This window comes from Neovison vison, chromosome 5, assembly GCF_020171115.1.
Source record: "Neovison vison isolate M4711 chromosome 5, ASM_NN_V1, whole genome shotgun sequence".
NCBI lineage: Eukaryota > Metazoa > Chordata > Mammalia > Carnivora > Mustelidae > Neogale > Neogale vison.
The window spans coordinates 70009509-70254595 of record NC_058095.1 but is presented as its reverse complement, the minus strand read 5'-3'; the positions used below and the strand labels follow the sequence as shown (position 1 = coordinate 70254595).

The following is a 245087-nucleotide window of genomic DNA, read 5'->3' as shown; positions in this document are numbered from 1 at the left end:
AAGCAGGGAGGGACTGTGTGTGTGCAACACTGAGTAGGGACTGGGGAAGGTGACACTGGGAAGGGACACTGAGGGGGGGCAAGAGCTGCAGGAGGTGTTGGAGGGACCCCTGGGGGGGGGAACAGGAGGGCCCTGATGTGATGGAGAAGCAGGGAGACCAGGGTGACCAGAGTGCAGTGAGAGGGGAAGATAAGAGGTAAGGTCAGAGGTCAGGGTGAGGACTCGGCCTTGACAGCAAGTGAGGGCATTGCAGTGGGAGCGTTGTGGCAGAGAAGGGGTGGAATTTGACCTTGGTCTTCCCAGGATGACTCTGGCTGCTTCAGGTGGATAGAGGGCAGCGGGTGAGGGCAGAGGCAGGAGACTGGTGTGAAAGCCGCAGCATGGTGGTTCAGGTGAGCCCGGGCCAGAGGCAGAGCTGGAGGGCAGTCATGGGATATTGGTACCTTTTGCAGGCACAGTCACTAAGATTTACAGGGACGTTGTGAGTACTTCTGAGGTTTCCTTCCTGCCCAAGGGGGAGGATAGAGATGCTACTGGCTGAATGAGGAACACTATGAGCAGAACAGGTAGAGGCCGAATGGCCAGACATCTCAGCTTTGTACTGTTGGTCTCAGGTGTCCATTGGGCATCTCCAGGGACTCAGTGGGGGCATGGGTGGGGGTGCACCACAGAGATCAGGACTGACAACATCAGTTAGGCATCAGGAGCACCTAGGCGGTGTTGAAGGACAGTTCCAAAGGACGACACCAGGGAATGAGGGCAGATGAAGGAGAAGGCATGAACCCCACAAGGCTACACTGTTGGGGACAGAGAGGGAAAGTAGACTGGGGAGGAGGGCAGAGCAGCTGCGCCCAATGGGCACACGGGGCAGGTTGGTCAAAGATGGAGAGTTGAGTGCTACCATAAGGGTGGTCCCCGTGGAGCAGCGGGGGTGAGGGTGGTCCCAGCCTGATGGGAGAAGGTTCAAGGAAGCCAGGAATGCTCTGGTCACAGAGCGTGCATGCCCGTGAACGTATCAGACCCCACTGCATCAGACACGCTTTTATAGGTGAACCATGTGGCATGTGAATTGTATCTCGAAGCTGTTAGAAAAAAGAAAAGGGGGCGCCTGGGTGGCTCAGTGGGTTAAGCCGCTGCCTTGGGCTCAGGTCATGATCTCAGGGTCCTGGGATCAAGTCCCACATCGGGCTCTCTGCTCAGCAGGGAGCCTGCTTCCTCCTCCTCTCTCTCTCTCTGCCTACTTGTGATCTCTCTCTGTCAAATAAATAAATAAATAAAATCTTTAAAAAAAAATCTTAAAATAAAAAAAAAAAAGAAAAGAAAAAAGAAAGGGAGGGAGGAGCCCATGGCCAGGACTCCATCCTGCAGAGCCCTGTTGTGCACACAGGAACGGTATACACACTGAGCTACTCTTTGGTACCTACACTATAGTGCCTTCTGTGGTGGAGTACTACACAGCCATAAAAAGGAGCTCAGATGATCTCTGTGTACAGATAGGGGACAATCCCCAGAATCTGCTGGTGGAGAACAGTGTTGACTATGGTTCATACCCAGGCCTTCTTTCTTGCAACAAGTGTAGGGGAAGAAATATACATTGCTATTTGCTTTCATGTGCATATAGAAATATTGAGAAAGATATTCAAGAAATTGATGAAAATGGTTATCCAGCTGTAAATCTTTCTGTATCAGTTGGATTTCTGAACCATGTGAGGGCATTTCTGATTCCAACAAACAAAAAAATAACATCTGAAAAGAGGAAAAGCGAAAATGGAGAGAAAAAGGATTGTAAACAGTGTGTGGAAACACCCCATTAGAGGAGCTCTTGGGAAGAACGTTGGCCTGGGACCACAAATCCAACCCTGTTCCCAGGGTCCATGTGACAGTTGAGGAAACTGAGGGCAGGGAGAACAGGCAGGGTAGGTTTGGGCTCAAGAACACGTCCCAGAGTCACACTCTTCATTTACCATAAGTGGAGGGTCCTTGGTTCAGATGAAGAGACTGAGGTTCAGTCTGAACCTCAGTTCAGAAGAGATTGAGGTTCCTCCTGCTGCAGGAGGGCCCACGGTGCTCTGAGGAGCCCAGTGGGATGTGGAGCGGGGTGGTTTTTTTTTGTTTTTTGTTTTTTTTTTTAAAGATTTTATTTATTTATTTGTCAGAGAGAGAGAGGAGCGAGAGTGAGCACAAGCAGACAGAGTGGCAGGCAGAGGCAGAGGGAGAAGCAGGCTCCCTGCCGAGCAAGGAGCCCGATGTGGGACTCGATCCCAGGACGCTGGGATCATGACCTGAGCCGAAGGCAGCCGCTTAACCAGCTGAGCCACCCAGGCGTCCCAGGAGCCGGGTGTTTAACTACTCAGTGCCAGCCACTGTTTTGGGTGCTAGGGGCTCCCATGGTTAACTGGAACTAGCCACAGTCTGTGTGTTCGTGGAACTCTCAGTGTCATGGGGACATAGAGTTGAAGCAAAGAGCCTCCCCAAGGGGGACACTGCTGGCCACGAGATGGGCTTTGAAGGCCAGGATGTAACAGTCCATTGGAAGACCAGGAAGGTTCCCCCTGAGCCAGGATCTGAAGGATGAGTGGGAGCTGGTCAAATGAAAGAGGGAACAGTGTTCCAGCCAGGTGGAACAGCATGTGGGAAGGCCAAGAGGTGAGAGGGGCAAATCAAGATTTGCATGATATGTAAGGGGAGGCAGAACATGTGGAGTGAGAAGCGGCCAGGATGCAGGAGGGACCTGTTCCATGAGACCTGGAGGCCAGGGTGGGACTTCAGTCTCTGTCCCTGGAGGAGCATGGAGCCTTGGAAGGGTTTTAGGCCGTCAGGAGTGCCAAGACCACATATGTATTTTGAAAATAACAAAAGTATCCAACGTTGCCAAGTTTTACTGTGTGCCAGGCTTGGTCCTGAATGCTTTAATATATAATAATCTAAGATATATAATATCTCACAAAATTTGCATGATATGTAAGTGGGAACTGCTCTTCCCACTCCATAGATGAAGGCCTCCGGATTAGAGAATTTCCATCACTCAGCAGAGAACCCCCAGCAAGGAAGTTCGAACTACCCAGCCACACAGCGTTCATCCAACCCTCACTACAACCTGGGGAAGTAGGTATCATTCTTCCTACTTTACAGATGGGGAGACAGGCCCAGAGAGGTCTAGTGAGTTGCCTGAGGCCACAGAGCCTGAAACAGTCGAGCTTGGGTGGTCTGGCTCCCGAGTGTCCGTACTCTGGGCCATTGCCTCATGTTGCTTCTTGGAAAGTGTGGGAGAAGCTCCTGGACCCCCGTGTGGCAAAGCCTGGGGTTTGTTCTAGCACAGGGAGTGTTGGGGGGACCGTGGGGTGCCCAGATGAGGAGGCAGGGAAATTTAGATCCACAAGTCACATGAAACAGAGGCAGGGGGTGGGGTGAGCCTGTATAGGAGGACAGAGGAAGAAGTTGGGGTCTCCCACTCCAGCCCTTATGGACTATGAGGGATGGAGGTAAGGGGGCGCTCACTGGCTATGCCAAGTTTGCTGGGCCAGGTAGACATGGTTAGAGATGGTCAGCTATCTAGAAACGTATGGCATCAGGCTGGGGCAGGAGCTGTTTGGGCAGCAGGCTGGGGAGAGCTGGTGGCTGAGGAGACTGACACAGGGGAGGGCAGGTAGTTGGAGGAGCTGAGCCATGAAAAGGAGGTGGCCAAAGAGAATGACATGTCCAGGGGCTCATAATTTTTTCAGTGGACAAGGTGCACAAAATGCTGTAAGCCTGTGAGCCAAGGAGAGAGGCCTCCGGAGAAACCAAACCCGCCACCATTTTGATCTCAGACCTCCAGCCTCCAGAACAGCAAGGAAATCCATTTCTGTGGTCTAGGACCTCCAGTCTGTGACACTTCGTTTTGGCAGCACAACCGACTAATACAGATTAGGTGGCAAATCAGTGGGATAGACCCAGGAGAGACAGAGAAATTGAGAGAAACAGAGGGAGGTTGAGTCAACCCTTGCAGGGTGAAGGCCCGGAGGAGGCGGCCCGAACTCGGCCTCTCCATCCTGGAGAAGTGGGTGCAGAGGAGCGTGGAGCGTTTGGAGAAAATGAGTTTCCTAGCTGAGGGCCGGTGGGTGGGGGCAGAGGCGGTTCGAAGAGCTGCTGAGGGGGCACCCCTCCCCAGCAAGTGGTACAAGCCCCCCAGTCCCGCTCCTGGGGCCAGGCCAGAGGGGATTCTGAAGGCAGATGAGCTTTGGCCAGGGAGATTCTTGCCAACGGAGGTTGCTGAAAGGAGGAAGCTTGAAATCTAAGGAGAGGAGGAGGGACATGGAGAGAAACGCACAGATGGGGATGAATATTCACACCCTGGGCTCCTTTGCCCCTGAGCCTTGTAAAGCTGCAGGCTGGGCTCTCTGGGAACATAGCCCTGCGGTCTGTGGCTGGGCCTGAGGGAGTGTGTGGGTCTCACTGACCTTCACGGAAACAGGCTGTCTGAGCAGGAACGAGCTTTGGATCAGCCCGGCCTGAGCCTCCCTGCACAGAAGGCGGCCCAGGGAAGGTGAGTGGTGGGAACAGGGGGGCTGTCTCGGGCGGGGCCCAGTGTTTGCCGCTCAGCCTGGTCGGGTGGGGGCAGGGACCTCAGGGGGGCCCTTAGGGGGGCCTTCTCCAGCCCTAAGGACCTCTTCTCCGGCATGAGGCCCTGCAAGCTGCCAGCTCACACCGACCTGGGTGTGCACAGCCCATGGTTCCTTCGGCTCTCACATGGGCCCAGACAGCACAACGAAGTGAGCCACCCATCCAGAAAACCAAATGTTTAGCACAGAGAGGCAGATTGCCGTGGTCTGTGGACACACAGACCTGGCCCAGGAAACCCCCTGTCTGTGGTGAAGAACATGGTGGCCCAGTGGCTGGAGACTCTGACGGTGCCTGCCCACACTGCCCTGATGATCTCTACCCTTGTTGTCCCCCAAGCCTTTCCGAGCCAGCCTGGTGCACAGAGTAGGCCTGGATCTGATGCTCCATGAACACAGAGCCCTTCCCTAACTGCAAGGCAGAAAGTGGCAGTGACCATCATCCTGGCAGAAAGCCTTACATGGGACCTCATGGCCTGGCCTTGTGGCTGTGGGAAGAGGGGCTGAGGTAAGTCACACAGCACTTACCTGTCCTGGCATCCAACCATCACTGAGAGGGAAATTCTGTGCACATCATGCCCAGTTTATGGATGAAAAAACTGAGGCCAGTGGAGTACCTCACTGTGAGTTAGGGGCAAGGCCCAGCTCTGCCACTGCCCTCTCCCTTCTTCCCTTCTCTGCAGCCTTGGGAGAGGTACTTGTGGCAGACCCCAAGGGCCTTGGGCCGGGGTCTTCTTACCTGGGTCCCGTGGCCTGCTCCCTGCCTGCATGCCGCCTAATGGGGGTCCTGCGGGTGGCCTCAGGAACATGGCCAGCCCAGCACAGCAGCTCGGTTTTGCAGGGAAAAGAGGCCCAGCCCACCACGCCGACCGCCTGGGGCCCCATGTATATTTAATGATGTCTATTATTCCTGTTTTGTCTCAGGAAAGGAGCCCAAGCAGCTGACAGAGGAGCCAGCAACAGCCTGGAAAGCAGGGCAGGGGGCCTGCTCCACACCCCAGCTGGACCTGAAGACCTCTGGGGGAGCCCTCGCTGTCTCCTGCCAGCCCAGTGCCTGGGAGCCCCATGAAACCTGTTATTCCCCAAAGGCCCACCTCCTCCAGGAAGCCTCCCCTATGGCTGAGAAGCCCCAGCTGGAGTTGAAATCCCAGCTGCACGCTCACAAGCTGTGGAAGCCCAGGACATGCTGCTGCCCCTGGAGACCAGGCTGCTGGGACGGCCCCACACCCACCCTGGCAGGTAGAGGCTCAGTGACCACGTATTGCCCCTCCTTGGCCCCACACCAAGGCCCATCCACCCCCGCCTGCTGAGGTAACAGATGACAGACCTGGCTACCTTGCTTTCCCGGGGGAGCCTCCCTGCCACCCCAAAAGTCACAAGGACCTTCTGAGAATTCTCCCCACCTTGGCAGCCAGGCCTAGCCTTGGAAGGTGCCACATCTGGGGCCCGCGGCCTCTGGCCCACACGCCAGTGCAGAGATCATGTTGGAGGTCCACCACACTCTCCTTTGCACCCCAGACTTGGGCCTGCTCTCCCACAGCTAGAACTCCACCCATACTCAGATCCCCAGGCTTGTGGCTGGCCCCCACCCAGCCTGGTGACAGAGTCCAGCCAACTGACAGAACTGTCCTCAGTCTGAACAGGGATTGTTTCCACTCTTTATTGTAGAAAGGAGAGCCAAGACCAGGGTCTTAGAGAAAAAGTACAGAAACCCAATGCCGAAGCTGCCACTCCTGGCGTCCGTGTAGGCCCTGGGTCGTGGGCTCTGGGCAGGGGTGGCTCTGGGAGGGCCGTACATCAGGGCCCCTCAGGCTGTGGAGGGCATGAGTTGGGGCTTAAATCCATCATGGAGTAGCCCTGGGGTGGGGAAGAGGGCTTGTCCTGGGAGACCCCCTCCTCAAGTGCCAGAGAGGACGGCGGGAGCCGAAGGCCCAAGGCGCTCCACCAGAAACAGAGCTTCCTGGGACCCGGGCAGGCTCGGCTCCGTGCCCTGGCACTGAGCGAGCCATCCGCATGAGGCCCTGGCTGCAGGGTAGGAGGGCAGGGTGCCCCCTCGGTGCCTGAGGGGGCCGAGTGTAGGGCACAGGCCCAAGGTTCCAAACACAGAATCCCCATCCAAGGGGCCAGTCTCATGGGAAATGCCACCAGACCAGCCCAAGTTCCCCAACCATGTCCCTCTGCCCCAACACACTACATCTGCCTACTGAAGAAACTTCCAGAAACAGTGGAGACTTGAGAGACCCCTTCCTGGGGTGTATGTATTTGCACGTTATTTCCTGTTTGGGCTTTGGTATGTCTGGCTGGGTCCAACTCCCGGGGAAGACAGGGTGGGCAGGCAGGGGGCCCAGCAGGAGGCACTACTTCTTGACAATCTGGATGACATCCTCGTGCTCCATGGTGTGGGTCAGGCCCACTCGTTGCGGGCTGTACTTGGTACTGGTGCCCTAGGCGGGAGACAGAGGGACCACGTCAGCCTCCGTCCTGTGCAGGGCCAAGCCTGAAATAGCTATGACAGGAGGATGGCAGGTGTGGCGGTAGGTATGTTGGGGGGACAGGAATGCCAGAGTCTGAAGTGGGGGCCACAGCACTGGAAAACCACCTGCAGACAGGACAATGTCCCCAGGAGTCTGACCATCCCCGCATCCCAACGTGGGAGAGGCCAGCACAAGTCAGCATGCAGGCCCCCAAACCGGGAGGCCGGGCAAAACAGCACAGATGCCATGCTCCTGCCCAACCCAGGGGCGATGCTGGGTATGACCCCACCCATCTCCAGCCCAGAGACTTACCCACACCAGCGCGTACTTAAACTGGCTGGCGAGTGACCGGTGAATGCGGTGGCACTGGAGGATGGGAGAATAGGACAGTGAGAGGAGTCTGAACCCGAGCCCCCTGCACCTGGCCACACCCCCAAGCCCCAGGTGTGTGCTAAGCGGCAGCAGTTTCCCAGGCAGATGATCAGAGAGCAGTGGCCTTGTGGATACCACAGGATCAAGCCACACGCAGCAGGCTGCTCTGATGCTCCCACTTCCAGGCTGGCCTGAAAGCTGTGGTGCCCATTAGAAATGTTCTCAAAGCCTTTAGAAGACGCCTGGATCTGGCTATCAGCAGCCTTCTGCTGGCCTTGCCTGAATGACAACCCCGGCAGATGCCCCTTCGGATGGGTGGGGGTGGTTTTCAGGACACCCCACCTCAGCCTGGAGTCACCACAGCTGGTCCTCGTCTCCTGGCCACAGCTGGAAGCTGGAGCCTCCCGCCCAGGACGTCATCCATCCCTGCCTCAGGAATCCCAGAGTTCTTAAAGGAAGTTGGAAGCGGACCTGGATGGCTCAGTCATTAAGGATCTACCTCCGGCTCAGGTCATGATCCCAGGGTCTTGGGATAGAGCCCGGCATCAGGCTCCCTGCTCAGTGGAGGGCCTGCTTCTCCCTCTCTCACTCCCCCTACTTGTATTCCCTCTCTCACTGTTTCTGTCAAATAAATAAAATCTTAAAAAAAAAAATAAAGGAAGCTAGAAGCAGGGGGCCTTGGAGGGGCAGCCAGCTCTTCCCAAGATCCGGGGCCCCTGATTGCAGAGTGGAGCTGGGGCAGTGGAAGGGGGGCCAGAGGGAAGGCCCTGTGGTGTTGCCTCACCTCCCACGTGCCCGCAAGCCTTATAGGTCCTGCTCAGAGCCCCAAGCCCTCAGCCCCGCTCCTGCGAGGATGCTGAGCCTATAAGAGCATTTCCCACCTGCTCTGGGCCTCCTGTGTCTTTCTCTGTACTTGACCCTAGCAGTTAGGGACAATGAAGGTCATCCCAGGCCATCTTTCCTACTGGGGGAGAGATGATATTGTTTGATGATGGGGGGACTCCTGCACCCCTGCGCCCACCGCACCTCTCAACACTGAGAGCCCAGCAAGGTGCTTGCTGCCTCAGGGGGCGGGGGGTACAGCCCGTGACCCTTTTGGAGGCAAAGCCTTCAACAGCTGTCACGGACTACACACCAGGGCTGGGTGTATCAAAGGCCCGGAGCCTGGGGGGTCAGTTACGCCCTGGAGAGGAAACTGAGACACCAGGAGGCTGACCCAGGATGGAGGAACCAGGGTACGATCCTGCATCTGCCTGACTCCAATGTCTCCCTGGTTTCTCTACTTTGGGTCTCTGCCGTCAGCATCTGGGCAGGCTTCCTTGTATATACCTTGTGGCACTGGGACAGTTGGGTGTCCCGGGAGGGAGGCACCTGTGTGGAGGGCGAACAGTGGTCACTGAAGAGCACGCAGTGCTCTGGGGGACACCATCGAGGCTCTGGAGCCGGCCCCCAAAGCCCCTCCCCACCCCACTGGGCGCTTCTCACCCTTGGGTCTAGCACCTCCTGCCTCTGACCCTCTGTGCAGCTGACGGCAAACAGCCAGCACTCCCCATATCTGCTCCTGCCTCTGGGCCTTTGTACCTGCTATTCCCCCTGCCTAGAAAATCATTCTCCTGCTATCTCCCACTTTTCTTCCCGGGAGTGGCTGAAGTCCTACATCCTCCTGGGCAAGAAGCCAGGGCCTGAGAGGGTGGAGGAAAGTACCCACAGAAGGGGCAGGGTAACCCCACCGAGGGCCAGCACCCAGGGGGCCCCCCTGTACCAACAGCTGCTCGGTCCCCAGGACACACCTCACTCACAGGTTCTGAAACAGGCTTGTAGGGACAGGGACCTCCCCACGGAGCTCTTTATGAGTCATCTAAGGGATGTGGCTTCTGCCAGGCATACTAGCCTTCAAGGCCGAGCCCTATACGTTTGTATCAGGGCCTCTAGCTGGAAGAGGCCTTGGGATGGGCTTGCTGAATGAACGAATGCAGGAGCCCAGCCTGCAGGCCAGCCCACCACCTGACCACCACACAGATCCTGAGAAGAAATGAGCTAGATGGAAAACAAAACCCCTCAAAACTAAAGCCTGGCACATTGTTCCAGGCTCTTGGGCCCTCACCAGCTCTTGCAGGGCGCATATGCTTTTGTAAGAGACGGCGCAAGGTCACATTCAGGGACAGGTGACCTTTGGGCCTGCAACAAAACTCTAGATCCGGAATGCACCCTCCCCCTCGGAGCCCACAGGCTCAGCCTAGAGCCCCTCTGCCTCAGGACCTTTGTATACCTCACTCCTCTGCCTGGGAGGGCTTCCACCACCCCTAACTCTTCAAGATCAGGTCCTCCCTGATCTACAGGCCCAATAAGGTCCCCTTCCCTGAGACCATCTGACCTGTCTGTGTAGACTCAGGGTCACTCCCCATTCCCTTACTCTGTTGCACTCCCCCTTAGGTGTGGCTTCTTGACTCTGGCATTGGGTGTTTGGCATCTGTTGCCCCCGAAGGACCCTGTTCTGGCTGGAACTAGGGCTTCTCTGTTTACTGTCAGTGTTCAGTAAATGTGTGTTGAGTACAAAAAGCATTCAGAGCTACTGGGGGGTGAAGTGGGAGCAGGGAGGGCTGTGGGGGGCTGACTGGGGGAGAGGAAGCTAAGAGGGGCTATGGGCAGGGAGGTGGTAACTGAGCCGTAGGCTGGCACTGGGGAAACACAACTTGGAGTTAACAATACAGAAATTCCCCAGGGCAGCAGCTCTCAATGGTGGAGCAGCCGAACAGGGGACTCTGAGAGGGTTCTCTGAGAGAACAGGGACTCTGAGAGGCCTGTGGCGCGAGGATGTGACAGGATGGGGATGACCACTACTTCCCGGACCTTCCCAGTGCCCGGCCTGCTGCTGGGGACCCCATGCAACCGCACACCCTAGCCACCACCAGGGTGGGCGAAACATTCCTGCCTCTGGCGCAGCCTGCAGGCTCGCTATGCAGCTGGGAACGGTGGCTAGGAGGCGACCCCAGGTCTCATTCTGGGGCCTGCCCGCGGCTACTCTGCTACCGCAGCTAGTGTCACTCAAGCCAGCAGAGGGCTGGGAGGGCCTTCGGAAAGACCTTGTAGGGGGCACAGTGACCTCCCTGACTCGCTGTCTGGACATGACTCGGCAACTCACCACATGCTCCACGGAGGCCCCTTTCCGGAGGATGATGGCATCTGTGAAGTCTGGCCTCTCTGTGAAGGTAGACATTGGAGGTGGGGGGACAGGAAAGCAACCACAGTTATGGCCCCAAGCTACTCTGTGGTTGCCTTCCATCAGGGGACAGAGGCCCTTCCAGCCACCAGCCTTGGTTTAACCTTTTCCTCGCCATTTGGCACACCCTCCCTACAGGTCCTTGTGTGGTGTTCTGCAACCTTAACTTTAACACAGGAAATCAACATAAATCCATATCCAGGACTCAGGCAGCCTGCAACCCCATCAGATACAAGGGCCCTAACTAAGTCCAGTCACGGGGAGCATCTGGACAGCACTGGCAAGACGTGACAGCTGCTGGCGTCCAGTCAGGGGCAGCTGCAGCTCTTTCCTTGATGACAAAGTCAAGGCTACACAAACTGCCAGAACTCAGCTGCAAGGTCACAGGGTGTGAGAGGTGGTGGTGGTGGGGGAGGGGGGAGACTCCACACGGTGAAGGCTCCCCTGTACTCACGTGCTTCAAGTCCTGACCCAGAAGAGGCTGGGAGGGGGGTGATCACTGTAGCCCATGGGGAACCACAGGCCGGCCTCTAGCCACCCCCACCCCTCAACCCAGGGCATCCTCAGGACCAGAAGCCCCAGAAAGCAGCATTCTTTACTGCAAAAGCTCAGCCATAGTCTCTAGCAGCCCGGGGCAGAGGGCAGTGCCAGCTGTGAGATGGGAGAAAAGCTGTGATCTGTATAGACCAGCTGAGTCAGGGGCACTGGGCAGAGCCTGGCAGCCCCATTGGGAGGGGGATTCAGCCCGTCTCCTGGGCTGCCCGCCGCCACACTCACGTCCTCTCTTCTTGGTGTAGATGCAGGTCAGGGCCAGATACTCCCAAAGCATCTCGAGCAAGTAGTCCAGGTTCAGCTTCATGCCGCAGCTGCCAGGGACGAAGGCAGCCGGTCAGAGCAGCCCCCATGGGCTCAGAGACCGGGGGTCCCTGCTTTCTCACTCGTGCAAATGACAACCTACACCGAGGCCAGTGCAGCCCATCTGGCACCCATGGGAACCAAGCCCGCAGATCTTTTTTTTTTTTTTTTTTTAAGATTTTTTATTTTATTTTATTTATTTGAGAGAGAGAGACAGTGAGAGAGAGAATGAGCGAGGAGAAGGTCAGAGAGCGAAGCAGACTCCCCATGGAGCTGGGAGCCTGATGTGGGACTCGATCCCGGGACTCCAGGATCACGCCCTGAGCCGGAGGCAGTCGTTTAACCAACTGCGCCACCCAGGCGTCCCAAGCCCGCAGATCTGACAGCAGCTTGACACTTCAGCTGCTGACGCCTCTGGTCACAGCCACGGTCATGCCCAGGAGAGCTCAGCTGTCTCTCCTGGGGGTCTCCGTGGCGCTCTGTGGAGAGCACACAGCAGCGCTGAGGGATGCAGGGCGCCTGGAGGGGGGCTTCCCTCCTGACAGTTGCTGGGAGACTGGTGGCCACAGGGCCGCCCGGTGGGGATTTCTGTGATGGGGCAGCCCCTGGCTTGATCGTTTGCAGACATGACCTTGAGCATGACATGTTGTGAGCACAGCAGGCGAAGGTGTGGTGTGGAGATGACCTCACACCTTGAGGATGACATGTTCTCAGCAGCCCCTGAAGGGAGCCTGGGACACAGCAGGAGAGGAACTAAGCTGTCCTTCGGGAAGGATACCCGCTCTCTGCTGCTCTTGGCGGTGGCTGGCAATGCCCAGCAGATGGTCCAGAACCCGTACCCATCATTTGCACCAGTCACCCCACTCGGTCATTCAGCATCCTGCTCCCCATAAGCCTGTGAGGCTAGAGAGCCTTGTCGGAGCTGGGCAGCTGGCAGAGCAGAGCCCCCAGGTCAGGCTGCCCAGAGGAGGGAACTGTAGGGGCAGTGAGGAGCGAACAAACAGCCTTCAGCCAAGGTGCAGGCAGCACCCCAAGACCCCCAACTCCAAGCAGGGCTGGGGGCCACGGCCAGGATGGCCCCACCCACCCAAAGGCTTCAGTTCCCTTTACCCTCCAGGCTGCCGCTGCTGGAAGCCCCATCTTCCGGAGATCAGGAGGAGCTGGCTCACACCCGTGGGCTTTCTGAGGCCGGCCGTCGACTATGAGGCTCTGAGGCCTCAGTGATTATGAACCTTCTACATAGGTGGCACTATCTCCCTTCTGTTTTCTTAGCCAGAGCCCACCCTGCATCACCCATTCTGCCCAGGCCACTCCAGGGTAGAACCAGGTCAAAGCCGTTACTGAGTTGGGTCTCCTCCGCCCTGGATGCACATAGGGGGCCTGTGTGGCCAAGGTGCCCGGGAGGCCTGACGAGCTCACATACATGAAGGACTAGGGGCAGCTGAGTGCTCACCTGATGACCACACTGTTGGGCTTCCGGGCCAGGCGGTCCACTTCCTCCATTGAGATCTGGTCGATTTTGTTATAAACCTGGGATCAAGACCAGGGAGGTAGGTGTTAGGGAGAGAAAGGAACAAAGAAGTGCAGGAAATGGGTCCTCGAATGCCTTGGCTCGGCCCACAGTTCCTACCTCTGCAAGCTGCAGCAACACAGGGCCAGGGAGGCCAATGCCAGTGGACTCCCTTCCCTGCTGCCTGGAGGATAGGGAAAGGCTGTGGAAGCCTGGGGCTGCTGTCCATGCCCAGAAGGGAAGGCTGGACTAGAGCCCGGGTGCCAAGAGATAGTCTGCAGGCCTCAGGCAGCCGCAAGGGGGTGGGGGGGTGGGTGGAGCAACTCCAGGCCCCTCCCACTCCTCTGGGCCACCTGCCTCCCCTGGGGGTCAGCCCTCCTGCACATGCGGGGGCCGGGGGGGCGGCCCCACTTACATACAAGCACGGCATGTACACCCGGTTGCCCACGATCACGTCGATAAACTCGTCCGGGGAGCAGTCTTCTCGGAAAAGCACCTCTGCGTTGAAGATCTCTGAGGGGCTCAGGTTAAGGGCCACCAGTGCACCAGCAGCCCCCCAGGTCCCCGCATCAGAGGGGCCCAAACGGCCAGGCAAGCAACAGAGTGCCGAAAGGGACCTCGGAGCTCCTTTGCCTTGGAAGTTTTACAAGACAGTGAAGTGGGGGAGCACCCTCATGTTTTCAACAGAAACCAGAACATGTAAAGTTTAGTCGGTGGCTTCACTTGCCTGCCAGGCGAGAAGAAAAATGCACTTGCCAGAATGCTCAGTGGCACCCCAGGCTTTAGGGTCACGAGCGCTGTCTGTAAGCACTGGCCTAACCCACCTGCCCCATGCAGCACTCTCCTCCGGAGGCTTCCCTGCCTCTGTTTGCATACCTGCGGTGACAGAAGTCTCATCACCTTGCAGACAGCCTGTCCCATGGGAAGTTCTCCATGTGCTGAGCTTCTCTGCCTCTGGGGCTCTGCCCTGTCCTCCAGGGTCCTCCAGACACTCACCTAGCCCTTGGTTCTCCCTGAGGCTTATCCAGGCTGTCCTCAGGGGCTGTTTCCCTCACCATGTCACCTTCCTTCCAGATATGACTGGCTACCAGTCCCAGAACCCACAGGGAGTCAGGAAGGCATTGCTGAGTGCATGGCCGTGGCCCGAACAGCCTGCAGCTTGGGGAGCATGGAGGCAAAGGGGGCAGGAAGTGCTCCGTGTCACCGGGCTGCAGCCTTCCTGGCAGCTGCTCGGATGGCTCCAGGGCAGCTTGGGGTGTGGTGTGTCAGCGTCCTGGACCACAAGGCGCCCGTCTCCCACTGCCCCTCCTGTGCTGCTTTGGGAAAGGATACTGTACTCGTGCAGGATCAGCTGCACCAGCTTTTCCGAGCACTGGGTCAGTGTGACTGTCGAGTTGAAGGAGATGCCGCCGCCTTTCTTGGGCTGGAGAGGAGAAGGGGGAGCTGCTCACTGAGGGGCAGCGGTAGTTGTCCCCATCCCACCTGGGCCTGGCCTCCCAGCGAGAGGGGCCTCACCTTGAAGTAGATGTTGGGCCTGTGCTTGTTGAGGCGGATCCCCACGGACTCCAGTTCCTTCTCCAGCAGAGACCTGGCAGAGCCGCGGCAAACCTTCACCAGTGAAGCTGGGGGCAGGCCGGGCGGCTTCCGTGCTATATCGGAAGCCTCTGCCTACCCGGAGGGAGACCAGTGCCCTCTCACCCCCAACGAGGAACCCAGCAAGCAAGGCTGCTGGAGGCAGAGGTGTGCCCCTCGGTCAGCAGGTCAGGGCATGAACAAATCTTCTGTGGCTTGGGGCCAGGCTCCTCGTGGGTCTGGGCAGCAACTGAGGCACCTCGGCCTTGGTAGGTGGGGACCAGAGCCAGGACGGCCTGTGCCGGCGAGGGGCCAGTGGTAGAGGCTTCTGCCAGCACAGCACAGCCCTCAGTCTCCAGATGTCTACGTGCCAGACACAAGCCTCTGCAAGAGGATGCTCCAGGCGGACCGCACGGGTTTAGCCTGTGGACAGGCCTGCCACTGCTCCCACATGGGGGAGGCCCAAGCACCCCCTGGGCCATCCATCATGAGTTCAGGGTCACAGCAGCTGGGCCACAGCATCCCATTAGCCCGCCCAGGGCCCTCCCCAGATCAGCCCGCCCGCCTGCACCAGCCTGCGGACCTCTGCACTTCTCCCTTGGTGGCATCCAGCATCATGATGACAACGTCTGCCGTCCGCGCCACAGCTATCACCTGCCGGCCGCGGCCTTTACCTGGATGGGTGGGAGAGACATGGTGACATGGTGACAGAGGCAGGCTGTGTGTGACCTGCTCCCAGCCCACGGGGCCCCAGACTCTGGTCCTTTACCATTCCTCCCTGTTCTCTGCCACGTTGCCAGCCCTGGGCTGGGATCTCCTGGGCCCTGTTCTTTGTTCCACCTGCTGTCTTACTCCCGGAGGCTTGTTGTAGAGAGAAGGCAATGTGACACTGCCAGCCCCAGAGAAGTACCATTCTCCCCCTGTCCCTACCATGAAGCAGGCCTCCTGCCAAGTGCTTCATAAACATTTCTTCACTTAGTCCTCGAAACTATCGTGTACCGGCAGCATTCTCACACCCATTTCACAGAGAAAAAAATTGAGACCTCGTTTAGAGATACTTGAGCACTTGCCCAAGATCACAAAGCTAGTGTGGTGTGAGGATTTTAACACATCTGCCCTTTCTGGAAACGGGTGCTATGACCCAGCCCCACTCCGAGGGCTGCAGAGGGGATCACACGAGACGCCACAGGAAGAGAAGCTGTGGGGACCGCCACTTTATAAGGACCAGACCCTGTGGCTACGAGGCCACCAGAGAAGCCAGGCACCTTGCCAAGGTCACAGCTTGGTCACTAGGATCTAGTACAGATTTCAGCCATGACTGGCCTCTCTCCTGAGAAAGAGGGGCTTGGGCCCAGTGATGTTCATGGGCCAGCTGCCTCCTGACACTATCCGCACATGGCCCCCCACTGTGGCCAGACCACCCCCAAACCCCACGACATAGAAGGACAGCAGGTTCCTGGGGGACCATCGCCACTCCCTCTGCCCCAATGCAAGCAGGCGGGACTTTGCCCTGATAGGACAGTGGGGTATGGGAGGGTGCAGGGGAGAGACGGCAAATGGACCACCAGGGAGGAGGCCCTGCTGCCCAGCCATGCGGGGGCTGCAGACCCAGACAGGTGGGGGCCAACCCCAGCTCTGCCCCTGAGTGGCAGCCCCTTTCAGTTCAGGGCAGACCCTTTATCTGTCATCCCTGACACTTCTCCCAGCTACGAAAAGGAAATGGTGACAATTGCTAAGTCATAAGGCCAGCTGAGGACCAGGACAGTGGCCAGCACAGAGCCCGTCACTTGCCAGAGAACCGTCAGCTGGTTCCCATCTCTGTGAGGCTGCAGGCCACCCCCCGCCACCAGAAGCCATGGGCATGTTCCCATCTCAGAACACAGAACCAAAACAACAAAGGACGGGGCTCTAGGACGAGAAGCACAAGTAACAGATGTCCATTCCTTGTAGGGGTCCCTGCAGGGCCACGCTGGAGCCCGTGGAGTGGAAGAGCGAATTCAAACCCATCAAGTGAGCTATGCGATCTTGGGAAAGTCACTTCACCCCACAGGGTCTCGGTTTCCTTGGCTTTAAAATGGGGCCAGCCAGGATGAGATGAGGCCAAAGCGGTGTGAGCGGCTGTAAGCCTCCCCCAACCCATCAGGCCCTGCAGCCACATCCGATTTTAACAATGAGGTCAGGACACCCAACAGGCTCTGGAAGAAGATGGGCTGGGGTGCCGAGGTCCACCCTGTCTCCCCACCGCCTGTCCCCACCTCCTACCTTGTGCTGCGCCCTCGATGATCCCAGGAAGGTCCAGGAGCTGGATATTGGCTCCTTTATACTGTATTGGGGAAGAGAAAACGGTCAGGGGAGGAGTCCCTGCAGGAAGGGCCTGCCTGATCCCAGGACTCCTGCCTTGTCACTGCCCCAGTCCGGCATAGACGCTATCGCGCAAGTTGAGGAGCCGCCAGGGAGGGGCTCTCCACTGACAGTAAGAGCACTGCACAGAAATGTCCCTGCACTGCGGAGGCTCCAGGCCCCGGGACCCCAGTGGCCCCAGACTCTGAAGCTTCACGGGAGCCAGAGGGATCCGGCCAGCTGGGAACAAGGGACCCAAGCTGGGGCAGTGTGGGACGTGGAACACGACGGGTACTGGTGAGCTGCCAGTGCTTGAGGGCAAGGCAGCTCATTTCAGAGTCTTCCCCCTCCCCACGGACAACCCACACCCCACGACACCCATCTACACCACTGCAAACCCGAGCACACACCCTTTCCCCTTCCGGAACCAAGCATGCCCCAACTTACTTCAATGACCCCAGGGATGCATGTCAGGGTGGTGAATTCATAGGACGCGGCTTCGCTGGCTGTGGAGGTCATTAGACTCAAGAAAGTGGACTAGGAGGAAAAGGAGGTCGTTGTAGTGAGAAGTCTTGTCCCAGCCTCCTGAGAGGATCCCCATGGGCCGGGTGCCTGCTGGACACAGGCAGCCCAGACTCCCTCCTCAGCCTCAGCCTCAACGGCTGGAAATGTCACCTCTGGCCCTGCCCAGGGTGGGTGGGGCACCAGAGGGCACCCCCCTCTTTGGAGGCCTCAAGGCCTGTCTCACATGGCCAGAGGGAACCGGTTCCTAAATCGGAGTCCTCTGCCTCGCTCCACCAAACCCGCAGCCCCTCCTGGGCCCCAGAGAGCTTCAAGCAGGCAACAGCCCCTAGCACTCAGAGCGCTGCTCACCCAGGGAGGGGTGATGTGCAAGGGGACAGACGTGGTCTGAGACAGAGCCAGATGGCAGGAAAAGGTGTTGCCAGACAGGAAGGGTCTGGCAACACCTTTTGAGGGGTGAGCTGGGAAGGGTCTGGATAGGAATGCTTGTGCCACAGTTCACTGTGGGACTAGAGCCGCGGCTTGGCTGGGAGTTAAGAGAGACCAGGCTCCCCCCGGGGGAGAAACTTCTTCCTCTGAGCTTCTGAGTCCTTCATATGCATGCTGGCCATCTGCTCGGTCCCCACCTTGGGGGGCTGCATGGGGTGGAAGGAGATAGGGCCCAAGGTGTGCTGAGCCCAGAGTGTGGTGAGGCCATAGCAATGGGTGCAGTGGGCCAGAGGGCCAACAAAGCCGTGGACAGAGCCAGAGGGGAAAGAAACCCAGCCCGGGCCCCCTGGCCCCAGCCTAGTCAGCAGGGCACCAGGAACAGAGAGTCCGAGACACAGCTGTGACTGGGCCACGTGGATCCTGCCTCTCAGGCAACCTGAAGGCTGGGGGCACATCCCACTCATATACCCTCACACCTTGAAGGAAACCTTGGCCTCAAATCCAGACACTCTCCGTCCTGGGGGCCTCTTAGAAATCTAAGGACAGATAAAAATCTGGTGGGGCAGACGAGTATGGGTAAGTGGGGTGACCCTGAGAGCAAGGGCTGCTGAGACACTGAGTGACTGTTGCTGGAGGCCAAGAGGAGGGCACTCTGACCTTGTCTGGTCTCTGCGGGGGGAGGCCTGGGCCCTCCCCTGGTGGGAGAGCCCCAGTCCCCAGCAGGGTGGTAGGATCCGGCCACAGGGCCAGACCCTCAAGGGCACACTTGGTAAACAAAGCTCTTTCCCCAGCCTGGGCTTGGAAAAGAAGTCCTTGGCAGGCTGGAAGTAAAATCAAAACCAGGTGAAAACTGATGGAGTCCACCACAACACCCGAAGAATTAAAGCTTAAAAACAGTTACTGGTCACCCTGTGGGATAGCTCTGACCCCAACATCTTGCTGGTCATTTAACAGCAGCATATATGCACTTGTCCTGCCTTTCCAGGAACTTTTTCAGGCAAACCAAAGAGCTGACCCCGATGAGAGAAAGCGCTACTCCCCAGAGGAACATCAGCTAATTAGTGAGGAAGGAGGAAGACAACTGGAAAATTGACATTTTACCACGGCTAACAAACCTCCTAGGCAAGGACAATTCACTGGTGTCAAGGTCACTAGGGGGATGCTGACAGGGACTGAGTGCCGCACGCCACTGCAACAGCACCTTGCAGCGGACTTTCCAGTTACCTGGATTTGAGGGGACACTGACGCAACCACACAGAAGGGACACAGGGCATGCCTCCCCCTAAGCCATTCTGGAAATGCAACCAGTGGTCAGGGGTTTTTCTTTGGCATGGTACAAAATGAGGTCTGCCCCATCTCCTATGCAGAATCTGGCCACAAGTCCTGGGTCTCCACCTGACTCTCGGCTCCCAGGAAATACAAGAGACAGACGAGCTGGCTAAAGCACACCACGGGGAAGCAAGCGGACACCTCCCGAGAGTGGACTCTCTGCAGGGCCACTATCTGGTCTCTTTAGAGCTCGGGTCTGGGCAAAAGGGACCGTTCCAGAGTAGAGCAGGCAGAGGCATGACACCTACAGGGGCCACATGCGGTCCTAGAATGGACCTTGGTTGGGACAGAGCAGCCTCAAAGGTCACTTGGGGGTGAGTGTTGAAATCAGAGTGCGGTCCCGGCGTTAGATCACTCCTAAATTACTGTTCGTTCTGTTTGGTGTGATAGCTCATGCCTACGTAGGAAAATATCCTTATTCTTTAGGGACACAGGCTTAAATATTTTGGGGCAAAAGGTCAGGAAGCATGCTGTCTGTACTTTATTCTCAAATGGATCAGTCGAAACAAAGAAAACCGCTAACGCCCGCACAGACACAAATCCGAAGGGACGGAGCAATATGGTGAAATGGACAGACTCAGAGAACGGGTGCGCTGTACTCTGCCTTAACCTCTTCTACGTGTTTGGAAATTTCTAGTACACAGAAGAAAATGAGAAATGGCCAAAGAGACAGAGAGGGATCCGGACACCCCGTCAGGACTGAAGACCATGAGGGTGTTCAGCCGGCAGAGGGCACACGTGGGGGCGGTCCCAGCTCTCCAGAGGGCCCCCCCACCCCCCAGAGGGGGCATCATCAACTTTTGAGCTGCAGCAGCAGGAGGCCCCTGCACTGCTCTGTGCCTAGCTTCTGTCTAGTTGTGGGGTCATAAGCACCCCAATACTACTACGGGGATCTGAGCCCCAGTGGGGAAGCTGTGTGTCAGATGGCACACTCAGGTTTGATGCTAAGCATTGCAAGGCGTTGCCTGGGGAAAGAGCTAATGACCCAGAGGAGGAGGAGCCACGGAGGGCAGTGGCTCATGTCCAGCACCTGGAGTCACTTCCACCTCCAGCAACGTTCCCCTTCTCATCCCACCTGGCCTGGATGGTAACCAAAACAATGCGGTGTCCTGAGGTTACATGGATGGAGGACAAGGGGGCGGTGTAACCAGCACCCGCCCACCACCAGTACTGATGATAAAGTCCACCCAGGACAGGGGAGCTCCCGAAGAGTCAGAGGCACCTACGAGCCCCCAGGAAGGAAGCCTGCAGACCTTGACACCGAGTGTGGTCTTCCTCTACCCTGTCCGTGGTCTGGCCCACAGTCCCACGCTGACACAGCTCCCCATGTGGGTGTCCGTGAGCGGGTGCTCGGAGACATTCCCAACTGTCCCCACCTGGAGTCAGTCAGTGCTGCATTGGAGGGTAAACGGCAGCACTGATAAGTGTTTTTAAAACCCGCCACCTCAAGCCCCTGGGCGGCCTTGGAGGAATGCGTCCTGCAGAAACACCAGCTCTAGGATGCGATCGGCACGCGAGGGAAGGAGCGGACTGTGAGGATGCTCTAGGCACAGTGGGGGCTTCTGGGCAGCCATTACGGGGTGAGGGAACTCTACTGCAGGAATGGGACAGACAGCCACGGAGAAGTGGACATGTCAGCGGCCAGTGCAGCCCTAATCCCATCTTGTGTGTGTGTATGTGTGTGTGGACAGAGCGCAGACCAATCCCCACCTCCTGTGATACACACATCCATGATCCAGGCAGAGGGGAAAATAAAACCAAACCCGTACAAAGCACAGCTACCCGGCTCAGCAGGCAGCAAGCACTCAAGTGACGGTAGCTGTTATCGGCTTCCCCTCGTGCGTGGCACAGAGGCACAGGCTTAACACCTTCTAGCTGAATTGGTTTAAAAGCTGCTCCACCAGCACCTGTCCAAGCCACCTGGTCATTGTTCCCTCAGCCTGTATCTGGCGGCCTCTTCATTGGACAGAATGATCTCGGTTGCTCCTGCATCACCAGGGCCCGGCCCAGAGCCTGACCCAGGTTGCGCACTCAGTAAATGTTTGTACGTGGTGGATGGGTCTGACACTGAGCAGAAACACTCCTCCCAGAGACAGGAAACGATGGTCGCTATGGCAGGATGACAAAGGGGTGGGACCGGATCCTAGGGGACGCTGGGTCTTCTCGGTCCCTGGAGCTAATTCAGAAAGGCAGTGAGAGAAGGCGCTGGACAGTTGTTCTGGAAGACAACCTGCTTCCTCCCCAAGGCCCATGCTGACCATCACTGACCTTACCCACAGAGGGAAATCCAATCAGTGCCACGCGGGCGTCACCCGACTTCATGACATCAAAACCCTCTCCTTTGGATGAGGCCGATTTGGACGGTTCCAGAAGCTGAGCCCGATACTTGGCGAGTTTTGCTTTCAGCAGACCCAGGTGATACTCAGTGGCTAAAGGACGTAAAGCAAGACGGAAGTTAAGTATCCAGGGTCTCCAATCCCCATGGGTAGGTGTGCCCCCATATACAGCCAAATGCTGGCTGGAAACATCAAGAACCAGATGGGGGGGGGCACCTGGGTGGTTCAGTGGGTTAAGCCTCTGCCTTCGGCTCAGGTCATGATCTCAGGGTCCTGGGATCAAGCCCTGCATCGGGCTCTCTGCTCAGCAGGGAGTCCACTTCCCCCTCTCTCTCTGCCTGCCTCTCTGCCTACTTGTGATCTCTGTCAAATAAATAAATAAAACCTTAAAAAAAAAAAAAAGAACCAGATCGGGGAAGAAAAAACCCTCTGCTTAACAGGTCCACTTAGCCTCTCACTTCATTTAGGATAAAAGCTAGTCTCCTTATCGAGACCACAGGACCACAAGTCAGTGGTTCTCAACCAGTGCAGCAGCACTCCCTGGGGGAGTCTGGGGAATGGGATGTTTTCTGTTGTCGGTGTGATGGTGAAGTCCCCAACAGCATTCATCAGGCAAGGACCAGGGAAGCCCGCAGCCCTACAAAGTGTGAGTCAGTCTGGCACAGCTATCAATCGTCCCATGTTCCATATGACTTTTCACAGCCCTAAGACATTTGCAGAAGAAAAACCTGGGGCCTAGAGCCTTCTGTTTCACACAGCAACACAGGACTTTTTTTTTTACGGTGTGAATAAACACTGAAATTTCCAGGAATATGACTTCTGTGCATGTTAAGGAAAGACTCTAGCATGTGCTGTTGGAAACTTTACCTGGAGGTGCTCACCATCTGGGGATCCCAGGCCTCTGGTAGGGTGCCTAAGTCACCAGCACAACACACAGCACTGGGCTGCGTCGCGGCTGGCACATGCCCTGTGATGCTGCCCAGAGGTGTGAACACCTCACGCCTTCGTTGTAACATCACTGTGTCTGGGCCATGCCCCAACATGTAAATACTGAAATCAACACTATTTTAATTATGCCTTCTTTTTTCTCCTCCTTTGTATTATGATTAGAGCATTACACTGATTTTTCTCAAATTCTGAGCATACAGAAGTTACAGTATCCAAGAGGAGCTGCATTTCCTGATGGTAAAGGAGGTGTTACCAAATCCTCACTACAAGAGTGGACTGGGGCTAGGTAACGTGGTCCCTCACTACTTCTCCAACACCCCCTTCCACTCTCTTGTATGTACTGCGTTCCAGCCACAGTGGCTTTCTTGTTTCTTCAGGACAAGCTGACACTATTTGTGCCCCAGGACCTTTGCATTTGCTATTCCTTCTATGGCAACTTTATCTTCCCAGGGCTGGCTCCTTCTCGACATTCGAGGCTCAGCTCAGACATTCGAGGCTCAGCTCAAACGGCATTTCTTCAAAGAGGCCTCCCCTCCCCAGCCAGAGGGGGCGGTGGGCAATGTCACACCCACCCTGCCATTCCTGGCTACATAACTTTGGAAAAGTTACTTAATCTTCTTGTGTATCAGTGTCTCAATCTGCAAAACAGGATGTTATCAAGAGAAACCACACCACCGGACTTTTGTTAAGCCTTAGAGAAAGCACTAAGAACAATAACTAGCACACATAAGCACCCCATAATCACTGGTTGTCATTATGATCTATGGTAACCCCCACCCTTCCTCTGGCCCCTCTTGGCTTCATGATCCTGTTTATTGTCTTCATGGCTCTGATCACTATTCGATACTATCTTGTTTTTTTTACTTCCCTCACTCAAATGGGGCAGGATCTCAGCTTCCAGTGGCACAGGGCACGTACTCAGGAAATGTCTAACACGGGAAGGAGTGAATTGGTGGCAGTAAGAAGTAGTCAAGTATGGGTTCCGCAAGCGTCAGGTTCATCTGATCCTTCTTATCATCCCAGCTCGTAAGATTCTGAGCCCCTCTGAAAGGAAGGACTAGGTCTTAATCCTTAAATGATCTTTATATCCCCTTCCCCACCGCCAAAGCCTCCCTATTACTCTCCTTGTAGATGCTACTCCACAGGGCAGCCAGTGGGAGCTTTTAAAACAGAAATCAGGGGCGCCTGGGTGGCTCAGTGGGTTAGGCTGCTGCCTTCAGCTCGGGTCATGATCACAGGGTCCTGGGATCGAGTCCCGCATCGGGCTCTCTGCTCAGCGGGGAGCCTGCTTCCCTCTCTCTCTCTCTCTCTGCCTGCCTTTCCATCTACTTGTGATTTCTCTCTATCAAATAAATAAATCTTTAAAAAAAAAAAAAACAAAAAACAGAAATCAGGGAACACCTGGATGGCTCAGTGCACTGAGCATCTGCCTTTGGCTCAAGTCATGATCCCAGGGTCATAGAATCGAGTCCCGAATTGGGCTCCCTGCTAGGCAGGGAGTCTGCTTCTCCCTCTCCCCTGCTTGCTGCTCCCCCTGCTTGTGCCCTCACTCTCTCTCTCTCTCAAATAAATAAATAAATAAAACTGAAATCGGACTATGTTTCTCCGCTGCTTACACCGTCCACTAGCTCCCGCTGCCTGAGAAAACAACTGCCACCTTCCCATGACATACATGGCCCTACATGATTGGCTCTTTCCTTTCTCATCACTGCACTCCAGCCCCAGACCTTCAGATCCCTGTCCAGGCCAAGTCTGTTCCTGCCTCAGTGATATTCATTCCTCTGCCAGGAACAGTCTTGCCCCCGATCTTTGCATGGCTGGTTCCTTCTCATTCTGGTCTCCGCTCAGATGTCCCCAACTCATGGAGGTCTTCTCTGATCACTCTACTTTAGTAGGCCCAGCTCCCATGTCCCACACTCTTGCTCTACCGGCCTCGTTTGTCGTCACAGCATTTATGGCTGGCTGAAATGATCTTGTTTATTTGGTTATTCATTTAAAGACTATCCACTGGAAGGTCAGCTCCAGGAGGGCAAGGATGTGCCTGCTGTGTTCAAGCCTAGCACATAGTAAGGGCCTGGGGAAGATTTACATAATGAACGAAGCCCCCCAACTTCTCAGGCTCCAGAACTGCACAGAGCCAGGGAAAGACAGACACTGACGCTAGCTACCTAGTATTCCCCACCTCCTGCCTCTGCAACCCCACAGCAGGACTGCTTGGGCACGGGGCCTCACCCACCCTGGCCAATCGCATCTCCCATTATTCCAGACCCTCCTTCTGATCTAGATTGTTCTAAATCTAGAACTGCCCCAGGAACACACCATGCTCACATGGACTGCCATGCTGTTGCCTCAGCAGTGCCCCTCACCGGGGGTACCCTCCCCTTAACCAGTTCAAGTCCCACCTCCTCTTGGAAGCCTTCTTAGGTGTCATCATTTGTTTCTCCCCACTGCTCTTCTCCTGCGATCGCCTCCAGCCCTTACAATTGAACTCCACATTTGATCTTTTATTACATGCTATTGATGTTAAGAGGTAACTTTAAATACGTAGTGCTTACCATGTGCCTAGTGCTTTTCATACACTATCTAGTGTATGAAACTATCTAGTTTAATTGAGCTGTGAGCTAAGATGAGACGGGGTTATGATCCCCATTTGCAGATGAGGACACTGAGGCTCAAAGAGGTGAAGTGACTTTCCAAGCTTTCACAGAAGGTACGGGTGGCGCTGGAGTTCAAACCCAGGTCCGCCAGGCTCGAGTCTTGATGGCCTCCGTTCCCGAGACGCTGGGTGAGGCTGTACCCGTGAAAGGTCTCCTCCTGGGCTTTTCAGTACAAAAGGGGAGAGCATCGACTCCCCAGGCCCAGCCGCCAGGAGACCCGGGTTTGAAGCCCGACCATGCCTCTCTCTGGGTCAGACGCTGGCTGCGGGCTGCGATTTCTCTACCCGGTCGCCTGCTCTGGCACCGAGCCGATCTCACAGCGATCGTCTGCAATCAGACCAGCGCGCTGGGACCCGGATCCCAGCCCGGTCCTGCCTGCCTCGGGTGCGCTGGGAGACCTGGTCACGTCTCTGGCACTTCTCTGCTGCCTTCGAGCCTGCTTCAGCTCTATCGCTGGAGTTGTTCCCCCATTTTACAGACAGGAAAACTGAGGCGGGCAGAAAGGAAGGCCCTGCCAGGCCGGCCCTCACCCTTGTTCTTCTGCGTCCGAGCGATCTCCTTCTCGATCTCGGAGATCTTTTCCAGGATCCCCATGGTGGCAGATGAACCCGGCGCACCGACTCACAGGGCAGCGGAACCGGGAATTCCGCCCTCTCGGCGGCGGCAGAACTGCGTGCGCCCGGAAGCCCACGGAGAACAGCGTCCTCGTGCTCCCGGCGCTCCGGGATTCAGAGTCCGGACGGACGACGTCGAGCGCAGTGCCTGACACTATTGGTTCCGCCCGCTGCGCCGGCGGGGCGGTGGACCCGCGATGGGCCGGGGCGGGGCCGAGACGGGCTGGGGCGGGGCTAGGACGGCCTGGGGAGGGGCGGGGCCAAGCTGTTCGCGGCCAGGGCTGTGATGAGCACGAGCAGAGCTTAGGAGACCGGAGAAGTAAATTTGGGTGATGAACTTTGAACTTAAGGTTCCAAGCACAGCTGACTCCGCTGGTGTCAAGAAGCGTCAAGTTGAAAGCCTCGTGGCTCTCATTTTGTGTAGAGGTTGACAGCGGATCTTCATTACCCCATAAACGAAGTGTTCCAATTTTGCCTTACCCCCTACCATCATGCCTCCCAAGATATGATGCGTTATAAAGTAGACAGCATCTCCTACTGGAATTCTTGCCAAAAAATGCTCTGAGTTCAGACACAAGGAAACATCAGACAAATCTAGAAAGTGGTACATTTTGTAAGTGGCCTGGGCTCTTCACCATTGCCAATGATGGGAAGGTGCTTTGGGAGGCGGGACAGTGGGGTTGTTCTAGATGAAAAGATATTAAATATAATGTGTAGACATCGCCTAGAATCTGGTAACATTTTTAAAGCAGCTATAAAAAGACATTTTTAAGACAACTCAGGAAAATTTGACTTTGGATAGGATGTTAGATATTATGGCATCATTGCTAATTTTCTTGGGTATGACTGTGTAGAAAAAGGTCTTTATTCTCAGCAGATGTACCCAGTGGCATTGAGGGATTGTCTTAGTCTTCTTAGGCTGCCATAACAAAATACCACACATGGATGGCTTGAACAACAGAATTTCGTTTTCCTCACAGCTCTGGAGGCTGGAAGTCGGAGGTTGGTGTCGGGGACCGCCTCCGGCGGGGAAAATCCCCGCCATTACACGATGGTGTTGGCTCACTGCCAGCAAAATACAGCTGCAAGTGAACACCGAACTTTCTGGTGAAGCCCACCTAAAGGAGGACATAGTCATTGGCTGTTTCAAATTTAATCAGCATAGTAACAGGACTCTCATTGGCTCTCCCCATTGTTTGGCCCCTTATTGGTCACCTTGTTCACTGATTGGTCATGTAAACGTATATAAGTGTGTAGACTAGTGGAAATAAAGAGAGAGAAGATACATCTGAACCGGGGCTTCTTGTCGTCCTTGCGGGTCGAGGGCGACAGGTTGGGGTGCGGTATGGCTGGGTTCTTGGTGAGAGCCCTATTCTTAAACTGCAGACAGTCGCCCTCTCCCTGTGTCCTTACATGGCTTTTACCCAGTACATGTACACTGGGAAGGAGAGAGAAAGAGCTTTCTGGTGTCTGTTCTTTTTATTATTATTATTATTATTATTATTTATTTGTATTTGAGAGAGAGAGCATGAGTAGGGGGCAAGGCAGATGAAGGAGGAGAAGCAGACTTCCCTGCTGAGCAAGAAGCCAGATGTGGGGCTCAATCCCAGGACCCTGGCACCATGACATGAGCTGAAGGCAAAGCTTAACCGGCTGAGCCACCCAGGCACCCCTCTGGTGTCTGTTCTTATAAGGCCACTGATCCCATTGTGATCTCATCTGGCCCTAATAACTTTACAAAGACAAATCTCCAAGTAACATCACACTGGGGGCATAGGGTTTCAACATATAAATCAGGGGGACAAGAGCATTCAGTCCATATCAGGGCTAAAGGACATGATGTTTGTATCTTACTTTAAGATGTTCCAACCACGTATGCATTTAAAAATCTTTTTTTAAATATTTTATTTATTTATTTGACAGACAGAGATCACAAGTAGGCAGAGAGGCAGGCACAGAGAGAGGGGGAAGCAGGCTCCCTGCAGAGCAGAGAGCCTGATTCGGGGCTCCATCCCAGGACCCTGGGATCATGACCTGAGCCTAAGGCAGAGGCTTTAACCCACTGAGCCACCCAGGTGCCCCCCACATATGCATTTAAAGAAAGCATGCTAAAGTGGTCATATGTTAACAGTATGTCAATATGTTATATACTGTATGATATGTACAGTTGAAAGTATATTATTTTTTCAACTCTTCTGTATGTTTTTAGGAAAAAGTTGGGGGGGGTGGAGAGTGTGTCCTTAGAAATGACTGTGTTCAGATCTGAGGCACCTAACAGCGTGAGCTTTGTTAAATATCTTAACCTCTCCAAATTGGTTTCTGTATCTTAAAAATGGGGGAAAACATGGCTGCTAAGAAAATGGGCACCAGGCAGCACATTGTTTGCCCATTAAGTTCTCGAATGCCAGGGCCATTGCAAGTGATTTTTCCTCCGTGGGTCTCACGGCCTCCTCAGATGCCAGCCACACTTACTGGATGCTTATCATGTGCCAGCCTCTGAGCTAGAGAGGGGCCTTCCTAAGCTTTGGGTTTGCAGTTCTCATCCACCTTCTAGAAAGCAAGATTACACAATTACAAGGCACGTGGTGGCTTAAGCTATTCAGGGCAGGGCTGAGATTTGAGAGCAAAGCTTTCATTTACAAGTCCACTGCTTGCAAGTGATGTAACCTGCTAGACTGTGGATAGGGGTATCTCTGCATAAGGCTGAAAGAAGATTCTGTGAAAGCCCTTTGGGACCTAGGGAGGCACGCATCAACGTGGAAGCCTGTAGGAGACCCGGCCCAGGAGTGGGTCTCCAACACTTCTCTGCCTCCAACTTCGACATGACGTGGCTCCTGGGGCTTCCCTTCCTTTCCACCACGCTTATGCCCATGGAGATGTGTTCATTTCTGGTTCACCCTTGGAGAAACACACGTGCTCTCAACTATGACTCACCTCCCAAGAGTCTTGGCATCTCTGCGGTTGTCACTAACCCTGTGGGCCTCCATTTCTTCCTCAATTACATGAGAATCATTCCTACTTCGGGGGTCAAAAGAGACAACCCAAATATCAGGCATTCTCTAGGCAACTGGCCTTTTCTGCTTGGAAGGTCTGAGTCCTCCAAACCCAAACATGACCATCCAAAGCTGGTTTGTTCGTGTCACTTGAGGAATCTTTGAAATAGAGTTTGCAGACTTCAGGAGAGGCCACTAGTAGAACTGTAGAAATATTTGATTGCCCATCAAAAGATACTGTTGACAGAGTAGAGGGGCAACCCATGAAATGGGAGAAAATATTTGCAAATTGCATACCCAGATAAGCGGTTAATATCTAGGATACAGAAAAAAGTCCTAAAAGTAAAACAAAACAACCCGATTTTTTAAAAGATTTTTTAATTTTATTTATTCAACAGAGAGATCACAAGTGGGTAGAGAGGCAGGCGGGGGGTAGGGGAGCAGGCTCCCTGCTGAACAGAGAGCCCAATTCGGGGCTCGATCCCAAGACCCTGAGACCATGATCTGAGCTGAAGGCAGAGGCTTAACCCACCGAGTCACCCAGGCACCCAACAATCTGATTTCAAAAATGTGCAAAGGACTTGAACAGACATTTCGCCAAAAAACATCTACAGATGGCCAACAAGCACATGAGAAAATGCTCCACGTCACTGGTCACTAGGGAAATGGGAATCAGAACCAAGATAGCTGGGATACCAGGGTGGCTCAGTCACCTGAGCTGAACATCTGCCTTCAGCTCAGGTCATGATCCTGGAGTCCTGCATCGGGCTCGCTGCTCAGCAGGGAGTCTGCTTCTCCTTATCCCCATGCTTGTACTCTCCCCTCCCAAATAAATAAACAAAATCTTTAAAAATAAAGTAAATTTGTCCTTCACAAAACCCAACCTTTTGGCCACTTTCCCTCACCATGACTTTCTATTTATTTGCTTTCCCTGGGCAGCAAGCAATTCTCCAAGCTACTTACTCTCCCTCTCTGCTCTCTCCTCTCTTCTCTCCTGAACCTGCTCTGATCCCAGTTTGACCCTACCATTCCCCAAAAGCTGCTCTCATCAAGGTCAGAAAAGTGACCTTCACATAGCTGTACCTCATGGTCCACCTCCAGGCCAGGGACATAGCTGGTCCCTCCTCCGGAAGGCACTGTCCTCTTGTGGCTTGAGGACACCTGTTTGCTGGCTCGACTCTGGCCTCGTTGGCTGTTCCTTCCATCTCCAATCTTCCTCACGTGCATGAGCTTTCGGTGTTAGAGGGCCCCTCTGTCTCCCCTCACCCTTTTGGGGAGCTCATGGCAACCCGTGGTTGTAAGTACCCTACCCAGGTGCTGACAGCTCTCACGGTTTTAACTCCAGTCCAGGCCATCTCCTGAGTTTCCGATCCACAACATCCTTCACCAGTTGGAAGCCTAATGTGTATTCTTTTTTTTTTTTTAAGACTTTATTCATTTATTTGAGAGAGAGAGAATGAGCATGAGAAGTGGGAGGGTCAGAGGGAGAAGCAGACTCCCTGCCGAGCAGAGAGCCTGATGTGGGACTCGATCCCAGGACTCCCGTATCATGACCTGAGCCAAAGGCAGTCGCCCAACCAACTAAGCCACCCAACCTAATGCATATTTATTTAGAACTCACCACATCCAAAGCCGACCTCCAGCTCCTGCTCCCAGAACGACCCACTGTTCACCCAACTTATCTCCGTGCCCCCTCAGGCACCCAGCGAGGCCACTTTTCCTCCCTTGCTGTTGGGTGTGGTCACTGAATGGGCAGAAGCAACAGAAGACCTTTCTAGACCCAGCCCATGGAAGCCCGCCATTTGATCCTCTGCCTGCCCAGGACAATTACAGAGCGTGCGGGTCACAAAAGGCACAGCCTCGGGGCACCTGGGTGGCTCAGTCAGTTAAGCCTCTGACTCTTAATTTCAGCTCAGGTCATGATCTTGGGGTCCTGGGATCGAGCCCTGTGTCAGGGTTTGCGTTCAGCCCAGAGTCTGCTCGAGCTTCTTCCCCCCTCCCTCTGCCCCTCTCTAAGAAAAATAATGAAAAGATTGCACAGCTTCTGCCAGGAGCGACCTCTATGACCCACGGAGCCAAACCAACACCCCAACTTCTGCCAAGTGCACAAACGTCCATGAGGCCCAGCCACTGAGAGTTCAGGATGTCCCTCTCTAGCAGCCAGGGTACATAACTGTCCTATGTCTTCAGATTCGTTCCTCTGGCATCCTCTCATCACAGGGCCAAGTATATTAAATATGTATTTTCTTATTTCCTTTATTCCTGAGGCTCTGCTATTTGTGGCCTTGCTGACTGAGGACACACTAACCCCTCCCGGGGCCGCCCTCTTTTTTTTTTTTTTCCTTTAAAGACTTACTTATTTTTGATGATGGGGGAGGGGTAGAGAGAGAGAGAGGGAGAGAGAGAATCTCAAGCAGATTCCACACTGAGTCCAATGCAGGGGTTGTTGACAAGATCCTGAGATCTTGACCTGAGCCGAAATCGAGTCCTATGCTTAACCTAACTGACTGAGCCACCCAGGTGCCCCAGGGGCAACCAATTCTTAAAGAGAGCAAAGAGCTCCCCAGTTCCTGGTACGCATTCATCTGTAAACAACCCATATGGAGTCTGCCTCCAGCTGCCTCCTTTTCAATGGCTCACACACCAAGCCAGTGTCCCTCTCCCTGATTACCCCAGGGCCAGGTACCAGACAGCTAGGGACCGGCCTGGTGCCCCAAAGCCCAGCGGAATTATTTAAACCAACCAATCCAAATTCTTTGCCAGGTCCCAACTAGCCATTCCCTCAGAATCCCCAACTAAGCCTCTTGGCCTTGGCTTTCTTCTTGCTCCTTCTGCCATCTAGCCCAAACCCAGTGCTCCCCATGTGGTCCTGTGTAACGTGGCATGGCCCCTCCTGGGAAATACAAGTAATGAAAACCTTTCAACGACATTGACTTTTCTCTCATCACTCAGTCACCTCTGCAAATTAAGATCCCCTGGGGTGGGGGCACCTGGGTGGCTCAGTTGGTTAAGCAACTGCCTTCAGCTCAGGTCATGATCCCGGAGTCCCAGGATCAAGTCCCATATCAGGCCCTCTGCTCATCAGGGAGCTGGCTTCTCCCTCTGCCCCTCACCCCTTTCATGCTCACTCTCTCTCTCTCAAATAAAAAAATAAAAATTAAAAAAAAAATCCCCTGGGGTGGGGGAGGGGGGAGGTGGTACCTGGCTGTTTCAGTCGGAAGAGCATGTGACTCCTGATCTCGGGCTCGCAAGTTCAAGCCCCATGTTGGGTGTAGGGATCACTGAAATCAATAAAGCATAAAAAAAAAATAATAATAAAATTCCTCAGGCAACAAATGACAAGGTGGCCACTGCAGGCTTTGAAACACCTTGGAGTCACCCTCAACTGCTGTCTTGCTGTTACGTTTCACGACGAGCCCATTAGCAAATCCTTTTGGCTCTACCGGCACAACCTAGGCAGATGAGGACCTCGCTGCTGGGGCACCGGGGCCTCTCCCGGGGTGCGGTGGGCTCCTTACCGCAGTCTCTGCGTACACACCTGCCCCTTCGGTCCACCCATGAGCCAGCAAAATCCTTTGAAACCTAAACCGGGTCACGTCCCTCCTCTGCTCCCATCCTCCAGCAACTCCACTCTGAGAAAAAGCCAGAATGCTTATTGTGACGATGATCCACGATGTCCCACAGGGGCTGACTCTCCTACACACCCTCCATCCACACCACGGTTGTGCCCTTGTCCCTCTGCCCTCCCCGCCTCCGGCTCAGCTCCTTGTTGTTTCTCTAGCACGGCTGGCTCACGCCCTGGGGACCCCTGCCCCCCATCCCGGGAACACTCATCTTCACACATCTACTTGGCTCTCACCCGCCCCCCTCCCGGGTCTTTGCTCAAATGTCACCTGCTCCTTGTGGCCCAACCTGCCTATCTTTTTAAACAACCGCGACCCATCCCCTTCCCCCAGGCTCAGGTTTTTCCTTTCCTGGAAGGCTTATCATTTAATACCACATCTGACATTCCATGAGCTCTTCCTTCTGCCATTGTTATGTGTCCCTCCCCTCAAGAACGGACGGAGGCCGTTCTTAGGATTTGCTGGGCAAGGATGCGTCCCAGGCACACAGAATGGTGGCTGGCACACAGCAAGTGCTCGGAAGTGTTTGTCCGTGAATGAAAGCCCTGATGAAGATAAGCACTGACCTCATAAGAAATGAGACCGTCACCCCTTCTCTTCATTTTCCCAGGACCTGAGCTTTTAGATGGAGTGACATTTTCGTTGGCTCTGTCTGCACATGACAGGCTGGCATTTGCTATTCTTTTTTTTTTTTTAATAATCTTTTTTTTTTTTAAAGATTTTATTTATTTATTTGACAGAGAGAAAGATCACAAGCAGGCGGAGAGTCAGGCAGAGAGAGAGAGAGAGAAGCAGGCTCCCGCCAAGCAAAGAGCCCGATGCGGGGCTCGATCCCAGGACACTGAGATCATGACCTGAGCCGAAGGCAGCGGCTTAATCCACTGAGCCACCCAGGCGCCCCTTTAATAATCTTTTTTAAAACCGATTTCGCTCATTCATTTAAGAGAGAGCGAGAGATAGAGAGCATGAGAACAGGGAGGGTCAGAGGGAGATGCAGACTCCCTCCCAGGTGGGGCTCAATCCCAGGACTCCTGGGATCAGGACCTGAGCGGAAGGCAGATGCTTCACGGGCTGAGCCACGAAGGCGCCTGTGGCATTTGCGATTCTGACGTCGTGATACTCAACACCTGTCTCTCCTCCACCCAGTGGGGACCAGGCTCAGTAAAGCAACATCTCGAGCCTGAAAGCCCTTCTCTCATTTCTGCGGGAAACCCAATCCTCCCTGCACGCTGGGATCACCTGGGAACTTCAAGGCACTCAGGAGGTTGTGAGAGAACAGGTCTGGCGTGCTGCCGGACGAAAGTACTGGAAGTGAACTGGGTGGTTCTAACGGGCTACCAGGCTTAAAAGCAGTGCCAGTTGGAGAAAGCATGCAGGGAGGGGGCTAGTCACTGAGCAAACAGGGAGAGGAACGAGGACCAATGCTGAGAATGATAAAGGCTGGTGAAAAATCTGAAGGACCAAAAAAAAGGAAAATGAACTTGAATTTCAGCCTATGCTTCTCTATAAATGAAAGCCCTTGCATATTTTGCTTGCCATGTGCAAGCAGGGAGTTTCAATCTTTAGACGTTTGGAAGGAAAATCTAGAAGAAAAAGCTGCTCAATTGCAATCCAATTTTCAGGCACTTTTCTGTGTCCCAGCCACCTGCCTATTTCAGTCCTGGGTAACGTTAATGCTTTCCTCCTCAGGCACCGTTGAGATTGATGTAGGCAGCGCTGATATTTACAATTTCCCCTTTGTCCTGTCCTGCGGTGGGTTTCACGCTTCACACGATCCACACACTTTCCACCGTTCCTGTTGATGGTTTTAAAAGCAAAGCCAACAAAGCTTTCAAAGTGGGGCTCTAACACTTGAGATACGAAAGAGGGTTTTGCCAGCTGTGCGGAAGAGAATGCCAATTTCCACTCCACTGCAGACTACTAGTTCCTCCAGCCCCGGACCGTAGCGTGTCTCTGCATCGCCCCCATACTTAGAATGGCTCAGCGTACATGGCAAGCCTTGGCAAATATGTTGTAGTATTATCTGGCAAGAAGGACACATGACATGTGTGGGGTGTTTGCACGGTTTCAAAAGGGCTTCCAGGAGCACCTCCTAGAACCCTCAACTCTGACCTATGTAAAGGTTGTTCCTTCCGCTCTCCAGGCTCAGAGGGTTTGGCTGGTGCGTGGGAGGTCCCAGGAGGACTTAAAGGGAGATCTGGGATCGAGAACCCAAGCGTCCCACAGCTTTCTCCCCCTACAGAACCACCAGTAAATGGTGTCATCATCTGTAAGCAGTTCGGCCTTAGCAGTTCGGCCTGGTGAACAGCCTATTCCTTCCTTGACACGTCGCGGGAGAAAGGTTATTAGCGCTGCTGCTCAAACAACGGGAGATGAGATGATACTTCATACACACGCGGGAACTTTGCCCCGACGACGGGGATATAACTTCCCTTTGCATTTCAACTCACTTAACGTTAAACCTTTTCAACACTGAAAACATTTTCTCAGAAATTCATATGGCGTTTCCAGCATTGTTCCTCTGCCCTGCCTAGGGAAGTGGTCTAGAAACCTAACACTGTTAACGAGAGCATCAAGGTATCCTGGGGCACTGGGCAGGGTGGTGTCAAAATCAAAGTCAGGTGTTAATGGGCTGGGCTAGGGCCCTCTGTCGCAGGGTACAGAGACATTGAGGGCCAGAACCTGGCTTCAGGACGGCGCTGCTGGAGAGCTTTGGGGCATGGGCATTTCCTCTGAGAACTAGTCCCCCGTCCACACTGCCTGTGCCAGCACTGGACTAAGAAACAGACAGTGAACATAGAGTTCTGTTCATGAATTTCCTGTCTGTGAAATAAAAGTATGAATCCTGAACACATGTAAAACAACAATAAAACCCCCAAAAGCTTCCACACTGTTAAAGAAATGTAGAAATTAACAAAATGGAGCTCAAATATGGCGCTGTGGCCAGCAATGGAATGAGGAGGAATAAGGATAAGAATAAAGCGGGAGAGGTCGTCTCTGCCCGGGGAACCTCCACAGACACAGGGCCCAAAAGGGGGCTGGTCTCTTCTTAACAGAACAGTTTTGACTTATAAGTAGGACAAAGACAGGGCACCTGGGTGCCTCAGTTGGTTAGGTGTCTGCCTTCGGGTCAGGTCATGGTCCCAGGGTGCTGGGATCAAGCCCCGCATCAGGCTCCCTTCTCAGCGGGGAGCCTGCTTTGCCCTCTCCCTCTGCTTGTGCTTTCTCTCTGTGTCAAATATATAAATATGTATATATATATTTAAACTTTTTTCTTTTTAAAGATTTTATTTATTTATTTGACACAGAGAGATCACAAGTAGGCAGAGAGGCAGGCAGAGAGAGGAGGAAGCAGGCTCCTCGCTGAGCAGAGAGCCCGATGTGGGGCTCGATCCCAGACCCTGAGATCATGCCCTGAGCCGAAGGTGGAGGCTTAAACCACTGAGCCACCCAGGCGCCCCTATATAAATATTTTTAAAAAATAGGAATAGGACAAAGTCACTGCTTAAATACCTTTATTATTTTTTAAAAATTATTTGGACATTGATATCTCTGCAAAATACTTCTCCCGTCCCAAACCCTCAAACCCTTTCCACATGTCCTCCCTAAAGAAACAAAATATTCATACTTTGTGCCCCTTCATATCTAATTTTTAAAAACATGTAAGATTCAAAATCAAATATTCTTTCCCAGAACTTGTTAGTAATTTTAAACCACAATGCAACATACTTAATGGCATTTCTTTTTAAAAATTAGCTTATCAGACTATTTTATGAGAAAAAAAACTCAATTCAAGGCCTTAGAATATAAATTCCCTGTTTCTGAAAGCAAAAGACACTGAAAAGCCCCTTTGCTCCCCTGGAGTTTGTGAGATCCACATTACCAACAGAACCAGCACACAGATGGGACTTTCTACTTCATATTAGGCATTGCTTACTTTTGGGCTGCAGCTGAAATGCTGTATAGTTTAAAAGTAGGGGCAGGTGGGAAGGGATAATTCCAGCACAGAAGAGAGACAAGGCTAGGGGCGCAGAATGGAGGCCTTCTGAGCAGTGGGAATCTCTAAGATCCCACCTCACGGCAGGTTTGGGGTGGAGGAAGACGGTAGAAAATCTGCAACCTGCACTGATTTCTTACTGAACACAAATGTCAACCAAAACTATTGCACATAGTACCAATGGCATGTAAACCGCTGAGAAGGTTCAGGAAAAGGTAACCCCGGGTAGGGATGATCCCCAAAGTTCCTTTGAGGACTCAAGAGAAAGAAAAGGGTTGATGTCGATTGTTCGGGAATTACTAAGAGGAGGTGGACAGATAATGCCTTCCCTGTCCTCAACCACGCAGATGTTTACGCAAACAAAGCTTCATCACAGATGCACCCAGAAGATCTAGCAAAAGTATCACTTCTTCATTTTCCCCAATACAACAGGTACACTTCATTACCTCGCTAAAAAAAGGAAGGAAGAAATCCTAGGGTCGAACCTGGCCGTTCTGGCTAGCTGAATGGGAGAAGTGTTTGCATATGTCTTTCCTGTGTGCTGGACTGACCGAATGACCTCCAGTTCCGCACGGACAGGGTCCCGATGATCTCCAGGAAGGGAGCTCACCCCTTAGGTTCCGAGTGGGGCCTCCCTCTAGCCTTCAAGGAGCTTGCAAAATTCAGCCAAGCTGGGTGAGCACACTGTGAGAAGGAACGGACGGCTCGTGCAGCCTGGGAAAGCACGGCCCCACCGTGTCCTCTACTCACAGGATGCCTGCCGGCTACACGGGGGACAAGCCAGCGTGGTCTCGGTACTATGCCATCAGCTGGTGGGACCAGAGCCAGCTATCCTGATGCCTGGAAGTTTCAGAATCAAGAAAACATCGGACTCCTCTCTGCCAAACGGACGGGAATCCTTTTTCCACTGCGGTCACTGGGGCTCCAACGTTCTGGGGCCTCCAAGATCCTGGCCTCCCTACAGGGGTCAGTCTCACGTCTGCCCAAAGCCTTAGGATGACACTGCCTTGGTGTCCTGGCACCACTGCCTAGTATCCCAAGTATTTCTCCTTGAAGGCTTCCCCGAAATTCAGTCTCAGTCACGTACAGTACAAAGGTTGTCAAAAGGAAAGTCACTTTATAAGAATACACCATATCCCCAAAACTCCTGTAGATCGAGGGGCCGCATGTGTGCTTACGCTGACCCTGGATATGCAGCTTTCAGCCCGTTTTGCTCCTGTGGGTTCCAGCTCTCCCTCCTGAATTCTGAGCAAGTCTCGTAAACCGCCAACAGATGCGATGCCCCAAATGATGCCAACCTATTAAGCTTTTTAAAACGTTAAAAAACACCTCCCCCCCAAAAAACCACACCCCGCCCACACACACCCACACATACATTTTGGCACGTGAGCCTTGAGTTATTTGAGCGTGTTCATGTTCCCACCCCTCCCCCAACATTTCAGAGTGCTGCTTCGGGAGAACAGCGGCCCCTTGGGCTCAATGGAGAAGGTCGCCTCGGAGCACTGTTGTCGTGAGTAGCAAAAGGAGAGGTACAAATGCTAACCCGGCCCCAAAGACAGCTCTCAGGTTTAGCACTAGAGTGGATGCGATGCTGCAAAACTTTTGTACCAGGATGACTAGTTTGAAACTGCTGGTTGATTAAATATACATTTACATATAGATATAGGTATAAAAATTACTAAGTCAACATTTGCTGTTTTCAATGTGAAAACGATAAAATGTAGTTCTGAATAATTGTGCATTTGCCATAGGGTCCTTGTTAAAGGGACCATAAAAATAATTTTGTAATAAAAAAACTCTTTTTTTTTTCTTTCTTTTTTTTTTTTTTTTTAAAGTTTAGTATTGCCCTCAAGTTCAAAAGTTTGGAGCAAACGTGCTGAGTGGAGCAGGATCATAATCTGTTCCTGCCAGGGATCTGGAAGCCTTAAAATTCAGTGATCCCCGATGGCAGGCCCAGGGAACCTGCCAGCCACTGAATGGGTCGGCGTGAACACGGCGGGGCTGGGCAGTGCCAGGTGACCCCATGAAGCAGCCTCTGCCTCCCGTTTCATTGGCAGATGCTGCTGTAGCTCCCCGAATTCCTGCACAGAGCTCTGGGGAGGATGGGGGAGACATGTGTGCTGGGGCTCTGCCTTCTCTTAAGCTACCAGACTAAGCAACTGGGGGTAGGGGAGGGGGCAGCGCACAGGGCTGGGGCCTGGGCAGAGACCACTGAGCACCAAGGCTGAGAGTGACCGGGGTGGGGGGGCTGCTGACCTTCTAATTGGTTGGAGGTGGGGATGGAGGAAGGAATGGGCCTCATGGGCCTTTCGGTGATACAGAAGTTAGCTGTGCAGGAAGGAAAAGTGCATTTAAGGTAGCTTAAAACCAGATGAAGACCAAACTGCCGCAGAGAGCGGGGAAGAGCGGAGAACGCTCCCTGCATCTGCCCCGCTGGTTGGCCATGCTCCTTGGATTCTGTGGGTTAACATTCATGCTTTCCAATGCGAGTCTGCTCGTGAAGAAACAGGAACACACGTTCTCCTGGTTCTGGCAGGTACACAATTTTCTTGGCAAAGTTCTTTTTTTTTTTCTTTTTTTTCTTTTTTTTTTTTTTGCCAAGTTCAGTTTTATTTGGTTCCTGCTCTGAACCGCTGTCACCGGAACTCGTAGATGGGCGCGCTGTGTTCAGGAACGTGAGTTAGATTGAGAGACTGATACCTGCAGTGCGGGGAGAGAGAGAAATGGAGGCAGTCTAAGCAGCCTGAAGACAGAACAAAGGTGCGGAACCCCCTCCCCGCCACCAGAGCGCCCGGCAGGCCCCAGGCTGGAACCAGAAGGCATCACAGAGCTCGGCGGCCGCACCAAGATTGGTTCTCTTTCTGTTTCTTTGGTTCATTCTCCTGAGCTCTACCTACAAGAAGCTGCTTCTAGGTCTCGTGCTCTGACCACGAAGCAGTTAGGGTACCTCTTATGAAAGGAGAGGCGGGGGGCACCTGGGTGGCCGAGTGGGTTAAGCCTCTGCCTTCGGCTCAGGTCATGATCTCAGGGTCCTGGGATTGAGCCCCACATCGAGCTCTCTGCTTGGCAGGGAGCCTGCTTCCCGCCCCCTCTGCCTGCCTCTCTGCCTACTTGTGATCTCTGTCTATCAAATAAATAAATAAATAAAATCTTTAAAAAAAGGAGAGGCGTACAAGCTCTGGGCTTTATCCCTGACCTCCACTCTGCCTCCTTCTGTTGTCCAGCACTCATCCTCTCCAGGAACATCGGGCTGGACCAGCCTCAGGGCCTCATGGGGAGCAGAGGCACACCCCACGACTGCTCAAGGAATACAGGGACTTCCCAGCCAACCCCAAAGCCTATGTTACCATTCACTGCATTTTCTCGCCTTCCTAGATACGGCTACAGGGCTTTGAGAACATCAGAGTTCTGAGGTATTTGTTTTCGACTCACTGGTAGGTGCTCCAAGGAGTTAAGCAGATGAAGGAGAAACAGAGGCTGGGACAATCCGCACACGGGGATGATAACCCCCAGGGGACAATCAGAGTTGACAGGGTAGATGCTAGCTCTCCCCTTTCTTGTTTCACATGGGAGTGAGGAGGAGCATGGGAAAAAGCAGTTTATTTCTCACCAAAAAAAAAAAAAAAAAAAAATGAGGAAAAACTCGTGTATTAGCTATCAGAATATATGAATCCAAATCACAAGACCCCACTTCATACCCACTAGGAGAGCAATAATCGTAAAGACATCATAACAAGCGTTGGGGAGGACATGGAGAAACTGGAACCCAAACTGGAACCCAGTACGTCACACGCTTTGGTGGTTCCTTCAAAAGTCAGGGAATTACTGTATGACCCAGCAATTCCATTCCCGGGTCTATGCCCGAAGGAATTGAGAGCAGAAATTCAAACAGAAACTCAAACAGATACTTATACACTCAGCAGCATTAGTCACAACAGGCAGAAGGGGGAAACAACCCTGCAACTGATGAACGAAGAAGTAAAATGTGGTACAGCATTCCCCTCCTTATCTGGGAGGATACGTTCCCCAGTGGATACCAGAAACTGTGCATAGTACTGGATCCTACGTATGCTGTTTCCTTGTACAGAAACCTATGATAAAGTACAGTTTATTAAGTCAGGCACAGTAAGGGATGAACAACAACTAGTAATAGAAATTATAACAATATTTGGGATGAAAGTTACGTGAATGTGATCTGTCTCTCTCTCGAAATCTCTTATTGTCCTGTTGTCACCCTTCCTGTTCTGAGGATTGCGGGTGGGGGGCATGCCTGCGTGAGGAGATGAGGTGAGGGAGGCAGGCACGTGACCACTGACCATCATCTGCCTCTGGACTGTGCTGACCGCAGATAACCAAAACCACGGAAGGCAAAACTGCAGATGAGGGGCTGCTGTCCATCCGTACCACGGAAAATTATCTAGCAGTTAAAATGAAGGGCTGACCCATGCTGCCACATGGCCGAAGCTTTGAGCACCAGGCTGGGTGTAGGAAGCCGGACACGAAGGCCGGTTCGTCACGTGTATGAGGCTCCCTTTACAGAAAATGTTGGGAATAGGCGTGTCTGTATGGAAAGATGGTCAGTGGCTACCTCGGGCTAGGAGGAGATGGGGACTCGAGGCTGAGGGCTAAGGGGCATAGGGTTTCTGGTTGCGGTGGTGGGAGTGATGGCTGCACAACTGGGAACATTCAGGATGACCGCATTGCACGCTTTCAGTAAGTGCATTGTATGGTATGTGAATTCTCTCCATCGAGCTATTACTTTAAAAAGGCTATAACAGGTTTGAAAAACTCCTTTGAAAACAGGGCAATTACTGAAACCCTGGTAATTGGGGCACTGATTTGCAGATCTCATTTTGCTGCTACTGAACAAGGAACCTGAGTCAAGCCAGTGAGAGACATCACTCGCAAGTCGCCGAAGCAGGAAACATTTGGAAGGGGATACAGTGCTCCTACATTCGGAGAGGAAATCAGGTATTTTGCGACCAGGTTCCTTCTTCAGGTCCAGCAAGGTGCTTGGAGCAGCAGCAATGGGTCAGGAGAGTCCCCAGAAAGGGACCAGAGCCAGCACTTGAGGTGGCACTCCACCTCTCACCTCAGACGAAACATGGGGCAGGACTGCCAGCTCCCATGGAGGCCCCTCGGTCACCAGACTGAGACCAGAGCGCATGGGGCCAGCATGTGAGGACCGTGACCCCAAAACCGGAAAGGCTGCTAACAGCAAAACTCACCCTATCTGTAGCTGGAGCCTACGGTTTCGTTACTGATTCAATTTGGGAGAAAATACGAGAGTGGCCAAGGCTGGGAGAAATGCTGCTGATAACAGAAGTGCCTGAAAGCTCTGAGCAGTGAGTTTCTTCAGCGAGCACCCTGAGATTTACTCTGCTCTGTGGTTAGGGATAGGAGTCCCTCCACGAGCAACTGAGATCATTCAAAGAGGCCCCCACGTGCAGACAGAGCACAGAAGCTACGCAGAAACAGGTGGAGAGGGTTTTGGACTCGGCAAGCAAAGGGAGAACCCGGGGTGAGGGACAGCGGCAAGCCGCCCCTTTCGCCTCTGGGGTACCTTACCATTCTGAACTCCTATGGTAATAGTAGCCCTCTATGGAGGCTGCCGACTTCTGGAAGCAGATGTAATAGAACCCAGCAAAGGAAGCGCCGCTGATGTCTTTGATCGTGTGGTCTGGGACCAGGAACTGCTCCTGCACACAGATGGAGGAAGTCAGTAACAGACGGTGTGCTCCAGCCACGTCTGGGACTCCCCGTTAGCTTTCAGGTGGTTCTCAGGCTCCAGTGTCCCATGGCCTTGCCCAGACTTGCAGGACAATGGTGGACATCTGCGCTTCAACCTGATCTGTCAACAGCATTCTAGATGCTAACACAGTAGCCTGTGTCTTGAGCTCACTGAGATCAGCAATGAAGAGAGGCTCTAGAGTCCACGCATCTTGGAAATGCCTCGATACCCACCTATGTGTCAGACCCCACTGACAGAACGACCCGGGAAGAGGAGGTTTCTGGCTCACCCCGGGAACTGGTGCTAGGCTCCTGATCACCTCTGCTTTCTGAGGGCAGATCAATCACCACTTGCCCGCGTAACACCCCCTCAAAAAGCCCGACACCTCATCCACGGCCATCAGAAGGGTACTGTTCTTGCTCGGGCACCTTGAGAAGAGGTGAGCCTGTGATCTCCCATAGCCAAGCTGAAAAGCCACATCCGGGGACCTACTCTCCCAGCAAGATGAGGTCAGTGGCCTCAGGGTCCCAGGAGGTCTACCGAAAGCCCACAGCAAGTCACGCAGAAAAGGTCTTTGGAGACCAAACAACTCCACTAGGGTTTTTTTATATTTTTTAAAAGACTCTCTCCATCCCGTCCCTAAACCTCTGAAATGATAGTTTTTAAAAATTAATTTTAAAATTAGAACCTTGCAAGATACTTCCTTTAGTGCTTTATTTGCTGGCACGGTTCCCACCAGACAGGAAGCTCGCAAGGGCACACTGGGCTTTTACCCTTTGCACTTGGCTCATGTCTGTGTAAGAAGGGACGGCGCCCGCCCCTTCCCCAAATTCTTAGCTGTACAAACTAAAGATTGGGAATAACGCTCAATGATTTGCCTGTACGGAAGCTGGCAAGATTTCAAGATAAAACCGCTTTCTCCTACAGACTGGGAACCAGGGGTTGGAAGCGGGTGTCCGCTTACAAAGTGATTTCACAAACCCGCTTCACGATTTTGCCAGCCTGTGGCTGGAACGCAGTAAATCCCAGGCTATCAAAAGAGAACACAAAAGACGTGTCAGACCAAAGCCAATCTCTTGAGTCCAGCCAGATGGAGCTCTCTGAGGGTTCGTGAGAGTGGAAAACCCAAATTCCATTCCTGGTCTCTCATTTCCTGCTGGAGGGAAGCAGGCAAGCTGAGAGCGCACTGAAGCTTGGCTAGGACGTGATGAGGGAACAGTCACTTACGTGGGTTCGCGACTGAGAGCAGGCAGTGACGGGGACGGACTCTGGGTCTCCCCTGAGTCCCCAGAACACCAGGGATGACTCAACCTGGAGAGTCAAGGGTGCTGAGGACCGATCACCCCCTCCCCCCAAGCATGAATTCATCTGCTAAACCACCGAACGGCATCACCAAAGACAAACCGCGGGGCATGGCGGCAGTTGGCCACTATAGCCTGGAGCCATGCCCACTTCTGTGAGCATGTAAAGGTGCTACACGGAGACAAGTGGTCATGAGCACAGACCCGGGGAGCAGATGGGGCGCTGGGTGCGGTGCAGGCTCTGGCTGGCCTGGGACCTTACCTTCCACCTCATGAAGACATAATCCCCATTCTTCAGCTCTTCATAATCAAAGTCATCAGAATTAAATGATTTTGCATACTGATAAAAAGCCAGAAACTTGCCCTGAAAGCAAAAAATTGAGCATGAGGACTAATGGGCGGAAGGGGAGGCCAGTGTCACAACTGTCCTCCTGCGCCCAGCAGCGAACGCCTTCGCAAAGACTTGATGGCGGCTGGATGTGCCCACAGAGCAGCAAAGGTGGAGGATGGGGGAAGGGAGCCTGAGGTCCCCATCCGTGAACTCAGGCCTGATCCACCCACCCCCTAACCGCCCCCTGCCAAGGCACCAAGGCGTGACACCTGCCTAGTTAATGCAGTCTGAGGAAAGGCCCCCTGGGTTGGGAAGGAATGTGATTCCAGGGGGCCTTTTCTCAGGACACCTTACCACAAGCAAAGCCAGGAAGGACTGGCGGGAAGATCTCCTAGTCAATCAACACGAGCCACGCAGAACAACTTAGAGCCAGCATGTCACCCCGAAGGCAGAAAAGGGCTTTACTAAAGCGGGGTCCTCTGACACAGGAACGTGGCTTGGGGCCAGCCAGTGAAGTAGAAACAGGAAGTGGGTAATATATGTTAAGTCCTTTTAAAAGCGGAGACTAGAAATAGGCTACGAAACTGTGTCTCATGATCCTATTTTTGTAAAAGAAAAAAAAAAGAAAAGAAAAGAAAAAAGAAGGTTAATACTTGTTTTAACTTCGGGTATTGTTGTTATAGATGATTTTTTTCCTTCTCCTTATCTATTTACTCAAATATTTAAAAATAAATATGCATTCATTTTATGAGAAAATACCTAAAATAAGATTTAAGATACAGAATTTGTGACACGTATATTTCTTTTTCTTTTCTTTTCTTTTCTTTTTTTTTTAAAAGATGTTTATTTATTTGACAGAGAAAGACACAGTGAGAGAGGGAACACAAGCGGGGGAGTGCGAGAGGGAGAAGAAGGCTTCCCGCTGAGCAGGGAGCCTGATCGGGGGCTGGATCCCAGGACCCTGGGATCATGACCTAAGCTCAAGGCAGACGTTCAAGGACTGAGCCACCCAGGCGCCCCGACACGTGTATTTCTATTCTAACTGGATTAAGTATATGGAATCTTGACTTTAGGGCACCACTGTGATACTGACTTCAAGTATAAGGAAAACTTGAGGGTGAAAAACAAGGTCTCTGATTCCAATTGACAGGCGGTCCTGGTTTTACTGCACTTTACTTCATTGCTCTTTGGAGATACTGCATTTTTAAAAAAGATTTATTTATTAGCGGTGGGGAGAAGGTGAGGAATAGAGAAACTCGAGCAGACTCCACGCTGAGTGCAGAACCCAATGCAGAGCTCGATCTCATGACCCTGAGATCATGACCTGAATGGAAACCAAGAGTTGGATGCTTAACCAACTGAGCCACCCAGGTGCCCCAGATGGTGCATTTTTTTTTTTTTTTTAAATAAATTGAAGGTTCGTGGCAACCCTGTGTTGAGTAAGTCAGTTAGTACAATTTTTCCAACAGCATTTGCTTCCTTTGTGTCTGTGTGTCACATTTTGGTGATCCTTGCAACATTTCAAACTTTTTCATTACTCTGATCTGTGATGAGTGATCTTTGACGTTACTAATGGAATTGTTTTAGGGTGTTACCAACTTCCCCCAAATAAGACAGCAAACTTCATCAATAAATGCATGTGTTCTGACTCTTCCACTGATTGGCCATTCCCCCATCTCCCTCCCTGTCTCCTCAGGCTTCCCTCTTCCCTGAGACACAACAATATTGAAATGAGGCCAATTAATAATCCTACCACAGCCCCCAAGTGTTCAAGAGAAAGGAGGAGTCACATGTCTCTTACTTAAAATCAAAGGCTAGAAATGACTGAGCATCTCAGAAGCTGAGACAGGCGGACGGCTAGGCCTCTTGCACCAGTAAGCCAAGTCGTGAACACAAAGGGAAAGTTCTAGAAGGACATGAGAAGGGCCTTAGAGGGAACAGATGAATGATAACAAAGCCGTTTAGTGGTCTGGAGAGAAGGGCAACCCAGCACCAACACTGGCTTCAGCCCAAGCCTAACACAGAGCAAGGCCGTGACTCCCTTCAGTTCGGGGAAGGCTGGGAGGTGAGGTAGCGGCGGGAGAGGCTGAAGCTGGTGGAGGCTGGTTCAGGAGGACTGAGGAACAGCGTGGTCTGCGTACCACAGATGGGCAGGCTGAAGCAGCATGCGCTGACGGAGAGGCTGCAGCAAGTTCTCCAGAAGATTCCAGACCCTCATTAAGCTAATACACTACACTAAACAACCACACTAAGTAACAGACTCTGAACATAGACGAAACTGCTTTCTGTCGGTGGAGACGCCATCCGGGACTATCATGGCTGGAGAGCAGCCAACACCCGGCTTCAGAGTGTCGAAGATGAGGGCGACTCTCCTGCCCGGGGCTGAGGCAGCTGGTGACTTCAGTGAAGCCGACGCTGCGGGCCATTCCGAGAACCTTACGACCCTTAAGAGTCATGCTAAGTCTACTCCGCCTGTGCTCTAGAAAGGGAACAAAGCCTGGATGACAACACGTCTGTTTACAACATGGTTTACTGAATATCTTAAGCTGAATGTTCATACCGCCTGCTCAGAAAAAAAAAGTGCTCGACAAGGCACCGGGTCACCCAAGAGCTCCGATGGCGATGGATGGTGAGACTTCCGCTGTGTTCAGGTCTGCTAACACAGCACCCATTCAGGTCTGCTAACACAGCACCCACTCTGCAGCCTGTGGAGCAAGAGCTCATTTCAACTTTCAAGGCTTTTTATTTAAGAAATAGACTTCAGAAGGCCCTAGCTGCACAGAGAGTGATTCCTCTGACGGATCTGTGCAAAGTAAACTGAAGACCTTCTGGAAAGGATCCACCATTCCGGATACCATTAAGAACCTTTGTGATTCACAGGAAGAGTTCAAAATATCAGTACAGGAGTTTGGAAGAAGCGGATTCCAACCCTACAGATGACTGTGAGGCTTCGAGACTTCAGTGGGGGCAGTCACTGCAGATGTGGTGGCAACAGCGAGAGAACCGGAAGCAGAAGCGGAGCCTGAAGATGGGCCTGAGTGGCTGTGAGCTCACGATGGAACTTGAACAGAGGAGCTACTTCTCCTGGAGGAGCCAAGAACGTGGTTTCCTGAGATTGAATCTACTCCTGGTGAAGATGCTGTGAAGACTCTAAAAACAACAAAGGACTTAGAATATGACATGAACTTAGCTGGTAAAGCAGCAGCAGGGGTTGAGAGGACAGACTCCAGTCTGGAAGGAAGTTCCATGGTGTATAAAATGCTATCGAACAGCATCCAGGGTCACAGAGAAATCATCCACAAAAGAAAGAGCCCCCATCACGGTGGTCAACTTCATTGTTATCTTGTTTGGAGAAATAAATGGCCAGAGCCACCCGAACCTTTGGCAAGCGCCCCACCGCCAGTCAGCAGCCATCAACACTGAGGCGAGACCCTCCACCAGCAAAAAGATTAGGATTTGTGAAAAGCTTAGAGGATGCTGAGCATTTCTCAGTCTTTGAGTTTTTTTAAATTAAGGTGTGTACATTGTTGTTTTAGACCTAATGCCATTGTGCCATTCACAGGCTATAGTATCACGTAAGCGTAAGTGTTATATCCACTGGGAAAACAAAACGATTTCATTTGACTCACTTTACTGCAATAGTCACTTTATTGCGGTGGTCTGGAACAGAACGGAGCCCGCCATGTCTCCGGGGCACGCCTCTGTCAGCCACTGGCCAAGCCCTGACACACGGGGATCCCACATGGGACACTGGGACACCAGCGTGGGCTGGAAAAGGTACAGGAAATGGAGTACTGCAAAGGTGCCCAGACTGCTGGGTGAGGAAGGGCCCAGAGGCTCCTCATCCTAACATACCAAGGGCAGCCTTCTTCGTCCCCATGTCACTTAAAATACGTCAGTCCAGCCTAATGAAGGAGATCCAGATATTTTCCAGTGTTCTAGTGGAAGTCTGGCACACTAACAACTGGTTTCCAGGTAGTTAAATTGCCACGGACCTAGCTTAGAACTGACTTTTCACTGAGTCTCAAAGACCTCGCCTTTTTGGCAGAACTGATTTGAGATGGAAAACCCCGGTTAAACAGGAGATAGGCTGTGGCTCTGTACAAGGAAGAGCCTTCCTGCTGGGGCTGTCTGAGAGAGAAGCGACCCATCTCATGAGGCCTTGAGCAGCACGGAAGAACCTGCATCGGTCAGGCTGGGACCAGACAGCAGCGGGAGCCCCTCCAACTCTGTTCCTGATGCCGGCTCCACGCACACCGCTCAGGCTCCCCAATTCCCTCTTGTTCATTCCCTTGTGTTGCACACACACAAAGGACTGACTTTCGGTGTCTATTTGTGACAACAGGTAAAACATGTAACTTACCAAAATGGTTTTAAAAGCTCGTTTAAATTGAATTGAAATTCAGCATCTGAAGGATGTTCCTTTCCGATCTCAAGTAGAAAACATGAACAAGCAAAGCGGCTAACCTACAATGAGGTTATCTTGGATGAGGGTCTGTGGTAGGGAGTCCTGTCCAAGCACTATCATGTTGGAATCAGGAGAGAGCTCGGACAGGCCAGGTGAGAGGTGCAGTGGGAAGCCTGAGGCGTTCTAGAGTTTTCGTTACAGACTCAATCACTCTGGGTGGGTTTAGAGGGTGAGCACATTGGACTTCCTCAGTGTTAAACCAAAATTCACTGGAGTGCTTGGCTGGCTCTTTGGTGGGGCGTGCGGCTCTTGATCTCAGGGCTGTAGGTTTGAGCCCCATATTGGGTGCAGAGATTACTTACAGATAAAATCTCAAAAAACTAAAAACTAAAAAAATAATAATAAAATAAACCAAAATGCACCATGGCCATGGTCAACTAAGCCAGAAGGCTATTACGACAGGCTGGGAAATGGATTTTTGAAGGCATAAACTTGTATGAAAGCCAACGAAAAGATTTGAGCACGGTGACTCTAAGTTGTCTCAAAATGTTCAATAATGGTGAGTCAGAACACACCCCACACAGGACAGTCAGAAGTGGGGGCACTGGAGTTTCCAGTGGCATCCTGATGATGCTGAAGTTGTGACCGTGCGTGTCGGTCTGGAGCTGGGTAAGAACCCTGCCCCCCCACCGCCAGGGCTCTCCCCACACGGAGATGCCAGCGGAGAAGCAGCTTTCTAGAAACTGCATCTCTACTTCACACTGACCCCAAAGACAAAGGCCATTGCTCTGTGTCTCCCAGGGCTCCCCACATACAGGGGATGAGAAAGGAATGGTGTACAGGCGCAAAGGACAGGGGACAATGATAAGACCCAGAGAGCGAAGTTCCTTGACTTTCCAGCAGAGCCTGGGGGGCCCCGAGGAGACCAAAGACCTACTCACCCAGTGTTTCCGATCCACATCCTCGTCTGCATCCCACTTCCGCGTTAAGAAAGGGTGTTTTTTGCTGATTATTTCTCCTTCAAAGAAGGTCGTAAGGGTTGGATACTCCTATGGTAAAAACCCAAGTATCAGAATAAGGTCTCAAACAGGAGTTTTTACCTTTCCCAAAGGAAAAAAATCAACCTGACTTTAACTTATTCCCAGGACTCTGACAAAATGATCACACTGCTAAGCAATGACCTTTGGGTCAGTCCAGCAATCTGTCAATGGCAGCAGCGTCAACGTGACCTGGGTGCCCAGAGAGCCTTCTGGACTTTATGGAGTTTGCCAGAAGAGGAGAACCCTCCTTCGACTTCACTTGTTACTTACTGCTCCCTAAGAAAAGAATTTTGGACAAGTGCATTCCGAATGTGCTAGAATACAAAGCAGATAGTAACTAAGTAGAATTTACTTCGCAAGGAATTTACTTTCCATTCTTCAGGATTCCAGGGGTGGGTGTTTTGTTTTGTTCTCTTGCAGAATACTTTGGTATATTAGGGTACATTTAATTCTATCATATGAACTAAGACCATCCACTCTAAGGAAAATACATGTAAATTACGTCTGTGATGGAAAATCACAACAACAGAAACAAATACCATGGGGAAAAAAATAAGCTGTCATCCTAACCGAGTGTTTAGAATACTCCCATCAATTTTATTTGCTATTTGGTCACCTGCTAATAAGGAGGCACCCAAGATTTTGAAAAAAACTAATGGAAGAAAAAGTTCACACTTAACGTCCACCATTTCTCTGCATTTATGAAAAAGCAACCAACTGACCAACCAACCAGGCAACCCCTCAGCCCAGCCTGCCAGGCCCTGGTGTTTCCTGGAAACGTGGTAATGATGGTCACTGGCCCGGCAAGCCATGGATTACAGTCCTAATGTCCCTGGGACCACATAGGTCCCACTTTCTTCTCCAGACCCTAGGTAGGCCCCTCTTATTCTGCATCAGACACCTACACGTGTTTAAAATAAATCTGTGGGGCGCCTGGGTGGCTCGATCTACTCAGGTTATGACCCCAGGGCCCTGGGATTGAAACCCACAGCAGGATCCCTGCTCAGTGGGAAGTCTCCTTCTCCCTCTGCCTGCCTTTCTGTCTCTATCAAATGAACAAATAAAATCTTTTTTTAAAATTTTGTTTTAAAATTTTTTTAAGATTTTATTTATTTATTTGACTGACAGAAATCAGAAGTAGGCAGAGAGGCAAGCAGAGAGGGAGAGGGAAGCATGCTCCCCACTGAGCAGAGAGCCCGATGTGGGACTCGACCCCAGGACCCCGAGATCATGACCTGAGCCAAAGGCAGAGGCTTAACCCACTGAGCCACCCAGGCAACCCTGGAAACCTAATTTTAAAGGTATAAACTAGAGGTATCTGGCTGGCTCAGTCGGTCGAACATGTGATTCTTGCTCTCAGGGTTATGAGGTCGAGCCCCATGTCGGGTGTCCAGATTACTTAAAAATAAAATCTTTAAAAATAAATAAATAGGGGCGCCTGGGTGGCTCAGTGGGTTAAAGCCTCTGCCTTCGGCTCAGGTCATGATCCCGGGGTCCTGGGATCGAGTCCTGCATCGGGCTCTCTGCTCAGCAGGGAGCCTGGTTCCTCCTCTCTCTCACTGCCTGCCTCTCTGCCTACTTGCAATCTATCTCTGTCAAATAAATAAATAAAATCTAAAAATAAATAAACAAATAAATAAAGGGGTGCCTGGGTGGCTCCATCAGTTAAGCATCTACTCAGGTCAGGTCAAACCTGCTCAACGAGGAGTCTGCTTCTCTCTCTCTCTGCCCATCCCGCTGTTTGTGCTCTCTCTCACTCTCTAATAGATAAAATTTTTGAATAAATAAAATAAAAGTATAAACTAAATCATGCTTATCTGTTTTAGGGAGATCTACTAAGAGAGAAAGTTCTGGATCAGTTAGTATCTGACTTGAGGGTTGTTTTTTTTTTTTTTTAAGACTTTATTTATTTATTTAACAGACAGAGATCACAAGTAGGCAAGAGAAGCAGGCAGAGAGAAAGGAGAAAGCAGGCTCCCAGGACCTTGGGACCATGACCTGAGCCGAAGGCAGAGGCTTTAACCCATTGAGCCACCCAGGTGCCCCCTGACTTGAGATTTTAAATGGAAAGCTACATGTGTGGATTTTCTGAGGTTTGAGCTTTAACATTTTTTTTTTAAGCTTCCACAAAAAAAGACAGAAAGGAAAAATGATAAAGCGGTCATCTTGCAGTACAAGGAAGATACTTATGGCCCAAATGCACGTTTTCCTAATGAACTGATTCTGCGCTGGAAATATTTCGGGCCATGTATCAAGGGGACTGCGAAGTACCCCCAAGCTCTGAGAATTAAAATAAAAGAAACAATGCCTGATGAATGAGTCAATAGGTTCAGAAGTTACCAGAGAGATGAATTGTCTCCCAGGGTAGGACCAGGAGATTCAAGCACTTGCATAGAGCCAGACTGGCGGTAACTTTTAAAGCCAAAAGAAGAACTCTTGTTTGCAGGAGGGACATCAAGACAATGACTCAGAGAGGAAGAGACGAAGCCAGCAACCCCCGACCCCCAAGGCAGGCAAGGGCTTCTATGAGGGTCCAGCTGTGGTCAGGTGTTCAGGTCGTCCAAACCACTCCCCACACGGATTCCAGGCTGACCAAAACCTCTCCGGTGATGGTTCTGGCTTTCCATGTAGACCCTCTTCCTGGGGCATTAATACCCAATTGGCTACTAGGTCAGAGGGAACTTCTGGAACATGCACGTACCTCAGTTCAGAAATGAGTAAATGCGCACTCTTGTGTATATATCCGTCTCGGCAAGTTTGGTTAGTGTGACTTATCTCCTTGGTTCAGACAAGTCTGCCCAATCTCAGCAGAAACTTCCAAATTCATCTAGTGAGTGAGGGGAGGGCTAGCCCATGACTCCCTGAAGGCTGGGCTCCTAGGCCCTGTGCCAGACACGGGCCCCTTCCTGGAAATGTCCCCTCTCTCCACTGGTGGTTGGCTCAGAATTGCCAAGAAAATGTTACCTGACACCCATTCTTCACAATTCTGGGATTTCACTTCCAGAAGGCACAGTTTAAAAACTGTGCTCAGGAGCCTGCTTCCCCCTTTCTCTGCCTGCCTCTCTGCCTACTTGTGATCTCAGTCTGTCAAATAAATAAAATATTTAAAAAATAAATAAATAAAAACCATGCTCATTTGTGAATGTGAGGTAGCTAAGAGACAAAAATTACCTCCAATTTAAGAGTTCACTTTCTCAGAAGCACTGCCGTCCTCCTCTGATGAAATGCACTGTTAGCACCATACCCGAGCCTGCTGCTCATCGAGGAGAGGACCAGTCTGGACGGCCACGCGCTCATGAGGCTGCCAGACTGGCCTGGGAGGGTGGTCTCCCCACACCAGCCATGAGCCTAAGGGCTCCCCACCCCAGAGCCTGACCACCCATGACTCAGACGTGTTTCCCTCTGTTAGGGTGAATTGCTCCTGGGGGATGCCGTTTCAGGATTCTTTTTTGTTTTTTAAAGATTTTATTTATTTATTTGAGGGAGAGAGAAAGAGAGCATGAGAAGGAGGAGGGTGAGAGGGAGAAGCAGACTCCCTGCCAAGCAGGGAGCCCAATGCAGGACTTGATCCTGGGACTCCAGGATTATGACCTGAGCGGAAGGCAGTCGCTTAACCAACTGAGCCATCCAGGTGTCCCCGTTTCCGGATTCTTCTTTTTTTTTTTTTTTTTAATTTTATTTATTTATTTATTTATTTGTCAGAGACAGAGGGAGAGAGAGTGAGCGAGCACAGGCAGACAGAGAGGCAGGCAGAGGCAGAGGGAGAAGCAGGCTCCCTGCCGAGCAAGGAGCCCGATGCGGGACTCGATCCCAGGACCCTGGGATCATGACCTGAGCCGAAGGCAGCTGCCTAACCAACTGAGCCACCCAGGCGTCCCCTGTTTCCGGATTCTTAATGGTACTCATATTTCCATGCAGCTTCCTAGGACCATAGTGGCTGGGTTTAGAGCCCATGGCAGCATTCCACGGGACAGATTCTGCTGGGTCTTCATGAAGCTAAATGTTTACGTTCTGCACTCAGCAGACACACCTGGCTGTCAACCGGCTGAGCATACTGTTTCCCACTGCCCTCAATTCAAAGGCTGGAATCCTTCATTTTCTACCCCTACTCTACTGGGTAAGTTTCTGGAGGCGAGGAACAGGTTACCTCTTCATCCCAACGACAAACGTCACGGAAAATTCTCAAACTTCTAATAGAGAAGGGGGAGGACCCGAGGGAATCAAAGAGACAGAAACAATTGTTCCAAGGTGAAGGTTGTTCAGGGCCTTAGTTAGTATCCCTCCATTTGTATCAGGTTAGAGTCCTCCTCTTGCTCTTACGTTGTTTCCTCCCCTCCTAGGATGAGCCCCTGGAGTAGATGGAGTGGGTCTAGTTTATCCTATCCTTTTTTTTTTTTTTAAAACATTTTATTTATTTACTTCTTTGACAGACAGAGATCACAGGTAGGCAGAGAGACAGGCAGAGAAGAGAGGAAGGGAAGCAGGCTCCCTGCCTAGCAGAGAGCCTGAAGTGGGACTCAATCCCAGGACCCTGGGATCATGACCTGAGCCCAAGGCAGATGCTTTAACCCACTGAGCCACCCAGGCGCCCCATATCCTATCCTATCTTATCCTACTCTATTTACTAACCCAGTCGTGCTCGCTTCGGCAGCACATATATTTACTAACCCAGTCTAGTTGACGTGCACCATCACACGGGTTGCGGGTCTGCGTGGTGATTCGACAATGCTAAACCTTGTGCTGTGTTCACCACAACAGTAGCAGAGTGGGTATTTTTCATTCTCATTTTACAGATGAGGAAAGAGAAACAAAAGCTCACGGCCCCAGCAAGGGACAGAGAAAGGACGTCCCTCCAAGTCTTCCCAAGGCTTGGTGGAGCTGGGCCACGGACAGGGAGGACTGGTCAGGCCCACACCATGGAAGCCAGGTCAGGCCCAGGTCCTCATGGAGGAGTTAGGCAGCTGGGCTCCATCCCCTCCTTATCTTCCTGCTGACTCATTAGCAGGGAAAGAATGGATGCTCTTTCTTGCTTTCCATATCCCTAGGAGTTCTGAGATTTTAAAAGTTTGGTGCAGAGAAAGGAAAACCCTCTACATTTCCCTAGTAGCTTCTTGGGTTAGGATCTGGGTGATCACTTGACATTGTTACAGTGAGCGAAGGGGTTTAAGGAATGTTGAAGACCTCGGGCCTGGAAGAAACCATTAAACTTAGGATGAGAGGTAGCCACATTCCTACTCTATTTTTTTTCCCACCAAAGGATTAAGAAGAAAATCAGTAGTTTTGGGAACACTGTGACTCCTTTATAAACTTTAAAGATTTGTGCATCCGTACACTTTCCAACAGGACACATCAAAACTACATCCTTTGTGTGTGAGGTACAACTTCACAGTGAGCTTTAGTTGGGCCTCAGGGTCCACGCTCTTGGCCATTCACACCCTGAGAAGGCCACGCGTGCAGCCCACCGTCTAGTTCTGGTTCATGTGAAGGAGTGCTTACCTCAGTAAGGCCTTTTATCTTCAGGTATCCACAAAGGTACGAGTTCCCCGTGTCCACATGCTGGAAGGAAAAGGACACACAGTCTGGTTACAAATGGAGAACCCCCTGGGACAAGCTGGGGATGCTGTGGAAATCCATGTGTCCTGCGGGCACAGGCCAGGTGGGCTAAGGGAAGTCTGGAGGTGGGTGCCCACCGAGTTCGGCCAGGGCTCACCGGCCTTCAAGACCTTCAGGAGTCCGCCCTACCCATGGGCCTGTTCAGATCAAGGAAGCTGATCCCAGGACCCTCTCAACCTCCTAAGCTGAGTATCTTGAGACCGAAGTGCTTTTCTGGAGCAGTGAGCCCACACACACAGGCCTCCTGCCGGTCTCACACTAAGCACAATCCTGCATTAGTTTTTTTAAAAAAGATTTTATTTTATTTATTTATAAATAAATAAATCTCTCTGACAGAGAGAGACACAGAGAGAGAGAGGGAACACAAGCAGGGGGAGTGGGAGAGGGAGAAGCAGGCTTCCTGCTGAGCAGGGAGCCAGATGTGGAGCTCCATCCCAGGACCCCAGGATCATGACCGGAGATCAAGGTTCAGATGCTTAAGGACTGAGCCACCCACGCGCCCCTGTGCATTAGTCCTTTATGAAATGGGAAGCATATTCAGGAAAGACCTCGTACGAACATTTCCGTTATGAACCAAAATGCTGACCCCCCAGATGGGAATATATTGTTAAGTGTTCACTCTGTCCATTTCATAGATGAGCACCCGTATTTCTTGGTGAAGAGTTGGGAGACTACAATGAGCAGGGGTAACAGGCATGGGAGATTTTAAGGCTGAGTAACTACCACTTATGGGTTGCTGAGACACTGCAGGGTGCCTACCCAACAACCAATTTCCTACCTTTCCATGCTTCCAGGGCCCAGATCCTGTTCTGGCACCCACCCTGGCCCCACAGGGCTTTGTCATCCCTGATGGACCCAAGGCAGACACATGCCCCTGTTCTCTTGTGAGTCATTAGTTTAGGGGTGAGTGACCCAACCAATCAGGTATGTGTGTCAGTCTCCTGGGGGGCCTCTGGAAAAGATGCTGGCTTTTGAGGAGGCCCTCTTTCTTCCCCTGGAAGTGGCAGTACCTGTACGAGCACCCAGGCCCTCAGCAGTCATCTAGAGACCATGAGGACAAACAGGCCGGGAAATGCCAAGGATGGCAGCGGAGAAACAGAAAAGGAACGAGGCCCCTGAATGACCAATCAGGAACCAAGCCACCTCCGAGTTTCTTGTAATCAGAAGTGCTAGGTTCACTCATTCTTTTTTTTTTTTTTTTTTGGTTCACTCATTCTTTAAACTGTTTTGAGGTGGCTATGGTTTACTTACAGCTTAGTGCACCTGAACTGGTACAAATTCACCCAAATCTATACAGACTGGTCCTGAACAAGCAGATTATCACATTTTATGATAACTTGGGCTCCCTTAAAAAGCAGACCCCTGGAAAGAAAGCAAACCCAAGTACAATGCCACTGGCATGTAGATTTTAATGTTAAGCGAGGTCTCATTTTAAACAACTAGGAAAGTTTTTTGGTATTTTTCAGATTTGGAGACTTAACTACTTTCATTTACACCGTAAATCATATACTCCAGCAATCCTTAAAAACTGTAATGAGGGGCGCCTGGGTGGCTCAGTGGGTTAAGCCGCTGCCTTCGGCTCAGGTCATGATCTCAGGGTCCTGGGATCGAGTCCCGCATCGGGCTCTCTGCTCAGCAGGGAGACTGCTTCCTTCTCTCTCTCTGCCTGCCTCTCCATCTACTTGTGATTTCTCTCTGTCAAATAAATAAATAAAATCTTTAAAAAAAAAAAAAACTGTAATGAGAACAGTCAGCCAGAGGAGGTCAGCACCAAAGCAAACGGGCTTCAGTGAAGCTGAAATGCTCTCACAGTTTGGACCCCGTGACAAAGGTAGCCCATGTGAAAACTGCCAAAGCACTTGAAATATCCTCATCGGCTGGCCTTGGCCTTGGATGTGATCTAAAGTGGTTGATCTAACACGGTTCAGCAAAGGACTTTATTTAAAGGACACACAGCTCTAACCTGGGGCCTTAAATTTCATGTATGCAATTCTCACTGAATTCAATATACTTTGGGGTTTCACAGCTGCTGGAAAGGGTATCAGGTGGCCAAGATACCTGCTAATAAGATTAAAAACCGAACTGGAAGTTGGCTAACATTTTGCATGGATTATCACATGCTCAAGAATCAGAATTTCAGTTTGGCCTCCTTTCAACCATGTATCCCTCCCATTCTGCCCCAACTCATCTCGATGACAGTTGGTGAACTCAAACACAGTACAATGCAGAGACCTTACACTGAATGCCAGGCCAGCATCTCGATGAGAAAGATAACAAGGCAAATGTTTAGCAAGAACGTCTCACAGCACAGCTGTGTCCAACAGCTGCTCTTTCTTGTACCCCTTCACTGTGACCCTGGCCTTCACTTTGGTCTTGGCTCCTTGCATGGCAGAGGAGAAACAGAGTAGTTACAGTAACAATGGCAACAAGGAAAACCCAGCCAGAATCTCATGAAGGTTTGGGAAACTCTCTAAACTAGAATTAAGAGGAAAGAAAGAAGGAAGAAAGAAAGAGAGGCCCCAGAAAGCCCAAGAAAAGATGTGCAACATTGTTAGTCATTAAGGAGATTCCAATCAAAACCACAATGAGACACCACTTCACACCCACTAGCAGGACTGCGATCAAAGAGATCGGCAGTAAGTTAAAAGTGTCAGCAAGGCTGTGGGGAAACTGGACCCTCATGCGGGGCTCGTGGGAATGAAAACTGCAGTAGACACTTCGGAAATTGGTGTGGCAGCTCCTCAGAGTGGTAAGCACAGAGCTGCCATTGGACCCAGCATTCCACTCCCACGAGGAATGAAGACGGTGTCCACATGAAAGCTCATACAGCAATGTTCATTCCATCGTTAAATGGTGTCCAAAGTGGAAACCACCCAAATGTTCACCGACTGCTCAAAGACCCAACAAAATGCTATATATCCATGCAATGGATTATTATGCAATGATAAAAAGGAACAAAGCACGGCCACATCTACGATGCGGGTGAACGTTGAGGACATGATGCTCGGCAACAGAAGCTAGACACAAAAGGTCCCATAGTGTATGACTCCACATACGTGAAATGGCCAGAATAAGCAAATCTTCAGGAATGTGATGGCTAGGAGATGAGGTTTCTCTAGGGGGCTAAAATTAGGTTACAGGGATGCTTACCCAACTCTGAGTACACTAAAACTACTGACCTGAACACTTTCAGTGGGCGAGTTGCGTAGGATGCGAACTATATCTCAACAAAGCTGTTAGGAAACAAAGCAAGCAAGCAGGAAAGAGGCTGAGGTATATTCTAAGAAGGTTGAGTCCAAGAAACTGGTCCTGGCTGAAAAACCAGGGCGACGATGGGCCAATTCACAAGCCACTGACGGTCTCAGTGATGGACAAAGAGCTCACCAATCCAGATGTAGGGCGGCATTCCTGGGCATGGCCACAGCTCCCACCAGCAGACATCCTACTGAGGTTTGAGCAGGGCTTCTGCTCTGGGCTGCCCTAAGACCAGTCAGTCCTGCACCAACTCAATCACCACTTCTATTGGTTCACAAGGACATGGGCACCCAATAGGACGTTGGAAACACACGAATGACAGAAGCGGGAAGCTGCTGAAGAAGTCAAAGACCACTTCTCTTTGACACTTAGCTACTCTGCTGGTCTACCGCATCAGAAACCGTCAAAATAAACAATCGGCACAAATTCACGATCATTCCAAACACGACCCACACCAAGGACCTCACTGCTAGAATTTTACGATGTTGCCCCCACAATAAAGAAAAAAGTCTTTACCTTTATACTAAATTCTCACATTTTAAGCAAAAGACAAGAGGGATCGCTACATGAGGCATATAATTATGAAGAATGAATGAATCAGTCACAACAGTTTTCCAGTTATAACAAATGCCACGGCTCACGTGAAAAAGTTAAGTTTATGGAGCAAAGATACAATTAAAATGAAGAGGCAGTTTCCTCCACCAAAAAAGATGAAATTATTGATTTCCCCAAAACAGTAAGAAAAAAGAGGTTAATGGTGCTCTACGGTTAGGAGAAAGAAAATGTAGCTGCACTGTCTTTTGGGTGGGACACTCACTTGCTCAGAAGAGAGGCTGTCCAAAATCTACTATTTTTGAAGAGCCAAGGGCACATAAGGCAAAGACACATCTTAGGTTCTGTCCTCACGCATGGGAGCAGTAAGGTGGCACACTAGGTCCTCAGAGCTTCAGTAAAAGGCCTTTCAAGAGGGCAGATGGGGAGGGGCTTTGGGAGGTGGGGCCTCACACTAAGGAAAAAAGGGGCAAAGGGAGGAGGAAAGTGGATCCTGAGGCAGGCAAGGGTAGCTACACAGGAAGGGGTTTTGCAGGGAAGGGAGAGAAAAAAGAGTATGAACTACTGTTGATCACTACCTGGAGAAAAAAATGTCAAGTGTGTTTCTACTTGCATGAGAGGGGTGAAGTGCAGAAAAGGGCCAGAGTAGGTAAAGCTGTTGCTCCAAAGTTACCAGGGGCTGGCACCAGGTATTTAGAAATCCAGGTCAAATTGTTGGGGGGGGGGTGTACACGGACAGCAAGGAAATACTGTGTGAGAGATAATACGGGATGAGTTCGATTTCCCAGCACATGGCTATCAGAGACCAGGAGGAAGCCCTGGTTGTGGAGATAGAAGAACACAGAAAGAGGGTCCCCTGGAGCCGAGGAGGAGGAAGATGAAAGTATGGGTTGGGGAGGCAAGCCAGGGAGACTGGGAGGGGCCTGGAGGTGGCCAAAGAATGGAGGCAGGGACCATGAGAAGCCTTGAGCAGGAGGCCTGGGGCTGGGGTCAGCTGGGGTCAGCTGGGTGCCTGGGCCAGGAGAGACTGGCCACAGCTGGGGGCTGGGAGGCCAGAAGGCAAGACCCCCACAGACTTGGAGGAGCTCCACTCAGCAGCACCCAGGATGTGAGTGCCTGGTCTTGAGGGAGTAATTACCAGAAGCTAGGAATCAGTTGTGGGCTGGGGGGCGCTCAGGGGCTAATGGAGGGTGTGTGCGCCAGGTAGCCGGTCCGAGGGGACTAACCAGGCTCTCCCAAGGAAGAAATCCTGGGAGGAGGGCCTCGGGGTTTGAGGATCTCTGGAACTTAGGAAAGGGGAGGGAAGGAGGACTGTCTCAGGTCTGAGATAATTTGACATGGGCCCAGCCTCGGGTAGGGTCCCGAGTTAGGAGAAACCAGTGGAGAGCTCTTCAGGGTCTGAGAGGGACTGGAGGGGTGGGGGCTGATCTCACGGCGACAGGTCTTGGGGAGGAAGGACTCAGGTCTGAGGGTGGCCAGTCACGGGGGGGCTTCCGGATCCCAGGCAGGCCGGTCACGGGCTTCGAGTCTGGGACAGTGTTCAGGGTCTGCCAGGAGCTGCTCCCGACAGGCTCCGGTGTGAGGGGCCGGTCAGGGCTGGGGCTTGGAGAGTGTGAGACACCAGCTGGGCAGGTCCCGGGGGGTGAAGCGCCTGGTGCAGGAGGCCCGGCGGCGAGGGCCTGGTCCGCGGCTGCGGGCTCGAGAAGCCGGGGGCGGGCACGGCCCGTGAGCGCCGCGAGGAGGCCCGCGGGCCCCGGCCGGCCCGGCCCGGCGCTCACCTGCAGCACCACCTCTACGTCGTACGAGTTCCCCTTGCTCTTCTGGTGGCCGCGGAACTTGGAGCCGCTGTAGAGCAGGCTGGTGGCCACGCCGGGCTGCTGGGTGTTGATGGGCGGCGGCGGGATGAGCGAGGCCGCGGAAGCGGCCGAGGCACCGGCCGGCGGGGGACACTCGGTGCGGACCGGCATCGCGGGGTCCCCCGGAGCCAGGGCTGGGGGGAGGGGGAAAGGAACCGCCGCCGCCGCGCGGGAGCCGAGGGGGGTGGCAGGGAGGGAGGGGCCGGGGCGCGCACGCGCGGGGTGGGGGCGGAGGGGGGACCACCCGCCCGCTGCCTGCGGACCAAGCGCTCCGGCTGCCACCGGGACCCCGGGACCTGCGAGCAGGGCCTCCCTGTCCTGAGCTGAGTCCCCCTCCCCACTTGCCCTCGCACACACACCACCCTTTCGATTGGCTCAGGCGCGCCGGGGGGGAGGGAACAGGCTCACGCGGCGCTTCCACCCATTGGCGGGCGGAGAAAACACGTGGCGGGGTGCGCGAGGGGTCCTCTGGGACTTGTAGTCTTCTTCCCGAGGCGCGGCGTGGAGGGGGCGGGGCGAGGTGCGTTTGTGATGCTGATTGACTGGGGGTGTGCCAGGAGGCGCGCAGGAGCGACGGCGCGCCGCTGGTGTCAAGCGGAAGATGGCGGCGTCCAGGGGAGGCTGAGGGCTCTGGGGAGGTTGTGAGAGGTTTCCGTACAATCGGAGCGTGCGGCTTTGGGAATCCCTTCGCTCAGTTTCCTGCTCTCAGGTTTCCCGCCGGTTGACCCCCAGGCTCTCGGGCGCGATGTGGAGGAGCTGCCTCCGGCTGCGGCACGCCGGGCGCCGCCTCCTGAACCGGCCCCGGGCTGCCCTCACCGCGTCCGCGGGGCGGGAGCCAAACCCACTGACCCCTGCTCGGGCCTACGCGCCCCCAACAGGTGAGGGAGGCCAGGGCACATTCTCTTTGGGCCTGGGCCTGAGACTGACTAAGGTGGGCTGAGGGATTCGGCTGTGTAGGGCGGGGTCATCGAGGCAGGGCTCAGGCTCCTGAGGTTACTCAGTTCAATGGGGTCCTGCTATGGATCGGGGAAAATAGGCGGCCGGGCGAGGGCACACATCGCGTCGCTGCGTGAGACAGTAGTTGCCATTAGGGACGTGCAGTTTTTCTCAAAGCTTATGGGGTTTTTTCCAATAAGGAAAGCAAATAGCATTCTTGTTCTCAGACAGAGAAGTTCAGGTTCTTAGATCAGGACCACACCAAGGTCACAGAACAGACTCAGAAGTTTTTGGAGGGCGACGGTCAGTCTGATCTTTTTCTGTGTACCCATGGCTGGGCATCCTGGAACCGGGGCATTCAGTGGGTATTCAGTCTTCCATCCTGGACAATTTCTCTGCAGGTTCCGTGGCCCTGGGTCCCACTGCCCTACCACAGTCCCTGCCATTTCTTCTAAGGAGTTGACCCTGCTGCCTCCTTTCACTCCTGACTGATAAGGCCTAGAAGAAGGTAGTAACACTCACTGATTCTGGGAAGAGGTTTTAGTGTAAGAGTGGTAATGGTTCCCTTAAATGAGTGCAGATAGTAACACTCTTTAGTTAGTTTTTCTGTGCTGACAGCTGGAGGCATGGTGGTCTTCAAGGTAGGTGAGGTCCTACCTAAAGATCACTGTCATTATCGTTCACTGCCGGTTATAATAGTCTGATTAAACAACAGTGTATGATACTCTGTGATAAGGGAAATACAAAGAAACTGTGACAACATAAAGAAGCACCTACTCTCATCTTGGGGATTTTGAGGGTCTGGAAAGGATATTGGATGAAAGGATGTTTCAGCTGAGTCTTTTTAAAAATACATTTTATTTATTTATTTATTTATTTATTTTTTAAAAGATTTTATTTATTTACTTGGCAGAGAGAGATCACAAGCAGGCAGAGAGGCAGGCAAAGAGAGAGAGAGGAGGAAGCAGGCTCCCTACTGAGCAGAGAGCCCGACGCGGGGCTCGATCCCAGGACCCTGGGACCACGACCCAAGCTGAAGGCAGCGGCTCAACCCACTGAGCCACCCAGGCGCCCCTTATTTATTTATTTGACAGAGACATAGCAAGAGAGGGAATACAAGCAGGGCGTGTGCAAGAGGGAGAAGCAGGCTCCCCACTGAGCAGGGAGCCCGATGTAGGACCTGATCTCAGGACTCTGGGATCGTGACCTGAGCCGAAGGCAGACGCTCAGTGACTGAGCCACCCAGCCTGCCCTCAGCTGAGTCTTGATAGATAAGTTAGAGTTCAGTGGAGAAGAGGAGGAAGAGTGTGAGGTGGACAGAACAAGTTCAGAGGTGACAGCAGGGTGTGAGAGACCTTGCTGTGACATTATTTACTTCAGGAAATCTAGAACTCTACAGACAGTTTGACATTGTGACAGAAGTACAGACCTGGGGTCTAATGCTGCCTGGAGGTACAGCGTGATCTTGGGCACTGGACTGCTTCCTTTGAGCCTCATTTTCCTCTGTGGGTTGAAGGACCAGGTTGCCTATGAGGGTCCTGTTAAGTTTCATAATCTTATATACATGGGGGAGAGAGCTGGATGCAGCAAGGAGCTGACATTTTCCCTGTGGCGATCCAAGTCGAAGGGCATGAAAGTGGGCCATGAAGAGCCAGTAAAGAGGGAGAAGGAAGGGCACTTGTGACACTGTGAGTTATAAGAAGAAATATACAGCGCCTGAGTGGCTCAGTGGGTTAAAGCCTCTGCCTTCAGCTCAGGTCATGATCTCAGGGTCCTGGGATCGAGCCCCGCATCAGGCTCTCTGCTTAGCTGGGAGCCTGCTTCCTCCTCTCTCTCTCTCTGCCTGCCTCTCTGCTGACTTGTGATCTCTGTCTGTCAAATAAACAAATAAAATCTTAAAAAAAAAAAAAGAAGAAGAAATATACAGTTGACTCTTCAAACAACATAAGGGTTAGGAATACCTCTACAACCCCCCCCATTGAAAAATCACATACAACTTTTGACTCCCCCAGAACTTAATTACTAATAACCTGCTGTTGACCAGAAGCATTACGGATAGCATTCGAGTAACACACATTTTGTATGTTAGATGTTTTATTATTTATAATAATATATGTATTATTATATAATATATTATTATATGCATTATACGTATAATATATATAATTACTATTTATTTATATTCTTAAAGTAAGCTAGATACAAGAAGATCTTATTTAGAAAATTAGAATAAATCATAAGGAAGAGATCAGGAGGAAGAGAAAATAACATTTACTGTACTGTAAAAAATCCAGGTTTAAGTGGACATGTCCAGTTCCAACCAACATTGTTCAAGGGTCAACTGTCTCTTTTGGTCTCCCTTCAGCTCCTGGCACACATCTCTCTCTCTTTTTTTTTTTTTTTAAAGATTTTATTTATTTATTTGACAGAGACAAATATCACAAGTAGCAGAGAGGCAGAGTGAGGGAGGGGGAAGCAGGCTCCCCACCGAGCAGAGAGCCTAATGCGGGGCTCGATCCCAGGACCCCGGGATCATGACGGAGCAGGAAGGCAGCCGTTTAACTGACTGAGCCTCCCAGGCGCCCCTTTTTAAAGATTTTATTTATTTATTTATTTGTCAGAGAGAGCGCGCGCACAAGCAGGCAGACTGGCAGGCCGAGGCTGAGAGAAGCAGGCACCCTGCTGAGCAAGGAGCCAGATGTGGGACTTGATCACAGGACCCTGGGATCGTGACCTGAGTCAAAGGCAGCAGCTTAACTGACTGAGCCACCCAGGCGTCTCCTGGCACACATCTCTTAAAACCCTTGTAATTTACTAAGCAATAAGAGCGATGGAAGAGGTTTTTATTATAATATTTGGTCTTTTGTCCTAAAATTGCTCCAGAGATATAAAGTTGAAAGCAGTATCTTATTCATAAGCCTCTTTTAACCACACCTGAGGTTATGTAAATGAGGTGGCTTTTGGAAAGCACCTAAGGATTGGGCCTGGTTGCCAGGGGAACCAACCACAAGATGAGAGGTTTGGTACTTTTAGGCCTACCCCCTGACCTCTGAGGAGGGGAGAAGGGCTGGAGAGATTGACTTGATTGCTAGTGGCCTGTGATTTAATCAATCATGCCTATATAATAAAACCTCCATAAAAATCCCTGAACTTCGGGGTTCAGAGAGCTTCAGGGGTGGCGGACAGTTGGAGATGCTGGAAGAGTAGCATCCTTTTCTCAAAGCTTGCTACTTCTCTCAGAGAAAGGCACGGAAGCTCCACACCCTTTCCCCTATATCTTGCCCTGCACATCTCTTCATGCAGTTGATCCTGAGTTATATCCTTTTATAATGAGCTGGTAATCTAGTAAGTTAAATATTTATCTGAGTTCTCTGAGCTGTTCTGGCAAATTCATCAAACCTGAGGAGGGGTCCTGGGAGCTTCTGATTTATAGCCAGCAGTCGGAAGCATAGGAGACCACCTGGGCTTGTGGTTGGCATCTGAAGGGAGCAGGAAATGCAGTTTTGTGGGACTGAGCCCTTAACTTGTGGCATCTGATGCTATCTCCAGGCAGATAGTGTCAGAACTTCACTGAATTGTAGGACACCAGCTGTTGGGTGGCAAATCCCCCAGATGTTTGGATCAGAGAGTATCTGTGTGAATGCATAAAGGAAAATGAGTTTCCTTTACAACATCCTGAGAAGGTACAACACGGCCAAAGGGGACATGTGCAAAGTTCACTGAAATTGGCATAGGCAGAACATTCATTTGGATCAGTGGTGCCATTTCCTGTTACTATGGCATGTGATCTACCATCTCTGTTTCCTTTCTACTGCAGACTTTACTACTTTAGGCTCTTGGAAGTAGCTGGCACGTGGAAGGTAGTTAAACATGAAAGAGAAGAGGAAATAAGAATGAAGCCCAGTGGGAGAGAGGTACATGAAACCAGGCCTGTGAATGCACTGCAAAGACACTACCACTGAGATTCTGTGAGTCTTGGGAATGGTGGAATATTAAACCCAAGTGGGGGCCTTCTCCATGAAGACTCTGGCAGGCAGCTTGAACTTGGCTTCTTAGAAATGGCCATGCCAGTGAAAGTTGTCAGAAGAGGAGGGGTTTGGGAAAGGGTTGCTGGGGTGTTAGAGGAGATTTTGCAGCAAGGAGGCCTGTTGGAGGGTATGTGGTGGTCCAGCTCTGTACCAGTTGTCAGAGATCCATCAGCTGGTTTAGAGGAGAAGGTGTTTGGAGAGGCTGTATGTCTGGCTGAGTGTAACATCCAGTGAAGCCAAGGCTGGAAGTCTTGTCTCTGTTTTCACATTGTCACCTGGACAAGTCATTTGGCTTCTTAGAGTCTCTACTGCCTCAGAGGCATTACTTGGCCTGTCTTCATAGAGTGATTGTGTTGGGTTGAGGGGGATTCTGTAGGGTGGCAAACCCCCCAGATGTTTGGAGGGGTTTTTCAAATAAAGTTTTATTGGAACACAGCCATGCCCATTCATTTTCATGTCATCTCAGGCTACTTTAACTACTAAGTATAGTAGTTGCCCAGTAATGTTATGTTATGTTATGTTATGGCCTGCCAAGCCTAAAATATTTACTCTGGCTCTTCATGGAAAAAGTTGGCCAATCCCTCCTCAGGATGGGTAGAGCAACTTGGGAAAAAAACCGTGTTTAGCCATTTAGCTCATTTATATTAATTGCTGTGGCAGATGCATTTGCCCCAAATAGTTTTTTAACAGCTTCATTGAGATTCAGTTCACTTATAGCTTACTCATTTAAAACATATAATTCAGTGGTTTTTAGTATATTCACAGAGTTGTACAACTGTCACCACAATTCTAGAACACTTTTATCACCCCAAAAGCACCCCTGTACCCTTTAGCTATCATCGTTCCTCCCTGCAGGCCCTGGACAACCACTATTTTACATTCTTTCTCTATAGATTTCCCTAGTTTGGACGTTTCATAAATGGAATTGGTCCTTTCTGGCTGGCTTTCTTACAATGATTTTGATGAGGTTTATCCAATCGTAGTGTGTATCAGTACTCCATTGTTTTTCATAGCTGAGTGATATGCCATCGTATCGCCATATGACATCTTATTTATCCATTCATCCACTGATGAACATTTGGATTGATTCCCTTTTTTGGCTATTCTTTTTTTTTTTTTAAGATTTTGTTTGTTTATTTGACAGACAGAGATCACAAGTAGGCAGAGAGGCAGGCGGGGGCACGGGGAACCAGGCTCCCTGCTGAGCAGAGGGCCTGATGCGGGGCTTGATTCCAGGACCCTGGGATCATGGCCCAAGCCGAAGGCAGAGGCTTTAACCCACTGAGCACCCAGGCGCCCCTCTTTTGGCTATTCTGAATGCTGCCATAAACATTTGTGTACAAGTTTTTATGTGGGCATATGGTTTTTTTTTTTTTTTGTGGTGTTTTGGGTTGCATATGTTTTCATTTCTCATAGATCCATAATTGCTGGTCACTTGGTAACTGACTTTCTGAGGAACTGCCACACTTTCCCAGGGTTTAGCTGGCATGCTCTTCCAGTTTGCATTTCTACCAGCAGTGTATGAAGGTCCCAATTTGTCCACATCCTTGCCAGCACTAGTTATCTGGGTTTTTTCATATTATTTTATTACAGCCATCACAGTGGGTGTGAAGTTTCTTCTGGTTTTGTTTTGGTTTCCCTGATGATTATGACGTCCAGCGCATCTTTTCATGTGCTTATTTTATATATTTTCTTTGAAAAAATCTCTGTTCAGATTCCTTAAACAGTTTTTAATTGGGTGTCTTCTTACCGTTGGATTGTGAGAGTTCTTAAATAGTTGTTCTGAAGAATTTTGATCCTTGAAAACAGTTGGAGCCGCCCTAGGATTATGGATGGGAGGGATGCCCTAAGTCAAATGTAGCTTTAAGACTTAAGGCCCACCAGATGGCACTGTTTAAAAAGATAAAGGTGTTGAGACTGTTTGGAGAGGGCACTTCCTCTGTTCTTGGTGCACTGTGGGAGTCGTAGTTCTAAGGCTTTCAGTCTTTCCAAAGCAAAGGCCAGGCAAAAATTGAGGCTGGCACAAAGATCACTTGCTGGTCTGTGAAGCCTGGGACAAGAGGAGGACCAGGTTTTTTGAGTTGTTTTCTGCTTCTCTGCTTAAATAGCCTGTTTTCTTGGGGCCAGCTTTTAACATTCAGCACTTTTTCATGTACGTGTTTCTTCGTATCTTCGTAGTCCACACCTAAAAGGCACCGAGTGTGTTTTTGCCACTGAAACAGATGTTCTATAAATGGACTGATTCATACTGAGAATAGACCTGAGTTCTGTGTGAGCCCACAAGGCTAGTCTGTTGATTTCATCTTTTAAAAGATGAGGTTCCTGTTGCTGTCAGCTCATCCCGTGTTCACTGAGAACATGGGTGTTTCAAGGTTCCTGGTCTCATGATTTATCTTACATGACCCAAGGCCTTTGAGGGCCCAGGTGAAGAACGTTGTTGGGAGCCATGGATTCCACCAAATGAATTTTCCAGATCCTGGCCTTGTTTGCCTCTGTGAGTCCCTAATTTGACTGCGAGTCCCTTACTTGACTGCTTCCAGATCCTGGCCTTGTTTGCCTCTCTGCGTCCCTAACGTGAGTCCCATACTGTGACCTACCCAGCCCCTCCCCCAGATTTGGCCCCCACCCCCCTCCCTGGGCATCTCTACCCATCTTCTGCCAGGTAACTACAGTCTTGTCCTCCCGACGGTGCTTTTAGTTCTCCAAACTCTCGTGCTCTCGTGAGGCTAAGGACCTTTGTGAAAGCTGTTTCTTCTGCTAGAAATGCCTTCCACACACGCATCCCTCCCAAGAAACAAATCCATCCAGGCAGACTGGCTAACTCCTGCCTCTCCATCTGGTCTCAGATGAAATCTGAGCGCTTGGAGGTCTTCCTTTAGCCCATGGTGAGATCAGGCTTTCCTGCCTGCTGTGTGTTTGCAGTGATCCTCAGGACTTTGGCCGTCAGTGACTTTATTGTTTGCCTGGTTTAGCGTTTGCTTCCCAGTAGACCGGAAGTGCCTTGAGGGCAGGGACGAGCTTTGGTTCCAATCCCCAGGACTTACCCCACTTCTGGAACAGGATCAGTACTCACTGAAGTTTGTTCCAAGGCCAGAGTTTGCACCTCCACGTATCCACTGCATTCAGCAGAGCACCTGTCTGAAACAGGCCCCATGGGGTGCCTGCCCTCTTCAGAGGCCCTACAGCCTTTGTGGCCCTTTTGCCTGGGGCTATCCTCTCTTTTCACAGGGTATACTCCTGTTTGGAGCAATTTTGATTGACCCATCCTGGCCCTTCTTTCCTTCGCACTCCCTTCTGTTTTTTCCCTCTTAATCAGGCATATAGGGGGACCTGGCCAGGACAGAGGAACCAAGGGCTGACATGCAAAGCAGAGGGAAAAAAAAGACTTCCCTCGTGGGACACCTCAGTATCCCAGCTGTTTTAGGTTCTGCCCGTGCTATTAGTTTCTGCCCGGAATCCGAGTCTCTTGGGCCCATCTCCCAGGGCTGTGTCCAGCCATATGTTAGAATGCTCTCCACTGGCACTTCCTGCCAATGGGGCCAGATCCTTCCCCCAGCGGTGATGAGTCAGCTTCCACAGCTCTTCCGGCTTCCTGCCTGGTCTGGCTCTGGACACATTGCCTAGCTAGGGCACTGGAGAACATACTGGATGTGGTCTGGGTGCCTCAGTCCAGGCTTCCAAGCCTACGCAAAGAGGCCTCCAGATTTGTGTCTCATCCACTATCTGAATGTGACCCGGTGGCACGTGAGCTTGGGGCATGAACTTGGTGCATTCGGAAACACCATGATGTTGTGAACTTTCCGTTTCGGTGTCAAACTCGGGAGAGAATCACTATGACGATTTCATATAAAGGTGGCAAGTCATGTTATAATAATACAGTATCATCTTGGGGGCCAGATCCTATCACTTTTTTTTTTCCTTCTGAGCATTTACATAAAGATAGTGATTTTTAACGTTTTTATTGACAGATTCCATATACTTAGAATAATACCTGGCATGTGGTAGACATGCAATTTTTTTTGCTGGAAAACAGTCGGGGCCTTTGTTGAGTAAAGCACAGCTGTGGAAATGCAATATGGGGCCCTCTTTGGGGGAAGTATCAATGATCAAGCACGAGACTGATGAAAAAACTGATGTGCTGGGGAAAACGGAAAAAACACCATGTTTTCACTTCAGCATGGTTTTTGTTCTTTGGGTTTTTGGGTTTGTTTTTTTCCCCCAAAGCATTAAAAACGAGTGAATCTCCTCCCCCTCCCCATGCTACATCAGTATTTCCAGCAAGTGACTTTAATCAAGGACCCAATGGCTCTTGGTACCCAGTGATTTTGTGACAGAACGAACAAGTGAGTGAGGCAAGGTTTTGTGTTGACTGCAAATGTCACAGCCAGGTTATAGTTTTTAGCTTCCAAAATGTGACCTAGTTGTTCTTTATTAGTAAGAGGAGTCTGCGTAATTTCCTTAGGAGGCACGCTTAGTTTTAAGCCCTCCAAGTAGAAGAGGAGAGATTTGTTTACATTTTCGTAGAAGGTTATATTCAAGGTATTTTCAGATCTCACAGGCTGTGTATTTCCCCCTTTCTTAAAGGAAATGTTTGGAGCTTCTATTGAATACACAGGCATGCTGGTTAATTAGGTTAATTAATTGGGTAGAGAGGATGAGAGATGCTCCTGGGATCTCTCCCCACTTCCTGTGTGCCACCCACGTGCACACACATGTCCACACTGGCTTTCCTCTCGTGCCTGTCTCAGAGGCATCATACTCTTCCTCAGAATAGGTCTCTGGCTTTATCGGACTCAGACACCATCTTTGGACTGGGGCACATTGTTCTGGCATGGGGGCTGTGCTGGTGGGGGTAGTGTGTGGCGGGGAGAGCCTGCCTAGAAATTAAAGCGGAAGGTGCTAGAAAAATCTGTCATGTCAGATAGTCTGCGGCTTCGAGATGCTTTGCGATCAGACTGTCCCTGGGCTCAGGGGCCAGGAGGGACCCGACTAGTGCGTCCTGTCCCTCCCTCATCCCTGGAGAGTAAATGCCCTCCTCCCCCCAGCTTTAATCAGGAGCCGTTGATTATGCTGTGTAGAGTAGGGCAGACCTTGAATAGTGATATGAAAATCAAGCCAATCAATCAGCATTAGCAGTAATGACACAAGCTGGTCTTGTCACTTCCTGAGCTGTCTCGATGTTATTTTAAATTGCCTTTTTGGAAAATCTCTTTTACAGAAAGGAAGAGGTTTTATCAGAATGTCAGCATCACACAGGGTGAAGGTGAGTGAAATTTTGACTGCCTCTTTTTCTTTTTTCTTTGTGTGTGTGTGTGTGTGTGTGTGTGAATGGGTAGCGACATTTTTCATCTAGCTGGTTTCAGCAGTGAGATTACCCTGCGTGCTTTTGTTGGGTAGGTTTCTGTAAGCCCTCCGTGAAGGGACTCACGGTATCTTTGTCCGCACCGATTCAAGTAGCTAAATATAGCAGTGGTCACTCGATTCCACTTAACAATCCCTGAGAGGTTTTCATTTGATCTTTCAAGGTGGCTTTGAGATAAACCTGGACCACAGGAAGCTGAAAACTCCCCAAGCCAAGCTCTTTACTGTCCCCAGCGAGGCCCTGGCCATCGCGGTGGCCACTGAATGGGACTCCCAGCAGGACACCATCAAGTTCTACACCATGCACCTGGTAACAAGTTCCTGAACCTCTACTCCGATGCCCACGGCTGGCTTCCTAGGGTACCTGGCAAAAATCAAGACTCCTTTCCAAATTTGGATAAGGGCCTCAGGGATGAACCCCTGTCATACTCCCCTCCTTGGACATGCTGACCGTTCCCTGCCCGACCCCCTGAGGTTCCCCTGCTCAGAACACTGTCCTGGGTGGCTGGTTCCTCCTCTGGTCTCAGGACAGGTGTCACCTTCCCTGGCTGCCCAGCTCTCTTATTTGCTGTCACGCCACCTGTTCATTTCTTTTGTCAGCACATACGCAGTTGATAATTGTCCATTTGACGTTTGCACACTCAGCCTGTCTCTTCTGCTGCCTTGTGAGCCCAGAAGGGCAGGGCCACGTCTGTCTCACTAGCATATAGCCAGCCCCTCGCTTGAGGCTCAGTGGCACTCAGTATCGGTTGAGCACAGGAACGCCTAGGGCCAGGGGCTGAGATGAGACAGCTCCTCTTGGAGCGAGCCGTCCATACACACATGGGTGGGTGTGGGCAGGCTGGAGCAGGAGCTGGCTAAACTCTTCGGGTTGGGGCTCTGCGGCTTCTAGACCGCCACCTTGGGTGAGCTACTGCGCCTTCTCAGCCCCGCGATCCCCATCTGTGAAAAGTGAGCACATTGGTCAGGACGGATGGTGTGACACTGGGAAGCCTTTGGCTTGGTTCCTGGCATAGAGTGAGCACTCAGTCAACCCTGGGAGCAGTGCTGTCGTCCTGGTCATTCCCATGCTCAGCCTTGACATTCAGACCCAGGCAGGCGTCCTCGGCATCTTCAGAGCCAGCCGTGGGGCTGGCCTGCTCTGTCAGGTGTCTGAGGAAATGCGGATGACATGGCCATAAACTAATTGTCTTAGTACCGAAGCGCCTTGCTGGGAAAGTCACCCTGCTTCTGGTTTAGCTCATTTGTTCCGCTGACTTCCTTCGACTTCAGTACAACAACAGTACCTCCTCCAAAGGGTGTCTCAAGGGTTCAGTGAAATACAGCAGAGCCTGGGAGTGGAGAGCACGAGACCTGGGGGAGGCTCGTTACTCCTGGGTGACTGTGAGACTCCCCTGGGTCCACGGGCTGTCATCGTGTTTGGAAGGGAGCCGAGCTGTCACAGGCGCTCCGTAGATGGGCTACAGCTCAGGTTGTGGAGATACTGGGGGTCGAGGGCTTCCGTTGGGCTCCGTCACTCCCGTTGTGGCGCTGTCTGGGTTCTCCGTGTTGCCGTGGGTCGGAGGCAGTATCCATCTGGAGCGCGGTGCCTTTGCCTGGGCCTCAGTGGTGGTGACAGGGCTTCTGGCCTCTTGCTTCAGACCACACTGTGCAACACATCTTTAGACAACCCTACCCAGCGGAACAAGGACCAGCTGATCCGTGCAGCTGTGAAGTTTCTGGACACCGACACTCTCTGGTAATTGACATTTAGACGGGCATTCCCCTGGGATTGAGCTGGTCCCCTGCGCCACTTGCCTCATTTGCCCAGACGGTTATCAGAAGAAGGAGAGGCAGACCCTTTTCCTTTATCTCCCAGGGTAGGGAGGCGGTCTGCCTGACATCACCACTTAGCTGCCCCGCGGCTCCTCCTCAGGCTGTCACCTGGTCAGAGCACCAGGCGCTCCTCTCCTGCACCCTGGCAGCTGTCCCTGGGTCTGGGCCAGGGTTCGCTGGTAGCATATGCAGCTCTTGCAGATTCCAGGACCAAGGGGATCATTTGCCAGCCCCCAGCAGGGACCTCCAGTCCTGGACTTCCGCCCATCCTCACGGAGGCATCCTTGTCCTCACTTGTCCGCTTGGACACGGGGATGGTCAGTGGGTGATCAGGAGCTGGCTTCTTCCACTTCTGAATTCTCCCCTCGTGTCTAGGTTCTTTAGCTAACTGGTCAGTGGTGGTGAGGGGAAGTTCAAGAAGTGGTCGAGCAGCCTGAGTTTGTGGCCCAGATGTTCTAGAATCCTGAGCTGCCTCACGCCCCCCTCCTCCAGCTGCCCATTTTCCTGCATACTCATGATCTCTCTCCTTCCTGTTGCACCACCACACTGCGGCTTTCCACAATGCCTACTTGTCTTGCCATCCCCTGAGGCCTTACATGCAGCTCCCCGCAGCTGACTCCCACTTCTGAGTCTCTTGGTCAAAACAAGTGGCATAGCCTGGCACGAGGTGGTGTGAGGCTCCGCTCCGGCAGCTTCATCGGGAGCCGCATGGGCTCACACGGTGCGCACAGGCAGTTTGTGGCCAAGGCACACAGTCCCTCGGAAGGGTTAGGGGAGGTGGGGTTCAGTGACTGAGCTGGCACAGCACCCTGGATCAGGTGGGTGTGCATCTGGGGGTGCAGTATTAGTATTTAGAATGGCATTGACCTAGGGCCACAAGCCTTGGCCTGGACATAGCGGGACATTTAGAACAGTGGCTCTCACACTCAGGCCTGCGGTAGAATCCCCTGGACGACGTGGTGAAGCACAGGTGGCTGGTCTCCACCCCCAGAGGTTCCGCTTTCCGTACGGGTGGGGTGCGACCCGGGACCTGGTCTTTCTAGCAAGTTCCCAGGGGATGCTCTGCCGCTGGCTCCGAGGCTACCCTCTGAGAACTGCTGCTTTAGAAAAGGACTTGTAAAGGGCAGGGGGGTTGAGGTAGTTTTTTTTTTTGCTCTTGCCTTTTAGGTTTTTCCATTTTTCCATTTTCTGTCACTGAATGAAGGAATTATACTATTTTATTAATGAAGGTGATTTTTGCAATGAATTAGCTACAGGGTGGAAGAACCAGCGACATTAGTTGAACTACAGAAGAATGAGTGGGACCCAATCATAGAATGGGCCGAGAAAAGGTAAGATGTGCAGCCCCGCGTGGTTGGGCAGGCTGGTGGGGTCGGGGGTCTTGCTGGGCCGCTGAAGCCCTTAGCTAGATGACTTTCTGAGTTCAGAGCACCCATGGGATTCAACAGCTCCCGGATGCTGAGGGATAGGGACGGCCCCCTTGGAAAAAAATGCTCCTCAAATGAGCATCAGTTACCGTGCACCCAGTGCGCACTGTGTAGGGCTGGAGCCCCAGGCCTGCCGCGATTGGCTGTGTGATCTGGGGCTGGTGACTTGAGCTTCCTCATGTGTGAGTGGACCTCCTCATCCCCACCCCTTAGCATGCTGTGAGGAGTAAACTAAGTGATGCCTAGCATCCTGCTAGGTAAAGGCCCAGATCTGGGCAGTGATCATCTCTGTCATTGTCACAATTGCTGCACTATTAAACTGAGTCCCAGAACAGCATGTATGACGTGTACATACATGAGGCCAAGTCTGGTAACACTGATCCTACAGACATCAGTCTCCTAGTAGTTGATGATACCCCATATTTTTCCTTAGCAGAAAGATTCTTCTGTACAAAATTGCACAGACTCTTGATGTGGTGGCGAAATAAATTCAATTTCATTTCATTCCAGGGGACTTTGGGAGGGCTGCTACCTTGGTGCTGCCTTGACCTCAGTATTTTGTAAGCTTACACGGAGTAGTGTTTGGCATAACATTTCTCAAAAAAGTGCTCTCTGCCTGTCTCATTTGTCCACGTTTCCCGGGTGCCCACAATGTGCCAGGTACCCTTGGGTTTTATAGTAAAAGGCACATCTGGTGCACTAAAGGAGCAAATAAAATGTAACGACAACAGTATGTGTAAGAGCTCTGAAGATACCGTGTCATTTCAGAGTCTAATGAAATATAACAATAGTGTAGGTGCCTGGAGATCTCTGCTCTGGGACAAAATTGTCCACTTTCTGTGGCACTCGAGATTCTCATCCTTAAGAGTTTACAGAACAGCTCGGCCATTTGCCGTGTTCCATTTGTACTATTAGAAATTTCAGCAAGAATATTTCTAAACCAACGGGAAAAATGAGTTACACAGGAAAGAAAATTACAGAAATTGCCTTTAGTCTATTGCGTTTTTCCCGTCCTTTATATAGTTATTATTGTCCTTGAAAATGTGTCATTCTTGAAGCCAGCTCATGTCCCAGACCAAAAGCAAAGCCCTGTATGTAGTAGAGGCTTAATAAATAATTGAAAAAAATGATTGGATAGTAGAGGACACACACAAAGATTATTGTAAGGAAAATGCGGGGTGCCTGGCTGGCTCAGTCAGTGGAGTGTGTGACTTTTGATCGTGGGGTTGTGGGTTCGAGCCCCATGTTGGGTGTAGAGATAAAAATAAAATCTTTATGGGGTGCCTGGGTGGCACAGTTGGTTGAGCATCTGCCTTTGGCTCAGGTCATAGTCCTGAGGTCCTGGGATCTAGCCCCCTGTCAGGCTCCCTTCTAGAAGGCCAGGGGGTGTCAGCTTCTCCCTCTCCCTCTGCCTGCTGCTCTCCCTGCTTACCCTCTCTCGCTCTCTCAGTCTCCCTCTCTCTCAAATAAATAAAATCTTAAAAAAAAATAAAATCTTTTAAAAAATACTGTTGTAAGGAAAATAATTTTTTTTAAGATTTTATTTATTTATTTGACAGAGAGAGATCACAGCGAGAGGCAGCGAGGCAGGCAGAAAGAGAGGAGGGAAGCAGGCTCCCTGCTGAGCAGAGAGCCCAATGCGGGACTTGATCCCAGGACCCTGAGATCATGACCTGAGCCGAAGGCAGCGGCTTAACCCACTGAGCCACCCAGGCGCCCAGGAAAATAATTTTTAAGAGGGGGAGGGGCAGAGTATCTTTTTTAAAATTTAAATTTGATTAATTAACATAGAGTGTATTATTAGTTTCAGAGGTAGAGTTCGGTAATTTATCAGTCTTATATAACACCCAGTGCTCATTACATGGCCTCCTTAATGTCCATCACCCAGTTACCACATCTCCTCACCCCTTCCCCTCCAGCAACCCTCAGTTTGTTTCCTATGATTGAGAGTATCTTATGGTTTGTCTCCCTCTCTGATTTGGTCTTATTTTTTCCTCCCTTCGCCTATGATCCTCTGTTTCTTAAATTCCACATATGAGTCAGATCCTATGGTAATTGTCTTTCTCTGATTGACTTATTTCACTTGACATAACCCTCTAGTTCTATCCAGGTCATTGCAAATGGCAATATTTCATTTTTGATGGCTGCATAGTATTCCATTGTGTATATAAATCACATCTTTTTTTTTTTTTAAGATTTTATTTATTTATTTGACAGAGAGAGACCACAAGTAGGCAGAGAGGCAGACAGAGAGAGAGGAGGAAGCAGGCTCCCTGCTGAGCAGAGAGCCCGATGCGGGACTCGATCCCAGGACCCTGAGATCATGACCTCAACCCACTAAGCCACCCAGGCTCCCTATATATCACATCTTCTTTATCCATTCATCTGTCGATGGACATCTGAGCTCTTCCCATAGTTTGGCTATTGTGCTCATTGCTGCTATAAACATTCGGGTGCACATGCCCCCTTGGATCACTACATTTGTATCTTTGGGGTAAATACCGAGTAGTGTGATTGCTGGGTCATAGGGTAGCTCTATTTTCAACTTTTTGAGGAACCTCCATATGGTTTTCCAGAGTGGCTGCACCAGCTTGCATTCCCACCAGCAGTATAGGAGGGTCTCCCTTTCTCTGCATCCTCTCCCAACAGGAGAGAGAAGCTTAAGCAGGGCTTGATCTCACAACCCTGACATCATACTTGGGTCGAAATCAAGTCAGATGCTTAACTGACTGAACCACCCAGGGGCCCCAGAAAAATGATTTTTTAAAGAAATCTTCTATGTTCTCAAATACGAAAAATTTTCTTAAAGGGTTTAAAGAACAGATACTTTGTGGTTTTGATGGAGATTCTAGGCAAATGAGTTAGAATTTCAGGCAGCTGCATGGACTTTGGCTCTGCTCTGGGGCGACGGGAAATTATTAGGTCAGGAGGCCACTGACCTCAGTGGCAGCTGCTCCCAGAACCCCTAAGACTAGCCATCATGGGGCACATGCGTGCTCAGCAGTTGGGTACTTTGCTTCTGGGTCAAAGCTAGGCCACATGGCACCACTGGTACATTCCGAACCCTCTTCCTTTCAGATACGATGTGGAGATCAACTCTTCCACCAACATAATGGGGCCCAGCATCCCGGCCAGGACTCGGGAAGTGCTCATCAGCCACCTGGCATCTTACAACATGTGGGCCCTACAAGGTAGGCATGCTGTTTCCTGTGGGCCTGGGAGGCAGCATGATGGGCACGGGCATCCCAGGAGCACTTGAGGGGCTGGTTCTGATGCTGTCTAACCCGTCTATTCAGTCCCAGGAGGACAGCAGGCTCCCACCCCTCTAGGAGATAGCTGGCTCTCCCTTCTTCTTCAAGTCTTACTGGCCTAGCTCAAGTCACATGCCCATCTCCCCACCAGTCCCTGGACCAGGGGCTGGAGTCCTCCAACAGGCCCAGGTCAGATCAGGTGCCCCCACCCCGGGCAGGAGCAGAAGAGGGATCACACCCCCATTGGAAATCGGAATGCTCTTCGAGAAGAATGGGGAATGGATACAGAGCCGGCCAGAAAGCGCACGTCCCCTGTGACCATCGTCCCCCACTGGCACCTCTGTACCTCTCTAGGGCTGCAGGGGCTCTCGAAGAGTAGGTCTGGCAACTACCCTGGCTTGGGGTGGTGGTGCCCTGGATCCTGATCTGTTGTGTCCCTGCAGGGATTGAATTTGTGGTGACCCAGCTCAAGTCCCTGGTGCTGACCTTGGCCCTGATGGACCTGCGCCTGACCGTGGAGCAGGCCGTGCTGCTGTCCCGCCTGGAGGAGGAGTACCAGGTGAGGAGCCACTGTGGCCTGAATCCCCGCCTCTCCCCAGCGTGGTTCAGACTGAGGGCAGAGGTGGGGGGGTGAGGGGGGTGGGCTAGCTAGCCCGTCTAAAATGTTTTTGTGTAGATTTGGCTTCCCTTGACTTCAACACACTTCAGAAACCAAAACTCAGGGCTCGTTAAAGTATCATCAAGAAGCAGTGATGGAACAGAATGGTAGTAAGCGCCACCGTGTTCTGACGTGCCTCATTGCCTCACTGCTTCTTAACAGCCAGGCCAGGTGGAGGCTGTTGTTATCCCCATTTTACGCAGGGGGAAACTGAGGCATGGGGTCACAGCCCTGGCAAATGCTGGAGCCAGGGTTTAGAGCCAGGTCTAGGTGACTCCAGACCAAGGCAGTCACCGCACTCTGCGGTAGAGGTTCAGGGGTAGCTCCGGATCGTCTGCACACCTGCACGGTGGGCGCCGCCAGCACGACGAGGAGCCGTGTGCACGCTCTCATAGAAGCTACGAGAAGCTTCGGTGCCCTGGCTCACACTGTGGGTCATGTTGCTGGCAGAGCACACGTTGAGGGGCCGCTGTTTCTACACAAGTTTTCATTTAGTGGGTTTGAAATTAATACGGTTTTGGTACACTGTCATTTGCATTTTTTAACTCTGAGAATTATGGCATTCTCTGCAGTCTTTTTACTGTTTTTTTTTCTCCAACCTCAGAAGGTTAATTGCTATTACAAATCGGCTCCTACCATGATGAAAATCCTTTTGTAATGACATTATTTCCCAAGTCTGTCTAGTCATCTGCTCAGAAAAATGCCAGGGGAAAAAACTGTTTCTCTACCGCAAAAGAGGCTAACTCGAAACAATGAAATGGGCAGGAGTGGGTTTGTTGGGGGCGGGTGGTGAGGGCTGTGGGAGCCAGGAAACCCGCTCTCCTGTCGGAGCTCAGTGTTTCTGCCCCGAGCCAGGCCCTCGTTCTCTCACTGAGGTTCGATCCACCACAAAACAGAGAACTTAACTGTTCCTCCAAGTATAAAATGCTCCTTTGATGACACATCAGTCACCCACATGGAGATGGTGGCTTGTGTAGTGTGGCAGATCCCGGGTGCCCGGACGGGCTGGGGCAGCTGGGCCTCTGGCCAGGGAGGGGCCAGCAGGGTCTGGCTGGCGTCCCGCTGACATCTGGACAGCCACATCGTGAGTCTGGGGCTCATCCCTCCCGTCGCTGGAGCCCTGGGGAGAGACCCCGCAAGCCTGCTCCAGCTGCAGAGCCCCGTTTTCTGGAACACCACGGCTTCCCCCGGGGAGTCTGAACTGAAGCTGTCATGTGGTCTTGGTTGATTTATTTATCCCACCCACGTGGGGGGGTGGGCACTGCAGCCCGGCCTGGTGAGGCAGCTTGCAGAAGGTGACATTTTGCAGGCAGCCTCACCCCAGCCTCATGGGAGGAGGACGGCATGCACGTGGCATCCCCTCCAGGAAGATGCACGTGTGGTTTGGGGCCGGGCCCACCAGGTGGTTTGGGTGCTCACAGGCCCTGGGCCTGGACTGTTGCCCCCCACCAAGCTGTCTGCACCCCATCGGCCTGGGTGCCTGCTCTGCTCACCCGAAGGTTCTCCCCTGTTGCCTCCCCTGAGTGGGGCTTGTGTTTTGGCAAGGTCGGGCCCCAGTCCCCCTGCCCCGCCCCGCCCCAAGCCCGGCTCTGGGGATGGGATGCGACTGTGGCCGGGAGGTGCCTGAGCACCTGGCAGCCACCCAGCGGCCCGTCTTGTCCTCCGATCAGATCCAGAAGTGGGGCAACATCGAGTGGGCGCATGACTACGAGCTGCAGGAGCTGCGGGCGCGCACGGCCGCCGGCACCCTCTTCGTCCACCTCTGCTCCGAGAGCACCACGGTGAAGCACAAGCTCTTGCAGCAGTGAGCCCGGGCCCTCGGGGCCTCTGGCGTTGGCGTCGCTCTGCTGTGCCCCCCTGGGACCCAGAGTGGCTGCGGAGGTTGGCTTGAGTCCAGGCCCCACGCGCTTGCCCCTGCCGGCAACAACGAGTGAGCCGGACAAGCGGACAAGCATACAAGCGGCTTTCTCTCCAGCGGGTTTTTGTTTGTTTATTTTTTTAAGCGGGTTTTATTAAATACCTCTCTGTCCCGGAAATACACGGAGGCCCGTTTTCATTTGCGCCTTTCCTCTCCTCCATTCCTCTTGCCCTGTCTGGGCTTTACCAAGGTCAAACGGCTTCCCTCCCACAGCCGGTCCTGCTCTCAGCTACCCTTGGCCGGGAGCCTCACACAGCTCTGTGCGGCCCTCAGCCTGAAGACATTTCCCCCCTGGTTTTTTAATCAAGCAGTCTTTCAAAAGTGAGTCCTTTTTGTCCTACGCTGGTTGTTTCTGTTTGTTTCTACTATTTTAGAAGAAAGCATTGACTCTTGAAAATAGAAAGTACAGGGGAGCACCTGGGTGGCTCCGTTGGTTAAGTGTCTGCCTTCGGCTCAGGTCATGATCCCAGCATCCTGGAATCGAGCTCCTCATCCGGCTCCCTGCTCAGTGAGAAGCCTGCTTCTTCCTCTCCCACTCCCCCTGCCTGTGTTCCTTCTCTTGCTGTGTCTCTGTCAAATAAATAAATAAAATCTCAAAAAAAAAGAAAATAGAAAGTATGCATTGTTTGTAGGTTAAAAGCCTGGGCAGGCAGGGCAAGGCCGCCTGCCTTGTAGGTGTCCTGCTCAGGAAGCCCCGAGTGTCCTCCCAACATGACCACTTGCCCCACCCTGGATGGCTGTTGTGGTCTCCTGGGGCCCATGCCAGGCGTTTGCTTCTCCACACTTGGATGTGCTCTCCCTGAAGCCCTGAATGTTCAGATGGTGTACTGTCACCTTCCACTTCACAGATGGAGCTGAGGCTTCAGAGGTGACATGGGAGGCCCCGCCTGTGCTCTTAACCTCCAGAGGGTTGTCTGTGCCCTGCGGCCAACCTTAGAGACACAGGGAGCCATGGCCTCTGCCTTGGCGGGCCAGCCCAGGTCCCATGGCTATGCTGGGGCTCATAGTGTCCCTCCTCAGCATGCGGAGGAGAGAAGGGCTCAGTCCACGTCAGCCTCCTCCGCCTCCTCCTGGAGGCCTGCCTGGGCGAATCAGCAGAGACGGTGGGCACACAGCTGACACAAGGCTCTAGCCCACTGGCAGCCTCCTTGGAAGTCTCAGTAGACCAGTCAGCTATAAGGCCAACTGATTATCTTAGACTTTTTCTTCTGCACATACGTGATTAGGAGTTCTGGTGGGGTTTTGTTTTTTTTTTGGTGGTTTTTATTTTTATTTATTTATTTATTTATTTATTTTAAAGATTTTACTTATTTACTTGACAGACAGAGATCCCAAGTAGGCAGAGAGGACAGCAGAGAGAGAGAGGAGGAAGCAGGCTCCCTGCTGAGCAGAGAGCCCGATGTGGGGCTCCATCCCAGGACCCCAGGACCATGACCTGAGCCATTGGGCTCTGTGCTCAGTGGGTGGGGTGGGGGTTTCTGTTTCTCTGCCTTTCCCTATGCTCTTCCCCCCAGCTCATGCTCTCTCTCTCTGAAATCACTACGTAAATCTTTAAAAAAAAAAAAAAATAGAATAGAGAAAAGATGACGTGGTCCTTTATTTTTCTCTACATTTGCAAGTTTTCCCAGGGGGCGGGGAAAAATGGTGCTGGGGGAGGGGCTGTGAGTTGAGAGACTCCCAGTAACGCCTGCGAGATGGTCAGGGATGTGCGTGGCGTGTGGGCGCCGTGAGGGCCCGAGGTTGGGTTCCGAGGGACAGTGTGGGTGTGGCCTAATCTATGACATCACCACATTCCAGGTTGTCCAGCTCGTTCTGTATGTGGTCGATGTACTGATTGATCTCCTTCACCCGCCTGCGGTTCCTCATGATCTCATCCTTGTGGATCTAGGGGGGGATGCCAAGCCCAGTCCTTAAGTCATAGAATTTGCTGATACTCTTTCCCTAAGTACAGTCTGGGGAAAAGGAAGTGTTCTTTGAAAACTGCACAGTTGCATACCTCGTTTACTTTAAAGTCTCTGTGTTCTGCTCATCTCTGCTTTGAGGCAGGAGTTAGGGTGGGTTGGCGTGTGGGTTCTAGAGTCTGTCTTCAGTACGGAATTCTACCATCCTTAATTTGACTGTGTTTCGTGTTCCCCAGAGTATATGCTCCCAGGGGAAGATGGCTACTTTATCTCCGCTTATAGCTGGAGAAACGGATGCAGCCTCTTAGACCCTTCTAGACCAGGGTACCGCCCACTCACCATGTCCACTAAGTGTGTACACCAAGAGTTGGTCCTGGTCACCAGCTCGTCTTCTCGATTGTCGATCTTCAGGAGGTGAATGTCATGTGACGCCCCAACAGCATTAACAATGGTGTCTTTGTCGACAAAAAGCTGGTGAGGAAGAAAGATCAAATGAGTGTTCGTGTCATGTTCCTTGCCCTCGGGTACGCGGTCAGAGCTGAGGAGAAAGGGAACCAGCCAAGTGTCCCCTGGCTGGTGGAGGCAGCTGCCCAGCGCCCAGGGCAGCACCACCTTTGTGTCCTTCTTACAGCTCATCTTCCAGGGACACCTCCTCCCAGACCCCAGCCGTGACAAGCGCTGTGGGAGGGGGCCCACCAAGGCACTGACTTTGACTGAGTACCAGACCAGTTGGGAATGTGTTTCCTTCAGGGAGGATGTGGGGGTTGTTCAGAGGTGAGCTCTGTCTGCTCCCACAGTGGTTCTCTCTTGCTGGCCCTCAAGTCTGATTGGGACACCTGCTGGCCAGGTGGGAAGCGTGAGGCTGGCTGAGGGTCTCGGGGCTCCTCTGAGGACAGAAGGCCCTGTGAATCCGTGGCTGCTCGCCCCACCTTGTCTCTCCATCGCCCCTCACATTAACCCACTTGCGCTCGGATTATACTTGGGGTCTCCTGCCTTCTTGTTCCTGACCTTTTTTGCCTTGTAAAAAGTTGCTGAGAATGCCCACCATCTACCAGGCCTGGCGGGCTGGTTCTAGTTGTCCATACTATGGCTGTCGGGTAGCTGGGACAGTTGGAAATCAAGTGGAATCATTTCCCAGAGCAGGGCAAGGCTGCCGGAGCACTTAGCAAGTGTGCTTATGCTTTCGAGGAAAGGCAAAGGACGTGACTGTTCTCTGTTGTTGAGAGGACTGTAGATAAATACTTGGTGTTTTCCTTTAATATAGTAGTGATTCACTTAATAGTCTCCAAAATATGTTCTGTGCGATCTTGAGATACTAGTATTTCTGCAAAAAAAAAACCAAAAATGTTTTCTTTGGGCCAAATACATTTGGGAAAGCCTAAGCCCCTTTTGAATTTTACAGGCCACAAACCAGAGAAGGCTCTGGAAAGTAGAAACTCTTTTAACTTTCTCTCTCTTTATTTGCCAGTTTCTGTGGCCACAGCCTTCTTTTCAGAGAAATGGCTGTGAGTACCATGCGGGGTGATGGGTTTCCACAGAACCCCTTGCAGGGAAGGCAGGCTGGCTGACGCAGCTGATGGTAGCACAGCGTGGGAGAAATGGCGAGAAGTCATGGAGATCTTCCTGTGTGCGAGAGGGGCCAGGCCAGACTCTGGGAAGGGCTCTAAGGTGTGTACAACCTGCCTGCCCCCGAGCTTCAGGCTTGGAGGTGAAGACACACCCCTTAAGACACATTTGTTTCAAAGCAACTTCTTGCAGGTGGAGGGGGGAGACACGACTTTTGTCATTTGAGCACAGTGTCTGGGGAATCACAGGTTCTCTCTGTGGCCTGGGGCTGAGCGGGGGCCCTGCCACTGCTGCTGGATGCTCACGTGGATGCTCAGAGCATCCTGGGAGCAAGTCTGACCTCCTTGGCCCTCTGCATGTGGCAGCGGCTCGTCACAGCACCAGGCTCACTGCCCTTGGACACAGTGGAGGGGACTGGTGGCATGCTGGCCGGCACAGTGACCTTGCCACTTATGGCTGTGGCTGCCAGCGCCGCTCCCGTCCCCTCCCTCCCTGGCAGCTCCCAGCTTCCTCCTTGAGCACCTGCCTTCTGCTTTTCCTTCCAAAGCACCCAAGGACTTCAAAAGACAGCTTTGGCCAGAACAGTGACGAGAGCAGATCACAATCACTCGACGGAATGAGAGGAGTTTTAAAGAGATAAACAGTCTCCTCTTTGAGACGTTTTTATCACGATCTCCTTGATGATTAGATAAGAGAAACCCGGTTTTTTCCTTCACTGGGGGCCCTATTCACGCATCTGGACATCCCTGTCTTGCCACAGGCTCTGAGTCAAACTGCCTTTGTTCAGTCACAGCTCTGCCACTTACACGCTGTGTGTCTTTTTTCGGGTTACCCTCGTCTCTGTGCCTCAGGTTTCTCATCTGTAAAAGGGGACCATGATGGTAGGATTTTACTGCGTGGATGTGAAAATTAAAAGAACAAATACGTGTCTGGTGTTTCTCAGACGGCTGGCCCTCTGGAGGCCCTCAGGAAATGCCAGCTCTTTGTTGTTAAAATTACTTCTTACAGTCAGGGCATCCTTTCCTCCACTGAGAGCAACATGAACCATTTTGTTGCTTAAATATAAGGAGAACCCAGGGCCTCTGGGTGGCTCTGTTGGTTAAGAGTCTGACTCTTGAGTTCAGCTTGGGTCTCGAGTTCAAGTCCTGTGTTGGGCTCCACGCTGGGCATGGAGCCTACTCAAAAAAAAAAAAAAAATACTAGCTAAGGAGACCTAAGCCACAGTATCAAGGTCCTGGGGCTGTCTCTCGATGCGACTGCAGGCATTCCCCAAAAGACAGAGCAGAGGGCAGGCGTCCAGGAGACTCTACCGCCCACCCCGTGAGGCTTCAACGATGGCACTCGACACCAGTCCTGTTGGCAAGCCCAAGGCAGAGCCCCATTTACCCTAGTGCCTGGGGCTACTGGCAAACCCAGAATGCCAGCCTGTAGGTAATCCACAGGGAGTGTCTACCATCTCAGGCTGGAGTTGATTCCAGACTCTGGTCCTCCCAAGCGCGGTCACTTTTTGCGGCTTACCAAACTGAGCTGAGTCGCAGTCTTACCCAATTTTCCCATCCATAAACTGTGAATGATAACAATGCCACTTTTGTAGGGTTCTTTGGGGACATAAAGAAGATCCTAGGTGAGCCTCAGGCTTCTGTACCCCGACAGTGAGCGGAGCTCCGTGTCACCGGCCACCGTGGCCAGCCCCCACTTAGTCGGCATGTACCGAGCATTCCTGGAACCACAGGAACAGGTGTCACATGGCACCAGGCAGAGTCATCCTGGCAGGAGAGAGGGCTGGCCACTGGAAGCACCAGTCCAGCTTGCTTGTCTACCGCTGAGTTTCGGGGCCCGTATTTTTCTGTATCGCAGTTATTAGGAAGGGATCTTTCAGTCCTGTGCCCACTGAGTGTCACGCACCTGGGAGGCGTGTGGTGAGGGAGCTCTGTGACCCTCAGTGGTACCCCCTGGGGGATAACAGAGTGGGCTCTTGTGGGAGGCCTTATTTTAGGGCTCAGGGGAAGTGACATCTCCTTGGGTCTGGTCAGCAGCAGCATATGGCAGGGGTTTAGGGAGGGAGGGCCAGCAACATGGCAGGCCTGCCTGCATGCTGCTGCCCCAAGCGTCTATCTCAGCCTTCCCCAACCCCCAAAGCTGTGGGAGTCAGACTGCTGGTCCCTTCCATGGAACTTAGCCAGCATCTGACAAAGCACGGCTTCAAGAACTCAGGGCACTTCTACTGGGCTGTGGCTGTGTGGCGCAAGGGACATCGTGGTGAAGAGTCCATTCCTGCCTTCCCTGTGAGTCTGGATTCACAGTGAATAGTCACATAAGCAAATCCACACACCCACACATTATAGCCTGAACCCGTGATAAGGGCTGTGACAGCAATAAACGGAGTGTGTGATAGACAGTGAGTGGCTTTCCAGGAAAGCCATGCAAGAGGGCCTCTCCGAGGAGCTGCCGTTGGATCAGAGAGCTGAATGAGGACAAGCCAGACACCCGGAGGCCTGAGGGAAGGGCATGTCTGCAGGGTGGACTATCGAATGAAGGGAGCAAGCCTGGGAGCTTGCAGAATGGCTCTGAGGCTGGGCGAGGGGCGAGGGGGCTGAGGCAGGCAGGCCAGGCACGAGGGTCTGGTGGACTACGGTAAAGTGAAGTGCTTGTTCCAAGGCTCATGGGAGGCCATTACCATATGCTGTGCACAAGCACAGAATGGTGAGGTTTGGGTTTTCTAAGGATCTCTGGCTGCTGTGTGGAGAACAGCCTGTAGGAAACTAACATGGAGGTGAGAGAAGCTGAGAAACGGGGAGTGAGATGAATGATGAAGGAAAGAAAGCAGGCTCCCGACAAGGATCTTGTCTGCGTCCCTCCCAGAGATGTAACACAGAGCAGCCACTGGACCCCAACACAGAAGACCCGGACAGCCTCCCGGGTGAGCTCAGGTGCTCAGGCTAAAGGCTGATGCGGGACTGCCCATCACTGGACAGGCGGCAGAAAGCAGCTCAGAGATGGTGCCTGGGCCTTCCAACACCTAGTAGTGTGGCCCACCAGACGCAAGGGTGAGGAAGACCTGCCTGTGAAACCTCAGAACTTTACCTCTAGCTGCAACTGCCTCTCTCAGAAACTTCCAGAAGCCCCCCAGAAATGACCTTCTGGAAACCAACTTGTTGGCAAGTTGAAAGCATTTAATTATCATGAGCTCCTCTCTAGCTGCTCTGCACTGAGTGCCCACCAAGTGTTTTATTTGCTGGCCTACTTATCGGCCAACCACCCTAAAAAGTTATCGTTATGGTCCCTTTTCCAGGTGAGGAAACAGGCTCTAGCAGGATTGAAGGCTTAGGGAGCCACAGACGGCAAGGGGTCGGCGCTGTGTTTGCGGGTCTGGCTCCCGAGCGGACCATACTGGAGTTGGGCCCGCCTCGCACTCAACCCCACCCACTGCCCTCGGCCCCGCCCGCCAGACCCGAGCCTCGCCCGCCGTGCCCACGACCCCGCCCACAGTGCTCACTGCGCGCAAGTCATCCGGCAGGTCTTCGTCCAGCTCGCCCTTTAGGATCTTCTCCAGAGTATTGATGGAGATCTCCAGGAGCTTCTCGTGGTGGTGGTTCTCCAGGTCCCGGCACTGGGCCATCGTGCAGTCAAGTTAAGCAAAGGCCGGGGGGCGGAGCAGGCCAGGCACCTCTGCAGACCCGCAGAGGGCTGGGCCATTTCCTCCAGACAAGAACAGACTTTGCCAGGCGGAAGGGCACCCATGGAGGTGCCGGTTCTTCACCACCTTCACAGCCAGTCCTACACATGCATGAAATCCCCGTGCCAAAACAAACATAGAACACACATACACTCATGCAGTCATCACTACTGCCTCTTGGTGCTGGGTCCCCTCAGAACTCCTCTATCTTCCCCATCTCTCCCTCCCACCACCTCTGGACTGGATGGGGCAAGCCAAATCCTGGTCTCCCCATTCTAGCCCTTTTCCCCCACAGCAGCCAGTGAGCTCTTAACCATGTAGCTAGAGGACCTCATCCTTCCCATGCTCATGGCTCTTCAGGAGCTTCCCACTCTCTGTCGCCGCCTCTCTTGGAACTGAATCTCTCTCAGAGCCTCAGGGCCTTTGCACAGGCTGCCTCTTCTGCCTGGAATGTCCTCCCCACTTTTCTGCCTTGTACTTCTGGCCCACACTCAGGGGCCCTCAGGGAGGCTTCCGGGCCCCCAGCCTCTGCTTACTTCCTGCCTCCCTAACTTCTGTCTCCTTGCAGGACTATAGGCCCAGGAAGGCAGAACCAGGAGGTTACTTCTGGGGTAGGGCACAGCAGTTTGTGCAGCCCATCATTCCCCATGGCAGTGCCCTGAATTCAGGTAGCAGAAGGGTTGGTCATGCCCCAAACACTGGCTCCTAATCCTGACATTTAACCTGACAATCTCATTATAAAGGATTTGTCAGTGTCTGCAACGTGGGTGTGGCCCCACTCCCGGGGCGTGTGTACTCACAACACAGGAGGCAGGCAGGGATTCTGGGGTGCGGTCCCCCTGTGAACATCACTCATCTGAGAACAAATATGCCAGGGCTTCTACTGCAAACCAGGCCCCATGCAGCCACTCGGCTAGGCATCCAAACCTTTACTCTAACAAGGCACCATTGTTCTGAGGGTCAGGGAAATTCCCTCAGACCCTGCAGAACATTCTTTAACATTCCAAGTGGTTGCCAAATCTCCATCTTTGTTGTTGTTGTTGTTGTTGTTAAGATTTTATTTATTTATTTGACAGACAGAGATCACAAGCAGAGAGGCAGACAGAGAGAGAGAAGAGGAAGCAGACTCCCTGCTGAGCAGAGAGCCCAAAGTGGGGTTCGATCCCAGGACCCTGGGATCATGACCTGAGCCTAAAGCAGAGACTTTAACCCACTAAGCCACCCAGGTGCCCAAAATCTCCATCTTTTGAAGTCAAGCTTCTTCCTTGGTGAAAAATGGGAGGTTTTACATTCCTCTAATCTCAAAGGTGGAGAGTCCCACTAAATGTTATCCTGTGGTGGGCTTGATGGCACCCTGATGCAAGCAGAGATCTTTCTGTACATGAAACTGGGGCTCGGGTATTTCTGGTAAAGAGTGAAATACGATTATAAAATGCTGACTTTTCACTATCTCTGCCAACCTATTTAGGGCACTGGTGGCAGTGGGAGGGGTAGGTGTGACCCAAAGGTGGCCATCTAGAAGGGGACTACACTTACTTGCATCTTGCTTAGTTCATGAAAGAGCTGTACTCTTCTCTGCCTTTTGTTAAAAATACCAGCGCCAGCGAGCCTGGGTGACTCAGGTCATGATTCCATGATTCCTGGGACAGAGCCCCGTGTCATGTTCCCTGCTCAGCGGGGAGTCTGCTTCTTCTCCCTCTGGTCCTTCCTCACCCTGCTCCTGCTCTCTCTCTGAAATAAATGAATAAAATCTTTGAAAAAAAAAAATGCAAGTGCCCCTCCTCTGGTTCCCCTGGAGGCAGGAGGAGCACTGATGGGGGCCAGGAGCACCTCCCCACGGGGGTCATCTAGGAAAGGATATAGGCTCTGGACATTTTCAATAAAGAGTGCCACCAAGTCCATGATGTTCCTTTCAAACATGTTTATGGTCTCCTGGAAATGACAGAGAACACAGTTAACATGAATATTTAGACATGAACTCGACTGACCTGGCATCAGAGCAAAAGGCTGATCTGTAAAACTTAGCAGGTGACTCCTCCAATCCCAGACCTTCAGGGTAAAGACCAACTACCTTGACCTTCCCAGGTAGAGGTCTACAAACTGGGCCCCTCTCCTGACCTCTTTCTCACAGCTGTGTTCCTCTCCAGCCACTTCAGCTTACTCACCATCCCCTGAAAGTTTAATGCAAAGCTTTCTTCAGGTCTTTGCACGTGCTGGTCCCTCTGTCAGGAGTGCTCATCCTGGTCTTTCCCTCCCACAACCCTCACATACACACATGGAGCTAACCCCCTTCCTTTGGTCCTCTCGGTGGCATCTTTCCATCACCTCCATAGAGATAGGGGAGAAAGTCGCTAAGAGCCAAACTGCTGCTTGGGTCACTATTCCAGCTCCAGCACTGTGTCTAACTTCCTGGGGCCTCAACATCCTCATCTATGAAATGGGTTTTCTTTGTAATACCTGTCTTGTGGAATTGTGTTGAAATTTAAAGGAGTTACTTCACATGAAATGCCTTGCAAGGTGCCTCAGTAATGCTGGCCGTGACCCCTGACCTCTCACCAGAAGCATGCAGCTGCGTGTCTGGCTTCTACCTCCCCACGATGCACCCCCTCATTGATGCATCCCAGCACTGAGCTGGAAACCCAGGGCCTAAATGGGACTTGAGTGAGAGAACCATGGGAGATGTGATGGTAAGGCCTGCTCTCCTGTGACCACACCCCCAGGACGGGTCATGCCCCAGATCGACTACAGACTCCCCGGGGGCTGCAGGGGTGCCGAGGGCACCGGGAATCTACCCGAGTCTGAGGACTGTCTCCAGGCCGAGCTGCACATTTTCGCAATGTGTGTAAACACGGTCGTAATGAATAAACATTGAGTCGTTGAAAAGCACGAGTGCACCTGATAGCTTCCGGGCTGCTGGTGATACCAGTATGCCCGAGCGTGCACGCACAGGTTCCGGGGAACTTATGGGTGTCAGAAAGGGGCTGTCCCCGCAGGGAGAGGTGGGGAGCTGCTGCCTGAGCCTCCCCAATGCTCCTTGAGTGGCCTTCTGCTGTGCTCAAGCCTTCGCCAGCAGGGAGCCAGCATCTGCCATGTGCTGTGATGGGGAGATCTATCCATGTCTGAGCTGTCACTTGACATGTGAGGGATTGATTAGGCGCTATCTCTTGGCCCAGCCACAGCAGCCTCCAATGAGGTTCGATTCATCACAGCCCTTCAGACTCCCAGCCTCGCCTGCTTTGTGAACACACGAGTCACCGGGGCTGTAAGAAATTCTAGAGAGCGGTGCGCTGGGCTTCCCCAACTTAGTATTGAATTGCAGGCTCATCGCCCAACCCTGAAATGCGGCAAACGCAGGCCGCAATGCGGAGGAGGCTTTGTTCCATCCTAGTGCAGGGAGGGGGGGCACACTTTGTTTTTCAAGCACCCAGACAGCTGCTTGAGTCTAATAAAAAAAAACCCTCTCCCCGCTGAGGCTCTGGATTCTTCCAGGATAAGGGTACATTCCTGAGGAATGAGCTAACCTCTCATGCGGCACAAGAATCACTTATGTCTGAATGACTGAAATATATTAAAGCAAACACAGGCCTGATGAGCGAAGAAGGCTTTAGTCAGCCGTACTCAGTCACATGGGCGTTTCCAGCAAAGGCAGGCCCCAGGAAGGCTCTGGCTCGAGTGCCGTTTTGCAGCTGAATTACTGTGTTCTGTTTCCCGGGGGCCTGGCCTCACCTCCAGCTGCTCTACCAACTGCATCTCCAGCGTCATGAGCACGTTGAACAGCTCTGTGATGTCCTCGCCGTATTCCACTATCCTCACCTCGATATTGGTCAGGTCGGACTCCTCTCGAATGGCATTTAGACTCTAGAAACAAAAGCCTATGCTTTAGGAATCCATGACGCCGTGTAATTAGTTAATGACAGGCAACGGTTGGCTTTGTGGCTAAGAACTTAGACCCTGGGTTTGGACTGTCCGAGTTCAAGTGTCAGCGAGTCACTTGTCAGCTTCGTGGGCTTGTGGAAGCTACTTAAACTCCCTTTACCTGGAGGTAGTTAAAGCAGATGCTAGCACTGGTTAGTGAGGGCTCAATCCACATTAGTTCTGGTTTTCACTAGAGATGGCTGGGCTAGGTAGAAGGAGCAATGGCTTCAGAATCAAGTGAACCTGAACTTGAGTCCTGTCTGGGTCACTTATTAGCAGTGTGACCTCTAGTGTGCCCCCTTCGTTCTTGAAGCTTTGGTTTCCTCATGTAAAGGGGGTGAGAATTGTGTGAGTCACAAAGTCCTGGGGATTAGGTAGTATATGTGAGCTCTTGACTCATAGCAGGGGCTTGGCGAACAGAGTCTCCAATAAAAGGTCTACAGCAGGCAGAGGTAGGGAGACACACTGGAAAAAGGTCCAGTCCTTAGGAAACCAGTTGGGCCCACAGAGCACCCCAGAGCTGGACTGTTTGGAATGAGAGAATGCTCACGGGCTGGAAAGCACCCTGTGTTTCAAGCCTGGCACTGAATTCCAGCCAATCACTAACAAACGTCCTGGGGACTTGGCCACCAGAAGCATCGTCAACTTGTTTCTGTTGCTATATGGTATTAGTTGGAAAGGAAGAAAGAGGAGCTTGGCACAATTCAATGTGATGAATGATATTTATAATAATGGCTACCCTGTATGGAGAAAAATCAGATTCAATCCCTACCCTGAAACTTACATAAAAACAAATTGCCCTCAGAGTGAAGATCTAAATGTATAAAGAAAAGCCATAAAAGTCCTAGAAGGAAACATGGGTGTGTTTTCATAAATAATTTCAGAGTGGAAAAGTCCCTTTTAAGTATAACCAGAAAAACAAACTTGATATGTTATACTACATGAACATTTTAGAAATTCTGAATGGCAGGGGTGCCACAGTGGGTTAAGCCTCTGCCTTCGGCTCAGGTCATGATCTCAGGGTCCTGGGATTGAGCCCCGCATCGGGCTCTCTGCTCAGCGGGGAGCCTGCTTCCCCTGCCCCTCTCTGTGCCTACGTGTGTTCTCTTTCTCTGTCAAATAAATAAATAAAGTATTTTTTTTAAAAAAAGGAAATTCTGAATGGCAAAAGCACCACAGACAGAAAAATGACAAGATGAACCACAAAGTGGGAAATATATTTGCAAGTCATTGCACTGACCCAGGGCTAACTTCTCAGTCTATAAAGAGTTCCTATAAAGTAATGATTAATTTTTTTTAAAAAAAGGGATATATAGACAAAAAACAAAATAGAAAAAATGAGTTAGGGCTTATTGTAAGAACAAAGAGTTCACAGAATAAGAAGTACAAATTGTTATGAAACATGCAATGTTTACCCTCACTTAAGAGAAAAAAACACACCCCAAGTGTGCCAGATTGGCAAAAGACAAGAAGCCTGGGAACACCGGTCTGACAAGGAGCAGGCAGGCTAGGTACAGCCTCCGTGGAGCGCACCTGAGCCAAAACCAGCAGAGTTAGCCACGCACAGTTCTACTTCCAGGACCTCGTCCTACAGATGAAACCTGCACCGATTTACTCACTGCTACACTGGCGGGAAAAGATCGGAAAAAAATGAACTGTCCGTCAATAGGGGCTGGCTTAATAAATCATGGCTCATCCATGCAATGAGAGATTTTACAACTATTAAAAAAAAGGAAACAACTCAAGTTTTGGAAGGATCTCTAAGAGCCAGAACAGTGCATAAAGTGCAGAACACAGCGCATGCTACACTTCCATTCTGCGCGGTGCACAGATGCACCCGCACGCATGCGCACACAGCAACTGGAGGCCAACGGACGGTACTCGCCCGTCTATAGCAATCATTCTGCGCCCGTCCGAACTGCGAATGTCCTGTGTGTCCTGACTCTCGACTGCCCTGAGTGCTGGTCACAGTTCCGTCCTGACTCTGCTCCCCGCTGGTCTCCCCACCATAGTTCCAGGAGGCAGTTACCCCTATTTCTCTAATGAGGAAATGGGGGCTAGCAGAGGGTCACCAGCGAGGGGGCCACATGAGCACTCTGTCCACCCGCCCGCTGACCCCAAGGTATGCCCCACTGGGCACTGGGAGAGCCCTGGGCTTGTGGGGGGTGGGTGAAGGGAGGACAGAACAAGCTCAGAGAGGTCCTGTGAGGAAACTCCCAGGCCGGGGTCTCAGGCTCAAGGAGTCCGGTGAGCTTCTAAGCTAGCAAGGGGGCTCAGCTTGGGCTGAGCATGGGAGGAACCTGGGGAGCTCGGGAAAATCCCATTGCTGGGTGGGGACATCTGCCCCTTGTCGCGTCCCTGAAGAGTCTGGTGTGCAGGCTGCATGACACCACTGCTCTCGGTTCTAGGAAAGGAGTGCTGAAGGTAGTTTGCCCATCCCAGGCGGACTTTGATGGTGTTGCCATGATGGGGGCCGTGGGGACCCGTGCCTTAGAAGCAGGAGGAGCTGGCATGCTCGGAAGACCCCCACCCTGGACGCCAGGGAGTCAGGCTTAGCGCCAGCAGGAGCACTCAAAGTAGCCTGGCCCATGTCGTCTTCCACAGGAGAGGGCGGCCCAGGCCTGGGGCTTCCAGAGGAGCCAGCTTGCTGGCATCCAGACCTCCCAAATCCAGTGGCTTTGGGGGACCAGAGAAATGTCAGGGAGGATGTGCAGGACAGGGACAGGGGGGCCTGGAAATGTGGCTTGTCCAGAGGGGACAACAGCCACTGAGGCCCTGCTGACAACTGTCTCCAGAGAAGCTGGCAACCACAATTTTTCTGTGAAATCTTCCCGTTTGGAATGTCAGCAGAATGTTCAAAACGTTTTAAAACCCTCTGCAGGCCAAACAAAACACACATGTGAGCCAAATGTGTTCCTCTGCTGCCAGGCTTGTACTTGGGGTTGAACGCAGTAACACCCTCCCCATAAACTGAGGAGGAGGGTCTCGAGGCTTAAATCACATGGAATGTGAGGTTATTGGCGAGGCCAACCATACAAGAACATGGACTGTAGAGCAAGGAGGTGAGGAGGGCGGGCAAGCATTCGGGAGCCCATCGCCAGCCCCCTTATATCTGAACGTACCTTATCAGGGGGTTTTGCTTGACTTTAAGAGTTCCCAACCAGGAGTGGCTTCCTGGGTTCCTTCAAGCCCCTGACGCTGCAGGCAACTGCTCACAGACTTGGTGTGTGGGGACAATTTTTTTAAAATAATTTTTTTAAAGATTTTATTTATTTATTTGACAGAGAGAGATCACAAGTAGGCAGAGAGGCAGGCAGAGAGAGAGAGAGGAGGAAGCAGGCTCCCCGCTGAGCAGAGAGCCTGATGTGGGACTCGATCCCAGGACCCCGGGATCATGACCTGAGCCGAAGGCAGCGGCTTAACCCACTGAGCCACCCAGGCGCCCCTAAAAATAATTTTTAAAAGGTTTTATTTATTTATTTGACAGACAGAGATCACAAGTAGGCAGAGGGGAGGCAGAGAGAGAGAGAGAGAGAGAGGAGGAAGCAGGCTTCCTGGTGAGCAGGGAGCCCGATGCGGGGCTTGATCCCAGGACCCTAAGATCATGACTTGAGCTGAAGGCAGAGGCTTAACCCACTGAGCCACCCAGGCGCCCCTTTAATAATTTTTTAAAAACTTATTTAGAGAGAGAGAGAGTGAGCAAGAGAGAGCATGAGAGGGCAGAGGAAAAGGGAGAAGCAGACTCCCCATTGAGCAGGGAGCCTGATGCAGGGCTCCATCCCAGGACATATCCTGACCTGAGCCAAAGTCAGCCGCTTAACCAACTGAGCCACCCAGGCATCCCTGCATGCTCAGTTTTCAAAGGAAAAGGAATGTCCATAACTTTTAGAGACTCGGGAAGATCTGTGATTTAGAACAAGAATTGGGGGGCGCCTGGGTGGCTCAGTGGTTTAAGCCTCTGCCTTCAGCTCAGGTCATGATCTCGGGATCCTGGAATCAAGCCCTGCATCGGGCTCTCTGCTCAGAGGGGAGCCTGCTTCCTTCTCTCTCTCTCTGCCTGCCTCTCTGCCTACTTGTGATCTCTCTCTCTGTCAAATAAATACATTAAAAAAAAAATAGAACAAGAATTGGTCTTTAAAAATAATGCTAACTAGGGGTGCCTGGGTGGTTCAGTTGGTTAACCGGCTGCCTTTGGCTTGGGTCATGATCCTGGGGTCCTGACATCAAGCCCCACATTGGGTTCCCAGCTCAGAGGGGAGTCTGCTTGTCCCTCTCCCTCTGCCTGCTGCTCCCCTGCTTGTGCTTGTGCACACACGCTCTCTCAGGGAAATAAATAAATCTTCTAAAATAAAAATAAATAAATAAAAATAATGCTAACTAGGGGTGCCTGGGTGGCTCAGTTGGTTTAAGTGTCTGATTCGACTTCTGCTCAGGTTATGATCTCAGGTGAGATTGAACCCAGAGTGGGGCTCTGCACTGGTGGGCGTGAAGACTACTTAAGCTTCTCTCCCTCCCTCTCCTTCCGCCCCTCCACCCCACACACACTTGTGTGTGCTCGCTCGCTCTCTAAAATAATTCCAATACTGACTAAAAGAAACATGTCCCACCAAGCACACATGGCTGATGCTTGGGCTCGGCCAAGTGGCCTGGGATCAGCAGGTCCAAAACACCTGGGCCTGCTTCCTCAGCTGGAATGCCCTTCCTCCACCATCCCTGGCCCATTTCTCTTTGTCCTGTGAGCCTCAGCCTGATCAAGCCTACCAGCTCCCTGCTACAGTGGGGAGGGCCTGGGTCTGCACCCTGTGCCAGCTGGGAGCTTGCTAAGGGCAGGAACCATGCCCAGAAGGGGCCAGCTTCCCAGGACTAGGCACTGGGATGGGGCTCAGAAAATGTCTGCTAAATGAATGAATGAACAAAAGAGCAGTCGTATTGTCATTGTAACAGGAGTGGCAACAATAATACCATTATTAACAGTAATGAGGACTCTACCTTGAACCCCAGGTGTGTTTTAGGTGGAGGCCCACAGGCCTCACCCGGGGCTCAGCCCTGGCGTGCTGATGGAGCTGTGGCTGGTGGTGCCAGTGGAAGGCCAAACCTGCCTCTGCCACTGAGTTGTGTGACTGCTGGCAAATGGGGACAATGACCATGAGTTATAGGGGTCGTCAGAGGTAGACGGTGTGTATCCCCAGCAGTGGGGCCAGGCCGAGGGGTGGGGTCAGCATCTGGAGCAGAAGGCAGGGAGAGGACAGGGCGGGGCAGAGCCTACCAGCAAGTGCTTCTCCTCGAACTCGGCAATCCTGTGTTTGCCCTGCTCCTGGTTTTCTTGGATGGCCTCCTTGACACACTCATTGAAGGTGTCAAGCTCCAATTTCCGCTTCTCCTGCTGTTTCAGGCCATATTCAAAAATGTTCAGGCAGATGATGACGAATTTGTCCTTATAGGTGAGTGGCTGCTAAGGAGAGTGGCTGGTTGTCTTGGGGGCAAGGCTGCTGGCGGGGTGTAAGATGGAGGTGGTGGTAGCCCCTGGCACGGAGGTGGGAGTTGACATTCGGAGTCTACTGTGGTGCTGGGGCATTTCTGTCTCCAACCTGAAGGATTCAGGAATGGGACTGGCCTCAGGAAAGGAAGCAGGGGCCATGGGATGGGGGGTGGGGAACTACAGAGCAGAAGAGAGGGGGACCTCAAAGGGCCAGGAGCCCAGGGGGAGCCAGCCCCAGCCAGGGAGCTGAGTGGTGTGTAGCTCTGTCTTCTGGTGTGTTCTCCAGGGGCAGCTTTGTTGGAGGCCTATCTTTGTGCTCACCTGCTGCAGGCGGGCTGAGGAAGCCTGCAGAGGTCAGGGAACTACAGGCTTGAAGCAGAGAGATCCAGGTTCAAGGCCCAGCTCTGCTGCTGCTTCTCCCTGGCCAGCCGCTTCACCTGGCCCCGGGCCTCAGCGTCCTCACCTGCAGCATAGAGCCCTTGAGGTCAGAGGTCAGGCAGGCTCAACAGCCCAGATGGGAGCCCAGCTGGCCCAGCTCACCCAGCTGATGGACGGTACAGCCCAGCTGGGAAACCATCTGTCACCTTCTGCTTAGCCTCACCCTTTCTAAAATGCTGGGTTTTTAAGAGAGAGTTTCTTTCTACCCAGGGATGGTGCCATTATCTTGCTCATAGCCATGATGACAAGTGCCAGTCACATTCTCTGGGCTCCACACACACTTGTGTGCATGGAAATGGTGCAGGCTCTTAGCCCCATTGACAAGGGCGTGAATCCCAGCTTCTAACTGCATGACCTTGGACAAATCACCCTTTCCAAGTCTAGCTTCCCCGACTATAAAATGGGATTCATCAAAGGACCCATCCAGTGGGCAGCTGGGAAATTATAAACTCGGTATGCAAAGCACACAGCAGAAGCAACTAAATACAGGTCCTGTAGAGCCACAGACACGCTCTTCAATTTTCCCTCTTGGACAACCTGGCTTGCGGAGCACAGCAGACCCTGTGCCATGCCAGTCAGAGACTCAGTGTGTCCCCCGAAATCTAGACAGTCCTTCCCCCAGGCTGAGCAGAAGGGGACCTGCCCCTTGCCGGTTGGCGGCGTGGGGCCCAGGTTCTGTCAGAGGCGGCGGCCATGAACTTGGAAGGATATCCCTGCAGGAGCTCACCAACGCCAGGCAGGTAGGCCAGCTTGTTGCCTTCTACGTCCTCGGTGTACATGCTGTCAAACAGGAAGGAGCCATTCAGGTGCTCTACGAACGCGGCCTATGGTCAGAAATACAGAGGGCTTGGAGGACTCAAACTCATCTTATAGGCCCTGGCGAGGGCTTAGTGGGCCAGGCCCCGCCCTGGTCCCCAGGGTCACTGGATGCTGTGTGGAGAGTGGAGGAGGGGATCTCCCCTGGGGCTTCAGCCATCAAAGGCAGGGAAGGGCATGCTGGACCAGAGGCTAGCACGTGCAAAAGTCCTGAGGCATCAACTGAAGGTGGCACATGGCTCAGTATGCCTGGAGGAACGGGCCTGGGGCTGTGCTGAGGAAGGACTCAAACCTTCCTGGCTACCAGGGAACTACCCAATGGGTTTAAGAAAATGAACTGGTCTATCAGCTCCTTTCCCCAGCCCTCAGGCCGGAACCTGGGCCGCCAGTGAGGAGACAAGGCAGGTGGAGTCCAGGTCGAGCTGGAGCTGGCTCCAGGGGCAGGTGGCAAGCAGAGCAAGGCAGGGACAGGGCACTGGCCTGTGGATGACAGACACTCTCCATGGGAGCGAGGAGAGGCAGCCCGGCATACATTCTCTGTCAAGACAGGTTTCTGGGGCCTGGGCCCTGCAGACGTTCATCACATCAGGCCCATGAGCCGTGGCCAGCATCCTGGAGCCAGGGCAGAGGGAGGCAGGAGACAGGAGGCAGGTGGCAGTCCCCCCTCCCCCCAGCAGAGTACCTTGTGCTTCTCCAGCTCCACCTGCCGGGCCAGCTCATCGTCCAGCCGGGCCTGAATCAGGTTCTCTCGGTGCTTCAGCTCGTCGATGCTATACTGGTGCTTGCTCTCTGCCAGCTCTTTCTGAGGGGGGAACGGGGAGCAGCACTGTTCCCGGGGCATGTTCAGGCCCTCCCGGCCACGCTGACCTCTGCCATCCTGCAGCCCCTCTGGCACGGCTGGGGTGTGGACAGCCCCCAGTAAGACTGTGTGCGCAAGAATGGCTTGCTTCTTCAAGGCCTTTTCCAAGTATTCTGAGGTTAAGGGAAATTAGGGAAGGACCCGGAAGATGGGGGAAAGCAACACAGGCAGACAGAGGATCTGCGGGACATGTCCTGGGGCAGGGGCCACAGGCCACAGTGACATGTGCCCCCGGCTCTCCATAGGAAGTGTTCTGGCTCTGGGATTCACCGTGGGGGAGAGAGGTCAAATGAGTTACCCAAGTCATAGGCCTGGGGACAAGGGCCTCTGTGTCCTGCCCTCTTGGCTCTCCTCCTACCCCTCCTGCTCATCCCCCTGTAGCCACCAGGGACTGCTGGTCCTAGGGCTCAGTCCTCCCCCTTGGCTTACTCTACACACCTCAGCTGATCTCACCAGCACTAAGGCACTAAGCACAAGCACGTCTGATTGTTCCTTCCTCAAATGACACTCTGGTCTTTACCTTCAGCCCAGATCCTACCTCTGAGAGCCAGACGGAGCTTCTGAAGCCTTCTCTCCTCTGGCTGCCCCAAGAGCACTGCCGACTCACCATGTCCAAGATGGACCTCTATCCTCCCATGGTCCCACTGGGGTGGGCAGCCCCCAAGCATCCAGCACCCCATCCAGAGACCCGGGAGACCTCCTGGACCATTCCCTGCCCATCAGACCCTGGCTGCACCCGGGTCTGTCCCTACTAGCTCCTGATCACGTCTCCCCATTCTCTCTGGCCAGGACCCCTGCCTTAGCCTCCTTGCCGGCCTCCCCCGTGCACCTAGTCTGCAAAGTCCCCCCAGAGAGCCAGAGCCATTCTGTGCAATGCAAACCCCATCTTGTCAGTCAGTCCCCTGCTTCCCTGGTAGGCCTTCGTCTTGGGCATAGGGTGATGACATGCTCCTGCCGTGGCCTGCAAAGCCTCACCTGCCGCCATCTCTCACTCCTGAACACGAGGTCAATATAGAGATCATTGTAGTTTTGTGCTGTAATTTGGGCCTTGGCTGCAAAGGGCTTATATTGCAGAGCTGAAATCCTTCTAAAGATCTATTTGGGGGTGCCTGGGTGGCCCTGTCAGTTAAGTGTCTGCCTTCAGCTCAGGTCATAATCCCAGGGTCCTGGGGTTGAGCCCAACATAGCACAGGCCCCCCTCTCACCAGGGAGTCTGCTTCGCCCTCTGCCTCTCCCCACCCCCACCATCATGTGTGCTTGCACTTTCTCGCTCTCTCTCAAATAAATAAAATCTTTTTTAAAAAATGTTATTCATTGAGTTGCATGTTTATATTGTTTTCTTATGTATTGATACTTTAATAAGGAAATTTATTTTTAAAATTTCTAGTATCTGACCCCTCTTCTCCTTTCCATTTCCCCAGCCCTGCCCTCTGCCTTTCTGATTCCCTTCCCCCGTCCCACATCTCTCCGGCCCCCATTCTCCACACCAGTCACTGGATCCCTGAACTGCTGACCACATCAGGAATTCTGCTGAAAATGCTCAGGGTTCCCCACAGGACTCCACCTTTGCCTGGATTAGTCCAAAACCCCAACATGGTCCCACTCCCCACCCCCACCCACAAAGCCGCACAAGCTCACAGCTCCTGCCCATACTGTGTGCTTTGTGGGGACTGTCCTCTGTTCCCCTGCATTGAGTGGAGGACCTGCCTTCAGATACAGTCCAGGGCCTCAACTGAAAAGTGGCTTATGAAACCCGGGCCTTCTGGAAGGTCCAGTGAAGGCCTATGAAACAGGGGGAGCCCTCCAGGAGAGCTCCACAGAGCAGAGAGGCACCTCAAGAGCCTGCTCTTAGACCTCTGTCCTCCCACAGTCCTGCTGAGGCGAGCGGCACGCCAGCCATTCAGCACCCCAGCTGGAGACCGGAGATGTCCCAGCCCCTCTCCTGTGTGGCCTAGGTCTGGGCTCAGCTGTTCTGGGGCCCAAGCCCTGCAGCACCAAGAGGCCAGGGGCTCGGGGCTGGTTGCAGCTGGCCTCAGGGCAGACAGTCAAGTGACAGGGGAGTTCCAGGTGTCCCTGCTTTGCAGACCTCTGCTCTGATACCCTCTGACTTATTATTTATCTTGATGCTTCTAGCCAAGTCTCAGAATTGTGAAAGGAGCCTTTGTTTCCTTGCTGCACAGTGGGAATGCCCAGACTCGGCTGTCTGCCCTTTATGGAAACTTCTGGGGACTGGGGAGAGAATGCCTTTGGAACTATGCTATGTTAGGCTGTCCCCTGGTCCTACAATGAGCTTTGAAACACCCCCCAAGAGCTCTCTGGCCTATTCCAAGCACTGGACCCCAGACTGACCTTCAAATTATTGTCTAAATGAAAAACAAAACACCAAACTTGAGAGTTTTAGAGTTCAAGCCTCAGGTTCTGGTACTGTCATGGGACAAGAGAAAGGCATGATCTGATGACGGGCAGCTCTCTGACCCCACCCCATCTCTGTGGATCTTCCAGAAGGTTCTGGCAAACAGTGGGCCCCACACTTGGAAGGTGTCCCCGTTCACCTAGGCGCTGTGCTCTGCTCTGGGGCCCAGGCCGGGCAGGGTCAGCCCTGAGACCCGTGGGCTGGTCTTCCTCCCCGCTCCTGCTAGGCTCTCCTGGGTGCTCCCCATCACCTGAGTATCCCCTAGGCATGGGCTCGAGCTGGAACCCCGAGGGAGACACTTGCCATGTGGTCATCGATGCGCCGGAAGTCCAGGTACACGAGGTCAGGAAGGTAGGCATAGATGAACATCTTGTAATCCTCTGACTCTGCGATGGGGTTCCCAGAGAGGCTGAGCGAGCGCAGGTCCTTGAACCGCCGCAGGTAGATGATCTGGGGAGAAGGAGGGAGAGCAACCCATTTTCCCGGCGGCCGCAAAATGGAAACCAGCCCCGCCAGCCTCTCCCCTCGGCCCTCTGCCTGCGTCCGCAGCCTGGCCATGACACTGTTGGTGGTGGGTGGAGAGACAAGCAAGGAGCAGGCTGGGGGTTCCAGGCTGGACAGCTGTCTGGATCAGCAGACCTAAGTTCAAAGACTGGCTGTGGGACCTTGGGCAAGTTGCCTCGTGGCTGTGAGCCTCCATTTCCTCATCTGTAATATGGGTATAAGGATGTGTTCTGTGTGTCACAGGTATGGAGGGACCAAAGGAAATGAGCTCCAGAAAGAGCACCTGGAGTGGCCTCTCACCCACTCCCTAAATGGTGCTGGTGGTGGTTGTTACTACTGGTTGCTCAGGGTAGGCGTGCCTTTTCCCTTATAAACCGTGTGCCAGGGCCAGATCGTTAAAATAAATGGAACCCCGTTTCTAGTAACATTGGATTAAGTGGATGACAGAGGGACACTTGCCACCTGCCATTTATTCTTCCCATATTTTATTTTAGTAAGGCAGGGAAAGTCAACAACATAGCCAGTGTTTCCCTTGGCAGGATCTTCTGAACGACCAGATGCCGTACTATGCAAAAGAATAAACCTAGCATGCTTTTCGGAAGGAATTTCTCTCAGTCCTGTGTTTATTTGTTCCACAAACTCTATTAAGCTCCTAACAGGCCTCAGGCATGTGCTAGGCCTTGGGGACATGGTGGGAACAAAGCTCACGCTGTCCCATCCCTTGTACCAAGGGCTTACTTTCAAGGGGCAGGGAAAAGGAATGGTTTAGAGAGCAAATAAAATCATTACCATTTGGGGGTAAGTGTTTTAAGAATATATACATGGAATATGAGGGAACATACCAGTCAGGGGACCCAGAGGTCTCCGAGAGCAGAGGAGAATGTGGCCCAGCCCCGGCTCACCTGTTCTGGGGGCGTGCAGTGGGGTCACCTTGCCTTCCCCCATATCACCAATGCCTCAGGCTGATGCTGGCTTCTTGTCACCTCGTGTCTTGATTATGTGGGTGTGTGCTGGGCTCCCCCAAAGGGACCAGACCTTGTTTATCTCCATACCCTTGAGCTCAGGCCCAAGACCCCATATCCAAATAGATCCTCATCTCAGGAAATGTTTAATAAGAGAGTGTGCGGGGGCACCTGGGTAGCTCAGTGGGTTAAAGCCTCTGCCTTCGGCTTGGGTCATGATCCCAGGGTCCTGGGATTGAGCCCCGCATTGGGCTCTCTGCTCAGCAGGGAGCCTGTTCCTTCTCTCTCTCTCTCTCTGCCTGCCTTTCTGCCTACTTGTGATCTCTGTCAAATAAATAAATAAAATTAAAAAAAAAAAAAAAAAAAAGAGTGTGGGGCTCAGGGGAAGAGGGAGAGAGGTGCAATCTGGCCTCCACCGGCGGGCTAAGTGTGGGTTAAACTTGGTGTTTAAACATGATCCAATGTCTGGTGGCAGAGTCTGGATTTCTGGCTTTTCTAGAAGGGGGTGATCTAGAAGGCTAAGTCTACATTTCCCCTGGCCATAGATACCCCTCCCCCATCCCCGGTTGCTCAGATGCTCTAGAGAGCCCAGCCATATCCCCTGCCCCAGGCTGGAAGGCCAGCAGGAGCAGCAAGGGCAGCCGCTCCAGTCCCAGGCCGAGAACTCACGTTCATCATGTTGCCGATCTGGTTGTTGCCCAGTGACAGCACCTGCAGCTTGACCAGGGCGTCCAGGGAGTCGATCTTGGCGATCCGGTTGTTGAACAGGCTCAGGTCCTCCAGGTTTACCAGCGTGTCCAGCCCCTCGATGGCCTCGATGTTGTTGAAGGACAGATCTGGAAGGAAGAGAGCTGTGAGGGCCCAGTGGGTGGGCTGTCTTGAAACCAACACGTCAGAGCACTCTGGGGGACTCTGGGGGACTCCCTCACACTCTGGGGGACAGCACGAAGGCAACAGGCCAATCACAGACTCACTGTGTGACAGCTTACGGTTTTCTAGAAGCTGTGCCTGGATTCTTTCCTGTGGTCTCAAACTATTACTGCCCTCTCCCATCCTGCCACTTGTCTTCCTGCCTGGGTACATGAAGGCAAAGGTTCCTATCTGTGCTCTGGGCTTGTTCCAGGATGGAAATGACGAATGGCAGGTCCAAAATGGTGCATCTTGGAGTGGAAGGAGTCTGCTGGGAGGGCCTCCTTCCCTCACCGCTGTGGGCATTTTACAAATAATGCCACCTGGGGTGCCTGGCTGGCGCAGTCGGTGAAGCAGTCGGTTCAGCATCAGGCTAATGGTTTTGGCTCAGGTCATGACCTTGGGTTATAGATCGAGCCCTGCATCAGGCTCTGTGCTCAGCGCTGAGTCTGCTGGAGATTCTCTTTCCCTCTGCCCCAACTCCGAGCCCCAAAGGAGACACTAGGCCCTCTCTAGCAGGAACTGGTGTGAAAGCAGTATGTGGCCAGAGATGGCACTGAACTGGGATCTGCCATATACCAAGGCTGCCCACTCCCTTTCCCACCGCGTAGCCAGTTCTGTTCTTCAGAACTGCAAGCGAACTGGCTGTGTGCTGTGTTTGACAAGAAGGCTGGAGAAAGGGGGAGGGAGGCCGTGAAATTCAGTGTTTGCCCATATCTGTGGTGTATATCCCCCCCATCGTGTCTGATTTCAATCTAGCAGCCCGCCGTCCCAACATCTCTTTGGGACAAGATGTGCATACTCAGCTTTGGAGGGCCCATGCTAGCTGGTTCCAGGAAGCCTCAGCCCTGGGACAGCTGACGCGGTGGGCCACCAGCAGGCATGAGGTGGGGGCTGCCGAAACCTGGGGACACCATCTTCCCACTCCCCTGCACCCCAGGGCCCAGGTCTTCCTGGTTGTCATGCAGTCCCTGGGTGACTGGGGCTATGGCCAGACAAAGGCCAACTTCTGACTCTTTGAGGAGGATAACCTGACATTTTACCAGAAATTTCCCCTCTGCCCTCTCACGCCCATGGAAGCCTGGGTATCCCAGGAGTATCTCATGGGGACCTGTGGCACTGGTTTGATGGCAGCTGGGTCTAGAAGCTCTCACCTAAAAGCCTGCCGTTCAGACACCCGGAAGCTGGCAGGCCTTCCAGAGGGGGCATGGCTCAGGGTCTGCACTGACCCAGCACCTTCTCCCCTTCATCTCCTATAGAGACAAGGACTCTTGGCAATGCAGGTGGACCGCCATGCCCAGACTTGGCATTGATGGGTGCTAGGGTACCAGCAGGGCTCACCTGGGGCAAAAGACCCAGCTGTGGGCCGCCTCTGCTGCCTGTAGCCTCCCAGCGTCCGCGGCTGCAAATGTGACAACATGATCCTGTCTGTGGGGCTGCTGTGAGCTGGGGACTATCAGAACCACCATAGCTGAGAGTTTTTAGGCAAATCCAGAGTTGCCAATGACGGGGAGCAGCCTGACAGGGGGAACACGGGCTCTGGGGTCAGGCACGTGCGGGCTTGCACGCCCCCTCTGCTGGAGGGCAAGTGCCTCAGTCTCGCAGAGCCTCACCTCCTCTTCTGCACATCAGGATTTTAACAGCCCCTGGTAGGATTGCTGTGAGGGCAACATCAGCCCACAGTGTAAAGAGCTCCCCAATCAGGCCCCTCTCCTTATTCATCAAAACCCTGTGAGGCCAGGGCGCCTGGGTGGCTCAGTGGGTTAAGCCTCTGCCTTCAGCTCAGGTCATGATCTCAGAGTCCTGGGATGGAGCCTGGGATCGAGCCCGCATCAGGCTCTCTGCTCAGCAGGGACCCTGCTTCCCACCCCCCACCTGCCACTCCTACCTGCCTCTCTGCCTACTTGTGATCTCTGTCTGTCAAATAAGTAAATAAAATTTTAAAACAAAACAAACCCCCCATGAGGTGTTAGCCATGTGGGCTCGAGCTCCAGAGTCAGCCTGAGAGAGCTCGGCAGGGAGCCTGATGCCCCCACTCATCCCAGTGGCCTCGGTTGGCTCATCTCTGCCTTGGTGATGCTGTATGGATTAACAGGCCCATGCTTAGCAGGAGGTAAGTGCCCCAAGCACATTAGCAGCTGTGATAATTGTTTCTGGTTTGCTCTAGGCACCCTGGCTGCCAGGGCCCACTGAATCTAGAATAACTAGGGGGAGTCCAAGGCTGCTCCCCTGACCCTCTCCCAGTTGGGATGGTGGATCAGAATATTCTGGCTTGGCATGTCCAAGCACATCTTTGCTGGCTCTGCCCAGCCAAGGCTCCAGGCTTTTAAAAAGAGTAGCTTTCTTGTTCCCAGTAGACAGACCTTCTACCATACCCCGGCTGATGCTTGGCAGCCAGAGGAAAATCACTGGTGAGGCAATAACCTTGGCCAGGCAGTCACCTTGGATTAGCATGGGCAGGAGGGGTCCTTACCCAGCCAGACCAGGTGTACGAGATGCTCCAGGCCCTCGATCTTCTCAATGATGTTGTTGTCCAGCTGTAGCTTCCTCAGGTTCTCAAACTGCCAGAGGCTGTCTATGCGGAGAATGTCTGAAACAATTGGAGAAGGTGCCTTGGCTGTTTCCAGCCTCGGGTCAGGGTAGAGTTCACTGCTGATGCTAATGCCGATGCTAACCATACAACCCAGGAGTCTCTCTTCGTGCACAGAGGGCAGTGATCAGTGTTAACCCTGGAGACCAAAAGACCTAGAGGGTAGGGGGAAGTGTAGGGGAGTCCTTGGGAAGGTGGGATGGACTTGCCCAGGCCATGGGACCCAGTCATGCTGCCTCTAGTGCCCAGCTGGGGTGTTGCCCAGTAGGCTCTAACACCTTGGGACACAGACAGTGCCCTGCCTCCCACAGTGTGACAAATAGAATCAAGGCTGCGGGGTGACTGCCTGTACCACACACCCCTTGTGCGCTGTTGGTGAGGGTGGCAGCCAACTAGTTCATTTTGAAGGGCAGTTTGGCCAAGTTTCCTGAAATATTTAACCTTTTAAGACACATTTTATTTAAAACACATTTGTGTACATTGCCCAAAGAAAGACCTATAGGCACACAAGAGGCAGAAAGATGGGGGGACCCCAAATGTCCCTACATGGGGAATGGGAGAAATCACCCATACAGCAGATAGGTGGGATCCTGATGTCACTGAAACACCTGACCTCTGGTCCCTAAAGGCCAGCTTCAGAGGGACACTGCCAACTCATGCCTTTTGCTCCTCAAGCCAGGCCGAGTTCGGCTTCTGATACTGACAGCCAGAGGCATTCTGAATTGGCCTTAAGTACAAACACTGTGTAACATAAACTTCTAGATGCCTAAATTTATTCCCAGTTTTTCCTAGAAGCCTTAACACCCCCATTGTTTATCTGCCCCCTTTTTTCTCTCTTTGCCTCTGTAATGATTTCTAAAACTTAAAAAATTAGAATATGCTTATGAAAAGCACTTAAATAATACAGAAGTGAAAAAAAATATAGAAGTGAAAGGGATAAAAGAAAAAAGTACATTTACTAACCACACATTTGGGGCAGCGGTTTCAATATTCATTCGGAGAGGCAGGGTTTAACCATGGTGTTGTGAGGACCTGGGGGAGGCTGGGCGATGCCCCTGGCTGCCCTCCCCAAGCCGAGTCTCGGTGGGCATGGGTGGACAGCATTACTCTGACCCAAGGCCCTGTATCTGCCAGGTTCCTGGGGCCAAGCGAGAATGGTGTCTGCTCCCAGCAATCCGAAGTCAGATTTCCCAGGAGGATACCAGCCACCATCTCCACCTACGCTCTCAGATACCTCCCATCCTGGTATGGATATTCCAGGAGCCTTTCTGGTCCTGGTCGCAGACCGACAGTTCTTGGCTGTGGCTGACTTCCCACAGCTCCCATACTCTGGGTGCTCTGCCTTGCTAGCTTTTCCCAGGGCATCAGCAATTCACGTGGAAAAGCCACAACAACACAACAAAACCCAGGAGGTATCTGAGAGCTCTAAGTGAGGTACCAGCATACCAGGATTGCCCAAAGAGTCCATTTAATCTTCAACACAGATGCGGGATCTGCCTCCACTATGCCTGGCTTGGTCTCAGCCCATCGTCATTATTCCCTGGTTCGCAACTGTCTCACTAGTCTCCCAGATCCAGCCCTGAGGCCCTCCACTCTACCCTCCTGCAGTCTGTGGGATCATAGGGAAACCTAAGTCCCATCCTGTCCCTTCTCTGCTCAGGACCCTCCCAGGGTTCTCATCTCACTCACCATAAAAGCCAAACACTGTCTCTTGACCCCCAAGGCTGATGCTAGCTGATCCCACCTCTCTGACTGGTCTCCATATGGGCCTGCCTGCCTCAGGGCCTTTGCACTGGCTGCTTTCTCTGCCTGGAATGCTTTCCCCGGATCTCTGAGTGGCTCTTTCCCTCACTTCCTTCTAGCTTTTGCTCAGTTGTCACCTTCTTGATGAGGCTTTTGAACACTCAATAAAACATGGCATCCCCCCAACCCTTTTCTTCTCTCCTTGATTTTCCTCTATAGCATGTATTTTTAGCATATGCTATTATTTTCCTTCTTTATTTCTCCCATCACCTGAATGTCAGTTCCATGAGGACAGGGTTTTTATCCTTTTCATTCACTGCTAAATCCCTAGTGCCTAGAACAGCACCTGGAGTATAACAGGCATTTGATAAATACCAGTGGAATGAACCTTAGACGGCGGGGGGTGGGGGTGGGGGAGGATTGGGGTAAGCCAAAGGTGGCTAACGGTCCTCTGGAGACAGCCCTTCTGCAATCCCTTTAACCCTCCCCGACCACTGAGGTCACTGAGGCCCAAGGTCCCTCCCTGCTCTGGGTGGTGCTCCATGGACGGCGCGCTCTGGGAAGGCCTGTGGGTTTCATGAGGCTTGGGCCATGGCAGGGCCTGCCTTGCCCACTGACGGGTCCCCATAGTCTTCCCCAGACTACTGGGGAATCTACCAGCCATCTACCAGTCACCAGTCATCTACCAGCCAACCCAGCAGGCCAGTGGAGAAACCCAGGACAGAGCAGGCCTGCAAATCAGTCTGGGGGACTCCATTGGGACCCACCTGCCCAAGACATGCTGGCCCCTGGCCACCTCTCTCGCTCCATCTTGCACCCGCTCTGTCCTGACTCACTGGCCTCTTTGAGTGAGCCAGGTGCCGTGCACCTGTTGCCCCATCTTCTTCTTCCAACCAGCGCTTGAGACATGGACTCTAACCTTCCCATTAGAGACAGTCTGATGGAAACAGCTATGGCCTTTGGGTTCACTTAGATGTGGAGTGGGGGAATTTGATATCTTGTCCCGTTATTCAGAATCGGCAGTGTTGGGGATAGGCAAATGCTAACATCATGCCGTATTAAGCTTTAAAACACTCTGTGCCATCCCTGCACCTTCTAACCCAGGCAGGCCCAGATGCTGAAAGGGGGTCCCGTGATCACAGACCCTGTGTGGAATTCCAGGGCAGAGAAGCCCGGGGCGGGATGCTGGGCTGCCTGGTGCCCCCACCCCAGCCCCAGATACGCACTTTGGAAGTCCAGCCGCAGCGACACGACATCCTTGAACAGGATGCCCTCCTGCCTGGCCAGCTGCCCGGCCTCCTCCTGCGGACCTTGTTCCCCGACAGCCAGCTTGAGCATGTCCTCATCCATCACTCTCGGCTCCACAGAGTCGTACAGCCGCTGCATTTTCCCTAAAAGACATCATGTTCCTCATCCACGGTCTGCTTCTCCCTTTGTCTGAGGACAGGGTCCTGCTGGGGTCTCTTTAAGGCATCAGGGAGCACAGTGACAGTCACAGAAGGTCTGGGGATGCCCAGTCCCACTCCTCGTCCCACTCCACCCAGGGGCCAGTACTTTTGCACTAAGGCTGCTCCAGGCCTTTTCCAGCAACCATCTGCCCTCTCCTGCCTGCTACCCACCTGTAGGGGTGCACCCCTCGGTCTCACAACCATGGCTGTGACCCTACCCCCACGCAGCAGACTGGTGCCCGCGCTGGTCTCTTTGGACCCTGGAGCTTGGCTGCCCTTGTGGCCGTGGCCATCTTCGGTCTCTGGCTATCCTCAGCCAGCCTTGTTCTGTGTCTTGCCACCAAATGCTGACCAGGATCCTTGGAAGCCCCTGCCAAGCAGAGCTGCTCCCCTTCTCTCTGAGACTCCCCCATCTCCCCACAAGCTGCCCACTGTGTGGAGATCAGCAGACACTGACCCAAGCTGGCTGTTCCCGTTCTTCCCATTAGAAATGTGAACTTGGGGCAGCAGGAAGAAAGTGACATCAGAGCTGGCTGTGTGAACTGGGGCGCGGGGGATCTGGGGGGTCGCCAGCTGGCCAGAGGTGTGTTAAGCAGCAAGAACAAGAGGAGGAGGCGGCAGATGGACAGAGAGAAACAGAGGTAGGAACCTAGGTGAACCAGAAAATAAGACCAAAGGGACAGAAGACTGATACAGTCTTTGCTGACTTTCCTGCCCCTAATGATCCTAATTCCAGGCCCTGTGAGAGTTTCCTGACTTCTTACATTAAATCTTATTTTACTTAAACTGAGTCCAGTAGGTGTCTGCTGCTAATGCGCCAAAGGATCTGGTTGAAATCCTGGAGGCAAATGGGGCATCTGTGGAGTTAGGGAGTCACAAACTGACCTTGGGCTACTGTTCCTGGCTGGACAGAGCCACAGCCCTGGGAAGCCTGGGCACCGTGACCTCATTCTCATCCTTACCAACCTAAGAGTAAGAACATCCAGAAGGGTTGGACATTTCTGGGAAGGCGCATGCTAAGGGAAGCTCCCAGATTCTGCCTCCTGAACCTTCTGGAAACTCAGTCCTCCCTTCCACTTCCCACCCCTGCTTCTCACCTCCCTGCTGGCTTCACCATCTACCTTTGCCTTCTTGGTCCCTGACACCCAGGCCTCTTTCTCATTGCTGGGAGGCCCCTGTACTACTCTAATGAGCGCTGGTTGGAGAGACTCCTAGTGTTGGGGTAATGGTGTCCACCGCAGATGGGGGTGGGCCTGGCAATCCTGCCACCTGGTCTTAGAGACTGCCACTGCCTTCCTCTGCCCTCCCCACCATCCAATTGAATGCAGCTTATATATATATGCATCTGCCATTTCTGGGCTGTCTGTGATCAAATGTCCCTACGCATTTAACTGTCGTGTGTCCTCTCCTTCTGTCCCCAAGTGCCCAAGGAGCCACAGTCTCCCCTAGCCCCTCTCCCACCCCCAAGCTTTACCACCGCCATGCTGCTTCTCCACCTGCATCTTCCGTCTTCCCACTCTCTCCAGTCTCTCAACGGTGACTCCAAATCCTTAGAGTGAATGAGTCAACTCCCAAAGACGTTTCCAGTCCTCTCCCCCTCTTTCCATCTCCCCGCTCTGTTTTTTTCTAAGATTTCTAAGATTTCCCAAAACCTGACACCGACTTGCCTTTGGGGAAATTTTCACGTGCAGTGTTTGGCAGATGTTACCTGTGAAAAGTTTGTGCTTTCTCAAAGAAAAGTGCTGTACTTTGGGAAATGTCTCTTAATTCTGATTTCAGAACCATAACTGACTTCTCATCACTCCTACTTCTTCTAGGTCTGGCACCTGGGACGGATCAGGCTTGCTTTCCTGTCAAGCCCACAATCACTACTCAGTGTGGAAGGGTTGTGAGGCACACTTTGTTAAGCACACGAGGGCAGGATTTGGAACCTGGGCGTGCATCTTTTGGCAACTAACCTCACCTGTCTAAGCCTCTGATTTCCTGTCTGTAAAAATGGATAAGTCCTCCCTCCTACATTTGTTTAAGATCATTTACTCAGCCCACACACGTGTCATGAATAGCTACTACATGCCGTGAATATAACAGATCTCCTTCCCTCTTGTTTCAGACATGAATCAGATCATCATACAAATTTTTAATTACAAACCATGACAAGTTTGTAGATGTCAGGAACGAGGACAGCATACATTAGGGGCACCTGGCCTGGCCAGGGGAGACAAGGATGGGATATGAAGGAGGAGTAGGAAAGAGGGAAGTGGGAACGGCACACCAAGGGCCTGGGGATGGGAGAGAACAAGCCATATTCCATTTGGGCTGAATTGAAGCAAGGTTGGAGGGACCTACAGTAGTTTATTATTCTAGGATCCCTAGGAAGCTCCTGGGGCTTAATGAGAGCAGGGACATGGTCAGCTTTGGGTTTTAAGAGGCTCACTCTGGCTGTCGTACTGAGATGGGCAAGAGCTGTGATAAGATGTGGCTGAGAGAGATCTCCAGGAACTTCACTTATATGTAGGACTAATCATCTGCAGTTCCCAGACTTAAAAAAAAAAAACAAACCACAAGGGGTGCCTGGTTGACTCAGTGGGTTAAGGTCTCTGCCTTCGGCTCAGGTCATGATCCTGGGGTCTTGGGATCGAGCCCAGCGTCGGGCTCTCTGCTCAGCAAGGAGCCTGCTTCCTCCTCTCTCTCTGCCTGCTTCTCTGCCTACTTGTGATCTCCATCTCTCAAATAAATAAATAAAATCTTTAAAAAAACCCCACAAAAAAAAAAAAAACCCACAAAAACGGAAGCTAGGTTGAAAGGTTAAGTAAGATGCCTAAGTTAATACGTCTATATGGCATACAGCAGAGGCAGGGCCCATTTTCTTAATCACGACTCAGCTGTACCCAGGGCGCTGTAGATTTTCACGGTCACAATGCACAAGGTTTTTCAGCTGTTCTGGGTCAGGGCCGAGGTCCGACCACTCCTCTCCTAAAGAGGCTTTTATCAACATTTTACCACCCAACTTGGGTTCCTGTTGACTTGTCTGACACTAGTATTGGTGGTGAAGACCAGAGGTGGGAGATGGGGAAAGCAGCCAAAAGTCCTACAACACTGCCAATGGGGCAGCCTCCTCACCAAGAAACAAGACCAGGAACATGGGATCGATGGAATCTGAAAAACATACCCCTACTGGCCATGGATTACTGAAGGAAAATCAACAATTAACGGAGTGCTTCCGGGGTACTAAGTGCACACTCATTTCTTAATTGCGTGTCGGCTCTGGAAACCACTGGAGAAAAGAGTCCTAATTCCCTCATTTCCCAGATGAGGAAACTGAGGCCCGGGAGGGGAAGGAAATTGTCCCAAGTCGTAGAAGGAGCTACCGAGAAGAGAGAGGAATGGAGCCTTACTAGATACAGCACCAGGTGACGAACACAGATACATTTTATCACCGCTAAGAGGTCGGATATGAGGGTTAAATACTCGGGATAACTTATTGGTGGACCCGGGACCTCTGTTTCGATAACAGGGATGAGGCCAGGAGGTCGGGGGATGGAGCCCCTAAAAAAGACCTCTTCGGGGCCTGCTCCCCGAGGAAATGCGTCCTTAGCAATCTTTCTGATCCGAAGTCCTGAAAGCCCAGGGTCTCAGCCCGCCCGTGACCTGGCTAGCAGAGAATCAGTGCGCTCATTTTACAGATGAGGAGGGCCGGGCCGACTCCCAGAGAAAAAGGTCAGAGGAAAGCGTTAAGTCGAGGGTCTGTCTGCCCCACCGTCTCCGCTCCAACGTCTCACCGTCTCAAGAGCCAGCCACCCGACTGCTTCTACGCAGAGGACGCTTCGCCGGTTACTAAGGGAACCAAGCGTGACCAGTCGGTTGCTAAAGGGAAGTCGCGTGGTAGACATCCTGGGTGAAAGTTGACAGTCACGTGATAGCAGTTCTTGGGTGGGGAAATAGTCCTACAACCAACCAGCAGTAGAAAAAACAAAAGTTTCTCCAATCAGCCCTTAGTATGGGCAGGGATATGAGTAGCCCCGCCTCTTCCCCGCCCCCCACTTGAATGATTGACTCGTCTCTTATCCAATAATAGTAAGGACTCGCTAGATTGACCAAAATATAGCTGAATCAGAGCACATAGGGTCTCGTTCGGAGGCGGGCCAGGGAAGGTGCCGCTGCGCCTGACGGAGATTCCTGTGACCTAGCTCACCGCTCCGTCCAATCGGGCGCCGTGGGGTGGGCGGGGCTTCACGAGGGACGTGTAGGGGCCAATCGGAGAAGGGCTGAGCAGACGCTGCCCAATGGGGACGCGACAGGGGTGGGGTCAGGGGCCGGGCTTTCGGCGTTCGGGAGGGTGGGGCGGGGGCAAGTGTCAGTCAGGTCGGGAGCGCTACGGGGGACAGCGGGGACCCGGGCGGCTGACAGGGGACCCGGGCCGCTGCCGTGTTGTCCGCTCAAGATGGAGTTCCTCCTGGGGAACCCGTTCAGCACCCCTGTGGGACAGTGCCTCGGTAAGGCCGCGCGAAGGGTGGGCAGTCTGGGTGGGCGACGGCGGCGGCTGGCGGGGCTGGTGAAGAGCGCGGGCCTTCGCCGGGCACCGGTGCCACCCGGTGGCCTCCCGGGCATCCTTGCCGTCGGGCCTCTGCCCACGGGCTGCCTGGGCCTGCTCACGGCGCCGCTGCCACCGTGCCAGGCGGGTTCCCGAGGCCCAGCTTGGACTCGGAGATGCTCCGCGCGTTCCTCCGGATCCGGGCCCAGCCCCAGCCCCAGCCCCTCCGGCCACCTGGAAGTGGTGCCGGCTGCTGGGGTCCGCTTTCCTCCTCGCGGTCTGCGAGATGCCACCGAGTGCGCCCTCATGCAGGTTGACGCTTTTGCTGCCACTGGCGCCAGAACCCAGTTCTCCCACACCCTTCTCCCTCCATCCTTGTCCCTCTTTTCTGTACCAGCAGCCCTCAGACCGGGCACTCTCCCAGAGAATACTCCCTGCTCTGAGACTTGCTAATTAGAGCTGCAACTCAGCTAGGCTGTAGGAGGGACTGGGACGGGGGGGGGGGCGGGGAAGGGTTCCCGGAGGGTGATTATCTTGCCAGGGGGATGGCATGCCTTCACTGCCTCTGGGAAAGACGGGAGGCTGTGTTATTTAATGATAAGAGCCCTGGTCTGGGAGTCAGGAAGCCCGGGCTCCAGGAGGGACTTTGCCAGTGACTTCCTATATGACCTTGTGCAAGTCACTGCTCTTTCTCGTTTGACATTTTACCTGTTAAGTGAGGTGTTTGGAGGTGAGATGGGCCAGGTCCCTTCAAGTTCTAAAGTTTTGATATTCCGTAGTCTCTGCACATTGACTGTTGCTTCCTTGCTGTGTTAAATTTGCCCAAAGCTGAAGTCTCTTGGTGACAGTGTAGAGAGAGGGGTGCTCTGTAGTACCTGTTAATTCTATGTGGTACCTGGAAAAAAGGCACCAGAGACGGTTGGTATCCTGGGTGAGGAAAAACTCAAGGCTGTGTGAGTGAACACCAGAATGGCCCCACTGTGTGGGGTTTCTTTACTAAAAAAGCAACTTGCCTTTTCACTCAAGACAGTAACTTTCGCCAGCTGATTAGCTGAGAATGTTGATTGCTTTCTTTTAAAACTGGGTTCCTCCTGGTTGGTGGAAGGACTGGTAAAACGTCTTTTATGAGTGGGGACCTTTGGTGTCCTTCTGGGCCTGGCTGGTTTAGGTAGTAGTAATTTGTTTATTTCCTGATGTACTTAAGACTTTCTTGCTTCAGCCTTTAGTGGGGTCTGGGAAATTATTGAGGCTTCTCCTGTTGGCTAACTGGCATTAGGAGCCTTTCTTTTCTTTGTAGTGTAAAGCTTTTGGTAAAGGATAGGATGGACATGGGGCTTGGGGTGAGTCTCTCCCCACCTTTACAGACTATCGTGTCTATCTAGATTTTCTTCCTCATCTCCTTTCCTCAGGTGCATTTTCTTTTCCAAAACCTCATTTCTCCGTTGGATATTGAATCCCAGCCAGCTGCTGGAGGGCACTGGTAAACTTGAAGGGATTTATTTTCTTTTCTGTCTCTTTTACAGTAGGAAATGCTATACTTTGGAAATGCCACGGTAGCTCATGATGGGTAGAAGTTAAAGGACATTTAAAAATACACAGATATATTATGGATACAGGGATACACAGCAAGTGGAAAGAGTGTGATACTTCTATCAGAAGGCCCAAGGTGATTTCTGCCTTACCCATTTTTTGGCTGTTTGACCCTAGAAAATTGTGTGACCTTTCTGAACCTTAGCTTGCTGAGAGAGAAGGAGAGAAATTCATATTGGGAGTAGTATAGCTTCAGTAAGATGACTGTTGCCCGGTACATAGTAAAGGCTCAATAAATTGCAGCTGTCACTGTTAACAACAGAAGAGTTAAGTTAGTTTTGAGTGTGGTATCTGGAGAGGATATGGGGGACACCTGGCCCATCTCTGACCTGGGAAGGAACCGACCTGGCCCTTCTATGGCCTGGGAAGGAACAGACCCGCCCTCCATTCACCAGCCCTTAGGCAAGACACTTAACCAGGAAGAGAATGAAGCATCCACACTGTCAATTTGGTCAACAGACAAGGCCCAGCTGATTTCACAGTTCAGCCAAATTAGAGGATAGAAGGAGGTTCTAATGTAAATTCTGTACTGTTGTGACAAAGTGTAAACGTGATTTTCAAGGCATTTAGTGTTGTTAGTATTCTTTGAAAAGTATTGCTAGGTGGTTGACCAGAGAGAAGGGACACAGAAATAAAACAAAGCTGATGAGTATAAGAAACAGCACCTGGGGCGCCTGGGTGGCTCAGTGGGTTAAGCAGCTGCCTTCGGCTCAGGTCATGATCTCAGGGTCCTGGGATCGAGTCCCGCATTGGGCTCTCTGCTCAGCAGGGAGCCTGCTTCCCTCTCTCTCTCTCTCTCTCTCTCTGCCTGCCTCTCTGTCTACTTGTGATCTCTGTCTGTCAAATAAACAAATAAAATCTTTTAAAAAAAGAAAAAAAGAAAAAGAAACAGCACCTGTAGCTTGTGCAGAGCAAATCTACAGCTAATACTTGCTTCTTCTGGCTGCTCTGTGAAATAAGTTTTGTTGTCCTTCCCACTTAAGAGATGGGCCACTTAAGATGGGGAAAACCGAGGTGCAGAGGAGTGAAGCTGCTGCTCAGCTGGGAGAAGGGAGAGCTGGGGTTTCGAGGCTGTCCTGGTCCTCGGGGATTTCTGATGTGGAGAGCAGAGATGCTTGGAATCACAAGCACTGACAGAAGGCTACTGCCTAGGTGAGTGCTTAGGTGTGTAGTGGAGATTGTCAGTGTTCTTAGGAGTCCAGAAGATTCCAGAAGAGCTGGGAGATAGGACTGGCTTCCTGGAGTCTAGGGGCTATTCACGAGGGTGCCTGGGAATTCCACAGGCAGAGAGGAGGACACTCCGTGCCTGGAGGGCGATGTGGGCACATCGGTGTTACCAGTCTGAGTGGAACAGAGGTTGCGGTGGGGGACAATGGCAAGCTGGGTTTGGGCCTGGGATATCAAAAGATGTCATCAAAGATGACATTGTTCAGCTGACTTCCTGGTTTTAGCTTCTCTGGCCCTTGTTTTACCCACTCATAAAATAACACCTCTCAATGGCTGCGTGGGGCTTGCACCGAAACAGTCCCACCAGCCTAGTTCAGTAGGCCTTCTGAGAGCCTGTGGGTGCCAGGCTCTGGGGTACAAACGTTTAGTAGCTGATCTCAGGGAGGCTTCTGCAGAGGTAACATGTTCATCAAAGGTGAGCCGGAGCCGCAAAAGGTTAGGGCAAAGCGTTAGGCTTGTAGTCTCAGGGCTTGGTCATATTATTACCATCTGGTTGTGGTTTTCTGTCTTTATCTGACAGCCTGGTTGGTTCTCATCCGCATTAACTGTCTGTAGATTCGTGAAAGGGGTGATGGGTACATAGGTAACAAATGTACCAAGAGCTTGTCAGGTGAATCTTCGTCTTCATTACGGTTTCCGGACAGCCGCACATGCTTATGGTATGGGCTTTCCTTATTCCTCTGTCCCAGACAGCTTTGTTGTCAGTGTGCACATCTGAAGTTGTCACCTCCTTCCTGAGAAATTTCTGGATCTTTTGGGAGTGTCCGAGAGCATGCTACTTGAAACCCGCTGCACGGATGTGTTTATGAAGGTTGATGGTGTGTTCTCTGGTCAATGCCTCATTCATGGCAGAACAGCCCTTTTCTCACCTGCTTTGGGGGAACCATTCTGCTGGGCCCAGGTTGGAAAGAGGTAGGGTAATTATTACTCTGTGTCATGCTTGGGGCCTCACACGGACATTCTAACTGGGGGCTCTTTGGTTGAACAGGCAGCTAAGCCCACAGTCTGACTTAGCTCCCTGTGTATTCTTGTAGCTGCCTTCACTGTCCTTCTGGAAGGTGGTTCCTGAGTAGAATGGATGACTTAGAGCAGAACAAGCAGTAGTATGAGAGGCTAGGAAGTGTGGAGGAAGAAAAAGTAGTACTTTTCTTTCTGGAGTTTCTCTTCTGAAACAGATTTCAAAAGGTTCCTGTCTTAATCTAAACCCTCCAGGACCACAGAGGGGTTAGGTATCACATACTAGGGTTTTCCCAAATCAGGTCTATGGTGTGGTGCAAGTGGTGACAGTTCCTTGTATTGGCTGGAAAATGCTTTCAGATTATCCTTTTTCTTTTTCTTTTCTTTTTTTTTAAAGATTTTATTTATTTATTTGACAGAGAGAGATCACAAGTAGGCAGAGAGGCAGGCAGAGAGAGGAAGGGAAGCAGGCTCCCTGCTGAGCAGAGAGCCCGATGCGGGACTCGATCCCAGGACCCTGAGATGATGACCTGAGCCACCCAGGCGCCCCAGATTATCCTTTTTCTATGAGTAAAGTTTGGATCCATTTAATTGGAAACAGTTGGGGCACCTGGGTGGCTCAGTGGGTTAAGCCGCTGCCTTCGGCTCAGGTCATGATCTCAGGGTCCTGGGATCGAGTCCCGCATCGGGCTCTCTGCTCAGCAGGGAGCCTGCTTCCCTCCCTCTCTCTGCCTGCCTCTCTGCCTACTTGTGATCTCTCTCTATCAAATAAATAAATAAAATATTTTTTAAAAATTAAAAAAATAGGGCACCTGGGTGGCTCAGTGGGTTAAGCAGCTGCCTTCGGCTCAGGTCATGATCTCAGGGTCCTGGGATCGAGTCCCGCATTGGGCTCTCTGCTCAGCAGGGAGCCTGCTTCCCTCTCTCTCTCTCTCTCTCTCTCTCTGCCTGCCTCTCCATCTACTTGTGATTTCTCTCTGTCAAATAAATAAATAAATAAATAAAATCTTTAAAAAAAATTAAAAAAATATAAATGGAAACAGTAGGGAGTAGTTCATTAATTCTGAGGGGAATGCTGGGCAGGGAGGGGGGTTAAGGGAGGACCGTGTATACTCTTCATGGCTCAGCTTTCAGGAGCAGGTAAGAAGTAGATACTCTGTTGTAAGTAGTAGTACTCTGTTGCAGAGTTTGTGCTTGTATATTGGACATAAACAGCCTCCTCCTACCCTGGGAATGCTAGGTGTTCCAGAGCTGGGCTGTTTGTTCCAAGAATAATTATTTGTCCCTCAGATCTCTATTGCACTTGGCAGTTCACCAAGCCCTTTCACCTAGGTCCTTTTATTTTTTGTTTGCAGCCCTGTCCATACACAGGAAGACAACTGAAAGGAGCTTAAAATTATTAAGCACCTACTGTATGCAAATTCTGAATGTGGGATCTCATGCAATCCTCACAATATTTATTTATTTTTTTAAAAAAAGATTTTATTTATTTATTTGACAGAGAGAGAGATCACAAGTAGGCAGAGAGGCAGGCAGAGAGAGAGGAGGAAGCAGTCTCCCTGCTGAGCAGAGAGCCCGATGCAGGGCTCGATCCCAGAACCCTGGGATCATGACCTGAGCTGAAGGCAGAGGCTTAACCCACTGAGCCACCCAGGCGCCCCAATCCTCACAATATTTAATTATCTGCGTGTTACTGTCTGTCTGTATTGCTTTGAAGGAGGCTGAGGGTCTGAGAAGTTAGGAGACTGATGTAAGGTTTTGTGCCAGAGTTAAGCCTGGAATCTGCTCCTGGGCCCGCGCTCCTCTTACACTGCCATGTTGCCTTGCAGACCTCATGCTTCAGGGTCAGCAGAATCTCTCAAAGGGCTTGTTGGAACGGGTTGTTGGACGCTACTTTTCAGAGTTTCTGATTCAGGAGGTATAGGCTGGAGCCTAGCATTCAACGTTTCTAAGTTCCCGAGTGATGTTGCTGCCGCTGCTGCTGCTGCTAGTCCAGGGACCACACTTTGAGAAGTATAGCTCCAGATTAAAAGTTCCGCTCCCTTAATCTCCTCTTTACCTTTCCTCAAACAGTAAATATGGGTTTTCTTTTTTATTTTAAAAGGTTTTATTTATTGGGACGCCTGAGTGGCTCAGTTGGTTAAGCAGCTGCCTTCGGCTCAGGTCATGATCCCAGCGTCCTGGGATCGAGTCCCACATCGGGCTCCTTGCTTGGCAGGGAGCCTGCTCCTCCCTCTGCCTCTGCCTGCCATTCTGTCTGCCTGTGCTCTCTCTCTCTCTGACAAATAAATAAAATCTTTAAAAAAAAATAAAAAGGTTTTATTTATTTATTTATTTATTTGACAGAGGGATCACAAGTAGGTAGAGAGGCAGGCAGAGAGATAGAGGGGGGAAGCAGGCTCCCTGCTGAGCAGAGAGCCTGACACAGGGCTCTGTCCCAGGACCCTGAGATCATGACCTGAGCCAGAGGCAGAGAGGCTTAACCCACTGAGCCACCCTGGCACAAATATGGGTTCTCCTACGGACAGACTGTAAGTGGGGTTATAAGAAATTGGTCATTTAGAGGCTCTATTGCATTCTGTATATATATCATGCTGAGTATTTCCTGGGATGCTCAGTTCAGTAAGGGAGCTAAAACAGGTACCTAAATCAGATGTGATGAGAAGTGGGGCATTAGTCTGGACAGATAAATGAAGAAAGTGGAGGACCATAGGGGTTATTACCTCCAACAGTAACAGTAACAATAGCTTTTTGTTTGTAAACAGTAGGTTTCTGTGTGTGAGAGACTGAAGTAGGTGCTTTCTAGATCCTGCAGCCTTTAATCCCCACAAGAAAACCATGAGTCAGGTACTGTGTGATCTCCATTTTGCAGATGAGGACCCTGAGACAGAGAGAAGGTCACACAGGTAGCAGGGAGGGAGCTGGAGCGGAATCCAGCATTGTGCTCTGGAACTGGTCTGCTGTTACTCTGTGCTGCCCTCAGCCAGGGAGGAGTGAGGAGTGAGGAGGAGCACCTTGGGAAGGAAGGAAGGAAGAACTCAGGAAGCAGTGGCCACTGAACAGGGCTTTTACGGATGAGTAGGGATGGAGAAGGGGGCTTGGAGGGCGTTCTCTAACCAAGAAAGCATCTTGAGCAAAGGCTGATATTAAGTTGGGGGAGGGCATCATAGGATCGGTTCTATTGATCTAGCAAGGGAGAGTGGTGGGAGCTAAGACTAGAAAGGTGGGGTGCGGTGGGGGGCTTCAGATGTTGGCCAGATAGTTGGGACTCTTTTCATGGGTGGCACTGGGAAGTCAGGAAGGATTTCTAGGGATGACGGTAGCAGGGATGTCTACGGAGATAGGGAGGTTTCCACTTGGCAGTCACTGAAAGGTCATTCTTGACTATTCCCATCAAAGCTCCCATCTGCGCAGAGTGGGGGTCCTTCAGGGGAGTTGGGAGCGGGCACAGCCAATTCCTCCGAGGTTGGGGCAGGGCCCTTCCTATGTGCCCTGGTCAGAGAGGAGTGCTGAGGCAGTTTGGTGGACCAGGGGAGGAGGACTGGGGTTCTGAGAGCATTTGTCCTGAACTGCCTGGACAGCTTATGAAACTCCATTCATGCGGTGGGGGTCAGCCTGCCTCTTGTCCTGCCCTGCTTTCCATGTGCCGGCACAGGAGCACACTCACAAGGACTTGACTGAAGGGCTGTCCTTGCTTACAGAGGGCTCTTTGGGATATAAAGAATTCTTATAAAATCATGATTTTTAAAAAAAAGTGTTTTCCATGTAGAAAACTTGAAAAATGCACACACACACAAAATGCAAAGGAGAAAAAAAGATCACATAAAATGTTCTCTTACAAATTCATTGAGATTCTTCTCATTTCTTGTAATAAGTGGAAGGGGTGGAGTCCTTGTACATTTTACTCCCTGGTTTTTCTCTTGGATGGCAACATTGTATAAGTTCTCTTAGCATATTTCTGTGTAATCTACCTGTTTTTTTTCTTGGTGGTGGTGGTGGGGGGGGCTGATACAGTGCAAAGAAGAGAATCTGAGTAAAGTCTCCAGAGGAGCTTCAGGTAAGCGTTGTTGATCTTGACCTAACAGATCCATCACTCAGAATTTTTAGGTTAACCTAGTAGTCTGAAGAGATATAAATAACATTCAGTCTTTTCTTTTCTTTCTTTCTTTTCTTTTTTTTTTTTTCTTTCCCCTGACCCAGCTTGTAGTGGCTAGGAGGGGGGCCTTTAAAGAAACCATTTTCAGGGGCTCCTGGGTGGCTCAGTCGGATAAGCCTCTGCCTTCAGCTCAGGTCATGATCCTGCAGTTGTGGGATCTAGCCCTGCATCCCGCTCCCTGCTCAGCAGGGAGTCTGCTTCTCCCTCTCTCTCTACCCAACTCCCACCCCGGCTGTCCTCTGGCTCACACTCTCTCTTGCAAATGAATAAAAAATCTTAAAAAATAACAAAAATACCCATTTTCAGACTTGGTGTCTATTTTAGTGTTCCTACCAGTCCTCTGACCTGGCTGAATTTTGTGAATCTTCTCTATCCAGTCAGCCTCCCTGCTCTCTGGCAGGCCGTGCCTCCTCCTCCAGGAAGCTTTCCTAGATGGTTGATGGTGCTGAATCTCTTCTCTGAACTCACAGTGTTTGCTATCTCTGTTGGCTTGTTCCTCACCTCCAAAATAGCAAATTCCTTAGCTCTCCAGGTTTTCGTGGAGGTTAAATGAGAGAATGTATGTGAAGTCCCCGGCACAGTGTCCTGCAGTCAGCTACTCTGCTCAGACCTGTTGATCGCTTCCATCCTGCCTGGTGCAGTTTCCCGAGGTTATTTATTGTATGTCTTGTCACGTGTTTATTGCCTTATCTTCCAAATGAGAACAGAGGCTCCCCACAGCAGGATGCGTGCTTTCTCTTTTCCCGTGACCTTAACAGAACGTGGCAGAGCATATGCAGCACAGCGGCTCGCTCCAGAGGTTCCTTTCTGTCCATCTTATTTTTCAGCATCTTTCAAAGCTCAGAATACTAGCCATCACTTACCAATCCTTTAGCATCCTCCAGACACCCTGTCGCATGCATTATCTCATTAAAATCTTTTTTTCTCTGAAAACTCCACTAAGTCCGTGGGATTATTTCTATTTTACAGATGAAGAAATGGCTTAGAGGAGCTAAGAAACTTGCCCAAGGTTCAGTGGTTCAGGGTTGGCTGAGCCGTGTTCCACATGCAGGGAAAGCTCCCAGGCTTTTGTGCACGTTGCCTTGTAGACAGCAAGTCTGGTCTGTTTCCATTTAGACAAGAAGGGGCCTTAACTGATTCCACATGGGAATTCCACGAAGCTCGCATAAGTTGCATCAAGGAATTCTAGAGCAGCATGGATGCCCGCCGGTCTCTCTCTGTTCTCTTCCAACAAGTGGCCCTTTTTTGTTTGGGTTGGAGTCATCCCGTCTCTGTCTCAGGTGTGACTGCTCAGTGTGAGTTCGTTAACTGTTACAATACTCACTTCTCTGATCTGTAAACAGGGAAGGGGTGTGTATGTGACGAGAACACTTGCTCTGTCACGTCTTACAGGACTGTTAAGAGGATCAGTGAGATTCCAGGCGTAAGAGCGAAACCTGGTATTATGCTATAGCTCCTTCCCGGCGTCCTCTAGACTCAGTGTTCCACCAGTGTACCTGTTTTTCATTGTACTTAGTGATTGGCTTTTAAAAACCGTGATAAATAGGCATAATACAAAATTTACCATTCTGTCCATTTTAAAGTTCGGTGACATTAATTACGGTCACACCAGTGTGCAGCCATCACCGCCGTCCATCTCCAGAACTTTCTTCATTTTGCCTAAATGAAGCTTTATGAGATGAGAACTCATATTGAGAACTCCCATTTCTCCCCACCTCCAGCGCCCGGGGAACAGCCTTTCTACTTTTGGTCTCTAGGAGTTTGACGGCTCTAGGTACCCTCACCTTGCATAAATAGAATCAGACAATAAATGTGTCTTTGTGACTGGGTTATTTTACTTAGCATAATACCTTTAAGATTCATTCACGTTGGAACACGTTTCACAATCTCCTTTCTTAACGCTGAACAATACTCCGTTGTATATATGTACCACATTTTATTTATCTGTTCATTTGTCTCTGGATTCTTGGTCTGCTTCAACCTTTGGCTATTGTGAACAGTGCTGCTGTGAACATGGGTGTGCAGATATCCGTATGTGTGTCTGCTTTCGGTTAGTTCGGATATATACCCAGCGGCAGAATTACTGGATTATACGGTAATTCTGTTTTTACTCTTTCGTGGAAGATCCACCATACTGTTTTCCACAGTGATTGTACCATTTTTTGTGTTCCCTCCAGCAGTGCATAGGGCCCCCATTTCTTTTTTTTTTTTCCAATTTATTTATTTTCAGAAAAACAGTATTCATTATTTTTTCACCACACCCAGTGCTCCATGCAAGCTGTGCCCTCTATAATACCCACCACCTGGTACCCCAACCTCCCACCTCCCCGCCACTTCAAACCCCTCAGATTGTTTTTCAGAGTCCATAGTCTCTCATGGTTCATCTCCCCTTCCAATTTACCCAAAAGCACATACCCTCCCCAATGTCCATAACCCTACCCCCCTTCTCCCAACCCCCCTCCCCCCAGCAACCCACAGTTTGTTTCGTGAGATTAAGAGTCACTTATGGTTTGTCTCCCTCCCTATCCCATCTTGTTTCATGGATTCTTCTCCTACCCACTTAAGCCCCCATGTTGCATCACCACTCCCTCATATCAGGGAGATCATATGATAGTTGTCTTTCTCCGCTTGACTTATTTCGCTAAGCATGATACGCTCTAGTTCCATCCATGTTGTCGCAAATGGCAAGATTTCGTTTCTTTTGATGGCTGCATAGTATTCCATTGTGTATATATACCACATCTTCTTGATCCATTCATCTGTTGATGGACATCTAGGTTCTTTCCATAGTTTGGCTATTGTGGACATTGCTGCTATAAACATTTGGGTGCACGTGCCCCTTTGGATCACTACGTTTGTATCTTTAGGGTAAATTCCCAGTAGTGCAATTGCTGGGTCATAGGGCAGTTCTATTTTCAACATTTTGAGGAACCTCCATGCTGTTTTCCAGAGTGGTTGCACCAGCTTGCATTCCCACCAACAGTGTAGGAGGGTTCCCCTTTCTCCGCATCCTCGCCAGCATCTGTCATTTCCTGACTTGTTGATTTTAGCCATTCTGACTGGTGTGAGGTGATATCTCATTGTGGTTTTGATTTGTATTTCCCTGATGCCGAGTGATATGGAGCACTTTTTCATGTGTCTGTTGGCCATCTGGATGTCTTCTTTGCAGAAACGTCTGTTCATGTCCTCTGCCCATTTCATTTTTTTTTTTTTAAAGATTTTATTTATTTATTTGACAGAGAGAGATCACAAGTAGGAAGAGAGGCAGGCAGAGAGAGAGAGGAGGAAGCAGGCTCCCTGCTGAGCAGAGAGTCTGATGCGGGCCTCGATCCCAGGACCCTGAGATCATGACCTGAGCCGAAGGCAGCGGCTTAGCCCACTGAGCCACCCAGGCGCCCCTCTGCCCATTTCTTGATTGGATTATTTGTTCTTTGGGTGTTGAGTTTGTTAAGTTCTTTATAGATTTTGGACACTAGTCCTTTATCTGATATGTCGTTTGCAAATATCTTCTCCCATTCTGTCAGTTGTCTTTTGATTTTGTTAACTGTTTCCTTTGCTGTGCAAAAGCTTTTGATTTTGATGAAATCCCAAAAGTTCATTTTTGCCTTTGCTTCCCTTGCCTTTGGCGATGTTCCTAGGAAGATGTTGCTGCAGCTGAGGTCGAAGAGGTTGCTGCCTGTGTTCTCCTCAAGGATTTTGATGGATTCCTTTCTCACATTGAGGTCCTTCATCCATTTTGAATCTATTTTTGTGTGTGGTGTAAGGAAATGGTCCAATTTCATTTTTCTGCACGTGGCTGTCCAATTTTCCCAACACCATTTATTGAAGGGGCTGTCTTTTTTCCATTGGACATTCTTTCCTGCTTTGTCGAAGATTAGTTGACCATAGAGTTGAGGGTCTATTTCTGAGGGCCCCCATTTCTCTGCATGATCACTGAAACTTAGTAGTTACTTGGTTTTTTGATGGTAGTCTGCCTTAATGCATATGAAGTAATAATATTTCATTGCCATTTTGACTTGCATTTCCCTAGTCATTAGCGACAATGAACATCTTTTCATTTGCTGATTGGCCATTTGTATATCTTTGGAGGAATGTGGGTTCGAATCCTTTGCCTGTTTTTTTTTTTAATTTAAAATAATTTTATTTATTTGTTTAACAGAAAGAGAGAGAGAGATCACAAGTAGGCAGAGAGAAAGAGGGGGAAGCAGGCTCCCTGCCGAGCAGAAAGCCCCATGCGGGACTTGATACCAGGACTCCCGAGATCTTGACCCAAGCCAAAGGCATAGACCCAACCCACTGAGCCACCCAGGTGCCCCTCTTTGCCTGGATTTTAATTGGGGAGGTTTTTATTGTGGTTATCATTGTTGAGTGTTAGGAGCTCTCCGGATATGACCGATGTTAATTAGTAGCTACATGATTTGCAGATAATTTTCTCCCGTTCTCTGGGTTGCCTTTTTACTTTTACTGGATTGGGCCCTTGGATGCATAAAAGTTTTTCATTGTGATGAAGTCCAGTTTGTCTCTTTTTTCTTTTGTCGCCTGTGGCGTCATGCCCTAATTTTTCTGGAGAGTCTAACATGTGCCTTTAGAACAGTGACGCCAGCAGTACTAGTCAGCATGACTCTTCACCAGAAATTGGGCTAAGTACCTACACGCATCATTTCCTTTCATTCTCGCAGCAGCCCTGTGAGGCAGGAGCCCCACGTTTTCTAGAGCAGGAAACCAGGGCTTTGAAACTAAGAACCTTCCCCAAGGTCTGTGCTAAGAGCAGGGATTTGAATCCAGGCCTGAAGACTCCAGAGCCAGTGCTCGTAACCACTAAGCTGGAGAGCTCAGTAATTATTTGTGGGACTGAATGAATGAACTTGGAGGCTGAAACTCTGGCAGTTGTTGTCCCTGATTCAGGTGTGCTCATGTTAGAAATGATTCATCAAGTTCAGTCCTAGTGTGATTCGGTACCCAAGTGTCCTCGTCATCCCAGCGCATTTTCTGAGATCTCTGTTAAAGGATGTGCTTTCTTCCAATTCAGTGAGGCTCTTCTCGGTCATGGAAGACCTGTGTACCCCTGTATATTTACCTTCTCTTTGGATTTGCTTTGAAACTATGATCTTGGGGGGTACGGGAAGAGGGGATTTAAATAGATGTTAAGTTGTCTAACTGACCAACTTGCTTTTAAGACATTACCAGCTGCTGTTTAAATCATTCATGAAGCACCAGCCTTGTAGTCTGGAAGGCATGTCAAAAATTCTGTTTCAGGTTTTGGCTTAAAACTGAGTGTAATGGGGAGAGACTGCTTCCTTCATCTCAGAGAATTGGGCTGCACATCTTTAGAGGGCTGGGGACAAGGACATGGCCCTGTAATAGGACACTGTTGAGTCTTCTGCCACTTCTCAAAGGAGAAATCACACAGAGTCCTGGCACATCATTAGTCAAAATAGGAAATGAGGCCTGAGAAATTATGTTGCTTGGCGTTGGAGAGCAGAATTTTCTAGTGGCTTCCAGAGGGTGAGAATCCCTCGTGTTAACTCTGGAAATTCTTAAACCAGCAATTCAAAGACTCATTGAATTCAAGGTAGAAGGGTATTAGCAGCGTTTGGTCCAACCCCCTCATTTTTACAGGTGAGGAAGCTGAGGCCCAGGGAGGGTGGGCTGTGCTATTTTTACCTGGACAACAGGTCAGACACCTAATCTGTGGTGGGTTTGTTTGTTTGTTTATTTCCTGACAGCAGCCAATTCTTTTTTTTTTTTAAGATTTTATTTATTTATTTGACAGACAGAGACCACAAGTAGGCAGAGAGGCCCGCAGAGAGGAGGAAGCAGGCTCCCCGCAGAGCAGAGAGCCCGACATGGGGCTCGGTCCCATGACCCTGGGACCATGACCCGAGCCGAAGGCAGAGGCTTCAACCCACTGAGCCACCCAGGCGCCCCATGCAGCCAATTCTGACACCAACTCCCTGTCCTACAATTCAGTTCAGTTCTGACCTGACTGCCTGGAGTTGTTACAAACCCTGCTGGTTAAGGGTTCAGTCCCACGGGACTTATCCCCATTCAGACACCAGTCTCTAGTTCTCCATTGCCCCCCAGTGGACTGTAGGGTTCCTATGACCCTTCCTCAGGTTCAAGAATTTGCTAGAAAGGCTCACAAAACATAGGAAAAGCACTTTACTTACATTTACAAGTTTATTATAAAGGATACAACTTACAAAGAGCCAAATGGAAGAAATGTGTGAGGTGGGGGAAGTGGGGAGGGGCACAGAGCGCCCATGCTCTTATGGGTGGGGGGGCACCACCCTCCCAGCCCCTCATTGTGTTCACTAACTCAGAAGCCCCTTGAACCCCACTGTGTAGGCATGATTGATTACATCATTGGCCATTGGGGATTAACTCATTCTCTAGCTCCACTCTCATTCTGGAGGTTGGAGGTGGAGCGGGGGCTGAAAATTCCCAGTCCTCTGTTGTCCAGCCCCCACTGTGAAGCTATCTAGGGGCACAGCCTCTAGTTATCTCATTAGCATACAGCAGACACCCCTGATACTCTGGAAAGTCCAAGGAGTTTAGGAGCTGTGTGCCAGGAACTAGGGACAAGGATCAGATACATATTTCTTTTTGTATCACAGTAGGTGACTTGCCAAGTCCCATAGGGAGTCAGTGATAAACCTGAGGGCATCCCTTGACTCTTACCCAGGGCCCTTGCCCAGTTACGGATGTTTGTATATGGGCAAAGACTCTAAGAAAAGTAGTAGAAGCCTGCCATTTGATGAAGGGGCAGTTCTGTTTTTCCCCTAAGATTTTATTTTTATTTTTATTCTTATTTATTTTTTTTTTAAGATTTTATTTATTTATTTGACGGAGAGGCAGGCAGAGAGAAAGGGAGAGAGGGAAGCAGGCTCTCCGCTCGGCAGGGAGCCTGATGTGGGACTTGATCCCAGGACCTGAGACCATGACCTGAGCCGAAGGCAGCGGCTCAACCCACTGAGCCACCCAGGCGCCCTGAGATTTTATTTTTAATAATCTCTTCACCAAGCGGGGATCTCGAACTCACAACACTGAGATCAAGAGTTGCACCCTCCACTTACTGAGCCAGCCAGGCGTACTCAGAGGGGGCAGTTCTTGACCTAGACTCAAAAAGGCAAATATTTTTTTTATTTTCTGAAAGTTAATCACATTCACACATAATTTGGTGGGGGTGACTGTTTAGCTCTAGGTTTGAAGGTTGAAATGAAATTAGTTCATAAAATCACCTTTGGTACTCTGTTCCAGCTGCTTTTTCTGGCACCCATCCAGAATGGACCAGTGGATCCCAGGCTAACACTTGGGAGGCTCAGGATTGGTCAGCTCTGTGACTGATGTGCTGTGTGATGGTGGGTAGATCACATTTCTGCCTCTTTACTCATTTGGAGAGGAGAATTGAACAGCAGAGTCTCCAAGTTCATTTCCATGCCTAAAGTTTAAGTCCTGAATCAGAGTGGCTTTTAGTTTTTCTGAAGTTTAAGACCTTGAGCTTTCATAGAAGAGTCTTTTGAATCCAACTTAAATATACGGGTTGTGGATTTTTAGTTTTACGTATGTATTATGCATGCACACACATTTTCTAACACATTTTTCCTTGAGATATAATTTACTTCTAGTGAACTGCACAAATCTTAATTGTTACAGTGTTCACAAATGCATTCACAGTAGTAACCCGCACCTCTGCTGAGATAAAGACTTTGACCATCACCTGAGAAAGTTCCTGCCCCATCCAAACAGCCCTTCCCTACAACACACCCCTTGTGCAGGTAACCACCGATCTCAACTTGGTCACCAAGGGTGAGTTTTGCCTGTTCCAGAAGTTTTTAGGCATGGAATTGTACAGTGTGTGCTCTTTTGTTTGATTCTGGGTGGTATTTTGAAGAGGTTTTCTGCTTTCTTCCTGCAGTCCTAAGAAGTCCTGTGCATTCTTTTCTCCAGCTGCCGGCTTCAAAGGTCATGTGGTCTGGGATCCTGCTGGTCCCTGTGAGCTGCCGTGGTTTGAGCAGTGAGGGCCCTCTGCCAGTGGGCCGCCATATTGTCTGCTGAGTGTGAGGGAAGACATGGAGAGAACAGCTTGACTCCCAGATACTGGGTTGGGTTTGTTTCTATAATTATTGGTGTCGCAGTCTTCTCACTTGTCAACTGGGCAAATTGGATCTACCAGCAGACTGAGAAAGAGACTAACTCTGACACCCAAAATGTCACTCGTAATGGCACGTTTCTGACAAGGTGCCCATGAGAGACACTCATTTCAATTTCATAAATACTCTTGAACATAAAGGCAGATTGTTCCAGGGAGCAAGAGCAAAAGGAAGGGCGGTCTGGAAGGGCCAAGCAGGGGGACCCAGGAGCCAGACCATTGGCGGTTCTGGGGGCCTCTTTTGGCCTCGGAGCTTCACGTCAGTGGAAGGGAATTTGTTTGCTTTTCTTCATACCGTCTTTAGACTTGGTTTCCTCTTTTTGGTTTAGATCACCTCTAACTTAGACCCACCCTGTTCCTGGCCGGGCCCTTGCACATACCTCCCAGCCTGTCTCCTCTGTTCCATTTTCCCTCCCTTTGTATGCGGAGACCACTCAAAACCTGGGACAAATCTGCCAGAACCCTCCTGGAACTCCCTGTCTCCTTGTGAATGGGTTATAAACTTAGCCCGGCATTCAGGGCCTCACTAATCGGGCTACTTCCTGTAGGACTCTCTATCAAACCTTTGCACACACCCTCCCACCAGTGCTCCTCGTGCTCCTTCCTCCCATGTGACACTGTTTCTCATTCCAAACCTAGCTTAGGTCCTCCCACTGCTGCAGACCTGGCCCCATACCCATGAACTAAAAATGACACTTTTAGTGTATACATATTTAATAATTATGTGACTCTTAATTTCAGTACACCGTGAGAATGGGGTGGGATTTTGAATTCTGAAATGAATAATGTTCTAGCCCTGCCTGGAGAGGCGCTCTGTGTATTGGCCCAAAGGGAGGTGTCAAAGGTACGGAGGTGCCTGTGTGAGCTGGGAACTGTGCTGGGGGCCTTCTAACATTCTAGCTCACTGAACCCTCTTACCTTGTGAGCTTGGCCTTTTCACCCCACCGATGGTGACTTTCTCAGAATCAAACAACTAACAGGATCGAAACCCGGTGAGGTCTACAATAGCCTTTGTGCTTCCAACCACCCAGCTGGGCTCCCACGGTGTTGGGTGGAGGTGGGACAGGTCAGGGGGTCAGAACTGGCTGGTCTGTACCCTGTTCGTGTGAATGCCAGCGGGTGGGACTTTCCTCCTAGGTTGAGGCCAGGGAATGCTAGGGCTTTGCCCCCACGTTAGTCCTTTCTTGGGATCTTTTCTGTTCCCCACATAAATGGTGTTCCCCTTTGGGGGGTACTGTGGTTCTTTATTCTCCTGGGGCCAAGGAACATGGCCTTGCCTGCTTGCCTCCAACAGTTTTTAGGAAGACTTCTGAAACCAAATGGCTGTTTCTGATTACTTCACTCAGGGGCACGGAGCAACCCTTTGCATACTTTAAAAAAAAAATTGTGGTAAAATGCGCATAACATGAAATTTATCATCTTAACCATCTTTAAGTGTACAATTCAGTTATATAGGCAGTATTGTGCAACCGCCATGAACATTAAACTCCAGAACTGTTTTTATCCTGCCAAATTGAAACTCTGTACTCATTAAACAACTCGCATTTCCCCCTGTACCTCCCCCCCATTCCCTGGCAACCTCCGTCTCTGAATTTGATGACCCTAAGTATGAATGGAATCATACAGCGTTTGTCCTTTTGTGACTGGTTTATTTCACTTGACATAATCAAGATTCATCTATCTTGGAGCATGTGTCAGAATTTTTTTCCTTTTTTTTTTTTTAAAAGATTGATTTGTTTATTTTAGGGATGCCTATGTGGCTCAGTCAATTAAGCATCTGCCTTCAGCCCAGGTCATAATCCCAGGGTTCTGGGATCGAGCCCCATATCAGACTTCCTGCTCTGTGGGGAGCCTGCTTCCCCCTCTGCCTGAAACTCCCCCTACTTATGCTCTCTCTCTCCTGTTCTCTGTCAAATAAGTAAAATCTTTAAAAAAATTACTTATTTTAGAGAGATTGAGAGAGAACATGCGAACAGGGGGGGAGAGAGAGAGAGAGGGAGAGAGAGAATCTCCAGTAGATTCCCCACTGAGCACAGTGTCCAATGCAGGCTCAGTCCCACAACCCTGAGATCATGATCAGAGCTGAAATCAAAAATCAGATGCTTAACCGACTGACCACCCAGGCGCCCCATAATTATTTCCTTTTTTAAGGCTGAATAATATTCTGTTGTATGGATAGACCACATTTGTTCCATTCATCCATCTTTGGACCCTTGACTTGCTTCCACCTTTAGGCAATTGTAAATAATGCTGCTGTGAACAGGGGTGTGCAAATATGTATTTGTGTTCCTGCTTTTAGTTGTTTTGAGTATATTCCAAGAAGTGGAATTGTTGGATATGGTACCACTATTTTTTTAAATTTTCTGAGGAACCTCCATACTGATTCCCACAATGGCTGCACTATTTGACCTTCCCACAAACAGTACCCAAGGGTTCTAATTTCCCCACACCCTTGCTGACTTCGTTGTATTGATAGCAGCCATCCTAATAGGTGTGAGGAGGTTGCATGGTTTTGGGGGGTGTCTGTCATTAAGTACCCACATAAATCCAGGATCGTTCCACGCTTATGTGAAGGGTGTGTATTTGGAGTAAGGCAGAACATAAGTCCTGTGGGGACCATGTTCATTTCTCAGCAGGTTGTATTTGCTAAATGATGCGGTTTGGTGGTTGTTGGACAAAATTGCTTTGTTAGTGGCCACATAGCCTTTTGGATTTTGAGGCAATGGTGGAACAGAGGGCCTTCACAAGTCACTTGTGGCTTCAGTGACAGAACAGAAATGAGAGCCCTCAGTGGGGCTGGTGGCATTATCGTGGCCCTGGGTGAATTGAGGTCCTCCAGGAGAAGCTACCTCCTGGCTTGGGGGAAAGCTCAGTGCCCTGGGTACACAGGTTGCAGTGTGATGGGGTTGGAGGGAAGTGGGACAGCCCCCCAGGGTCTCTAAGTGCCTGCCCTGCTTGGTGCTGGTGAGATACAGTCACCACCCTTAGCAAGTTCCACTGACGGGGAGATAAACATGTCATTTCAGTGCCCAGGGCAGCCTGCGACAGAAGTCAGGACAAGGCCTAGGGAAGGCTCAGAAGAGAACAGAAGGCAGGTTCCTGAGAAGCACTGCCCGAACCTGTTTTTTGTTTTTTTTTTAAAAGATTTTATTTATTTATTTGACAGAGAGAGATCACAAGTAGGCATAGAAGCAGGCAGAGAGAGAGAGAGGAGGAAGCAGGCTCCCTGCTGAGCAGAGAGCCCAATGCGGGACTCGATCCCAGGACCCTGAGGTCATGACCTGAGCTGAAGGCAGCGGCTTAACAAGCCCATTGAGCCACCCAGGCGCCCCCAAACCTGGTTTTGAAGGATGAGTAGGAGCTGGCCTAAAAGAGAAGGGAGTTGGAGGCGGGAGCAAGCCAAGGGGCTTGTGGCTGAACTTCATCAGATGGGTGCTTTTGTTTGAGAGAATGTCCTAATGGCTCTTTGTTTTCCAAACTTGATAGACTTAAGGAGAAGGTTGTGGGAGGTTACCTGCTTCCAAGCCCCACCAGGGGGACAGGGTGGGGTGGGTGAAGGCAAAGGAAGCAACCTTTGGAGCCGTCTCCCAGAAGCCCCATTGCAGTCCCGTGATGGTGGCAGGAAGGCTGCCTTGGAGGAAGGCGCACCTCCCTCCCGGCCCTCATGTGGCCCAGGCTGAGGGGGAGGAGGGCTCCTCTGGGTGGCCATGGGCCTTCCCTGGCTCCCCGGCTCCTGCCGCCCAGATGCTGCCGGCTCTTTGTTCTTTGGTGCCCACTGTTTGTTTGTTTGCCTTTCAGCGAATGGGAATTGAGCTCATTCTTGTTGAAAAATGAGACAGTAAGTGTATTCTGTGTGAAGTGTGGGTCCCCACTTTCCCACCCTTACCCTGCTCCCCAAAGGTAGCCCCGTCGCTAGTCCCGTCGGTCGCTTAGTGTGTGGTCCGTGTGCCATTAAGTTTCTTTTGTACAGCGGGATCCTGCCGGGGGCTTCACTGTGCAGTTTGCTTGTCACGCCCCCGTGTGTCTGGGAGCTCTTCCTCGGGCGGCGTATTCTTACATACCTCCTTGTGCAGAGCGCCCTGTACAGCGGACACACATTTACTCCGCTGCTGTGCTCTGACTAGGAGGCAGTGGGGTTTTGTCCTTAGAAACAGTGCTATAGCAATGTATCTTTGTGCACTGATGTCATTGGTCTGCCTTCCCAGCAGTAAAAACCTGGGTCAGACTCTAGAAGCATTGGAAGCTTCAAGAGAGACTGCCAGACTCGGAAACTATGTTCCGCATGGGACTCTCATGACAGAGCCCGAGTTCCTGTTTCCCCTTCAGCCTCATCAGTGCCGGCTGTCTCCTGCATTTCTGCACATCTGCGGACAGAAAAGGTATCTGGCTGGTGGTGGTCCATGCTTCGTGGAAAACCAGCTCCGGGACGTGTGCACTAAAGCTTGCCGCCTCTGGCCGGTTCCCTTCATCAGGCACAAATGTGCCTGTGGCTGGGCTGCAGAGTCGCTCTGTTCCTCCTGCCTCCTTGGCCTGTCAAGTGCCTGCCTTCTTGGTGCCGCCTGCCTGCCTGCTGTGAGGGGCCCACAGCTGTCTGCTGCTGCGCCCGGGTAGTGACCCGGATGCCCACACTCACAGTCCCTGCACATTACTGGTGACACACTAGCCTTGATAATCCATGGGGTCTCCTTCCTCGTGGCTAACGCAAGACAGTACATGAAAGCTAGGCGTTTTGCACATCCTTTATTCAGGGTCAGGACAGAGGAGGAAAATTCTCTCTGCTCCCAATCAGAGGAACACTGTCAAAGGCTGGATGGCAGATTTGGGTCCCTGCCAGAGAGCTAGAAAGGGAGTTGGGGGAGGAGGGAACTGCCACTTATTGAAGGTTGCTGGTCATTCTCCTTGCAGCAACCTCTAAGGCAGTGGTGTGATTTTTCTCTGATTTATAGCAAGGCTGAGTCACATGCCGGCGACCTCCCAGGGAGTAAGTGACAGAGCTCAGAGGTGAATCTAGGTTTGCCATGAAGCGCTACCGCAGCTTAAAAATATTAAAAAGGGGGGGGTGTGTGTGGCGTGCCTGGGTGGCTCAGTGGGTTAAGCCTCTGCCTTCGGCTCAGGTGATGATCTTGGGGTCCTGGGATCGAGTCCCGCATCGAGCTCTCTGCTCAGCGGGGAGCCTGCTTCCCCCCCTCCCCCGCTGCCTGTTTCTCTGTCTACTTGTGATCTCTCTCTGTCAAATAAATAAATAAAAATCTTAAAAAAAAAAAGCGCTACCGCTGCTCATGGATTGGCCCCAAGCGGATCCCAAGGAATGCCATCCCAGAGATCCTCCCCCTAGAGGCGAAGATGAACTAGGACCTCCTTACCAGTGGGCCTTGAGGGTCTCTTGGTCACCTGGAAAAAGACACTGCAGTTTCTCCACCTGCATGGCTAGGCCCTGGCCTGGGACTCCCCAGATAATCACGGTTTCTGTGAACTCCTGGGGACCACCTTTGTGAATCTCTTGTATCCAGGAGTCATTTATGCTGCTATTTATAGAATATATTTATTTTTTATATCGAGTCATTTTTTTTACTTGGGCAAATTTACTTTTAAAGGACCTTTATCACTACTGAACATTGAAAACCAGTTTCACTTGGCAGTGATCCAAAATACCATAAACATAATAAAAAATAAATAAACACAGTGAGACCAAAACAAGGTTAGTCCAGCTGGGGCCTGTTGCCATCCTAGGGCTCTCAGCTGAGGCCCCCTCCTTGTGAGATCAGGAAGCATTCATGGTGTTGGCACAGCCAAACTAGGGCAGAAGCAGGAGAGCCTCAAGAGGACTGATTCAGTGTTTGAACACCACCTCCCTGGCCCACTTAAAGTCACCCATTGGTGGTCCAGCCCCCTCTTTGTGGAGTGGCCTGCTAACTTCTCGGATCATGCCCATTTTCAAGGCACCCTGCCTGTCTCTAAGCCTTCGCTTCTGCCCTTGCCGCCACCAGGATGGCTCCCCTCTCTGCCTCTCTTGCTGTCCTGGTCAGGTTTTGCCCTTCCTGCAAGGTGTGGCTCGAATGCCACCCTCACTAAGCCACGGCCTCTGATGTCCTAATTACTCCATTATATTTTTCGTAGACCCCCCCCCCCGGCACAGATCAGATTATGGAAGGGGTGTGTGTGTGTTTCTCCTGTGCGACTGAGCTGTGGGAAATGGTGCTTTGTGTGTGTGTGTCTGTGTTTGTGTGTGTGTGTTTCCCCTGTGCGACTGAGCTATGGGAAATGGTGCTTTGTGTGTGTGTGTGTGTGTGTGTGTGTGTTTCCCCTGTGCGACTGAGCTATGAGAAATGGTGCTTTATAGCCTTTATTCTCCAACCCAGCAGGGAGCCCCTATGTGCAGGGACAGGCTCTTATGATAAGAACTGAAGTGTTGGAATGTGCTGTTCCCTGTGCTGAGCCCTCTAGATGTCCAGTGTTGCTGGTGAGTTGGGTGTCCCTGGCCAGTGCTCCACAACTGCCACTCCCCACTCTAGAATAGCACCTACCACCAGGGAGAGGTGGGCCTGGGGACCCTGAGCGGCAGGTAGCTCCTGTATAAGAAATGGTTGGCATGAAGCCCCCATTGTGGGGGGGGGGTGTCCTAGTGGTACCAAATAGTATCAAAGCCAGGTCCTCTGCAGATGTCCAGGGGCCCTGAAGTTCTCTTGGCTTTAACCTGTTTTGCTTCCTGGCTCCAGCTCCCCATTCACCTGGTCTTCAGGACAACCTGCTCCCCATGTGGCACCCTCTGGTGTTTTTTTTTTTTTTAAGTATTTTTTTAAAAATTAAAAAAAATATTTTATTTATTTGACAGAGAGAGAGAACACAAGTAGGCAGAGAGCCAGGCAGAGCAGAGAGCCTGATGCAGGGCTCAATCCCAGGACCCTGAGATCATGACATGAGCCGAAGGCAGAGGCTTAACCCACTGAGCCATCCAGGCGCCCCTTTTTAAAAAAGATTTTTATTTATTCATTTGACAGAGATCACAAGTAGGCAGAGGGGCAGGCAGAGAGAGGAGGAAGCAGGCTCCCCACCGAGCAGAGAGCCGGATATGGGGCTCGATCCCAGGACCCTGGTATCATGACCTGAGCCAAAGACAGAGGCTTAACCCATTGAGCCACCCAGGCGCCCCCCTGCTGACGTTTTTTTTTTTTTTTAAATACTACCATATTCCCTATGCTCTACATTGCATTCTTCTTATAAGTAGAAATTTCTAATTTTTTTAAGATTTTATTTATTTATCTGACACAGAGAGATCACAAGTAGACAGAGAGGCAGACAGAGAGAGGGAAGCAGGCTCCCTGCTGAGCAGAGAGCCCGATGCGGGACTCGATCCCAGAACCCTGAGATCATGACCCGGGCAGAAGGCAGTGGCTTAACCCACTGAGCCATCCAGGCGCCCCTTTTTAAAAAGATTTTTATTTATTTATTTGACAGAGATCACAAGTAGGCAGAGGGGCAGGCAGAGGGAGGAGGAAGCAGGCTCCCCGCTGAGCAGAGAGCCCGATATGGGGCTCGATCCCAGGACCCTGGGCTCATGACCTGAGCCAAAGACAGAGACTTAACCCACTGAGCCACCCAGGCGCCCCCTGCTGACGTTTTGAGCTCTGTTTGGCACTTTCACTTTCTGGCATCGCCCATGACCCACTGTGAATAGGCCTGGGTCCATACCCCAACCCTGCCCTCAGAGTCCGCATGCCCACATCTCATGGCCTGGTTGGCTTTGGTCCAGAGGGGTTTGTGGGGGAGGCTCTGGCCAGTGAGGGAAAGAGAACCAAACACTCCATTGCTCTCCAGCTTCTTTTGCTCTCACTCGTTGCAAGAGGAGGTGTGGACAGCTGAGTGGGGCACAGGGCTTCTGAGCAGGCTGTATTCTGGGACTACTCCTGCTTTGAGAATGGGGAGCCTTTGTCTCATTTGCTCGAAGCTCTATATGGGCCAGCAGCAGCCCTGAAGACCTGTGGCCTTCCCCTGCTAGGTTCCACACCCCCTCCTAGGTAGGGACCAGGTGGCATTCCTCTTAGTATCCAGAGGGCCCAGTGCTGCTAGTTTCAATGCAAGGTCAAGGCGTAGAATTTATTTCGGAATTTACTTGGTCTATGTCAGCTTAAATAGGTGTTTCAAAGTGAAACTGTTAGGTTGGGGAACTTAGTGAAAGATAAAGGCGGTGCCAGGATGCAGACATTTAATGTCTCTGTGCCTCAGTTTCCTTGCTTATGACGACTGTCTCTTCATTCAAACTGGATAATGCATATAAAACATGTGCTCACTAAAGGGTCTTTTCCTCCGTCAAAAGTGGTTTTGAGGGGGCACCTGGCTGGCTCAGTCAGAGGAACGTGTGATTCTTGATCTTGGGGCCGTGAGTTTGAGCCCCACGTCAGGTGTAGAGATTGCTTAAGAGTAAAATCTTTCAAAAACTTGTTTCTGAAATGAATGCATTTGGAATTTGGAAGGTATGTTCTGGGAAGAGTACATACTGGTTTTTTGAAAGTAGAAAAAAGTTTTTCTTTATTTTAATAGTCTGATCTCTTGTGCTGCAGAAAAGTTAAAAATAGATCACAGTCTGTGTACTTCTGGAAAGAACAAAAACTTTGAAATCAGACTTCATCTTGAGTCTCAGCTCTACTAACCTGTTTGAGCCTTGGCTTCCTCATCTGTAAAATGGGACACTATTCCTACTCTTTAGAGTGTGGGGGCAGTAGATGAGACATTTGATAGAGCTTCCATAACAAAGAACACAGACCTAGTGGCTTAGACAACATTTATTTTCTCATGGTTCTGGAGGTGAGAAGTTAAAAAAGATGAAGTTGTACAGGTTTGCTTTCTCTTGAGGCCTCTCTCCTTGGCATACAGATGCTGCCTTCTTGCTGTGTCCTCACATGGCCTAACTCTGTGTGCACGTATCCCTGCTATCTCCTGATGTGTCCACATTTTCCTCTTAGAAGGATACTGGCCTGTTTGTATTAGGGCCCACTCTGCTGTCTTCATTTTACCTTTATAATTTCTTTAAAGACCTACCTCGGAATATAGTCCCGTTTAACATACAGATTTCGGAGAGTGTTGGGCTGAGTGTTAGCGCAGGTACAAATTAACCCGTAACATTTGCAGAACAGCTTGACGCATGGTAGCTAGCTCTAACTGTTTAATTCCGTGTTCTTGAATTCTCGACTCTTTCTTGCCACAGAGTGTATCTGCTGTGTGTGGTCGTCCCGAGAGCTGGTAGTTCTTTATATTCAGTGCCTTCCTAACCCCCAGGTGCTTGCTGTTAAAGGTAGACCAGTATGATTGGCTCACACATAGAGACCATACAGGCTTCCTTCAGCTTTAGCTAAAGGTCAGTAACTCATTGTTCAGCAAAACCCAGGGTGACTTTATTTTTTTTAATTTTTAATTTTAAGAGATTTTATTTATTTATTTGAGAGAGAGAGAGACAGTGAGAGAGAACATGAGAAGGGAGAAGGTCAGAGGGAGAAGCAGACTCCCTGGGGAGCTGAGAGCCTGATGCAAGACTCAATCTCGGGACTCCAGGATCATGACCTGAGCTGAAGGCAGTGGCTTAATCAACTGAACCACCCAGGTGCCCTAGGCTTGACTTAACAAAGTTAGCAGAAGATTATGCTTTGGGGCACCTGGGTGGCTCAGTGAGTTAAGGCCTCTGCCTTGGGCTCGGGTCATGATCCCAGAGTCCTAGGACTGAGCCCTGCATCGGGCTCTCTGCTCAGCGGGGAGCCTGCTTCCTCCTCTCTCTCTCTCCCTGCCTCTCTGCCTACTTGTGATCTCTCTGTCAAATAAATAAACAAAATCTTAAAAAAAAATTAAAAAAAAAAAGATTATGCTTGTAAGTGTATAAAAATTAAGATGGGGGGCGCCTGGGTGGCTCAGTGGGTTAAAGCCTCTGCCTTCAGCTCAGGTCATGATCCCAGGGTCCTGGGATCGAGCCCCGCATCTCAGCAGAGAGCCTGCTTCCTCTCTCTTTCTCTCTCTGCCTGCCTCTCTGCCTACTTGTGATCTGTCAAATAAATAAATAAAATCTTAAAAAAAAATTAAGATAGGAAGGAGCAAAGTGCTAATAAAAATTGGATTCGGTGAAACATTATGGTGAGTAAAAGAAGCCAGACACTAAAGGGCACATGTTACATGATTCGACTTACATGAAATATCCAGGATAGGCCAGTTTATACAGAGAGAAAGCAGATTAGTGGTTGGGGGCGGGGCTGGGATGAGGGGGGCAGTGGGCAGCAAATGCTCATGGGTACAGCATTTGTTTTTGGGTGGAGGAGAATATTCTGGAATTAGTTGGTGGTGATGGTTGCACAATTCTGTGACTATACCAGAAGCCACTGAATTATACCACTTCTAAAGGGTGAATTTTATAGCATGTGAATTATATCTCAATAAAGCTGCTATAAAAAATTTGAATTAGGGTGCTGGCAGGCTTCTGTGAATGGCTTTCCTTCTTTTCTCTGTTCCTCAAGTTTTCTATAATTACCTTTTTTAAGTGGAGAAACCCAGAGTCCTACAAAGATGACCTGGGATCCAATTTTGTGTGGTGCTGAACACTAGTGATGCAAAGAAAATCCCCATGAAATATTAAGGGATTGGGGCGCCTGGGTGGCTCAGCAGGTTAAGCCTCTGCCTTCGGCTCAGGTCATGCTCTCAGGGTCCTGGGATCGAGCCCCGCATTGGGCTCTCTGCTCAGTGGGGAGTCTGCTTCCCGCCCCCTCTGCCCACTTATGATCTCTTTCTCTGTCAAATAAATAAATAAAATTAAAAAGAAAAAAAAAAGGAAACATCAACCACCAACTAGGATTTACAGGCCTATAAATAGAGAGAAAGTGGGTATGTATGTGAGGAAGCTTAATGAATTTGATGAGTGTAATGCGGTCTCCTAAGAGAGAGTCTGTCCTCTCAGTAGCGGATCTGTGGGTCTTAGGTGTGTTAGTGTTTTATTGTCTCGTGGAGTCCAGCTGATAACGGGTGTTCAAATTCAGGTTTGTTTCCTTGTGTGTGGATTCTCTTAGAGAACTGCTCGCTCCCAGTTTGACAGTGTTTTCAATCCAAGAGATTTCTGAGCCATATATATTTTTAATATATGTTAAATAATTCACCAAGGAATGTATGTGTGTGAGTATGTGTGTGTGTGTGTGTGTGTTGAAACATTGGTGGCTGCCTCACTTCCAATTTGCCCGTTTCTCCCCAGTTTTTAACCCCGCTGGTCCTAGAGACAGTCGGCTTCTTGGTTAATGACATCAAATCATCTTTGAAAGAAAAGCTAAAGACTTCTGCATTCTCTTTCGCCAGTTTTCTGCTTTAAATCTACCCTTTGGTATTTGCAAAGGTCAGATGAGCTATTTTGGTGTCCGCAGCCCTGATTAATGGGAAATCATACATTTCCATTGGCCCCCGAGGATGAAGGATTAGTGCGGCGGCAGCGGCGGCGGCGGGCAGCATCTGCTGTAATGTCAGAAGCGTGGTGTTGGGAATTGCAGGAGCAGCAGGCCCATGAAAAATGTAGGAGGAGGGAAGCTCCTCTAGCGCTAGCCCCTGACGCGTTTTTCTCCGTTTGCAATCATGCAGACATCTCCAGGAGCATTTGTTCTCCTCCGTTAAGCCTTGTCGCTAAGAATTTAATATGGAGAGTGCAAGTACCCCGTTCCTGAGAGGGCTGTGGGCCCCGTGCGGAGGTCTCAAGCTACCCTGCCAGAAGGTTTCTCCATTCCCTCAGAGTCGGCATGTTTGTGTTCGGCTTCTTACCTCTCCTCGGAGGAGACATCGGTTTTATTCCAAGTTAAATAAAAAGCGTTGTGTTGGCTCCCGGATTTTTGCAAAAAAAGCAGGTGCCTGGTGCGCTGGCGGGGGGGGGGGGGAGGCAGATAACTGAACGCAGGGCTCCCTGTCCCCACCTAGGAGCAGATGGTCTACGTCAGTTCGTCTTGTGACCTTTTATTTGCTTCTAAGACACCAAATCTCTGAGCCCACGGATCATAAATATTCTTTAGGTTTGTAGCCATGGAGGTAAGGGGAGTGTCAAGCTGTTGTTATCACTTCGCGTAGGGAACCTTTGGAAGGAAACCACCACCGCATTTTTTAGGCACTAAAGAAGCCCCTCCCGCAGCCATGGGCTTTACAGACACACGACAGGCACCGCAGCAAAGCTGTCTCAGCCAAGGTCAGGAATGGCCCTCTGCTCAGTGTCTTGCCGTCTTCCCCTGTCCAGGCACTGGGCAGCCTGTTCCAGAAGCCACTTCATGCCAGGCACTGGGATGGCTGGCACAGCCTCTGCTTGTCTGCCTGGGGGCCCCAGTTTTTAAGACACGACTAGTGATAATAGCCATAGCCACCTTGTATTGATGGGGAGGAAGGAGAGGGGTGTCCTCTCCGTGCCGGGGAGCCCACGTTCTCATTGAGAGGCAGATCCAAACACGAGTGCAGCATGCGGGTGTCCTGATAATGGGGCTGTGCTGGGGCAGTGTCCAGAGGTGACACCTGAGCTGGTCTCCTGTGGGAGCTTATAAGGAGGGGGTGGGGCACACTAGGAAGAGGGGACATTAGAGAAAAGGTTCTGGGGAAGGGGTGTAGGGAGAAGGCAGATAGCCCCAGGCTCTGGTGTCTGTGTGGGGACCTGGTGAGGGCGGAGGGTGCAGTGAGGGCGGGTGAATGACAGTCACCAGAGAATCAGGTTGAGGAGAGCACACATTATCTGGAGTTAATGGGGGAGCTCAGGGAGGTTTTTCACGTGCACGGGGAGCATGTGATCATATTTTTGTTTGGGGGAGACTGTCTTAGGGTAGCGTGGAGGGTGGGCTGTAGGAAGGGAGAGCAAAGAGAGCCGAGCTCCTTCCTCCTCTTCCTTAATCCTCTGTTCTCCTTCAGATCATCCAAGTCCTTTCCACACCCAGGTCTTGCTTCTTTTCTTTTTTGGACTTCCTGGAAGTAGGGCTCCCCAACCCCTTTCCCCCAACAGCAGCATGGACTGCCACCATTGGACCAGTGGAGTGGAGACTGCGTGCCTCTCGGAACTCCCTGATTGAGATTAGCAGCCTGGGGCTCCTGAGTGATGCCTGTGACCTCATGGGGCTGGACCATATGGTACAGGAGGGAAGGAGGAGGGCTTTATAGCGATTATGGCAGTGGGTTGAAGAGGACTCAGGTTGGGGACAGACACCCACCACCTCTGCCTTTTACATTCTCTAGGAGTGGAGATGATTTTTTTTTCTTTGTACTTTTTGTTGGGGATAATTTCAAACATAAATGGGAGTAGGGAAAACAAGATAATGAACTTCTGTGTACCCATGACTCAGCTCTGGTGGTTCTCAACATCTGGCCCCTCCCATCTTGTCTAATCTTCCCACCTCCCCCACCCCATTATTTGGAGATTCCAGAGCTCATATAATTTTATCCATAAACACTGAAGTGTATGTGTGTAAAGATAAAGACCTTCTATGGCGCTGTCTGAGCCCCAGCTTTGTCGAGTATACAGTGGGAATGACGATGTCCTCATCCAGGGCTGTTGTGGTGGGGGCCTTCCCCAGGATCGCAATGACTATCTCTTCTTCACAGCCTGCTGGGTGCCAGGGACCGCGTGGGCACCAAGAGCACAATGTCAGGGGCAGACAGTCCCAGGGTCCTTCCTCAGCCCCCATTCACCTCCCACGTCTTTGGGTCATGGCGCTTCGTCTGAGCCTCAGTGTCCTCGCCTTTAAAATGGGGGAAGTATTAGCTACCTCATAGGGTAGTTTTTAGGTTGAAATGAGCCTATGTATCAGCACATATTAATAAATTTTAATACACAGTAATTGTTATCTCTAACATCCTTTATTTATTTATTGGAGATTTTATTTATTTCACAGAGAGCGCACAACATGGGGAGCAGCAGGCAGAGGGAGAGGGAGAAGCAGGCTCGCTGAGCAGGGAGCCCGATGCGGGGCGTGATCCTAGGACCCTGGGATCCTGTCCTGAGCTGAAGGCGGACGCTAAATGACTGAGTCACCCAGGCGCCCCTAAACATCCTTTGAATGCAGATATTATTTATGATTCTCATAGCCATCCTGGCAAGTTTTGGTTATTCCCCGTTTTATAAATGAAATGACAGAGGCCTAAAACCAGAATGAAGCAGGGGAGCCTGGGTGGCTTAGTTGGTTAAGCTTCTGACTCTCGGTTTTGGCTCAGGTCGTGATCTCACGTGTTGTGGGCTTGAGCCCCGCGTGGAACCTGCTTAAGATTCTTTCCCTACCTCTCCCTCTGCACAGCCCCCTGACCTGTGCTCGCCTGCTCACTCTCCGAAAAAAAGAAAAAAAGGAAAAAGAAAAGAAACTTGCTCTGTGGTCCCGTGAAAAAGAACATGCTGAGCCTGGGTCAGGCCGACCAAGGTCATGCAGCCCTTACCTTGGTCTGTTTGAAGCCAGTCCTGGTTTTGCAGAAGCTGATGATCCATGTTGCAGATTTCCCCTACCCTCCTCTGTCCACATCTCCTGCCTTTTCCCTGCTTCTCATTTTGGGAGCTTATTAGTGGCCATCAGCACCTGCACTGGAAAGAAATAACGAGAGCAGGATGAGGAAGAAAATTCACATAAAAAGGTTCACATCAGCCCTATTGTGCTAAGTTTGAGTGAAAAGGGGCTGAAACTCTAAGGCAAAATGAGGTTCCCAGGTTATCTGTGGATTTTTGTTTTTCCATCAGCCAAGATAGTGAAGAGTAGACAGGACTAATTTGTCCATTTCCAGTGTAAAATTGCTCAGAATGGAAAATGAAGATAGTGTGGCCGAGGAGAAAATCAAAGGCAGACCTGACTAACTCACTGCCTGGCTGGTCCCATTGTTCCACATTGCCTCTGGGGCAGACAGGTTCCAGAGCCATGGGTGGAAGAGTGGAGGCGGGCCCTCCGAGATGAGCCCGTGGCTCGCAAGGTCTGGTCTGGTTCTGGCTGGATGGGAGTCAGCGTCATCAACCCAGTATTCAACATTTTGTCTGGCTTCCTCTATGTGTTTCTTTTCCCTGGTGCTGTGATGTTCTTCTCCTTCATCCAACTTCATAAACAAGGAAGCCAAACAGATAAGTGAGTTGTCTGTGGCCATCAGGGCAGAGCGAGGACTTGCATGGCATGTTTATTTTATTTTATTTTTTTAAATATTTTATTTATTTATTTGACACAGAGATAGAGATCACAAGTAGGCAGAGAGGCAGACAGAGAGAGAGGGGGAAGCAGGCTCCCTACCAAGCAGAGAGCCCGATGAGGGGCTCGATCCCAGGACCCTGAGACCATGACCTGAGCTGAAGGCAGAGGCTTAACCCTCTGAGCCACCCAGGTGCCCCTGCATGGCACGTTTAGACCACAGCCAGTCTCCTTCCTGCACCACCGCAGAAGCTTCTGGAACAGACTTGTCAGCGGTAGCCCCTCAAGCATGCAAACAGCAGCATTGCCCAGTTGGAACAGGAACTCCGGGGGCCTGCGGCTCCCCGCCAAGGAGCTCGGCGTGCCGTGCTGCGAGTTGTGACAGTTATCAAACATATGAGGCTTTGCTTCTGAGATGGCCTGTGTTCGCCTGTTTACTGTTTACTGGAGAAATGGTCTTCTCCTGGGGCGGGGGGTAGTGTGTTCTGGGGTATCCTGCCTGGACAGCCATCATCAGTGGCATAGTTAACCGCCCCCCCCCCTCAAATAACTACCAGAACAGATTTCAGGGGCAGGATGAGAATCCCAATGGCTCAGATCTCACAGGTATGATTTGCAGGGTCCGTGGAGAAGCCTTCCCTCCCTTTTGGGTAGGAATGCAAAACTGAGCACCTCCTTGCTGGAATGACAGCCTGGCTTTCTTGGGATTCAGCCAAGAAAACAATTTATGAGACTGACCCACACACTTAACTAGCTAAAGCTTTGGGCTATGATCCAGAATCCTTATTATGGAAAGCAGAGTTAAAATTGTTCCCTCTGAAACCCTGTGGCTATTTATTTGAATTAGCGAGGTCACCCCAATGACAGCTGTGGAGACCAGTCTTTAATTAGAAGAAGAATTTGCCCTGAACTTCATCACAGTGGCATTTCTGAGGGTCTTGAGTGTTTTTCTTCCTTCCTGCTTTTAGCCTTACTTTATACCTAGTCTTTGTTCAAAGAGCTCATTTTCCCCCTGGATCCTTTCATTCCCCACGTTCTCCAGCAATCACGGGGCCCTTTCTCGCCAATGGCATGCTCTAAGGAGCCCAGCCAGAAGCCTGCTCCTGAAATGCAGGCTCTCCCTCTTCCCGGCAGCATGACCTTCTGGACAAGTTACCTCACTTGTCTGAGCCTCAGTTTCCTCAGCTATAAAATGGGTCTAATAATACTGATTGCATAGCACTAGATGAAGCTGCCGTTTATTGAATGCCTTTGCTGTGGGCCGGGCAGTATTCTCAGTATTTGCTGTGTATAAGCTCATCTCATCTTAGTAACAGCCAGACGAAGCCAAATTCTTAACATTCCCATTTTATCAAGGAGGAAGTTGAGGTGTAGAGATCACCCGGCTGGTAGAAAGTGCAGGCTGCAGAGCCTACTATGTAATAGGCACTAAATAAATATTGAGTCTAAATGTCTCCCTCAGCTAAATGTCCAAGAAATTTATGATTTATGCCCTGTAATTTTTACTTTTAACTTTTCTCTGAGAACACTGAATGTACCAATCTTACCTTCAAATTTGGGTTTACTTTTTTTTTTTTTTAGAGATTGTATTTTTAAGTAATCTCTGCACCCTCTGTGAGGCCCAATCTCACGACCCGGAGATCAAGAGTCGCATACTCCTCTGACTGAGCCAGCCAGGCACCCCTGGGTTTACTTTTTAGACTTTGTATTATGGAAAATTTCAAACACATACAAAAATAGAAGGATCCTCCACTTACCCTTTCTATAATTTCAACAATTTTCAACTCACAGCCCTATTATATTTTGTCAATACACCAATCTACTTTCTTTCCTGGTCTATATTGTTTGAAGTAAATCCCTCAAATCAGATTAGTTCAGCCATATATTTCAGTGTGTATCTTGAAAAGGAAATGAACTCTTCATTTATTTTATTTAGTTTTTTTTAAAGATTTTATTTGACACAGAGAGAGATCACAAGTAGGCAGAGAGGCAGGCAGAGAGACAGAGGGGGAAGCATGCCCCTTACGGAGCAGAGAGCCCGATGTGGGGCTCGATCCCAGGACCCTGAGATCATGACCTGAGCCGAAGGCAGAGGCCCAACCCACTGAGCCACCCAGGCACCCCTATTATATTTTTTAAATTTTAAAAATACTTTATCTATTTGAGAGAGAGAGCGAGAGCGAGGGAGAGGGAGAGAGTGAAAGTGAGCACGAGTGGGGGAGGGGCGGAGGGAGAGGGAGAAGCAGACTCCTTGCTGAGCAGGGAGCCCTGATGTGGGAGTCAATCCCACAACCGTGGGACCATGACATGAGCCAACGTTAGATGGACTAAGCCACCCAGGCACCCGGAAATGAACTCTTCTTAAAAAGAACCACGGGGGTGCCTGGGTAGCTCAGTCATTAAGCATCTGCCTTAGGCTCAGGGTCCTGATATCAAGCCCTGCACCAGGCTCCCTGCTCAGTGGGAGACCTGCTTCTCCCTCTCTCACTCCCTGTGCTTGTGTTCCTCTCTCACCATGTCTCTCTGTCAAATAAATAAATAAAAATCTTTTTTAAATAAATAAATAAACCCGTAATACCATTATTGTACTTCAGAAATCAACAATTATTCCTGTATACTGGATATATAGTTAGTATTCAAATTTGTAGTTGCCTCATAATGTCTTTTTTTTTAAAAGATTTTATTTATTTATTTGACAGAGAGAGATCACAAGTAGACGGAGAGGCAGGCAGAGAGAGAGAGAGAGGGAAGCAGGCTCCCCGCCGAGCAGAGAGCCTGACACGGGACTCGATCCCAGGACCCTGAGATCATGACCTGAGTCAAAGGCGGCGGCTTAACCCACTGAGCCACCCAGGCACCCATAATGTCTTTTTTATAAGTTTTTTAAAAATTTTATTTATTTGACAGAGACGTCACAAGTAGGCAGAGAGGCAGGCAGAGAGAGAGGGGGAAGCATGCTCCCCGCTGAGCAGAAAGCCCAACTCGGGGCTCTATCCCAGGACCCTGAGATCATGACCTGAGCCAAAGGCAGAGGCTTAACCCACTGAGCCACCCAGGTGCCCCCGTAATGTCTTTTTTTAAAGAGATTTATTTTTTTAGTGGAGAGAGTGCTGGCGTGTGCACAAATGGGCAAAAGGCAGAGGGAGAGGGAGAGACTTCCCGCTGAGCATGGATGCTCACGGACTCCGGGCTCCATCTCATGATGCTGAGACCATGACCCAAGCATAAACCAAGAATCGGACTTTTTTTTTTTTTTAAAGTTTGTTTGAATAGAACCTAATAAGGTCCAACATTACAATTAGTTGATACACATCTTATGTGTCTTTTAATCTCATTTGCTTCTGCTCCGTATTTATTTCATGTGCAATTTATTTGTGGGAGAAACCAGGTCGTTTGTTCTATAGAGTTCCCCATTGGATTTTGCTGAGTGTATCTCCACGGTATCGTTGAATATGTTCATGTGTTTCTTCGTTTCCTGTATTTCGTGGAAACCGGAAGTTGGATGTCCAGCCTGATCGAAGTCAGGTCTGGACAAGATGGCGCAGAGGTGCTGCATTGCTTTCTCAGGAGTCTCAGGAGAGCCAGGTTATCTTTCTCTTGGTGATGTTCGCAGCCACTGTTGATCAGTGCCTAGATCCATGGATTCTTTAGGGATTGTGGAATGGTTTCCAAACTGGATTTTAATTACCTAGAGGGCCTGTTCCTCATGATGCCTCTCCCAGGGCTGGGCATAAAATAGACTTCAATAAGAATTAGTGCTAATTAAGGCATTCTTGTCCCTCTTCAACATTCTTGCTCACTGGTTGGTCATTAAAATAGCCCTCCCTGGGGCACCTGGCTGGCTCAGTTGGAAGAACATGTGACTCTTAATCTCAGGGTTGTGGGTTTGAGCCCCACGTTGGGTATTACTTAAATAAATAGATTTAAGATTACTTAAATAGGGCGCCTGGGTGGCTCAGTGGGTTAAGCCGCTGCCTTCGGCTCAGGTCATGATCTCAGGGTCCTGGGATCAAATCCCGCATCGGGCTCTCTGCTCAGCAGGGAGCCTGCTTCCTCCTCTCTCTCTCTCTGCCTGCCTCTCTGCCTATTTGTGATCTCTCTCTGTCAAATAAATAAATAAATAAAAATATTAAAAAAAAAAAAGATTACTTAAATAAATAGATAAATCTTAAAAAAAAAAAAAAAGGAAGGAAGGAAGAAGTAGCCTTCCCTACGAAAAGGAATTAAATTATCTCACCAACTTGGGGGCCCTACCACATTTTCATTGCTTTGTGGTTTTCCTTCAACCTTCAGTCATTCAGAGGGCACTTGGTGTGGGGCATGATGGGAAGGGCACTGAGGGGGGGTGTCAGCCAGCCGAGGGGCTCACCTGGGCTCTGCCCAAAGTGCAGTGTGGTGATCGTTTGCATGTTAACAGCCCTTCTCAGAGGCCTCTGCCGAGGTGAGAGTTAGGGTTCCTTCCAGATCAAAAAGCCAGCTGCCAACTTTTTGCCTGGCATCAGTCTCAACACCAAAAGGAAGGCAGTGTGAAGGATGGAGAAGTCACCCAGAGAGGGCTGGCCTCACTTTGCACACCAAGGAAAGAGTTTAATTCAGATGGAAGATGCTTTTTTTTTTTTTAAAGTTTTTATCTATTTATTTGACAGAGAGCTCACAAGTAGGCTGAGAGACAGGCAGAGAGAGAAGGGGAAGCAGGCTCCCTGCTGAGCAGAGAGCCCCATGCGGGGCTCGATCCCATGACCCTGAGATCATGACCTGAGCTGAAGGCAGAGGCCCAACAGCCACCCAGGCGCCCCCCCCTTTTTAAAAGTTTATATATTTAAGTAATGTCTGTACCCATTGTGGGGCCCTAACTGAATGACCCTGAGATCAAGTTGCATGCTCTTCACCTGAGCCAGTCAGGCGCCCCCAAACAGAAGATACTTTTTTTTCCTTTTTTTTCAGGTTTATTTATTTATTTGACAGAGAGATCACAAGTAGGCAGAGAGGCAGGCAGAGAGGTGGGGAAAGCAAGTTCCCTGTTGAGGAGAGAGCCCGATGCGGGGCTCGATCCCAGGCCTCTGAGATCATGACCTGAGCCGAAGGCAGAGACTTAATCCACTGAGCCACCCAGGCGCTCCCAGAAGATATTTCTCTATATTGGGTGAAAACAAATCAATTAGACGCTGTCCGTCTATCAGGTTCTTCATTTTATCCCTTACATCCCATCCCTGAGTAACTACATTATAACCTGGTACATGCTTGGGTTTCGACAGGACCAGGATTCTGGTCCAGATCCCACTGCTCGCTATGTGTGTGTCTGGGCAAGTCCTCTAGCTTCTCTGAGCCTCACCTGAGAGGTGAGAATAAAGAATTTCCACATCAGCGTCATGGCAAGGATTAACTAAAGTAACAAGGTAAGACAGCACAGATAGTATAAGAAATGAGTAAGGTTAGTTGGTGGCACTTCCCAGTTCTCTGTGTCCTGGAATGAGTCCCTCCCTGCACGCTCACATCGATGTGGGTAGAAGTGGAGTCTGGAGAGATTTGCAACCTCTTGGCTGATTTGAGTCTCGGAGGCTCCTGCAGACCAGTCGGCCCTCAGTTCCCAGGGGAGGAGCAAGAGGCTCCTGACCTCTTCCTCTGGGCAGGCGTTTATCACGCAGAACATCTGGTCAGGCGCAGGGTTGCTGTCAATGTTATGCTGCGAATGAAGAAGGCAGTGTTGGGCCTTCCGTGAAATCAAAGGTGCTCAGAGCCTCAGAGGTAGAAGGAGCCCTGTGGGTTACCAAGGGCAACACGTCTGGCAAAGGAGTCATCCCTTATAGAAAGTCCCGCCAGTTAGCTCCCAGCCCAGACTCGAAATACTTAAAGTGCTGGGCAGCTGATGGTCTCACAGCCGGCGTATCCCACTGCGGGCCTCCTTTCCAGTTAAACAGCAAGGGCTTTCTTCATTCTATCTGAAACCTGCCTCCCTTTGCCCTGTCTCCGCTTGCCAGTTGTGGGTGCTCTTTCGATGGCACTGTGCAGCTGTCGGGGTCAGGGGCGGGGTGACTTGGGTGAGGGGGTCACACGGAGGTGGTCTTTGCTCTTGGTGGCACTGTGTTTTGAGAGAGCCCCCTCAGGGCACATGTGGCATGCCTGTGGCACTGCCTTCGTGTGGATCAGGGTGGAGAGCTTTCTAGGAGCCTCAGGAATGGAGTGTCATTCTCTCTTGGGCAGTGTCTGATGCAGGTGGGTTGGTGAGACGTGGAGGGGACTGATGTAGGCACTGCCTAAAGCTCACGGGCTGTGATTTGGAGCATGGTGTGGTGTATTAACCTTTGCGCGCGCCCCCTCCACCCGGTGGCTCTCTCTGATGGACATTGTGACTCTCTGGTGTGAGTGGTACTCACCCCTGCGCTGTTTAGTGCCTTCCAGCCCTGCACCGGCCCATTCCCGCAGCTCATGGGAAAAGGCTCTGCAGCATGTGGACTGTGTGTTAGGGGCAGGCAGTTTGTCAGCCGCAGACAGAGCTGCTAGCGAGCCAAGCGCCCACGGCAGCAGCCGGGGATGCAGAGCTTGTACGCTTTGGGCTCCTGCATTGCTGGGGATGGCCCTCCCACAGTGGTGACACGAGAAAGCAGCAAAGCATCTTTGTTTCCTGCCCCCGCTTGCTAAAGACCTTTGGCCCGCACCGTGCACACCTATGAAATCCCCCCAGTTCCAAACCCGATGGGACCAGGTGCTGTGCGTGGAACGGGACGGTTATTCAGCAGGGGTGGATGTTGACATACGGGCCGCCGTTTTCCTTGTCGGTTGACTCTTATCAAAGATAAAAGTAAGAAGTCCGGTATTTCTGGAAGGGGATTATAGTAGAATGCTTGTTCTAAAGGGAGAACAATAAATCAGACTTTTCTGTGGGAGGAGGAGGTCTTGTTGAACAGCCTGCTTTGAGGTGACCAGATAACTCTGGGAATATGTTCCACTTGGGGGATACCTGGGTGGCTCAATCACTTGAGCGTCTGCCTTTAGCTCAGGTCATGGTCTTGGGTTCCTGGGATCAAGCCCCTTGTCAGGCTCCCTGCCTTTACATTCTCCCTCTGCCGTTCCCCCTGCTTGTGCACACATGTGCACAAGCTTTCTCTCTCTTTCTCTTTCTGTCAAATAAAGAAAATCTTAAAAAAAAAAAAAAAAAGTCCCACTGGGGTTGAGACGATCTGGCAGGTATTGCTCTCCTTTATCTTCGGGGTGCAGGGACTGATGGCCTCAGCCCTCCTTTTGCTCTGCTGGCATTTGTCAAAACATGCTGTAGGTCTAGATACCCCCAGTGAAGCGTCCTAGGAGGTCAGCTCTGCTGGGGGCGAGAAGTGTGATCATTTGAGCTGACCCTGAATTACAAGTCTGCTTTAGAGCAAGGTGGGAGATTCGGAGAGGTTGAAGTTAGGCTCCTACGCCTTTTTCCCCCCAGCAAAATAGCAGCATGAAGAAATACAGAGAAGTAGAGAAAAATATTCATTATCCTGATACCCAGAAGTCACTACTGTAAACATTCTGGCATATTTCCTTCTTGTATTGTTAATGCCTATTCTTTGCAAAGATTATACTGTAAATACAATTTGGTGCCTTTTTTTCCAGTCACTTAACATGTAATAAACATTTTTAATTAAAACACAACTTACAAGTATCTCTTAAAATGACTGCATAATGTTCCATCATATGGATATACTGTAATTTACTTTACCAGTCCCTTAATGTTGAACATTCAGATTGTTTCTGTTTCTTTTGTCCTTGTGGTTACCATTAACTTAGCAATAAACATGGTAGGGCTTAAATCTTTGTCAGCATCTTAGATTATTTACTTTTTAAATAATTTCATGGATGAGTTTTTTATTACTTTTATTTATTTTTTAAATTTTTATTTATTTTTTTGTCTGAGTAAACTCTACACCAGTGTGGGGCTCAAACTCATAACCCTGAGATCAGGAGTTGCACACTCAACTGACTGAGCCAGCCAGGCACTCATTTTTAAGATTCTTATTCCAAGGAATTGATACTGCTTTTCATTTGCTCAGCATTTATTAGGACCCAACCTAACCTGGGTTGGGTTGGAAGGATAAGTATGTGGAATGGGGCTGGGGAAGGCTTCCTTGAAGATGGGTTTTTAGGCCATGTTCTCAGGGTATTGAATGTTAACTAAGGTGGAAGCAGATGGGGACATTGGGGAGAGAATGTCCCAGAAATCCAGACACAGGGAACAGACCGTGCAAATGCCCCAGAGCTGCTCATGAGCACAGGCCTAGAGGAGCTGAGGCCAGAGGCCACGGAGGGTGCCCTGAGATGGGCTGGCGATGAAGGGAGGGCAAGAGACAGCAAGGCCTGGTGACACATTGTAAACTCGACCCTAAAAGCATTGGGAAACTAAAGGGGCTTTAAGCAGGCCAGTGACATGATGGGGCTTGTACTCTAGAAAGGTTGCTCTGGCCGCAGTGTAGAGAATGGACAGGACAGGGCAGAAAAGGATTTCGAGAGACTGGTTAGGACTGCTGCACAAGAGGGGCTTCTCAGAGTTGGTTAAACTGTCAGGGGAGAGGACATTTCCTCTAAATTTCCATTTCTTTAATTCCTACCGAGGGTGGATGCTTTTATGTTGATTTGCCATTTCTGACCTAACGGCTCCTGAAGGGTTACACACTTTGCGACGGTGTGGTCAGACCCAGGATTCAGCTTTGCCTGGGAGCGCTCGAAGATCCAGCCAGGGGAGGCCATGCTCTGGGTCCCTGGGACCAGGGTTGTGGCTTCCAAGGCACAGCGTCCTCTGCTCTCTCCAGTCTTCGCAAAGCAGGCACTGTGACTGGGATGGTAGAAAACACAGCGTAGCACAGGACCCAGTGACCTGAAAGAGGTCACTTCTCTGCCATCAGAGCTGGAGGAAGAGCCCAGAATACGGCAGACTCAGTTGTAATCGGGGCATGCTCAGTGACTGGGGGCAGCTTTGTTTCAGAAGAACCTAGCCATGGCTGTTTATTGCCAGCAGGCCATAAGCATTTGCTCGAGTGGAAAGGATGAGTAGAGAATAGAGCCTTAGGTGTGAAGTTTACCTCCCCAGACCCCGACTTGCAGCTTAGCTGCCTCCCCAAAGTGAACCGCATCCAACTTGCAGATCTTGCCTATTAATATATTTATTAGCTTGCTCGTTTGATAGCCACAGGCTTCCTGAGGAAATTTCAGTCAGGGGTTTGCGAAGAACATAGCCTGATTGGAAAAACTTTTCTTACTAGCTGGATGCTTGCCATGCTGTGGGGTCTCATGCCTTTTGGTGCCTCCCAGAGGGGGGCTGGCTTTGTATGCAGCGTGCACGGCACCTCGAGTTCCACCCTAATTGCTATGTGCAGGATGGCTGAGTGCAACACGGTGGCTGAGTAATGACCCTGCATTTCTCTTTGCAGCTTCTCGATTAGGAAGTCACAGGGACCTTGAGCCTGTGTTTCATTCCGAGCATTTTCCCCTGTTAAATCAGAACGGTTGCGGGTTGTTAAAATGCTTCCATTGTAGCCAGCAGCCTTGTCCTGATACCCTACGTGCACATGGTCATGCCCTTGCTTTGACTAAAGTCCTTCTTATCTGCCATTAATTTTACACAAAGACGGAGATACGGCATAGAGGTAGATGAGCTGACCCACCAGAGGCCTTCCAGAAGTTATTTTCTCATTCCTGGTGACTGTATAGGTTGACACATTTTGAAAAAATCATAAATCTGGTTACAGAAGAAATACGTGTTTTTTGTAGACATTTTTGGAAAGTTACCATCCCTCCCCTCAAAGACCCAAACAGAGTAAAACATAATTACACTCACCAATAAGGTGTTCCTTGCTGTTTCCAATTAGGATTAGCTTTCCAGGCTTTTTTCTTTTGCACAGCTGTTTGCTTCCTTCCTTCCTTTGTTTTTCTTTCTTTTCTTTTCTTTTTTTGAGATTGATTGATTTGAGTGAGAGAGTGTGTGAACAGGAGGAGGGGGAGAAGGAGGTAGAGTATCTCGAGCAGATTCCACACTGAGCACAGAGCCCGGTGAGGGGCTCGATCCCTCAACCCTGAGATCATGACCTGGGCCAAATGAAGAATCAAACACTTAACTGACTGAGCCACCCAGATGCCCCTTTAACCATACACTTTTTAGTATAAAGTTATATATACTATTTTTTTTTAAGATTTTATTTATTTATTTGACAGAGAGAGATCACAAGTAGGCAGAGAGGCAGGCAGAGAGAGAGAGAGATGGGGAAGCAGGCTCCCTGCTGAGCAGAGAGCCCGATGTGGGACTCGATCCCAGGACCCCGAGATCATGACCTGAGCCGAAGGCAGCGGCTTAACCCACTGAGCCACCCAGGCGCCCCTATATATACTATTTTTATCTTGATTTCCCCCTCCCCCCACTTACACCATCACTTTTCTCCCTAACCCAGTGCTGAGAGTGTCAGTAGAGGGCAAAGACCCTTTCCAGGCAGTGAGTCACCTTGTGGGACAGGGACTGTGTTATCATCCCAGTCAGGATCTCATGGCTTCAGCCTGTTCTGAGCACCCAAGTCATGTTCTTTAAATATTGCATCATGCTTTTAAGGATGGATTTGATTTTTTTTTTTTATTTATTTGAGAGAAAGAGAGTGCACAGCAGGGAGCGGCAGAGGGAGAAACTTCAGCAGACTGCAGGCTGAGCATAGAGCCCCATGTGGGGCATGATCTTCCCATCCCAACATCAGGACCTGAGCTGAAACCAAGCGTCGGATGCTTAACCAACCGCACCACCCAGGCATCCCTGGATTTGATTTTTATTTTTTTAAGATTTTATTTATTTATTTGACAGAGATCACGAGTAGGCAGAGAGGCAGGCAGAGAGAGAGAGAGGAGGAAGCAGGTCCCCGCTGAGCAGAGAGCCTGATGCGGGGCTCAATCCCGGGATTCTGGGATCATGACCTCAGCCAAAGGCAGAGGCTTTAACCCACTGAGCCACTCAGGCACCCCTGGATTTGATTTTTAAAACAAGTCAGTAACTTACCACACCCCAGCGTCCTCTGCCAAGCAAAGCCAAACTTGAGATGTGGCTGTAGCGAATGAGATTAGGCTTTTCTGGGTGACTTCTGGGGGGAAGGAAAGAGGATGGGTGGATGTTCATTGGACACTGGGACGGTCCCCCCAGGCTGAGCCCTTGAAAGCCCTGTATGTGCGGCAGGGGCCCTCAAGCCTTTTGGGGGAAGGGGAGATTCAGAATCTCCACAGGAGCTTGGTGCAGATGCCCCCCAGGCCAGCATTGGTAGGGGCACAGGGAAGAGAGGGTCAAAGGGACACGGACCAAAGTACTGTAACTGCAGTAGACCCGGCTCATTTCCTATCCAGCACCCAGGCCTCCCCTCTCCTTCACTGACAGAAGCTTGATTTTTGTTTGGGGCGGCTGTGTGCCTAGCTAAAACATTCAGCCAGTCTCCCTGGCCCCCAAGTACAGCCCAAGGCCACAGTTCTGGCCTCCGAGGTGGAGGCAGAAGCTCCTAGGGAGAGCGCTCCTTCGTAAATAAAATGGCACAGCCCTTGGCCCTTGTCTCTCCTGGCTCCGTCTCACAGTTAGAAGCACGGAAGCCCCAGGCCAGGGAGGGCAGAGCAAGAAAACACCAAGATCCCAGGCCCTTCCCATAATCGTCGGGTGGTTGGTGCCTGCTGCGCTGTACTGCCTGCTTCTAGATTTCTTCTTGTTCCATGAGAAAAATAACCCCCCATCTGTTTAAGCGACTGTTAGTTTTTTTAATTGCTTGCAGCTGAATGCAATCATAACTGATAAGGTAATGTTTTAATATTTTACAAGGGGGAAATGTATTTACATATTGTGTAATTAAAAATGAAAAATAATTTAAATCCCCACAGATTTCTGGGCCCCACGTCAGACGCACCGAAACAGAATCTTTAGGGATGGGACTCACATATCTGTATTTTTAGCAAACTCTTCAAATGATTCTGGTGCACAATAAAATGTGGGTATCATTTCTGCATTCACTATTACTGTTAGCCCCATTTTATATATGAGAGGGTTGAGCTCCAACGAGGTTAAACAACTTATCCCAGTTTTTTTTTTAAGATTTATTTATTTGAGGGTGCCTAGGTGGCTCAGTTAGTTAAGTGACTGCCTTTGGCTCAGGTCGTGAACCCGGAGTTTCAGAATCGAGTCCCGCATTGGGCTCCCAGTGTCGTGGGGAGTCTGTTTCTCCAACTCTGACCTTTTACCCTCTTGTGCTCTCTCTCTCTCAAATAAATAAATAAAATCTTTAAAAAAAGATTTATTTATTTGATACACAGAAAGAGAATGATCAGGAAGGCCAGAGAGAGGGAGAGAGAGCCTTGAAATTCTGAGCACAGAGCCTGACCCTGGGCTTGATCCCAGGACCCTGAGATCATGCATGACCTGAGCTGAAACCAAGAGTCAAACACTTAACCGACTGTGTCACCCAGATAACCTTATCCCAGTATTAAGAGAACTTTACATCCCGGTGTGTCTGGTACCAGAGTGCATCCCTATCCTTCCCACCCCGGCCTGCTCCAGGGAGGCCTGGGTTTTGCCCCCATAACAGAGCCACACTGCTTCTGGAGGGAACTTCCAAAGTAGAACATTCTGAACGGTTTTTGACATAGTTTTACACTGTTTGCTGTCAAGGGACAGCATCACAGCACCGTATATATCCCCAGGAAATGGAGGGATGTATGGTTTCTGGCATGTTTTTGAAAAAGTGGACCCGTATGTTCTTGGTCTTATCTTCTGCTTGGAAACAGAAATTCATTGAATTAGCCTTTTCCATAGACTTTCTAGGGTTAAGTCACTTAGGAATTACTAGAACATCTCACCCATGAAAGGTAATTATGGTTGTTTTATGAGTGTGGAAGACATATAGCTTGTAAGCGCTAGAGTAGTCTCTTGTGAGTTATTAGAACTCACAGTATTCGTGTTATACCAAATTAGCCATCAAGGGCTGATAGATTTTATCTCTAGTTCATCAAGGCATTGGTCAGCGCTGTACATTTATAATAATTAAATACACACCAGCTCTCCTCAAATAGGATCTTTGGATAAAGTGGCCACTTCAGGTTGTAATAATGTGATTTGCATGGGTATTTGGCGACCTGTATGATAAGAATGACTTTCTGATGGGGGAGAGGGTTTTCACTGTGGGCAACAGGAGGTCAGAGTGCTTGAGACTGTCAAGGGGCTGGCAGTATCATGGGGATGAAGTATGGCCCAGGAGTTAGCAGCTTTGTGTTTGCACCTGTGTCTGGCACTGGTCCACCACGTATCAACATTGCTGACGTAATTCCAAATTGACTTCCAGAAAATGTTCCGTTATCGAGGTCCTCCTATATGGAAGACATTTTAGGGGGTGCTTCTCTCTGTCACCTTTAAGGAGCTCCTCTTTTAGTGCAGGAGAGAAGACCGATACCCAAGTCTACAAAAGCAGCCATGGCCACCCTCCTTTCTCCTCCCAAGGGCTGCTCTGCCCCAGGCCCCTTGCATGCCTTTATAGATGTTCAGTTCGTTCTTACAAAGCTTGGCAAGGTGTGGGTATTATTTCTGGTCTATAGACATGAAAACGGAGGCTCAGAGAGAGCTAGTTACTTGTGTGCAGTCACACAGCCAATAAATATCAGCGTCACATTTGGGTTCATGTCATCCTGGCTCCAAAGACCCTGCCCACCCCACCATACCTGTGTGACCGCCCGCATGGGGCTCTACCCTGCAGTGGTGGCAGCATGAGAAAAGTGTGCTAGGAGGAGACCTCTCTGACCAAGAGGGTTGGAGAAATCCTTGCACAGGAGGCAGGATTTAAAGAGTTTAGATTGGATCAGTCAGTAGAGCACAGGACTCTTGATCTCTGGGTTCTGAGTTCAAGCCTCACTTTGGGCATGGAGCCAATTAAAAAAACAACAACAACAACCCAAGAGTTTAGGGTGAGTCAAGGTAAGTCAGGAGAATGTTGGGTGTGTTTTGGGGATGAGGAATCTGCTTGGATTGAAATGTGTAGTTCCTTGTGGGGATGGGAGGAAAAGGAAGAAGGAAATGAGGCTGGGAAAGTAATTGGGATAGATTATGACGGATACTCAGCACTAGACAAGGTTTTATAGGAAGAACAAATATTTTGTATTTTATATAAAACTATTGCTGAACACTATTGGTAGGTATTATGCCACTTGTTTTTCCTTAATATAAGCATGAATTTCACCTCAGAACTTAGTGTCAGCAAAAACAATTACTATCTTCCCTAGGAGAATGTCTTCTATTCTGCCTTTTATCTGAGAGTGAAGACTGTGGAACTTCTTGTCTTTCCCTTTTTTCCCAGGCCACCAGGAAGCCCAGGCCTAATTTATTGTCTAATCATAATTGCTATCTTATTTCTCCAGTGCTTGGTAAAAATTTCATCTTTTATTCCATGTGATTTCCAGTCTTTTGTTTCAGTTTATTTTATTTGTTTGCCTTGGGTATGAATTAGTATTAAAAACTACCTAAAATTCCTTTTAGAAGTAGGCAGGATAGATTTATGTATTTTAATGCTAACTAAGAAGAAACTAGACTGACTCGTTGGCCTGTCACAAGGCAACAAAGAGCTGGAACAGGACAGTGAGTGATGCAAACTTTTGTGGCATACTGAGGTGTTTGCTAGAGGCTGCTGGGAAGGGTTAGGGTTAGGGACAGTAGATGGAACTAGTCCTTTCCTGGGAAGCCCAGGAGCCCTGAGGGTCCTCAGATCATCAGGAGGGGTCTGCTGGGCGTGTGTCTGTGTGGGGGCTCTCTCCAGCCCTCCTTGCCCCTTACCAAGTTTGAAGTCCTATGGCTGGATCACCCCTTCTTCCGTGTTCACAGCAGTCTCTGATTTGATCATTCCCCAGGACCACCTGGGCCGATTTTTTGGCTCTGGTTAGGACAATGGATGAAAAGTTTGTATGTTGGCAATTCTCTGTACCCCACTTTCTGGAGTATTTACGAAACCCTCAGTAAAATGACACGGTGTAATGAGTAAGTAGAGTGACAGCATCCCTGTCCCATCAGAAGAGGCTATCTCGTGGTCCACAGGCCTTGATGATGTCGGGCTGGGCCATCTGATTTCTGAAGATGTGGAGTGGAGAGGATCTTAGCTCTATGTCACCTTCCTTTGTGCGCGCAGGCTTGGGCTCTGTGTACTTCTCCTGGTGGTCTTCATAAAGCCACAGGACCCTCCCCAAAGGGTTGTCGCACATTGCTTTCTGAAGGCCCCTCACACATCACAGCTGCCTTGCTGGTGTGGAAAGTCATGTTGTGATTGGTTTTCTTAAGTGTTCTTATTTAACAGCTGCAGCTGAAGCACCTGAGATACTCTAGGGCAGGAGGGGCATCTGAGCGGGGTCGGGGGTTCTCGAAGAACCTGTTGAAAGTCGTGCGGAATTGCATGTGTGTGTGCACTTTTCTGGAAAGGTCTTAACCAAATCCAGAGAAGGAATATATTCTTCCATTAGCATTCAATCCCAAACTAGTTCAGAACCCCTGTGATGAAAAATGACCTTCTATGGGTTTCTTCCCGACATCCTCTAGTATCTCCATCAAACTGCTTCCCACAGAGCCTGCGACTCAAAGCAGCTCTGAGCCGAAGGGATGGAGAAACACCCAGACTGGGTGAGGGTTGGCCCTGGCAGGTCGTGGGGCTGGCCGTGCATCCGCCCACGGAACCCTTGAAACCCAAGGGCCATTTCCAGCCACAATGGACAGCTCTTGTCCGCGGCGTTTGTTCCCTGGCTATGCTCTCGCTCGTGCCCTTCACCGCTGCGCGCGCCTCCAAAAGCAGCCATGGAGCATTCCCCTTTGAAGCGTGCTCCCAGCTGTACTTGGGGAGTCTCTCTGGACTTGGTATTAGGAACCACAGCCATGAGACTTGTGATGCGCCCGCCAAACAAAATGAGGCTTTTCTCTGTGCTCCCAGGAGGCTCCGGACCGGAAGTCACTGGATTTTGTTTTGCCTTGCTCTCTCCACAAGCCCACGGTGGCAGAAGCACTATGTGAAATCAGAAATGGAAGCTTTTTGTTCCCTGGTAATCACTGCGGAATGCCTTTCCTGAATGGTTACTGTGGGTGTGAATAGCTCTACAGAAAAAGAACAATAAACAAAGCAAAACCTAAGCCCCAGAGGGTGGCGATTGATATTCTGTTCCGGTGGACAAGCATTTATTGAACACCTACTGTGTGCTGGTAGAATTCCCGGTCTGCTGGAGAAGGCAGGTCCAGGAGGAGCCACCGCGTGGTGACAGAGGCTGGGGGAGAAACAGTGAGCGAGGGCTGCTGGTCCCAGAAGAGCACAATTAATTCAGCTGGTGTATGCGTGTACGTGCGGGTTGTCGGGGCCTCATCGAGAGGAGGCAGTGGAGCTGGAAGTTAAAGGAAGGAGGGAGCCTCCTGTGTTCTCTTTTGACCCTTTACATTGCGCAAGCATGCATTTTACCTTGCGGTGATTAGTATGCACATAATACACGTTATGCTGCCTGTTTTTCACTTAGCATTCCTATACCGATTTCCACTTAGCGACTAGGCCAAAGTATTTATCATTTTAAAAAGCCACGTAGCATTTTTGCCTTATTGATGTACCCTCGTTGCTCAGCCATCCTCTCATTTGTTGGGAATAACAGAGTTTTTCCGCAATTAGGCAACTTTGCAGAATCAGCTCTCCCCTCCCCCTTTCTTATTTCCTTGGGGTTGTATTGCTGGGTCAAAGTTATGAATGGTTTTATGCCTTTCCTACTGAATTTTTTTTTTAATATCATGGGAAAGTTCCAACATGTATAAAAAGAGAAAGACTGTTAAGATGAACTAGCATGTATCTGTCGGTGAGGCTCAACTTCTGGCTGTATCAACTCATGGTCATCCATACCGCCCTCCCCCGCCGTCTGCTTTCCTGGATTATCTTGTGGTGAACCCCAGACATCATAAAATTTCACCTATAAATACCTTTGTATGTATTTACCCTTAAAGGATAAGGTATCTTTTTTTTTTTTTTTAAGATTTTATTTATTTGACAGACAGAGATCACAAGTAGGCAGAGAGGCAGGCAGAGAGAGAGGGAAGCAGGCATCTTTTAAAAGTATAACCATAGCTGGGGCGCCTGGGTGGCTTAATCCACTGAGCTCAGTGGATTAAGCCGCTGCCTTCAGCTCAGGTCATGATCTCAGGGTCCTGAGATCGAGCCCCGCATCGGGCTCTCTGCTCTGCAGGGAGCCTGCTTCCTCCTCTCTCTCTGCCTGCCTCTCGCTGAATTGTGTGATCTCTGTCTGTCAAATAAATAAATAAAATAAATGTTTAAAAAAAAAATAAAAATATAACCATAGCTTCCTTATCACATCTAAAAATATTAACCAAAAGTCTTAATACCATAAAATACGTAGTCATCAACTGAAAAAAATTTTTTAAAGATTTTATTTATTTATTTGGCATAGGGAGAGGCAGACTCCCCACTGAGCAGGAACTCCCCCAACTCCAAGTGGGGCTTGATCCCCAGGACCCTGGGATCATGACCCAAGCCAAAGGCAGATGCTTAACTGACCGAGCCACCCAAGTGCCCCACCAAATGAAAGTTTAAGGTTGCATGCCATTTTCTGTGGCCATTCTCTGGAGGCCAAATGGTTGTTTGCACCAGCCTGTGCTCTAAGGAAGGTTTCACTTGCCCTGCCATTTGAAGGACAGAATGTCTTTATGGAAAAGGTTGCTCTTCCTGCAGGTGCTGGTCTGGGAGGAAGGGAGGGAAGCCTCTCTCCAGGGCCTCTGCTACTTGTGTGTTGTGATTTGTGCTGCCCTGGCCGGTGGGTACTCTTCACCCGTTGCTCAGGCTTCCTGGAGTAAATCTGACTGTGCCACTATATCCACACACCAGCTTGCCTCGGTGTGATGTATGGAAAATGTCAGGCCCATTTCTCCCTTCGGACCCGCTCCATTGAAGAATGAAATGCCCTCATGCTGTTTCTTCAGTGTGAAGGAAGCTAGATAGATACTATGTTTCTTTCTCTACAATAAAAATTCCAAGATGCTAGGAGAATGCCCATTCCCCACTGGATTCCCCACATGATCATCTTATTTGCATGTTTCCCTTGGCAAGCTTTGTTTGGTGTGATTCAAGGTGACCCAGTTAGAACCACTGTTTAAAGTCACGTTGTCATTAATAAGTTATACAACCTGTGTGTGATAAGTCTGTTAGCTCTGAATATTGTACAAGTATTGTACAAGTACACGCTGTGCCTAGTCTCTTATTCAATTTAAATATGGTTACATTTAAATGTAATCTCTCTGTTTGTTCTCGCTGTTGATATTCCCGATTTTTCTATGTTGATGGATAGGAGCAATTTCCCAGATGATTCAGAACCCTGTTGTATTTGTCTTTGGAATGCTAATCACATGTGTATATTATGTCCGCCTTTCCCCCCCGTACCAGCCCAGATTGGTTCTGGGTTTGTTCCTTCTTAACTAGCGAGGGACCCTACCAGGTGGTGGAAAAAACAAGTCATGAGTAACCCACTGTAGGGCAAGGGGGGGCGGTTAATATTAATAGGAAGGCCTGGTCAGGATGGAAATGGCTTTTGGAAGATACTGGGGTAAGAGGACTTTTATTCTTGGGGAAAATAGTCTTTAGAGTCAATGAAAAGGCATACTTATGTTCGGGGCAGCCTTATGCCTGGTGCCTGGCTCTTTCTGATGGAAGAATTTAAATAACCGGATTGTAGTTAAGGTTATATGAGTTTACCATTTTATTTCTTTTTTTTCTTTTAAGATTTATTTATTTATTTGACAGAGATCACAAGTAGGCAAAGAGGCAGGTGGGGGCGGGAGTGGTGGTGGAGCAGGCTCCCGGCTGAGCAGAGAGCCCGATGCAGGGCTCGATCCCAGGACCCTGAGATCATGACCTGAGCCAAAGGCAGAGGCTTTAACCCACTGAGCCACCCAGACGCCCCTGCCATTTTATTTCTTAGTCTTTTGCAATACAGTATCCCCTGTTCTTTGTTTTTAAAACAGTGAAACAGAACAGATTTTTAAAGATTTGAGTCTGTGCCAAATGCTTCAACACATGGGTTATTTTCACTTTTTAAAATTTCTCTTCCAGGCATTATCCATATCCATCCCTTATTTATGTATTTATTTGACAGAGAGATCGCAAGTAGGCAGAGAGGCAGACAGAGAGAGAGGGGAGAGCAGGCTTCCTGCTGAGCAGAGAACCCGATGCGGGGCTCGATTCCAGGACCCCGAGACCACAACCCGAGTCAAAGGCAGAGGCCCAACCCACTGAGCCACCCAGGTGCCCCCCTCTATTTTTTTTTTCCAGAAAAAAACATTTTTCTTTCCTGTGCACCATCACAAAAGGTTTCTATGTGACTTTAATAATGGCTGTATAATATTCATTTAAGTTGATAAATATACCATAATTTACGTAGCCATCCTTTTGCTATTTCATATTTGAGGAGTTTTGTGAATTTTAAGTAATGCTGTATTGAACATGTTCCTGTGTTTAGCTTTTCCCCCTCCTTTGTTCAACAGCTTAGGTGAGACATAATTTGTATACTGTGCAGTTCACCCATTTAAAGTCTACAAGTGAATTTTTAGTGTATTTTCAGGGTTGTGCGGCTATCACTACTACCAATTTTAGAACATTCTCATCATCCCGTGTCTACTAGCGATCACTTCCCATCTCCCTCAACCCTAGACTACTGCTAATCTACTTTCTGTCTCTATAGATTTGCCTCTTCTGGACATTTTGTGTAAGTGGAATCACATAACCTGCGGTCTTCTTGATGAAGTTCTAGAACCTAGGTGAGGTTCGGTGGGCTGAGGTCCAGAGCCGATGACCAAGAAAGAATTCTTGAGACATCTTTGGTGCAAAATGGTGGTTTATTAAAGCACAGGGACAGGACCCGTGGGCAGGAAGAGCTGCTGCCCCGGGTTGGGAGGGATGGCAGGTTATGTACCCTGCGGCTGGGGGAAGGTGAGGGGAAGGGAGGTTTCAGTGGAGTTTTCATATGCTAAAGAGGGCCTACAGGGTGCCAGGATATGCCTTGATCAATGTTGTCTTTAGACCTGCCATTAACATTAAGATAGTTGGGAGACTTTTTCTGGGATATCACAATCCTGCTATCAATCGTCTTTGTTAGTGAGATTTAGGACATTTGCAAGCCAAGGGAGACTGTCTAGCAGGATTGTGAGCTCTGCAAGTTAACTGTTTGCTTATTGTTCATGGCAGTCAGGGCTGCCTGAGGGAGGCTACACTTAGGACTGAGGGGAGGGGGTGGAGAGGGGGGTGTAAGGTGCCAGCTTTTGCTTTGTCTTCAGCCAGCCCCGTGCTCCCTCATCATTCTCTTCACGATATTAAAAATATTGTGATGCAATATATATATATATATCATAAAATTAACCCTTTGTAAGTGTATAATTCAGTGACACTAAGTACATTCACATTATTGTACAGCCACTTCCACCGTCCATCTCCAGAACTTTCTCATCTTCCTCAACTGAAATCCTGTTCCCACTCAACACTGACTCCCTGGTCCTCTCCCCCCTGCCCCTGGCAATAACCCTTCTGCTTTCTGTCTATGAATTTGACTACCCTGGATATCTCCAGGGTATTTGTCCTTCTGTGTTTGGCTTCTCTCCCTTGGCATAACGTTTTCAAAGTTCATCCGCGCTGCATTATCCAAATTTCATTCCTTTGTATTGCCAAATACTGTCCCATGGTATGGATATACCATAGTTTGTTTATCTGTGCGTCACCTGAGGTACATTTGGGTGGTTCCAGCTTTTTGGCTGCTAGAATAATGCTGCTGTGAACCTTTCATGTGTAAGTTTTTGTGCAGATATAAGTTTTCAGCTCTCTTGGCTGTGTATACCTAGAAGGGGAATTGCTGGGTGTGTAGCTTTTTTCCTTTGCAGTGTTTCTTTAAGCAGTGTCCCTAAGCATGATGAGGTCAATGGATAAGAACTAAGAACCTTTTACAGCACACCCCTTGGTATCCTTGCCCTCGTTGTTTTTCCAAAGAGTTCTTAAATGGATGCTCCCTTCAATAATGTCACGATCTGGTTTCACATCAGCTTTCCCAGCAATGGAGATTATTCTGTTAAGAGTAAAGATTTCGCTTTATTGTCTTACCATGGGCGTTTTTTAGTAGCTGCTGTTCCTCCTAAGATGAGGCCCCCAGATGGGAATACCAGCTAATAGTTGAGCCTCACTCTATGGGTTGCTTTTGACTGCTCCCCACAAATGCCTTTGAATACTGCAAACGCTGTGATGGTGGCAAGGAGAGTGTGTCTCTTTACCTAGTTCTGAAGGACAGCTCTTTGCAGGAGTTAGTCAAAGCACTCTGGCTTTACTGAGCACAGCAGGTGTGAGCCTGGGGAGCTTTGGGGAGTCTTTCTCCTGGCTTGGAATTTTGTAATCCCTCTTTGAGGCAGAAAGGAGACCTTGCTTTTTAGCTTGGCTCAGGGTGATACCTGTGGTCTCTGGCTGGTCTCCTAGACTGATTGGTGCATTGCCAACAGAATGCAGCTCTGTCATGGTCCCTCTGGGAGGGACTTAAGGTGGCCTCCTCACCCTCTGTCTGGAGGCTTCTAAAAAAGCCTGGGAGCGAGTGACGGCCCCCCTTCTGCCCTCCCCACACGAAATCAGTGTTTCCCAAGGTCCAGTCCGCTTTAAGGCATGTATTAAAAATCATAGTTCGTATTTGTCACATACTCTATGCCGGGATCCCCACTTCATGTTCTGTATCGTTCGCTCCTTTAATCTTCATGGCCATCTTGTTGAGGAAAAGCAACTGTTTGGCCTATTTAATGGATGATGAAACTGTAGTTCAGAGAGTTCAAGAAATTTGCTCAGGGTCAAATGAACCAGAACTGACCCCTAGAACATCAGCTTCACAACCATGCCCTTGACCAGATGCTGGCCTGTCTCCCCTCTCCGCCCAGCAGGTTTGGTGACCTGGCCCTGCTTCCTGCCTGCAGGCTCCCGGCTCCAGTCCAGCCCCATGTTATATCCCAGAGTGATCTGCATCAGGTGCAAATGTTGTAAAGCCCTGTCCATTGCCTCCTGACCCTGCAGGAAGCCTGGACTCCTTACAGAAAATGAAAGCGCTCGCCCAGCTGGCCTCCTCTCCCTGCTTCCCTCCACCAAATCCCAGCCTTGCCATCCGGGCCCCAGCAGGCCTTCATATCTCCCTGCCCCCACTCGCACCACCTGCGAGGACCCCTCTTCCTCCTCCAAAGTTCTGCTCTTTCATTCCACCAGGTCCTTTCCATAGCTTTCACAGACCCTTCCTCCCCCTCTCCAGCATGCTGAACCATTCCTCCATCATCTGTCACCCATTAGTCTTTCTCCTCGGCCCCCTCCCTCTGATTAGAACACTCATCATATTCTGTCCCGGCTGCTTGTTTGCAAGTCTCCTGCCTGGTAACCTCCTTAAGGGCAGGGGCTCCATCTTGCTTCTTTTTCTAGCCCGCTCTAGCTCAGTGCCTGGCACAGAGAGGCCTCTCAGTTGCTTGAATTACACTGGGAAGCCTGTGGGTAGCTTTGCGTGTTCCCGTGCCCCGAGGACTGGCATTCAGTCTCCTCTGAACATGTATGTCTCCGTATCAGGAGTAGCTAGAGCAAGGGCTGAACTGGGGCCGTGCCCAGGGACATTCACAGGCGTGCCTCTCTGCTCGCAGAGTGCAGTGCACAGCCCCCGCGGAGGCACTCTGGGGAAGAAGAAATCGGCAACATATCTGCTGTGCTTTGAGGCAGCTCTGACCTGAGCACCAGTTCCCTGGAGATCTTTTATCTTCTGGGTGGATTGGTGTACCTGCCTGGCTGTTAGAGAGAGCAACTGGCTGGGGCTGGCCAGCCTAGGCTGGGCCCACCACCACACCCTCCTCCTGGCCTGGGCCTGACCCCTGCAGAGACCTCTGTCTCATCAGGCCCTAGGTGCCCACTGCCACCCCAGCCCTAAACCCGAGTCTTCCCCCAGCTCCTCTCTTGCACGCTCATTTACTCCACACATAGAATATTCCAGTAAGTACAAAGAAGAGACTACATCAGACCAGGGGCTTTTCTTCTAGAGAACACACCCCAAATGCATTTTAAATCTGTGGATCCCTCTCAAGGGAATTCCAGTTAAAAAAGAACTTGGATCAGCAGCCCCAGGCCTGTGTGGCTAACAAGCTTCTATTTTCTCTGTTGTTTGGCTGGCCTGAAGGACTCCTTTGTTTGGGGAGTGGGAGGATGTGGTGTCCTAATTAGGCCAGGGTGTGGGATTGTGGCTCATACAGAGCTGCCCTTTGGAACTGAGCTCTCCAGACAGGAGAGTGAGTGCATGATTTTGTGAGTTTGTCGGTCTTTAAAGAAAACAGAAGACTAAAAAGAGGGGAAACCAAAGGCAGTGTGGTATTCTGGGTTGGATCATGGACAAAAAGGGGCGTGAGTGGAGAAACCAGAGAAATCTGAGTCAAGGCTGTTTAGTCCATAGTACTGTGCCAATGGTAATTTTTTAGTTTTGACAAATGACCAGTGTTATATAAGATGTGAATATTAGCAGACACCAAGAGAAGGGCGTATGGGAACCCTTTGCATGATCTTTGCGACTTTTCAGTACATCTACGATTATGCCAGTATTAAAAGTTTATTAATAAGAAAAGGAGAATGAGGGAGAAGGCTGACCCAGCAGCTTATTTAACCTGACCTTTCATTGGCACTGTGTTTTACACTTCTGCCCGCAGAGTCAGGGGGGTCGGGATCCAGGAACTCCAGAGCTGTCTGCTCTTGAGGGCAGGGTCTTTGCCCCACCAGACCTCTGTTTGGGGATGGGTCTGAGTCCGAGGCTGGGTCTACCAGGAAGATGGGAGTCATGTGGTTGGCCGTGCCGCTTCCTGCCAGCTGTGCACTGGGGGGCCAGTCACCAAGCCGGGATTCAAATTCCTCACCTATTAGAATGGGATAACCTGCCAGGAGGGGGAAAGAAGGGTAAAATAAGGTAATGTAATTGAAGAACCTAGTCCAAACCGAAAGTCGTGCTTGGTAGACTTCGGCTTTCATTCTCCCTTCTGCTTCTCCATTTTCAAAATTTATTTAATCTATTTATGAATGAAAGGGGAGCTATTTCCATGAAGACTTGAGATCAGTTGTTCCACGCTAGCTTTGAGGGCAAGAAGCTGTCAGTGGGAAGCTAGCAGCAGCATGGTGCACCCCCCTCCCCGAGACCCCACTTCTAGAAGTCCGGGAATTGTGACATCTGTTTTGAGCAACTCATTAGGAATCTTCTTACTAGCAGCGCTCTAACACCTCTTGGAGTTTTAATATTTGGTCTCCTTAGGAAGTTGTGCTGTGGCGGTTCCTTTACCTTGCAGCTGGGCCAACCTGTTTGGGGGCTTCTTTCCAGAACGGGAGCCCCTTTGTGGCTTCCGGGACTGGGGCTCCCCTGGCTCAGAAATGCAGAAATCAGACTGGCTGGAGATGCTCGCAGGATCCCAGGGCACTGATCGCTGGGCACAGCCTGTGCATGGCTACTTACCTGTAGGTGGCAGTGGTGACACAGGAATGCTGAAGGAAGCCCCCCTCCACCCCCCCACCACCCCGGGGAGCGTTGGCGGAGTCTCTTTCACAGGAGCTAGAGTCGCAATGAAAGTAACAGCAACTGTCATGGCCTGTGCAGGAATGTACCTCTATATTAGAGGGCTCTGTCGAGTGCTTTGTTCTGTTGTTCAGTTTTGTCTCACAACAACTGTGTGAGAAAAGGGCTATCATTATTGTCACATTTCACTGATGACTGAAAGGCTTGGACAGGTCACATGACTGCCCTGGGGTCGCATGGTGATTGGCAGAAGTAGGATTCAACAGAAGTCTGAGTTCAGACCCCTGTTCATGCTGTCTGCCATGATGTCCTTTCCTCCTGCTCCTGAGTCCAAGGGGAGAACATGGGGACAGCTGGGAACCTAGTTCACCTCTTGCCAGACTGCCAAGTGCCTATCACCCCTTACATCCTCATCTTACTTCTAGAAAGACCCTCGTCAGCATAAGGTTGGACCTTCCTGAGGAACTGAAGACATCCTGCCTTTGTGCAGCTTCAGGTTTAGATACAGAGCTAAGAATCTTCTCATGGCTCATTAAGCCAGTAAGATTGGAAGAAATTCTTTTTTTTTTTTTTTTAAGTTTTATTTATTTAAGTCACCTTTACACCCAGCATGGGGGTCGAACTCATGACCCCAAGATCAATAGCTGCATGCTCCTCCAACTGAGCCAGCTAGGCGCCCCTGGAAGAAACTCTTAGAATAGCATTAGAACGGGGGGCGCCTGGGTGGCTCAGTTGTTAAGCATCTGCCTTCAGCTCAGGTCATGATCCCAGGGTCTTGGTATCAAGCCTTGCATTATGCTCCCTCCTCAGCAGGAAGCCTGCTTCTCCCTCTCTCACTGCCCCCTGCTTGTGTTCCCTCTCTTGCTGTCTTCTCTGTCAAATAAATAAATAAAGTCTTTAAAAAAGAAAAAAAAAACCAGCATTAGAATGGTCTTGAAAGCTCAGTCCTCGCATAGATTATGCCTTCGAGTGCTGGAAAGTTTGTCACAGGGCATCAATTGGAGATGGTGTGGAAGGAGCCTCTGGAGAGGATGTGGGATTGAAGCTAAGCATGGGCAAGTCGGCTGGTGTGAAGGCTTTCCTACCAGAGCCGTCTGAGGTGATTTCCTTGGGGCTAGAAGCATGTGCTCGCTTCGGCAGCACATATACTAAAATTCCTTGGGGCTAGAAGCAGAGATAGAAAAAGCCCCTTGGCTTGCAGAGCCCTGTGGATCCTGATGTGCTTCCTGCTTTCACGTGCCCCTCCCCCCGGCAGATAATCTACTTTCCATGCAATGAGGACTCAGATGGGTCTCCTCTTCAACTATGTTTGCTTTTAACAGTGTATGTTCAGGTTCTGTGAAAGCATACGTTAGCCCAAGGATGCCCACTTTTACCACTTCTCTTTCACTTAGTCTTGGATTTTCTAGCCAGAGCATTTAGGGAGGAAAAAGTAAGAAAAGCTATCCGAATGGGGCACCTGGGTGGCTCAGTTGGTTAAGCGTCTTTTTTTTTTTTTTAAAGATTTTATTTATTTATTTGATAGACAGAGATTACAAGCAGGCAGAGAGAGGAGGAAGCAGGCTTCCTGCTGAGCAGAGAGCCTGATGTGGGGCTCGATCCCAGGATCCTGAGACCATGACCTGAGCCTAAGGCAGAGGCTTTAACCCACTGAGCCACCCAGGCATCCTAGGCATCTGACTCTTGATCTCAGCCCAGATCTTGATCTCAGTCATGTGTTTAAGCCCCTCATTTGGTTCCATCCATGCTGGGTGTGAAAGGGTACTTTAAAAAAAAAAAAAATCCAGTGGGAAAGGAAGAAATAAAATTACTTCTGATTGCAGATGACATGACCTAGTGTGTAGAAAACCCTAAAGATTTCATTAAAAAAAAATACTAGAACTGATGCAGATTCAGAAGTAGAGGGGTACAGAATCAATGCTCAAAAATCAGCTGTCTCTATACAATGAAGAATCTGAAAAGGAAATGAAGAAGTTCTATTTATAATAACCTCAAAAAGAATAAAATCCTTAGGAATTATCAAAGAAGTAAAAGTCTTGTACACTGAAAAGTACAAAACATTGCTGAGAGAAATTAAAGAAGACTTAAATAAATGGAAAGACAGCCCATATTCATGGATAGAAGGCTTGATATTTTTAAGATGACAATAGTACCCAAAATTGTCTACAGATTCAGTGCAGCCCCAATCAAAATCTACCAACATTTTTTGCAGAAGTAGAAAAATCCATCCTAAAATTCTTAACAGAATTTCAAGGGACTCCAAATAGTTTAAAAAAAAAAAAAAAAAAAAAAAAAACACCTTGAAGAGGAAAGGCAGTTGGAGGACTTATACTTCCTGATTTCAAAACTCACAGTAATCAAAACAGTGAACAGTGTGGTACTGGCATAAGGACAGACATAGACCAATGGAACAGAATAGAAAGGCCAGAAATTAACCCTCTCACATATGGTCAATTGATTTTCAACAAGGGTGCCAAAACCCTTCAGTGGGGAAAGGACAGTCTTTTCAACAGATGGTGCTGGGGAAACTGCATGTCCACTCACACAGGAGTGCACTTGGACCTTTACCTTATTCCGCAGGAAAATCCGGAAAGATCAAGGACCTAAACACAGGGAGGAGTGCCTGGGTGGCTCAGTCGATGAAACATCTGAGTCTTTGTGTCAGTTCAAGTCAAGATTTCATGGATTTTGAGATCAAGCCCTGAGTCAGGCTCCAAGCTCAGTGGGAAGTCTGCTTGAAGATTCTCTTCCTCTACCGTTCCCTCATCTGGCGCACCCCTCCCTCCCTCAGTCCCTCTCTCTCTCTCCCTCAAGTAAATAAATAAATAAAATCTTTCTCTTTTTTTTTTTTTAAAGAATTTTATTTATTTGACAGGCAGAGATCATAAGTAGGCAAGAGGCAGGGAGAGGGAGAAGCAGGCTCCCCGCTGAGCCGAGAGCCCGATGCGGGGCTCGATCCCAGGACCCTGGGATCATGAGCTGAGCCGAAGGCACAGGCTTTAACCTGCTGAGCCACCCAGGCACCCCAAATCTCTTTTTAAAAATGAAGAAAACCAGGGCACCTGGGTGGCTTAGTGGGTTAAAGCCTCTGCCTTCCCAGGGTCCTGGGATCGAGCCCCGCATCCTGCATCGGGCTCTCTGCTCAGCGGGGAGCCTGCTTCCCCACTACTTCTCTCTCTGCCTGCCTCTCTGCCTACTTGTGATTTCTATCTGTCAAATACAAAAAAAAAAAAAGAAAACACAGGGAAAAAGTGTCATGATGTTGGATTTAGCAGTGATTCTTGGCTATCACACCAGAAGCATAGGGAACAAATTAGAAACTTTTGTGTATCAAAGGCGATGATCAAGAGAGTGAAAAGACAACCTATAGAATGGGGGAAAACATTTGCAAAATATACATCTGATAAAGGATTTATATCCAAAATAACAAAGAACTTTTATAATTCGGTAACAAGATGATGTCACTTTATATGTAGAGGACCCTGAAGATTTCATGGAAAAAAAAAATCAGAACCAGTAAACAGATTCAGCAAGATTACCTCCTTCAGAAAGTGACTTGAATAGACATTCATCCGAAAAAGATAAAGAGATGGCCAGTAAACGTGTGAAAAGATGCTTGGGAGCTCTAAGTCATTAGGAAGTGCACATCTAAACCACAGTGTGATATAAATGACAGGTGTTCATGAGGACACAGAGAAGTTGGAACCCTCGTCTGTTACTGGAGGGAAAGTAAGATGCTTCAGCCTCTGTGGAGCGCAGTGTGGTGGTTTTTAAAAGGTTAAACATAGGATTACCATAAGATACAGTAATTCCATTTCTGGGTGTATACTTAAAAGAATAGAAAGAAGGGAGTCGGGGTGCCTGGGTGGCTCAGTCGGTTAAGCATCTGCCTTCAGCTCAGGTCATGACCTCAGGGACCTGGGACCGAGCCCTACATTGGGGTACCTGCTCAGTCAGGGTCTGCTTCTCCCTCTTATTCTACCCATCTCCCCTGCTCCTGCTCTTTTTCTCTCTCTCTCTCAAATAAAATCTTAAAAAAAAAAGAAGAAGAAGAAGAAGAAGGAAAAGGGACTCAAACAGATATTTGTACACCCATGTTCTTAGCAGCAGTCACAGGAGCCAAAAGGTGGTCACAAGCCATGTGTCCATCCACAGGAGAGCAGGTAGACAACGTGTGGTCTCCACATGGGACAGAATATTATTCAGCCCTAAAAAGGAATGAAAATCTGACACCTGCTACAACATGGATGAAACATGAGGATATTATATGAAGTGGAGTGAGCCAGACACAGAAAGATAACTATATGCCTCCCCTTAGTTGAGGTTCCTAGAGTTGTCACATTCACGGAGAAAGTACGTACAATGGGGGTCGCCAGAGGCTGGGGGGAAGGGAAGGGCCAGTGAGTGTTGAATGGGGACAGAGTTTCAGTTTGGGAAGATGGAAAGTTCTGTGGATGGATGGTGGGTTGCATAGCAATGTGAAATGTATTTCACTCCACTGAGCTGTACACTTAAAAAAGGCTCAGATGGGGATGCCTGTGTCTGCCTTTGGCTCAGGTCATGATGGAACAGTCCTGGGATCGTGTCCCCTTTCGGGTGTCTTGCTCAGCGGGGAGCCTGCTTCTTTTTCTGCCTGCTGCTCCTCCTGCTTATGCTTTCTCTCTGGCAAATAAATAGAGAAAATCTCTTTTTTTAATGGCTCAAATAGTAAATTTTGTTACGTACATCTTACCACAATTTAAAAAAAAAATCACCATTGCCAAAAAAAGAAAAATTGCACGTAGGCCAACCTGCTGTTAGAGTTGGGGGGAGGGGATGAGGAGGGTGAGGCTCAGAGATCATCTGGACCCATTAGTTCATTTGTCAGGAAACCTAATGCTCAGAGTAGAAACGGACATAAATATAGTCCCAAGAGTTGAGCATTACCAGAGGCCGAGTCAGGACCAGAACCAGGATCACGACTCCCTGTCCTCCCATGGGCCAGGAGCTTCCTGAGGGCGGGGACTGGACCGTCTTACCTTCCACTGTGTCCCCAGGGCCCCGCACTTCATAGCCGTACAGTCCACTGTCAGCTGGATGACCCTGTTGGCGCTCTTTCCCGTGTTTTCAGCCCTGGCTGCGTGTGGAGGCAGCTGTGGAGCTGTTAGAGCGTGTGGGTACCTGGCCTTGTGCCCTAGAGGCTCTGATCAGATCGTCTAGGGTGGGACCAAGGCAGGAATACTTTTAAAAAGCTTCCTGTTGAGGATCTGCTGTGTTGGCATAGTCGGTTAAGCATCCGACTCTTGGTTTCAGCTCAGGTCATGATTTCAGGGTTGTGAGGTTGAGCCCCGACACGGGGCTGCTTGGGTTTCTCTCTCCCCCTCCCCAGCTGCCTCTCAAATAAATAAATCTTAAAAAAACAAACAAACAGACAAACAAACAAAAAAACCATCCTGCTGATTCTAAGCTGCAGCCAAGTGTGGGAAGCCCTGTGCTACCTCCTGCCCTCCCTTGGTGCTCTCTAGCTGGGGAGTGAGAGAAGAGGCTTGGTAGCTTCCTCTGGGACTTCACACAGTCACTGGCTGATTCTCTCTGGCTTATCTTTTCAACCTTTGTGTTCTGCTTAAAGAAGCATGCTGTTGTCTGTCACAATGTGTGTGCGGGGGGCCATTAATTTCGTCCCTGCTTCTTGGCACCAGGGCGCAGGTATCAGCCCCCCAGAGTGCCGTGGTTGTCGTCTGTCACAGCTCAGGCTGGACCGTATCTTAACTGACTGCCCATCTGGGTAGGGTCTTAATCATCTCCCCTTCTCTGTCCACAAGGGCAGTGCATGGCCCGCCCCAGGCTCCGCCAATCTCAAGTAAAGGGCATGGGGACCGTGGGGCTTTATTTTTGCCTTAGACTTAGAAGAGAAGGCTGTCTCCCAACAGTGTACAGGCTGGCCAGACGTACTTCGTCTACCTTCTTCTTGTCCTCTTATCTTCCTTTGAGGAGGGGTGAGAGCAGGGACAACTGTCAGAGAAAAGGACATCCAATAAAATAGGGATGAGTACTTGGAATTCATTCTCTGTCTCTCCAGTGGAAGGGGAGCCACTGCAATTAACATTCACAAAGCATGTGAGGAATTCGAAGCAAGAGGCAATAATGGCTCTGTGGAGAATGTCAGGATTGATTTTTCTTTCCACCTGACTGGTATATGCCAGCCTGCCTCACAAACGTATAGTAATCCAGAAGGTTCATTTCCTATTACTGGTGCGTGTTATCAGCTGAGCTTGCTGCCCACCCAGACCCCCTTCTCTTCTTCCCTTACACCTGGCATAAAGCAACCCTGTGCTGTCCTTTGCGCCACTGCCTCAGGGCGCCTACCCACACCCTTGATTGTTGGGGAGGTAGATAATTTGGCTGTTTTTTCTCCCTTTCTCAGTTCTCACCAAAAGGATGTTGCTGAATGCAGAATGCTAAAGCTGGCCTTCTTTTTGCCTTCTGGTGCTGGCTGCTCTGAAGTCACTATATTTAACATCAAAGTGTAGACAGCAGCAGCCAAGGAACCATGCCACTGGCTTGTGAGGCCCCTCCCAGCAGGATGGCCTAGGATTTCAGGCAGTGGGGGTGGGGGCGGGGGGCGCGGAGAAACCAAGCTGGAGAGAGCGCTATCATTGCCAGCAGGGTCCAGGCTTCAGGGCATCCCCAGCCTCCACCAGGCTGGAGGCAGCCTTTTCTGAACGGGGAAAATGCCATGGCAACAGCATTAAGCTAGCCTACTGTCTTGCACTGAAGGTTTAATGGGCGCTGTTTCTGCCCAGCTCTGCCCAGTCCAGCCCAGCCGAGTCCAGCCCCTTGTAGTCATGCCCTGCCCTGCTTAGCCCAACCCTGCCCTGCTGAGCTCAGCCCTGCCCTGCCCTGCTGTGCCCTGCTCAGCCCAGTCTAGCCCAACCCTGTTAAGCCCTGCCCTGCCCAGCCCTGTCCTGACCTGCCAAACGCAGTCCAGCCCAGTCAGCCCTGTCCCGCCCAGCCCTGTCCTGACCTGCCAAACGCAGTCCAGCCCAGTCAGCCCTGTCCCGCCCAGCCCAGCCCTGTCCTGCCCTGCCCTGTTTAGCCCATTCCAGGCTTGCCCTGCTCTGCTCAGCCCAGTCTGCCCAATCCTGTTCAGTCCTGCTCTGTCCTGCCCAGCTCTGCCCAGCGCTGCCCAGCCATGCTCAGCCCTGCCCTGCCCTGCCCTGTTTGGCCTAGTCCAGCCTAACCCTGTTTAGTCCTGCCCTGAACTGCCCAGTCTAGCCCAGCCCAGCCCAACCCTGCCCAGTCTAGCCCAGCCCAGCCCTGCCCAGCCCTGCCCTGCCCTGCCCAGCCCTGCCCAACCCTGGCCTGCTCAGCTCAGTTTAACCCAGCCCTGCACACTCCTGCCCTGCCCTGCTTAGCCCAGTTTAGCCCTGCCCCACCCTGCCCGGCCCTGTCCTGCTCAGCCCCTGGCCATTAGCATTTCACCTGAGAACTCAGCTTTTGCAGCCAGGGTCACCGGCATTTTGATCTTTATCCGTCCCAAGGGCTGGCTGCTGGGAATGACTTGGCCCATTGCTCCCTGGAGCATTGTGTTTCTGCTGTTGCACCAGGATTTATCTTTGGTTTTGACGATTTACGTGACAAAAGAAATGAGATTGAATTTTGCTTCCTCTGGGCCAGGGACAGGGCCGAGTGAGGGATCCCGCACTGAGTGGCGGCAGTTGCAGGGACAATCAGATACAACTTTGTTCCCATTGCTGGGAATTCTTTTATGCGGAGAGCAAAATCAGAACTGATTTGAGCTCCTTTGTCAGCCTTACTCCCCTCATCTGTTTCAGCCGAGCCGAATACCCCCGGTTGTATTTATGTGGCATTTCCAGCAAAATGAAAAGAAAGCAGCATTCTTTTTGGGTTGATTCTTTATAATCAAAACGAGTATATACCTTTTAGCTTGGAAACTCAGAATCCCAGTAATTGAATAGAATCCGCTACCCGGAGGATAAGTTATCATGCCTTTGAACCCCTTCCCGGTATTATTAGAGGAAGGGAGCGGGTGAATATAAGGTTAATGGATTCTGCTACTAAACCGAACTTGGAAATGAGGTTTCATTGATTTAATATTTCCTCCATTAAGCCTCCCAAGACAGTGTCCCTATGGCCCCACCAAAGTGCAGTCACAGACTTTCTTCCTCGTGAGAGTCTGGACCGCGGCCGGTGCTGTGACAGCGACAGATGTCCCACTCCGAAGGGCCCTACGCCGCTGTCCTCTCCCGGGACTGGCTCAGAAAGGGAGGATACCCTGCGGTGCACAGGCCGAATGGCTTTATCTTGAGGGTGTGCTCTGTGTTTATGGCTGCAGAGATTTCCTTGCGTTTGGGGCCCTTTTGGGGAGTCACCTCTTCTGGGAATGGGCACTTTGGAGGGGAGGGCTGTTCAGAGACAGCTGAGGGTAGCAGGGAGGGAGGTGGGCTGGAGGCACGAACCATTTAACCCACACACTTGCCTGCTCAGTGCCCTGGATGAAGCCCGGTGCCAAGGGAGCACACTGCAGGGCCCGTTCCAGAAGCTTCCTCCTGCCTGTCCTCTCAGCCTTCCTGTAGCCTCTGCTCTTAGTCTTGGCTTCTACAGGCTAAGCTGACTGGTGTTTTGAGCCATCATGCAGGGGGCCTCAGCCCTCTGCCTTTCCCACCATGGCTCTTGTCCCCACCTCCGAAGGGGCTCTCCTGAAATGCCCCTCTTTTCCACATGCATGCCGTGCACAGTGCCGGGGAACAGTGTCTCTGGGGTCCGTCTGCCTCGGCACAGTCTCGGACACGGGTTCTCATCCCTGTCTCTCCATCTCCCTACGCGCTTTCCTCTTCTTATACAGGGCACTCACCAAATACTTCCTCTGTCCCTGCCAGCCTGGCACGCTCGAGGACTTCGGGGACAGGGCCTCCAGTCTCCCAGTGCCCTGTCCAGTCTGCTGGGTGTTCCAGCGCATCAGGGGTCTTTGGGTGCTGTGGTTGATGGATAAAGGGGGGCAGAAAAGTTGGGGATATGTCTTTTTTGGCAAAAATTTAAAACAACGAGGGGCACCTGGGTGGCTCAGTGGGTTAAAGCCTCTGCCTTCAGCTCGGGTCGTGATCCCAGGGCCCTGGGACCGAGCCCCACATCGGGCTCTCTGCTCGGCAGGGAGCCTGCTCCTCTTCCTCTCTCTGTCTGCCTCTCTGCCTACTTGTGGTCTCTGTCAAATAAATAAATAAAGTCTTAAAAAAAAATTTAAAACAACAAGGCTTTTAAAATGCAGACCAAAGCTGTCGCACAAATGTTTTGAGCAACAGCTATATTTTGGGAGTGTGTTGTCACTGCCTGGAAGTACAGGCTTTGTTTGGATGTGTGAGTTCTAGTATGTTATGTAAAGAACAAGGACACTTCCTGCATGTAAGCAGGTCATTGGTGTCATTATTTGAGTAGCAGCGGAAGTGTGGGTTGTATGAACAAAACGGTGGTGATGTTCTCCCCCTCATGGAGTATACGTTTGGGATGGGTCAGGTTGGAATTGGTCTGGATCTGAAGTCCAGCCTGGGTAGTAGGTGGGGTGGTGTCATTCAACTGTTTAGGCTTTGGAGATGGACAGACCGGACCTTGAACGCACGTCAGCCCCAATCCAGTAGTGAGATCCTGGCCAATCACCCAACATTTCCGAGCCTGTTTCCTTCCTTTTAAATGCAGGAGGGAATAATACCTATCTTAAGGGGGCTGTGTTTTTTTTTTTTAATTTAATTTTTGAAAATTGTAATTGTGTTATAACCCATATTCCATAAAAATTGCCGTCTTAACCATGTTTTAAGCGTTAAGCACCTTCGCGCTGTCATGCGGCCCATCTCTAGAACTTTTCATCTTGGAAAGTTTGGGCCCAGATCTATCTCTCTCTTTCTCTCTCTCTCTCTCTGTCTCTCTGGATTTTCCCTTGTGAAGGCAGGGCCCCTAGAACTGCTCTGTTGGCTCAGCCCATCTGCTTGGGAGGAGAATGTGGTGGTTCTGGGCCCTTCCTGTTTCCTGCCAGGGCCCCCTTATTCCGGGAGAAATGTAAATCCGTCTTCTCTCTGACTTTACAGAAAAGGCAACAGATGGCTCCCTGCAGAGCGAGGACTGGACGTTGAACATGGAGATCTGCGACATTATCAATGAGACAGAGGAAGGGTATGTGTGTCCCCCCTCCCCCCGCCATCTCCTGTGAAACTGGTCAGCTCCTGGGGGGTCACTCAGAGCTTGTCAGGGCTTAAGGGCGGGGGTGTTTGACTTTGTTTTGTTTCCAGGCTGTTCGCTTTGGCATTTAATAAATGGATGCAGTTCATTATCTTGCTGCCCGCACTTGGTGGGGACCCCACGAGCAGTGAGGCACTCTTTAAATTACCTGCTTTGAACCATCATGACAATGAAGTCTTCTGGTTACCTGGTCCCCTGTGCTGGTGACCCCCTCCAGCCCTCCTCCCTGGCTCTGCCTCCCTGTCACCAATGCCAGGCTGTCTCTGTCCTGTTTTGCTGGTCTGGAGGCTCAGGAGGGAGAGGGCCCACGGTGTTCATAGAGGGAGAAGGTCAGTGTGAGGCACAGAGCAGCAGGTGTGTCTGGCAGGGTCCCCCCACCCTCCAAAACATCCCTCCCCTGCCAGGTTGGTTCTTTCTGGCTGTTCCCTTTATATCCTCTTCAGCATTCCAGCTATGTTCTGTTTACGCTTCCTCCAGATTGGTCTGTGTTCGGCTTCTGTTCATGCCACACAGAACGGTGCTTCCTGTAGCCATGCCCTCCGCAGTCGTCTGTGGAGTGCCCAGGGGGATAGGCCAGACTCCGGCAGCCCTGGGCTTGCCTCTTGGCGCTGGCCCTTGCCGCCTTGCCATCTCTCAGCTGGGGCTGGTCCTGCTCTCAGTGAACAGATACTGACTGAGGGGCTACCTCATGCTGGGCCCTAGTGTGATGTGAGTGCCCAGGGCACGGCAGGGAGCAGGACAGCATTACACGTTCCATTACGTGGTCACATTACATGGTCAGCTGGTGACAAGTCTGGAGTGAAAGGAAGCAAGGGGGGGTGAAGGCTGGGACTTAGCTTTTTTTTTTTAAAGATTTTATCTACTTCTTTATTTATTTAAAGAGTGTGCACACTCGATCCCCGGTTTGGGGGCAGCGAGGCAGAGGGAGAGGGAGACAGAACCCCAAGCAGACCTTTTGCTAAGTGGGGAACCTGACTCCGGACTTCATCTCACATCCCGAGGTCATGATCTAAGTCAAAATCCAGAGTCAGCCCCTTAACTGAGTCACCTGGGCGCCCCTGAGAGTCAGCAATTTTAAGTAGAGGAATCAAGGAAAGCCTCACTTGAGAAGGTGACATTGAAGAGCGACTTGAAGGAGTTGAGGGGGTGAGGTGTGAGGATGACAGCAGGGAAGAACCTTCCAGGCAGAGGAAGCAGCAGGCACAGCAGCCCTGGGACAGAGGGCGGCCTAGTATGTTTAAGGACTAGCAAGATGCTGGTGGGCCGGTGTGGAGAGAGCTAGGAGGGTGGGACATGCCCTCATCCAAGCAGTGCAGGGCTCTGGCCTTGACTTGGAGGGGAGGGGATTTGAGCAGAGAGGGGCGTGGTCTAACACTCATTTTATCTATTTATTTATTTATTTGAGAGCGTGGAGGGGGTGGCAGAGGGAGAGGGAGAAGTAGACTCCCTGGTAGACTCCCTGCCGAGCAGGGAGTCTGATGCAGGGTTGGATCCCAGGACCCTGGGATCACAGCCCCAGCCAAAGGCAGACACCCAACCAACTGAGCCACCCAGGTGCCCCAAGTCTAATGCACATTTTTAAAAAAGATTTTATTTATTTGGCAGAGAGGGAAATCACAAGTAGGCAGAGAGGCGGCGGGGGTGGGGGGAGCAGGCTCCCTGCTGAGGAGAGAGCCCGCTGCAGGGCTCCATCCCGGGACCCTGAGATCATGATGGGAGTCAAAGGCGGAGGTTTAACCCACTGAGCCACCCAGGCGCCCCTCTAACGCACATTTTTTTAAAGAGATCTCTCCCGCTACTGTGATCAGAGTGGCCTGGTAGGAAGGGCCGAGGGCAGAAAGAGGGGAAGTTGTTAGGAGGTGTGGGATGATGGCAGTTTTGGCGTGGACGACAGTAGAGGAGGGAGAGGGAAACGGTCAGCTTCGGGATATATTTAGAAGGTGGAACCAGCGGGGTGTGCAGAGGTGGCTGTGGGCCGGAGAGACAAGAAGAGTCAGGAAGACTCCTGTGTTTAGGGCTGAGCCACCATAGGGAGGGAGCAGGACGAGGACCAAAGATCAGAAGGTCAGCTAAAATCCTACAGCTCCAAGCTGCCCACTAGGCCCCAGCAGGGAAGCTGTCCATCTGGAGGGCCTGGGTATGGAGCTGGGGGTGGGAGCCTGTGCCGCAGGCGCAAGTTGGAGCGTCTTCAGTCCAAGATGGCATACTGCTGCCTCTAAATGCAGGTGGTCGGCTTGGTTCCCGGCACACAGCCACATCAGAGTGGTTGGGGGCTCTGCATTTCTAACGCCAGAGTCACGGGCTCCCCTTCTCTCTCATGCCCCCCTCTCCTGTCCTCCTTTCTGTGGTCGTCCAGCCACATCGGACCCCACAGATGGAGGTGGAATCAGTTCCAGGATGCCAAGGCTAGTGCGCCCCAGCTGCTCTGAGGGAGGTGTCCCCCTGGGGGGCCCAGGCAGGCTGTGGCCGAGATGTGTGCCCATCGCTGCAGACACAGGGGGCAGGCTTTGGGCTGGACCTCAGTGGGCCAGGAAGACAGGGTGGGGTATGGACAGGAGCATGAAAGGACAGCGTGTTGGGGCCACGAGTGGTCTGGGCGAGCCTGGAGAGTGGGGATATGTGAGAGATGAGATTCCTCCTCCCAGGGTCAAGGAGGCTGGGGCACCTTCCTTCCCAACACTCCGCTCACCTTCCTTCTAAAGTGGCCCACGCTCCTGGGCCTGCAGTTGTGAATGAGAGCACATCCGGGATACATGGGGATTCTCTGTCACAGCCCTTACGGGGAGGTGTTTGTCAAATCTCTCCCTAAGCGGGAGAAAATCCTGAAGTTCAGCTAACTGTTCGGGAGCCCCTTCAGCTCCTTCCAGCTTCGGGGCTTTGGTCTCTGTGTTCCTGCTGTTTCCCTCTCGCCTCTCCCTTTCACCGATCATTTCTGCCTTGCCCTGGAGCTCAGTTTGAAGTGCATTTCCCTGCCACCCCTCTCTTCCTGATCCAGACAGGTCCCCCCGCGTGTGATGTCACAGTACCCTGTATGACAGCAGGCCCATCACAGCGCAAATGTACACGTCCGTGTGATGTTTGTGAGTGGCTGTCTCCCCTGCAGACCCCCTCGACTGTGCACCTCATGAGGGCATAATTCTGTTTCACATGCCGTTTTCTGCCAACATCTAGCGCAGTGGACATATAACTGACTCTTGACAAGCATTTGGTAAATAAGAACACACGGAGGGAGTCCCTGAGGGACTCTCTGTCTGCTGAGGAATGGAGAATGCAACCCCCATGACACAGCGTGCCAAGAGACACTGCCTCTAACTGAGAGAGACCAGAGCCACGGCAGCTGACTGGCCCTGGGGCTGTCCGTGGCAAAGGCTGCTTGAAGGAGGGGACGCCCAGGTGGCATCTTGTAGCAAGGAGGGCACCCGCCGGGTGAGGCGGGTGGATGGCAGGTGGGAAGGCAGACACCCAGGCTGGTGGGCCCGAGTGGGAAGGGGAGTGTTGTAGGATTAGAGGTGTGGAGCCCGGAGCCACCTGCCCAGGCTGGCATTCTAGGGCTCCCACTCCCTTGCTGTGTGCGCCCCTATGTCTCGGAGTCCTCGTTTATGAAGTGCGGGTACCGCTAGTGCCTATCACAGAGGCTTGTTGGAAGGATCAAAGGAATAAACATTACGAAGCGTCTGGCTATGTGTACATTCATGTCTGTGCTCTGCATAGGGACGTGCTCTTCATCCGTTAAAGACCTGCCCGTTAAAGACGTCACCTGGCTCATGGTGTCCCTCCCCACCTTCACCTGTAGTGTTCTCTGGCCAGTCCTGGGTGCTGATCCCTGTGCCTGCTGGGCCCATCTCTGTCCGCTGTGCTCTGAGGGCTTGCCGTGTCTGCACACCAGGCCGCCGCGCGCCAAGCCTAGAAGGCAGAGGCAGCCCCTGCTCACGTGCCAGAGGTTGTCACTGCCTGGCTGAGAAGGGCAGAGGCAGGATGCAAGCCTGAGCTGGCCTGATTCCAGCCACCCAAACTCTGCCTACGCCTTCTTATTCAGAGCTTCACCTCTGCGATGTTGTGGTCCTGGGGGTGTAGATTTGAACTGGCCCATAGACCCCTCCTTGGGCTTTCTCTAAAGTATCCCAGGCTGAGCTGCCCTCCATCATAAGGCCTCATGTGACAGTCTCTTGTCTCCCGCATCTTTAGCCATTAACGAGGAGTGCCCAGCTCAAGAACCTGGGAATGTTTTAGGCCCCGTTTACCAGGCCTTGCCCAGACTGACCTAGTTTGGGCCCAGGTGTATGGATTGGTGATGTGCTCCCCAGGGACTCTGGTGTGTGTGTCGGAGAAGGATCCACTGACCTGCTGACCTGGGGCATTTTCCTGACCACGTCTGGACCTTCCCTTGCTCAGGGAATCTTCAGCCTCTAAGCTGGGACCTGCAGGGAGGAGCAGGGTTAACAGCAGAGAGAGGGCTGGGAGGGAGGGAAGACAGACAGGAGGGAGAGGAAGAGTCCTGAGTGGGGGAGGAGGAACAGCCGTGTCCTTGGAGGGAATAAAGAGAAAGCCACTGCAAAGCAGTGGTTCTGGAACCACAGGACGAAATGATTTCTGGGATGACTAGAAAGAAGGCTTCTTAGGAGCCTGGGGTGGAGGAGGCCTTGGGGAGGCCAAAGATGGCCCAGAGGCCAGGTTCTGAGGCCCTGAGTGCTGACCTTCCTGCTACCGGGGCAGAGGGGGGCATTTCACGGGGGCCCTCCCTTCCTGTCCCTCTCCCGGCTCCATCTTGGCTCTTGACTCTTCCTTCTCTCCTTTTTCCCTGATTCCAGCTCCTTGCTGTCTAATCTGCAGCTGCTGCTTGAAACTTTGCAATTCCTCTGACATGACTTTGATCCTCCTTTCTGAAGCTTCTCCCCTGGGGAGAGAGATAAATACTTGCTTTTGTGCTCACCCAGTCACTCCGAGGCAGTACTTCCCTCCGCTGAATTTCCATTTTAACTCTAACCCAGGAGCCTGCTGACTCTCTGATTTCTCCCTCCGCCACCATCACCCCCACACTGGGAGAGCTCTGTGCACGCGCTCTGCTCTGTGAGCTCTAAGTGATCACGGCCCTTGGAGGCTGTTCTCATTTTTCTGCTCCGTGGAAGTTCAAGAGGAGAGGTATGAAGCTCGATTGAGAGGGATGGTAGCTGGGGGTCAGGGCTGACCGTGGCTTGGCAGAGCCTTGGAGAGAGAGGAAATCAATCCACGTTCCTGGCCAGCAGCCACTGACCTTCACCAGCTCAAGTCCACAAACAGTCCTCGAAGCCAGGAGCTTGTCAAGTCCCATATTTGCAGAAATCAGCATTCCTGTTTGGAAACTGCAGCCATACTGCAAACACGCTTGGCAGGGGCGCATTCCCCAGAGAAACTCATCCCGTCAGCCTTTGGGCTCAGGAGCCAAGAATTCCCGCAGGCAGCCACGTTTCAAGTTCAGGATGGGAAATAGGTGACTCAGGGCGTTCTAAAATTTCTTCTAGAAGTCTTGGCTGCCTCCTGTGTATTTCTGTCTCCATGGGGCTGATTGCCAGAGCTTCCAACCTCCCTTCCCCCAGCTTTCTCACACATATTTGAAAGGGCTTTTTCCTTTGGTAAAGTAATCATAAATATTTGAGAATTATAGGAATAGGAGGTCCCTGACTTACAAACCTTCAGCTTTCGAAAGACCCAGATATTCTGACATGTTGATCAGGGGAAGGCTGGAGCCCACGTGTGTAGCAAAAGGCCAGCCTGCAGGCAGACTGGGGACTCCCAGGAGTGCGGGTGATGGGGCAGCAGGGGCCCGGGGCTTCATGCCAGACGTAGCAGAGTCCCGAAGCTTTGTTGGATCCTGGCTTAGAATAAACAAAATAACTTGTTAGACCAAAGGGCTGCACCTTCTAGCCGCTTCTAGAGGGCTGGCTAGGGACCGTCACTCCCAGCTCTAACTGATTTAAGGAAGAACGTATTCCACATTCCAAACAATCAGCTTATGAATATGCCTTTGGGAATCCACATCAGCTCCATTACCTAAAAACACACACAAATCTTTGGGTTTTGAGGAGACTTAATTAAGTTTTCTTTCTTTCTTTAATTTTTTTTTTTTGAGACTTTCATTTATTTATTTGAGAGAGAGAACATGAGTAGGGCCAGAGGCGGAGGGAGAAGCAGACTCCCCGCTGAGCAGAGAGCCTGATGCGGGCTGGATCCCAGGACCTGGAGATCATGACCCCAGATGAACACAGACACTTAACTGACTGAGCCATCTAGGTGCCCCTTACTTAAATTTTCTCAGGGCAAAAAGGAGCTCCATGGAACTGGGGAAGAGCATCCAGGCCTTAGCAAGGAGCTGGCCATTCTTTCTTCTGTGTCTGTCTGTTGTCTCTTCATGTACCGCGCATCAGTGGGTTAGTTGTTGTTCTGAATAAAGAATATTTGCATGGGATGCAAAATGGAAAAGGACCGCAAAGAAGCCCAGTGACAAACCTCTCGCCCTCTCCTCTCTGCCACCCAGCTTCCCTTCTAAAGGGCAGTCAGAGTTACCAGCATCTTGGGGCTCCGTCCAGAGATTTTCTCCTCCCTGCTGGGGGGGTGTGTGTGGTGTGTGTGTGTGTGTGTGTGTGTGTGTATTATGTGTGTGTATTATGTGTGTTGTCTTTTTGTAAGCCAGAGAGGAGCATACCTTATCACTGCTCTGCACACAACTCTGTTCACAATTCTTTGAGTTGGCTCGGTATTAAGGAGTGTCTTTATTTTTTCCCGCGGCTATATCGTATTCCATTGTGTGGATAAACATGACTTAAATTAACCTGTTTCAGGGTGCCTGGCTGGCTCAGTCAGAAGAGCTACGCGACTCTTGATTTCAGGGTTGTGAGTTCGAGCCCCACGTTAGATGTAGAGATTACTAAGAAAACTTAAATGAAGCTTTAGACAAATTAGAAAATCTTTCATTTAAGTTAGAAAAATTTAAACAGATTTTTCTTAAAGTTAACCTGTTTCACAATGACGAAGATTTCGTTTGTTTCCGGTCTTTTATGTGTATAAACGTGCCACCTAATGCTTTGTGTGTAAGCAAAAGCCTTGTATACATGCTGGTTCTCACCAACAGGAGTGACTCTGTAGGGTAGCGCCCCTGAGTGGAACTTGCAAAGATTTTAAAATTTCCTTCTCTCCAGGCCCAAGGACGCTATTCGAGCCTTGAAGAAGCGACTCAACGGAAACCGGAACTACAGAGAGGTCATGCTGGCATTGACAGTGAGTGCTGCCCTCGTGGGGGTGGGAAGGCCTCTGGGGACATCCATGTTCGTGGCCCTGCCCTGCTTCCATGGCCTTCGCTCTGTCCACTCAGCACAGCCTCTGGAAGCCACAGCCTGTGGATGCCTTGGCGTGAGCATCACTGGGGTGTACCAGAGCCTTCCCATAGTGCCCTTGGGTTTTCCTGCCTTCCCCCAAAGTGGGGCATGAGCTGCAAGCTGATACATACAAGCAGAGGATCAGGCATGTGTGACACTGACTAGTACCGAAACCCAGAGCAGACAAGCCAAAGGCTTGGCTGTGGATGTCCTTCCGGCCACCAGCCTGCTGTGAAACAGCCCCACTGGCTGCCTTTCTGGCTGTCACGTCCCTCCTTACAGAACTGCTGACTTCCACCCAGAGCCTGCCCGGGACTGTGCTGAGCTTTTCAAGTGTTAAAGCGATTGCTTACAGTAACCTTCCCAAACAGATGTCATAGTGCCCTCAGTGCGTCCCCTCAGTGCAGACAGAGGTCTGTGGGTTCACCCAGACTTTGGGCTCTTGAGTGCCCAGCTTTGGATTATGGAGATATAGAAACTGGTCATTGGTTCAGAGATTCTGGAAAAAGTCAACCTAGTGACTCCTTTCCGGAAGAGACAGACCAGATTTCTGCCCTTTCTTAAAATGTCAGGAAACTAAAAAGGACAACTTTGGGTGTTATTTCTGTCTGGAAAGCTAACAGTTACTGAGATGTGGCAAAATCTGAGCCACAGTGAGTTCTTATAATGAAAGCTGTAATAGGTCAGCACTGTGGGCCTCTCCGCAGGTTTGAATAGTTTATTGTTTATCCAAAACAGCTGTAACATGTTTCCTTTTAAAGCAGAGAAACTGTTTGGATTTTACAACCAAGTGGAAACCCAAGACTTACTAGGAGAGTATTCTCTGCCAGAGAATTGGGGTTTGGATAATAAAGATGAAAAAGACCAGCTGAGAAATAGTGACTTGAAAGCTTTGGTGTTGCTTCAGCATTTGAGCGATGGCATTCACCAAACCCAGAGTGATGCCCAAATCAATTGTTTTTAGTAACTAAAATCACCAGGGAATAAACTCTAAGATGTTGGGGCAGTTTCCTGGTATCTAAAACATATCCCTTTACACACCCAACTTCATGGTAACCATGTTGGTTGGGTGGAAATCTTTCACTCTTTCTTCTTTTTTTTTTTTTAAGATTTTATTTATTTATTTTAGAGAGAGAGTGCATGAGTGGACATGACACGAGAGCAGGGGAAGGGGGAGAGGCAGAGAATCCCATGCAGATTCCACACTGAGCACGGAGCCCGATGTGGAGCTCAATCTCACAACCCTGAAATCACAACCTGAGCCAAAATCCGGGAGTCAGACATTCAACCAGCTGAGCCACCCAGGCACCCATGGATGGAAATCTCTAAAGTGGTCTCTGTCTTTACTTCCTTCTGAAAGAATATGGTGAACGTCATAGAAACTTCCCTGATGGCTAGGTTTATTATTATTATTGTCACTCCCTCAGCTTTATTGAGTTATTGACATATAACATATGTGAGTTTAAGGTGTACAGTGTGACAATTTGATACACATGTATATAGCAAAATGGTGATCACCGTAAAGTTAGTTGACATCTCTGTTAACCCACGTAACTACCTTTGTTGGGGAAAGGGGAGATAGCGTTTAAAATCTAATTTCTTGGGGTGCCTGGGTGGCTCAGTGGGTTAAAGCCTCTGCCTTCGACTCAGGTCATGATCCCAGGGTCCTGGGATCAAGCTCCACATTGGGACCTCTGCTCGGCAGGGAGCCTGCTTCCCTCTCTCTCTACCTGCCTCTCTGCTTGCTTGTGATCTCTGTCTGTCAAATAAATAAATAAAATCTTAAAAAAAAAAAAAAAAAAGAAGCTGTTTGTCTTAAATAAATAAATAAATAAAATCTAATTTCTTGGGGCGCCTGGGTGGCTCAGTTGGTTGAGGGTCTTGCTCTTGATTTCTGCTTAGGTCATAATGTCAGGGTCCTGGGATCCAGTCTTGTGTTGGGCTCCCTGCTCAGAGGGGAGACTCCTTAATAATAAGTAAATAAATCTTTAAAAAAAGATCTAATTTCTTAACTGTAAAGTGTATACTACAGTATACACTTTAACAGTATTGTTAATTATAGTCATCATGGTCTACATTAGACCCCAAGAGCTTACTCATAGTTGGGAATTTGTACTCTTTGACCAACATCTCCCCATTTCCCCTGCCCCGCAGCTACCATTCTACTCTGTTGATTTTTTTTTTAAAAGAATTTATTTATTTATTTGACAGAGAGAGATCACAGGCAGACAGAGAGAGAGAGGAAGGGAAGCAGGCTCCCTGCTGAGCAGAGAGCCCGATGCGGGACTTGATCCTAGGACCCTGGGATCATGACCTGAGCCGAAGGCAGTGGCTTAACCCACTGAGCCACCCAGGTGCCCCTACTCTGTTGATTTGAGTTCAGCTTTTTTTAAAGCTGCATGTAAGTGAGAACATTAGGTATTTTTCTGTATGTGAGTTGTTTCACTTAGTGTAATGACCTCAAGGTCCATCCATGTTGTTGCAAAAGGCAGAATTTACTTCCTTTTTATGGCTGAAGATTATTCGTGTGTGTGTGTGTGTGTGTTTGTATACATGGATAAAGAAAGAAATAGCACACGTATATCACATTTTCTTTATACATTGATCCATCATGGAATACTTCTGACTGTTTCCATGTCTTGGCTATTATGAATAATGCTGTGGTAAACATGGGCTTACAGAAAGCTCTTTGATACCCTGTTTTCATTTCTTTTAGATGTATACCCAGGAGTGGGATTGTTGGATCATATGGTAGCTCTGTTTTTAATGTTTTTTTTTTTTTTTTAGAACCTCCATACTGTTTTCCATAGTGGCTGCACCAATTTACATTCCCACCAACAGTGCACAAGGATTTCCTTTTCTTTTTTTTTTTTTTTAAAGATTTTATTTATTTATTTGACAGAGAGAAATCACAAGTAGATGGAGAGGAAGCAGAGAGAGAGAGAGAGGGAAACAGGCTCTCTGCTGAGCAGGGAGCCCGATGCGGGACTCGATCCCAGGACCCTGAGATCATGACCTGAGCCGAAGGCAGCGGCCTAACCCACTGAGCCACCCAGGTGCCTCAGGATTCCCTTTTCTTTACATCCTCACCAACACTTGTCTCTTGTCCTTTTTTTTTTTTTTAAGATTTTATTTATCTATTTGATAGAGATCGCAAGTAGGCAGAGAGGCAGGCAGAGAGAGGGGGCAGGAAGCAGGCTCCCTGCTGAGCAGATAGCCTGATATGGGACTCGATCCCAGGACCCTGGGATCATGACCCAAGCCGAAGGCAAAGCCCAATCCACTGAGCCACCCAGGCACTCTCTTGTCTTTTTGAGAATAGTTATTCTAACAAGTGTAAAGTAAGCTCTTAAGGTGGTTTTGATTTCGGTTTCCCTGATGATTAGTGATGTTCAGCATCTTCTCGTGCCTGTTGGCCATCATGCATCTTCCTTGAACATGTCTGTTTAAAGTCCTTTGCCCATTTTTTGAAAGTTTATTTATCTATTTTTAGTAATCTTCACACCAAATGTGAGGCTTGAACTCACAACCCCGAGATCAAGAGTCCCGTGCTCTGACTGAGCCAGCCATCTCTCCAATAAGGAGTTAATATCAGAAGTATATAAGGAACTAACTCAAGAGGAAAAAGTCCCCAGAAAACACCACCTTTGGCCACTTTTAATTGGATTGTTTTTGGTTTTTTGTTGTTGTTGTTGTTTTCTGGGGGCTTTTTTGCTCTTGATTTAGTTCCTTATATACTTCTGGTATTAACCCCTTATTGGATAGATGGTTTGCAAATATTTTTTCCCATTCTGTGGCGTGCCTTTTTACTTTGCTGATTGCTTCTTCTTTTTAGTTTGACATAGTCCCACTTGTTTATTTTCATTTTTGTTGCCTTTGATTTTGGTGTCACATCCAAAAATATCTTTGCCAAGACCAATGTCAAGGAATTTTTTTCCTGTGTTATCGTCTGGTAGTTTGACGGTTTCGGGTGTTACATTTAAGTCTTTAGTCCATTTCAAGTTAATTTTTGTGAGTGGTATAAGATAGGGGTGCACTTCAGTTCTTCTGCGTGTGGTTATCCAGTTGTCCCAACACTGTTCATCATAGAGACTACCTTTCCCCATCGTTGTATACCTCTCATCAAATATTAGTTGACCATATATGTATGTATGGGTTTATTTCTGGGCTCTCAGGTTCTGTTCCATTGTCTTTTTTTTTTTAATGCCAGTACTATACTGTTTTGATTATTATAGTTCTGCAATATAGTTTGAAATCAGGAGCCGTAATATCTCCAGCTTCATTATTCTTTCTCAGGATTGCTTTGGCTATGCATGTTTTTTTTTTTATGGTTCCATATGGATTTTAGGATTGTTTCTCCTATTTCTGTGAAATTTATACATGGCTTTGGGTACTATGGACATTTTAATAATATTAGTTCTTCAAATCCATGAACATGGGATACCTTTCCATTTATCTGTAGCTTCTTTAATTTCTCTCATCGGTGTCTTATAATTTTCAGGGTACAGATCTTTCCTCTCCTTGGTTAAATTTATTCCTAAGTTTTTTGTTTGCTTATTTGTTGATGTGGTCAGGTCTTCTCTGCAAATCCAGAGATGTCTTTGGGAGCCTTCTGACATGTGCAGATCCCTTTCACTATACCAAAGGCCCCAGCCTGGTGCATGTTGTATGATCTCATGTCTACTTTTATGGCTTCTCTGTCTTTGTCTTCCCTTACTGTATTAGTTGTTCTCAGTCCTCCTGCTCCTTGTGGACTTTGACAAAAATATTAATATTTACCGCAAACGGGAGTTTGTCAGAGGTCCAGAGAGGCTCTCTGCTTGGGTGTGTAGGCAGTGTATGGACTTGAAATTGATTTGAAATAGCAATTTCTGATTGCTTTGAGGGACCTTTTGTTACTCCTTGAGCTTTGGCTACTAGATAATGGCTGCTGTATGTTTCATGCTCTACAGGGACTCATTTACCAGAGCCATTTTTGGCAGAGTCCCTGAAGTAGCTGAGTGGCCCTTGCCAGCCAGGGAGGGCCTCCTGCATCTCTTGCTCTGCTAGGCTGCCGGGCTGCTCTGGAGCACATGCCATCTCTGTCCGGGGCATTTCCAAACCTGTGTCTGAGCCCCAAGGGTCAGCCTTGGCCACACTGACTTCAAAGTCTGCTGTCCTGGAAGACGTAAGGATGTGCTCCCAAAGGTGTGACAGGTGTCCTGGCCTGCTATTGTCCTGAGCGTGGTGGCAGAGCCACGGCTGCCCTGCCATACTGGCCTTCCTGTTCCTCTTTTTCCCCATGTCCTTTCCCACCACACCTGCTTTCTTCCCAGCATCCAGCCCTTCCCTTCCCCACCTGCTACTCATAAAATAAACCATTCTTCCTGCCACCTGCCTTGGCCCCAGCAGACCGATGCCTGCAGAGTTAAGAGAGGGTTTTAGAGGATTCTAGAAAGAAGGGAAACTGTAAGTTCCCAGAGAGCAGGAAGAACCCCTCTCATTCCTCTCTGCAGTCCCCATGGTCACTGTGAGGGTGAGTGCTGGTTACTTTGTGGTCACCCAGAATCAGGCACATGTAGAGGCTGAGAAAGAGAATGCCCCCGTGGCTGAGGAAAACCTATGACCCGAGGATGCTGAGCTGTGGGGTCTTCCTGGGCAAGCTGAGCAGAACCCAGAGGCTCCCATGGTGCAGGCAGACAGTGGGGAAAGGCACAGTTTTGACTGGCTCTGTGGCTGCCGGTCTGGGGGCACAGGCCAGCTCTGGCCTCCTCAGTGAAGTTACCAGCATCTCCAGGCCTCAGCTTCATCATCTCGAAAATGGGATAATGCCCATCTTATGGGTGATTTCCAGGACCGGATGAAGGAACAAGAAATCTGGCACCCATTGCCTGTCATCTGTGGGACTCCCAGTTGATCTTGGAGGAGAACTGTTGGGGGGTGGGGTGGCCCTGTGGCCTCCTTGTGGGTGAGGAGACAAGGACTTTGGGGAAGGCTGACCACTTAAAGAGAATTAATTCTTGTGAGACTGGAATGAAATGGTGTATAACGTGGAGGCTCCCGCACAGTGCTCAGCTCGTAGTCTGCTCTGTTTGTTAACCGTGTGGGCCTTTCCTAATGGCCATGCTTTGTCAGTGCCTCATCCTATGAACCCAGCCCTGTGGAATGGCTGCATAAGGTCACCAGCGGTCAGCTCACTTTGGGCCACTGAAGATACCCAGGCAGCCAGAAATGTACCCTGTTGCCAGGCACATTCTGAGGAGGCATTTCCTGCTATTTGACCATGGCATTGGGGGATGCTGGTGTGGGAAGGACCAAGTGATTATTATATGGGCTGTTTACTGAGAGCTGAGAAGTTCAGAAAGCTGTGTTCAAGGCCGGAGAGACTCTTCAGTGGGTACCCCTGAATTCTGAGAGGGCCTCTCCCCTGTCCTGTGGGGACTGGGAAATTTTTCCTTTCGTCAAGTGTGTACAGCAGCCTTCTGAACCGTAATCATGCCATCTTAGTCCTGATTTACTGCCCCCCTGACAACGCAGGGTACTGTGCTAGGTGCTTCAGACATACTCTGTCATCCTTACTATAGTCCTGCAAGGAGGCACTCAATCCTCACTTCACAGATGAGGAAGCTGAGGCTCTGACAGGCTTGTCCTGGACCATTTAGGGTGACAGAGCTGAGATTCAAGCCCACACTGGCCATCCGTCCAGAACACACATGCACTGTGGCTTTTGAGTGGTTAAGGCCTGGGTATCTCATTTTTCCAAACAGGGAAAGACCAAGCAGGGTTGGGAGTGAACATGGACCTTGAAGCTGACTGGCAGTGGAGGCCCACGAACCATTTATTAAGAGTAGAAAATCCCGAGTCACTGCCAATTGTGATTGCCGAGGCAGGGTTGTGTGGGGCGTGTAGGTGTGTAGGTGTGTGTGCGTGTGTGTGTTCAGTTGCCTCCTCATTGGCAAGGGCCAATAATTCACGCGGCAATTCAGGCTGTCACAGCAGCCCTCTCTGTGACAGAGCCTGAGTCCCATTGGCTAATGTCTCACACCCAGAAGCCCGGAGAGAGGAGTTAAAATGCTAATTTTCAGGGACCGCTCAGTCATTTTGATCTCATTAAAACAGCAGCATCTTCTCATGCAAAACTGGTGCTTCAATTACCAACTAATTGCCTGATTATTGTGCAGGGACAGGCAACTTTAGTCAGCAAGGGACGCCCGAATTAGAGTGGAGGGAGACAGTGCCATCCCGGTGTGACTCTGGAGGAGACGATGCGACTGATGCGACTGTGCGGGAGAAGCAAAGGCTGGGGTCGGGGTGGAAACTGAGCTGCCACCGTGGTGACCCTCCTTTCCTCTCCACCCGCCTCAGGTGCTGGAGACGTGTGTGAAGAACTGTGGCCACCGCTTCCACATTCTCGTAGCCAACCGGGATTTCATCGACAGCGTCCTGGTCAAAATCATCTCTCCGAAGAACAACCCTCCCACCATTGTGCAGGACAAGGTGCTCGCTCTGATCCAGGTAGGCGAGATCCCCTTGTCCATTTGGCTGGGACCCGGTGAGGTGGGGCCCCTGGGCAGTGGGTCCTTGTGCTTCCCCATTATTTGGAGGAAAGAAGGGAGGCCCTCTTGAGTTTAAAGACCTGTTGCAAAATGCTTATGTTTCTGTTCTCATGCCACTGGAATAAAACTCTGAGGGGTAGCTGTCAAGCCGGTTGACAGAGTCTTCACTGGTTTTCTGGGTGCCTGGCTCTCTGTTGCCCACCCCCCAGGGGCAGGTTGGGGGCCTGGATAGGCCTCTGAGCCATCGGGGACAATGTGGAGCAGGAAGGGCCATACTAGAGCCAAATGCAGAACTGGCAGGGTACTGGTTGGGAACAGCTCTGTGACAGGGGCGGGTGAGATCCAGGAAGACGGTGTTACAGTGATTCACTGAGGAGGTGACATTTCTGCTGGACCCTGCAGGACGTGGGGAGCTTGGCGGAAAGGGCAGAGTGTGAGAAGTAGTGCGGGCAGAGGTCTAGCATGTGTGTCGGAGACAGCAGTTGACATGGGTGGGCTGTATTCAGTATGAGCAGATCTGTAACAGAGTACCCCCGAACTTAGGGGTTTAACATAGCACCTGCTTATTACCTCCTTGTTTCCGTGGGTCAGGAATTCGGGAGCAGCGTAGGTGAGTGATTGTGGCTGTCTGGAGGTTGTGGTCAAGACTTCAGCCAGGATTGCCTCCTCTGCGAGCTCGAGGGGCTGAAGGAGCCACGTCCAAGGTGGCTCACCACAGGGCTGCTGGCGGGAGGCCCCAGCTCCTCGCTGGCTGTTGGTAGGAGGCCTGCATTTCTTGCTGTGTGGACTTTTTTGAGTGTCCTTATAACAAGGCATCGGGTTGTCCCTGGAACAAGGGATCCAAGAGAGCTGGAAGGAAGCTGTGGTGCCTCTTGGGACCGACTCTCCAGAGTCACGCACTGTCTTTTCTGTCATATTCCATTTGTTAGAAGGGAGTCACCAGGTCCAGCCTCGAGAATCAAGGAATGAAACTGCATGTCTGAAAGAGAAGGGGATGCTTTAAAGCTGTCACGTGGCTCATAGAGTATGATGAAGAATGTCTGGGGCCAGGAGATGAGGCCAGAAGGATGGCCAGGGGCTCATGGGCTGTGCACACCGGCAGCTGGTGCTCTGTCCTTTGGGCAGTGGGGAGCCACTGCACTTGTCTGAGCTGAGTGCACACGGACAGGTCTGGGGTTTAGACCTAGCCCCCCGGTGACAGGGTGCAAGCACATTTGAGAACAAGCATGTTAGTGCTCTGGTGGAGGACAAATAAGGGTCCGCAGGAGCCAAGACGATGGGAGGTGGGGAGGGTGATGGCCTGGGCTGGGCGGGAGACCCTGTGATTGGGGGTGAGCGTAGGGGGCATTCGACTTGGTGGTGGCACTTGAGCCTGGACAGGAACGTAGGACCCCGGCTGAGGTTCTCTCCTGTGCCCTCTGCCTACAAGTCCTGTCCATCCTTCAGGTGGCTCCCAGAGGCCTCCCCACTCCTAGGTTTGCAGTGTTCCCTCTCTGCTATCACTCTGTTTTGTGGTCTTCTTTACTTCTGGGCTAACTTCTCTCTCATCTGCCTGGCTCTGAGCTCCCCGAGAGCCCATGGGCATTATATCCCCGGGGTCTAGAGCAGTTGATTGTGTAGAGTAGGTGTTCGATAAGTTGTTCTTCCTAATGAATGGGTGACTATGGTTTGCTGAAGCTCTAAGGAAGGGGAGGAGTGAGTGACAGCAGAGCCACCTCCTTCTTAGGTGGTCCCTGTGTCTTCATTCTGCCCACCTGGCTGGCATGTCTCCATGTGTCTCCTTCCCTCCTCCCTCTTTCACATGCTTGCACACTCAGGTGCAAACCACCTCACCCGCTCCCCTCCCCACCCCCACTTCTGCCCTCGACTCCCCCATTCGGGGACTTTCCCAGTACACTGCCCTGCCCCAACACCCCCAGCATTTGATGTCAGGCCCGCAAATAGTGGCTTTTTGCTCACAATGGAGGGGGCACCCCAGCCTGAACCCCTTGTGTCCACCGGGCCTGGCCACCCCTTGACAGGCACAGCTGTGGCCAGGCTTGTGACCGCATCACCCTGTTGACGAGGGCTCTGGGACGCCTCATGAACTGGTCGTGGCTGTAGCTGTCTCTGGGGGCGCCGGCCCAGCTTTCCCATCAGGATCTCAGCCTCCTCCCAGCACTGCTTGCTTCTTCCAGCTGTGTAACCTCAGCAGCTGTTTGAACCTTTCTGGGCTGCTACCTCCTTATCTGCAGAATCAGGGCCTGTGTCCCTGCCTCCCTACTCCCATTCCAGGGTCTGAGATAGCCCGTAGGGGCCCAGCGGCCGGCGCCCGTGTTGTGAAGGCTCCCCCTGTCGGCTCGGCAGTGGCATGAGTGCCCACCCATGGGGGCAGGAGTAGGATGGGCCCCTGAGGGCCTCGTGGGCTCGTCAACCATGATGTTCTGTACGGTCCCGCTAGGAGAATACCAAGAGCTTTGGATCAGGGTACTCTCTGATGGGCTTGCTGATCTGCCTGGGAGGGTTCTTCCTCTTCGTGTTTTGAACCTTCCTGAGGAGCTTTTGTTTGAAAGCGGACAGCATTCAGAGCTGGCGGCTGGCTTGGCTTCTGGGATGGGGTGGACAAAAGAACAAACGTGGTTTTCAGCCTTTTCTTTTCTTTTTATCGAATTCTGTATGTGAGCAGGAGGTCACACATTAAACTAGCTCGTACAGCTTGGTAAGTTTTTACAGACTAAACATACTCAGGTAAACCAGCCCCGGTATCATGACGAAGAATATGACCCACACCCAAAGAACTCCAGCTGCCTGGGAAGACCCCCTCGCCTCACAGCCTGGATGGAGTGCTCGTGTCCTTGAACTTCATGTGTGTGGCCTCTGCAGCAACCCTCTGTTAGGTCTACATGTCTGACTGCGTCTTGTTTGTGGGTCTCACCTTGTCACTGGGTATGACCGTTGGCCTTCTGTTACTGTTGCTCACATTGCTGGGCCAAGTCCCTTTGGGTGAATGCACCCCGCACTGTGTCTCCTTCCCACGGATGGTGGGCATGTGGTGTTCCCAGTTTGGGGCCGCTATGAAAAGTGCTGCTATTAACAGCCTGCAGGTGTCTTTGGGTAGTCATGTGGGTCTGTTTATATCAGGCCTGTGTTAAGTCGAATATGTGAAACTGCCATCTTTGTCGGTCAAAAATAGGAAAAAACGAGTGATTCCTTAAGGTTCAGCCTCCCAGCTGGGAGCGGAATTGCGGGGGGATGCGGGATGGCCACACTCCAGGACTTACACTGGCAGGCCCTGCTGCTCCTTCCCACCGGCCCTGGAGCGCTGTAGTTGGGCGACTCTTCTCATCAGCGCATCCTCGACAAAGCCTGACTGATGAGTGTGTGGACGTATGGCATCTTGTCAACCTGTCCTTAACTCCTTGGAGAAAGAAGATGACTTGATATGCCTGTCGAATATACTTGTAAGAACTGGGCAGTGTGCCCTGAGAGTCTGATGTTCCCCCCGGGAAGGGCAAGTGCTGCTTCCACCATAGCACAGGATAGGGGGTGAGGGCGCCGGATCCCTGGCCTTCCTGCCAGCTGGAGAGGAGGCAGCAGGCCATCGTGGAAATGGCAGCAAGACCGAAAAGAAGCGGTCAGGTGTGTGGGTGCCAGAGCCACGACAGTTTCTTTCCTTGCCATCCTCGCCATCTGGGTGTTTCCTTGCGCTCTTTGGAGCCCAGCTGCCGGGAGTGGAAGTGGGCCAGTCCCAGCCCCGCCCCTGGGAGCCAGTGGTTTTACGGGGAGACAGAGGCTTGTAGGTGAAAGAGGGCCAGGGCCTACCCAGGGAGGACTTGAGCTGGCTTTGGGATATTTGAACAACAGCCCTAAACTCTGAACATATTGATGCTTGAAAAGCTTTTAAGGCCAAGGGGTTAGACAGAGAAGCGCTCCCCACCCCAGCATCCACCCCCAGGAAGCATGCATGGAGCTCTCAGCTGGAGCTGGGACCTTCGGCTCTGATGACCAGGAATGACCAGCCTTAGCCCATTGTCTCTCTGATCACTCCCCTACAGTGGAAGCAGGGAGGGGGCCTCTCTCCAAACTAGCTTTTCTTTTTTTGTTGTTTTTAAGGTCTTATTTATTTGACAGCTCTGAGAGAGCAGGGGAACAGCAGGCAGAGGGAGACAGAGAAGCAGACTCCCCACCGAGCAGGGAGCCCGATGTGGGTTCAATCCCAGGACCCTAGGATCATGACCTGAGGCAAAGGCAGATGCTTAACTTACTGAGCCACCCAGGCACCCCTCCAAAACAGCTTTTTAATAGTCTCCTGGTGCCTGTAGGTAGACGGGTGCTTGTCCTCGCATTTTCTCCTGGCTTCCAGCCCACCATGCCTTCTGATTCCTTTCCTGGGATGCTGATCACAGGCATTGTCAGCCTGAGATTGGACACACTGGGGCCATTGCCACTGGCACATGTTTGCTGTCAGCAGCCCTCTAAGGGGATTTTTCAAGAGAATCAGTGGATGCCTATTCCTCGTTCCCACATCCTGTCCCTCCTCTCATTGAGGGCATCTGTGTCCTCTGGCTATCCTCTAGCCATCTGTGGCCGTCCCAGGCCCCCCAGAAGAGACACCCTTCAGGCTTGTGTGCACCAGAGGCCCTGCCCTTCAGAACACCTGGGGAAGACTGCCCTCCATCTCCCCCAGCCCGAGCCCAGCGTGTAAGCCGTGAGACAGGGCAGTGGGAAGCGGTCACCTGACTCAGGTGTGCGGGCCCAGTGGGCTTCCCCGCCGCAGGAGTTTGCCCTTTGGGAGGGGAGCTGGTCGCCCCAGCAGCAAGATAGGAGGGACGTCAAGGGCACAGCAGCCTGGTGAGCAGCTTTGCCGACTTCTTTGCTCCCAGCCTTTGAACTGCGTGCCACTTTCAGCCCTGGCTCTGTGTCTCACCTGGTCCCCAGCTGACCTTTGGCTGCGTGCCTTTCTCTGTCTTCGTGTGAAGTCCCATTTGTTCAGAAGACAAGAAGGACACTTGTGCCCTGTGCATCCCTCAGCCTTTCCCTTGCAGTTGCTTTCAGGAACAGAAGTGATACCTTCCCGGTAGGGTAACCTCATGGCCGTGCCTCTCCTGTCTCCCTCCCCCTCCTCCCTGCCCCTTTAGCCTGCCTCCCCACCCCCTGCCTCCTAGCAATCGAATCTAAAAATACCCTCTTTCCACAGCAGGTTTTTCTTTCCACTGAAGAAAGTGAGCTGGTGGGGGCGGGGGGAGGAGGGGCTGGAAGTGTTGTATTCTTGGAAGGTGTCTGAGACGTGGTGGCCTGGCTTTTGGCCCCCTTCCACATGGACTGGCAGTTCTCTGGAGACCCTGTCACTGGGACTAGGCAGTCTGGTCCAGAAGCTGAAGCAGAACATGGCAGAAGCCAAAAGAACAGGACCCATAGTCTAAATCAGCAGTTGTTCATTGATCTGAGATTGGATGTTGTAAAACTTTGTCAAAACTTGTGGGATACAGAAACAACGACAGTACAGTTTATGTTCATATAAGGCCACAGTCTGGTGTTTGGTGTGCAGTCCCAAGGAGCAAAGGGAAAAAAAGCATGAAAATGTTTTTTCTCTCCCTATTCGACCTCCCTCTGGGCCCTTCAGCCCTCAGCATTGTAAACAGAGGCCAGAAAAGCACTTTGCTTTCCTAGAGGGCAGGTTGCTGGGACCAGCCTTGTGGCTCCTTGGCTTTATTTAGGTTGGGGACCCGGAATGAACCAGACTTCCTGAGCTTTGCCCCCTCTCCTAGATTCATTCTCACATCTCAGCTGGGTCAGCCGTCCAGAGGGGCTCCTGCTTTCTTTGTCAGGGTCACCTCAGTCCGAGGACAGCCTAACTGGCTGTCATCCCATGTTCTCCCAAGTAGAACAATAAGGATGCTTAGTAACCATGAGATCTGAAGTCAGTCGAACTTAACAAACAATGGCTGACTGCCTTCTCTGTGCAAGGGTGAGACTGGCTGTGTGCCTTCACAGGTGTGACCTCGTGGGAAGGAAAGATAGGAGCACAGGCATTTGGCCATTGTGCCAGGAAGATGCCAGAGGCCCGGCGTCTCTGGATGGATCCCAATTCTGCGTTTCCACTTATGACTGTTCCCTTAAAGGTGCCCCCCACCCTGTTCCCCACTGACATCAGAATCTTGTTCAGTAGAGAACGCCACCACGAACGTATGCTCTGTGAGCAGCCGGCTCACCCCAACCTGCACAGGGTCCCCTGCAGGGGTTCAAATAGTAGCAGGCAGGAAGGGAGCAGATTAGTCATGGCTGCTTGGCTACAGGTAACGGATGCCAGTTCCAGCTTGCCTAGGCAAAGAGGACAGTTTGTCATGACCAGGCAGGGGTTCCCAGAACGCTGGGTTGTGACTAGACCTGGGGAAGGGACAAGAAGTGATCAGGGAAACCCTCCAAATCCTCTCTTGGCTGCACCTTCCAACACATAGGCTGTCTCTGCTCCCCGGTCCCCACTGGGCACGTGGCTGCTTCTCAGAGCCCTGCATCTATAGAGGACAGTGTCATTTACCCAAGGAGAGCAGCCCAACTCTCTCTAAGCTCAGGTCAAGCTCCTGGGAGGAGGGGAAGCTGACTGGCCTGGCTTGGGATGTGTGTTTCCCTGCTGGTAGCACAGAAAACCAGAGAAGGGGGTTTCGTTGGCTCGCTGTCAGGCCAGGTGCCCCGAGAAGTAGTCACTGCCTGGAGAACACAGCGATGGTTCTTAATTTCTATTCTTCCTATCTCCGATCTGGTTGACATGGAGGGCAAGATGAATGAAAAGTGGTCCCCTGGAGCTGTTTGTCCTTCCTTAGAAATAGAGGCAGGAAGTGGCCCCAGGAAGAACTAACATGCTTTTTTCTCCCCAGCCTCCCCCAGCAGGCTGTAAACCCAGTCTTAGACCCTAAATGAACATGCTAGCTGCATTTTGAAGCAAGCCTCCCAGGACTTAGCTGGATTTTGAATCTGGTGGTGGCAGCCAAAGCAGCTGGTAGAAAACGGGGCTCTGGGGCACTCCCTAGGGGGACAGGCCTTGGTGCTGCTGCTCTCCAGCTGGCGCTCCAGACGGGCCTCTGCAGGCACCTTGGGCCCTGCTCAGCCTCCAGAAGGAAGTGTTGGCCAAGAGGGGCTGTCCTCCAGCGGGCATTAAATCCCCGAGTGCGCAGATCAAGTACGTGGATCAAGGAAGCCCAGCTGACAGTAAGTTTTGTGGCGAGACACATCTGTCAGAGTGAGCGAGGCTGTTTGGAAACTGACCTTTTAACTTCAAACGGGTCTGTTGGTTAGAGATAGAGTTTCTGCGGCTGCCTCAGGATTGGTTGGAACACATTGCTAGAGCCAGGGAGGCACTTAAAGGCTTGTGACAGCAGCAGAATTGGCAACAGAACCGTGGGCGCGAGACACTGCCGCCTCCTCTGGGTATGTATTTGGTGGGTGACAGGACGGAGCTGAACTTCATTGCGGGGAGCCTTTTGGAGACTGATCTCTCTCTCCTTTGATAGATTCCGTAACTTTCTTTTTTTTTTTTTTTTTTTTAAGATTTTATTTTATTTATTTGAGAGAGAGAGACAGTGAGAGAGAGAATGAGCGAGGAGAAGGTCAGAGAGCGAAGCAGACTCCCCATGGAGCTGGGAGCCTGATGTGGGACTCGATCCCGGGACTCCAGGATCACGCCCTGAGCCGGAGGCAGTCATTTAACCAACTGCGCCACCCAGGCGTCCCAGATTCCGTAACTTTCAAAGAACAAAATATTTAAAAATTGCTTAGGAGTTTTGCCAATTGATGAAAAGTGACAGTCTATTGAAATATGTGTTCTTTTCCTCTCTGCGGGGTGTTTCCATCAAAGGGACTCCAGTGGCCGTGCTTTGCGGTGGCTTTGGCCACTTGGGCAGGTGTGCAGTGACGCTGTGGGCGGCACGGGTTCTCTCGCCCCTGGGCCACCATCACATTGCCTCTCCGGCTGGGCTAGGCGGTCTCCGCTTTCGCACTCTCCAATCCACGGAGGAAGCCCCACGTTAGCCTTGATTTCCCATCACACATCAGTTTCGCCTTTCCTCTCTGCCCCATCTACCTCTGGCTCCTGCCTGCACTGCTCTGAGCCGCGGCACTGCGGTCCCCCCACGGTGTCCCTTGGGCCCAGCAGCGGGGCCATGTCTTCATGCCCTTTCGCTCAGCACCACCAGGAATTGATTTCCTGGAGATTAGGGAAATGCCTCTGTTTTAGGATGTGCCACCGTGCTTAGGTGTTATTTCCCTGCATCTTCTCCAAGGAAATACTCCATGCTGAATTAAGTTTTGTGTTTTTGTTCATGCTCAACAGCACCATTAAAAACCCCCCATTTAGGGGCACCTGGGTGGCTCAGTGGGTTAAGCCTCTGCCTTCAGCTCAGGTCATGATCTCAGGGTCTTGGGATCGAGCCCCACATCGGGCTCTCTGCTCAGCGGGGAGCCTGCTTCCCCCTCTCTCTCTGCCTGCCTCTCTGCCTACTTGTGATCCTCTCTCTCTCTGTCAAATAAATAAATGAAATATTAAAAAAAAAAAAATTTTGTCCGCCGCATCATGGCAGCACTGGGCGTGGGGGGTGTCGGGGGACAGGAACAGAGTGGGTTTGGGCAAAGAGCATGGGCCTCTGCGAGGGCACATGGGCTGCTGTTGGTGAGAAATCCTTGCTAACAGGCCCTTTCTTTTCTCCCAGGCGTGGGCTGATGCCTTCCGAAGTAGCCCTGACCTCACCGGTGTGGTGCATATATACGAGGAACTGAAAAGGAAAGGGGTCGAGTTTCCCATGGCAGACTTGGACGCTCTGTCTCCCATACACACACCACAGCGGGTAAGCTTCCAGCTGGCATTTTCTAGAAAGACCTACTGCAGAACGGGCCAGCCACCGCCACCACCCTTCTGCTGCTCCCTTTGAATTATTTAGCTTGTCATCATGCTTTCTTAAAGCTTGAGGGCATTTCTTTTTAATAACAAGGGGAACGTGGGAGTGAGACAGCTGGTTGACTGGTGATTAAGTGGCAGTGGTGATCCCCCCCTGTTTTCATCTGACTGTGGAAGGATATAATAGAGGGATCATTTCCGACATTTTTGTGCAAATGGCCTCTTGGGCAGAGCCATCCATCTCATGAGGGCCACTAGCACCTTCTTTGCAGAGGCCCCAGGAGTCCGGTGTGGGGATGCCGGCATCTTCCTAGGAGAGCACCTCTGTGTTGGCAGTGCAAAGGAGCTGATGGTGTCATTGATTGTGAGACAAAGGGCAGCTTCTGGCTTTTTCCAACTGTACAGGTCAAATAGATCGAAATTTTATTTTGAGCTACTAGTGTTCAGCATCCATGTGGACATCCTTGGATTCTGCCAGCCTTGGGATGCAAAGCCCAGGGGAGGCCCATTTAGGGGCCTGCCATGCAGCTCTTGCAATGTGGGGCAGCTCTGTGCTTCTGAATGGAAACCACGCCGGTGATGGACGCCGTTCATCCCGGGAAGCTAGTACCTCTGTGGTTGGAAATCAATCTCTGGCCCCACGGGACAGCCAGGAAGCTCCAGGATGTGGGAGAGGCACCTTGACCCAGCACGCTCTGCCTTGTTGGCTCCATCTGCCTGTCTCTGAAATGGGGGCAAGGAGTCCAGAGCATCTCTCCAGATCCCTCGCGTGGATCACAGTTAATGTTCAGGAGGCTATCTGAGATACTGAAAGGGAAAGCCTAAGAAATTGTACTTTGCAGAGCATTATTCTCATTATGATCCCTCCAAACCACTTGCTGTGCTTTGTGGGATAAACGTAACCCGTTTTATTCTTCTAATAATGACATAGAGCAGTGTTGTTGTGCCTATAATTACAAAGAACATTCCGTAAATTGCATAATTACTATTTATATTAGTCTCCTCCGTAAAGGCCAGAATACCATCTTCTGCTACCAAATAGGGATTCATGATTAGCAAAACTTTGCAGCAGGCCCCCTCTACTCACATTCTGAGGTGGTCCTAATAAGGGGAACCCTGACCAAAGCTCTCACAGAGCACCCTCTTTCCAAGTGACTTTGGTTGCCTGTGAGGTAAGTAGAAGGAGGAGCCGTCGGCGGTTGGCAGGCTGCTTCAGGGCTGGAGAGACTGGGAGCAGAGTGGGCAGAGGGATGCCTCCAACCTCGCAGGTCAGCAGCAGAGCTGGGCCCCCTGCCCGCCTGCCAGCTGCGGTGGCGGGAAGGGCTGCCCTGGGGTGGGGTAGGTGCCAGGCCCGGCCACACAGGCAGCCCAAGTGAACAGAGGACTTTGTTGTTGCCGTGCCAGAGTGTCCCCGAAGTGGATCCAGCCGCAACCATGCCCAGGTCCCAGTCGCAGCAGAGGACGAGCGGCAGCTCCTATTCCTCGCCTCCTGCTCCCTACTCCGCTCCGCAGGCCCCGGCTCTGAGTGTGACTGGCCCCATCACGGCCAATTCAGAACAGGTACTCAAAGACTTCCGGGCCACAGGCAGGGCAGCCGACTGTCCTTATTCACCCTTTGGGGACATATACGGAAGCCTTCGCTGACCGGGTGCCGTGCTAGGTGTTGGCGGCCCCCAGATGGCAGGGCCCAGATCCTCTCCTGAGGGCTCGCCTTGTCATGGGGAGACGGGGTACAGACCGCGGGAGCGGGAGCCAGGAGCTGAGCCCAGAGCTGACACTGCCGAGGCTCTGGAAGCCAGAGGAGGGCCTCGTCTGACAAGGTGCAGAGGGTGTGGAGGATCAATGCAGGATCCAAGAGACGGGGGAGGCCAAAGTTCAGCGACCCAGTTGGGCTGTGAACAGTCGTGTGGGTCACGCAGAGAGGTCTGGATTGATCTCCCAAGCAGCGTCAGCTGTCAGAGGCCCTTAGGAAGCGCCCTTCCTGCCTTTATTCCAAACACTGCCCACCTTCCCTGAGTTACTTCCTGAGAGGCCAATGCCCTTTTAACCCCAAACTGGATTTTTTTAGATGAGTCGTAGGGACTGGTACTTAATGAATTTCTAGAACGTCCATTAGTGTAAAAAATTGGAGAATTGATCAGACTTGGGGAAAACAACAAAAAAAAATTCTGTTCCAGTGTTTACATTTTTTAAGTCCTTATTTAATATTTGTGACAGTGTCATCATGATGGAAGCTCATTTAAACAGAGGGGTCAGGCGTTGAGGTGTGGTTATCTAAATCGTCGGGCCAGGGCCGCTCACATTTCTGTTCTCTGCTGGCCCGGAGGAGGCCAGCTGGAGGTCAGACGGGCCTAGGCTTAAGTCTCCTCTCTGCCATTTGCTGTGAGGCTTCCGTTGGCTCATTTAACCCAACCAGGTCAGTAGAACAGGGAGGTAGTCCATCCCTTGGACCCTGTGGAGCCATTGTGGGCTTGACAGGCAGCAGGAGTGGCCTCATCGTCATCACCCATGTGCTGTGTGCACTCATAAGGAGAGGAAGTCGAAACCCACAGCTGAAACATGAGCTGTATGATAACCGTGGGCTTCATTTGCTCCCTTCTGCCCTTTCTCCTGACGCAAAATGGCCAGGACCTGTCCCCAGAAGGGAAGCCGTAGGGAAGAGGGTCTCTGGCGGCTGTGGGCTCTGCTTCCAGCAGCAGAACTGGGCCCATTTCTGCTCAGAGCGGTCTGACACATTTGGAGTTAGACGGGCCCCCAGAGACCTTCCACTGGTTCCTTGTCAGTGCGGTGCGAGCTTGGGAAGAGCCCTCTCATCGAGGCCAGAACGGTCTAGAATGGGTGAGAAGGCATGCCTCCTGCCCCTGGGGGAAATGGAAGTGGAGCCGGGAGGAACCCAGCCTGGCCTAGAGGGACCCCAGGGGCTTCTGAGCCCATGTGTTGTCTGTTGCATTCCTGAGCTTCCAGGGCCAGAAACCTCTTGTGGCTAAGACATGGGAGGAGTTCATCTACCAGGCAGAACCAGAGGGGAGAGGAGTCTCTCAGGACCTGGCCCAGTGCCCTCATTGACCATTTGTTCTTCTGTCCATCCAGTATACATGTACTGAGGGCTCCTGTCCCTTTCCCTGTGCTGAGAGTACCAACCTCCACTCATTAGAGTCCCTGGCCCCAAGAGGTGGGGGGCAGGGTTGGGCCTGCGGTAGGAGGGGCCTGGTTAGTTCTTCCTCAGGGAGGGGGACAGCAGAGAGTCTGTAAAGGCTTCAGGGAGTACAGAAGATGTCATTTGAGCTAGGTAAAAGTGCAGTTGAGATCCATAGTAAAATCCTGAGCTCTCGTTATTGTAGTAGAAAAGGGGCTGGATGCGTACCAGCACTGCGCGGGGTCTTCACTTCCGTCGTTCCTAGCAGCCCTGAGTCGTGGGCAGTGCTTCCCCCTCTCCATAGGTAAGGAGACGGAGGCTCAGGCAGGTTCAGGTCTGTCCCTTAGGTGTCCCTACTGCAGGAAAGATGGCTGAGGCCCAGGCTCCGGAGAGCTCTGTTGGATGGGCAGGTAGGGAGCTGGGGCAGGAGGGGGTCTCCTCGGAGTCTTCTCTTGGTCCATCTCCCTCGTTCTTGCCACACCAGAAAAGTGCAGCTGACACCAGCCAGCCCCTTAGGGGACCAAGGTGCTTCGATTGGAAACCCCTGGGGCCAGTGTCTGTAGCAATGAGGGCCCTTGGGGATCAATCACACGTTCTACCACTTTTACTCCAAAGAGTAGGGACAGAGCCCTGAGAGATGAACTCCCCACTTGAGCTTCTGCAGCAGGAGGGCCGAGCTGCTCACCAGCTCTGTCCACGCCGGATGCAGAGCTCTCTTCCATCCGAGTCGTCTGTGACAAGCTCTCAGTAACCAGAGCCTTTGTGGGGTGGCCTCGCTGCCTCATTCACGTCTCTCCCTCACCCTCACACACAGACCAGAGTGAGCCAAGAAGCCTTCGAATGCTGAGCACATTCAGAAGTGTAACCTAGATGTCAAAGTGAAGGGGACTGTCACCGTACAGGTGCAGCTTGACTGACCTGTGCTTCCTGCTTTCCTCTCCACTCCCACCCCCCTGGCCCAACAGATTGCCAGGCTTCGGAGTGAACTGGACGTCGTTCGAGGCAACACGAAAGTCATGTCGGAGATGCTAACAGAAATGGTCCCTGGGCAGGAGGATTCGTCCGATCTGGAATTGCTACAGGTGAGAGGGGGTATGTCCTTGTCTTGTGGAAGCTCTGGACCTGGGGACCCAGCCGTGAGGCAGGAGCAGGGCCCGGGGGACTATTGTGGGAAGGGACTGAGTCCCTATAGGCTTGCCCTCAGCCTCATGCTTCCTTCCTGGGACCGGTCAGAAGCCAGGACCAGGCTCTCTTTTTTATTTTCCTTTGTGACATTTTTTTTCCCAACTCTAAAATGCTGATCACAGAATACATGCCCACCAAAAGATAAAGGACATACAAAGAAGAAAATACTCATTTTCTTTGATTCCAGCACCCACAAATAACCACTGTCTTTGTTTTGATGCAAAAAGTCTTTCCGACTTTTTTTCCATGTTAGTTTTTGTCTCAAAAGGTAATTGATATCCTATTGTGTGGACAACGTCGTGTGTCGCTTCACTCCCTCGGCATTACGTGGTGAGCACTTGTGATAGGACCTCCTCAACCTTCCCCGTGTGCAGGAGCCCTTCTAGCCACACTTTGCCCCCGAGACAGTCCTGAGACCGAGAGGAGGTAGAGGCTTTTTTTCTTCTCCTGAATACTGAGGGGTCCAGGCCGGGGTTGGGCACCTGATGGTTCTTGGGCATTTGCTACTAACTGGCCCCCCTGACCCCTAGGTACCCTGCAGATCTGGGGGTGCGGCAGGAAGGGGTCTAGGAGCAGGGCTGGCCTCCAGGGCCGCCCTCAGACTAGCGTCAGGGATTGTGGTGAGTCAGAACAAGAGCTAGCAACCGATCACCACCGCCGTCTCCGACGACTCTGGCATTTGTAGGAAGTGGCAGCAGCACTGCCCTTAGAAGCAGTGACCTTCTGGAGGGGTGGAGAAGAGATGCTCTAAGCTGCAAATGCCAGATTTTTTCAGCGGGAGGCAAGATGCTTGAGTAAACAGGTCAGGAGCCAGACTGGCTTGGTGAGCTGGCAGGAGCACCTCACGACGTGCCTGCTGCCGCTCTCCTTGTCTGGCACTTGGAGCCGGCAATCTTGGTCCCCCAAGTGCCACTCCTTCCAACCCGCTGTTGGCACCTACTTGCAGCCCCCGAGAGCCCAACCCGGGTGGTCCCGCCTGTCAGCAGTGCCCCTGGCCACAGTGACCGGTCCTACTCCCAGGCCGCTTCTCATCGTACCCTCTTCCTTCCCTGGTGGAGACCTGCTCTGGGCCGGATGCCGAAAAAGCAGAGGTGCATGGAGCGTAGTCCTTGCTCTGGAGGGCGCCCAGCCTGGTGCGGGAGGCCGACAGGAAGTGGGTCATTTCCTGAACCCATGACATCAGGTTGCTCTTAAAGCCAAGCCGAGTACCCTCAGCCAGCCCAAACGAGGAGCCCCACGCGGCCTCTCCCAGACCTCACTCCTGACACCTACAGCCGGCCCAGTTGGCCTCCGTTCAGTAGGGGCCAGCTGTCTGCATGCCACACAATAGGGGACCCAGTGTCCCTTTAAGGCACCATTGACCTCCATTCCCAGCCTATAGGGGGAGTTCTTCCAGGCCTTAGGCGCTACAGAGGAATCTGAGATCAGTCCAGAAACAATCCAGAAACTGCAAGGGCCTCTTGAGGCAGCTTTGTGCTGTGTCAGCATCAGAATTCCTGCTGACAGGGGGTGGTTTGCAGTGGACAGAGCTGAGCTCCTGGCAGCAGGGGGTGGGCTGAACAAAGCCAACATGCTTCCAGACAGCCAGAGCAGACCCAGACAGCAAGCATACTTTGTGCGTGTGTGCATGCGTGTGTGTGTGTGTGTGTGTGTGTGTGTGCTTAAACAAGCCCATCAGCCAAGACAAACAGAACCTAATCTCCTGGCGTCAGCTCACAGTTTTCAAAAATAGGTTGCTTCCCATGACGTTTTCCTTCCCTCTGTTTTGTTCCAACTCTAAACCTACCAACCCTTCCTGCTATCTTATAAATCAAACAGAGAAAGAATGGCTCTGGGTGCCAGTGGGAGACTGACCTCTCAGCCCGGGAGATTCAGGAGTTGCGCAGCTCTGTGCGAGCAGCCGCGGTCCTGCTGGCTCCCAGCCTTGCTTCTCAGTCATCCCTGACATCTCCCCTCGTTGTCTTCCCCCAGCAGTCGGAGGCCGGTGGGGCTGGGGCTCCCAAGGGCGGGGGCTACCCCAAACAGTGAGACCTCCTCGTGGGAAAATGTCACCAGCTGCTTGGAAAGTGATAGGATCAGAATGTGGCCTGAGGACCCTTCAGCTGAGCTGGAGGGCAGCCAGCTTGCAGGGCAGAAGCTGTCCAGAGCTCACGGTGCTGGCCGGGGCCATGGAAATAAACCCATTTGTCACCAACCCAAATGTTCACGCCAACAGAAGCCTCTCCCGACTCAAGTGTAAATTGCTGGGTAGGAGGCGGAGGAAACGGAAAGTGAGGAAATTGGAGGTGTCAGCCCCGGGATGCACCGGCGCTGGCGAAGCGCGGTCCTGGACGGTGATGTCCCTAATTGCTTCCTGTGCCTTGCCTAGTACTTTCAGGAGTGGCCTTGAAGAGCCACAGGGAAGCTGGGCAGGAGAGCCACTAGCCTGAAAGGAGACTGGGGCCACTCCTTACAGTGTGCTGTCATCTTAGTCGGAGCCCCTGAGGGAAACTGAGGCAGGGGGCCCAGAGGGAACATTGTGCCGGGACAGAGCCCTCCACTCACTGAGCTGGGACAGACCTTCTAGGCAACTAGTCCAGCTCCACACACGTGCTCGGATTCGGCGGTCACCTCATTTTTCTTAGCATTTTCTTGACATGACAGGCTGTTTGTGTGAGCCCACGGAACACTTCATTTCCAGACGCATGTCCTGGTCAGACTTCGGGAACCACCACAGGAGGGTGGAAAGAATCACTGGGTTCACATCCAGGCCCGACCACTGACAGTCTGGGCAAGACTGGGAGACTGGGCAGGGCCCGGAGTAATCACATTCCTCTTGGAAGAATAGAAATTGTCCATGGGAGGGGCGCCTGCGTGGTTCAGCCGGTTTGCCGGCCAACTCTTAATTTCGGCTCCGGTCATGATCTCAGTGTTGCGAGATTGAGCCCCATCTCGGGCCCCATGCTCAGCACAGAGTCCGTTGGAGATTCCCCCTCTCCCTCTGCCCCTCCCCCTGCTCATGTGGGAGCTATCTCTCTCTCTCAAATAAGTAAAATCTTTTTTAAAATTGTCCATTTGAGGTGGCTGGCACAGTGCCAGGCACAGGCAAATCATATGCAGGTTGGACCTCTTGTGATTATCGTCAGTACATCCTTGTAGAGGGCAAGCTAAAGTCTGTCTCCCTGTAACCGCTACCCTGGTCTGTCTGCTCTAACCACAGAACATAACAAAGTCCTCTTTCATAAAGGTCAGTCCTTAAATATTTGAAGACTGCTGTGAGCCCTGCCAGGGCCTGATCTGTGTGGTACAGATGTGACTGTTGGCAGTCCACCTTGAAGATGAGTTCTCAGCTAGAGGCTATAAAATGGAGAGCTTCCATCAACCGAAAACCTTCTGTCTCTTTCTTATGGGGCTGGGAAGCCATATCTTCCGTACCCTGCATGTGGGCACTTGGGTTCAGGCCTGAAATTTGAGACCGTTTCTGTGTCTGCCGAAATTCACGTCCTTAGCTACAGCCTGGGAGTCCGATTTTGGAAATCTTTAACGATCTTGAGGCTGTCATCCAGTAACTCCCCGTCTCTCCCAAATTAGCCTCCTGAGCTTTGTTTTCAAATAATAATAACTTTTAATTAATCCAGTGATGTCCAAATTGGGCATTCCTGCCTGGCTACCAACACGTCATAAAAGAAGCTCTCCTCCACGTTGTTTCTTCAAGTAGCAGATGGCACGTCCCCTCCTGCTTCTTGCATCTTGTTTCAACAAAAACTGGGGTGTCCAGGACCATTTTCTCTAGAGAGATCTAGTTTACTCTCCATGTTTGGCTTCATTATTCCCCCTTCCCTTCAACAAAGAGTTTCTTCTTCTCCCCGCCCTCCTTTGCTGTTGTAGAAAGATCTTTAGGACCTTATTCTGCGTTCCTTAGAACTTGGAGAAGGTTCAGAGGAAACCCATAAAGATGATTAAAAGAGTGTTTTGCGAGATGGGGATGAGAATGTCCCTTGAAGAAAAGATAAAGGCATTGGGATTAATTAGAAAGAGGTTATTTTAATAAGTTCTGATCGATGGAGGGCTTTTGCACAAAGAACCCTGACCAGCTGTTCCCCCTCCTCTGTTGAGAACCGGACATAGGAGGAGGCCAAAGCCAAAATCTTCAGCATGTAGGAAATGCCTGTCCTGGCTGTTGCATGGTGGGAAGATTGATCAGGGCAAGCTGTGTGCTCTCATGACTTAGGATGAGAAGAAAGTCACTCTGTGTGGCTGCTTTAGAGGGGGGCGTAGGCAGAGTCACTCTCTGTGCCTGCCATGGGTCTGGCTGCGGGTGACCCTACGGAGGTCCTGTAGACAGCCTGCTGGTGTTTGATGGCAGAAATCTCAATGTGCTGTTCCTCTTCTCCCCTTTGATCTCTTTGTTTTTTTTCTCACTATTTTTTTTAATTATTATTATTATTTTTTAAGATTTTATTTTATTTTATTTTATTTGACAGACAGAAATCACAAGTAGGCAGAGAGGCAGGCAGAGAGAGAGAGAGAGAGGAGGAAGCAGGCTCTCCGCCGAGCAGAGAGTCCGACGCGGGGCTCGATTCCAGGACCCTGGGATCATGACCTGAGCCGAAGGCAGAGGCTTTAATCCACTGAGCCACCCAGGCGCCCCTTATTTTTTTTTTTAAGATTTTATTTATTTATTTGACAGATGGAGATCACAAGTAGGCAGAGAGACAGAGAGAGGGAAGCAGGCTCCCTGCCGAGCAGAGCGCCCTGTGTGGGACTCGATTCCTAGGACTCCGAGATAATGACCTGAGCTGAAGGCAGTAGCTTAACCCACTGAGCCACCCAGGTGCCCCTATTTTTTTTTAAGGTGATTAATTTTTTTTTTTTTTTTAAGGTGATGACTTAGCGGCACCTGGCTATTCAGTGGAGTGTATGACTCTTGATCTTGGGGTTGTAAGTTCAAGCCCCCTACTGGGTGTACAGATTATTTAAAATAAAATTTTTAAGAAAGAAGAAGAAAGTAACTTAAAAGCTTGAAGGAAGGACATGGTAAAATTTTCTGCAGAGGCCCTAGGACATCTTTGATTTGGAAGCTCCAGGCGAACTCTCTGGGCCAGTTAGGCAAAGCTCTTTGAAGGACCCCTGAGTGCCCCTCTGGGATCAGAGCATGCGAGGCTCTGCCCTTGGGGTCGGGGCTATCTTTCCCAGTGCCCCAAGCTGAGGGCTGTGGGGAACAAGGCAGCAAGTGCAAAGGGCAAAGCAGATGCTTCTGGTGCGTATGGTCCATGAGATCACCACATTCTGTGCTCTGGGGTCTCATTCTTCCTCCACGCTGATAATATTAGAGCTATTAGAGGTCTCAGACATCATCTTGCACTTTCCAAACACTTCTGTGAGGTGTGGGGAGCTTTTATCCACAAATAAAATTGCACAGAGAACTGCACTGTCTCGGAGATAAAACGGGAGCTGCCCTGGCTGCGGGGGGGGGGGGGGGGGCGGTGGGAGTGTCCCAAACCCCAGGCCATGGGGGGACCTCAGGGGCCCTTTGCAGAGCTTCCCCACTTCTCCGACCCCCTTTTCCTACCCAGGGAGAAACAGGCCCAGAGAACGCTGGAGAGCTGACCTAGACATGGCTGCTTGCTGCCTGCCATTTGGTTCCCAGCACCCAGGAGGGCCTGGGCTCCGTGGGGGAGATTGAGTCCATCCCTGCCCTTTTCTGTCTAGTGGCTCAGGTGCTTTGGAGACATGTTTCTGAGACATTCCCTTCAGTCTCCTGAACGATCTGGTTTGTTTCTCCTTTGACTTGGGTGGACCATCCTTGAGGCCCACTCTTTCTTCCCAGGCTTCTACGGATTGGGGTGGGGGTAAGAGCTTGTTCTCACTTAATGGAGATCCACTCGAGCCAGAGATGCTAGGGGGAGGGAGCTCTGACCACATGGGGTGGCAACGCTGAGTGGAAGTATGTCCAGTCTGGAGGGGGTACAGGTTGGGGGAAGACCCCAGGATCCTGGGTGGATAGGGAGATGGGTAGCTGGGTGGACAAATGGTAAGCTGGAAGTGTAAAATGTTAATAGTAGTTAGAATCCAGGGCTCTACTATAGCATTTTAAAATCTTTTCTACGTTTAAAAATGTGGTTAAGCATTGGGGTGGGGAAACATTCTGGGGCCTTGAAGGATGAGTAGGAATTTGTTCGGTGAAAAAGAAGAGGAACATGGCAGGCAGAGGGCTGACTTGTTGGGGGCCCCAGAGCAGTAAGGGGCCTGAGGCCGTCTGCTGTTCTAGAAAGTCTGAAGGGTATTTGGAGAAGGCCGGTGGCTCTGGGAGGTAATGCCCCCAGCTTCTGCTAGGGTGGCTCAGAACCTCTTTCCGTCTTGGGATTGGCCTACAGTTTGGATAGGAAGTCACTGACCTTTCTTTTCCCTCCCCAGCCCAGGGAGCCAGGGCTTGCTGCTTGGCCACAAACACCAGACAGAGCCACACTTCCTGTTCTGGACCTGTCTGGAGCGGGAGGGGGCGGGGGCCCGTGGCTGCCTTTGCCAGAGGGAGTGGGCCTATGGCTGGGGCTCCAGAACCTTTCGCTCATCAGAGATTTTGTTTGCGGACACCTTGAGTGCTCCTCTCCTTTGTACGGGGCATATACACATCCAGGAAGGGATCCAGGCGCTGTGCCTCTTCCCTCTGGCAGCCACCTGGCCGCCTGTGTCCCCAGGCTCTGGCTTTCCTGCTCTTTGTCCCCACGTGCTTTGGCTGGTCTCCAGAGTGTCTTCCAAAGCACTAGGCAGGATCTGCTGCCCAAGAATGGCCAAATGTCTTTTTCCTTTTGCTTAATGAAGGCTGGTCCTTTATGGTCCTTTAAAGTGAATCCGAATCCGTGCTCCCTTATGCGCCCTGAGAAGGTGCTCCAGGTGCTCTAACGATGTATCATAAATATGACTAGATTATTTTTATTGTGCACCTCAGTGCTAGCCATGGATCCTTCCCGTGATCTAACGTGATTGCTTTTTTCAGAAGTTCATCTGTGTGGGCTTTTGTTTCGTTTTTCGATTTTCATTCTAGCCCTCATTCATGAGTGCACTTTGTTTCTGTAATTAGGATTTCTGCTGAGCCTTTGGCTTTCCTGTGTAGTCACTGTCCCTGCAGTGACTGGATTTGACCTGTGGATGTCTACCAGCACCCATGGCTAGGATTGTGGCAATCCATCACCGAGTTCTGGCCAGGCTTCAGGTCTTAGGCCTTTTCCCCTTTTCCTCTCAGGGCCGGCCGGGGAATATGAGCCATTCACAATGGTGGAAAGTGGACAGTTCTTGGCATCTTACTGGATATGATATCCTGTGCGATTAATTTTTTTATATTTGCCTTGTGTTATTCTAATTCATGCATGTATGTTTATAAATGCTGACTTCTGGGGCACTGGGGCCTGGGATGAGTCCTAGAGAGGGAAAATTTGATTCTAGGTGAATGAGAATTGCCCGTTCTTCTGAGTGGAGAGGGGGCCAGCAAGAAGACTAAGCTGGTATAGATCCTGAGCCAGGGCAATGATGGGGAGCAATTAGTTTTGCATGAACCAAGGGTTCAGATCACCGAAGAGTGGAGGTGTCTCCAGCCTTCCCCCTCCAGCCTCAGTCTGCTTCTGGCCTTCCCTCCTCTGTGTCACCTGCTGGTGGGAAAGCTACTCCCCATGGGGGCTGATTTGGCCAGGGGTTCAGCCAGTCCCTGAAACCCCAGGTCAGAGGGAGGGAGAGAGGAGTTGTGAATACCCAGTGATTTGCTGACAGCCCCTTAGTTCTAGGATCACTTTGCCTTCTCCCAAACCTAGAATGGGAGTCGTAGGAGAACCAAGAGTGGGACTGTTTCCACAGAAAAAACTAGAAGGTCTGGATTTTGGGCTTGCTGGCCTCATAACCCAGAGCAGCATTCTGGTTGTATGGAGGGCCAGCAACAGGGTAGAACGAAGACAAGGGCTGTGTTTCCATAACCAGACAGGGCCCAGCAATCCAGAGGCTCTCCAATGAAGCTTTTTTTCTTCTGGTGAACACCAGACTCTTTTGGACCCAGCTGCCTAAATCTAGAAACCTTCTGTCTTGACACCCCTTCTGTAGTGGGGTGACTGTGGGATGACCCATGTGGGTTGGGCTTCTTTCCTCAGCTGTCCCTGCTCTTGGGGAAGGAACCCCGACAGGCTGAGCAGCCGGGGGAACGCTGATGGCAGAAGCAGTTTCCAGACCTGGTGTCTGGCTGGTCATGATCTGCTTATTCTGTGATGGGGAGGTCTGTCAACATCAGTACTTTGGTCTTACCTGCAGGATCAGGCTCAGGACACTCACTGTCCAATGGTGAAGGGTATGTATGTGCATATAAGTGTGTAAGGGAACACTATTTAGAGACCTTGGACTAAGTATGGATAGAAGGAAGGCAGCCTGCCTCCATCAATTACTTCTCTCCAAAGTACTTAGACACTTATGTGTCGGTCAAGGATGCTGGAGAAATTGGGCCAAGAGAGGCCAGCCCTACCTTCAAGAAGCTTCGGTGTAGAGGGGGAGGCTGATAGGGGGTCCAGCCGTAATGCCCCTGTGTGCCAAGCTCAGTGTTAACACGGCACTGGTAAGCCCCGGGATTCCCTGCTTTGCATCTGGCCACATCTGGCCAATCAGCAGATGATTACTGGGCCTTTTCTCCATGTGTGGCTCAGCGTAGGGTTTGAGGTCATCTCCGGGGTAGGAAATGATGGCATCTGCCTCTCCCTCGTGGTGTTTCTGATCTAGTGAAGGGGAAACCTAGTTCCGGCCAAGCTGGCCAGACGAGGAGACAGAATACGAAGCCGAACCTAGATCGTGTACATGTGCGGTGTCTAGAGCAGTTAAGTCCATCAGAAACATTTCCAAAAGGAGGTGGTTTGGAGGCTGAGCTGTGAGAAGGAAGGACCGACCTCTGGTGCATCTCTCATCCCCTTCATGCACTGGGTCATCGGCTGCCTCTGGTGTTCAGGTGGTGGGGACAGCCTTCCTCTTTGTTTCACCCCCAGTGGGACTTGGAGCTTTTCTTTGTAGAACATTCCTGTGGTCAGTTTGGCAGGTGGTTGAGGGAGCTCCACAGGCAGGTTTCAGCGAGAGCATGAGTCAGGCCGCCATCTGGAGCAGGGAGAGCCTGTGGAAGCCAGGTCAGAAAGTGGGAAGGGTCTGTTTTCAGGGGAACAGTTCTTGCAAGGGTAGAGCGGGCTCCATTGGTGACCAGGGGTCCTTCAGAGTCTCTTCGGGAAGACGTGTCAGCTTGCTAGCTTCTCAGACCTCAGCAAGATGTCACACATGCCACCAGAATATACCTAATATAGTCATGACATACACTCTTGCTGTTGCTGGGTGCGTACATGACCTGGTCTCGTCTTTTTGGAGGCTCTTTTGTGATTACCAGTCCGTATTCTAAATGACCGTGTACCATTTCACCCAGAAGTTCCACTTCTAGAGCTTGTCCTATGGAAGCACTGGTACAAATGTAGGAGCCTATGTGTGTATGAATGTTCCTGGCCTCATTGTTTGCATTGGCCAAAAGGAGGCCTTAAGGCACGTGCCCAGCAACGGAAGCATGGGGAGATGCTTCATGGTACAGAGTGGTGAGGCCATATGAGGCAATGCGGAAAGGTTAACGAGAGTATTCTGTTGAAGAGAAAAAGCAAACTGCAAAGGATCATATTTTTAGACATAAAGAACGCTCTGTACAAACTTGTGCCAATGTGCACGTGAGAGTATAGAGCTAAGAACCCTTGTCCTTCTGTTGAAAAAGAGCTTGCTTCCTCTGGGGCAACAGGAGGCAGTGAGAGAGGGGCCTTCCACTTGGCATCCCCCCCACATCTGGCTTTCTCGGGCAAGCGTGCACTCTTTTTGTGATTTTAAAGAATTGGCTCCCGCTTGGCCAGAGGAGGTGGAATGGGACACGTAGTGTTGCAAGCAGGCTAGTCAGAGGCGCATGTGTTCCCTAGGAGCTGAACAGGACCTGCCGAGCCATGCAACAGCGCATCGTGGAACTCATCTCCCGCGTGTCCAACGAGGAGGTCACTGAGGAACTGCTTCACGTCAATGATGACCTCAACAACGTCTTCCTCCGCTACGAGAGGTGGGGCTGGGGTCCCTTCTCGTCCTGTCCAGAGACTGTTGCCAACGGAGGGATTTCTCTCCTGAACCATGCGGAGAGGGAGAGGAGGGTTGGAAAATGCTCATCAGAGATGCTAATTTGTTCTCAACTGACAGGGAAAATGCTTCTGGTTCTCCTGGGAACCAAGCAGCAGGAAGGCAGAATTAGGCTCTGCCCTTTGCAAGCCTCAGGCTGTCCTGCCTCCCCCACTCCTCCCAGGCCCTCTAGGGGAGGGCTGGGGCCCTGGGGCCGGGAGCTTACACCTGCCCCTTTGAAGGTCCTTTGAGTTTGAAAAGGATTAAAGGGGGGGGGGAATCTCCGCTAAGGAAAAAAGACTTCCTCTTTGCCATCTTCAAAGAAAGAAGAAAAAGAGATTTTCCCCTCCCTTTGGTAGCATTTCTAGAGTGTTCCAAAGAAGGCAGGGTGCTTAGGGAAACACACACACACACAGTTCATTTGAGGTTTTTTTTGCAGCCAAATCATTTTCAGATTTGAGGTAACCAGCTTGAAAATTCTTTTCCAAATCCTCCCCCAGGGAAGGAGTTGTCAGTAGGAGAAAATGGCAGGCACAGCTCCCAGAGCATCACTCGGCGCCTGTGGCTTAGGCTTCCCTCAGCAAAGGCACCAGAAGACACCTTGCCCAGGGCCACCTTCTCCCAAGTCTGAGGCCCTCGACCCTCAGAGACTTGGGGCCCTGGTCCTTGCACTCACAGCGTGGCATCAGTTAGGGTCAGTGGGACAGATACTTGGGTCTGGTGGCTTAGACATTTTGCTGTGGGCGTCATGACTCCGGCCGGGCCTTGTCCCCGCTTCAACTGGGGAGCAGGGATGGGTGGTCCTGGGTCTATGGGACAAACTTCGAAGAAAACTCTTTAGTAAGAATGTGGGGCCACCCAGGGGCCTCGTGTGTCCTTTGGAGATCAGAAACAGATCTGGGGTGCCTCGACTCCCAGCTTGAGACCCCTTGGTTTTGCCTTGTGGCTCCAGTTTCTCTACCTTAAATGAGCCTGGCCTTTCACCTGTTAAAGCCATTTCTGCCCCTCCTAGGATAGGAAGATGGGCTCATGTGAGCATTTTCTCCCGAATCTGCCATGGCCGGCCTGACCACAAATTCAGAGGCAAGCCCTGAGGTGCCATTCTGGCTAGAGTGCTGTTGATAAGACTGCTAGTCCTTCCAAGATGGTGTGAGAAAGGTACTCCAGGATTAGAAACCTTTCAGGTCTATTAACATTCTGCTTCTTCTGATAGGCCATGATTCATAAAAACACCCAAGTCTCTCTTGAAACCACAGTGGACACACACGGCCTAACCAGATTATCCCTTGTGCGGATCCCTACTCACCAGGTGCTGAGCCCAACAGGTCTCAGTAAAGGCTGGTTTCTCCAGTCTCTAGCTGCAGGAGGTCTCTTAGCCACCTCTTTGCCCATGGTATTTTGGAGCTTTTAAATGCAAGGGCAGTCCATGTGGATGCCTCCCAGTTGCCCTTGGATTCCCCACCTGGTGGGCACGAGAGAGGAAAGGCTCTCCATGGTTGCTCCTAGCCAGGTGCCATCCACCACTGCTGGGGAGTCTTTGGGCCAGGCCAAGGGCCTGTGCCTATCTCCCTCCTCTAAGCGTCTGCCCTGTGTGGGCCCCAGCCACTTTCCTCCAGCAAGCTGAACTGGGGGCATTTTAGTGACGTAGGCTAATCACACCAAGCACAGCTCTGTGAAAAGGGAGGGGATGGCATTTCTTGCCTGGCTTTGTAGATCCATATCTGAACTACTCCCAGGTAAATGGTTGGGCCAACCTCCCCTTCTAGGAAAGAGGAGCACTCTGGGCCCAGAGAGTGAGGGGACAGCTGGGGATGCTTATAATGACCGCCTTATGATGGCATGTGCCAACCAACACCTTCCTCCCTCACCTCCATGTGCTTGTGGGTGATCCTGGAGGCCGAGCCTCTGGAGGAAGGCATGGCGAAGTTAGGGCGGGGGAGTCCGCTCTCCCTGGTCCCCCAAATGGCCCAGATTGGTTTCCTTTCCTGGAGCCTCGGTCCCTAGGAGCTCTTCACAGGACCAGCGAGCATCACTGTGCTACATCATCCCTCCTCACTCTGCTTTCCCTTCCCCTGTTAGGTTCGAGCGATACAGGTCAGGCCGATCGGTGCAAAATACCAGTAATGGAGTAAGTATTCCTTCAGAATTTTCTCCTCTCCAGATGCTGGGAGACCTGCCTCCCTTTGGTCTCACCTTTGGCGTTTCTAAGTGGGGGCTAAATATGTGGGTCATGAGGGGCACCTGGCTGGCCCAGTCTCTAGAGCATGGGTTTCTCAGGGTTGTGAGTTCAAGCCCCATGTTGGGGGTAGAGTTTTCTTTTAAAAAAAAAAAAAAATTTAGGATAATGAAGGAGCAAGCGCTGGCTGATAGGATACTGCAAAAGAACTAGCAGACACGTTTCTGGCGGGAGTGTGGCAAGCAAGCCCCAAGTTACATCTCCCTGGAAGCAGCTGTCCTGGTGACTGCTTCACTTGCCTCCTTTGGGGACAGCAGGGAGGAGCCAATGGGCAGGGGCCACCATGGAGCCCTGAAGTCCTGGTGAGGAAAACTGCCTTGTTCCTGGACTAGTGCAGCATTGCGGTTTCTCCTCGGGCACCCTGCAGCGGGCCTGCTGGCTCGTACCTAGGACCCCAGCTCAGGGTTCAGGGGCTCACCACTGTTTTATGTGCTGGCAGGTACTGAACGAGGTGACGGAAGACAACTTAATAGACCTGGGCCCGGGGTCTCCAGCCGTGGTGAGCCCAATGGTGGGGAACACGGCACCCCCGTCTTCTCTCTCCTCTCAGCTTGCAGGATTAGGTAAGTGTCTCACAGGGCTATCAAGGGCCTTCTTTTCAGTCCACTTCCCGATTGTGAGTCAGGGCTGAGGGCCCCTTTGTCTCTCTTGGTTGGAAGGCCCAAAGAGAGCCTTTAGAGGGATCCATGGAAAAACGTATCCCTGACACCCTGTGGCACCTTTAGTTGATGACTTCTGTCCCTTAACTTCAAAGTTTAAACCTGTGTTGGAAAGAAGGGGGCAGTGGGGGGAGTTCCAAGCAACTGGAAGCTATTTGCCTTTAAGGAACGGTAGCTGCTGTGTTTTATCTGGAATGTTCTCTGTGGTCGAAGTGATTGTTTTCTCAAATTAACTAGGACAAGGATGGCAAATAGATTTCAGCTCATTGGCTGCTTGGGACAAGGTCTAAGAAGGATGCTGCTTGGGAGATGAGTCTGTGATTGATTGGTGATGCCTGCCACGGGCTTGGAAACGGGAGGTGATGGGGCAGGTGTATTTGCTCTTCTTGAACTAACCAGCAGCCCAGTGTGCTGTCTGAAGCCTAAAACAAAAGAAACTCACCACTTTCCCACTTTTCCATTCGCGAGTGTGGATATGATTCTAGATGCTACAAATACACTAGATGATACACCAATTTGTTATAGATAAAATTACAGTATTGAAGTGATAACACACAGCCCTCACAAAATTCTTTCCACCTTGCTTTTCTGTTTGCCTTTTTTTTTCTTAATATTTATTTTTAGGGGCGCCTGGGAGGCTCAGTGGATTAAGCCTCTGCCTTTAGCTCAGGTCATGATTTCAGGGTCCTGGGATCGAGCCCCGATTCAGGCACTCTGCTCCGTGGGGAGCCTGCTTCCCCCTCTCTCTCTGCGGGCTGCTCTGCCTATTTGTGATCTCTCTCTCTGTCAAATAAATAAATAAAATCTTCAAAAACATATTTTTCTTTATACCTTCATTCCATTTCAGTTGAATCGGGCTTTGATTTAGTGACCTGTCCATTGCTGTAATTCTGCCTTCTCAGCATCTCATGAATCCGGGAATCCAGTATAGCTACCGTTTCTCTTTTGGAACAGATTTCTCTGCCTTCAATCCACCCAGCATATGGCCACCAGATTTAATATCTGAAAGTCAAATTGAAGTCTGCCTTCCATCTTAAATAAAGGTCTAGTATTGGGGCGCCTGGGTGGCACAGTCGGGTAAGCGTCCGACTCTTGATTTTGGCTCAGGTCATGGTCTCAGGGTCATAAACTCAGGGTCATGAGATCAAGGCCCATGTCAAGCTCCATGCTGGGCATGGAGCCTGCTTAAGATTCTCTCTCTCCTTCTCCCTCTGACCTTCCCCTACCTCTTGCACAGGTTTGCTCTCTCTCTGTCTCTCAAATGAATCTTAAAAAAAAAAAAAACAAAAAACGGCCTGGGGCGCCTCGGTGGCTCCATTGGCTGAGCATCTGCCTTCAGCTCAGGTCATGATCTCGGGGTCCTGGGATCGAGTCTCACATTGGACTCCTTGCTCAGTGGGGATCCTGCTTCTCCCTTTGCTCCTCCCCTCTGCTCACGTTTTCTCTCTCTCAAATAAATTTTAAAAACCTTTTAAGAAAAAGGGTCTGGTGTCTTCCTCATTGGCTCCTTTACCTGGCTTTTGAGGCTTTTCACAGCCCAGCCACTGCCCACCTGCCTTTCTAGCCTTTTCATTCATCATTGTCTCCAAAAGCGTGGTTCACTCTACACACCCTGGACTTCCCGGCTCTGTGCCTTGGTACCTTTCTCTCCCACTTCTCCTTGCAACAGAGTCCCCCTTGTCCTTTAAGCCCCACTTGTGAGTCAGTTTTGAGGCCCTTCTAATTATCTCAAGCTAGGTCCTGCGGGTATCTGTCTGTGCCCCACCAGTGGGTGCGCCCGAAGGCTGAGGACCGCGTTAGTCTCAGTTGGGTCCGCTCACGATCTGGCTCTGAACGTGGTGGGTGCCTGCGAAATCTTTATCAAGGAAATAATACATGAGCCAGGCGCTTAGATGTGTGACTGAGTCAGTGAGGAGCGTACTGATGAGAGCGCCACAGGATGTCTGCAGGGACACCGGTCCCAGGCTCCTCCTCGCTGTCAGCAATCTCCCTTATTCATAATGACTCTTCCCCACCTTGAGCAGCTCTGGAGCTCGTGGTTTCTGTCCCCCAATCTGGGCCCCAACATGGCTCCTCCTGCATGTGGTGGGCTAGGGGTGCCGAGAAGAGGCCTGTGTCCCCGCTGCCCAGCCTCCCCGTGTAAAACCGTAACCTGTCCACCCTTCCAGACCTCGGGACCCTTAGTCCACGGGCCACATTTTATTCTCATCATCCCCTCCTTTGTTTTGTCGCCACAGACTTGGGGACAGAGAGCGTCAGCGGCACCCTCAGTTCACTCCAGCAGTGTAATCCCCGTGATGGCTTTGACATGTTTGCCCAGACGAGAGGGAACTCCTTGGCTGAACAACGCAAGACGTACGTGGCGACCATTTCGGTGGCTCTCGGAAGCCATCGGGGGAGGATGGATCCAGGCCTGGTCACAGGCCAACACAAAGACGCCTTTTAGTTACCAAGTCCAGGGCTGCCAAGAACGCTGAAATATGTCTGTGAGGACTTGGCAGTAGACACAGATTTTGAATGAACACCCCCACCCCCCACCCCACAGCTCCCGCCTTGGGGTTGATTGCGGTTGGATTTCTCCCGTCAGTCACCAGATAGTGCTCTGCGTTCTCCCGCTCCCTGTGCTGCTGAGGAGGAGCTGAGAGCTGGGGGGCCGCCAGGCACAGCATGGAGTAGCTCTTACCAGTGTAGTTTGCCTGCATGAGGGTGTGGGCAGAGGGTTCCCTGATGGCAGCGCCTGCCAGGAGAAGCCATATGAAATCCGGGACGTTGGTCCCAAAATAGACCACTCCCTGCATCTCAGGGAGGCACAGGAATATGGCTTTGAGCTTCTCGTTCAATCTTGAGGCAGGCCAAGAACGCTTTCCTGCCTCTCCCTGGGGCCCGGCTCCTTGAGGCACTTGGCTTTCTGCGTTTCCATGCTCACGCATCAACAGGTTAACCAGAAACCCAACCCAAGGCCCCCTTCATGCTTCACCAGCTGTCACCACCTGCCTTGTCAAAGGCCACTGCGGCGGCTGCTTTTAAAATAAGAATTAATGTTGCCTATAGTTTCAGGGCGCTTTTGACGTCTTCTGTCATTGGGCTTTGGAGATGCCCTAGTATTGTTCCTTGAGAGGAATGTTGACAGTGGCCCAGACCCCAGAGGAAAGGAGGGGCTGAGGCAGTGCTGGAACCCTGGCCTTCTGGCTTTAGCTGCAGTCAGACGGTGCACGAGCCCTTCAATGCCAGGGCTGTGGGGAATGGTTTTCCAGGCACACGTGAGGGAGGTGCCAGGGCTAGAAAGTGATTCTGGGTCACCACCCTGTCCCCTGGGACCACTGCAGGGAACTCACTGTGCTGCTTTTCTCCAGGGTTACCTACGAGGATCCCCAGGCTGTCGGAGGACTGGCTTCTGCACTGGACAGTCGGAAACAGAGCTCTGAAGTGGTAGGTTTTCCAGTCTGTTTTTCTACCTGCAGTCCTCTGGAGGGGAAGTCGGGCCTAGTAGGAAAACAGATGCCAGGCTGCGTGAGGGGCAGGGCCCACTGGGGGAGACCGGCGGCGTGAGAGCACTCGACTGCCTCACTGAGGAGGTACAGTCAGCCTGCCCGTGGACCCAAGAGTGGACAGGCCCCGAGAGATGGCAGTGTGCTCGGGCCTCCCTCTTAGGAGGCCTGGCCCCAGAGCCACCTTCTCTTCCAACCTTGGTGGCCCCAAGCTCTCAGGGCACAGGTCTCCGTAGCCAGATGGGGTCTGTCAGCTGGTGCACTGCCCTGGGGCTCGGCAGCGCTCTGATGAAAAACGGGCCCATACAAGGAAGGGAGAAGCTCATCTGAGCCACATCTGGGCTGCTCGTCCTTCGTCAGCCTCGCGACGCAGTACAGCAGTACTAGCAGGCAGCGGAGGGCCAGGATTTGGCTGGAGATCTGGGCTGGAGGTGGGTGGGAGCAGCCGTGGGGTGGAGGCCAGGAGGGTGTTCTGGAAGGGGCAGAGCTAAAGGCAGATGTGCTTTGAAGTGGAGGGTGGTGCTTGTTAGAGCCCCAGATGGCAGCTGTGGATTCTGAGGTTTCAGGTCATTGCAAGAGAAAGGATCTGTGTCTTAATGCTTCTCATGGGATCGTCCCCTTTTTCACCTAAGGAATGTGTGTGGCAGTGTGTGAATGAGTGTCTGTCTGCAGGGACGGAGAGGGGAGGGCGGATAAGGGTCCTGGAACAGCGGAACCTCCTTTCAGGGTCCTCCAGCTGGGTTAGAGAGGAGCAGTGCTCATCTGCCCACTGGAAAGGGAGGTTGGCTTCCAGAACAAGAGTTCCTGGCCTCCTGCTGCCCATGTCCAAATGGGCCCAGGCCGGCACCGGTTTCCATGAGAAGGCTCACCTTGGGGAAGGGACTTGGTGCCTCTTTTCTGGCTCAGGCAACTTGGTAGCCGGACTGTGTGGCCCTCTGCACTGGCCACTAGAGGGCACAGAAGAGCCAGCCCAACTGCCTTGGGTCTGGCTTTCCACACACCCCCACCCCTACCCCAGGACTGGGACTTCCAAAATCTATGCAGTGGTCATGTCTCTGTTTCTCCCATTACTTGGAATGTCTCCTCCCAAACTCAGAGGGCTTCAGGAGGCCGGGCTGAGGGCCCACCAGCACCTCCCCTCCTTCCTGTCCCACCCCAACCTGGCTGGCAGCCCCATCCCTCCCCCGGGGCCCACCTGGTCAGCTCCCCGCTGTGTCGCCCGGGCTGGCCCCCATCCACACCCAGGGTGTGTCGTGCTGCACCTCTGTCCTTATCAGTGTCCAGGCCTGGATCCGTATGTACAAGAGGTGGCCAGCTTCCTGCCCTTCACCCTTCGGGGTGTGTGGCTTGGTCCATTTCCCCGTTTTTAGAGATTTTGATGACTCCAGCATGATGGTAGGCAGATCGCTTTCATATGTACTGCTGCATGGGGGGAAGCAGGGTTTGTGCGCCCTGTGTGTGTGTGTCTGGGTGTGTCTCTGTGTGCACACACACTGACCCACGTGCACCCTCTGGCCAAGATTGCAGCTTCTCCTGTCCTGTATCCTAAACTGTGCTGACCTGGAAATGAAAACCGGGCCACAGGAGAGGAGAACACAGGCAAGGGGAGAGAATTGTAGCACCACACCACCGAGCAGCCAGACCCAAATCGTGACTTTTTACATGCTTGTACCTGTTCAGAAAGGCCAGTACACCCAAATTCAGCGTTCGAGTTAAGAGTTTGGAAAAAGAACGCACAGGTAACTGAGGAGGAGGAAAAAAGCAGAAATAAGTTAGAAAAAAAAGTAGAAATGACTTCGTGAAAGCTGGTTCTTTGAAAAATTGACCCTTTGCCAACCGCAGAGCCCTAATGAGCAGAAGCAGCATGATCAGCCTTCCGTGACCTCACGGAGATCTTTCAGGTGTGCAGGGGTAGTTGGCATGAGTACTTGGTACCCTGTTGGGATTCTCGGTTACTAAACTTCTCTTCTCTTTTTCAGACAGGTAAGGGGGAACATGCTGACGGTGGGGGTGGGGGGCAGCGGGTCCCATCTCCTTGCACACTGACGATAGATCAACTCTGAACAGTGGCTTTTCTGTCTCCATGATATATACTGTTGCTTTCTTTATCCTGGGTCTTGCTGTGACTTTTCTTTCTGGGACTTTTCTGTCCTCGGCCCAGAAGAGGGGTAAAGGTGGGCACTCCGACCTGGAGCCCATAGACAGCTGGCTCATAACCCAAGGAATGGTGAGAAGTCACCAGCTGCGCCGAGCCCCCTGTCCTCCCCAGCGCTTATCTGTGTCACCTGCTGAGCCCTTGTGAGTTAAGACAGTACAAGGCCATTCTCTCCTTTCTGACTGGGTGCCAAATTTTCCCCTCCTGCGTTTGTGCGGTCTCCCAAAGCCACAGACTTCCGGCCCTGGAAATACCTTCTCTGGTTTTCTGCTGAGGTCTGTGCCCTTGAGCCTTAAGGGTCTGGGACATTTGTGGGAGTGAGGGGAGGGCTCTTTCTCTCCTTTTACTGTCTCTGGAGCTCTCGGCAGTATTCAGTTTTCCAGGATAGAGCACAAGTTTCTGTGGTTTTTGCTTTGATGTGGGGGGCATTTCTGAGGGAATGGACTCGAAAGTATCTGATGGGTTGAAGAAGCCCCCTCCAGACTATCAATTTGGCAGTCCTAGGCTGCTGGGTTTTTATAATGGAGTTATTTGTGTCCACTACATCCCCTAGAAGAATTTGAGACATCTTTAAGAAACACACAAACACAATGGGAGCAGAATCAAAAGAAGACAAAGTCAGGGGAGGGTTTTCTTTGTTTTGCTTTGTTTTGTTCTTAAGGATTTTATTTCTTTCTTTGACAGAGGGAGAGAGATTACAAGTAGGCAGGCAGAGAGAGAGAGAGGGAAACAGGCTCCCCACTGAGCAGACATCCCAATGTGGGGCTCTATCCCAGGACCCTGAGATCATGACCTGAGCAGAAGGCAGAGGCTTAACCCACTGAGCCACCCAGGCACCCCTGTTTTTTGTGTGTGTGTGTGTGTGTTTTTTTTAATTTGATAGCCAACATATAGTACAGCATTAGTTTTAAGCTGGAGGAGTTTTAATATCATAAACACGTTTCTCATGAAGTAGAGTTTTTCTGCCACAGAGTCCTGGGTGGGTCTCTCCTGCCTCATGTGGTCCAGTGGCCCTGAGTCTGATACAGAATAAGAGGATGACCTTGTTCCAGGCCGCTCGCCTTGGAGGGATGATTTCATTCCAGTTAAGCCCTGGCCCTCACTGAGCACCTCTGACCAAGAGCCCAAAGGTCTGTGCAGGCTGGAGCAGGATGGGTTGCACAGAAGCAGACTGGAGAGAAATCGTGATGCGTCCCCCGTAGGGTGGAGCGGGGCAGACACTAGGCACACACACTAGGGGGAGGACGCATAACTGATAGCCTGTGGCCAGCGTGTCTGAGATGGGAGGCAGCATAGCGGGGGTCACCTGCCTGAGCAAGGTGTGGCCAGCATGCAAGGCTGTGGGGGCATCTGCCTGCCACTCTGGCTTGGAGCTAAGGACCTTTGCATGGACACACTCGGGTCCCAGCAGCAGGCACTCCATACTGCCGTGTTGCTACACTAGGCCACGCAGCAGTTGTGAGACATGTAGGCTGCCCGGGCCCTTCACTGACTTCTCCAGGGACAGGCTGGGGCTTGGGTCCCATGTGCGGGTGACCTTAGAGCAGGACTCCTGGAGACTATGTCCACATCAATTCCAAATTGGGAGGATCCAGCCATGTGTCCTTGTGCCTATTAATCCTGCAAAAAAGGATACTGCCCTTACAAAGTACCCTGAGTGTGGCTTTGGCGGGTGGTGGCACCTGCCTCTGCCCATACAGAGCCCCCCTCTTCCGTCCTGTCCCCCTACTAGAGCTCCAGCCTCCAACTTCCCAGAAATAAGCCCAACTAACAGCTAACCCGGTATCTCACCTGCCTGACTGCAGTGTTGTTATTGTTTCTTTTAAACAATGTCTATTAATTGCTTTGCCTTATTTCCCATAGTGTAGAAACCCTGAGTCTTTCCAAACCCCCCAAGTACAAATTCTTTACTTGGAAACTTTTTGTGCTATTGAGTGAGACTGAAGGGCTTCTAGACTGTTCCTCATGTTTTGGTGGCAGTAGGATGCGTCATAGGGAGGCTTTCACAGTTCTCTAGAAAGAACACACCTGAGCTTTTCAGAAATTGCTCCCGTTGGCCTGGTAGATCAGACTCGTGGGCTGCCTTATAGAGTTGGGGCTCAGTGTCCTGGGACACTGGGTGTCTAGGTGACCAATACCGCAGTTAACCGTCCCAGATTCGTTGGCCATCAAAGAGAACCCTGAGAGGCATGGTGAGCCAGCCTGCCCGGAGACTGCTGATGCACTGTGCCCCCCCTCAGCCCCACGCCCTCTCCACGTGTGGGGCGCAGCCAGGAACATCCCCTGAAAGGACTGAGCATAAGTCCTGACAGGAGCAGCGGTAGTTTAGTGGGAGTGCGCTGCTGCCAAAGCCCAGGTTTGGGCCTGGGAGCGGTGGGGTGCCCTGCTTATCCCTGGAGGACCCCCAGACACAGCAAGGCCAAAGCCACAAAGGTGTCTGGCTGTGGCCAGGCCTGTGGCACCACCTCTCCCACACCTGCAGCCCGTCGAAGGACAGCGGACAGCTCCCCCAGCGTTCATGTCAAAATCTGCCACTTCTGGCTCAGCACGCCAGTTTCTCTTCGGACTCTGCAGATGTGCTGGGCACGTCTCCCCATTGCCTCAGCCGAGCCAGCCCCACGGGCACTGGTCTGTGTGGGATGGGTGGTCCTGTGCCAGCTTCCTTTATTTTTCTGTCTTCGCATCTTTTTCTTTCTGTTCCCCTCCCCCAACACCTTCCTCTTCAGACCCTTGGACCAGCCTTCAGCTCTGGATCATTGTCCAAGAAGATGCTAAAACCATGGCATGGCAGAGGCCACATCTCTTGGGGATCCGCTTGAGTTTCATTGGAGATGAGAACACTGGGTCCTCCCAGGGGCCTGGTGACGTGCCCAAAGCCACGAGGCAGTGACAGAGTCCATTGCCCTCTTCTTTGGCCAAGGCCTCTCCCTTCCCTTCCATCGGTGCAGACAGGAGAGCTTCCTCTTCCTCCCTCCCCGTTTCTGCAGTTCCTGTCTGGGGAGCAGCGTGCGTGCTTAATCTGAGTCCAGTAGTACTTGCGCTACTAGAAGGAACTTTGCCCGGCTGGAAGTCTCAAGGCATTGATTTATCAGGCCGGGAGGTTTATATAGCTAAGGTGTTCTCTCCAACCACAAGGAACTCAACCCTTGCCCTGTGTTCTATAAGCTTTACTCCTAGGTCTCCCTGTAGCTGAACGGGGATTCCCACCCCGAGGCCAAGTACCTTTCTTACTGGAAGGACTCAATGCCAGCTGTGTACGATATCGCTGGGTTTCAGAATTAGGAAACAGAAACCCTGACCTGGAAGTTAAGGGGTTCGGAGTCCTTGGTGGTGAAAACTAAGTATGACCCAGCCATCACCCTATTTCACAGATAAGGAAACTGAGGCCGAAGAATTGCCCAAGTCCCATCCCCATTCCTGCTCTGCCTTTTTACCCAAAGACCTGAGGCTTCTTAGGGTAGCAGAGGCTCCAGGGCTCCCGAGTGAAGAATCAAATCCAGGGAAAAGTGATTGCTTGGAAAATGATCTGACCAGCCCAGCCCGAGGGCCCATCGCTGGGTGTCCTGGCTCCCGGGGCTTCGCCTATAGGATGTGCTTCCAGAAGCCCACTGTTTTATTAGGAGACGTCTAAGAGAAGGAGAAAAAGTGTTCCCATGATCCATCTTTTGGGAAGTTTTGTTTTGTTTTGTTTTGAGGAGTTTCTCAAATGTCGATGTTTATTTTCTGAGTGAGCTGGGTTTCGGGATTAATCCTCAAGGAAGAAAACTGGTGCCAACCTCGAGGGGCTGACTTTGGAACAGGGACAAAAATATTGTAAACCAAATCAGAAGGTTGAAGGCCCGTGACCCCTTCATGGCTTTTTCTCAAGCTCCCGCCACACATCAGAAAGCTCTGCCCCGCAAACCTCCATTTCTCCTTGATAGGCTAAACGTGGGTCGGTATAAAACCTGCAGTGCACACTCCCAGCCACTGACTGTGGTTGGGCGTTTTTTCTGTTTGGAGATACCGCTAACTTTCCAGGCTGTTTCTGAGAACTGGGCGTGGCATGCATTGTCCCAGACCAGGCATTCTGACTTAGAGAAGCATCAAGATAATGAAAATTGGCATCTCCTGTCCCACGAACAAGTCAAGACAGAAGTCCTGCCAGCGAGCGTGAAATCAGCAGGTCATGCCCCACGTGTCCTGCTGCCATTTTTTGCTGTTGAGGGAGGCGCATGCTGCCTTGGGTACCGTTAGCCCATCCATGCCAGGGATCTGTGCCCTCCAGAGTGAGAATCACTTGTTCCTTGTCCCTAGGAGCCCTCTCAGGATGATTTGAACTTGGCATTTTTTTCGTTGCAGTATTAAGTTCCCACTTAATGACAACATAGATGGAATCTTCCTGATCTGATTGCCGTTGGGCTTGCACCTTTACGAAGTTGCCTTTATGAAGACACTGCTGGGTCTCTAGTTAGGCCCAAGACCTGGGAAGCTACCCCAGGTGCCTGGAGCGAAGGGGGGGCTGCTGCTGCGCCAGCTGTGTGGGCGCGCAGAGCTCCTGCAGGATCGCAGACCCCTGCCTGGTGCGCTCTGGTAGGCTTAGGAGTCCTCTCTCTTCCTCACACCGCAAAGCCCGTCAGCAGCAGGTTTCTGCCTCCAGGAGTGGCTTGTCCCCATAAGGGCAGGGCTGGTTATGGGAAATCTTTGTTCTTTTCCTTTGTTAAGGTCATGTTATGTTTTAGATTTGGCAAACACTAAGGCAGCATGCTGATTGCTTATTTTAACTGTATTCTTACCCTAGATTGTGACGCTGGGGGAAACCAGCCATAGACACAGTGCTAGTGAATTTTCTGGAAATAGCGGACTTGGGAGCTATTCTTGTGTACTAGCCAAATGCAGGTTTCAGAATCACTTCTCACTCCTCTCCTGCCCCCCAGGTTTGGGCATGGCTGGGCCAGGCCTGGAGACGGCTCAGGTGCCCGTGAGACATACCTTCGTTGGCTTGGAACCCACCCACCCATTGTTCCCCAGTTCTCCGTTCTCTTCCCGAACTCCTTTCTTTTGGTTCCCGAAGCCCAGCCAGCCCTTGAGAGCCGGGAAGATGGGGTGAGACTTAGGAACCACCGCATTCCGGGGCTGCTTCGTGATTCTCCCCTGAAGATACACAAAGCCGACTTTGGTCAATCAAAGCTCTATCTTGCACCCATTTCTGTTGGCGAGAGATGGGCCTGCTGTCAGCCAGGCCTACCCAGTCCCCGGCACTCCCCTCCTCCCACTCACCAGTGCACCAGGATACAGTCCGAAATACTTTCAGTGCCCGCCTGACCACCTGCACCCCCACTCTGGGCAGACTGCCCCTTGGCCCAGTGACATTGGAGGGGGCCCCCTGGTGTCTCCTCTTGTCACCCCTGGGGGTGAGGCCAGACAGCCAACAGGCAGGACTCTTCCAAGGGCCCTAACCCTATGAGCTCAAGTTCAAAACCAGCCTACAGGACCAGCGCATTTCCTGAGACGAGAAGGGGCTTTGCAACCCTGGGCTGAGAGTAGTCAAAAAGTTATCCATTTCAAGAACGCGTACCGCTGCCCTCCCGTCCCCCCACCCAACCCCCGGTCAGCCCTGCTTCTTAGAACTGGCCACCTCATTGCTTCCCTCACCTGCCATTTCATATGTGGCTGCCTTGTGTTGCCCGCGCCTGCTGTGCCAACGCATTTTTTTGCTCTGTGTATGTTTTGGTTTCGTTTGGGGGTTGCTTTTGACCATTTCCTTTGTTCGGTGTTCTGTCTCCCCTCACCTGGCTGTGGGGCTGCCTGACTCGCTGCTTGCCGCCTCCATAGATCCCCGTTGGGCAGCCGTCTGTCATGGACGACATTGAAGTGTGGCTCAGGACGGACCTGGTGAGACTTGACTTTTCTTTATCGTGCGCGGGCTGTGGCAAGGCAAGCGCTTCTGACGACAAGCCAGGGGCCACCAGCTGCTTCCCCAAGGGGTGGCAGAGCAAGGTGGCCAGCTGGCTCTGCTCGCATGCCCTCCTGCCCACCCCGGGCTGTGGCTGCCCCAGTGCACCTGCTCCGGGCATGGGCCCCGAACCCCGGCTGCCCCAGGGGCCGCAGCGGGCAGGGCTCTGGCTGGCTCCAGAGCACACACTTGTCCCCGGTTACTGTTCTGTAGCAGCTGTGTGTGTGCGTGGGTTTTTTTGGTTTGGGGTTTTTTTTGTTTTGTTTTTTGTTGTTGTTTTGCTTTGGGGGTTTTTGCTTTAGGGTTTTTGGATCTTAGTGGGGTTTATTTTTAATTTTTTTTCCCTTTTCATGTGAAATTCTGCACAGATGAGTTGGGTGTTTTGTTTTTGCTTTTGTTTTTCAATTTACTGTCATTCCCACTTCCCTAGTGTCTTCTGGTATCTTGGATTTAAAAGAACCCTTCCCCTAGAGACTGTTTAGCCGCAGAGCTAGGATAGGAAGGTGAGGACATCACGCATCTGTTAGTGGCAGCAGGTCCCAAGAAAGGAGGGCTATGGTGGCTGGTCCCTCCCTCTGCTGCTTACAAAGCACTTCCCTGGCCGCAGAGTGGGGGTTGTGGGCTAGGGGGCTGATGAAGAAATGTACTCTGGGAGGGGAAGCAGCTTGCCCAAGGGCATGGCTGGGCAGAGTCCCAGTCCTGCAGATACCTCATCTCTTCTTTCTAGCTACCACCTCTTTAGGGGACCCTGTCCCCAGAACAGAACATCTTTAACCACAGGGTTGGCCTGGCTGGCAGGTGGCTGCTGACTTGCCCCCCCTTCTGCACCCCAGGGGACCACCTCCCCACAAAGCCAGGCTTTCTGAAACACTCATTGCCCAGCAAGGCAGACACCCAGGTGCCTTGCCACGGAAGGAAGAGAATACCCCCAACCTCTTTCCCAAGGGAATGCCTAGAAAAGAAATAGCTCGTCTCCCAGAAAGAAGTGAAGCAGGAAGAAACAAGGCCTTCCCCTCACAAGGGGGGCCTGGGGTTCAGAAACAGGCAGGGACCCACCCAGCAAGGCTGAGTACCAGGTCATGGCAGAGCCAGGAAGGAAGCCAGATCTGCTGGCCGAGTCCAAGACCTTGTCCACTTCCCCATCCAGCTCGCTTCTCTGTCGCTGTGCAGTGACTTCCCAGGGACCACTGCATCCTCCAAATAAGTCTTACCCACCACATTGCTAAGAAGTCTCGGAGCTTCCATGGCTTCTTGGGGACTGGCAGCAGGTGACGGAATCTGGGCCACAGGAGGCTGTGGGACACAGCTTCTGGCAGGACGGCACTCCAGTGACCAAAGACTGCCTCCTTGTTAGCCCTGTGCCCGGAGCTTCGTGGCGCTCTCGCAGTTCCCAGCTGTGGGCATGGACAGTGTGTTCCCAGATCCGTGTGGCTGCTGAGTGAATGAGCACCCGAGGGGGCCCCAGGCACGCTTTGGGCTCAGCCTCCCTGAGGTCCCTGCTCTGGAAGAATGTGGATGGGTGCGCAGCAGCCTGCTCTGGTCCTGTCCGGAGCTCAGCCCAGAGAGCCAGACTATGCTCTTTTTTTTTTTTCTTTTCTTTCTTTTTTTTAAATTTTTCTTCCTGGCTCTTCTGGAGGATCAAAGCCTAGAACTACTCAGTTTGGGGTTTTTGTTCTGTTTTGTGTTGGTTTTGCTTTTTGGAAAAACAAACGTCTGAGTCTCTGCTGGGACAGGCAGTCCTCAACTGTTGTGGAACTCCAGGAAGGGGAAATGGGAGGGTTGGCTGAACCCATGTCGCTAGGGTGGGACCCTAATGCTGCTTTCTCTGCACCTCCTGCAGAAGGGCGATGACCTAGAGGAGGGCGTCACGAGTGAAGGTACGACCTGGTCAGCACCTTGACAGCTCCCCACCCTCCGTGGGTTCTTCCTGCCCAGGGCTTTTGGGGTGCACAGGGGCCGGCACCTACATGGTCTCGGGCCTCTCCTGGTGCCCATCCGTGCTTGGCCTGGCCTCCTCTGCCATTGGCTGCTCTGCTCTGCCCCAGCCAGGCCCCGTGCTGATGGGGGGAAGTGTCAGAAGAAGGTCCCAGAGTTAGTGATGAGTGGGGCTGGACGGCCATCCAAGGTCAGCACGGCCCCCAGACCTGCAGTCCTAACCAGTTTGTCCCTCCCCCCGAATTCTTAATCCAGTGGAGATGCAAGATATGTGCCCGGAAGTCCACAGGGCACAGAGGGCACTTCTCAGGCCTGGCGTCCTGTGACCTCACTTCTGGAGGGCCAGTGGCCCCCTTCCTCCTGAACCACCTGTCGGCAGCCAGGCTTCCTGTTTGCCTGGGAGGCCACAGAGGAGGGAATCAAGGCTGGGTCTTCAGGCAGCAGAGGGCCCAGAATCAGCCCCTGTGCAGGCTGGCTGCTCCCCTGCCCCTCCCTGCCTCCTTCCCTGGCAGGCCGCCCAGAGCCAGGGTGGTGAGGGTGGGGACTTGCACAGGGGCGACTCCTCTTGGCACAGGAAGGGGACTCCACGGGGAGCAGGTGGGATGTGGTCCTTTGAGCCTCACTTCAGGCCTAACCCCCTACCAATCCTGGCCCTTGCCCGGGGTTTTGTATTGCAGAATTCGACAAGTTCCTGGAAGAAAGAGCCAAAGCTGCTGAAATGGTCCCCAGCCTCCCCTCGCCCCCAGGGGAGGCCCCGGCCCCAGCCTCAAACCCCTCCGGCCGGAAGAAGCCAGAACGGTCAGAGGATGCCCTCTTCGCCCTGTGAGCTGGTCTGCGGTTCGGCTCCCCAAACGGCAGGTCACCTCCTATCTCCCCGGTCCACATGAGGCACTGGCCGCCCCTCCCATCTCCAGTCCCCACTTGGTCCTGTGCTGCTGTGTCTCCATGGAAATGCCCCATGTTTGCTCCCAGGCCTCCCACTAGTTGGGACCAGCTTTAGCCACCTTCTTCTCTTTGGGGGTTGGGACAGTGCCACGACTGCCAGAGGCTCTCACCCCTGCCCCCGCCCCTGCTGCCCACAGGCTCCCTCTGCCTGTATGTCCTCCCTAGAAAAGCAGGCCGTGGGACCATTTGCTGAGGAGACACCTAGACTGTCTTTTCTCCAGTCCCCTTCCCACAGAGAAGGGGGTCAGACCCCAGGCCCTTCCCCCACACAGCCCACCCCTGCCTGCTTCAGCAGGTCTCCTTGGACCAGCCTACCCTCCCATGCCCCTGTTCCAGAAAGGGCTTGTCTGCACCTGTGGGCTTGGTCTCCCTCCTTGGAATGCTGCTCCCTGACGCGTGTCACGCTGTGGCACTTGGTGTGCTTGGCACTTTAGAAGGCTGTGTGGGTGCCTGTGTGTGAGGCCTCTCGTCCTCTTGACCCTCTCTCCATCACTAAGCTGCTAGCCCAGGCCCCCGGCCACACCAGCTCAGCGGCTGAGCCTGGGACCAAGGGGGCCCTGTAGGCTCCTGGGGTGCAGAGGGAGAGCCAGGGGCAGTTGTGAGGATGGCACGCAACCCGCGGATGGTGGTCACGAGGCATGTGGGTTAGCCCCGCAGAGATACACTACCGGAAGCCAAACCATCCCATGCCCACCACCTGCTGCCCTCGTGCAGTTGTCCCTGTGTCCTGACAGCCAGCAAGCCCTCCTCCCCCTGCCCCTACCCCAGACCCCCCTGGCCACCAACTTGTACCCTCTCTCCAAGCCAACCCGGAAGGCTAACACGAGCCTGAGGCTGACTACACTTGCTTCCGTTACTGGTGTGGCTCCTGGCCATGGGCAAGGTGCCCGAGCCAGCCTGACCCACCCCTGTTCTATGGTTGCCCAGAAGAAGGAAAGCACCGTGGCAGCTGCTTCTGTCCAGCCTGTGAGTCTCTGGGGCCCGGGTCAATGTCCCAGTATGCTCTGCCCAAGTGTCTGCGCCAGACATGTTCGCAAGCCGTGGTGCCGTCAGCCCTTCCCACCTGGCAGCCGGAGCAGGGAGCTCCTTGACATAGGCTGCCTTGACACAGGCCGACACCAGTGCCTTGGGCTCTGGGAGAAGCATCTGGGGCTGGGCCTGGACACCTCCGATGCAGAGCGAGGCGCCGCCCAGCCCAGAACCCCTTGCCCAGGCGCACGCCGCAGCTTCCCCATAAGAGGAGGCCTGGGGTCTGGCTGGGGGCTCGTCTGGCAGGACCAGCTGGGGAGGTCACACTCCAGTTCCTCAGGGGACATGCAGAATCTCCTCCTCAGAGATCAGATCTCAGCCAGCCTAACTCCAGCCCTGCCCTCTCTCCTCCCCCTGCCCCTGCGCCTCGGGCCACCTGCCCCTCTCCGCAACATGGCTCACACGCAGAGCCCCCCGAGGCCTGCTTGCATGTTCACATGTCTGAAGTCAACTGGCTTGACAGAAGCTGCAGAGAAGGTGGCCGGGATGGTTCAGCTGGACCCAGCGACCCAGGTGCCCACCATGTGGCACAGTCTGGAGCACTTGTCTCTGTGAGAGCTGGGGGCCTGCCTTTGTAGCTAGGCCTTGGGGGTCAGTTCTGTGACAGCCACCGAGCCTGGCATCCTCTGAGGGAAGAACCAGCCTCCCTGCCTTATAGGAAGGGGAGTCTCCACAAGAACGGGGTCATGAGGGGAGGGGGGCTCCTGGCAGTGAGTGAAGCCGAGGCCAGCATCTGTCTGGGGAGACCGCAGCACAGCTGCTCTGTACCCCAACTCCAGGCCGGGCTTGGAGAGACCAGGCCAGCCCGGCGGTGGTGGTGGATCCTGTAAGCTGACAGGAAGGTGACGGCCCATGCAGGGAAGTGTCACCTGCCTTCCCGTCCTGGAGCTGCCCCTCCTGCTCCCACATGCGTCAAGTCCAGAGGCAGCCTGCCTCTACCTGGAGGCCAAGGTGATGCTTGAGGCCTGCCCAGAAAGCCAAGTCAGGGCCCCAATGGCCTTAAAGGGGTGCTGCCCAGCCCTTCCTGTCCCCAAGGCCATCAGCCCCCTCAACCACAGACTGCTGGCTGCCTTCCAGCTGGGGAGTACAGGCTACCTGCTTAGGGAGGGGAGCAGAGCTCTGGCAGGAGAGCTGGCCAGTGCCTGTGCCCCAGGAGAGGGAGACCCTCACGAGCCACCAGCTTTTCCACAAGTGTTAGAAATCACAGATACAGTATGTACTTAATTACACTAAATTATTGCTGGGATTCCTTATAAGCACTAATTATACCTGATTATAGGTTAAAATATTTATTTTGTCAAAATATTTTCTTGGGGATGTGTTGAACCTTTTCTGTGTTCATTGTGTGCTAAGACGAGAAAACTAACCATGGCTTCCCGCCTGCCTTCGGGGCCAGTGGGCAGCAGTGACCCAGGGCCATGGTGGGCTTCTGGCTGGCCTGCCGCAGAGGGGTCCCTATCCGGGAGCCCCAGGCACCGAGCCGGCCGCCTGGGGCCAGGCCGAGAGGTGACCCGCCTGTTTATCTGTGCAGGGGACAAGGGCTTTCTCAGCTGACAGGGCTTGTCGCCGGTGTGGACCAGAGGAAAGGGTGACTGTTCGTCTGTTGTCTGTCCTCCTGTCTTTTGTTGTCAGCCCCATCCGTGTGAGCGACCATGCTGTCTGCCGGGGCTTGCTGCCCTTCCCCTGCTCACCCAGGGGTCCAGAGCAAGGGGGCCTGCCCTGCCACGCAAGGCCCCCAACTGGGAGAGTGGTGGCAGGGACGCTGGATGGCTCCGGGGGGCAGCAGGTGCCTGGACTCCTCCAGCAGCCTGTGGCAGACAGCTGCTCAGCCTCCCACATACCCTCTCCTCCTCTTCCTGCCGCCCACCCCCACTTTGCCTCCACATACACCCGTTTCTGACTCAGTGCACCCAGCCTTCTGGATGGTTTGAGGGGGACTGTGGGCTCGCTGGGGAAAAGCTGCCGCCAAGAGTCCTGTGTTCTCAGCCCGGCCACCATGAGCCTGTTCTCCCTGTGCTGTCAGAACGCTGTCCACCCCTGTGGGGAGCAGCCAGCTTCAGCACCATGGCTCGGGGCGTGTGCACCTCCAGAAGACGCCCCTTGAGGTACCCGCCTGTCCCAGTGCCCACCCCCTGCCCTCCCGGTTCGTGAGGGTCCACGCCGGGCTTCCCCTGCAGCCAGCAGCCCCTGGGGACAGCTGTCAACCCCAGAGTTCCACTCCTTCTGTGTAAAAGATCTCCAGACTCTTCTGGAGAACAGGGGACGGATATTTATTTCCTAAAGTTTGCACTTAATTTGTGAGGGTCTCAGGATTGTCGGGGGCTACCGTGAAGAGAACTGTGTTGCATCTGTCGTCCAGTTGTCCCCGGAGTCTGGCGTTGTGTCACTGTTGTGCGTTTCTGCGGGCAGAGCCAGGTCTGGAGGGCGGGTCCATGCACTTGAGCCTGAGCGCGTCCACCCACCCACTGGCTCTCCTTCCAGATGTTGTCTCTCTAGTTTGGGTTCTTGCATGTAAAATACTCCACAATAAACAAACAAACACAAACTGTTCCTCTGTGATCTTTGTGGAGTCTACTGTGACGGTGCAAAGGGCCTACCCGTTCTGGACACCTGCTTTCTCTAAGTTGGGGCCGCCTCGGGGACCCCTAGAGGGATCAGCTGGGGGGGCTTGCTCCGCTCTCTCCTGAAGCACACCCAGGCTGCCGGAGCAGGGCCGAGGGAGTCTGGGCTAGAGGAAAATCCCCATGCCTGTCTCAGTTCAGCTGTCCTGGGGCACAGCCTGGTTTGGGGCTGTTGCTTGTAGCAGCGAGAAACCTGCCACAGCCTCTGCCTGAGAGCTCTCCCAGGGTCTGGGGTTCTTCGTGTGTCTCAACCCGGGTCCCAGGCCCTTGGCCCCGCCCAGAGCATGCCAGGCCTTGAGCCAGCAGGCCTGAGCCACTGCCTCAGTCCCCCACCACCGGGCTCCCCGGGCTTGGCCTGGCATCCTCCAAATTACCCACACAGCTTGGGCTGGGCACTGAATTTGAGAGCCACCGCTCTGAGAACCCTTGCCCTCCGCCCCCAGGCTTAGGAACAGCTTTCTCGAGATAAGATCCACATAGCATATAATGTACCCTTGTAAAGTACACGATTAAGTAGCCTATATTTTTTGTTTTTAAGATTTTATTTATTTACTTGACAGAGACACAGCGAGAGAGGAAGAAGCAGGCTTCCCGCCGAGCAGGGAGCCCGATGTGGGGCTCGATCCCAGGATGCTGGGATCACGACCCGAGCCGAAGGCAGATGCCTAACAACTGAGCCACCCGGGCGCCCCTATTTGCCTTTTTAAGGAGGCTGCACATCCAGCACGGATCCCAGCGTGAGCCTTGAACTCACGACCCTGAGATCAAGACCTGAGCTGAGGTTAAGTCCAGTGCTTTATTGAGCCCCTGGGTAGTTTTTAAGTTTGTCGCGGAATTACACAACCATCGCCACGATCAATTTTTTTTTAATATATTTTTTATTTATTTGACAGAGAGAGAGATCACAAGTAGGCAGAGAGGTAGGCAGAGAGAGAGGGGGGAAGCAGGCTCCCTGCTGAGCAGAGAGCCCCATGCAGGGCTCGAACCCTGAGATCACGACCCGAGCCGAAGGCAGAGGCCCAACCCACTGAGCCCCCACGATCAATTTTAAAGCATGTTCAGCATCCCACGAAGCAGTAAACCCTCCCCCATTTCCTACACCCTCCAACCCTTTCTCCCTTTTAGAAAGGTTTCTGGGGCCACCTGGCTGGCTAAGTCTATGGAACATGTGACTCGTCCTTGGGGTCATGAGTTTGAGCCCCATATTGGGTGTGGAGATAAACTTAAAAAAAAAAAAATAGGTTTCTGTCTTCTCCACCTGTCCTGGGAGCTGGCCGTCCTGCCCTGGGGTTGCTTCTGGGCCACGGTCCTCTGGGCTGCAGGCCTCAGCAGGCCCAGAGGCCCAGGGGTCCTTGAGGGGTGAAGCATGGGGGCTACGTGGTGCCTGCCTCTTCTCTGCGCGGCTCAGAGGAGACTGGGAGCCCTTTGATCCTTACATGTTCCGGGGGTTTGAGGATGGACCTCTAGTGTGGTGGACTCATCAAGCTGCCAGTGAACCTGTGAAAACTGCAGAGACAGGGCTGGGAAGATCCTCTTGCCTAAGTTTGCCCAGGTCTTGGCAATGGGGCCAGCGCTGCAACTCGGACCTTGGACCTCCAAGGCCAGGGCCATGGAGGGGTGGGTGGCAGGGGAGGCTGTCTTGTCCTCCTGGAACAGCAGCCCTGTGGGAAGGTAGCTCAGCAGGGGGCTGCCCTGCCTACTGATAGGCAGGTGGGACCCTGTTGGGAGGCCACTTGGGGACCATCACCAGCCCAGGTCAGAAGCAGCAGGACAGCTCCCTTGAGCCAGTTGCCTCGATGGGCTCTAGGAACCTCTGCGAAGGCTCTGCCTGTTTCTGGCCAATCAGAATGGGATAGAGGCTCCCACACCAGGGGGAGTGTGGGGGTGGGCCTCTGAAGTGTGGGTGACCCCCAGTCCCCAGTCCCGGTGACTAGAAGGCGTGGATCCTAAGCTCTGTTCCTGCCCTGTGGGGAGTGGCTTGGCCCTGAGGTAAGCACTGTGGATTTGCCAGGATGCCCTGTGCACTTCAGCACCTGATCCTGAGACCCTGCTGTGTGCCAGGCTGGTGCCTGAGGGGAGGGGCTGCTTGAGTCCTCCCCTCGGAGAGCTCTCAGCCTGTACACTTCCCAGAATCAAGGACACTCTGTAGCCAAGAAGCCATGGAGCCCTCTTCCAAGGTGTGCAGAGTGGGGGAGCAGTCAAGGCCCAGAGTAACTGAGTTGCGTGAAGTGGCAGTGAGCATGCCAGCCACAGGGGAGGGAGAGGCTGGTGAGGCAATTCTGACCTAACAGACAAGCCTCCTAGGAGAGACCTCAAGATCCCTGGCAGGCACTTGCCAAGATGCATATCTCCAGTTCATTAACAGCTGTTCCTAAAAAGGAGGGGTTCTGTGGAGGAAAGAAGTTTGGGAAATGCTGAAGTAAAGTCACGGAGCGTCAAGATCTCTTTGCCCAAGATAAAGGTAGTTTGTGGTCCAAATTCCTCATTTAGAGATGCCATATTAGAACTTTTTTTAAGCTGTGGTAGGAAGATGTTGGATTTAATCAGGAAGAGGAATTTCTTGGGTTATGGACTGAAAAGTTCTGATAGTTCAGCTTCAGGCATAGCTGGATCTAGGTGCTTAGGGATTTGGTTGGGAATCTGCCTCTGCTTCCTCTGGGTAGGCTCTTCCATGTGGTTGACAGAAGGCTGTCTGCAGCTCCAGGCTGACTTTCCACTAGAAGAGAGAGGGTACCGCTCTCTCAATAGTTGTAGCAAAGTTCCTGAACCCACTCTGAAAAAACAGACTTTTGACAGAGGGGGCATGACATCTGAGAAAACCGGGCACCTGGCTGGCTCAGTCCGTGGAGCTTATGACTCTTAATCTTATGGTTGTAAGTTTTAGCCCCATGTTGGGTGTAGAGATTACTTAAAAATAAAATCTTAAAAAAATATATCCGAGGAGGCATTAGGTGGCCACTGCAGTGTGGGTGGAGAGGGCCAGAGATGGCAGTGCACAATGAGGGGCGGAGACTTGGACAGAGACAAGCTTCTGGATTCCTCTCTCAGTGCTCCCTCGTCAACCTTTGGTTGCCTCCCTTCACTGGAGCCTGGGAGGAGCTGCTTTCCAGCAATAGTTGGCTTCCCCAGAGATCTGGAGGGCGCCATGTGGGAACACTGTGGGTTTTATCATTGCTTACAGTCCCCCCCTGCCCGCTGGTCACACTGAAGCACCCGAGGAGGAGAGGCTTTTCCCAGCCCACCTCTTTTCCAAGGAAAGGGTTTCTTTAGGGTCCCCAGGGACCAGGGGTGGACAGAATAAGAAGACTTGAATAGGCATGAATTACCCAGAAATTCCAATTTATTTCAGAGGACCCCCTACCAGGTCTTGCCCTCAGAGGAGTCTGGCCAGGGCCTCCAAGCCCAGGCCCTCAGCATCCCAGGAAGCAAAATCTGTGCTGTCAGCACTGGAGGGGGTCCGTGGGATGTTTCTGGAAACTGAGTGGACTCCTCTGCCTGGTGCCATCTCCCCTCTCCACCCCCATGTCCGCTCTAAGAGCACCCTACCAGGGGTGGCAGGCTTCCCTGCAGGTCCCTGAACGTGTCACTGGTCCTCTCTGGGGTATACTCCCCGATCTATAAAGTGGGATTACAGGTGGTCAGCCCAAGACTTACAGGGGCCTTTTTCTTATACTCATTTATGAGTGGAGTAGTCTAGGTCTGATACCCGGGGACTGACGGGGACAGCAGAGATGCCACAGCCCTGGCTAAAGGGGCATACAAGTTGCAGAGCCCAGTGTGGCTCAATACTCCCATTTTTCATGGAAAGCCAGAAATTCAGCCTTCAGATGACATCTTCTACATTTGACAATTAATTCAAAATCGGAACCCGTGCAGCATTGGATTTGGCAGGTCAAGGTCAAGTGATGTCTGGGGTCCCCATCTCCCTACTGGCAATTCAACCCACCCCATTCTGTGAGTCCCACTCAATCTACACCTGGCCTCACCCCAGATAGCTGGTTGGCCCCCAGGGGACCCATGTCCCCCCTCATTCTTCATTTCCGTCAGCTTCACCCCTCACAGTGCAGTGGAACTGGTGGGTCCACCAGATCTTTGGTGGAGTGTCTACTGAATGGACTCCTTGATAATCCCAGAGGTCATCGCCATGAGTGAGCATCTTTGGGTCACCAAAAAGCTCAGAGAGGGCTAGAAATACTTTGCCCAGCACACAGCAGAGGCTAACACAGAAGGAGAATACAGGGTCAACTAGGACTAGAATCATCTAAGACAACAGCAATCTGGTTCCATTATGTCCAGAGAGGGGGAAATAAGACTGCAGCCTGGCTCTGTACTCTTTGGCCTCCTTGGCTATCACCTGGGCAGGTCCTAGCTTAGCTACCAGAGAAATGAAGGATAAACGGGGGCAGGCAGGGTTGACGGGGGACTCCTGAAGTGGGGAGGGGTCTCAGCTTTCTCCTAGTCAATGCCCAGGGTGGCCAAGCCCAGGCCTCTTGCCCAGTGCCAGGAGCCTTGGCAACTCCAGTGCCTGGCACTCTCCATACCCCTGAGCTCTGCCGAGAGCAGCCTGGAAAGAGGCCGTGCTGGCCTCCCGGCCGGACACCTACCCAAAATGTCTCAGAACCCACAGATACCTGTAAGTCTCTGAGACGTCTGGAGAAGTAAGGGGGGAGATGTGTACTCCTATTTCACGGTTGGGTGACCGCGCAGAATCCCCCCTCTGGGAGCTGGGCGTGTCCCATGGTCCTGAGAGCCGAGCGCCCAGCCCCGGGCAGGGGGCGGGGCCGTCCCACGTCAGCCCCGCCCCCGTGTCCGGACGCACACCTGGCTGCAGTCCCAGTCAGGTGTCTGGCCAGGAGGCCGCGCCGAAAAGAGCAGGCCCAACTGGCCCCAGGGGCCCAGACCCTGCCAGCCCGCACCGCGGACCCGCCCCCGGGTCGAATGGGCGCGCCGCATGTGACCCAGGGCCCCGCTCCCGGGAGTTTCGCGCTGACGCCGCGTCACCCCACTCGGGGCCGGGCGCCCATTGGCTGCGCCGCGGCCCGCGGGGGCGGGACTTATCTGGCCCGTTGCCCCAACTCCCCTGGGTCTCAGGCCGCTGCCCGGCCCTGGGTGAGGAGCCAGCACTGTTCCTCGGGCTGCCCCGATCGTGACCGTGACGAAATCAGGGGCAACAGCGCTGTGCGGACGTGGGGAAGCCGCCTTAGCTCCCCATGCCTCGGTGTCCTCATCTGTCAAACGCGAATAGCAGCCCAGTCCTCCGGGACTGCGGGGAGGAACACATGGCTACAGTTCTGAAAGCGCTCAGATTGTTGCTGCGACAGACACAGCCTGCCATCATCGCCGTGGGCCAGCCTGGGACCCTGCCCCCTCCTAGCCACTCTGGGGCAGAGGGGCACACCGCCGTGGCTTGCATCCCTCAGTGCCCTCGCACACACTCCCTTGTGTGAGGTCCGATCACGCCAGCCAAGAGGGACCTGGAGGGCTTGTTTGGGGGTCTCAGTCTCTTTAGGGGGAAGAGCCACCAAGAAAAGGTTTCCCTGAAGCACAGTGGCCCCCTTCCCATCTTTCCCCACTCTCACGATGAGAATTTCCCAGGTAATCTCATGCTGTGAAGCAAAGTTTTGTCTCTTTGGCTGCAAAGATTTAAAGCACCCCACACCGCAACTATGCCCCATGGCATTTCTAGTCTGGGTGGCAGTGCTCCTGTTGGCCTTGCCTTACCCTCTTTCCCCTCACCTCTGCTTACGGCATGCATATTTACTGAATCATTCTCTTTACATATACAGTAAATTCATTTAACGAACAGTGGGGCAGGTCTGCTGTGATGATGGCTCCAGCACACCTTATCTACCTCTGCAGAGTGACTGCAGGAAGGGTTCGTCTCATTTTCCAACCCAGTAGCTGAGACTCAGAAAAAGGAAGTGAGAGGTTCTGGGTCACACAGCCAGCTGCCTGACTCTGGAAAAAGTGGTCTTTAAAGGCCCTACTCAGCACCTGCTCCTCTCCCCACTCCCCTCCCTGGGAAGGGCTGTTAGGATTTTCAGGGAAGTAACCAGACTCCCAAGGCCTCCTGGGTACTTGGCTCCTCCTTGGGTGGTAGGGTCTGGGGTAGTGGGACAGGATGAAAGATGGCTGAGGGAAGCCAGATACATCTGGGCTCCCAGGAGAAGTTCATCTGGATCTCTGGGTGGATTCCCAGAGCAGGGCCACTTTGGGGGAGATATGGTTTGGAGACCCCCATGCCTC

The 245087-nt window shown here is 51.4% G+C and overlaps 5 protein-coding genes across 16 annotated transcripts; 2 read left to right on the top strand and 3 right to left on the bottom strand.

Annotated features, from left to right (window-relative positions):
- Positions 1 to 6242: 6242 nt before the first annotated feature.
- Positions 6243 to 25872, bottom strand: DRG2 (developmentally regulated GTP binding protein 2). Of its 2 annotated transcripts, none has more exons than XM_044249315.1 (13): positions 25693 to 25872; positions 21490 to 21650; positions 17389 to 17478; positions 16864 to 16924; positions 15185 to 15275; positions 14545 to 14617; positions 14362 to 14452; positions 13445 to 13542; positions 12973 to 13049; positions 11442 to 11530; positions 10587 to 10645; positions 7385 to 7438; positions 6243 to 7042 (listed from the first exon to the last, which is right to left on the bottom strand). In XM_044249315.1, exons 1-13 carry the CDS (start codon positions 25754 to 25756, stop codon positions 6956 to 6958), a joined length of 1095 nt encoding a protein of 364 aa, XP_044105250.1. In that variant the 5' UTR covers positions 25757 to 25872; the 3' UTR covers positions 6243 to 6955. The 2 variants fall into 2 exon arrangements, with proteins under 2 accessions (XP_044105250.1, XP_044105251.1); XM_044249316.1 differs by lacking the exon at positions 25693 to 25872 and adding an exon at positions 25061 to 25644.
- A 10018-nt stretch (positions 25873 to 35890) lies between these two features.
- On the bottom strand, positions 35891 to 60776 carry GID4 (GID complex subunit 4 homolog). Its single transcript, XM_044249314.1, has 6 exons — positions 60399 to 60776; positions 54697 to 54756; positions 49102 to 49209; positions 43684 to 43785; positions 41958 to 42088; positions 35891 to 39089 (listed from the first exon to the last, which is right to left on the bottom strand). The coding sequence occupies exons 1-6, from the start codon at positions 60585 to 60587 to the stop codon at positions 39026 to 39028; spliced, it is 654 nt and encodes a 217-aa protein (XP_044105249.1). The 5' UTR covers positions 60588 to 60776; the 3' UTR covers positions 35891 to 39025.
- A 280-nt stretch (positions 60777 to 61056) lies between these two features.
- ATPAF2 (ATP synthase mitochondrial F1 complex assembly factor 2) lies at positions 61057 to 79988 on the top strand. Of its 2 annotated transcripts, none has more exons than XM_044249312.1 (8): positions 61057 to 61354; positions 70659 to 70703; positions 70966 to 71111; positions 72442 to 72539; positions 73867 to 73947; positions 77122 to 77234; positions 77738 to 77853; positions 79623 to 79988. In XM_044249312.1, exons 1-8 carry the CDS (start codon positions 61222 to 61224, stop codon positions 79758 to 79760), a joined length of 870 nt encoding a protein of 289 aa, XP_044105247.1. In that variant the 5' UTR covers positions 61057 to 61221; the 3' UTR covers positions 79761 to 79988. The 2 variants fall into 2 exon arrangements, with proteins under 2 accessions (XP_044105247.1, XP_044105248.1); XM_044249313.1 differs by lacking the exon at positions 61057 to 61354 and adding an exon at positions 69257 to 69292.
- A 1487-nt stretch (positions 79989 to 81475) lies between these two features.
- DRC3 (dynein regulatory complex subunit 3) lies at positions 81476 to 112971 on the bottom strand. The gene is made up of 13 exons (XM_044249310.1): positions 112869 to 112971; positions 108868 to 109032; positions 105782 to 105898; positions 103069 to 103235; positions 101237 to 101383; positions 98344 to 98463; positions 97557 to 97669; positions 96195 to 96369; positions 90740 to 90871; positions 88875 to 88945; positions 86834 to 86957; positions 82111 to 82242; positions 81476 to 81754 (listed from the first exon to the last, which is right to left on the bottom strand). The coding sequence occupies exons 2-13, from the start codon at positions 109025 to 109027 to the stop codon at positions 81641 to 81643; spliced, it is 1572 nt and encodes a 523-aa protein (XP_044105245.1). The 5' UTR covers positions 109028 to 109032; positions 112869 to 112971; the 3' UTR covers positions 81476 to 81640.
- A 466-nt stretch (positions 112972 to 113437) lies between these two features.
- On the top strand, positions 113438 to 236385 carry TOM1L2 (target of myb1 like 2 membrane trafficking protein). Of its 10 annotated transcripts, XM_044249305.1 has the most exons (17): positions 113520 to 113582; positions 128811 to 128911; positions 179489 to 179573; positions 186812 to 186890; positions 194333 to 194482; positions 203205 to 203339; positions 204794 to 204949; positions 207491 to 207607; positions 217652 to 217785; positions 219918 to 219966; positions 220514 to 220637; positions 222971 to 223088; positions 224087 to 224162; positions 226383 to 226448; positions 232191 to 232250; positions 234152 to 234188; positions 234924 to 236385. In XM_044249305.1, the coding sequence occupies exons 3-17, from the start codon at positions 179536 to 179538 to the stop codon at positions 235070 to 235072; spliced, it is 1488 nt and encodes a 495-aa protein (XP_044105240.1). In that variant the 5' UTR covers positions 113520 to 113582; positions 128811 to 128911; positions 179489 to 179535; the 3' UTR covers positions 235073 to 236385. The 10 variants fall into 10 exon arrangements, with proteins under 10 accessions (XP_044105244.1, XP_044105243.1, XP_044105238.1 ...); XM_044249309.1 differs by lacking the exon at positions 128811 to 128911 and having other exon boundaries at positions 113438 to 113582; XM_044249301.1 differs by lacking the exons at positions 113520 to 113582; positions 128811 to 128911 and adding an exon at positions 117238 to 117349 and having other exon boundaries at positions 226386 to 226448.
- The last annotated feature ends 8702 nt before the right edge of the window (positions 236386 to 245087 follow it).

Excerpts from the sequence above, each read along its gene's own strand:
- DRG2 (XM_044249315.1), bottom strand. The coding sequence starts at position 25,756 with ATGGGGATCCTGGAAAAGATCTCCGAGATCGAGAAGGAGATCGCTCGG. Across the intron at positions 21,651-25,692 it reads TCGGACGCAGAAGAACAAGG|CCACTGAGTATCACCTGGGT; the intron begins GTGAGGGCCGGC and ends TACGTCCTTTAG. Across the intron at positions 15,276-16,863 it reads CATCGAGGGCGCAGCACAAG|GTAAAGGCCGCGGCCGGCAG; the intron begins GTAGGAGGTGGG and ends CCACCCATCCAG.
- GID4 (XM_044249314.1), bottom strand. The coding sequence starts at position 60,587 with ATGCCGGTCCGCACCGAGTGTCCCCCGCCGGCCGGTGCCTCGGCCGCT. Across the intron at positions 42,089-43,683 it reads ATGTCTTCATGAGGTGGAAG|GAGCAGTTCCTGGTCCCAGA; the intron begins GTAAGGTCCCAG and ends ATCTGTGTGCAG. Across the intron at positions 39,090-41,957 it reads TACCATAGGAGTTCAGAATG|GTATCAGTCTCTCAATCTAA; the intron begins GTAAGGTACCCC and ends CCCGCACTGCAG.
- ATPAF2 (XM_044249312.1), top strand. The coding sequence starts at position 61,222 with ATGTGGAGGAGCTGCCTCCGGCTGCGGCACGCCGGGCGCCGCCTCCTG. Across the intron at positions 71,112-72,441 it reads AGTTCTACACCATGCACCTG|ACCACACTGTGCAACACATC; the intron begins GTAACAAGTTCC and ends CTCTTGCTTCAG. Across the intron at positions 72,540-73,866 it reads CTGGACACCGACACTCTCTG|CTACAGGGTGGAAGAACCAG; the intron begins GTAATTGACATT and ends GCAATGAATTAG.
- DRC3 (XM_044249310.1), bottom strand. The coding sequence starts at position 109,027 with ATGCAGCGGCTGTACGACTCTGTGGAGCCGAGAGTGATGGATGAGGAC. Across the intron at positions 103,236-105,781 it reads CGTACACCTGGTCTGGCTGG|ATCTGTCCTTCAACAACATC; the intron begins GTAAGGACCCCT and ends TCTTCCTTCCAG. Across the intron at positions 97,670-98,343 it reads TGGAGCTGGAGAAGCACAAG|GCCGCGTTCGTAGAGCACCT; the intron begins GTACTCTGCTGG and ends TTCTGACCATAG.
- TOM1L2 (XM_044249299.1), top strand. The coding sequence starts at position 117,253 with ATGGTGTGTTCTCTGGTCAATGCCTCATTCATGGCAGAACAGCCCTTT. Across the intron at positions 186,891-194,332 it reads AGGTCATGCTGGCATTGACA|GTGCTGGAGACGTGTGTGAA; the intron begins GTGAGTGCTGCC and ends CACCCGCCTCAG. Across the intron at positions 219,967-220,513 it reads TGCAAAATACCAGTAATGGA|GTACTGAACGAGGTGACGGA; the intron begins GTAAGTATTCCT and ends ATGTGCTGGCAG.